The 280,807-nt window shown below is 40.7% G+C and overlaps 21 protein-coding genes, 1 long non-coding RNA gene, 2 other non-coding genes and 1 pseudogene across 67 annotated transcripts in view; 16 read left to right on the forward strand and 9 right to left on the reverse strand.

Moving 5' to 3' along the window:
• Positions 1-28,677: 28,677 nt before the first annotated feature.
• tnrc6c1 (trinucleotide repeat containing adaptor 6C1) lies at positions 28,678-77,920 on the forward strand. 8 transcript variants are annotated; one of them, XM_067570577.1, is made up of 21 exons: positions 28,678-28,778; positions 37,806-37,908; positions 40,194-40,215; positions 48,878-49,231; positions 59,430-61,952; positions 63,352-63,546; positions 64,436-64,602; positions 64,721-64,798; positions 65,418-65,636; positions 65,936-66,085; positions 66,339-66,458; positions 66,726-66,809; positions 67,031-67,262; positions 67,359-67,523; positions 67,973-68,149; positions 68,700-68,849; positions 69,295-69,405; positions 70,298-70,516; positions 71,353-71,426; positions 71,521-71,660; positions 71,764-77,920. In XM_067570577.1, exons 2-21 carry the CDS (start codon positions 37,846-37,848, stop codon positions 72,158-72,160), a joined length of 5,640 nt encoding a protein of 1,879 aa, XP_067426678.1. In that variant the 5' UTR covers positions 28,678-28,778; positions 37,806-37,845; the 3' UTR covers positions 72,161-77,920. The 8 variants fall into 8 exon arrangements, with proteins under 8 accessions (XP_067426678.1, XP_067426680.1, XP_067426679.1 ...); XM_067570579.1 differs by having other exon boundaries at positions 71,356-71,426; XM_067570578.1 differs by having other exon boundaries at positions 65,939-66,085.
• Positions 77,921-78,625: 705 nt separating this feature from the next.
• Positions 78,626-84,591, reverse strand: LOC137168111 (uncharacterized). Of its 2 annotated transcripts, none has more exons than XM_067570592.1 (4): positions 84,512-84,591; positions 81,077-81,433; positions 80,879-80,985; positions 78,626-80,159 (listed from the first exon to the last, which is right to left on the reverse strand). In XM_067570592.1, the coding sequence occupies exons 2-4, from the start codon at positions 81,420-81,422 to the stop codon at positions 79,944-79,946; spliced, it is 669 nt and encodes a 222-aa protein (XP_067426693.1). In that variant the 5' UTR covers positions 81,423-81,433; positions 84,512-84,591; the 3' UTR covers positions 78,626-79,943. The 2 variants fall into 2 exon arrangements, with proteins under 2 accessions (XP_067426693.1, XP_067426692.1); XM_067570591.1 differs by lacking the exon at positions 84,512-84,591 and adding an exon at positions 81,643-82,831.
• LOC137168108 (zona pellucida sperm-binding protein 3-like) lies at positions 83,325-85,920 on the forward strand. The gene is made up of 10 exons (XM_067570586.1): positions 83,325-83,797; positions 83,876-83,991; positions 84,063-84,166; positions 84,279-84,453; positions 84,539-84,656; positions 84,743-84,825; positions 84,908-85,077; positions 85,252-85,407; positions 85,509-85,637; positions 85,712-85,920. The coding sequence occupies exons 1-10, from the start codon at positions 83,399-83,401 to the stop codon at positions 85,900-85,902; spliced, it is 1,641 nt and encodes a 546-aa protein (XP_067426687.1). The 5' UTR covers positions 83,325-83,398; the 3' UTR covers positions 85,903-85,920.
• A 1,203-nt stretch (positions 85,921-87,123) lies between these two features.
• On the forward strand, positions 87,124-92,217 carry LOC137168109 (zona pellucida sperm-binding protein 3-like). 5 transcript variants are annotated; one of them, XM_067570587.1, is made up of 9 exons: positions 87,124-87,646; positions 87,753-87,868; positions 87,960-88,063; positions 88,139-88,316; positions 88,392-88,509; positions 88,596-88,681; positions 89,740-89,813; positions 90,475-90,605; positions 92,111-92,217. In XM_067570587.1, the coding sequence occupies exons 1-9, from the start codon at positions 87,257-87,259 to the stop codon at positions 92,132-92,134; spliced, it is 1,221 nt and encodes a 406-aa protein (XP_067426688.1). In that variant the 5' UTR covers positions 87,124-87,256; the 3' UTR covers positions 92,135-92,217. The 5 variants fall into 5 exon arrangements, 4 of the variants coding, with proteins under 4 accessions (XP_067426688.1, XP_067426689.1, XP_067426691.1 ...); XM_067570588.1 differs by having other exon boundaries at positions 90,475-90,547; XR_010924238.1 differs by having other exon boundaries at positions 87,126-87,646; positions 90,500-90,605.
• Positions 92,218-96,851: 4,634 nt separating this feature from the next.
• On the forward strand, positions 96,852-105,922 carry LOC137201008 (sterile alpha motif domain-containing protein 9-like). 2 transcript variants are annotated; one of them, XR_010932111.1, is made up of 3 exons: positions 96,852-97,082; positions 99,641-104,899; positions 105,509-105,922. XR_010932111.1 is itself a non-coding variant. In XM_067615808.1 (3 exons), the coding sequence occupies exons 2-3, from the start codon at positions 97,058-97,060 to the stop codon at positions 104,281-104,283; spliced, it is 4,668 nt and encodes a 1,555-aa protein (XP_067471909.1). In that variant the 5' UTR covers positions 96,864-96,936; positions 97,043-97,057; the 3' UTR covers positions 104,284-105,922. The 2 variants fall into 2 exon arrangements, 1 of the variants encoding a protein (XP_067471909.1); XM_067615808.1 differs by having other exon boundaries at positions 96,864-96,936; positions 97,043-97,082; positions 99,641-105,922.
• Positions 105,923-106,271: 349 nt separating this feature from the next.
• On the reverse strand, positions 106,272-113,116 carry LOC137201009 (BUB3-interacting and GLEBS motif-containing protein ZNF207-like). Of its 4 annotated transcripts, XR_010932112.1 has the most exons (13): positions 112,982-113,116; positions 112,240-112,366; positions 112,021-112,159; positions 111,747-111,929; positions 111,175-111,250; positions 111,002-111,072; positions 110,682-110,836; positions 110,376-110,468; positions 109,344-109,571; positions 108,983-109,121; positions 108,706-108,828; positions 108,302-108,382; positions 106,272-107,683 (listed from the first exon to the last, which is right to left on the reverse strand). XR_010932112.1 is itself a non-coding variant. In XM_067615810.1 (12 exons), exons 1-12 carry the CDS (start codon positions 113,020-113,022, stop codon positions 108,375-108,377), a joined length of 1,383 nt encoding a protein of 460 aa, XP_067471911.1. In that variant the 5' UTR covers positions 113,023-113,116; the 3' UTR covers positions 106,272-108,374. The 4 variants fall into 4 exon arrangements, 3 of the variants coding, with proteins under 3 accessions (XP_067471911.1, XP_067471910.1, XP_067471912.1); XM_067615810.1 differs by having other exon boundaries at positions 106,272-108,382; XM_067615809.1 differs by having other exon boundaries at positions 106,272-108,828.
• An 897-nt stretch (positions 113,117-114,013) lies between these two features.
• Positions 114,014-119,830, forward strand: c17h17orf75 (chromosome 17 C17orf75 homolog). 2 transcript variants are annotated; one of them, XM_067616130.1, is made up of 10 exons: positions 114,015-114,393; positions 114,885-114,959; positions 115,399-115,524; positions 115,810-115,938; positions 116,089-116,149; positions 116,265-116,384; positions 117,162-117,226; positions 117,355-117,494; positions 117,603-117,706; positions 118,063-119,830. In XM_067616130.1, exons 1-10 carry the CDS (start codon positions 114,251-114,253, stop codon positions 118,276-118,278), a joined length of 1,179 nt encoding a protein of 392 aa, XP_067472231.1. In that variant the 5' UTR covers positions 114,015-114,250; the 3' UTR covers positions 118,279-119,830. The 2 variants fall into 2 exon arrangements, with proteins under 2 accessions (XP_067472232.1, XP_067472231.1); XM_067616131.1 differs by lacking the exon at positions 114,885-114,959 and having other exon boundaries at positions 114,014-114,393.
• On the reverse strand, positions 119,806-122,611 carry LOC137201200 (uncharacterized). Its single transcript, XM_067616134.1, has 10 exons — positions 122,442-122,611; positions 122,264-122,341; positions 122,017-122,049; positions 121,483-121,569; positions 121,251-121,348; positions 120,846-121,081; positions 120,561-120,665; positions 120,359-120,451; positions 120,208-120,273; positions 119,806-120,057 (listed from the first exon to the last, which is right to left on the reverse strand). Exons 1-10 carry the CDS (start codon positions 122,499-122,501, stop codon positions 120,029-120,031), a joined length of 885 nt encoding a protein of 294 aa, XP_067472235.1. The 5' UTR covers positions 122,502-122,611; the 3' UTR covers positions 119,806-120,028.
• Positions 122,612-122,732: 121 nt separating this feature from the next.
• Positions 122,733-138,451, reverse strand: rhot1a (ras homolog family member T1a). 7 transcript variants are annotated; one of them, XM_067616122.1, is made up of 21 exons: positions 138,038-138,451; positions 136,032-136,090; positions 135,764-135,845; positions 135,586-135,629; positions 135,430-135,483; positions 135,218-135,270; positions 134,476-134,584; positions 133,642-133,743; positions 133,403-133,501; positions 133,076-133,184; positions 132,810-132,930; positions 132,423-132,507; positions 132,056-132,201; positions 131,769-131,869; positions 131,455-131,585; positions 130,960-131,043; positions 130,658-130,780; positions 130,311-130,513; positions 128,393-128,515; positions 124,858-125,001; positions 122,733-124,053 (listed from the first exon to the last, which is right to left on the reverse strand). In XM_067616122.1, exons 1-21 carry the CDS (start codon positions 138,072-138,074, stop codon positions 123,936-123,938), a joined length of 2,127 nt encoding a protein of 708 aa, XP_067472223.1. In that variant the 5' UTR covers positions 138,075-138,451; the 3' UTR covers positions 122,733-123,935. The 7 variants fall into 7 exon arrangements, with proteins under 7 accessions (XP_067472223.1, XP_067472224.1, XP_067472226.1 ...); XM_067616123.1 differs by lacking the exon at positions 128,393-128,515 and adding an exon at positions 127,822-127,909 and having other exon boundaries at positions 124,858-125,000; positions 138,038-138,450; XM_067616125.1 differs by lacking the exon at positions 124,858-125,001 and having other exon boundaries at positions 138,038-138,450.
• An 849-nt stretch (positions 138,452-139,300) lies between these two features.
• Positions 139,301-146,301, reverse strand: adap2 (ArfGAP with dual PH domains 2). Of its 2 annotated transcripts, XM_067616132.1 has the most exons (11): positions 145,885-146,301; positions 144,531-144,655; positions 144,297-144,388; positions 143,913-144,001; positions 143,511-143,623; positions 142,950-143,099; positions 142,765-142,848; positions 142,546-142,608; positions 142,113-142,190; positions 141,791-142,019; positions 139,301-140,511 (listed from the first exon to the last, which is right to left on the reverse strand). In XM_067616132.1, exons 1-11 carry the CDS (start codon positions 145,970-145,972, stop codon positions 140,483-140,485), a joined length of 1,140 nt encoding a protein of 379 aa, XP_067472233.1. In that variant the 5' UTR covers positions 145,973-146,301; the 3' UTR covers positions 139,301-140,482. The 2 variants fall into 2 exon arrangements, with proteins under 2 accessions (XP_067472233.1, XP_067472234.1); XM_067616133.1 differs by lacking the exon at positions 142,113-142,190.
• On the reverse strand, positions 146,001-157,781 carry atad5a (ATPase family AAA domain containing 5a). Its single transcript, XM_067616121.1, has 22 exons — positions 157,388-157,781; positions 156,573-156,636; positions 154,653-156,466; positions 154,435-154,513; positions 154,168-154,326; positions 153,525-153,669; positions 153,168-153,428; positions 152,881-153,029; positions 152,494-152,644; positions 151,969-152,289; positions 151,263-151,359; positions 151,061-151,143; positions 150,818-150,954; positions 150,549-150,714; positions 150,268-150,435; positions 149,910-150,152; positions 149,730-149,794; positions 149,358-149,547; positions 149,004-149,164; positions 147,978-148,861; positions 147,638-147,796; positions 146,001-147,364 (listed from the first exon to the last, which is right to left on the reverse strand). The coding sequence occupies exons 2-22, from the start codon at positions 156,621-156,623 to the stop codon at positions 147,286-147,288; spliced, it is 5,562 nt and encodes a 1,853-aa protein (XP_067472222.1). The 5' UTR covers positions 156,624-156,636; positions 157,388-157,781; the 3' UTR covers positions 146,001-147,285.
• A 2,149-nt stretch (positions 157,782-159,930) lies between these two features.
• On the forward strand, positions 159,931-163,249 carry LOC137168650 (GTPase IMAP family member 8-like; annotated as a pseudogene).
• A 116-nt stretch (positions 163,250-163,365) lies between these two features.
• LOC137168651 (far upstream element-binding protein 2-like) lies at positions 163,366-171,876 on the forward strand. Of its 2 annotated transcripts, XM_067571380.1 has the most exons (18): positions 163,366-163,612; positions 164,289-164,397; positions 164,479-164,538; positions 164,785-164,821; positions 164,946-164,998; positions 165,137-165,208; positions 165,300-165,357; positions 165,695-165,866; positions 166,110-166,208; positions 166,295-166,393; positions 166,504-166,606; positions 167,051-167,172; positions 167,513-167,806; positions 167,973-168,088; positions 168,266-168,354; positions 168,730-168,936; positions 169,625-169,812; positions 169,945-171,876. In XM_067571380.1, the coding sequence occupies exons 1-18, from the start codon at positions 163,484-163,486 to the stop codon at positions 169,951-169,953; spliced, it is 2,016 nt and encodes a 671-aa protein (XP_067427481.1). In that variant the 5' UTR covers positions 163,366-163,483; the 3' UTR covers positions 169,954-171,876. The 2 variants fall into 2 exon arrangements, with proteins under 2 accessions (XP_067427481.1, XP_067427482.1); XM_067571381.1 differs by lacking the exons at positions 169,625-169,812; positions 169,945-171,876 and having other exon boundaries at positions 168,652-168,865.
• Positions 171,877-173,531: 1,655 nt separating this feature from the next.
• On the reverse strand, positions 173,532-186,898 carry rfx1a (regulatory factor X, 1a (influences HLA class II expression)). 11 transcript variants are annotated; one of them, XM_067571379.1, is made up of 19 exons: positions 186,738-186,898; positions 184,678-185,058; positions 183,156-183,265; positions 182,966-183,061; positions 182,431-182,715; positions 182,114-182,211; positions 181,637-182,009; positions 180,739-180,920; positions 180,058-180,177; positions 179,669-179,802; positions 179,310-179,428; positions 178,945-179,051; positions 178,655-178,806; positions 177,734-177,831; positions 177,228-177,377; positions 176,674-176,882; positions 176,220-176,373; positions 176,037-176,082; positions 173,532-175,950 (listed from the first exon to the last, which is right to left on the reverse strand). In XM_067571379.1, exons 2-19 carry the CDS (start codon positions 185,036-185,038, stop codon positions 175,790-175,792), a joined length of 2,955 nt encoding a protein of 984 aa, XP_067427480.1. In that variant the 5' UTR covers positions 185,039-185,058; positions 186,738-186,898; the 3' UTR covers positions 173,532-175,789. The 11 variants fall into 11 exon arrangements, with proteins under 11 accessions (XP_067427480.1, XP_067427472.1, XP_067427474.1 ...); XM_067571371.1 differs by having other exon boundaries at positions 181,586-182,009; XM_067571373.1 differs by having other exon boundaries at positions 181,586-182,009; positions 182,156-182,211; positions 182,966-183,064.
• A 1,997-nt stretch (positions 186,899-188,895) lies between these two features.
• On the forward strand, positions 188,896-191,230 carry LOC137201431 (relaxin-3-like). The gene is made up of 2 exons (XM_067616489.1): positions 188,896-189,416; positions 190,101-191,230. Exons 1-2 carry the CDS (start codon positions 189,008-189,010, stop codon positions 190,388-190,390), a joined length of 699 nt encoding a protein of 232 aa, XP_067472590.1. The 5' UTR covers positions 188,896-189,007; the 3' UTR covers positions 190,391-191,230.
• Positions 191,231-191,681: 451 nt separating this feature from the next.
• Positions 191,682-199,429, forward strand: il12rb2l (interleukin 12 receptor, beta 2a, like). Its single transcript, XM_067616449.1, has 15 exons — positions 191,682-191,819; positions 192,297-192,395; positions 194,244-194,391; positions 194,509-194,657; positions 194,859-194,995; positions 195,146-195,278; positions 195,485-195,561; positions 195,675-195,909; positions 196,220-196,408; positions 196,700-196,804; positions 196,943-197,077; positions 197,336-197,500; positions 197,692-197,755; positions 197,919-198,024; positions 198,228-199,429. The coding sequence occupies exons 2-15, from the start codon at positions 192,323-192,325 to the stop codon at positions 198,621-198,623; spliced, it is 2,112 nt and encodes a 703-aa protein (XP_067472550.1). The 5' UTR covers positions 191,682-191,819; positions 192,297-192,322; the 3' UTR covers positions 198,624-199,429.
• A 715-nt stretch (positions 199,430-200,144) lies between these two features.
• Positions 200,145-218,630, forward strand: LOC137200828 (transportin-2-like). Of its 5 annotated transcripts, none has more exons than XM_067615480.1 (26): positions 200,145-200,263; positions 201,489-201,588; positions 202,135-202,210; positions 202,789-202,938; positions 203,205-203,311; positions 204,799-204,932; positions 205,396-205,477; positions 205,665-205,787; positions 206,117-206,235; positions 206,349-206,409; positions 207,171-207,342; positions 207,440-207,592; positions 208,605-208,830; positions 209,028-209,199; positions 209,635-209,721; positions 209,969-210,076; positions 210,371-210,529; positions 210,644-210,731; positions 211,172-211,270; positions 212,898-212,933; positions 213,835-213,930; positions 214,057-214,132; positions 214,351-214,450; positions 214,702-214,776; positions 215,071-215,219; positions 215,485-218,630. In XM_067615480.1, exons 2-25 carry the CDS (start codon positions 201,490-201,492, stop codon positions 215,176-215,178), a joined length of 2,706 nt encoding a protein of 901 aa, XP_067471581.1. In that variant the 5' UTR covers positions 200,145-200,263; position 201,489; the 3' UTR covers positions 215,179-215,219; positions 215,485-218,630. The 5 variants fall into 5 exon arrangements, with proteins under 5 accessions (XP_067471581.1, XP_067471584.1, XP_067471582.1 ...); XM_067615481.1 differs by having other exon boundaries at positions 200,169-200,282; XM_067615482.1 differs by lacking the exon at positions 200,145-200,263 and adding an exon at positions 200,387-200,669.
• LOC137168711 (small nucleolar RNA SNORD41) lies at positions 201,303-201,370 on the forward strand. The gene has a single exon (XR_010924328.1). It is a non-coding gene; the product is annotated as a small nucleolar RNA SNORD41 (small nucleolar RNA).
• LOC137168712 (small nucleolar RNA SNORD41) lies at positions 203,059-203,125 on the forward strand. Its single transcript, XR_010924329.1, has one exon. It is a non-coding gene; the product is annotated as a small nucleolar RNA SNORD41 (small nucleolar RNA).
• A 1,705-nt stretch (positions 218,631-220,335) lies between the features above and the next one.
• Positions 220,336-227,482, forward strand: LOC137200829 (deoxyhypusine synthase-like). Of its 2 annotated transcripts, none has more exons than XM_067615486.1 (10): positions 220,336-220,853; positions 223,606-223,802; positions 223,991-224,155; positions 224,341-224,462; positions 224,678-224,774; positions 224,981-225,067; positions 226,036-226,141; positions 226,222-226,325; positions 226,519-226,644; positions 226,874-227,482. In XM_067615486.1, exons 2-10 carry the CDS (start codon positions 223,611-223,613, stop codon positions 226,964-226,966), a joined length of 1,092 nt encoding a protein of 363 aa, XP_067471587.1. In that variant the 5' UTR covers positions 220,336-220,853; positions 223,606-223,610; the 3' UTR covers positions 226,967-227,482. The 2 variants fall into 2 exon arrangements, with proteins under 2 accessions (XP_067471587.1, XP_067471586.1); XM_067615485.1 differs by having other exon boundaries at positions 220,340-220,897.
• Positions 227,483-230,974: 3,492 nt separating this feature from the next.
• Positions 230,975-236,920, forward strand: LOC137168117 (uncharacterized). 3 transcript variants are annotated; one of them, XM_067570600.1, is made up of 6 exons: positions 230,975-231,080; positions 232,330-232,556; positions 233,152-235,188; positions 235,296-235,397; positions 235,954-236,016; positions 236,793-236,920. In XM_067570600.1, the coding sequence occupies exons 2-6, from the start codon at positions 232,337-232,339 to the stop codon at positions 236,819-236,821; spliced, it is 2,451 nt and encodes an 816-aa protein (XP_067426701.1). In that variant the 5' UTR covers positions 230,975-231,080; positions 232,330-232,336; the 3' UTR covers positions 236,822-236,920. The 3 variants fall into 3 exon arrangements, with proteins under 3 accessions (XP_067426701.1, XP_067426703.1, XP_067426702.1); XM_067570602.1 differs by lacking the exon at positions 230,975-231,080 and adding an exon at positions 232,891-232,979 and having other exon boundaries at positions 232,423-232,556; XM_067570601.1 differs by lacking the exon at positions 230,975-231,080 and adding an exon at positions 232,915-232,979 and having other exon boundaries at positions 232,468-232,556.
• Positions 236,921-241,160: 4,240 nt separating this feature from the next.
• fbxw9 (F-box and WD repeat domain containing 9) lies at positions 241,161-245,680 on the forward strand. 2 transcript variants are annotated; one of them, XM_067570284.1, is made up of 8 exons: positions 241,161-241,843; positions 241,935-242,082; positions 242,627-243,644; positions 243,832-243,980; positions 244,097-244,300; positions 244,417-244,482; positions 244,770-244,886; positions 245,294-245,680. In XM_067570284.1, the coding sequence occupies exons 1-7, from the start codon at positions 241,755-241,757 to the stop codon at positions 244,842-244,844; spliced, it is 1,749 nt and encodes a 582-aa protein (XP_067426385.1). In that variant the 5' UTR covers positions 241,161-241,754; the 3' UTR covers positions 244,845-244,886; positions 245,294-245,680. The 2 variants fall into 2 exon arrangements, with proteins under 2 accessions (XP_067426385.1, XP_067426384.1); XM_067570283.1 differs by having other exon boundaries at positions 241,162-241,843; positions 244,770-245,680.
• A 2,188-nt stretch (positions 245,681-247,868) lies between these two features.
• dhps (deoxyhypusine synthase) lies at positions 247,869-257,420 on the forward strand. The gene is made up of 10 exons (XM_067615474.1): positions 247,869-248,029; positions 249,862-250,061; positions 250,245-250,400; positions 250,525-250,646; positions 251,205-251,301; positions 251,464-251,550; positions 252,052-252,157; positions 252,249-252,352; positions 252,688-252,813; positions 253,954-257,420. The coding sequence occupies exons 2-10, from the start codon at positions 249,867-249,869 to the stop codon at positions 254,047-254,049; spliced, it is 1,089 nt and encodes a 362-aa protein (XP_067471575.1). The 5' UTR covers positions 247,869-248,029; positions 249,862-249,866; the 3' UTR covers positions 254,050-257,420.
• An 845-nt stretch (positions 257,421-258,265) lies between these two features.
• On the reverse strand, positions 258,266-266,369 carry LOC137200823 (uncharacterized). The gene is made up of 2 exons (XR_010932082.1): positions 265,198-266,369; positions 258,266-265,064 (listed from the first exon to the last, which is right to left on the reverse strand). It is a non-coding gene; the product is annotated as an uncharacterized lncRNA (long non-coding RNA).
• A 10,544-nt stretch (positions 266,370-276,913) lies between these two features.
• The window catches only part of LOC137201166 (Na(+)/H(+) exchange regulatory cofactor NHE-RF2), a 31,933-nt gene continuing 28,039 nt past the window's right edge, over positions 276,914-280,807 (reverse strand). Inside the window, exons 4-6 of the mRNA XM_067616080.1 lie at positions 279,674-279,827; positions 279,477-279,595; positions 276,914-279,374 (exon numbers count right to left, since the gene is read on the reverse strand). Coding sequence (XP_067472181.1) covers positions 279,186-279,374; positions 279,477-279,595; positions 279,674-279,827 — 462 coding nt within the window. The 3' untranslated portion in view covers positions 276,914-279,185. The remainder of the gene's footprint in view (positions 279,375-279,476; positions 279,596-279,673; positions 279,828-280,807) is intronic.

Genomic DNA, 280,807 nt, shown 5'->3' on the forward strand with positions numbered 1-280,807 from the left:
AAGATGTAGCCTCAACCGATAAGTTTAGACCCCCCACATTCTCCTACTTCTGTTCTCCCTCTATCTCCGCAGGAGCAAACAGGAGACAAGCAGCTGCATCTCTACCCTCGCTGGCCGTGGCTCGTCCCCACCCTGCACGCCACCCAGCAGTCATCCTGTTGGCAGCCACCCAGCGCTCCACCGCCTGCCTTAATGACATTTATTAATGATCTGCATTCTCTCTAGATACTAACGAAGTCAGGCAACTCAGAGAGAAAGAATCTGTTTTGGTAAACACGGTGTTTGTTTACAGGCTGTGTGTTTGTGTACGAGCATGTGTAGAGTAATGAATTAATGTTTGAATATTTCAGACTTTTATGTTCTGCAGATTGTGGTGGTGATATATCGGCTTGAATGCATGTTGAGTCTTACACACACAAGTATATCAACTTGCTGCGTGCCAGCTGTTTTGATGCTTGCGACACCTTAACATCTCTGCCACTCTGCTGGCAGATTCAAGTGTGTCAAACACCCACATGCAGTATTATTAAATAGACCATTCTACCAGGCATTATGGGATGGGCATTAACAGATATGGGCATGCTCATTGGTCAGACATGGCACATTGTGATGGATGGGACCTATCAAAGCAGAGCGAGCCCTCTGAACAGGAAGCATTTTGACAAATACTCATCCTGGTTAATGAATGCCTGCATGAATATGCATGCATGTGGTTACAGTAGTGTATCAGGGGAGTGCTTAGATGTGAATTGTCGTATTTAATGCAAAACTGTAAGCTAAGTTTTGTATGTCTCTTACACAGTGTTTGAATTGGCTTTTTTCCACCGACATTTTGAGTTGCATGCTCTCATGTAGTGCCCCCCCTGCCTCTGCATGACGTGGCCACGGTGGTAGTCGACAAACGCGTTGCATCGCACCTCATTGCCACATATTGTTAGTGAGTCTGCCCCACTCTTCTGCAGAGAGCCAATGTGTCACCAATTAGCACCTGTTTGTAAGACGAGTATAACTACTTAGCATGCATCACGTTCTTTTTCCCCTTTGATTTATTAATCAGCTAGCTTGATTGCAAAATCTGTGGAGATATTGGTGTGTGTGTGTGTGTGTGTGTGTGTGTGTGTGTGTGTGCCTTTGTGTAACTGTGTATTGTCTACCTTGCTTACTTCCCAATCTCCTGTTGTTGTTTTTTGCCCCCATTTGTCTCCTCCTTCCCCCATCTGCTGCCTCTCTTCTCCTTTGTTGGCAGACACCTCACCTTCTCCTCCTTCATCCGTCCCTTTCCTTCCTCCTTATTTCTTTCTCTCTCCGATGTCATTTTCCACCCCTGCTCTTGGCTCTGTGCCAGGCACTCAGACATGTAGGGGGGAGGGGCAGTCGACCATATGCAAATTATCCAACTTTATGCAAATCAGCCCTGCTGTTAATTAAAAGTCAGCTGCAAATTCAATTAGCCGACTGAACACAGAGGGAAGAAACGGGTTTGTTTGGATAGATGTGAATCGAGTATGAAAGAAAAAAAAAATCCCAAAACAGAGTGTGGGTGAGGATTTGAAAAACAAAGTCACAGCTGAGGGAGAGTAGATTTAAAACGGGGAAGGTGCAGAGTTCAAAGGGTGACTTTATTGTGGGAATAAACCCTTCAAGCCGCCCAAGTCATGCAAGTCACTGGTCCGCAGGAGTGTGCAGTGGCATGCTAGTTGACATACACAGGGAGGGAGAGAGAAAGATCCAGACAGAGGAAGAGAGAGGTGAGACATAGAGAGAAGAGCATCGCTGGTAGCTCCTGCCTTTGGCTAATTACTGTGAGTAATTAAACCAGTCGCAGATGTATGTCAACGATTATGGTAATGAATGCGAGTGAGCATGTGAATGTGTGTATATGCGTACAGATAACTGTGCATGCTTCTGCATATGATGTATATAATGTTTGCATGCGTGGAATCTGGGAGTAAGCTTTGTGAATTTTGGTTGGCGTTTCTTCTGCTGCCCTCCACTTGGCATTTGGTGAACATTTCCAAAGCAGGTTGTATTGTAAGTGATGGGTTTAATGCCACAGTCAACTCACTGAACTACACAGACAAGAATGAACTTCCTTGTTTTTAAACTGAAAGCTGTTGGAACATCCAGATGATGATATTAATAGCATTTACCGAAGGATAGATATGCAGTAGATGTGCACGTTTCAGGGCATCACAATGGCAACACAACTAACTGCAGGAAAACATACTTTGCAACTGGATGCCTCAGTGATCTTCAGAAGTGTAGTTGGTGTCATGGCAGAGACTCCTCAGACAGATATGTTCAGGCAGAAGAAGACAGTTCAGTTTCTAATGCTGAGATATATGGGGAGATGGTGAAGGTGGAAGGAGGGTGGGTGAGTTCTGCTCCCTGAGGGGAGTGTCATGGCACGCTGCCAAGAGCCAACCAACAGGGTTGATTAATGGGACTAGGTTTATGATGAACAGAGCAAAAGAGGGGAAAATGGATGTGAGGAGAGAAACAAGCAGAAAAATGCACGCAGTACACAAGGAAAGGAGTGAAAAATGATGGAAGAGAGACTGAAAGGGATTCAGTTGGATAGACAGGTGCAATGAAGAAATGGAGGGGAGACAGAGAATCGTGTTTGTGTTAACAGAAGAAGATAAAGTCCCTGTAGTGAAGTGGGAAACTCGGTATAGTAATTGTGCCAATGGATAGTTCCCACCCTGGCTTGTCCTCAAGATGACTTCCAATCAATATACCGCTCAAGTCCTGCTGTGTTTATTGCATTGTCTATTTTCACACTGAATCCTGTTTGGCCACACAGTTTTTTTTTACTCTATACCGGATGTTAAGTGTACTTTTTAGCCCAGGTGAAAGCTTACATGTCTGAATAAAAACAGCTTCTGAATTTTTTACAATGTTTCCACTGTTAGACTGATACTTCAGCCAAAATTTATCTTTTGTGTATTAAAAACAAACCCCCTTTAGGCATCAAAATGTGCAAAAGGTTTGTAGTTGGCATACCTAGTCAGTTTATAAACTGAGTGACTTCTGTGCATTAGATAAGAAAGGTTTCGCAATTTGGAATCATATTAGCATTGAAAGCATTAGTATTTATCTGTCAGAACAATGAAGAAACATGAGCTGATAACTAGGAGCATCTTTGTGAAAGCTTTATTATCTTGTGGTAGAAGTGATTGTTGGAAAAACGCTGGTGGTTTGGGAATTTGCAGGACTAAATGCAGCAAAGAAAAACCAGGTATGTCTTCGGTAAGCTCATCTGCGTGTTCTTGTATGTATATCATCTGCATGCAGTATGTAACACACACCAAAAGATCCAATCAGTGTGTATGTGCCTGGGGAAAATCCTAAATCTGCTCCTGTAGAAAGGACACACTTTCCAGATTGGCATTTGACTTTCCTGCTCCAGTCTCCTGACAGCCTGCAAATTCCATCAGAGATGCGGCGCATAAAGCCAGCCGGCTCTCTGGAAAAGAGGGTTTTAAAGCTAGTTTGATGTATGCAGCTGTGTGAGACAGCAGGTGAATAGTAATGGAGGTTAAAGATAGAAATGAATCAAGCTGGAGCAGAAAACGAAAATGGTTGTTGATAAATGGAGTAAGGAGAATGTGTTTTGTGTGTACATGTAGCGAAGATGGAAGCTGTTACGGGAAAAACAGGCAGAAAAGGGAGGTACAGAGCAGGTTAGGGAGGAGGGTCATGTAATAAGAAATTAATTTTCCTCATGGTTGCACATCGGTTTCGGGAGCAATACAGAGGAGGGAGGTGCACAGTAGGCGATTTGAGGGGCGATGCCATTCCTCTTGTTAGCAAATTGACCAAAATGCATCCCCCTCATTAACCTGTCATCCCCCCTCTCCATCCCCTTGTAGCAGAGAGAGTGCAGGTGCAGAAGGGTTGTCAAGTTGAATAAGTTAGTCTAGTCTGCCAGACTCATTGATCCTTTATCTGACTGAGGTTTTTGCAAGTTAGAATCTATGGCCATGGCTCTGAAATATCAGTAGCCTAACTGTGCTGAGTATTGATAAATCGATGGCGCTGTCCGTGGTGCTGAAGTATCAGACGGATTTGTAATTGCGTCTTTTTTTCTCAGTCCCACTTTTCTGTCAATTTCATCTTGGATCTATAATATTTTCTAAACTATATACTATAAATACTCAACTATGATCATTCAGTAGCATCTGTGCTGCTGAAAATACACCCCAGATCAAGCCACCTCTGTAACAAAATATTTTAGGGGAGACATGACTACAGATATAGTTTTTACTATAGATGTTTGGAGAAGATAGTGTGACCGAGAAAATTAACCTGCACTGACCTCATCGCACTCACTGCTACATTTACATAATTCGAGGTAAAGTTTATACTGTCAAAACTATGGTGTGTTTCAAAAAATAAGAATAATTAAAATGCTTAATGTCCACATCCAGTAAGAAAATAGACCTACACAAAATATGTATTTGCCTAATAGCAGTTCTATTAAATCAAAATTATAATTGCAATTATAATGTCAAGAATTAGATTAGGTCTTTATGATAATCCTGCAGTCCTAGAGTTAGGGTAACCCAAACCCTAACCCTCCATTTGGGCCATCCCCCCTGTTAAAAATTAACATATCACTATTGGAGGTGTATGTACATTATTAACTACACACACACTTACACAAATATTACACTGGTACTGCCCCTCCTCCACTCCAGTGCTGATAATTGGAAAAAAGCAGATCAGCCTGCTAAAGAAGAATGCAGGAAAAGAAAGTGTGACAGGAAGCTTGATATCAAAAGACAATTTATTTTACAGCTCCCTTAATTATATACTGATTTCCTGGAAATTTTCAGTGTAACTGTTAAATTTTAGGTTATTTTGCAAAAAATTTTGGTACAATTTGGTACAAATAAGAAGAAAATTTGAAAAAAGATGGTTTATATGTGGATTCATATGTTGTATATTATTATTAATAAAAATATTAAGTACATTTGATTCTTAACAATTCTTAAAAACATATTTTTCAGTGTTTAGTTTCATGTGTCAAACAATATATTAGCATATGAGGTTGTTTCTTAAAAATGTTATACTGACTGAGCATCTATGAACAATTTTGGTAACACTTTACTTACTTTCCTACTAATTTATAGGATTTCTTTTCAACTTCTAAAAGTAGCTTCTGTGTAAATGTTAAATGTATTTGGCAATATAGGACAAATTTGCTCATTATAGTCAAATATACTGATATCTAGTTTGACACACAAAACCGAGTATTTTCTGTCAGTTAAAGAACTGTCACTTTTTTTCTTTTTTTTTTTTTTAAATTTGTGCCAAATTGCACCACCCTTACTGTAAAAATTAACTGTTACACAGTGGCAAATTACACAGACAATTTCCAATAAATTAGTATAAAATTAGGGAAAAGTGTTGCCCAAAAAAGCTAAAAACACTGTCCAGAGTGAGTAATCAGATACAGCAGGAAACAGGAGAAGCAGAAGTAAATTTTCCACATACTAACCTCAAAACTGACAAAAACCAGGTGTTGATTGTCTGTCCATCTTTTTGTCACTCAGGTTATGGAACTGCCATCAGGCGTCTACAGTGACACAGAGGACAAACACACCACAAACAGCGCAGCACAGGTAGGGGCATGTGTGTGTGTGTGTATGTGTGTGTGTGTTTCCCCATTGGTTGTCAGTCAAAACAGCCAAGTTGACTGGCATGATAAACCTCCTGCAAATCTTCAGATACCTGCCTAATTAAACCAATCTCACACTAGGAAGTCACCTAGGGAATTAAGGGAGATATTCCTTAGCCCAAATCTTAAATTTAGCCAGTTTCACCTCCTCTGTCCTTATTATGTCAACGCCGATACTAACTGAAGTATTTATTTGGTGAATATATTTAGTATATATTTTTTGCTCCCTCCTCTCCTTCGCCTCTTTTCTCTCCTCTTTGTACGAAAGGTTCAAAATTGTGAGGGTTTAATATTGTGTGAATGCTGACCACTTATTTCTCACACACACACACACGCACATACACATATATACACACATACTCCCCCTGTGGCTTCAGCAGTCAGTCAGATATGAACCAATAAAGCTGGTCTCTGTAAGCCTGCAGTGAGAGGCAGAGGGAGAATGTGCTCTTTATTAGAGGGGAAATGTTGGCACAAAGTCCCTCTGTAAATTCACTCTACGCTGCTTCACTGATCCTACCGCCTTCACTTTGTCTCCACGGCACTTTGTTCCTGTCTCTGTCTACACTCTGATATATTCAGTATCGCTATGCCTGGTGTATGACATGGAGGGGGTTTTTTCTGTCAGTTTCCATATACAGCTGTGAGGTTTCAACAATTTCCACCCACTAACAGCAAAAGCATTTCTATGTTAGCTACAATCCTCTCTGAGAGGTGGGTGGAGAGCTTGTTATCAATCGATGACTGGCACATCAAGATATATTTAGACACTGACTGGTCTGGAGACAATAAAAGGAAAGGGACTGAGTATGCGTCCAACTCTCCGGGTGTGTCTGCATATGTGTCACAGTAAGAACTTCAATTTAAAAACAATCAGCAGTGTATTATTCCACATAATTAAAGGAATGTACCAGTGCCACCCTAGTTTCAGTTTATAATGTGAGCTGTGTCACATGTCTTCCCACGTTCTCACTCACCACTAACTATTAAGTGAAGAGCAAAATGTCAGAAATGTAAAATCTAGTGAGTTGACTGCCTAGATTCCCTAGCAGATACAGGGAAGGAGAGCATTTCAAGAAATTTCAGCTGCAAAGACAAGTGCTCATAAAGTTGTGAAGGGAATTTTTCTTGATTTTTAAGCCTGATCATATGCTACTAAAATACAACAATAAGGACATAATGTGTCAAAACATTTGATCGCTACTGAGCTTCAAGAAATGAAAGTTTTTCTCTTCTTTGAGGCCTCTTTTACCATCTAATGGGGAATAAAATATGAGCAGGAGTGAAAGAGGAGGAAGAAAATGCAGTAAGGCTCTGTATTTAAATGCGTGTCCTTGATGTGATTAAATAAAATGTTCTCTACATTATGTAAATCAACTCAGGATGTGTGTTTATCACTGATATGTGGTGATTTAGGGGTTAATGCTCCGCCAGACTTTCCAGGAATAAATCCTCTACTGACCGGTATCTGTCGCTCCTTCCCTGTGCACCCCATCAGCATGGAGCCTCAGAGATTATGCACCATGCAGATGACAAGGTCGTCCATACAAGATGACTTTAGTACTCTCTCGCCATTGCTCTCCATCATCTTTTTCGTATTTTATCTCCTCCACTGATTCTACTGTTGTGTCTATGTGATTTCTTGTTGTTTATGTGCTAGTTGCTTCTTCACAGATGTTCAAGGTGTCCCTCTCTATGAAACTACATCCTTTATTGGGCTTCATTGTCTTAGTGGCATTGCCAGAAAGTCTGTAACATTTAATGTGTGTGTGTGTGCGTGTGTGTGATGATGATGATGATGATGATAATTACTGAAGCAATGGTGGTAGCAATAACAAACCCTGTGATGTATAGTAAATTATAAACATCCTCCATGCTGTAATTTCACAGTTAATTCATATTTTTATTCAGGGTTAGGGAAATTGGCTCTCTGTTCAGTGCCATGTGAAATGTGTGTGTCTGTGTGTCTGTGTATGTGTGTGTGTGTGTGTGTGTGTGTGTGTGTGTGTGTGTGTGTGTGCAACATTGGCAGCCTATCCATTAGCCTGGTGCTAATCTATACACTGCAGAAACAAGTGGATTAGAGCCTGCCAGCCTCGGCAGCCAATAGCATTTGACGGATAGTGCCCTTCACTTAAACACACACACACACATTCACACACACACACGTAAACACACGTCTAGTTTTGGACTGTAATAATATTATAGAGTATGCCTCCACATGAAATTAGATTTGTCTAGTATGACTCGTAGCTGTGTGTTTGCATGCATGTGTGTGTGTGGGTTGTGCTTATTTAAAGTATCCATAGCAATATTAGCCCAGACTCTTATTTGTCTGTTTTTACTCTTTCTAATGTGATCAAGACATCCCCTCTCAACAGTGTCAGCTACTGAAACTCCAAATTCCTTTTCATCACTCATATCACAGCTGAAAATCACAACCTTCTTTTCCTTTTTCCCTCTTAGTAAGGCTTTTACAGTCATGCTAATGACATAAAACACAGGGAGACGGGAGGAAACACTGTCCCTGTAATCCCTGTGAAACTCCAAATGAGACTGCTTTATTAAGGAAGTATGTGGTTTTATCATTTTGACTATTTACAGCTCTCCTTCTCAGGTTCCACTCATTACAGAGGACCCCTGGAAGGTTGCATTCATAAAGTAGTATGCCTGGGTTCAAAGAGAGACAAGAGGAGGCTGCATTATGCTTTAAAGATTGTTGGAATTGATGTGGGGATACTGTGATACAAAGAATGAAAGCAAGAGGACTTCAGAGGATGGAAATCTACATCCTATTCCCTGTGGCTAAAAGCATGCTGCTTAGTTAGTTAGACTTTTTTTTTTCTGAGAACACAACACCCACATACAGTATTTTCTGCTACTCTCAATTACACTGCTGTATTGAAGAATTTTTCAGTGTTCACAGGGCATGGCAAAGGTTATAAGACAGAAATAATTCTTATGTTCATTCATTTCTGTTAAACTAGTACAAAGGAAAGCTGAATGTGTTAGTTCATTCCACTGTTGTGCATTTACTACAAATGAAACTCACAGCATGTGCAAAGTCTCCAGGAGTTGAATAGCATTGCATTCAGAAGCGATTCTGTAAAGAAACGCCAGAAGACATACAATTAAAAAGTTCCTGTGAAGTTGACGGTCTCACAGGAACAAAAAAAAAAGTTCTTATAAGAATATATAGTACCTGTGTTGTTTCATCATAGCTCTGATGTGCAGATAGCGAATAGTTTGGTATTTTCACTGCTGTGTAGTTCAGCATCTGTCCAATAGGACCACATGAAAGTAGTCAGGCTTTGAGAGCTTTGAAGGATACAAATCTCTATAAAGGCAGAGAGGCGTTTGCAGCTCACTAATGCCTTGCTATGGATTTATCCAGGATTTGGGAATCTTGTAAAGAACGAAAGAGGATTTCCTGACTGAGCTTACTAGAATCAGAACAGGGGAGAGAGAAGTTATACGTACCTGTCCTTTCTTTTCTTATCCTTTATTCACTTTTATGTTGTTCATTCTCCTCTTTTCTAGATGTCTTAGTAAAAATCACACACAAGAGCATAGACAGCAAGACATAATTGTACAGAATGCATTTGTTCTTTTGTCAGACACTTGTTGATGAATGTGAGGTGATAAATACTTGTTTTGAGTCGCATTAAGGCTGCTGAGATCATTCTACTTACTACAGTAAGTAAAATTGGAAAAGTCCTAAATATGCATGTGTGTGTGTGTTTGTACGTGTGTGTTTGTGTGTCAGGGATGGTCAGCCTGAAAGACATAATATGACTAAATGGGTGCTGGTGGTTGAACAGTGTGTCTAAGCTGTACTCTGTTGGGAGCAGACTGAAGCCTGAGGGAGATGTTTCTCCTGTTGAGCAGCTGACAAAATAGAGGCTTTCTTTTCTGTTTTAATCATCAAGGATACGCACATATTAACCCTAATACACCAAATTAATACAGTCACACAAGCACACAAGATGGAATTTAATGTAGATAGAATGTAGACCAAAGACCAAATCACAAAAAAATGGACAGCTGATTAATGAACATGAATATGGTACAGTCTTAACCTCAACAATACTGATCAATCACTGTTATCACAATGCAATCACTGTCAGCACAACCACTGGAGATTTAGTTGTAATCTCCTGGTGTTCTGTTGTTGGAAAGCCGCCATAATGCCAGCGGAGCTAATGGCAGTCTGCAGGAAAAAAGTCATGTACGTCAATATTCATAATCATCATGCATGTTCTATTTTAACATTCACAATGTTCAATTTTTTTATATTGTGCAAAGGTTTTAGTGAGCGTTTTTAAAGAGCCAAGCACAGCACACTGAAAACCTTCAGAAGATCACATGTTTAAAAGTACAAAATACAATAAATGTATTTAGTAGTTATTTTATGTTGATAATCACAGAGATCAGGTTTCCCCGGTTAAGTTGGAGAGTACCAGAAAGCTTATGCATTATTAGGAAATACTGACAAGAAAAAATGGACACAACCCTAAAACTGGTAATTAATTTACAGGCCGAGTTCCTGGTTTTGTTGAGTATTCCGCTTATTGTTGAGCTGTCAGCAGTGAGCTGGGCAGAAATTTGGGGATTTAGGAGTGTATTTTTAAGATAAAATAATGATAATAATAATTTTTTTTAAAACATTGCTCCAGCTGAGGGGTATGTATTTTTTAATCCTGCTTTATAACAAATGACTATTTTTTTCCACAAAGGTGCTGAACAAAGCAATTGTAGGACAACGATGGTAACTGCTATAGATGCAAAAGTTTTCCACAGTTTGCACTATTACATCACTTAAGCTGTTGTGTAAAATAACTTACTGTATAATAACAGCTTGATAATTAGCAAAGCATAAAATAGACTGCAGACAGTATGGAACAACACAGATGGTGTGTACTGTACACTATACAGTATATAGGGAGCATCAAATGACCTTTACCCTCTGCCTCCATTCAGACAGGGGTCAGCTTCTTGGAAAATGCCAGGGCATTAAGACAAGATGAATATTGCCTAGATGCAAACACACACACACACACACACACAATGTACATACAGACACACACCCCCTCTCACAAAGGTGTAACTCAAATTCTCCGGCTTAATTAAGAGCAGCCCACTTTGGAGCTGCCATCTCGTTTAGCTAATTAGTCATGAATATGAAATGCCAGGTTTTTAATTAGCTTGCCATTGTCAGAGAGGGAGAGAGAGAGAGAGAGAGAAATCACAGGCTAATTTTCTCCTCCCGCTTTGCCACACTTTATATTGTAGTGGCCTTGTAGGAGCGTAATTTGATTCCTTTGTAACAATCAGTAAGTTGTAGGAGAGTACACGTAAGTTCATTTCCACTCTGTTATTAAAACAGGAATGTGTATTTTAAATTAATGTTAATTTGTTAAATGACAACCTCGAAAATGTATACAGTAATTGTTGTTTGTTTAAATGTATTTTTCATACATTAAATGAAAAATATGTTGAAAACTTTGCATATTGTATGTCCACAATCAGCAGTCAACTAAGGCAGATACATGTCATATTTATTCATAGATCACTGGGCATCTTTTGAATATATTAGAAAACACTTAACAAAAAAAATAATAAGTGAGGCAACTCGGGACTATGGAGGTTAAGAATTACATAATGCTAATAACCCAATATACCAACAAAAAGGAAAATTACTACAAGCAAAGTAACTAAAACAATGGAAAATACAATATAATTCAAGTAAATGTGAGTCTAAAAATATTTTCTTTATTAATTCGTTTTTTCACCATTTGTACAACAGAAATGTATGGATATTTAAATGATAAAAAATGCATGGATGCTCATTTCTGCTGTGAGTAGTTTTGCTCTCCATCTCTTTTCTCAGTGTAAACCATAAAATTATCGAATACTTTTAAATCAGGCTCTACCAAGGTAGAGGTGTTTAGAGCAAAGGCTCAGAGAAGGTTTTGAAGGTGTATCAGACAGCGGTGGTCAGGTAGATGGGTCTGGGGTCTATTCTGCGGTTGGTAATTAGATTGATTAAGGCTGAGCTGGTGCTGCAGACACGACGACAAGCAGTGGGAAATGGAGATGGATGAGCCTGCGGGGCTGCGGCTACGAGATAGGAATGGTGAATAGAGCTCATCTCGGCTAGCCGGCTGGCTGTCTGGCTGGCTGCTGTGGAGAGAAGAATAGGCCGTTCGGCTAATCCCCCTCTCCGTCCGTCCCCTAGTCTGTGCCTGGACTCATCCGAGCACAGATTCATTCCCACTAAGATGTCACTGGACAATTCACTTGTGAGTTTGTCCTTTTTGATTGGTGGATGGACTCTTCTTTTGTGTTTGCTTTGTATTTCTGTGCTCCATCACTGTTGTGTGTGTGTGTCTCACTCTTGATTGCAGAAGCAAACTGGAGTTCAGCATCCTTACAAGCACACACACACACACATACTGCTGTGAGTGTGTGATGAGGAGATCAGGTGGGCTCAGTATGTGTCTGTCACTCCCCGTAGAGTTAATGTTTGATCAGAGAGAGAATGAGAGAAAGAGATGAAGTATAACTCACCGTGATTACTTTCTGTCTACAGGCGGAGCTGTGACCGAACCACAACTTCCTCAGTCAATATCAGGTTTCAGGGCTGCGACTTTTAGGTGTTTTCCAGACATTTCAGAGCTCACTGGGGATACTGACATCCCACACATGACATTTCACCTCAGCAAACCCAATCAAACATTTGTTACCTGTCAGACAGAGCTCCAATGAAAGTCTTAAAATAAACTGCATTGTGTTTAAAGCGGATTACATGGGAAACTATTTGGCATGCAGTCTGTGTCGTGGTACCAAACGAAATGGCAATTAACTCTATGTACCCACAGGCCTCAGTACATTAGGGGTTATACATAGAGGACTATGGCTGGACTGATTGGGGAGTAAGTGGTGCAACATACACTTGGTAAATTGCTTTTGTTGATGGAGGCAGATACAAAGGGGGGCTCATGGGCAAGTCCTCAGACCCAACAGAAAGAAGAAATTGTTCTCATTACTCTTAAATAAAATCACATTACTTAAAAGCAAAATCTAAACCTAAATCTACAGCATTTTGGGCAGTTTGAAAAAATACCATTGCTTTACCAGCTACCAGACACTGCTCACAAAATCTTTGGTGTTTCTAATTTACCAGCAAGCAGTAAGAAAATATATGCTGTATGACACAGAGATGCTACAATTAGCCAGCTATCAATCAAAAGAACTGCAATCAGCAACTATTTTGTTAAGGAATTCTGAAATTTTTCAAGCAAAAATGCCAAACAGCAAGCAGCAGCTGCTGTTGCTTTTTCTCATGTGTCTCATATGATAGTATATGAAATATCTTTGGATTTTGGACTTTTAGTCAGACAAAACAAGCAATATGAAGACATCACATTGGGCTATGGAAAACTACCATGTTTCACTATTTTTGATACATTTGTTTTACTAAACAATCAAGAAAATATTTTGCCCTAATGTGACGATACTGCATAAAGGAGTAAATATGGATGCAGAGGAGCTTTGAGGGATTTGAGATATGTAAAGGTAAGGTGAGTAGAGGTAGGAGTGAGCGGAGTGAAGTAGTGTCTTGAGTACAGATGGAGTGTTTTGCTTCTGCCTCTCTAACAGAAGAGGCGTGATATCAATCTAAATCTCTCTTAGGAACTCTTATTCAATCACCCGATGGAGAGCTGATTTAATAGCAAGACCTCAGCCTTTCATTCATCACCAGAATGAAGGGCTGTGCAGTGCTGAGAATTAACACAAGCATAGTGTGTGTGTGTGTGTGTGTGTGTGTGTGTGTGTGCATGTGTGTGTGTACTTGAAAAAGGGAATAATGTCTAAAGCGAACAATGGTGCAAATTTTCTCTGCTTCACCCTTCCTTCCCCTCTCTCTTTCATAAACACACACACACACACACACACACACACACACACACACACACACACACACACACACACACACACACACACACACACACACACTCTAACCCCTGTTGCAATGAAATTAAAATTGTAATGATTATTGATCTGTGCTTTATAAATACCCCCCTTGTTCATCATCCTTTTAACACCCTGTCTCTCTGTGTTTTTGCCATAGAATAAAAACACTCTCTAAAACTGCACATAGACAATTAGCAACATTGTGACCTACAAACTTTGCATTTAAATTTTATTTCTTTGCTAAAAAGCCACAACCAGGTTTACTCCTTAACAGTAGTGTAATCAAAACAGATGAAATATACTCTATTGCAATCTTAAAACATAGTTGGCAAAGATTTGTGTGTTGATTTTTATCTTTTCCCCAGACCAGTACCACCATGATTACAATGCTTTACTGTAGGTAATAAAGTTTAGCAATGAGCTCTGCTTGACTGGCAGACATATTGGTTATTGATCAGCGGTTGTTAAGGTTATAATGTCAGGGGTCGTGTCTGGGCTGGTCTGTCTGAAGCCTTGACCTCTGACCTCTCCAGCATCCACAAGGGAGTCTGGAACTGAGGAGGTGAAAAGTGCGTTGTATTGGCTCATGTGCACCTACTGTTTAAATTTAGTCTTGAATTAAACATGAAAGTCCAGTGGATTTTATTGTCTTCTTGAGAGTGATTGAGGTAATTATGTGTATAGATTTCCGTTTGGGCATTTGTTTTGATCCAGCAATGTCAGGTTTTCTTAAGCAGATATGTAAAGTACAGCCATTTGTGCGTCTTTTTTCTTTGACAAACACACACCTTTTTTTTTTTTTTTTTTAATCCTTACCACTGCAGGAGAGGATGTGATAAGAGAACATCAGCCTACTAGGAGATGAGGCACAAATCAGTATACTGTCAGAAACTTGCGCTCATTGTTGATTCGTGTCCCTGCAACTTAAAGGTCATGTCATCAAATAAAGCTCCCCGAAGCAGATAACAGTGAAATGAGTAAAGGCTGAGGAACAAAGAGCGAACCCGTCTCCCCTCGCCCCTCTCTTTCTTCTTCACTGTCTGCTCCACTCTTTATCTGTTAATGAAGCACAATCCTCTCAAGAGCACAAGCGCTGGGATTTGTCAAGTTATCTCAGGCTCGGTTCGTCTGCGGCTCAATACTCTGCTACTCTTTAATATTACAGCTTCTGTGTCTCAGTCTGTCTGCCCTCCTGTCTGAATTTTAAGTTACTGTAGTATTTTCCACATTCGTTCGTACGTCTTTCTCCTCCTTCTCTCGTCTTTTAGCTCTAATTCTACTGTTGGACTCTTCTTCTCATCCTACAGCCTTCTTTTTGATCACCTTCCTCTCCCTCCTTCTGTTTCTCTCCTTCCTCTTTTTGCAGTTGCTACTACTGAGGGTCAGAGTGGATGTCCAGGAGCCCACCATCAGGTCAAACATCATTCTCTGTATAGAAGCATCAGCTAGAGTTTAGCGCACAATTGTTTTCTCAGAGTGTGTTTATTGCAAAAACCTATTCCCAGAAAAACTCACTTTATAGGATTCCACATACAAATGAGGCATAATATTTGCAGATAATAGCATTAACTGCAGCCTGGGAGGTGTCTAATCACAGAAATGTGATTTTCGTGGACTGATTTCCATAAATATAATGTGCTGTGCCATTGCACCTCACACACCTCATGAATTTGATTGAAGTCGGAACAGTGTAATTTCCAGCAGATATTAAAAGATGCAAAATTGCGTAATTGTGTTGCATGTGTAACAACAGTTTTTGGCTCACGATGACAATATTACGAGCGGCACAATCCACCTCAGGTCACCCCTCACCCACTGTAATACAGTATGCTGATGATGCTACGCTAACAGCCACAATAAAAGTAATGATGATTACCGAGGCAATGGGGGTAGTAACAATAACGAACCCTGTGATGTATAGTAAATTATAAATATCCTGCGTGCTGTAATTTCATAGTTAATTCATATTTTTATTCAGGGTTAGGGAAATTGGCTCTCCGTTCAGTGCTATGTGAAATGTGTGTGTGTGTGTGTGTGTGTGTGTGTGTGACTGCAAATAAGCCCAATGTATATTCAGAATTTTTTTTTTTTTTTATCTTGCTGCATGCATGACTTCATCTGTTTATTGTGTGAACATGAATACACATGATTTATACCTGCCTCTCTCTGTCCAATATCAACATTTTATGATAGTAGAATCAAATGTGGGATATAAAATATCAGGGCCAGGAATATATTTGGGATCCAGCATCAGAAAGATGATATTCCAGATGTTGTCACTGGTATGACTCACCTGCAGGTGTCAGTGTATGTCACTGTGTGCGTGTGTTTCTGTACATGAATATGTGACAGTCTTGTGTTCCCGGAGTATAAATGCATCTGTGATTGTGCAAGTGTGCATTCATGCACAATGTGTGTGTGTGTGCGTGTGTGCATGTGCATGATAGCATATGCAGCGATACAACTTCTCTCTGGTAGGCGCCCCAGCAGCTGTCTGATCACTTATGCAGCACACTGACTGTTTTGTCATTTGAACGTTCAGAGCGTCCCGAGAGGGAAGCACACATGACAGCCACTGAGGGCTGTCCAGTTGACTGATTTGTGTTAGGACACACTATGCACACCATCACCTCACACACTGTGCTGCTGACACATGGAGAGATGTATGCGTACATGCACACACACACACACATACGCACACACATCTCGCCTGAGGGTCTGTCACAGTTCCCCAGAGAGGCTGCTGGGTTTGGTTTTATTGCCTGCATTGATCGCTGCTCGGGCCGAGTAGAGGGATCAATATGTGGATTATAGGGGGGAAGTCAACTCCTCGGTGCTGCCCCAGAAAGCTCCCCAGTTCTATGATACCTCTCACATTCAAACTCCTAATCGGCACTGTGTAAGAGTGAGAAAACAAGAGAGACACATGACAGTGCTCCAGAAGAACTGTATTTAAATGAAGATGGGCACACGAGTGTCTACTCAACCTCTTCTCTCTCTATCAGCCCCCCACCTGGATACCCCTCACTCACTGCCTTTATCTACATATCTACAGTAATTGACATTTTCCATTTGGCAGGTTCTGTATCACCTTCCTGTTATTTCTATGGCAACCAGCTGTGGGGGCCTTAGCAGAGTGATTTAGCTCCCCTTGGGCCGAGGCGTCTAGTTGGCTGCCTGCTCCTAAAAGCTGACAAGAGAGCACAGGGGATTTTCTCACTGCCCATTTAATAAGGTAAATAGTCAGACCCTCTAAAAACACCTAATTCTATTAGGCTACTAATTATGAGCTACTTGTTGGAAAATTTAACATTAGCTGGCACATGTGGTTATATCTACCTTACTGGGTTTAATGAAATCATTTCTTTTTCATTTCCTCTTCCATTTCCCCATAAGTGCTAATCCACCAAATATCTTTTACAGTAGACCATCACATGACCTGAGCAACCAATCGGTTTGCTCATATTGTGAAGATTGTTCTTGATGATTAGTCTCTTTAGTTTTCACTCAGTGTGAAGATCTGCAGAAAATGTTAGTGGATCCTCCAGGTGATAATGACTTTTTTTTTTCTCCCCTCACGCTGTTCATGGGGAAATGACACATAGCATGCCCAGACGATGAATTAAATTAATTTTACATTTTCATTCAGGCTGATATGAAAATTAATTTAGTAATAAATGATGTCTGGAGTATTTGAGTGTAGAAAGATTATGGCAGATTTTCCTTTTTTTGTGTGCATTTCGGTATCAATCTGTTTTCTCTATCCTCTCACATTTTGCTTGTTCTTCCCTCGAAATGAAGCGATACTCGTTACTGTCTCTCTCACATTGCATCTGTCTCCTCGTTCCCTCTCTTTACCTCCCTCTTTTCATCTCTCTGTCACTGTCTCCGCCTCCCTCTTTCTCCCTCTTTCCCACCTTTATTGAAAAGAGTGAAAACAGGGTGAGAGTTTAGAGGGTCTGCCCCATCAGCACCGGTTGTAGTGCTGCAATTAGGAGCTTGAGAGCTTGTCAAGGTAACAGTGGAATTAACACACACATACAAAACACACATACACACACTCAGTGCCCTCAGACTCCCAATGAAGACATCAAAGGCATTTGTATGTGAGAGAGGGGAAGACAAGATTGGAAAGGGTGAGGTCGTGGTGAGTGGATGCATTAACAGGACACTCTGGGTCCTTGAGATGGAAAAATAAGCTTTTGTAGGTTGCAGAGGGTGGAGGATAATGGAAGACTTAACAGCACTTGTTCCTTTTCTCATATATGCGAGGCTTGTCCACCTTGAATTGCCTTATTGCTGAAATGTGCTATATAAATAAACTTGCCTTGCCTTGCCTTGTCATGTTGTGGCCTTTGCGGTGTAATGGCTGCATTTGTCAGCACAGATTTCCCTTTTCTGTCATTCTCACAATAGGATACAATATACCAACCCCCCCCCCCCCCCCCCCCCCCTTCTTCTCGCTCTCTTTCTCTCTCTATTTTTTCTATGTGATGCATGGCAAAAACAAGCTGTTAAGTTGTTGGATGAGTGTAAACGTGATGTAAGGCATGTAACACGTAAAGCGCCATGACAGCTATAATTGCAAATATGGATGTGTGATTGCTGTGCATTGTAGACACAGGCTATCATCACATCGCCTGTCCAGACAGACAGATAAACAGCCCCGCCTCATCTTTCTAACTCGTCACTGCAATAAGTGCCAAAAATAAGGAAGATATTTTAACTTTTCCTTGTAACTCTCTGGTACTTTCCAGCCCTTACCTGACCCTGTCTGTCCTAAAATTTACTGAGTTTGCCTCTTGATTAAATGGCCAGTCATATGCTGTGTACTAAACAACTAGTCTGCAGAGATCCTTCTCAACCTCATTTTACCATGCTTTACTATGATATGACAAATAGCTTTACTGCTCATTTTCTCACTAAAAGTGATCTTTTGCCCTAAAACTCAAAACCCCTAATATCTTAGGAGGCATTAAGATATGTATGGCCAGTGTCCGCCGGGCTGCTGCCAGTGCAGATCTTAAAAGGTTCTTTTAATTTTGCTGATTTGGAGCATTTTGTGTTCTCCTCAATGAATCTTTAGTGGTTTCTAACAGTATCCCATCAGTGACCCAAAAGTGTTCAGCTTTTCATTCCTGCCAAACTCTGCAGCAACTGATTTCAAACTGATGAATTTCCCCCAAGGGAAATGAGCTGGCGTTGCTCCTGTAATGGTGCAAGCCAAACAGAGCTTTTTTTTTTTTTTTTTTTACCGTTTTGATAGGTAAGTAAAGAAGAAGATAGGAGAAGAGGAGAGAAAGAATGGAGAGAACATGGAGAGGGAGAGAAAAGCGGAGCGGTTGTTACACGGGGGAAATGGAAAATCCATACAGAGCCGATAAAAGAGCGAAGACTTTAACGTGCTTTATCCTCCCCTGTCTGCCTCTCAATCTCCCAACTCAACTCTCCCGCTGCTGATAATATCACGGACACAAGGACAGATTTGCTCTCAAAAAGAAATGCAGACCCCCTCCTTGTGAGCGTGCGTGGTTGTGTTTCCTTTTGTCAGTGTGTGTTTGTGTGTCGTTTCACTCCCCCCGCTGCACCACATGAGGTGGTCTCTGGGGACGATAAGTGTATTACTAGCTGTATGATTTAGCGGCCTGCTGACCAGAGTTAGAGGAATAGATATCATTAAGGCTGCACTTAACAGATGCTACTGTACACACAGTGTTGCTGCATGCCAGAACTGGTCTCTCTGTGGTCTCTCAGTGATTCCACACCAGTATTGTTTACAGATACTTCTGGGTATTATTTAGGCTATTGAGAAACCTCTTTATTCCCCTTTAATCACTCAAATTTTGATCTTCTGTTTGACAACTTCACACATTACTGTATCTACATGTTACTGAACATTACTGAAGCTATATCCCTCTTCAAGTGAGTGGACTTTTCAAACCTAAATTTCAAATATCTTATGTCAGCACAACCTTGTATATTCTTCACGCTTCAACCTTACTCGGTCCGGTTTTGACTCAGAGACGTTCCACGGCTCAGTGTTCAAACAACCTCATATTCCTGTGAATATGTGCACAAGCAGAGAAACGCCTCATTTAACAAAGGTAAAGAGCGTTGACTTGAGGCATTATTAAACACATAAAGTGATGTCAGTCTTATGTACTATATGAAAATAGTCTATATCAGCAAATCAGAACGTATTAAATCGCCAAATGTCTTATGGAGCCTCCTAATAGCATGCTGTTAATCTGTTACATCTATTGTCTTGCATCTTAACTCATTTCATTTGTAGCCTCTCTATCATGACCCTCTCCTCTCTCTATCTGCAATTGTCTCTGCCCGTCTCACTGTCTTTCTCTCTCTCTTTCTCTCTCTCTCTCTCTCTGGGGAGAGGACTGAGGGCATTACGTGCTGCTATGAATGATTCATCGCCCTCTCTGGTGTATGTGCTTGGACTAGAAAACAAGGAGGCGAAGGAGAGGGTAGGTAAGGTGGATAGTAGCAGGAAGTGGAGATGAGGTGACAGGAGGGAGAACACATAGCCGGAGGTGGGGACTTTGAAAGTGACGCACTTAGAGGAATTAGGAGATTTTGGGTGAAAAACCACACAGATGATTTTCTTTTAGCTGTTTTTTTTGTTGGAGCAACTTACCTGTGTGTGTGTACAAAAAGAAACTGTGACGATATATTATTTTATTAACATTATGTTTATCATGATTTTGCCTTAAGGACAGTTTTTACCTTAATTGACTGAAGCTTTCTGAAATGAATGTTCTCATTACTACTTAGGAGTGCATGTCCTCAGTGTGCTAATTGCCATTCATCATCCTTTTAAAATACCCTCTTATTGTCCCATTAATCTAAATACATCTCAAGCTTGTTTAGCTCTTCATCCCATCCACTTCATCCAACCTTTTATTCCATTTTAACCAGTAATGGATATAATTCTCCCAAAACACTCTTCCCATGCACTCATAACATCTCATAAATTCATAACCTCTCAAACAGAAAACACTCCACACTCGCCCAACGATGGCGAGACCCTTGAAACAACGTTATCTTTCCTTATCTAATTTCCCACGACCTGGAATAGATTATCCTCCAGATAATTAAGACCTGCTGAATAATTAAGTGGACAATAATGCTAATTCATGAATAATATATCTGTTTATGATGGCGAGGCATAGATAGTGGCTGCTGTGGCGCTGACAGGAAGATTGATGCTGTGGCCTAGATAGGATCTCTCCAGTGAGGGGATGTTGCCGACTGCCATCGCTGCCCATATTCATTAGGCCACTGTCACTGGCTTCTGTGCGTAATGACATACTTACAGTATGTATAATTTACAGGCACATCCCAAGGCAGAGGTGGCATGCATGAAGGAATGGAACAAATGTTTTTTTTGGCTTGAGGCATATGGAGTTTTAGCTTTATAATGCTACAGTATGTTCCCATCTGTTGTGACTGGTCAATTCCTCTTCATTTTATTTATATTGCATTTTTATTTTACTCCTCTCTCTCTCTCTCTCTGAAGAGTAGATGCGTGTGTGTGGTGAAGCATGAAATATGTCCAATATGTTTTCACATGTACATATGCAGGCAGTCTGCTAAAGTGTGGTCTGATATTGGTCCTGACAGCAGTAATGTAAGTGTGATGCTCTGTAATAAAAGTTTTATGTCTTATGAAGGAATGTGTGTGCGTGAGGAATCTGGATGTGGATTAACATGTGTTGCATTAGATATTTGTGCATGTGTATAAACAGTAGACTGTATGCTTTGGCTTCAAAAACAATGAAACAAATCTCCCCTTCTACCACACCCACCCACCCCCTCTCACCCCCTCCTCTTAACCCACCCCACCCTGTTTTAGTCCAGCCCAGCCCAGCACAACCCTGCGCAGCACAGCCTGTAGCACCAGTTTGATTACATTTGCGATTAGAGCTGTAGCCAAGCGATGGTGAATTATGCCTGAGCTGTTACCTTGCCGTAGCTGCTGGGGAAATGAGGCAGCGAGGCTGCATTTGCCCCACTGCTGCTGACCTTGGAGGTCACTCACAGGAAGGAGACATTCATCACTCTGACACATGGATGCTGTGGGGAGAAGAGGAGATGGTGTGTGTGTGTGTGTGTCAAACAGTAACCCTCTTACTACAGTATTATTTCACCCAACACGTCTGTTCACCCAGTAGGATTAACACCCTAGCTGTAGTTCTCAAGATATGCAGAGTACACATCACTGTTTCTCTACTGTACTGAACTGCTCAGCTTACAGATGTTTTATAATGCTGTTGTTAATTGAAATTAGTTCATGATATTATGGTTTCACATACACATGCTCACTTTTTGTTTCTGGTGAAAAGCTGATCTTCTCCTCTTGCTCTCTTTCAGCCAGGCCTCACTTCATCACTCCGTTTCTCTCCTGCTTTTTCTGCATATAATCATGAATGGCAGACAAATATCGACCGTGGCCACTGTTGGCCCAAGTGTCTATTTGCTCACAAGAAAAGACTCATTATGTTACAACAGATTGATATCTCCGCCCCCAAGGACTTTAATCTCATCTCAAATGAAAATAGAAACAATTAGAGCTGTTGGTGGAGCGACATTTTTAGCAATGTAGCACGCTTGCCATTCTCCACCCCCCCCCCCGCCTTAAACAGCAGTGACCTTGACAGGTGAGGTCAGCAATAGGATGCGCTGACTTTGAAAGATGCTTTGAAGGAAGCTTTCATAGCATATCATGCTGCCATCTCATCCTCCATCTGTCTTCTCTCTGTGGGAGAGATGTTGTGCTTCATATGTCTGTGTTTGAGCTTATCTGAGTATATTCAGGAAGATGTTGATGATAGATAGATGCAGCATACAGGCAGAAAAAAAGATCTGTGAGACAGAGAAACAGAGTTTGAAAGATTGGGGAGTGAGATAGCAAGAAAAGGCCAATTAATGTTTGCCAGAGCTTAATTGTTCAATTGAATGATTTGAATCCATAAAGGTGGTGTTTATGCATGCCATAAATCTGATTAGCGTAGCGTGCTGCTCTGCAAACACAATACAGACTGTATGAGGTGTTAATGCAAACCCACACAACTCACGTCTGATTAGCTGTGAAGCACCATCTCTTATCTCTCCTTCAATTACCGCACAATCTATAAAGTGAAGTATGATGATGTATCACTCACTAATTGTGCCGTCTTTCCTTATTTGGAACGCAAATATCAGTGACAGAAGCGTTAAAATGACAAGCATGTTGAAAGAGAGACCTTCATTCCGTCAATGGTCCAATTTGTTGTGCTAGTCTGGACGAGGTTCGATGGGAACGGTGTTTACAATCTATATGATGATCTAGGTTATATATGAAATATATTAGTGGTTCTGTGATTTTAGTGTGTGAGAAATCTTTTTCACCTTAATGTCTGTCCATCCAACATTGTGGATTATCTTAGCTTTCCATTTATTCCTCTTAACACCAAGATCATCTGTTTTCCCACCATCTTTTCTGATAAAATAACCCTTTAGATCAGCTCCCCTCGACAAAGAGTACTGTGAGAGTGAAAGTTAATAGACCCAACATCCTCCATGAGGATCTCCATGAGAACAAAATGAATGAGTTAAATCTCTTTCTTAAAAAATATGAGGGAAAGCTCATACCTATTCTAGTCAGGTGCTGGCTTGCAGGCAAACATCAAAAATATTTTTTTAATTGGACAAGCCACACATTCATAACATCAATACGTTTATTTCAACAAATGAAGATCAATGCTTTGGCAAACTGCTCTCTTGAGGTATAAAACATAGTTACGTTGATCTTCATATGATATGTTATGAGTGTAGCACTGAGACTGCACACCACAAACATCTTTGAGAAACTGGTCCCGCATCACATCAGATCAGCAATGTTTAATTTGCCTACATGCTTCAGGCAACTGTGCTGTCACCTGCTGTCTTTCTATACTTCAAACATAAGATTCAGCTTGGAGTTGTGCAGCCTCCAGTGGTTTTCAGATCACTGCTTTAAGGGTGCATCAATATAGGCAAAGAAGAGGATAAACTCTCTGTAGAAATGTTTTCTTCATCTGTAACAAACAAGGCAACTTTATATGTTTGGAACTTAAAATTATAGCTTTGCTAATGGAACATCAGTGCATATTTTTACAGTACATATGCTGGCTTTCAATTCACATTACCGTTTTATTGATATTTTCTCACTCTACATAAGCATATATTTCATACATATACGTAAAATATGCATTTTACGTATCTTATTTTTCGTTACTGCGCAAGCTTACATGTGCCTATTGAGACAGCATATGTACCCGGCTACTGTATGTCATAAGTTGCATTTCCACAGCAGGTAATACCTTTAACTGAATCAATACAAATGTCTCCCAGGGGGTCTCCCAGACCTGCCTCCTCCCCGGCATGAAATTACACTTTGATTGACCCCCTCAGCATTTCCCACAGGGACAGGTTGATATGGCAACAATCTGACCATTGAACTTTACCCTCCACCAGACAGGTCAGCCGGCCAGGGTCATGATTGAATTTCTCAGACACACATTGACTGTGCACACTGATCAATGCTGCTAACATCCACAGTGGAGACAGCAAGGTCAGATTTTCTCACCTGGATCCCAACTATTTACCGCATATTGTCTTACACACAAATACACGTTTGTCTTTCTATAGTTGTGATGCTTTGATGCTTTTGATTTTTTTTTTTTACATTACAGGTGTACAGGATTCAAATATGAGAGGTTTTATACATTCTTTGACACTCAAGTAAAAAAAAGGAAAGAGGTAAAGATGAGTAGCTGAGATGGAACGTTTCGCCAGCTGTCTAGCTCTTCTCTTCTTTCTTCTTTCTTTTTTTGTGGTAAGCCTGCCAGTCAAAAGCAACTTACAGTCTGTATCACTGATCTACATCCATATCCTACCCCACTGATATCTGCTACTTGATTCGTTTATCAGAAAAAGCTTCATTCATGTACAGGTCAATAACACACCCTGTCTTTTAGACTGAAACATCTCTTTGGCCTTCCTTTACATAAATAACATCAGGAATGTTGGAGATGTTACAGAACAGGTCATGAGAGATATTTAACCATCTTAGTATCACTTTTGTTCAAATGGAGGTGAGCAGTCTACCAATCAGTCACAACAGCGTCTGTATAAGTACATAAAATTAGGCTAGAGGGTAAGATCACTAAATAACAAATGCACTGACAGGTGTTTTTTTTTATTAAATGTTTTAAGTGCAATTTAAGTGTACTGTAACGCATCATTACATATGAACTAGCATTTCATAACCTGCCCCTGCATGTACGGTAGCTGCAAACAATGGGCTGCTTTCTCTCTCAGGTTGAATGTCCCCAGTTGACCTAAGGCTACCTGTCCAGTAGGAGGGCCAAAATATGGCACAGTGTGTCACTGAAATACAGTGAAGAAGAGGAAAGTTACCAGTGAACCATTTGTTTGTGTCCTCGTCAAATCCTGTGAATGTCTATGCCATGTCTGCAGAGGTTGCAGTCCACATCACTTTAACGACCAGGGTCAGTGGAGTTTGTGGTCAGCAACAACAACAACATACTGTACATACATTAGTATAATATATAGTACATTGAATCACACAAAAAGCATAATTCACAGACAGGAGAATAATAAGTCTCTACAGCAGCAATATTTCTTTAACTATTAGCAAAACACTCAGATCTTTTCTGAACATTCACTATAAACTAACAAGAAGCTCAGCTAAAATCCAATTTAAAAAATAGGTTTACAACATCTTTGAAGGAATCTTTAGAATATCTGGTGGGAATAACTTATTTAAAATCTAAGCTTTCATCAATTATAACTTACAGTATTGTAATATGAGTTGTGACAGCTGTTAAAGAAGGTAATGTGGTCAGAAATATCAAATACACACACACAGAGTTTTAAAAGGATTCAGGCAATAGATTATTTATATCTACCGCCATGACACACAGAAGATTCATCACCATGGCGCGTGATTAGTGTCTCCTCTCCTCTCCTCTCCTCTCCACACACTTCTCCCCTTGCACTCTATCATCTCTTGGACTGAATAATTGTGTTTTGCCACCATCCCTATAATGCATATCTCTGCAATTATCCAGATGTGGGTGACACCATAATCCATATGCCGGCGACACCAAGTACAGATGGTTCTGTAATTGCGAGCACACGGTGGTGATCGCCCTGCTTTGTAATCAGATTCATATTTTCTTTCTTGTGGGCGTTCACCATTTGATATTTCCAGATTAATTTCCCTATCAGATGCCACTGGAGTCTCATTTAGAGCGGGATTCAGTGTCAGCTAATGAGATACAGACAAGGGTATTTATACAGCCCCTGATCTGGTTCATTGAGTGGTGACATATTGGCCTGGCAGGCTCTCCGGTCGTGTTTGTTTCTCTTCAGTTTGACGGAGGAGATAAGGTTTGCACTGAGGGAATTTCTCACTCTGAAGTGACCAAAATATTGACTTGTGGAAGTGACTGGTTTCACCGCCAGTGTATTGAAAATGCATCTAAGTATGCCAGCTTGAATCTCATTTATTGTGTTACAGTTTTTGATGCATCAGTCCATGCATAAGCTCGTCCGTGGTTGAAATACAGGGCCACTAGTGTATCACTGTGTGTTCGTCACCGTCAGTGTCATCTACTACAAATATGCTGGTGTAATACAGTTTTTACAACAAGTATGCACTGGTTGACTGTTGACAGATTCATGCAAATGTGCATAAATGTCATCACTCTCCTGCTTTTCCTTCTTTTTGCTGTATGACAGTATCTGATCAGTTTGACAAAGCTTTGTGAACCCAAAAGGGCAGAAATTTGCTCTACCAAAAGCTGATCCTTCAGCAGACAGAACACCAAAATTGTAGATATTATGTTTTCATGTGTCAACAGGTACAGTACTAGTCAAAAGTATGGACACACCTTCCAATTCACTTGAATGGGAAAGTTCGTCCAAACTTTTGACTTTTGGTAATTTATGTCTGGAACCAGTTTCAGTCGATGGCCTTTTCTGTGTGATGTTTGATCTCATGTCGAGTCATGTCAGTTTTATTTGCGAAACCTAAAATCATAAATCACAAATTTGACTTAAAGGGCATCACACCACCATATCTTCTTCTTGTGTCACATGGATTCCTCCCACATGTTAGGTGAAGACACTAAATTGTGCCCTTTGATGTATTGTTGACATGTTCAAGGTGTCTGTGTGTCTGGTGGCTGGGATAACCACCAGCCAACCATGACCCTACCAGGATTAAGTGGTTTAAGAGAATAAATGGTCTGGAGGTTGTTACAGAGGCTTTCACATGCTGCCAATAAACCAGTTCATGGTGCGAACGTTTTGCATCATAAAGTGACTAAATAAATAGAAATGAAACCCAGAGGTGAAATAATTTCTCAGATTGCTCTATTACAAGTCCTGTGTTATCAGCAAAATCAACCTAATGTATCAAAAGTAAAAATGCCTGTTCTGCAGAAAAATGGCCCTGTGATTGATTTATCAAATATGACATTATTAGATTTTAGCATTTTACTGTTGTGGCTGGTCGAGATGCAGTTATCTACTTTATATACAATTAGGTGATTTAGTCCAGTGGTTCCCAACCCAACAAAGGATCAGGCCCCCCTCCAAAGAGTCCCAAGATAAATCTTGGGGGGTCGTGAGATGATTAATGGGGCATGAAAGAGGAAAAAACAAAGTTCTGCCACATACATTTGTATTCATTTGTCAGACCTTTATCAAATCTTGGCTTTTTTTTGTTGTTGTTGTGAAATAGCTCTATTGCATCATTTTACCTCTTTGTGCCTGAAACATTTATTCAAATGAAACCATCTGAGAATTTTGAAGGGGAAATGGTTCTTTAATAACTCATAGGCATTTGAATCATAACAACACTGGATTTTTGTAAGGCGTCACAAGCCAAAAAGGTTGGGAACTACTGGTTTAACGATGCATTGTATTTTATAAGCTTATTTATTTATTTAATCTTTATTTAATCAGGCAGTCTCATTTAGATTAAGATCCCTTTTCCAAGAAAGACCTGAGAACAAGAAACATTCATAAGACAAGAACACAATCAGCGGACGGAAACAACACAACTAAACAAGATATTGATAAAAACACTTACAAGAATCATAAAAAAAAATCAGATAATAAAACTAAAATCTCCAAGAGGAATGTAAGACACAAGTTTGAGGGCAGTTTGTGGTTCATTCCATTTAAAAGCTGCATAGTATCTGAAACCAGTTCTGCCAACTTTAGTGTGTACCCGAGGGATATCTAAGGTTAGATAGTTACTGGATCATGTACTGTAGTCACTAGATTTAAATAACAAAAAGCTTATCATACTTTTTAATTGTAAATATTTTATTAAATACTCTAATTGAAATGAGAGCTCAAAGAATCTTATTGTAAAATCTTAATATGCATAAAGTGATTACAGCCATCAGATAAATGTATAGATAAAAGCAAAGTAAACAGTAATAGGCCTATGTCCCTCTGAAATGCAGTGGAGTTGGTAGAATAGGTTTGATATACTCATGTAAATGTACCTCAAAATTGTACTGAAATACTTTCACTGATGAAACCGAAACCGCAGCACAGAGTTGAGCAGTAAAGCAGAAACACTGGTTTGTATTACTAGAAATTGTGCCCTCTGTTGGTGTAAAACCACAGCACGGGTCCCATGTTGCACAAACAGGACGCATTGTTGAAATGCTCCTTTATTTATCCCTACAGGTCACATGCAGTTTGTTGTCTGGTATACTTTGCTCTCTATACTTCTTCAGCTGTGAACCGTGAGGAAGTGTCTGCACGGCTGCAAGCTGGAGCGCATCAGCAGAGCAGCAGAGAGAGGGGAGAGACGGAGGGGCTGCAGTTGTCATGGCAACGCCGAGGGGGGTGGAGCGTTGGGAAGTGGGACCAGTTTGTTTTGTTATTGAAGGTCACGTGGCAAGAGGAGGCTCCTCCCGCCTCCCCCCGTTACCACCGATTCAACCGTCTCGAGCTCCTGCTCCGGTCAGTTACTACAAAATGGCTGCAGAGGCTCCGCCGCCGACGAGAACCGACTGAACGCTTCATGGTAGGATTAATTAAAGCCTTTCTTAAGGGAAGAGTTTAGCGCGACAAATTTGCTTCCTTGTCGCTTTCCACTTCATGAAACAGGCGGGATTTTGAGGTGAAATGTTGTCAGCTGGGCTGGGAATGAAAATATTTTCAGTTCAGCCCACTTTGACATCAGTGTTGTCGTCGATGCTAGTGCTCTCTATCGCAGTTGTCGGTGGCATATTGGTGCGGTTTTTTCTAGTTATTGCACGGTTTGCTGACCTTAGCACGGACACTTTGGTGTTTTCCTGATAGTGGCTTCGTGGTAACTTGGACTAATTGGCCTATCCAGCACATCGGCTGCACAGTGCAAACGATTCAAGGGCACCCCTGTGTTATTGCTTGTTGAGTTGTCGTATTCGTAGTAGCATGGCATTGGTTGAACGCTTGCAGTTGCACCAGTGTGTAGAAGAGTTGACATGGATGTTGTTGCAGCTCTTTCTCACAACATATACTCTTAACATGCATCATCTGACTGGCAGTAAATGCATTAGCAAGCTGAGTTTACCTGCTGCACTCATATCCAGTTATGATGCATCTGCTTATACGGTTGCTTTTACTGCTTAATTGATTATGAATAATTGTTGCTTATGCGTCCTTATCCATTCAGCACATAGTGAATAGCTAGTAGTTAATAACTGCTGGCCTTCACTTTGAATAAATGCTGGAAAGTGGTTACTCTTTATGCAGAAAATACACATGCTGACTTTAGAGACTTCTTGTCATTGGCTTTATAACCTTGGGATGGTTGTAGATATTGTAACCTGACTGATTTTATAAACTGTATCTGTTGGAAATCTAAGTTGTCAGTCCCTGGTTTGAGCAGCAGAGAGCTGTGTAAACATAGAGATATGATGCTTCAGTGATTGCTTCCTTCCCTTCACCATTACTGGCCGGCTCCTGCTGCAGCTTGACATCCTGCAGTGGCACATACTCTCCACGAACAAGGCAATGTGTGCAGACTGGGGATGCCTGCACCCTGATGCATGTAGAGGGCAGACTGACGTAAGCCTTGAGGCCCGCTGCTGGTTTTACTAATGTGTTAGAGTCCCTAATTTGGGTCTGGGCCTGGCAAGGGATGAAGAGATGGTGGCAGTAAAGGGAAGGGGGTGGGGGTCTTTTCTGTCCCTGCTGGGTCAGGGGCCCCAGTCAGAGCCCCAAGCCTCTGAAAGAGCCAGTGTGTATTCACCGAGAGGCGCCAAAGGGGGCTTGATAACAAAAACAGGCCACTAAATACTCTGATTACTATACGGCTTAGGTCATAGCCTCACTTTCAGTTCAAAACTCTCCATGGCTTTTTGCTAAGCACTGGACCAGAGGGCTGAGGGGCATTTTGCCAGATTGTGTCATTTGGTTTGGCGGGTTGTTTGGTGTCAGTGATCAGATGCTTAGCTGGAGTTCTCAGTGGAAATGATGATCTTGCATCCTGTGAAAAGCAGTTTATTGCTGTCAAAGAGTTTTTTTTTCTCTTGAGGTTTAACAAACGAAAAAAGCTAGCTTGCTCATTGCTAGTTCCATTCATCCTGCGTTTTTGAACATTGGAGGTAGTTGCTTTATTTTTGCACAGACTCCAACTTAAAGGTGCACCTGTCATTTTCAGTATTAAAGAGGTCATATTATGCCCCTTTTCCCAGTTTAATATTATCATGTTCATGGTGTATTTACAAACATTTGCATGTTTTTATGGTCAAAAAGCACCTAGTTACAGCTGTACGAGCCATGAGACACTCAGCCTGAAACGGGCTGTTTTGTGTCTGCTCAATTACCCTCTCTTCTGATTGGCTGACTGTTTTCTGAGTGACGCGCCCAGGTCAACCACAGGTAACAGATTGTAGCACGCAGAGAGCAGAGCAGAGAAGAGAAACTAGTGCAACAATAAATGACAGCAAAACACAGACCAATACTGGATTTTTGGGGCCGATACCGATATTGGGAAGTAAAAAAAATCCGTTATTGATATATATTGGCTGATAATCTTGTATATACAGAGTATATACAAAAACACATATTTTTTGCAATGATCCCTCAAATGTGGTTATCAAACACTTGCGACAAAGATATGTAATGGAGGCATGATATTTTACAGTTTAACAATAAACTTTATTGTATAAAATGACATCAGTGCACGGAAAACGGTTAACTTCACTGGGAATTTAATAACTATAAATAACTAGCCTATAAATAAAAAAACAACAAAAAGAACATATGTATGTATATATATTAAACTTGAATTAAGAAAAAGGATCAAATATAGATAAAATTCTGCCTATATAACTTTAAATATATAGGTATATCGGTGCATATCGGACAACATATATGCCAATACTGATATATCTGTGATAGGCTGTGGTAGTCTCTAGTAGAGACTCTCACACTGAGCTGAAACGAAACAAGTGCACATAAATTAGGTAAATAACAAATAAACATATTGTCGTTCTTTCAGGGGAGGCGGGGGGACCCATCCGTCCCTCCCAGCCAATAGTAGGGGAAACGCTGAGCGTATAGTTGTGACATCACAACCTTACGGAAGTCCAAATGGCTCATTTAAAGGCGCAGTTTCTGAATATGGGCTGTGGACTAAACGTTTTGATTCTTTCACAGTATTTTTATAGCACCTAGACCTGCTTTATAATCAAAAAAAAAAATTTAATCTACAATATGTCGCCTTTAAACAAATTCTAATTCTCCTAAATGGGGTGTCAGACTCTATGTAGGCTAGTATTTTTTTAGATACTACATTAAAGGCGCAGTTTCTGAAAATGGGCTGTGGGCTGAACGTTTTGATTCTTTCACAGTATTTTTATAGCACCTAGACCTGCTTTATAATCAAAAAAAAATTTTAAAATCTACAATATGTCGCCTTTAAACAAATTCCAATTCTCTTAAATGGGGTGTCAGACTCTATGTAGGCTAGTATTTTTTTTAGATACTACATTAAAGACTTTTCCTAATTGTTCTTTCCAGAAATAAAAATTGTGCAGCACACGATTAGTCTTAATGTAGCTCAGAGTTATGTGAGCTCTCTCTTACATACAGGCTATTACTCAGTGGCTTGTTTTCGATTTATTAAGACAAATGTGGAAATAGTGAGAGAGCTACGTGATTGGAGTTTAATAAGACATTTGTTAGTGATGTTCTTTGATCTGTTGGACCAGTAAATTGTCAGCCAGGCTCATAAAAGTGTTCCCATTACTTCTGGAGCAGACAACTGACATTGGGACTGGAGGCAGTGCTTTTGGAGTGTGTCCATACAAGTTATTTCGGGGCCTGTTCAGAGTGCCAGGAGTGCAGAATAAGTTTCTCTTTTCCTTGTCGTTACCCCCGGTCAGAAAGCATTAACATGACCACACTGAGAATAGCCTCAAGTACTTTAAAGAGTGCAATCCTCTTTGCGGAGCACAAGGACTGCTTACCCAGCAGTTTTTAAACCTTCACACAAATCGAAATGTAGTAGTAACTGCTCGCTCTCATGCATTTTTGTTATGTTTCTTTGTGATGCGTTTGAGGTTTTGCATTTGAAAACTGGCACATCAGATATTTTTCACAACAGAGAGCTCTGTTGCTTAATGTGCGATTGTGCAGAAGAGCACGGGGGGGGGGGGGGGGCTGCACATTCTGCCATAGCTGTGGCGGCTGCCTCTGAGGTTGCTAGCGAGCGTTCTCCCAAGGGCTCACCATGCTCTTGTTTGGCTTGCAGCGATGGCATTCCTGGCTCTGTGCCCAGCGACTGCCGTCTAGCACCCCTTCCCCCATCTCTCACACATGCATTCAAATCAACCCTCTCAGCCCCATCAATAGCAGCCCCCTCATCTTCATCGCTTCAATGTGGGGCAGCAAGGTATTTACATGTCCGCAGTAATACAGACGGCTGTGCCAATTCACCTTGCACACGCTGACTCTCCTTCATCTCATCATCGCCACTCGATTTTCTACCGATTTTACAGCTGCTTTTATTAGGCTGGTCTCTCCCGAGTGTGACTGTTTTTGTTTTGTTTTTGTTTTGTTTTTTTTCTTTTTGCCTTCCTTTGTCGACGCAGTGAGTGTGTGGTTTTAAGAGGGACACTGAGCTCTAATCCTGTTGTTCTGACAGGAGAGTGTAATTCCACAACAGCGCTGAGCTCATTGACCCCCGTCCTGCATATAGACACGAGCTGTGCTTCCCTGCTACAAACGGCCGCTCGTGATGTAGCTCAGCCCGATACTACGAGTACATGTCAAATCAAAACTGCATCATCGTAGCCTCCTCTGTGTGACTGAATGGTCTTTTTTGATGTCATTATTAATGTTCTAATATACATTTGATAAAAAAGGGCTTCTTGAAAAATGATCAATAATGTGTGATGAGTCTGTATCTTTAAATTGTGGTTTAATTAAAGTTCTGTTTACATTATCATGGTGGTGTCTTCAAACCCATTCACACACTGCATCCAAAGGGGGGGGCAGGAGGCACCATTACTGCATCTTCCACATCTCACTATCAGTCACCCCTCTGAGTCCCAGGGACACACATCTTTCCAAGCTTGGCAGATGTTTGGAAATGAAACGGCAGCTCTCAGTGAGAGAGGCTCCCTCTGTCTTGCTCAGGGACCAAATGTCTCTTAAATTGAAATTATTTTGACACTTTTCTCGCTACTCACTCTCCTTATCCGGGTCGAAGGCCGACAGCAGCTCACATTAACTGGAGCATCTCTCTTATCCTCTGATCCTACATGACACAAGCCCCACTGATGCCTTTGAAAGGAGCAGCACCAGCTATATTTAGCGTGGCAGCTGCCCCAGCAGGTTCCATACCCAGCCTCTTGGAGGTAAAAATAAGTGTTTATGATGTGAATTGGTCGATAGGTGTTTGGCAGCAGTAGGTTTTTGTGTCGATTCCAACAACCTAGTCTCAGGCCCACTGTCAGGACAACAGTCCAGTTATAAAGACGCACTAATTATCTTTGAGCTCCTTTGGATTGCTGCTCTTTTGACTCATCAGGCCTGGAGTGCTGCAGGATTGGTAGAGTTAAAGGCATGTGCTGAGCCAATGCCAGTGCATGAGTGAGTGATACTGACTAAAAATAATATTCTGATATGTTTAGCTAATTTGTGACTGTCCATAGCTACAGCTGGTATTTTCTGTTTTAAACAAGTTCATATGAAAAGAAATAATAAGTCAAGGAAATGAAAGCTTGACTCATGAAACTGTTAGCTTTTTAAAACCTTTTTTTTGTGTTTGGTTAGTTGTTATTTGACCCTATTTGGGTCTGTTAGCAGTGGTAGATAACTCACAAAGATTCAATTGATCTTTTTGCTGCAAAATGGGATAAAAGTGGTCAACAACAAATTCAATGTTGAACTTATCTCCAGTTGATGTTGCAGTTTGCAAAGCATCCGTTGTTCAGTATCAGTTCATTCAAATGCCAGTGGCTGACCAAAAATATGTGACACCTTTGTTGCCATCACTGATTACTACATTGTTATTTATTCCAGTTACCTATTAATTTATTTATTTAGTCCTTTTTTTCTTTATTTCACTGTGTGATTTACGTGTCACTGATCCATTAGCCGTTTGATGCAAAGAAAGACTTTCTACTAACAATTTAACATAATGCACACAGAAAGTAGAATGCGTAGGTGTTCCTCAAAGAAAAGCAACACTTGCAGTGCTCTAATGTGATCATTTCTCACTTCCTGGACTTCTGTAACATTTTTTTCCCCACGTGACGTAGGGATGTGGTTTGATAGCATTTAATCAATTCACATCCAATATCAAATCCACTTGTTGAATCAAAATTCTTTTTTCAAACCCTTATTAAATCTTTGTTAGATTCACATTTCAACATTTGCAAGTAACTAAAATAATTACAACTCAAGGATGTCTGATCACCTGTTGTTGGCAGAAACACTACAGCTCATAGTGGTAGCCTAATTAACAAACCTGTACCTACAACCTGAACATGAGATGAACAGCATAACATACGAAATGTTCATTAAATGTATCTGACACATTCAGGCAACAGCCAACTGTACTTAACCAGCTACTTACTCTAAATACCAAAAGGTCCTGATTTAGTTATAATAAATCTGCAGTGTGGAACTTTTACATATAAATGAACGTCCGTTACATCCGAGCGCTTGCCAAACGAGTTCACACTTTGCTGATTAAGCTTATCACCGCCAGATAAATCTCTCTGTATTTCACAGTATACAGAGTTTTTAATCTGGTGTCATGTTTGACATTCCTGCACCGGCCGGATGAATGCACACCAGAGACTTCTGCCAGCCGAGCCGCCTAACTTCCAGTTAGCTCTCTGCTAACTTAAATGGGGATAAAATAATTTAATCGTGCGGCTCTTCTAGACTTTCCAAATGTTATCAGACCGAATGGATCAAATTCTGAAAGTGAAACAAGTCATTTCATGGGGGTTGTGTGACGCTCGAAACAATTTATCCACCGTTTTACAGACGCAACAGTAGCGACGGAGTAGGCTACGGAGGAGCCTGTGACGTAAACACATCAACAGCGTTTTTTTGTAATTAATCTCACTGCCAGAAGGGGGAGACAAAAGTCCCCACTCCAGCTTTAAGTGAGTCAGATTATAATGTTGACATTTTAAATGATCGTCTGATCGTTTCTCTAGAGTCGCCACTCTGTGAAACTACAACACACATTCCACTCTCAGTTGTACAGTGTTGTTACAGAGTGATGTGTCTTTTCACTCATAGGCAATCTTTGGCTGAATACAGACACAAGCTGCGGAGAGCACATTAACTACTGAACGGCCAAACTTTATTTTAGTCCTTACAGAATTGACATTAATTAGCTACAGCTGATCTAATCATTTTAACTAGAAACGGTCGGCTAAAAATGAGAAGCCTGTAGCCTGTATTTCTCCCTAATGTGATGCCAGTGTTAAAGAGGATATAAAGAGCAGATAACATACTGTGGGGTCTGATCTTTGCAGTGAACAGGAGGCTTCCCTGTGGTCACCCTGTGTCACCTGTTTGCCTGCCATAAAGCAGTGGACATGGTCTCTGGTAGATGATGGCACTGTAATATGCACTGTTACAATTATAATTCTAAGCATAACATTAGAATATGTGTAAGATTGTTACTCACAGGGTCTAATAGCAATACATTATGTTGATAAGATGCACATATTTCATACCATTCATAATAGCTTCCCTCTGCCATAAAAAAACCAATAGAGAATCACTGTATCCAACTTAAAAATTGGTGGTTTGTGTTTATTATCATCATTAGGACTTTCTCAGCCAACACAGTCAGCCACTGATAGAGAAAATGCTGCATTGTTGTAAACCAGATAATATCTGGTGAGCTTTGCTTATCCTCTAATTAATTTGTGACACAATTAGAAACGGCTCCAAAGACTATATCTCACTGAATTGAGATGATCGATCATATTTAGGGGAAACCAAGTGATTTTATTAAATGCTAGCTTGGGTCTCTGCCTTCTTTCTTTCTTTCTTTGCTATTTTATTCATAAAAGGGAAGGAAATATTGTTGTCATCCTACAATACAGGGGTTAAAGTTCTCAGGCACCGTGCCTGATTTCAGGCATAAAGCAGTTTTAAATTCAATACATTGTACACATTTTCTACTGAACAACTTTTCAGGCTCACTAATCTTTTCTTGCTTTAATCCCTGTACAATATTTAAAAGAAGGGACATGAAAAACATAGATATGTAGGGTAACATAGCTAAATGTGATCTTAGTTTAATTTTCTTTTCACTGTGGTTGTTGTTTTCTTTTTATATTCACAGTTTAGGTTGACCTCATTACATTTGCTGGGGTCCAGGTCGGCATCAAGGAAAGGCATTCAGGAAAGAGAAAAATGACATAGTGTTTGTTTTTGTTGTTTTTTTTTTTCTTTGAGGATTTGGAACCATCTCTTGAACCAGTGCTCTTGTGACATGCTTGAAGCTCTCTCTCGTTTGTTTTAATTGGAAGGTCATATTTGTGCTTTAACAAATGATGCTTGTCAAAGTTCATCTTGCTTCTCGTTTTCCAGTTTCATTATTGGATATCCACAACCAAACTGATTTTAGCACAGTGCTTAAGGGCGCTGTCTGTCTCCACCTGAATGCTCACCAGGGCCTTAGGGAGCGCTTGTTGCCAGGCAATGGCACACACCGCTGTCACCTGCAGCAGCATAGGCTTGGCAGCAGAAAAGGATGACGGTTTATGTACAATTTTACATTTAAGGTTCAAGGAACTTGATTCCAGTTTATGTATTTTTTCAGGCTAGCTCCTCTTCCCACTGTCCTTAAAAACACGGCTGCTAGCTTTTATTTATTTATTTGTTTTTCTGTGTAGAGGATTAGGCTAGATATGGACTAGCTCTGAACTGGATGCACTTGCTTATGAAACAATGGGGCATTGTCGGGTGATTTTCAGTTACAGCATGTGTCTCTTGTGAACACTTTTCCTCTAATGACTGGGTACTGAAGGTGTAGGCTGTAACCATGTAGGTTTAGAGACTTTGTCAACAGATCAAAGATGTGCATAAAGTTGTCAACGACCCAGAATAGTGGCATGTATTGTTTTTCTGTGGTCTGCAAACACATTAGTTGTGTTGGGAGCTGCTGCCCTAGCTGGGTGTGAAGCCTGAAGAACGGGGGGCCTCCCCCCACTATACTAGACCTTCAAGGCCTCCCTAATGGTTTCCAGAACCAAGACCACCAAACTAAACACATGCACAGTTCAAAATATTACAGCTTGTCAAGAAATATGCTGCTTAAGAGTTAAGTGCAAAAAGTAAAATTAACCCATATCCTTCTGTCTGGTAGTTGTATTAAAAAACTACATACATGATTTTGTGTGTTGCAACAGCAGATATTGAGAACATTGATTTCACCTTAAGGTACAAGAATTGATAATGCAGCTGAATAAATGTAAAGAAATCACTGTTGTAGATGCTCACCTGTTGAAGCAGAGTTCCCTTCTGTTGGTGTTTGGTTTTAAAACCATGTCTGTCTCTCTCTCTTTTTTTATTCAAGTTGTGAGAAGAAGGAAAAAATACGAGAAGAGAACCATTTGATGGAAGATAAGAAAAAGAAAAAGCAAGAAGAGAAGAAAAAGAAAGAAGCTGCTCAGAAAAAGGTAAACTTCTTTAACACATACACACTCCTTTTTTAGCTTTAATTGCTGCTGCCTACTGTTTCATCATGACCAACATAGATAAGATACTGTAAGCCCCAGTTTAATGCTGGTTCACGCATGGCCAACGTCTCCCAGCAATAAAATGAAATGCTCCCCGAGTCAGTCAGTACTTTCACTTCCTTTTTTCTCAGCCAATCTTAGACAAGGCTGCTTTAACACCATCTGCGCTTGTCAAACTAAAATTAGATACATACAATAGCCTCACTGTAAATCACTTGTCCTGTGTTCTCTTTTGAGGAAAAATCAGCAACCAAGAGGGAGAAATTTCTATTTTATATTTTTTTGGTTTCATATGGCACCCCCTAGTTTTGGATTAATTCGACAATACCATTAGTTATCCATCTACATAGATGGAGAACTTTTTTGCATACAGCCCATCAAATCATGCATAAAGCAGTAACGTAAGCATTCGATCATAGGCAGAGCAGATGGTCACACTAAGCCTGACAGCAGCCGGCTACATAACACAAGAACAACCAACATTAGCTTTCCTGTTAAAGTCTCCTTCTTATCTAAGTTACAGACATGAAACAAAAGTCTTGACCTGTACCTTAGCTTGTTGAACAAGCCATCAAACAAACGTTCACTGGATAAAAGTACACCACTAATATCAGTTTGCATGCTAGATTACTAATTAGCTGCTCAGATGCAGCAGATTAAACAGCTGAAAATATCACTTTGGTCGGTTAAGATAACACTTCTGGTGGCCCTGCCCTGTAAGCGACCCAGACAACTGTGCTGCTGCATAATTTGTGTTTTAATTGTGATTGAGCAAATCCACTGCTCCAGTATATTGTGTGCCATTTCTGGCTTTAGTTTGGAGGTTAAAAACTTTTTACAATGTTGTGATGACCATCATCTCATTGCAAACACTAAGAAAACAGAAGAAATGATTTTTGATCAAGGACATCTGGGGGAGTATCTCCACTACTGGTCCACAATGCTTGTTTTACCCAGGTTCATTCTTACAGATACTTACATATTGACTGTAGTCTGACTTTAAATGTCCATGTGAATTCTGTATGCACTAGGATCCAACAGCAACTTTATATTTGCGCAGACTCAGGGTGTTTGGGGTTGGACAGAGGGTAATGATGTTATTTTATCATACTGTGATGATAGAGAGTATATCACATTACAGAATCTCAGTTTGGTTTGGTAACATATCTGTTAAGTTAAAATCACAAATAAACAGACAGCATTGAAAGTGATGGGGGTGAGGGAGCATCCCTCCCTCTAAATGCTCTTTAAGAAGACTATAGTTAAACATAATTTTATGTATTTTTTATGTGACAGCCTTTATGTCCAAGACAAATTTCCCTAGGGACAAATAAAGTAATCTTGATCATGAAGTTGCTGGTATGGTCCTTACTGTTCAACACTTCCCATGACTTTACGACTACAGCACAGGTTTTTTTATCGTACTGGTGCCACCAGAGCTCAGATGCCAGCTGCTGTCAATCAAACACCGACACGCCCCTCCACCCAGCTGAAACAAAAAAGACCCTTTTCCTTTGTTTTTAATAATAAAAAACTGTTAACAATACATATTAAAAACACATTGTCATTCTTTTTGACTGCAAAAATGGACGGCTAAATGTGATTTTAGTTGGACTTTAAATTTTAGGTGATACATAACCAAGTGCAGCTCTCCAAATGGCTCAGGTGTTTTTGTTGCAGTTATATCATATTGATGACATGCATATTGAGCACATACATTTTGTCAATCCGTGTTTCCACTGGAAGCATTAAAAAGAACATTATGTAGTTGTCATACTCATGTTTACCCTGTAACCCCCACCCCACCCCCCTAAAACATTGTTCTCAGTGTTACATAGTTCGTATAGTTGACCCTTCTTGTCAATAGTGGAGAAAGTATGTTTGTGTGTCTTTCTTAATCTATGAGAGGAACATTAGCGTTTCTATTTTTCTCCCTCTCCTGCTGCAAACCCCATGAACTCTTTCACCCCGTCGAGCAGTGAGAATGAACATGAACCTTTTAGCATTTCAATAGATGAACAAAACGAGCCCCTGAACATTTTGTTCCAATAGCCCTGGCTAGTTGCTCCAGCGCTGTCGTGTAGCTGGCTAGCCAGCCTCTGTGACTCGGGGTGCGTTAACGTTTAGGTCCATAATTTTCACATATAGGTGGAAAAGATGGTTGATTGCATCCTTATAAATGATTCTTTATTCTGCTGTTAATATATTTGTTCCTCTTTTTTCAGGCCACAGAACAGATAACCAAAGGTGAGTTGTGGCTACTTCTATCTTTCTTGTTTAATCAGTGTATTCTATACCACCCATATAAAACAGTACCTCTAAGTTAATTTCTTCATTGAGTATGCTGCACATGCAATAACACAAGGTTTCTCTGTGCTGGCAAAATTATACTTTGCTATGTTTATCTGCCCTGAATCTTGCTATGAGGTTGTGATATGATGTTTTCAACCACTAGGGAGACTGATTGTGTGAGTGTTTTAAATTGTGTATCCTCTTGATTAGATGGATAACTCAGTAACCCTGTGCAGGATTGCTTTTTTGCTTCTGAGTCTCAGTTTGCCTACTGCTGCGCAATTTGGATATGAAGCATTAGCTTTTATTATAGTAAAACATCTTTAACTGAAAACATTAGCAGCAGGCAGGTTGCCCAAAGTACCTGAACCAAAATAAAGGCCAGGTGCCCATACAAGACTAATAAGGAGCATGGGGATGGTGCAGCTGCTCCTCAGGCCTCCCAGAAGATTCCTCAGGCATACCTACGAGGATGTAGGTGAGGACGAATCTCAGAAGAGAGGAAAACTGAGCCAAAGAACCACAAAACAAACCTGAGAAAAAGAGGTGAATAAAGTTAACTGAAAGGTGACTCCTGTAGGGAAGAGTGCGCTTAGCTTGCAGGTTTTGAACTGCTGATCTGTGGCAGCTGCAGACCCACTCTTCACTTTGACTCCCAAAGCCAATGCTCTTAACGACCAGAAAGAGGCGGGTAGGGAGTGATGGACAGTCAGTTAGCCCAGGAGCAGATCTCCTTGTCAAGATGAGCAGGCAGATGGGAGAGGGACTTAATGTCTCGCAAGGGATAGGCAGGGCGAAATCTGATTAGAAATTCTGGTAGGCGTTGGCAGCATGGCCTTACTGTAGTTTAATGACCGCACGAGAATGGACGCCTAATTACAAGCGAGTGTCTTTGTGTTTTTGTGCCCAAAGCTGTGCTCAGACAAATGCGTGTGTCGGTTTGTTGGCTAATTCCACTTAGGTCAGTAAAAAGGAGTATGTTGACTTGTGTTCTCATCGTGTGTGTGCATAAAACTGTGAAGTCTCTCCCGTCAAGGGTCAACAGCATGACCTCCCACTCTCTCCCTGAAGGATGAATTAATGAGACTGTAATGTCATAGAGGTGCCCCCTCCTACCTCTTATTCCTGTTGTCTGAGTCACCCTCACCCTCTCACAGTTTGCTGCACTAATGAATGTGATCTGGGATAGCTTTGTTAGTATTCTCTTTGTCTCTTATCTACTTTGCTTTGTTTCACTGCATCCGCAAATTGACCTATATACTATGCTTTTCTCCCCATCATCAAACTAGGCTGTGATATGCACAATTATTTTCTTGGCTGCTGCTCATAAGAGCAATGTGCCACGGCCTCATTTTACTGTGATCTTCACCCTCTCAAATGTCACATTTTACTTTCCTGCACATTGTACACTTTTGTCTACTCCACTGTGCTCATATCCATCATGTTCATTTAAGAAATTCGTAATTTGATTATCATTTTTCTTCAAATAATCGATTGGTTTATACGTTTGAACACCTGTTAAAGGGTCTTTCCAGTATTATTGTTACCACAGATAAATTCAGTCAGAGAGGATCAGAGCAGACGGATCTCTTAAAATCTTCAGCTTATTTCAAATCAAAGCATATTTATAAATATTATTGTGATGCCAGAGATGTGAGTGTAATTTTATAGTAATGAAGACAAATGGCTCATTCACCATTAAAAAATATCATAAAAAACCAAAAAGACTAAAAATTCCGTTCTTAATCTAATGAGTGATTAATTGACTAATCAACTAAGAGAGGCAGATTGTCTGTGATATTAATGCAGGGTATATAGGGAGCTAATTAGGAGAACAAGGCTAGCGCGGAGGCTGAATAAACAGGCATCCATACACAGGAGATCTCCAGAAAGACCCCGAGCACCATAGTAACACTACACCAACTCCTGTCTGGTTCAGGCAGAAAGTCCCACCCCGGGACCAACAAGAGGAAGGAGCAGAGGGAAAAGGGAGCAGAAGAAGGTGGGCTGTAAGGAAAGAGATAGAATTAATTGTTGCGGTTACATTTGTGCAAAGTGTACGTAGAGAGCTGCTAAAACGTGTTGCCTTCGGTTGATTTGAAGGAGCTAGGAAAAGGCATGTGAGAGCAAAAGAAACAGACGGAGCCATGTGAAACTGTGAGAATGCACTCCAGTTTCCTGTTTGCCGGCACAGCTGAGGGGGCCCTTTGTAGGATATTTCTACTGGCCCACTTCTGTGACACACACACACACACACACACACTCCCTCGGCCAGTCCCCTAATGACAAGCAAACACCATCACCAAATGTACGTTGTGTGCCTGTGCAAACACACACGTATAGTTTTATTCATGTTGACCCCTCCGCTTCACTAGCCCACAGCAAGAGTGCTATAAATTTCAAATGTAGCACATTCATCTCCAAATACCATACGCATGCAAATATCTTAACATAACATGTAGCATAAATCTACTGATGCATAAATATTTTAAATTAATGCAGCTGTCATTCACTCCCTACTCAGAAATTCACTGTCCGAAGACAAGTCACTGTGCTTCATGGGAAGGCCCTTTGACGTACTTCCAGGGTCATCAGTTGAATATTTTACCACCCTTAAGTATTGTAATACTCAGTTCAGTACTGATAACTCTCCTAGGGGACACGCTGTGTGTCACCATTGTGTCACAGTCATAGGTCAACATCACAATAGAGTCATGCTTTGATGAAGTGTGTGCCAGGCAAGTTGTAACTTCGCATCCTTGAGCCGTCAGTTCCTGTGTTGCGCTCCGGACCAACCCTCATCCTCAAGGGTTAAAGGACCAATGTCTCGAGGCAGGAGGTGAAGAAAGTGCCAGACAGACGAGCGTAACAAGCGTCAGCCCCATCACAGATAACGCGTAGCACAGCGGAGGCCCGCTGCCATCAACAAGCTATGCAAGAGTTAATGTCTGTGGGTTAATGAGTTATTGTGTCTCTGTTCATGCGGCGCTTTTTTATCCCTATCAAAGATGGGGCACGACATCCATGTACATCAGGGCGCACATTTACATAGCACAATAAAAGATAACATTATTATAAAGTTGTGTCACGGCAGTAATTTCATAACAGATTAATTTGCCGTTCCACATTCGCTTAATTACAGCCAGTGCTTTGTGTTGGAGAGTCATAAATTGCAGTGTGATCAGGGGGAATTTATACCAGTGTGCCTCTTGTCATCGTCACCGCCTCTTCTTCGTGTCTTAGCCCAAGAAGCACAATTTTTATGGATGCAGCGGTGGTGTTAATTTAAAACCATGTGAAGTGGTTTTATAAGTTGTGAATTAAAGGGCGACAGGGCAAATCTGCGGTTATATTAAATATGTCTAAAAATGTATTTATGGATGGATTTCAACCCTTTAATGTCGAAAAAGCTCAAAGAGATATTGAGACATAGAATTTGCTTAGTTTGAATAAGATAAAATCTTAACCCACCATGATATCTTGTATAATAAGGCGTGTTTGACATTTCTCCCTCAGATAAAATTAAAGCCTCTTGCAGTTTCTGCATAAAGTTAATATAGATCTCAGTCATTTTTCACTGAATTGTGTTGGCCCAGCAGGTCAGGAGGACAGGACGTTCCACTCTCTTTCACACATCACTTCCTCTAAATCATAACAGACAGTGGAATCTGGTCTGCCCGCAGCTGTTGGCACAAAAGGCCAGGGACAAGGGAGTGATGAGTCCAGGGAATCTGTCTGTCTCTGTCCTCCACCTGTCTTCTGAGAGCAACAATCATTCTCTGCTCTATCAGCTGGCTTTGATGTCGACGCTGCTGCAGGTTGAGAATACTTATTGCCAAAAAAACACTTAATAAAACACAAAAGTGATAGTAGATGGTGAGAGTAACTGGTGTTGACTTACAGTATATTATACCACTCAGGTGTGTAATTATGTGGCATCATTCAGAGCTCTGGTTGCCATTTGATAAATGCTCTGACCTATATAGCCTTGTGTTTTTCACACTGTGCTGTCAGACATTAAGTGCTTTTAAATAGCATTTTTGTCTGTGTTGAATGTGATGCACCAAGGGAGGGTTTTCCCTCTTAACTACAGTGTCATATTTATTCACTTCTAATTAAGCCCTTTAATCTTCTCTCTGGTGAGGCCCGCTGCTCACATTTTAAAGCCCACAGGAGGAAAGAGATGGGGAACCCTTAAGACATGCCTCCCTTCCCTCGCTCATGATTCGTCGAGACTCGTTCTGCTGCTTCTTCTTTAGTAGACATCTGATAAGGATCTAGTAATTTTCATGTTTCCTTTTTAACTTCTGTTAGGGTGGTGCACTATGACATTTTGACAGAAACGCCAGCAATGCGATACATTTGAAATACAGTGTTCTTAGAGGTGGATACATGAAGAAGACAGGTTTTAGTTCACAGTTAACTAAATCCTCCAGGTTCCTCAACATTTTATTATTATATATTGAACTTTCTTGCGCAGGGTTTTTATAGAATTTGTGACTGCACCATTTGTTCTGTTTAAGGATTGCCATTCAAAAGTACAAAACACCATCTCTGTTGTTTGATAGAACAGCAGTGGCTAAGGCCAGCAAACATGCCTGTGAGAGTAGCGGTATGTATCCTACTGGATATTGAGCAACTGCAACCCTGATTATAGCAACAAGATGTTCTTTAGGTAGTTTGTAAAAGCTTCGTTCAGGCCATAACTTGGCCGATTAAAAGCTCAGCTATGGAAAGCTTATAATCACTCACAAACTGAACTTTTGTATGCGTATCTGTGTACGCTTCACCCAAGAGCAAGGCGACCCACTCGGATGAACGGAGAGCAGAGTCAGCATTATTAAAGTCGTAGGTAGAAGTGCACTGATTGTGATTTTGAGTGACTTGGCTGTGATCCATCTCCCAAGTTCTTTTATTTAGGTCCACATTTGAAGCTGTGCCATAATCAATACTTAAAGGGCATGCTGTTTTGCACAATATTACATTTTTTCAGCAAGAGAAGAAACATCTTGAAAATGTTGAAAGGCTTCATGAAGTTCATATAAGCAGCAAATATTGTTTAGAAAAATCACTGACTAAGCAGGGTATTCTTCTTTCATAATTGATTTTAGTTTGTCAGTCACCACTGCATATATGTGCAATGAGCAGTGTGTGATTAGATGAAATTATACTTTTATCACAGGTACTTGCATAGCCCAGTTTTCTAATGAAAGTATAAGGTTTTCCTCTGGGTCATGAGTAGTTGCTATCTGTGCACCTCTACTCATAAGACTCACACAGAAGGATCCTTTATCTTCAAGGTCATGTGGCCAGTTTTTCTACTTTCACTGAGAGACAGAGAGACTTAGAGGGAGAGCTGCTTTCCACCTTCTCCTTCTCACCTCTCTGATATCTCCCCAGACAACCCCCCCCCCCCCCTCCTCCCCTCCGCCCCCCCAAACATCTAGGTCTTAAACATTCAGGCAAGCATGCAATCATATTTTCTCTCAGAAAATTAGGACCCCTTTTTAAAGTGGAAAATGAGATGTCTTCCTCTGCGTGAAGCACACACAGCCCCAAGGCCACGGTTTGATGTGCATCTTTGATGAACTGGGAATTCTCCTGTGCACCCACACAGCTGAGGACTGTGTTTTTCGCAAATAGGCTGTCAGACAGAGTAACTCTAATCTCCTTTTATTCTGTTTCACTTTTTCTCTGCAGTGCACTGCCTTGTGAGATTTGTGCTTAATAAGTCGCACCTTGCAGAAGCCTTTACTTAGGGCTTTTGTTTGTTTGTTTTACAAATCATCAACATATTTGCATCTATGGGAATATTTTGTTTTAATGCCTCAGTCAGTTTGATGTTATTGATGTTACTGAACGTGCAGGACTCGTGTCATTCTTTCGAAAAGAAGAATCCGAAGCGGCATGGCACACTGTAGGCAAATAGTGTTCTAATTGTAAGCGGATTTAGACCCAAGCTGGTTTCCGGCAGTGAGACTCGAGCTCAAGGGGGTGGAGACTGTCTCACACACACACACACACACACGCACACACGCACACACACACACGCACACAAACACACACACACACACACCATTCTCTTCATCACTTACCCTCCCTGCTCTACCTCCTTCCCTTCCTCCTGTATGACTGCTCTCCCTTTCTCTCTCTCTCTCTCACCCGCTCCCTCCCTCCCTCTCCCTTCTTGTCTCTTCCCTCTGATTGGCCGACAGAGGAGCCAGCCAGCTTTCCCCTTCCCCCAAGCTTCCAGAAGAATCTACGTCACACATCAGAGAGTCCCAACTGTATAACGATCGCTTCCATAACTATTATCATACATTGTGGCACAACCGTCAAGTCCTCTGTTTTTAAGAGGAAATCACCTCCTAAAATCAGCGGAGAAAATTGGTCTGGAATTATTGTGTCCATCTGCCGCCCCTAATACAGTAGTAATGACAAGGGGATAATAGTAGATCACAGTGAATGAAGGAGAAAGGAAGAGGAGAGCACAGGAAGGTGGGGAGGGATGAAGCACAAGAGCAGAGAGGAAATGGAGCAGATGTAGAGAAATCTGATGAGAGGCGAGCTCCAGCTCTAGAGCTTCCCCCCCGATTCTTGAGCTGCAGGGAGAGGGAGACACGCAGACAGATACGGGTGAAACTGGATCAGACCACACAGCCCCATACAGAGGGGCTACAGTACCGGGGGCACAAATTAAATAGGAACCCCCCCCCACACACACACACACACACACGCACAAACACACATGCACATGACAGACACAGAAAAATGAGGAAGAGAAGCTGTTAGTGTGTGAACGAACATGCCTGTCTGTATTTACAAGGCTGTGTGAATGTATGTTCCACCACACCATCCTGTCGTCTCCCCTCAGTGTGGGCCTCAGCATTACATAACTCTTTGTTTTTGTGTGTGTTGGGCTGGCCGCATGTGTGCGAGTTATTCATTGCTTCACTGCACACACTCGGGATGGTAGCCAATGGCGAAGCGCTGCTCTTTATAACTCATTTAGGCCACACAAAGATTTTCTTTTTCTTTTGGTTTCTGGCTTTACAGTGATTTTTTTTCCCTTCCTTCTTCCCCTACCGTATATTTTATTACTAGCCAGAAATAAAATACCATTGGCTCAGCGCACGTTATGTTTGATCAGCTGATGCTTGGGCTTGTTCATGTTCTTGTAAAATACGTGTAGGCTTTAAACACGTTTTTTTTTTTTTTTTTTTTTGCATCCTGTTTACATTCTAGTTTACCAGCTTATTCTATTATGTAATGAAATGTACTGAGGCGATTATTCAGTGTGCTTTGTGTCCCATAATGCATCGCACCCAGCAGTGGCTCTGTGACCCCAAGCTGATTATCCTGTTTGACTTAGTGTTGACCTCTAACCTTGCACTTCTACATTCAGCTACACTATATTAGCCTACAGAGGGCTTTTCACTTCACAGCTCTTTTCTTCTTCTTCTTCTTCTTCTTCTTCTCCTTTTTGGCTCTGTTTACAAAAGAAATTAAGTGATGTTTCATGTTCATGTCGCCCAAATCTGAATGTGGAGCTTATCTTTGATGCGAGATGAGCACAGAAAATTGCACTGAATATTAGTGCCTCTCTCAAGTCTCTGCCTGGCTGAAATGTTGCAAAAAGATAAGACACAGAAACATGGGAAATAATTGGTCATAGCAAAGGTGTGTGTTTGTGTTGTGAGTAGGTATATATATATAGAGAGAGAGAGAGAGAGAGAGAGAATCACACTCTGTTGCTAAGGGTAACTAAAGCTATTGGGACAAGCCACTTGGCTTCTGCAGCGGTAGAAGCAGTTGATAACTAACAGCTTCGGTAGAGCACTGAGAGGTGATCATTTCAGGGGTCATAACCTGCCACTAACCATGAATAGCTTATGTTGATGGGACTGAACACTCTTTATAGTACTGTCCTCATGAAGACAGTAGCCCACAATAATGTAGCAGGCAGGTCTAAGTCCGTTATCTGGTACTTGACCCCCTCATCAGTTCTTATCTGTGACCAGGCACCATGGCAGTTCTTAAACTGTGAGAGTTGTGTATCTTGGCATTCCCTAAAGCCTGAGGGTTTATTACAGTACCACCCTGAGATTATTACAGTCCTCTGGCTCTCCAAAGAGCAGCCATGTGTTTAGACTGACCGCTGCCTAGAATCAAGCTTCAGGCATCCAGGAGTGACTTTGAATCTTGTGCATTTATAGACATCTCCTCATTTGCCTTTCTGAATTTAACATCATGGTTCCGATCCAAAAGTGACCGTGGCTTTGAAAAGAAGCAGCGGAGGAAATGCTCAGCCACAGCAGCTTTCCAGAAAAGAAAGCTGTACTCGTGGTTGTTTTTTTTTTGCATAGTCCAACAAACAGTTATTTTTATCAGCATATCTATATCAATGTCAATATAATGACAAATGCAATTAAACAATCATCAAAAAGTGCCATCGATTGATTTTCTAATTATCAACTAATTAGTCAATAATTGTTTTGGCACCAGTGTTCACACAACAATTCTGCTTCTGCATAATGCTCCTGCAACCCCATCATCCCTGAATTTCTGCTTCTTTTGTTACCTGTCCCCCCCCCCACCACCCTCCCCACTTCCACAGTGCCAGACTCTGCCAAACTCGACCCCGCCCCTCCTCATCCCCCCGTCAACCCCAGTGTCATCCTGTCTGTACCCCCAAGCAGTGGCAATGGCAAGCGCGCCCCCTGTGGAGGCCAGCCGCAGACAGCACAGCAGCCCCAGACCCTGCTTCAGCAGCGCTACCCACCCAGAGAGGTTCCCCCGCGCTTCCGCCAGCAGGAACACAAGCAGCTGTTGAAGCGGGGCCAGCCTCTGCCCTCTGGGACCCTGCCTCTCATCACCACGGGACGTCCTGCCACTACTGAGCCTGCAGCAGCAGTAGCCATACACTCCTCTCCCTCCTGCTCCTCTTCCTCCACAGCAAGCCTGCCTACAGGTCAGCCAAGACACTCAGATGGTGTTAAAGCAGAATGCAATTAATGTGCTTTTTGCAATGTGCTTCTTTTTTTTTTTTTACATGCAACAGTGGAGGTTGCTGTAGGAGAGTTGAAAGTTGTTGCGAATTACTTTCAATATATCCAGTATATCTATGGTCTGTCATTGGTTGAGTGGAATTCAGTAGCTTTAGTAGTCTTAGACAGCTCCAGTAGGAAAATGTCATCACACTATTTGCAAATACTTTTATAAACACATAGATTCCACAAAGGTCTGTCATATAATATTTTTGTAAACCCGATGTTGCCAATTTTCTTATCCTGACAGATCTTTGACTTAAATCAATTGTGCCCTAGAGTGGTTTTGTTTTGCATACACTGGTATTGGCATATGGCTAACATTGGTATTCTTGACAGCCAGCGGCTATGCCTACTCTTGTTTTTTTTTGTATGGCACTGTGATTGTAACAGTGTGTTGTACCTGTAGAGCAGTGCAGAGGCATCACAGGTGCTGTTGACTGTTGTTTATTTTCACTCTGCCTCTGCCTGGCTGGGAATTAGAAATGGGGCTAGAGGAATACAGGGGTAGAGGATGGAGAGTAAACACAGCTGGCTATCACAGTATGTGTCTGTGTGTTTTCCTTCCTGAGGCTTTGCGTGTCACAATAAACCAGGTTCTCATGTATTTCCAAGCGGTGAAGGTCCATTCTTCATTCATTATAATCATCTCCTCTTTGAAGATGACGATGTTGAAAATTCTTTTTAGGGCACTTGGCACTTTCCATTGTCTGGGAAGGAAAATAAATTTTACATTAAGCGTGTGTCTGAGCGTCGTCCAACTCCTCTGAGGCTGTTTGAATGCACTTCTATCTCCATGGCAATGAGATGTTTATCCCATCCTCGTCTCTTTCTCCTCCTCCTCCTCCCCTTCCTCCCTCTCATCATCATCCTCCTACTCTTCGTCGAGCTTTGCTGACCGGCCCTATTTCCTGTTTTTGGAGGAGGAGCAAAATGGAGCTAGCTAGTTGGCTATGCACCTCAGTGGGCCTGACCTGGCATAGATACAAAGACTGAGTGAGAAGGAAAGAAAGAAAGAGAGAAAGAAAGAAAGAAAAAGAAAGAAAGAAGAGAGTGAGCATGGCAGAGGTCCAGTACTGTGGGATGAAGTGACTCATGGCTTACGGTAAAAGCTGCTGCTTCTCTCCTCCCCTCTCTGGCAGGCCTGCACTGCTCTGCTTTTGCTCTCTGTGTGTCATTGAAATGACTGATTGCATTAGGACAGACAGACATGAGGACCTTCCAGACTGAAGGACAGATAGGGGTCCTGTGGAACCTGGGATGTTTTAGTATTTATCTATACAGATGCTTAAAGGCAAGTTCAAGGCAAGTTGAATGTAAGTTTCGCACGAGCATGAAACTTCACTCTACACTCAGTTGCTAGCTAAAACAAATGAAGTCTAATACAACACCCCTGCAGTGATATCGCACTTTTATAGAAGATATAACGTTCAGCTTTTGTTAAAATTGTTTTCTATTAAGTTCAACTTTGACACCTCTCCGTATATAACCATATACAATTCAACAGCAGCACAAACTACAGTCCCCAAAATAAATGATGTCTCAGTTTAAAAGCCTCACAGTTTCATTTCTGTTTTGTAGAAAATTTAGCAACGATATTTAACACACACCAAAGGTAATCCCACCCCCGTCACTCTGTCCTTACAACACCGCCTGCCCCAGCAGCAGCCTTGTCTGCTGATAGAACGATTGTCCCCCTCCCTGCTTTCATTTCTCACCGATAGCTAACAGTAGAAGCACACTAGCTGCATTCATTCCCTCCCCTTTCCCTGCTCTCTTCGTCCGCTGACTCCACCTCGCCCTCACCCCATCTCTCATCACCCGGTCACATGTTGGCTTTTTTTAAAGTGGGGTGGGGGGGGGGTGATAAACTTGGCCTCTGCGTCCACGTGTATTCATTTGCATGTATGTAAACACAAACATTCTCTTCTTCTGCAAGCTCAGCTTTACGTGCCCCTGCTCAACTTGACACACACAGTATTATTCTGCTGTAAAGACAAGCAGCAGCAACTACTGTTGTGTTTTAATGATCAAGATTCATAAGAGTGCAATGTAAATTGTTATTAAGTATATGTCATGTATTGACATAGAGTTGTTTTCTCAAATCAGATGCATCTACTGTTCGTTAACTCTGCCTTCTGTGATTTGAGTTTGACTGTTAACTAATGATAATGAGTTTGGTGATAGCACTCAAGATTTATAGCCACTTCCTTTTGCGTTTGTCTGACACACTTTACTTAAAGCCCATAAACTAATTATCAAGGTTTTATGTACCAGTAGGCATTGCACTTGCTAAGCACAATAGAGGCCAATACAATAAAAACAGAATAATGTAAATAGGCCTCATCTAGTTAAAGAACAGTGTGGCTAATGTGCTAATAGCTTTTCTAGCGGAGAACAGATAGAGTGTATGCAGGCTAGACTTGATGTGCTCTTTAAGTCTGCTGATGATGCTGTAAAAGAGCCTTGGGAATCCCCTCAAAGAGGACTGGGACATCTTGTGATGTGATTAAACATCGGCTCTCTGTTAACCACAAGTGTTCAGTGCTTGCACTTTCTTCTTTTTTTTTTTTCTATCTTGTCTCACTTGCTATGCGTCCCTGTTCCTCTCACTCTCTCTGCCATGCTCGTCCGCTCAAGCATGTGCTCACCACCTCCACTTCTGCTATACCAACATCACGGCTCACACATACCCTCACTGGCCCCAAGGCAGCCAGGATTAGCACATACTACACGTATGTGTGTCAGTCTTCCCATTATTATAACCTTCTCCCAGTGTTGCCTTTTGCTTGGCTAACAATCCATATCCCAAGGCCCTTTCATGTAGAGGAGGCGTGAGAGAGCAAGTTATTTTAAGACTGGCATGCTGGAGAAAGCCCTTGACCTGGTTTATCCTTTCATAGGGGGTGCAGAAAGAGGATATTCACAGGCAAACATGACAACCAGATGTCTTAGATGTGTGCTTTTTAAAGGACATGTTTTGTCTCTCTCTCAGTCTTTTCCTCTTTAGTTACTGTTGAGATGATAACATTGCATTATCAGCAATGCAGCTGCAAAGAAAGCACCTACAAGGAACAGAATTTCTTCAGTTCATTCCCTTTCATTAAGCCGCTATTGTTTTGGTTTTGTTTTTTTGGCTGAATACAATTCAGCCAACAAACTGTGCCACTTCAGAATATTCCCAACATAGCAGTAATAAAACGCTGCTGATTGTTTTGTGTGCTTGGCCTGCACAAACTCTCCTGGTTCTGTCTCCTGGCACTGTCTCTCATTCTGCTTGGACAGGCACACAGGAAATGCTGGCCACTGTTGCAATGCCACCCTGACCCAACCTCACTCTCATACCCTTAAATCTCTGTAACATGCACATACAACCGTATATCTAAAAACCAACAGATCTGCTGAAGTCGCTATATGACTAAAAGGTTTTCATCTTTTACCTTGTTAGAAGTGTATGTGTGTGTGTGTGTGTGTGTGTGTTTGTGTTTGTGTGTATTTAAAAATGCAAGTGGTGGTAACCTTTTTATATACCAATCGATGGCCCGCTGCAATAATACCTATCAAGGCAAATGCTGTTTTTATATAGATGTTTAATATTAGTTGATGTCGACTGTAATCATAGTTTGAATTTTCAATACTCTAATTCAGTGTTCAAGTTTAATCCTCTTCGGTAAAATAATTTTAGTTTTTCTTATACATTCATTATGCATAAACTACACTTCACTACAAACACATTTAGGTCTGTAACTCACAAATATTTTCATTATTTATTAATCTGCGGATTATTTTCTTGGTTAATTAATTGTTTTGTCAGAGTAGTGAAAAATGATATTTTCCATAGCCCAAGGTGATATATTCATATAGCTTTTTTCATCCGACCAAGAGTCCAAAATGCTACGATATTCTGTTTACTATTATATATGTCAAAGAAAGATATCAAATCAGCACATTTGATAAGCTGGAACCAGCAAATGTTTGGCAATTTTGCTTGAAAAATTACTGAAATATTAACCAGTTATCAAAATAGTTATCAATCCCTTGCTTTGTTGTGCTGGGCTTATACACAGATCTGGGGAAGCACCGGAATTAAACAAGTCACCGTACTGCAGTGGTGTCTCCCTACAATACACGGACATTCAAATGCGAAGTGTACAATTTTCTATTTTTACCTTTACTTTCTATGTAATGTTACTTTTGACAACGATGTTTACGAGTTCAGGAAGAAACTGCAGTTCTCAGCCGCTCCAATAGTAGTGGCAGACTTCAACTTTGGAAAAAACTGAATGCGAATTACACAAGCCTTTACTTCATGAAGACCACATGCTTTACATAGATTCCCTGGGCGTGCAGAGGACCATGTTCTTCCTCAGAAGTGGATTAAAAATATTAACAGAAAGGACTTTGTTCCCAATAACAACAGCACAGTAGGTTTGGGTTAACAGTAATCAATCTTTATTCATCTCATAATGACTAGCATGCAGCTGCCTAGCCTAACATGGTGAAACAAGTAATGTCCGCTAAGTTAACACTGCTTAGCTAGCTAACATAAGTGGGCTAACACACTGTCTAGGGGCTGCTAAGCACTAACAAATGATGTTCAACTAAGCAACTTTGTTACACATGACATATAAAAAGTGAAAGGTTATTCTGAGAATGCAAAAAAAGCAGTGATGCTAATGTTTCAGAAAATAGTCTAGATAACGTAGAACTAAAGTTGTCCAACCAATAAATCTGCTACATATGAATGTAAAATGATGTAATGTGTAAGTTTGACCCTCATTAAAGTCAAAAGAGAACTACTTGAGTCCATAAACTTTCATTATTTTATTTCCTTGTGCTATTCTGGTAGCTATTGCTGGTAGCAGATCCTCAAAGTAAACCTTCTTCAGGGGGAAGATTTTCTCTATTGTCCACTCTTGGTTGTATGGCACATCCATGATAATGTGTTCATTTGGGATCCATACCAGGAACTTACAATTTGTTTTGTTCGCACAATGCATCACTACTTGGACCTGGCAATAGTAGCCTAATCCTTATGCAGTTTCCCTAAGAACATATCTTCCATTTATATGTTTTACGTCATATTTGTTTGATTCAGTCTGTTTTTAGCAGACTGCCATCGTGGGCCCCAAGCGTCTTCAGTGTAGGAAACCTAATCTCAAGGATGATATCTGTGTCAGTGATTCTATCAAGGCTGGCACTGAGCCAGTTTTCTGTCTCATGCACAACGAGACCTGTAGTCACCACAGTTTGTCCTGTGGTCTCCTCAAAACACTTTCTAGCCAAAGGCTCAGATGTTTGACTGGACCTAGTGGCTGTACTTCTAACAAACTTGCAGTTCAGTTTTCTTTCCACCCACACATCCCACATTTGATATATCTTTAAAAAACTACATTGCAGAGTTTACATTTGTGTTCAGTACATTGTACATGATCTTTGGGTAGTTAGTTAAATATTTGCATTCTTCTGTGGCTGTGCAGTCAACCCATAATGTAAAATGGTTCCAGGTATCATGGCTAAGCCAACTCGGGGGATGAAAAGGCTTGAATGACATTTGCATCTGTCTCAAATGCTGTAGCTGTAACTTTCGTACTTTTCCTAGGTCCTTGGTCTGGCCCTTGAATGTTCTCTAACTGTGTCTGGCACCACATTTTTCCAGGTGGATTGGTTCCAGGCACACACTTAGTCAGTGCAGGCTGTGCCTGTGAAGCCTTGGGTCACAGCATCTTTCACCTTTTAAAGTAGTCCTGCTGTATGACTGCTGCACTTCCCTCCGTTGGCCATACAGCCAGAGTTCACACCTACAACTTTGCCCTCCTTCCTTTGCAGAGTTAATTCAACATTATGATAGTTGTTAATGGACTGTGAGTATTGGACAGGTCCTTTTTAGAATGATGTGTTCATCATCTGGTAGAGTGTGTAATATTTGGCCAACCCATCCGAAGCTCAGGTAATCTTGACCCTTTATGAGTGACCTGTAGTTGGCATTTTGTTGCTTATCACAGGCTAGGCGATTAATGAAATAATCTTGAATACCTATAAAAAAAAAAAAACATGAATTGTTTTTTTTGTTTGTTTTTTTTGTTTATTTTTACTAATGTAACTGGTCAGTAAAGATAAAATGCAACTCTAGATTGATTATGCTAGCTAGATAGTACAGTAACATAAAATTACAGTAGTAAAATTTGAATAACGTTAAGATCACCATCCATATGAGGCAACTTCATCAGTAACTGGGGGCCACTGCCTAACGTCGTCAGTCGAAGTACTCATGCCGCTGTCAATGTCAGCAGGCAGCAGCAGACACTGAGTCACTACAACTTACCACCGCAGTAATGGTGGCACCGCTAGATAGTGAAACGCACAAATCGGTCACTGCATTCGTCTATACAGTTATGTACTGTTCTCAATGCATCAAATCTAACACAACTGGGGGGGGTGTGTGTGTGTGTGTGTGTGTGTGTGTGTGTGTGTGTGTGTGTGTGTGTGTGTGTGTGTGTGTCAGAGTCAGAGAGCTCGTTCATCTGGCTGGCAGCATGCATTGTCAGCTCTGTACCATTCAGTCTCTTCTGCCCCTGAGGGACTTCATTAAGCCAGGATCAGTCCAGCTGAGGCCCACACATCCCTTGTAGATTACTTCCTACTTCCATCTCTCAACATCCATCTCCGTCCTTCATATTCTGTCATGTCTGTCTTTTGTATTTTCATTCCTATTCCACCCCACATGTCCACTTGTTTTGTAAAAAATTTTTAAAAAAAAAAACATTAGGAGGCTGAAAGAAAGCAGGAAAGGAAGGTTCGCCTGCAGGTTACAGGTCTGTGCTTTCAGGAGATAGTGTGTGTTTTTCTTCTTTCCAGTGTGTTTGCATCCACACAGTAGGTGCAGTGTCTGCACTGTGTGTATGTTAACACACAAAGGAGCGAGTGGCCATGCAGTAGCACGGGATAACCTCACCGCGTGTTAGGACCAGTGGAGAGGCACAGGGGGCTGAACCTCAGTCATAAAAGGACTCTGTTCTCTACAAAACATTGACTTATTGTGTTGTTGCGTGGGCGCTGGGATCATTTGTAAACAATACCAGCCTTGATCCAGGGAACTGCTGCCTTTTTTTTTTCTTTTGCCGAGCTCCCAGCCCCTGATATCCTCCTCCCTCCATGCCCTCTGTTAAGTCTCATGCATGTCTTCCTCTGTTGTTCAGCTTCTCAGCTTGTCTCTCTATGCAACCTCTTGCCCCCCTGTAGGTCCAGCACATTTTTGGGGGGTTCAGATCACTAATCCTTAATACAGCACTGTGACCTGATCCATATGAGCTTGCTCATCTCATGTCTTACCTTGTGCCAAGAAAGCACCCCCTTGAAAGTGGCCGTTTTCTATCCAAAGCCTGGTTCTGCTGTTTATAATCACTGCATTCCTGGTTGGTAGTCATAAAGTTAGACAAAAACAGACATTTGTCATCACGTCTGTCCTGATGATATGCCTGTTCATACATAAACACGTGCATGTGTGAGAAAATTGCCATTCCAGCACTGGAGGGGGTGCAGCAGGCTTTTGTGAGGTTTCTCTTGCTCTCTCTTGCCTGCCACTACTATTCAAGAGGCTTTCCATTGTGGGAGGCTGTGCTAATTGCAGATGGAGTGGTCTTGGCTAAATATTTAGTGACAGTTTTGAAAGGTTGAAAGATGTGAGGGTGGCGGGTGTTGGAGGGGGGTTAGAAGACTCTCCCTTTTTGTTTTGTTTTACCTCATGCCTTGTGAGTGCATAAGTCTCTAGGTTTTTTCGTTGAGCTGTTAACCAAGCCGCCCGCCACCCACCCGCCCACCAACAATACTGCTCCCCACCTCTCCGACGCTCCCATCCCCTCCCCCCAGCCAGCCTTCTTTCAGTGCATGCTTTTCCAGAGAGGGAGAATATCCTCCGTCAGGATAGGAATAGAGCATGATATAAAAAAAGGCAGAGGGAGGCAATAGATAGAAGAGGAGAGACCCAGCCAAAGCAGTGTTGGTGGGAGGGACAGAGCATGAGGGGTGAGGAAGGAAGGGAGGGGGGGTTGTCTCATGCCGCGCAAGAGCTGTGCAACTTCTTGGCAGCATTTCAGATATGAGCCTCAGAAGCTTGGCGAGCCGAGCAGACATATTGAGACAAGGATGGTCGCTGTGTCGCACAAAACCTAGCTCTTTACAGGATGGTTGGGAGGCACCTCTCCACAGGTATTTCACTATAGTGTTGCACATCTACCTTCGTTTCCTTTTCTATCTCCCTGTTTGTTCTCTCTCTCTGCCTCTTCTGCGTTGTTTTGGTGGATTGTATTTACACAGCGTGTGGATGAGCACTTTAAAACATTAAAGCTGCAGCAACAGTGCATTGCGGGCATGCAGTGTTGAGTTGTTATGCTTTGTGTTTATCATAGTGGGTGAGACATGTGTGCTATTATGCAGCTATAGAGGAGATACAGACGGTAGCTCAGAGCCTTTTTGGCTCTAGTTCAGGACTGAGAAAATGGCGGTCCTGCACTTCTCAGTAGAGGGACGCTACAGAACGACAGCGCTGTGTGTGTCAGAAACACAGTGCCCTCTTTTTCCCCCCGTGCTCTCTCAGTGCCTGCTCTCTCTCTCTCTCTCCTTTAGTTGCAAGCATTGAAGTAGGCTTGAAAACAGTGGATGGTAAAATGCTATCCCTTCTACCATGTAGCAGTGGCAGTCAGTCTTTGCATACAAACTAAGCATGCATGTAAAGGCACATGTAAACAACAGCGCCTGCAGCATGAGGCACAGCAGAAAGGGGCGATGAAGTGGCGCCAGGTTGATCAGTGCAGCAACTGTGATTTGCAACTGGGCTTATTTTGTACCAAAACAATCCATATTGCGCACTGGAACTCCAGGGAGCTCGCACGACTTACTCCACAGGGCTCTAAGACAAATAAGCCAAAGCATTACTTTGAGTTGTCAGAGCAGTTGCAGGCAGATGGAAGCTGATGTGTTGGTGAGGAGACAGACTGCCAAGGGCTAGTGCAGAGTATTCATGCCATACTTCATGTCAAGTAAGGTCATAACTGCATTGGTTAGGAGGTCAAAAGTTAAAGATGACACAACTGTCGTCCCCGGTCGTTGATCACTTCTTTCACGTTCCCAAATATGACAGGTCTTTTTAGGGGTGACCTGTTAGGAACATATACTACTTAGATATTAGGCCTTCTCTCTTCATATGTGACAAAAGCATGCATCATTTTATGATTTAGACAAGATGATTTTGCATGTGGTACAATTTTTCATTTGGTTCATTTCTAGCCCACTGTACTAAATATACCAGCAAAGTAAACTTTTATTATTATCACTGTTGTTGCATGCAACCACATGAAATCTAAAGGTTCTATTTTCATTTTTAAAATGGGTTGCTGTTTGTTATAGTATTTTCAAAAACCTAAACGGCACAAGCAGTTTGACAACAAGCGCATACTTGTTTTGAATTATATTTTCAATGATAACTATACAAGAGCTCCACAGATGTCTGAGTTGCCACTACACTGATAAATAAAATTTAAAAACAAAACATTTAAAACAGGTATTTCTTTTCAGGCTCAGCAGTAATTGGGTTTTTTTTAATTCAGATATAGAAAACAAACTTTTGAAGCCTGTCAGATAAAAAAAAAAAATCAAGCCAATCAAGCAAGTGGGACAAGTCTTTTGTTTTTGACTCTGTGACAACTTAATTTGACAGATATTTTTGTTGTGCAAATGCTTAAACAACACTATTATAATCTGTAGTAACAGAATATTTTCCTATCTTATTTTAGTTAAATCAGGGAGAGCATTGGTCCTGTCTTGATTCAAATGTATGGAGAATGTAGTATTTGAATAGATGCATAGATGTAGTATTTATTGTATAATTAAAGCTCCCTTTGCTATCAGATTATTCATTCTCCTCTGTGCTTGCATTTTCAGTGTGGGTGGTATTTATTTTCATTTACAAAGCATCTTGTGAAGTCAATTTACGTATAAGTAGACACCTCACATGTTGCCATGGTATTTCAGCCTCATTAATCATATGTGGGTGTGATGACGTACATAACTTATACCCATCTTCTCTCCTCCTCTTACTCATGCTTTCTCTTTCCTCCCATACAGAACTGCCCCCACAGAGTGGCCAGGGAGCCCAGTATGATAATCCCCTTTGGGGACACCTGCCAGCCAACAGGAGTGCCACAAGTGCTGCAACTTCCACCAATATCAGTGTCTGGGATCAACTGATCATTGACCAGAAGGACACAGAGGCTTGGCCTTCTATTACTCTTAGCCAGAGCCAGGCCCCTCCAGGAGGATGCCCTTTGGACACTGACCCGGGTCACCTGACCAGCAGCAGCAGCAGCAGCAGCAGCAGCAGCAGCAGCAGTAGTAGTTGTAGTAGTAGTAGTAGTACAGCGAGTATGGCCACAGGGGCCAATAGCCAGACAGGCCACTTTCCTGCCAACCATCTGGGAAGCAAGGTCAACAGTGGGCCCAGCCCTGCCAATCATACTGGAACCAGTATGCACTCTAGCCAGGTTGCAGTCAATCGCAGCTGGGGCTCTGGGCCTGGGCCCTCCCACTGCCCCCCTCAGTCCTCAGTGGGGAGTGAAGGGAAGAGTGACAGCCCAGTGGGAGGAGGCAGCAGAGGGTGGGGCTCTTCTTCATCATCCTCCACCACCAACTTTAACTTGAACTTGAACCCTAATGCCAACCCATCTGCCTGGCCCATGTTGGGGCATGATGGGGGTGGCACAGGGGGAGGCAGCTCAGGGGGAGCCAACACCATTTCACCTCCTCAACCTACACCCAACCTCTGTAACCCCTCTGGCCCCCCACCAGCCCAGACCAGCACCTGTACCGGAGCCAACACTAACAGCAACTCCTCGGGGATTGGCAGCGCCTGGGGTAGCATAATGGCCTCTGACACCTCAGAGCCACACCCCTCCCCGTCCACGAATGTGTCTTTCAGTTCAGAACCTCAGAACCTTAAAACTGATGGACCAAATCACACTAATAAGCAGGAACCCCCCAGCCCCATCCACAACTTGCCTGGCTGGGGTGGTGCATCTGTAGGCTTGGGCTCCATGGGCCAGCACCCACCAGGGGCCCCACAAGTCAATGGAGAAGATGGTAGCTCAGTATGGGGTAACAGTGGCGAATCAAAGGCACCTTCATCTAAGGAGGCACCTGGCTGGGACTCTGGCTGGGGCCATGGAGGAGGTGGAGCAGGAAACTCTGGAGGCTGGGGTGACAAGTCCAGTGGAGACTGGGGGAAGAAGCACACTGAAGAGGCCCAGGGAGGCTGGGATGGCCCCATCTCTCCTCCCCAGGATTCACAGGCTAGTCCTTGGGGCAGAGCAGTGAGCACAGCTGGTGCCAGTGAAGGGAGCAGTGACAGCATGGAAGGACATTCCCAGTTCAGAGACCGCTCGTCCAGAGATAATCCAGCTCCGCCTCTGCCTGCCCAGGATCTGGACCCAAGGGTGCTGTGTAACACTGGCTGGGGACAGACCCCTGTTCGCCAGCACACCTCCTGGGACATGGACGATACTAAACGCAAGAATGATGTAGGTGCTGAATCATGGGGCTCTGGCCCAACCACTCCAAGCGATGCCCAGGGGCCCACCAACACTAACATGGGCCCCTCTCAGAGGACCGATTCTGGGAGCAAAAATGATGTGCCTGCTTCTCAGGGAGCTTCACGTTGGGGAGGGAGCATAGCTGCTACCAACCAGCCCAGCTCTGGTTGGGGTGAGCCACCCAACAACATTAAGCCCCCAGGTGGCCCTGGTGGCTGGGGGAATCCACCAAAAGGAGGCCCCACCACCAGTATACCCAAGAATAGTGGTCAGTCCTGGGGAGAAGAGAAGTCAAAAGGGTGGGATGATTCTCACATCAAGGCAACATCCCAGGGTTGGGGAGAGCAACCCAAAGCATCCCACAGCTGGGGCAATAGTGGAGGGAGCAATAAAGCAGCGGACTGGGGAGAACCAGAAGAGAGCAAAAAAAGTCCTACCAACCCTGGCTGGGAGGGAGAATCGGGAGGCTGGAAGGAAAACCCACGAAGCTGGGGAATGCCTGCTTCAGGACCTGGAATATCTGGAGCTGGAGGAAATGGGGGCTGGGGAGAGCCAGTTTGCCAGCATCCCAGTGGCCCTTCCCAAAGTTGGGGGGGCAAGCCTCAGGACGGGCCCAGTGGTAGCAGTGGAGGAGGCATAGGCTCTTGGAGTGGCTCAGGCTCAGTGAAGCAGGGTGGAGGCTGGAGTGGCAGTAAGCAGGAGACCTCAGCTGAGCCTACAGGCTGGGAAGAGCCCTCCCCACCCTCAATCCGACGTAAAATGGAGATAGATGATGGGACTTCTGCTTGGGGCGACCCTGGTACCTATAGCAAGGCAGTCAACCTGTGGGACAGGAACAATCCCGGAATGTCCCAGGCTAAATCTACCACTGGAGGCAATAACCCCCCAGGCCCCAGCAATAACCATCCCCACTCTCACAATCACCCCTACCACGGGCCACCTGCACCTTTACAAAATCATACCCAAAACTCCCAAAACCCAGGCCCCACCAGTGGGCCTATGGAACCTGTTGTGCAACACCAGTCCGGGCCATCCCACAACAGGGGTCCCCTTATAGCTCAAGGTAAGACAACATAATGCTCTGATATCGCGATGTATAATTGTTCCAGACATTCCACACCTATCATGTGCCAAGTTAAAGTTACTAGCCAAGTTAGTCAGATTCATTGGCTTATAGTATTCAGGTACATTACATTGTCAACATTTAGATTGTAAAGGTGATGTAATTCAAGATAAATTATATTAATTGCATATTCTTTCCTTTTTCTATTTTTATGTTTCACTGTTAAAGTAAAGGTGTAAAACAGGAAAGCTGGTTAGGTAGTTAGCACAGTGTACTGTTAATCTCCAAGCTGTTGATCCACTTAAAAGTAAAATCTTGACCTAGTTTGCCCTCTTTGGATTTACATCTAATCAACTATCCAAATGAGTTAAGCAGTGCCAGCCCTATCTCTCCGTAAGGCTCTTCACATTTCACAACACCAGGCACATTTGTGTGTGTAACCTTAGCAACCTCACATAGGTAGCACCCAGGAAGCACAAGAATTCTGTTTACAAAGTGCCTCGTGAAAATAGCAATTCACCACAAACTGTTTGAGACTGATCGGAAGTGTGTGATTATATGGGAGCCACCATCTGTCAGTAGTTGAAGGGAGGAGGTACTAGGAGGAACTGAGTTGGGGCAGCCGCCCCCTGCCGTCCCACATTTGACCCTGCATGCTGAATCCACATTGCTTCCCAGTAAAACCTGATTGCAGCCCCTTATGCTGGCATAATGGCTGTTGATCTTGTGGTTAATAACAAAGAGCTATAACCCCTCTAATACTATTTATCACTAAAGGCAGAAAGTGGGGAGAAAATGGATAGTTTGTTTGTCTCAGTATGTCATGTTTAGATCAGTGTGGCTCTTCGGCCAGTCAAGCTAGAAGGTTGAATGTTAACTATAATTTTGGAGCAGCCTTTAGGAGTTGATCTCTCCCTGGAGAGTGAGCTAAGCTGAGCCTGGCACTGCCCCAGGCCCAGAGACAGCACTGCGTCTTTGATGCCAAGAACAACCGGACTGTGCCAAATCTTAAATGGGCATCCTCTCCCTCTGTCAACCATCCTGCTAAGCCAAGCCCAGGTTTCTGCCTCCCTACACGAATGGGGATAAATGGGGTGATGGTGTCTACCAGAGTCTGGGTTAAATTTAAGTCTGTTGATATAAACAAATAGGAAAACCAAAAAAATCACATAAAACATGAATTGGTATGTTTTTGTAGATAGATCATTGATATGCATTGCAAATTAAGCTATGCAATTGTTGAAATAAAAATGTTGAATTCTTAAATGTGGAAACAACTTGATTGTATGATTTGTATCTGAAAAAACAATATTTTAATTTGCTGTAAATATTTTTGTTTAGGAATTGGTACATATGTCAGAAGTATTTTGACAGGATGTTGTCCTTGTATGTCCTCCAGGTTGGGGAGAGCTACCTGGCTCCCACACAAAATCAGAGAGCTCATGGGGGGAGCCTGCACCCTCTGCGGTCAGCGTGGACAACGGTACGTCTGCCTGGGGAAAACCCACTGGGAGCTGTGGGGGCTGGGGAGACAGCAACCCAGACAGCTATAGTAGGGGCAACCCAACTATGCCATCTGCATCTTGCAAACCTGGTAAGTAGCTTAACCCTGTGTTATGTTGGAGTTAGTCTTTACCAAGTGTGTGTACTTTTGAGGATTATTGATACCACTTGTATGCTCTGCGGCTGAAAAAAAAGTTCTATAGTTTTCTCATGATAAGTCAAATCAAGGACATCATGGTTCAAGAGAAGCAAGAGCACCCAATATTTTACAAAAATCTGCACTGACCCCTAGTGGCCATTTAATATTTTAGAATGTTCTGATTACTTTTATGTAGTAATGTGAAACACGTTTGTTACTTTTATTTTCCTTCACCAAAGAGTTGTTTTAATCATAATATATATTTATTAAAGACCCTGCACACTCAGGTGTTCTAACTTATTCTGGCTGATTAAGCATCTGTTCAGGTTAAAGTTGGATGTCAATCCATCATAGTCTTAACACGCCCCCTTCACCATCCTCAGAAGTGGTCTAATCAGGCACCATGACTGAAAACACCTGTGTTGGTGGACTGTGGGTGTGTAGGGCCTTTAAAACCTGAAAGCTCACTATCAAGAGGACAACATGCTGATGCTTAACTTTAATTTGAATTAGGTTGATGCCATATGACAGAGGCATTGTTAAATCTCTCCAATGCAAACCTCTTTTACGGTCAAGGTTATATCGCTGTTATAAGGCTTTGATTTTTTTGTTAAAGAAAAATATATCAAACTTGTGCAAAACTTGACCAGCTGAACACATTTTAGGCTTTCATTAATATATGTGATAATTTAGATTTAATATTCTCTTTTTTTGGGAGGATAAATTAGTAACAATAACTTGTGCTCTAATAAGTCATAATGTTCCCACATAAGGCTTGTGTCAAGATAAACGTATTTGTCCTCAACACTATTTCCATCTTCTCTTGTGGTGTGTTATCCAGCCCCCAAACCTATGCAAGACGGATGGGGAGGTGGAGGTGAAGAGCTAAGCCTGTCGGGGGGACAGTGGGATGCTGAGGAGGGAGACATGTGGAACAACACTGCCTCCCAGGAGAGCAACTCCTCCTGTAACTCTTGGGGCAATGCATCCAAAAAGGGCCCACAGAAGGTGCGAAGTGTGGTTAATTACACGTCGAATGGTCCTTTGGAAACATTCTGGTCTTAAATTTTCATTGTAAAATATTGTTGAGTTAGTGTGGTAATAATTGTCTTTCATCATCCCTTAGGGGAAGGTACCTGGGAAGCAGGAAGACACCTGGATCATGAATCGTCTTATCAAACAGCTGACAGACATGGGCTTCCCTGTGAGTTTAAGTTATACTAACTGCTGCACTGCTGGTAGTCAATTCTAGGAACTAATTACCTTTGTTTGTGTTTTTGTTATTCATTAATAGATCTTACATTTTTTGGTTTATCTTTGACCAGTGATGATTGTCACAACGTACTATGAAGCATTTTTTCTACAAGAAGGGAAATTGAAACGAGCATGTAAAGCCAATATATGTAGAATTTTTCCCACAGTATAATTATCAAATAACACTCTGTGGCAGACACCAGTGGAAGCCTGTTTTTTCTCTGTATCATCTTTTTTTTAAAACCATAATACGTCCAAATAGCAGGATTAATGTTTGTTTTTTTTTATGGTTGCTTTTGTCTTTATTCATTTTGCACTTTAGTTTAGATGTAAAAATAGTCGTTTCTTTTTGTTTTTGCATGTTAAATGTATACTAAGCCGTCCACTTTGAGAATGATTGTGATTTGTCATTATACATGCAGTTTGAGCAACCTGAATCTACTTACCAGGCTAAGTGATGTTTGTATTTGTAGGATTACTTATCATTAAAAGGGAAGTTTGAAATATGTTATTCACATTTTGATATTGGTTGTTTTCTGCATTATTGTTGCTTTTTGGTTTGTTTACAGAGGGATCCAGCAGAGGAGGCTCTGAAGAGCAACAACATGAACCTGGACCAGGCCATGAGTGCCCTGCTGGAGAAGAAGACAGAGCTGGACAAGCGGGGGATGGGGATAGCTGGCCACGACTACAACAACGGGCTCATCAACAAGCCCATGAGCTGCCCACGGCCTCCGCTTCTTTCCAAAGACCCCTCAGCGGACCCCCGCTTGCCCTTCATGGATAAGGTGATCCAGTCAATGACAGATCTACATAAAAATCTAGTGAACATGAAATGATCTTGAATTTTGAATGCCAATTTTTAATAGCACCATATGTGGTGTAGTAAATATTTAACATGTGTGCTTGAATGGTCTTTCTGTGAACGTTCCAAGTTAAATGTAAGCCAGTAAGTAGACATTTGTACTACAAATCCGAGGCAAGCTGCTCTTAATTTTGATGAAAGAACCTCCTCTTTTGATGGAAGTAGTCTCTGTGTTTGAAACTGAATTGAAGAGGTCTGTCTTGACTCTCACTCTTCGTCCAGCAGATGCAGAGTGGAATGTTTGGTGGTGGTGGAACAGCACAAGCCCGGGCCATGCAGCAGCCGCAGCCGCCTCCTCAGCCGCCAGTGCCACCTCTCAGCTCCTCTCAGCCTAGTCTCCGTGCTCAAGTGCCTCAGTTTCTCTCCCCTCAGGTATACACATACACACATACAGTATGTTACTATACAAACAATTAGTTAGAAAGGCATTTTAATGTATGCTATGATAAATCTTTTATATTCAGATTACAGTCTTTTAAAAACATCTTGATAGGTTTAGGTTGCTCATTTATTATGAATCAGTTTAGATTACTTCAAGCTTTTATACATCAATAAAGATGCAGATTGTTTTTGTTTAATTTTGTTAAATTATTGTGTTTGTAATGTGTTCTTAATTGGCCCACAGGTTCAAGCACAGCTCTTACAGTTTGCAGCAAAAAATATTGGTCTGAATCCTGCACTTTTAACCTCACCAATAAACCCTCAACAAATGACCCTTCTGAATCAACTTTACCAGCTGCAACTGGTGAGTCTCATTTAGCCTTTTTCTTTCAGTTTTATTTGATAATCAGAGTTTAATTGTCTGGAGTAGAGCGTACATGGCACATATCTTTGACCCCAAACCCATGAAGAACCCTAAATGCATTAAGAGCATTTTAAACTCACTGCATGTAGAGGATACATGTAGAGCCATTTTCATTTTCATCTTTGGGTACCGAGTTATAATCGAGTATACAGACACACTTACACACTTTGACATTGAAACCATGCTTACACTGTACCTCATTCACAGGCATACCAGCGTTTACAAATTCAGCAGCAGATGTTACAGGCGCAGCGCAACGTTTCTGGCCCCATTCGACAACAAGAGCAGCAAGTAGGTTTTCCTCTTAACTCAAGTTTTCTTTTCTTCTCTACTCTCTTATTACTCACTAAAAAAAATTCAAATTTTACTAAGTTATAAATATTTTGCCTAAATAAAGCTAATTGAAGAAAAAAATGTGTAAAAACAGTCCAGGCCGATGTTGTTTCTGTTGGTAAATGTAACACCTGTACGTTATATATCCTAAATATACCTTCTCTGTGATGTCATCCCAGGTTGCACGTACAATCAATAACATGCAGCAGCAGATCCAACAGCACCAGCGTCAGCTGGCCCAGGCCCTGCTAATGAAGCAACAGCAGCCACCCCCCTCCCATTCTGGCCTGCATCCTGGCGGGGTCAAATCCACCCTGGATTCATTTCCAGGTCACCCCCAGGCTCCAGGCCTCCCTGACCTGCAGACCAAAGAGCCGCAGTCATCTAACACCTACAGCCCCTACTCTCTCTGTGAGTGCTATTGACCTTGCTCTTTGAATGGCAAATAGATAAGGCTGTGCTAATCCTCGTGGACTTGTGTAGTAATATCTCTGTCATTCTCCTCAGCTGGACTGAATCCAAACATGAATGTAAACTGCATGGATGTGGGGAGTCTGTCTATGAAGGACCCTCCCCAGCCCCAATCGCGCCTGTCGCAGTGGACGCACCCCAACTCCATCGAAAGCCTCTCTGGAACCTCCTCTCCTCTAGAACCCAACCTGAGCAAGCATGGTGAGAAGGAAGGTTAAAAGTTAATAATGAGAAGTCACCACTAGAGAAGTACGAGAGTATTTATTGTCACATCAGATGCAAAGTTTGTATTTATGATGACTGATAATTCTCTGTTTTGCTTTTCTAAATTAAACACATTAAGCCTCTTTTACACGAGGACAAAATGTTTCTGCTCACTATGCGGCAGACACTGCAATGTATAAAAAAAGAAAGATGTTTAAAAATTCTGTTCTGAACAGAATAATTTGAAAACCAGTTGATTTTCACATCAGATTTTTTGGCTGACTGAATACTTACTAATGTACATTTCAGACTTCAGACCCACTCTAATCTTACTCATATCTTGTCTTTCATTGTTTCCTTGGTTGAGAAAAAATGCAAAACTGTCCCCACGTTTCACTGATATCAACCTCTAAACAATGTTTTTTGTTTCTTCTCACTACTCTCAGGTGCCAACCTGGGCCCCCCTGGTAAGCCTCCTCAGCTGGAGGACTCTTACAGCCCCTACAACCTGATGTCCAGCTCTGAGTCTCCTACCAGCCCCCTGGTCCCCCCAGACAGCTGGGGGCAGGGAAAGAGCAGCAGTGACAAGATGGCCAATGGGACCAATATCAACTGGCCACCAGGTTAGGAACTTTCGCAGTATTCACCATTAGTGGTTTCTCAGCTTCTCAGCTGTTAACGATTTTGTGTCATCTTGTTACCCCTGTTAGCAACCACTTGGCCATTAAAATACTTCTGCTGTATCCCTCACCCTCAGTGTAGACTTTTCCACCTTGGTGAAAGACAGTATTATTGATTTACTTGGTCAGAAATAGCAAAACTGACAAAAGTTAAATGATAACTCTGTAGCAGAGCACGACAGCTGGTGCACTGATGAGTGGATAACACAATTTGGAATAGTGAATAATATTTCCATTACTGAAATATGACTGATATATAATTACACAGGACTATTATCACTCCATCTATTAAGTAGAATATGATAACTATCAGTTAACCTCAGTAAACAAAAACTGACACCTGGTTACTAGCTGGTTGGCAACTGCCTGCTAATAACATATTTTACATTATCAGTGGCTAATATTTACATTATGCTATAGTTACTCAGTTTATTCTTTGTCCCTGTGGTAAGAAAAAAAAAACATTTGCAAACTTTTTAATTTTGATTTTCAGAGTTCTGCCCTGGTGTACCATGGAAGGGCCTCCAGAATATCGACCCCGAGACTGACCCCAACGTGACCCCCGGCAGTGTCCCGAGTGGGCCCACCATCAACACCAACATCCAAGATGTCAACCGCTACCTGCTGCGAGATAGGAGTGGAGGTGAGAGCAAGGTCAAATGGGTTTAGAGCAAGAGCTACACCATTTAACGTGCAGAAAAATTCTCTGTGCTTTCTAAGTAAGATTCTCTGTTTTTCAGAGATCCATTTGCCCTTGATTTTAAAAAAGAAATTGAATAGAACAAGCTGACCCCCCAAAGCTGAGTACTGCGAGTGCGCTAAAATGTCTGACCTTATCTGCAGCAGCTGCTGCCACCAGAGAGAGCCTGCTTCTTATTGTTATTTTCTTCATTTTCCTACTTTTAACTGCCTCTGAAATCATTGTCATTTACGCAGCTTATACTCTACGTGTTATTCTCTTTTCTTCTAAATAACCTTACTATCATCATTTTTAGTGCATTTTTCCTTTATTCCATTTTCTCTCTCTGCTATTTTTTCCTTATTTGTTTGTGTCTGTCTATTTGTTTGTGTTGCTGGCATCGGCTCAGGCTCCTCTCCCACTTCATCTCAGAACGAGGCTCTGCCTCCCTCCACTGATTGGCCAGTCAGTGCCTACACTAGCTCGTTCAGTCTGTCGTCCCCGGAGACAGACGATGCAGGTACATAGTTTGTCCATAACCCTCTCCCCCAACATCGCAGTGGATGAATAACTGCAGATCAACATTATCCTTTCCCTCCTGTTACTGTAATACCCAGAGCCTCAACCATTCACTGAAGAACCGCATCTCTCCCGTCCATTCAAATCACTGCACCTGATTAAATATGACTCTCATTTGAGCTCTCTCCCAGTCAACTTTGCCTCTCATGCAGTGTATATTTCCCCTGTGGTGTTAGTGTATCCTCTTCCTCCTTGTGTGTGGCATGGGAAGTGTGAGACAGAGGAGGGTGTAGCTTGTTGTTTTCCTTGATTTATTGTGACTGTTGAATGTGGACTGAACTCTAACCCACTGATCCGTGTGAGTGGAGTAAATGTCTCTCTCACACATACCATATAAATATATATATATATGGTCATGTGGGAAGGGATTTATGCATTATGCTCCACAGACACACGTGCATTAAAGATAGCCAAGTGATGCAAAAGTGATATTATTACTATTATTTTTGTTATTAAACAACAGCAACAGAAGATAGATTTATACATAAAACATGCCATTGTGCACAGGGTGTTTGTGAAGGCATGTTTTACCGAGTTGGTATATTTCCTTATGCTGATTACTTATTATTAGCACCTGACAATACAAAACTTTTTTGGAGAGGAATAAACAAAACTTAAAAATGTTTAGTAGTGTCATAGATATGCAATTATTGTTGGAGTCTTCACATCCAGCCTTGTACTCTCCTTTGGACAAATATGAAAGAACTTTTCAGACTTTTTATCGAGGCATTTGAGCATTAATTCTGCTCTGCAGGACCCCCTCCTGTGGGGGCAGGTGTTTTTTGGCCATTTGGTTCCACAGGCCAACCTTACCCTCCCTCTCTTCCATCCAGGTAAACTGTCAGAGATGAAATCTACTTGGTCTCCAGGCCCCATTTCTCACAGCCAGGCTTCGCTGTCCCACGAGCTGTGGAAGGTCCCACAGGGCCCCCGGAGCAGCACCACGGCCCCTTCCCGCCCCCCGCCTGGCCTCACAAACACCAAGCCCTCCTCAACCTGGGGGGGCAACTCTCTGGGTCTGGCCCAAGGCTGGAGCAGCTCTTACACCACAGGTAGTAACATTGTGAACTATTTAAGGAGCTAGGCACCATGCTTCCCTCCTTAATTGCTTCCACCTGTAACAGTAACCTGCTGCAACTTTTGAGAATTATCTTTTATTTGTTTATTTATTTATTTATTTTCTACAAAAATTGGCAAATTATTAGTCCACAGGGTTACAAGGTTAATACAACAATCTATCTAAGCTCCACCATCAGTCAAAGCTATAGTTTTTTATAGTTTCTGAACTTTTTCTTATATCTTTTTGCAAACATTTTGTTTATCCCATATTATCAAAAGAAATGGCTTCAAACTCTAAAGAGAGCAGGAAAAAATGTCCTAAAATGACTGTACTGAGTGAATATATTTAACAGTCTTCTTAGAACATCTAGCAGTAAAGACAAACAGGATGCAAGCTTTTCATGTGAAAATAATGGACATAGAGGATAAATCAGATAAACTGAAATTTACTGAATAATAATTTAACCTAAATTATTATTCTTATGCTGTTGTGAAGTGTAGGTTGTCTTAAAGTCAGATTATGGAGGCATAGTGTGTTAGTGCATAAGGATATGACGTTTGCAGTATGAGCATTGTACTCGAAGAGAAAGAGACACTTTGATGTGGCACACAACCACAGGCTGGGGTACAGAGTTGGCAGAATTGACAACGCCTTAACCAAGTCTTGTGGTTGAAAAAGTGCCAACTGACACGGAGTGGTTTTTCTCTTTTCACCACCTGAAATTGACACCACCTGTTGAGTTTTAGTAACTGATTTTGGTTTTGACCTTCATGCTAACAGACCTGTGCCTTCCCTCGCTGTCTCTTTCTCTCTCTCTCTCATACTCAGCAGGTACCACATGGAGTACAGACAGCTCCACCAGGACCAGCAGTTGGCTGGTTCTGAGGAATCTTACTCCACAGGTAACAGTTTCTAATCCGCTGCTCTTTTTTAAGCCCTCACAGTTTGAACTTATGCTTTGAACTCACTCTTTCTGCTGGTTTGTTTATGTCCCAGATTGATGGTTCAACGCTGCGTACGTTGTGCATGCAGCACGGCCCCCTTATCACATTTCACCTCAACCTGACACAGGGCAACGCTGTGGTGCGCTACAGCTCCAAGGATGAAGCTGCCAAGGCTCAGAAGTCCCTGCACATGTATGTCTCTTAATGGATTGGTTCGAGATGTTTGGCTCAGTTGATTTTTGTTTATGAGATTTAATCATTAATCATCAATGTTTTTCCTTCTATCACCGCCCAGGTGCGTGCTCGGGAACACCACCATTCTGGCAGAGTTTGCCGGGGAGGAGGAAGTGAATCGCTTCTTTGCACAGGGCCAGTCACTTGGCGGAACAACCAGCTGGCAGGCCACTCCAGGCACCAATCAGACAAGGATGGGTGGGACCGGGTCTGGAGCCTCTCACCCCATTGGTCACTCACCCCACTGGAACAACAACAACGGCAGCAGCAGCAGCAGCAGTAGCGGTGGGCTGGGAGCAGGCGGAGCAAAGACAGGCGGAGAGCTCCTTTGGGGTGGTGTGCAGCAGTACTCCAGCCTGTGGGGACCCCCAAGTGGAGAGGAGGGACGTGTTATGGGGAGTCCCACCCCAATCAATACGCTGCTGCCTGGGGACCTGCTGAGTGGGGAGTCCATGTAGGACAGAAGAGCCCAGACTAAACAAATACCAACAGGAGCAAAAACCTTTTGTTGCAAATCAATGTGGAGATAATCAGTGTGGGTGTTAACGGTGAAGGGAGAGACGAGAGGAAGACGAGGCTACATCCTCGCTGCTCACCCTCGTCAACCTCCTCTACTCCTCTTTTGTTTTTAATGACATTTCAGTTGCAGTTCTTTTGTGAATCTCAGTGAGAGATTTTGGTCACAGTGTTCAGCTTTTACTTTTGGAGACACAGGAAGAAGTCTTTCATTCAGAAAAAAAAAAAGAAAGAGAAACTTTACAGAAATGAACTTTTGAGAACTCGCCGTGTGAAACATGTACTTTAGTCAAACTGACACAATGACGAGCTGCCATCTTTTAACTTGCGTAATCCCTCTCTGCCTTTTGAGGCAATCATACTGCACCTCAGAGATCCATGAAAAAAGGCATCATTCCCAAAGTAAAAACCCTTCAATCAGAGTGGTTGTAGAACTTTCAGCTGGTCCAGACTCAACATTTGTTTCTCTCAGCACTAATATTAGCCTTAACCTCTTTCCTGCCCTGCTATCCTCACTCACTCTGTACTTGGTGAAGAAGCATACGGACACTTGCACACCCTTATTTCTGAGCCAGTGAAACCTGAGTGGAGAGTACATGCTGCTGCGGCTTAACATAAGCAACCACAGCTCACAACTTCAGTGCATTTTTTGCAAGCAGATTGAGTTCCCCACACAATGCTCAAAGGGAATGATGCAACTCTGTTCGCCTCGTTCAAGCCATTTATTTTTGTAGTGTTTTTTTTTTTTTTTTTTTAAATTTTCTTCTTGAACCATTGCAAACAAAGTTAAGAAATGATATTATTCAAATGTGTCTGTCAATCTTACGTGGTGGGGTGGAGTTTGGGGTCGTCGCATGTACAGTTATAGGTGTGATGGACGACAAAATGAACCACTGCTATTACTATGGAACTGTAAAGACAAACACTTCAATGCACCTCAACTCATCTGCGGGCAAAACTCGCAGTTCGGTCTCAGTCTCGGACCTTCTCACTGATGTTGTGGAAAAACCTCAAGTCGTAAATGTTTCTCGCCGGTGTGCAGTCAATGAATCCCCCCCTTCTCCCCCCCCCCCCACTCACCCCTCGCCCCTGCCCCCACCCCTACTCGCTCCACGCGCAAAACAACATTTCAAGTGACGTGCAATATAAGCCACAGACTCTACCGTCCAAGCACCCTACCATGACCTCTCACAGAAAGAGAGGAGACTATAAGGAATGATTGAACTGCAAAAACTCTTATCTGCCCTGCACCCCCATCCTAAAACTGCCACTACTAACCTTCATCCCCCCCTTACCCCCCCCCCAAGAGTGTGTGAGCTCAGGAGAGTAGCAAGCTGGTCTTCAACCATCTTTTGTCTGAAATACAAGGACGTTCACACAAAGCACTTCTTCAGCCAGCCTACTCTCCACACTTATGCCAGTGACTAGTTTTGGGGGAGAGGGAGGGACAGGTGTGTGTCTCTGTGTATGTATGTATGTATGTGTGTATGTATGTGTGTGTGTGTGCGCGCGATTGGGGAGAAGGCATCAAACCAAAACGAGAGGAGCCTGTTTCCTTTTTTACGCAGAAGACCAGATGACCTTTTTTTCTTTTGCCCAAATTTGCGTCGGTGGAAAAGGATGAAGCAAAGGATACCGGTTTGTGAATAGGTGGTCTATCATAGCACTTAGCAAGAGCATCGCAGCTCATTATACCCTCAATGCCAACGAATAGAAGAAAGGAGAAGCAACACTGGCAAATAAAAACTGAAAAAACAAAGACAAAAAAGCAATCTGCTTAGTGGCTTCTCTATATACTTATTTTTTAACTTAACATGGATGTGAAGATTTTTTTTTTTTTATTTTTTTTTTTCAAATCCTTCTTCCCTCAAGTGGATGGGACCAGGAAGGATGTCAAACATGGTAGCAAAGTGAAGGGAAATACAAAGAAAGAACTGACTCAACTGATGATGGGTGCAGCAGGGAAAACACCCCCAAAGCACCCATCCTCACCCTCTTTATCAAAGTAAATATCACTGTTACATTGCATCATTTGAAATCTTTAGCCTTGGCGTCTGGAAAGGCTCAACGTGTTTATGTTCTACTGGGTCCAGCAGGGAGGATCGCCATCTCTATCGTCCTTTTTTTTTTTTTTTTTTGTCTTCTTTCTATCGGAGGCCCTGCCAACCTGTGTGATAGTGTGGCCACTGAGTGCCTATCTGCTGCAGAGTGCAGTGCTCTGCAGCAGCCCTCACCCCGCCCTCCCCCTCTTTCGCTCGCTCGCTGCCTCCCTGCAGATCCTTACAGACTGGCTTCCCTACTCCTCCTCCTCCTCTTCCTCCTCTTCCTCCTCCCATAGGCCTCAAGGCCAAGAGCAGCTCTTTCAGAACTGGCCCACCTGTATTAAATTTACTACTACTGCTGCGCCAGAGTCTGTCCTCAGCAACCTCCACTTCCACTCTCTCTGTCTCTCTCCTGCAAGGATCACTTTAGCCAGAGATGGAGGCGTTTAATGTGTTTTTTTTTTTGTTTGTTTGTTTTTTTTTTCTTTCTTGGGTTCACTTATGGAATTGCCAGTGTGCATTTTTTATTTTATTGTTGTCATGAAGTTTGCTGTTATTGTTGCTGTTATCATTGATGATATAGTTAATGATTGTTTTCTGATGATGAATTCATGGCTTTTTTTAATATTGGTCTTTATGCAGTGTTCAGCTTCTCTCCTGCCCCTCCCATCGCCTCCTAGGCAGAACCGGTCTGTAGTTTAGAGGTACGCCTCAGCTGCGCAATGAGGTCTGGATGAAAGGCAAGGTTGTACGAAACACTGCAGATCTCCGGTCAGACAGTAAGATTGAAGAGTCAAATCAAATCGGAAAGGTAGTAAATGGTAAATGGACTGCATTTATATAGCGCCTTTCTAGTCTTCCGACCACTCAAAGCGTTTTACAGTACATACCACGTTCACCCGTTCACACACACATTCATACACTGATGGCAGAGGCTGCCATGCAAGGTGCCTGCTCATCAGGAGGAGTATCCAATCATTCACACCCACACACCGATGGCACAGCCTTCGGGAGCAGTTCGGGGTTCAGTATCTTGCCCAAGGACACTTCGACATGCGGACTGGAGGAGCCGGGGATCGAACCGCTGATCTTTTCTGATCAGCGGGCGACCCGCTCTACCTCCTGAGCCACAGCCGTGTGTAGTAGTCAAAAGATTCTCCAGGATAGTGAGCGAGGTTCCTCTGTCCATCCTGGGGCACGCAAAACCTCCACACTCTATGTTGTCTCATAACACACACACACACACACACATCCTTTTAGTGTTGATGAGCCTCACTCACACTGGTGCTTTATGTTTAACTCTGGGAGCACTCAGTTACACTTAGAACCACCTCAACTGATAAACAGCCTTCCATTTCTATGCAAAAGACAAGGAGGTGTTCGTTCACAGCCATCTAGAAAAAAAAATCACAGCCATTCCCCACATCTGCCAATCGTCATTTACCTCTCAACCTTTACTACCAGGCAGCTTCCCTTGAAAACCTCCCACCCCCCCTTTGGAAAAAAATGAAGGGGACACTGAAAGAGTCTCTCTTCAAGGGTTTAGTCTCCCACTGTGTGGACAGAGCTACTAGATGACACTAAATGACCTGCTGGAGGCACTAGTGGTTGGCAAACATTTCTTCAGTCTTGTGCCAACTGATCTACAAATTTCTACTTCCACCTTGCCATTATCCTAATTTATCTTTAGCGTGACGAGACTTAAGTTTCTTTTGTTGCTGCAGCGGCGTACATCACAAGCTCCAGCTGTAGGAGGCTCAAGGAGTAGAAGGGCAGGACAGATGAATGGTGCTGCTGGTCTTTCACCAACAGGGGACTGGAATTTTTAAGTGGCTGCAGGAGGAGGGGAGGGGGTGGTCCCTGTATGTGTCTGTGCACTGTTTATGGGTCACATCGGGTACATCTCTTTAAAAACCAAAAACATTATCTTTTTCTTTATCATCAAGGTTTTTTCGCAAAAACTAGAAACTACAAAAAAAAAAAAAAGTCTGTTTCAGCTGTGCACTCCAAAGCTGAGATGCCTGTGTTCTGTTTTTCTGCAAGCTGCCGCCTACTCGCCCCGTCTAGGCTCGTTCTCTGGGCCACATCTGGGGAAGCTGTATCCAGGAGGCTCATTCTGGACCTCCAACCTGAGGGTTGTGCCAGCTAATATATACAACAGGTCATTTCTGCACATCTGGCTTTGGGGTCGGGGTCCAAGCAGGGACCCAACGTATCAGCAGAAACAGGGACACACCTCAAGTTCGGTACCAAGTCTTAAAATTTAGGGGATTTGCCCTCTTCCAGAGTCGCTTTTAGACTCGTGTCATTCAACAAAACAATCACTATTGCCTGTGTTGTTTGTTTGTGTGTCTGTTTGTTCCTGAAAACCTGCATTTACTCCACACTGGACTTGAATCAAGGAACTGGCGTTGAAGTGGGGAGTTGAATAGAGTGGGAGGACGGGTGACTGGGACGGAGGTCGAGTCTCAGATGTGCCCTGGATTTCTTGGCGCAGCACCAGCACTGAGAGCCCCGCCCCCCTCCCACACCCCTCACCTGCACTATTATCTACCTGTCTAGTGTTGGAAATCAGATGCTCTCCCTTTTTTTAAAGTCACACGGACTCAAAGGAAACTGGAGCACGAGCAAAATATGCTTCTCAATCATGGATCAGACAAGGGTCTGGGGCAGGGGCCCCAAAAAGAGTTGAATTAGCAAATCTCTCTTTAAAAAAAAAAAAAAAACAAAGGCCTGGGTTGAATATGCACATGCTAGTTCATATACAGTATACATCCAAGAGTACGTACGGGTGTATGTGTGTATATGGCTAGATCTCTCTGTTTTCCACTTAACCTAAGCCCTTTCCCCCTATGCCCTGGCTTCAGCCCTTACCCTGTGTATCCTCCTTCGACATTATATTTCCCAGAAGACAAGATCATAAACATATCAGAGTAATACAAAATAATGAAAACAAATACTTGAATCAAAAGAAGCGCCAATAATGTAATGTGAACACTTTTTGTAGTGGTTTTTTGTCTCATTCATACACTTCAGAGATTTTTGATAGCATCGGTTCAGAGTGAATTAAATTTGAAATACGAGTGTTGTTGAAAACAAAGATCGATTATCAAGGCAAATTTACATCTGTTGTATTTGAGTGTTTGCACAAGGCTGCTTGTACTGTATGTTGTATGATTGAATGTTTTAGTGTGTGTGTGTGTGTGTGTGTGTGTGAGGTGAAAATATGTGCGAGAGCTCGTGATTACAGCGGAGGAATTTCCGCCTTGTGTTTCTTTTCAATTCAGTATACTTTTGTTGTTGATTTGTTTGGTTTTTTTTTTTTTCTTTTTTTTTCTTTTTGCTTGTCAAAAATATATTCTGATGTTAATTGTTACTAGCCTCTAGCGTTGCACTGAGTGTCGGCCTCACCCCTCATCCAGCTAAACGAACAACATGATACAAGTACTGAGGGGAGACGGGGACAGTTCACGTGTAAATGTTTACTCAAGGACTAAAATAAGTGTGTTTTTAAAAATGTAATGTTTATCTACCTTAGTGGCTTTCATTGTGGAATAATCCAAGAAAGTATGGATCATATTTGAGTATTGCACCATTTTTCAGACTATAAACCTAAAAAAAAAAAAATTAAAAAAAAAAAGAAAACTGAAAAAAAAAAAATCACATATGTATAAAAAAAATGCAGCAAAAAAAGTATTTTGCAGACCTGTGGCCATAGATTGGGGTAGAACGACTTCTGCTCTCCCAAATCTGAGCAACAGAGAGAGTGAAGGACAAGACATCAGACTGAGCCTTGGCTTCTAGGGCTCACCTCAGAGGTGCCTACCTTTTTGGTTTGTTAGCTTTCGTTCTGTTTTCACTTATGTTCATTTCACTCATGTTGTCGTTTGTTTTCCTGCAAGGCCACTGACAGTTTACAAACACTTAGTTTATTTCTGGAGTTCAAAAAAAAAAAAAATCAGCGAAACAAAGGAATTATACCATGGGAATGTTGGAAAAAAGAAAAAAAAAAAAAGGACAAATGCTTCCATTTCTAAAAAGTGCAACGCAACACTTCACAGAATGAAGATTTATTGTGCTACTTTCAGAACTCTGGGATTGAACAGTGTTGTTTTGTTCTGTTTAACCTTCTTTGTTCTGTGTTAATGTTGATTTCATGGACTATCTGAAGCCTGTATGTTTTATGTTGATTATATATATTTTTCCTTTATAAAAAAAAAAAAAAACAAGAAAAAAGAAAAGAAAAAAAAAGACATAATTGCTCACTATCTTGCACACACACGAAAAAGTGGATCTTGTCTCAGGAAGGCCAGGGTTCCAGAGTACCAACTCCACGCCATTTTAATGTACATTTTTATGATGAGTAAAAAAAAATAAAAAAAAGAGAAAAAAAAGAAAAAAGGATGATTTAAAAGAAACAATTCTAAGCACTGAAAGTTATGGATTTCAGAAGAAGAGAAAATACCTTTTGTTTCTAAATCCGTAGCAGTTACATAATAACCAAATAATGGACTTTAAATGAAAATGGAGTGCTTTATATATAAATCTATATATTAAAATTGCTTTACATTTAAAAACAAAAATGGTCAATGATTTTGATTGTTAAAAAAAAAAAGAAAGACAGTGAATAACATGCAAAATGCTGTATGTTTGAATCTTTATTGTGTTTTCTTAATGAGGTCCCGTCCTGACTGAATCAGGAACATTGTGCATTACTCTTTCTTTCCTCTTTCTCTCTCTCTCTCTCTCTCTCTCTTTCTATCTCTCTCTCATTCTCCCACAGCGGGTATTATTAATAGATAAATCAGACTTTTGTGGAACATTTTTCACATTTGGAGGATGTTTATAAAACATGAGCTGGTTGTAAAGGATCATGAAACTATGCACAAGTGTTTGGGGGGGGGGGGGGTGGAAGATGGGGGGATTTTATGGCCGACTTCTAAGTGGCTGATCTATTGCAGGGGTTTTTGGGATCCAATGTGTTGTACTGGTTTTTTTTGTTTTGTTTTGTTTTTTTTTTAAGGGGGTGGAGAGGTTATTCATGTCAAGCCCTCCGCCTCCAGCTTCCTTCCCCTGATTCAGATTGACCTAGCGCTACATCGCCATGCTGTGTATTCCTAAAACCAATGAGCGTCTCACTCTTTAGCACTGTGGGATTCTAGCCTGTCACCCTCAAGGGTTTTTTTTTTTTTTTGTTTGTTTTGTTTCTCTCAGTTGTTATGTTGGGATATCGGAGGGTGGGATGGGGGATTTGGGATTAGGGCTGCTTTTTTTTTTGCCTTTTTTTGTTTTGTTTTTTGAAATATTAAGTAAAAATGTCTGTACTGAGATTTAATGAAAAGTCAGTGGCTTGTAATGTTTTATTTTTTTTCTCTCTGTATATCTCTTTCTCCTCATAGAATGTGATTGTTAAATGACATGCACCGAAACAAATTATTTCATGAACTATGGAGCTTCTTTCAAATATTAATAAAATAGCATTTTTTTCTTGGCTGTTAAAAATGTGCCATTTGTTTATTTGGTGTTTGTCTCTATGCGTCTTCTTCGCTCCACCAAACCGAGGTCTTTCTTCTTCCCCCCATGACATGAAGTTATTTGTAGCGCCAATATCAGATATTTTCCATTGAGCTGGTTTCATTTCCTGTGCGTTTGCTGCACCATTAGTCTGATGCCAGACGTCACATCAGGCTCTGAGGGCGAGCTGTCTGGGACACGCATAGTAGTTGTCCTCTGGTTGTCTGAAGCTGGGGTTAGCGTAGATGGGGAAGTTGACTTCCTCCAGGTGTGAGGGGGCCTCGTGGTTATTTTGGGGGATTCCGGTACTTTGCTGCTGCTTCCTGGTCATTTCCTCATAGATAGGAGCAGAAAATTGTGGTGTGTGATTATACCTCACCTTCACCTATAACACATTAAGAAACCAGTTTATATTCAGAATAGCATTTAAACACATTTTATATTAACTGTTTATATGTATCTGTTAGTTTTAACTTTTCTATTTTGTTATGGTGACTTGTAATATTAACACAACAGGTTTGTTGAGGCCTGGTCAGCAAAATAATACACAACATAGTGAGTGTACACATTTACAGGAACACTTTACAACACAGTATGCATGCACTAAAACACTGATTTGGTGAAGTTCATTATATTTGGGTTTTTTCAGGGCTGCAGTTGTTTTTGACGGACCTCGGAGGTCATTTTTGAGTCTGTAGTTTGTTCCCTTTAAGCAGATATCCTGCTGTACTAGTAATTCACTTCATATTGATTTGTAGCATTTTGTGTGACTCATGCACCGAGAATTCCAGCATTAATAATCAGGCCTCTTTGTTTAGAAGATGCCTTGAAAACTCACTTGCTAACACAAACATTTGTCAGGCCTCTATTAAAGCTGACACACTAATTGATATTCAGCTTCATATGATTCACTCATCTTTGTTATTTTATAATTTAGGCTACAGCGGATGCAATTATGTAGCCTAATGAGACAAAGAAGAAGACAGGAAAATTGTGACACAGTGTTTCTTCACTATTTAGCAAACAAATAGCCTCATAAATAACCTATCGAGTTAAATCTGCATCACTGCTTTGTAAAATATTAGTGGAAGTGTAAATACTCACACATCTCTCTATAGCCAGCCAGCTGAGCGTGAGCAGAAGAAGCACAACTACTGCAAAGATGACCAAGAGCAGAGGAGGGTAACCGGCGGAGCACTGGCATGTCCTCCCTGCACCACCGACATGCACACCAATACACATTAAAATCTGAACAGAGGTTTCAACTGCAGCAAAGTACTGTGAGGTGTTTCAATCACATACCTGATGTCCCTTGTACCAACAAGAAAACTTTGTGAGTGTAGAGGATGATCTGGTCAGAACTGTTCTCTCTGTAGCTCAGCTCCCACATGTAGAGCCCCATGTCACTGTGCTTCAAGCGGGATATGGTTACATTGACCGGCAGGGAGTCCAGTCCTCCAGAAAGCTGCAGACGCCCCTTGTGCTCCCGGTGGACCTTGAGCCCCCTGCCTTCATCCATGGACAACAGGGTCATCTGGCTCTGGGCACTGCGGTGGTACAGGTGGAGACCCGTCAGGCTGCCATGTTCCTGCTGAGGGGAGCAGGAGAGCTCCAGTGACTGATTCTCTGTCAGACTCTTAAATATCATCTCTGCATAGGCTGGAGGAGAAAAAATATCAAGTGTCAACATCATGTAAAAGTTTAACCAAAGCCACACAACTGTGGTCTGATGAATGCCTTCCAATAAATGAAGCGTGGATGTATAGTGTAAATACATTGTGCTGGAGAGAAATGGTACAAAATCAGCAAAACTGACAAAAATCAGTTTACATAGTTTTTGTAAGTTGTGAGTAAAATGTCCCTCTTACCCTCAAAGAGCTGAATAAAAAGCACAATGCGTGCCAAGCTCGTCTTCATGGCCTTTTCAGTTACAAAAGCACTGAGATTATACCAAAGCTAAGTCATAATGTACCCCTCCTATTTCCTACACACTTGTGAGACCTCTGTACAGCCTAACTGTATTTATTGTTCCTCGTCTCAAAGCAGGAAGATGACTTCAAAGCTAAAACTGCCGTTAAAATGCAGCCGTTGGTCTTGTGCACACCCGGATTGTCTGAGTTTTTAAGCACACTATCAGGATTTTAAAGACTTCAGCTGCTGTATGCAATAAGTATAAACATATAAAATCAAACTAAACTAAAAATCAAACTCTCCTCAAAGGTTTTACCTTGTTATATGTTAGTGATATCAACTGTATCAACTGTTTCAGCACCAAAATACTGAAATCTAATGTTGTCTCGAGGGCTCTGTTTCATAGTGTGGGTCACGTTATGATAGAACAAGTTATGTCTGGTGTGTACAAGTGCAGTTGAGAGACAGATCAGACACCTGATAGAAGCAGAACTGTAAGCCCTGGTTGTTGATATTCAGTGGTTTAAATAGATCCTCAGTGCCTCGCTGCCTCGCAGCCTCACAGGAAGTGGTTTAGTACCTACACTTTGAACACATATTCATTTTAGTCTAAATGCACTGACTTTCCCGTTTATTAGGTAAAGCAGTGCAGTAACTTGAGACTTGTTGATTCAACTTCATGCTCATTGTTTTGCTCACTGAAGTAATTTGCTCATTGAAGTCTGCTCTCATGTAGGGTTGGACAAAACATTAAAAACATTTCAAATAGTAGAGTCCAATATACCACCAACAACTGTGCAACAACTGTACATTATTGCAAGAATGTTGCATTAGATTGAACCTAATAAACTAGGATCTTTGTGAAGTCATTTAAAGAGTTCATGGTGCTGCAGTGTAAATCTGTGATCCAAATGTAAATAAAACGATAATTCAGAAAACAGGATTAAAACCTGCTTTCACTCTGAAACTGATTAATACCTTTTTTTATGCACAGACAAATACGAGACAACAAATACTCACAAGTTAAAGGTTTGTTTACAGGTCAGACTCAATGATTTCATATGTTATCTGTAATTCATATAATAAAAAAATACTGATCCATACTTCCACACATGCATACCAGCATATTAACAAACATTTTTAGCAGTTAAGCTGTGAGGGTTTTTTTTTTTCTCAATTTGCTAAATAAAAACACACTGTTTACTTTTGATAAACATGTCAAACTGGAATTTGTAGTGTCATTTTTTTTGGGGGGGGGGGGGGCAACACAGATAGCAGGATGAACATCTAAAGTAGATCACCAACATGCAATATTCACTGAATCCCTGCTAGCTGTGCACTGCATTTCTGTAAAGCATTCTTCTGTTTTTAACATGTTGATGAACTGTAGCTTGATTAAATTTTCACAGAAACAAGCAACGTTTATTGAAATATGCTGGCAAATGTGTGTGATTTTTTAATATAGATATCTGGTGGAAAAAAAAATCCCCTTTAACTCCAACTAATCAGACTTTTAACTGAGAGGAGGCTCAGTGGGTGTGTAATTGAAAGCTGATTCTGATTAGTAGACAATTGGATTCAGGTGCTTTTCTGCTGAGCCTGTGATTGTCTGCACTAGTTTAAAATGTTCCACTGGTTTGACAGTTTAGTTACCTTGTGGGTCAGAGAGAAGTGTTTGCATTCTGAACCAGTTTGCTGTTTTAAGAGACATTTATGGAGCCCTTGTTTTTTGAGGTTAACCTTCTTGTTGTACTCTTTTTGTCAGGAATCTGTGTCAGATCATCTTTGGCTTTTCCACCTGAACATTTCACACAGCATGCTTCATTTCAAAAACCTCAGCTTACAGGGAGCCAGAGCTCCAAACACACTGCACAGCAGCACCTGAAGGTTCTGGCAGGGGAACGAGAGAAGGTGAACACGGTCAGCGTGACCTGCCATCCGGACTTATTGGAGATTGTTATCAAAGCTGACATGTTTGAGGTTGGAGCTCCTGTTAACGGGGATGAGTTGCGCCTTGGAGTTGAATACAATGAATTCTGTAGAGCTACAGCGTCTTCAGGAGATGAATACAGAATTGTTGTTGGACTACTGGACTGTGGCACCAAACATTGGGTAACAATGAATTTATTGCAATTGAAGCATCTATTGTATACTATAAATTATAGTTCTAAATACATCTACTATCCACAGATGACTGATGACTCTCTGGTCTACACGAATCTGCTCATCTTCTCTCCTGAGATGTCTCCTGATGGGGTGATTCGAATGGATGAGGCTGTAATTCCAATTGAGTGTCATTACGAAAGGTCTGTTTAAGTGCATTTTACAAAATCTCTGGGCAACACCTGCATTTTAAAATGCTGCTCTTGTTTCTCAGGAGGTACAGTTTGTCCAGTTCTTCACTCACGCCGACCTGGATCCCCTTCATGTCTACTCAAGCTGCAGTGGAAACCTTGGAGTTTGACTTGAGAATCATGACAAGTGGGTTAAGTTGACTTCTCAAGATGTTTTTGTCTTTTGTTTTTTTGTTTTGGTTTTTTTTTTTGTCTTGTGCTTACTACATCCTGATTTTTTTTTTTTTTTTTTTGTGCAGATGACTGGCTATATGAAAGAGGCTCTAATGTGTTTTACCTCGGCGAGCCCATCGGCATCGAAGCCTCTGTCAGAATTGGACATCACATGGGGCTCCGAGTATTTATAAGCAGCTGTGTGGCTACACTCTACCCAGACATATACTCTAATCCCAGATACGACTTCATTGAAAATGGGTAAGCACTCGACACACTTTGTCAGCTGTAACTTCATGTTAAATTAAAGCACACATACAGTAGTTTTGACCTTTCCCCTCTATAGGTGCTTGGTTGACTCCCAGCTTCCAGGTTCAAAGTCCCACTTCTTACCCAGGACACAGGATGACAAGCTCCACTTGGTCATTGATGCCTTCAGGTTCCACAATGAGGACAAAGGAGAGGTGAGGTTGCACTTAAATGGCTTAAGTCATAATTGCAAAAGTATATGTACAATTTATTTTCAGAGTTGCAATTTCTGTCCTCACAGCTCTACATCACATGTCACCTGAATGCTGTACCAGTAAATGATGCAGAGGCACAAAATCAAGCATGCACTTTAGTAAATGGAAGGCAAGTGTTAACCAGTCTGAAATGTGTCACGAATTTACACTCTTACAACATGACCAAATGTGTGCTGAAAAATTGTTTTCAGATGGCGGTCAGCTGACGGTAATGACTACTTGTGTGGGTATTGTCAAGGCCAAAATGAAGTGGGCCAAACCCACAGTAAGCCCAGCAGCTCTGGCAAGTTTGCTCCTCGTGGGTTTGGGAAGTCAAATGAAGCTGAGACTTCCTGGAGGGGTGGACTGAACACCAACAAAGGTAGAGGTTCTTGAACATCCTGATGAAAATGGATACTTCTATATCAGTCATATTGTGGCTCTAGGACCAGCAAATATAATAAGCAAATCAGTACATGTGTTTCACCATTAGATGTCAGGCTTCACACATGGTTTTGAACTTGCAGTAACTATAAACATTTTGTCTTTTTGTTAGTGTGGGAGCAGGAGGCAAGAGTGGGTCCAGTGTTGGTCTTGCCAACCAAGAAAAGTGGGCCTCTACCTGTGGAGGATCTCCCTCCAGTCCTCCATAAAATCAGCAGACCTACTCTGTATGGCAGTCAGTGGAAAAGTGGTATAAGCCCCAGAACTGGTACGATTTGGACTTTTTTTTTTTTCTTCCTCCCTGAAGGATTAAAGTGCAGTAAATGGCTCAACAATAAACATCTATGCTACACTGTATTTTCATCTTAGATCTGGAGAAGGGACTGCTTCCTGGTCCGCCATCTACCTCAGACCAGGTGGAGGATTTGACTGTTGCTTCTGAGCAGAAAAAAGATGGCTCCCATGTGGATTTGGGCAAAAGCAGAACAGATCCAAAAGGTTAAGTGTGAAAAGATTTCACTTAAAACTGCACTCTAAATATGTGGCGATAACACTTGTTTCTCTAATTACAGAAGGAGACTCAGACAATACAGTCACAACTCCTGAGGTCACACTGAAATCGAAAGCAGCACTGGACACTAACACCACCGCAGCCCCCAGTGACCTCAGCCCCACTATGCAGTTTAAGGTGGATGTGACGACACTGTCAAATGCAACTGCTGCAGAATCTGACCTTTCGGATACAAATGACCCAAAGAGATAATAAACAATTAAAACTACACTTGTTTGCTTTTTGATTTGACTGCACATTGGACCTGATGAATTGCTTTTAAGGGCTGAGAGTATGTAGAGAAGTTAAGTTTATATCTATTTACACTGTTGGCACTGTATGGAGGCAGCCACTGCAGAGTTTTTGTTTTTTAAATGCAGGGTCTCAAACTGAACCACACAACTGTTTCACTGAATTAAAGTTTTGGTTTTGAGTTGATGTACTGGTAAAACCTTGACCTTTGAAAAGGACCCAAAATCCTGCCCCCTGCATCACTTGAATTCAAACACCTGAGTTAACGGTGAGTTCAAGTGATGAACAGTGTGTGGGAATCGTTAGTTTTCAGATAAGGGGTCCTACACACCTGTCACTGAGGGTTTATGGTGTGCAAGAACTCTCGAAATACCAAAAATTGAAAGCACACAAGTAACTGAAGCAATCACTACCAAGAAATATAGTTCTATTGGTTGACAAGAATATAAAGCATGTTTAGTCTAAATATTGTCTGTTCTCCCTGCTGTACACTGTAGGAAACAATGATTGCTTATAGCTGTAAATGGGGGTATGAATAACAATCTATTGGTGTATTTGTCTCATTAGAGAAAACATGTTTTTGTACTAGTCATACACTATCCTGCCTGGTACTGACAACATTGTTCTCTGTGATTTCCGATCTGGATTTGAACATTTTGGTCAGTCAAAGCTGTATGAGAGTCTGGTCAGACTACTCTGACTATTACAACAAAAACAAAACCATTATCTACAGTACAGTGACAAAGTGTCTCTTCCCAAAACTTTTTCTGCAATTCACACTGATTCACATAAATTGTAAATTCCAAAAAGTTTGATCAAAAATGATCAAACTTCATATTGAAGATGTACAATAATGTCATGCATCAACATAACTTTGTCAGCCATGATATAAAAGATGAAAAAGAAAAGAAAGAAAAATGTTGCCAATAATGAAATAAAATGGGGAAACATTTACAATGAATATCAGTTATCTATGGATTCAGTATTTATCAATTTCACTATTGATACACAAGGAAAGAGCATCAGTGCACATGTGTTCCAGTACAATGTTGAGTGTGGACCAATCATATGCAGGTAACTCAGTGTGACTGCAGCTTTTTCTAATTCTGCCACATCAGGTAATTAGTAATTGCAGCCAGCTGTCCTCTCCATGTGATTTGATTGGTCTGAACTGAGGAGTATTTAAGATACTGGGAGAGTTACCTTGAGTGTTTAAGTCTTCTGCATTTGACTTCTTAAATCACCATCACTTATCTTTGCTTTACTGTGTTTCACATTTCCAGAAATTGTCCTGTTGTTGCAAACAAAGAGGACAATGTTGATTGCGAGTCACACAGTTTCTCTGGCGCTGCTGCTGTTATCATTTGCCTTTGTTGTTGCAGATGCCATTCGATCTTTGAAAGATGGACCCATGATCGATCCTGAGGGAAGGGAATATAAATCTGCTACATTTAGAATTGACTCTGAAAACATCCGCGGACCACAACTCAATGACGGATCCACTGTCCGTGTACAATGCACAGAAGCATCAATGATCATTCTGGTAAAGGCTGACCTGTATGGAAATGGGCGTCTTGTGTCTCCGGAAGAGCTTTTTTTGGGAGAAGCGGAGCATTCAGAGAGCAGTCAGTGCCAAGCTGCCCCTGCTAGTGACACTGAATATGTCATAGAGGCTGGACTTCAAGACTGTGGGTCTAACTTAACTGTAAGTTGATCATACTGTGTCATATGCCACATTGATGGATTTATTTGTGATCTTTTAAGTAACCCTCTGTTCCTCAGTAAGTTGCTGTTTTTATATCCATGTCTAGATAACTGAGGACTCTGTGATCTACTCAAACGAGCTGATATTCTCACCAGCTTCCAGTTATCATGGCATTACAAGGATGACCCATGCTGTAGTTCCTGTTTCCTGTCACTATAAAAGGTATGTACATTTCAACCATTATCTTGTACAGAGAAGAAAGTTTTGCTCAAGGGCTGCTTCATAATGTCTGACGTGTTACTTACTGGGACAGGACACACTTTGTGAGCAGTAGCGCTCAGCAGTTGCCCCTCACGCTCTCAACTTCTGCAAAGTATTCAACAGGGAACTCTGCTTTCTCCTTAAAGCTGATGACTGGTACGTGTAGACTCCTGCATTATTTTGTTTTTCCTTAATACACGTTCATGTAATGATGTCTTTGTCTACATATAGATGACTGGACAAGAGAGATTTTCTCCAGTGTCTTTTACCTTGGAGATGTCCTGCACCTCGAAGCATCTTACACTGGTCCTGATCCAGGACCAAGACAACTCTTTGTTGACAGCTGTGTCGCCACTCTGACACCTGATGCAGCATCAGTCCCCAGATACTACTTCATCGAAAACAATGGGTAAGAGTAGCTCAGTGTACAGTGCAACACTACAAATTTTCTTTTGACTGTATTGCTGAAACTGATTTTTGTTAGGTGCCTCACTGATGCAAAAGAGGAAGGATCAAACACACTGTTCCAACCCCGAACGAGGCCCAATGCACTTCAACTGCAGCTTGATGTCTTCCTGTTTCACCAGGATCCGAGGAACTCAGTGAGCCACTTATGACCACCATAATTTAAAAATTATTGGAAATGCTCCAAGGTTGTATAATGACATTTCTATGGTCTCCTGTTTAGATATTTATCACATGCCAACTGAAGGCTTCTTCTGAAATGTGGAAGAGCAGCCCCAGCAACAAGGCCTGCAATTATGTGCATTCAAGGTGATTTTTCTTTTCCCTTTTGAGTATGGCCACCTAGGTACTGCTCCTTCCTTTACCATACAAAGTTTTGTACAGGTTTAGTAAGCCTTCGACTCCACCTGACATATAGTGGCACATTTCAATAAGATGCGTTACAAGAAATCTGTGAGAGACTCTAATGTAGCAGTAAATCTTTCAACTGCTCGGAATATCTAGTGGCTGATGTTTAATCCATCAGAATATGTTGTCACTAAAAGTCCTTCATTGTAATTGTTGAAACTTGCCGACAGCTGACTTTATTCTATGTTGCAAGAATCATAAAGAATCAGAGTCATAAAAAGCTGTAAGATCAACTTGTTAAAGGGTTCTTAAAAGAACTTTGCTGTCATGCACTGCAGCACAGTGCTGTAAAATTGTCAGGTGCAGGTACGTACAAGAGATATTCATATCTTATAAAATTTCTATCACTATAAGCTGAACATTACATAACAAAGAACTTATTCAAGTAGTTTAACTCAGGCTGAGTTTTCCAACTTTCTGTAATTTCAGGGAACAGAAGAGTACAGCTAACTTTCCTGATATGTCATGCATATGTTTATAGGCTTACTTTGGTTTACTAAAGTGAGCATCCCTGAAAACCAAATTTTATGTTTGAACAAATGGTAATCAAAATTAATGGTGTTCCTGGAGAAGTTGTGAGACGTTTTTACTTTGGATGAACATGAATTTACGCTCTGCACCTTGCTGTGTGTGCGTTCTCTAAGATAGAAATTGTAGAATAAAAGGTGTTGCAAAATTAAGATAATCTACTACTCTGCTGAGATCTGTCAATTTAAAGTGATAGAAGAGAAGAGTTCCCAAAGCAATTCTGAATAAAGTTGATATTTAGTTTAATTTAATATTTATACCAAGATTAGCTTATTTCTCTCAAAAGCTAAAACTGTAAGAGAAAACAATGACAACCAGAGAAACTATTAATTACGTTTCGTAATCAAATGTTATGACAACTCACAACTACAGAAGTCCATTAAATCAAAATACTGATAACAAAGCATACTCAAGTATTCCTTTCTCTTCAGATGGGAAAATGTGGACGGAAATGAAGACGTTTGTCAATGTTGTGACAGTACGTGTCACGGAAGTTCTCCTGAAGGTAAGTATTCTTTAGAGCTAAATAAGCATACAGACAAAATCAAAGTGTTTCATTAGTAATGTTGTATACCTTTTTTAGATTAAACAACAACCTACATGTGGACAATAAGTCAGATTCCAAAGCAATATGGATTTTACTCAGCATGTCACTGGTATCATCCTTAGCCACAGCCACACCGTAGATCTGGTGATAACATGGACTTAATGTTTATGTATCCCCCATTGTTGATGTGGCTATGTCTGATCATTTTTGTGTATTCTTTTCGGTTTTAGCCTGCACAGCAAAGAAAAATACAGAACGCCTTGTTTAAAAAATTGTGTCTTACCCCCGAGGTTGTTGCAAAATTCACGACCTGTTTAGAAAGCATATCAGCAGTTATTTTACCCTCCTCATGTGATCTTGTAAATCACCTAACTGCCAAACTTATATCTATACATACTGTTGAACCCGTCAAACAAAACAAAAAAAGCCAACCCCAAACAGAAAGTCCCCTGGAAAAATGTGAAAAATACTAAATTAAATTTCTATTGTACACACCAGGATGCTCCTGGTGTGTACAATGAGGCAATCAGAAAAGCTAGACAAGCTCATTTCTCCAAACTGAATAATCCAAATATCCTCTTCTCAACAATTGACCGTCTGATTAACCCTTTCCTCTTAGACTCTGATCTTTCCTCCACATTTAGATGTGAAGAGTTTGCAGCATACTTCAGGGATAAGATAACCACCATCAGGTCTGGTATTACACATCTAAAGAGGGATACCCCAGAATCCCATACTTCACTATGTGAGGTAACCCTAGTCTTTTGCCCTGGTTGACTCTGAAATGCTCCTGAAGGTAGCATCACAGCTTAAGCTCTCCACTTGCCCTCTCGATCCCATCCCCACCACCTTTTTTAATATAATTTTTAACTGTTTATCAGATGAGATCCTAGCTTATTAACTATTCTTTACAGACACCCACAATTAAGACTGCTATGGTGAAACCCTTCCTGAAGAAAAACCTTGACTCATCTGTCCTCTGCAATTTTAGACCTATTTCTAATGTTCTGTTTTTAGGCAAAACTTTAGAAAAATTAGTTTTTAAGCAGCAAAATAATTTTCTTATCTCATACTACATTTTTGAAAAATTTCAGTCATGTTTTCGGGCCCATCACAGCACAGAAATGTGACCTTTGTCCGTCCTTGTTCTCCTTGACCTGAGTGCAATATTTGATATAGTCGACCACAATATTCTCATAGACAGACTACATAAATGTGTGCCCCTCTCTGGCACTGTTAAGTGGTTTACATCTTACTTGCATCTCCCTTTTTTTTTTTTTTTTAAGAAATGTCATCAACTGTAGCAAACCACAAGGCTTGATCCTAGGTCCAGTCCTTTTCAGTCTTTATTTGCTGCCCCCTTGGCAGTGTCATCAGGAGACATGGCATCGATTTTCAATTATGCTGATGATACTCAACTCTATATTGCTGTGTCTCCTGATGACGAGAGCCCTAAAACCTAGGTGTCATCCTAGACTCTAATTTGACCTTCGATGCACACATCCGGAATGTGACCAAATCTGCCTTTTGTCTTAAAGAATATTGCCAGAGTGCGTCACTTTCTCTCTCTGGCCAATACTGAGAAACTAGTGCACGCTTTCATCACTAGTAGACTGGATTATTGTAATGCATTCCTTTCTGGTCTACCAAAAAAAAGCCATAGATCAACATCAGCTCATACAAAATTCAGCTGCTCATGTGCTGACCAGGACCAGAAGGAGAGCACACATTAGACCTGTTTTAAAATCACTACACTGGCTACCTGATGGTTTTAGAATTGATTTTAAGATTCTTTTATTGGTCTACAAATCACGAAATGATCTTGCTCCCAACTACTTGTGGTTGTACCCACTTGATCCCTCAGGTCCTCTGGTAGTTGTCTCTTGGTTGTTCCTAGGGTCTGGTCTAAGACCCACAGCGAGGCTGCTTTTAGTCACTATGGCCCAGCCTGTGGAACAGCCTGCTGGAGGATCTGAGGGGGGCAGAGAGTATGGATATCTTTAAAAAACTTAAAAATCTAGGCTAAAAAGGTGTGTTTTATCTAGTGCATATTTATTTTGACTTGCACTTTTACTGTTATTTCTTATGTTATTTTATTACTAGTTGTACTCTTATTCATCTAAACATTATTTAAACCCATGTTCTTTTTAACAATGTTCAGCACTCAGAGTTGCATTTGATGTATATTTTGTGGTATTTAAATAAGTTTGTTTTTATGTTCAACTAATGCTCTTGTAAAACATTGACTTTTTCAGATATTACGGTCTGTGGCACTGTGACTGTTGGCCCTTTGATGATTTTCCCAAGCAAGTAGGGAAAGAACAAATATAAGAACAATAAACGGTCAACATTTCATTGTTTATATTTCCCTTGGTGGTGACATTAAAATGATTCCTACAGGATTTACAGGACGACACTTTGGGGTTAGATACAAAGGAGGTTCTGTATGTTCTTTTAGAAAATGTTATTCCATGAGGGTTTGATGTGCAAAGACTTCAAATGGGATTGGCTCAATGTGTGAGTGGTATGACCAAAATGTTATGACTCATGGTTGTGCAATGTGTTTTGTATGCAGTGTTGCCTAGAGCAATAACAGGACAGGGTTTAAATCAGAGCAAAAGGGCTACCACAGCTCCTAATGAGTACAATTAGTGTGTACAAAATTAATACATTTCTATTTTGTTTTGTATCCTGTAAATGAGCAAAGTGAGTGGATGGTATCATTGGTTTTGTTCTCATTTTTCTAATCACCTGGCACCACCATGAGACAAGAGGTTTATGCCACCCACACATCAAACAGTATTTTGGACAAGGTTTAGTCATTACACAATGAAATGCAGTTGTGGCCCCCTCCACACTACACAAACACAAACTTTATATTAACAGATATTCAAATATTTTAAAAATTTAGAATAAAACAATAAAATGGCCAATCAGATACAACAAAGTACATAAAAGTAGCACTAAAGGAAAAGACAGATGGGGAGCACACAAGAGGGAGTGTAAGGGGTGGTGAGGCATAGATTAGATTACACAGGTGTTTCTAGGGTTTGAAAAGATAAGGGGCTAAGCCAAGATCTTCCAGGGCTTCACTTTTTTTTTGGTGGGAGGGGTGGGGTAGGGTTCAGCTGAATGAATAATGTAGGCTAATATAATTCGTTTTTGTAGATTTACATGTATTGTGAGTGCCAACAGTTAGGCTATTCATAGTCATCATATTTTGGGAAACAAGGTTTCTTATGGAGCTACAGATAGAGGCAACAAGACAGAAATCTCCAAACCTGAACAAATAAGACTGAAACTGTCTGAAGGGAAAGATACTACCATATGTAAAAGGGAAAAATTGGTGAACTGATCCTTTCAATGGACTGGTAAGAGGCCTAAGTGTATCTGAGGAGATAAGTTCACCTCTGTGACCATCAAAACATAACAATAAATCTCCCATCTTTGCCTAATAATAGGCATATCAGCCCAATCAGTCAATAATGGTACGATAAATGTTTCTTAAAGAATTTCCTTAAGCGATTAGAGAGGCAGTGTTCAGTAGGCTATATGGTAACGTTTGCATGCGTGCAGCAATGCCACTACACAAATACTGTGAGACACTGGATTTAAGCAGCAAAACTGGAAACTGTAATTATAAACTTGACAGGACAGAGGAAACTCTGCAGAGCAGACAGAGTTTGGACTTTTACCTACTTAAAATAAAAATGTTGATTCATCCTTTCATACAATACAATACAAGGCACTCAACTCACAGACAAAAAAGCCGGATGCTGAATCCTAAAAGTGATCAAATTGAAAAAAGAGGATTAGGATAGCACACCTAGTCAACTGATTTTAATTAGAATTGCCACACGCACGTTTCGGGCAAGACGCCCTTCCTCAGCATGTATGCTGGCAATCAACACAATCCATGACAGGTGGACTTAATTATAGACTTCCACAACTAACACAATAGATTCATCCCGGCGGAGGGAGCTACACATATGAGTCATCATAATAAAAAAATATTAAATTAAAAAAAACAAAACAAAAATAAAAACAACTTATGTCCAGTTCATAAGAAGACAAAAAAACAAACAGAAATCAAAACTCATTCATGTGGCACATCACAGAGAACTATATACAGATCATATGAAGAAAATATCCTGGGTCCACAAAAGGAATCTCCCATTCAGTCTATTAAGAGCGAAGGCACTCAAAGACTTTTTTCTAATCTGGCCCATCGGCAGTAATGGGCAGGACAACATCATTTGTCTGTGATTTCCAAAACCATTACAAATCACTGCAAAACGTAACTCTTTCTAATTTCTATGTAGGTGTTTTCTTTTTATATCGCCTTATGTTGCTTTTACATTTTATCTTGATGCCTTTTATGTTTTATGTAAAGCACTTTGAATTACCTTGTCGTTGAAATGTTATACAAATAAACTTGACTTGCAAATTTACCACAAATGGTAAAGCTTTGGAAAACAACTTTTGGGATCAAAGTTAAAATATTGATAAAATAAAATGGCGTAGTCAGCATAATGTTTCTGTTAGTCTTGGTATGATTTATACAATTTTTCTTTTTGGATTTTCTAAAAAAAACAAAATGTGTTTTCTTCCTCTGCTACATATTCCATCTGGGCAAGGCTGTGTTGCTCTCTTTAAGTTTCAATTTCCTGCTAAGTTTCTATTCCTACACTTTCAGTTTTTATTGGTTTCTCTTCTGCTGTTGAGAAAGAGAGAAACATATCTTGTAACTCAGCCCACGTCAAGTAGCTTTGATTTCCTGCTGACCCAAACAACATAAAATCACCTTTGGAACAAGTCCATGTCTGCTTCATAAAATAATCTCTTCATTTTGGACAATCAATCATTTAAGGACAGCACAAAGGATCCTTTGTGTTTCAGTCATAGGCTAAGCAGTAGTGACACAACAATTTTACTGTTTGAGATGTACAGTAAACAGTGATGACAGTTTCTGGTCAAAATGAGTATCTTGCTGCTGCTTGCCTCATGTATTAATCATTAGATGTTCATGAAATGAGCCTTTCTACAACACTTTTTACTGCCGTCTATAGGCATGTCATAAAAGTGACCCGGGTGCTTCTTCATGAGATCAACATGTCTTCAGATTAAGGTAAATAGGTATATATATCTGAAAGTAGTTTTACTGTCATATATTATGACAAGTATATAAAGATGGATGGTTGATCAACAAATATTGTATAGTATAGAGCTGTACAGTATAGCGTTTAATAACATAAACTACCAATCAATTTAAATTGGCAAGATCAGTTTATAGAGAGCCAAATAGCTGTTCATTGATATTCTAAGTGGAAAACTGTAAAGTGTAGGTGCTATATAAAAAATAAATCAGGGTCATTAAATATTGAACTAAAGACACACCCATGATAATAAAACAGAACAAGCTAGCACACAGTACTTGCACAACCCATGATAACATCAACTAAAGCAGGAAGTGGAGTGTTGAATACAGGTTGCCTATGAGATCAGGATACTGGTAGGTGCAATGAGTTTTATGAGCTTTGAAGATTTAAATATTTTTTAAACTGTTTTTGCAGATTTGTCTGATTTAGTCTAAATAATTTATATATATAATGTTCCAAGACACGACAATCGCAGGTTATAGTTGTAGTGAACGGATAAAAAGTCTGAAGGAGGACAGAATCACAAAGCCCAGAAATTCACAGTAAGCGTAGTTTTAATTTGATTCCTGGAGTTCAGGCACTGCTAGTCTAATATGGACACACTTTTTTCAGTTTTTTTCCAAATGACAGCCTCGTACAAATCAGATATTGTTCAAGGCAAATTAAACATTTTACATTGCTATAAATGATTTTTTTTTTTTTTTTCAACATGTGATGGTTTGGTAGAATTGATATGTTGGCTCAGTCTATTGTACCTGTGGGAATAAAGTTGCAGCTTGAATGAATAAGAAACATGCTAAGGATCTTGTTTTCTGTTATTGATGCTTTTTTTGAGTGGTGTTTTGCTTTAAGATATTGTAGTCATCTGGACTGATTAGAAGGAGGTCATTTTTGTCTGATAAGCTGCTAGAACAGCTTCAAAGACAGATCTGTAGGCCGAGTTATCCGTGAATAGGTAATTCATTGTACATTCAGTCAGCAACTCTTAAGTATTCTTTAAAATGGTTAAGACGTGTAACATTTAACTCAGCTAGTGAAAATTAAGCTAACCTTACAGAAATCCAAGACTGCTAATATTAAAATGAAACTATTCAAAATTAAATTTCATTTGCCATTTGTGTGTGCATACTGACAAAAGTACATTCAAAAATCATTTAATTTTTCATGTTTGTAAACACATCATAATTGACAAAATTAAAGGATATCACATTGGCTAAAATGCACCATATTACTAACCCAAAGACCAGTGATGCACAGGGATTCCTAGAGCTTCATTTATTTTTCAGTGACAGAAATACTGTATTTTTATATTCTATGTTTTACACATTAATATATTTGGTGCAAACAAGGCAATTTATTAAACATTCATTTGTAAGTTTTGAGTAAATTGAGAAAACACTCTGGGAAATTGTGTGCAGAACATAACATTTAAAAGGGACAAAATCAAGCATACTGGATTAATAACTTAATATGAAGGAATGTATTTGTTTGGTTGCCACAACAACCTGCAACTTAATTTCCTACTGCTACAGCAACTCCAGAGGGAATTACTAATTTGTGTGCATGAGTTAAAGAGGACAAAGTACAAACTTGCTCCTGACACTTGACATGGTCCACACATAATAACTTAATGACTAATAACTTAATGGTATAAAAGCATACCCTAGCACAAGAGCCAGTAGTATTGATCATTATTCACTGCAATAACAGATATATTTGCCAGGCAGAAAACTACAGGTTATAAAACTGACTTAGACATACAAAATAAACCAAACTGACAAAAGTTTCACTCTGACTTTGTATCCAAATAAATTTCAAACACATTAGAGTGTTAGGGGAATGTGTGCTAACACTGCTTTTCACCAACAGAGACATAGCAAGACTGATACCCGATCAACAATGATGCAGGTGTGCTGCACATAGTAAGTGTGATATTTGGTCTAATGTGCATGTCAATGATTATTTACAGTTTATTTAGTTACAATACAGTGTAACAAATATTAAATGTCAGTCTTTCACTGTCCTTAGGAACATCTATGAAAAATGGAACACAGCTCCACAGAAATGGGTGAGAATGAAATTTTGCATACTGTATTGCCACCATAGGCGCCTGAGCAGTGGAGCAAATGCATTCCCATTATTCAATTATGAGGAGCAAAGTTATGGTTTTGCGACTTCACTATTTGTCTTTTTAAAAATAAACTTATCATCACACAGTCCCCACAATCAGGATATTTTATTTTAGCAGCCTATATCAATGATCATTTTTCTATTTTCAGCAACTGACAAAAACAAGTAATAAAAAAATCAGACATTTTTGCAACCCCCTTTGAGTTGGTTCAGTCCAACCCGTCGTGACAGAGGGACAGACAGACAAAGCGGTGCTTTTCCTCACAGCGCTGAAGCATTTGAATAAACAAACAGTCAAATGTTCTGCGGTGGAAAATGACTTGTTTAGACTTCTGCAAAATACTCTGCTTTAGTTTCAGTTTTAGTCTGACTTTGGATGGAATAATTTTAAATATGATGATGCAACACTCCGTGTAATAATCTCTCATTCAGCTACTCTGCGCTGTGCTTTCATTATTATGATTATTCTCTCATTTTCTCATACAGGGTAAATAAGAGGCGCAAGTTTACTGTAAGGGGAAGTCAGGTCTACTCCTCAACTAAAATGGCCCTTTTAAGTCTTGAGGAGCAAAAATCACCTTCTAAGTTGTGCATTAAAATAGTCCTTGATTTGAGATAATGTAGGTTAAAATAATCTGCTTCCGAAGTTATGATTATTCATTCCTGTATAACATTACGACTACATCAGCTAGTGGTGCTAATAGCTACCACTAGAACCTGTGTGTGGGATTGGAGTTAGATAGTTGTTGTGAGGCCATTTCATTCATCCAAATAGTTTGTACTTTGTTGCAATTGTTAGACTTTGAAGATGCCTTGTGAGTATTGAGAATAACAACCCTCAGATTTAACATTGTTTAACCAGGTTTAATTATACAAATCATATTGTGATGTGTTGTAAGACTATTTCATTTATGTAAATCGTTTGTCCTTGTTTAACCTTGAAGATGGCCTAGTAGCCTGCAACCTACTAACAATTTAGGCTACATAATATTTTTATGAATATAAATGTGAAATATGAAATAGCCATTCTTCTAATAATCACTTCCTGTCCTGATCCACCCAATTATTTACTGTTTTTGATGCATTCCTGTTTTTTTTTTTCAATCTAACTAATCTAGACTAGTGCAGGTGGCTGTTTCTAGACTTAATCCAAGAGGTTAGGTGGTGTAGAAATGCAGGCAATGTGTTTTAAATTACATCCCCCCCAAGATTCCCCCACCAATTATGTATCTTTCCAAGTTTGCTCCCCTATTTTAATACATAACCAGGCACCTATGATTGCTAATGTGTAGTAGAAATAAGGGCATGGTATATGGTACAATTATAAATATAGTCCTTCATCCAGTTAGACTGGTGCCATTAAGTACCAGTGCTAATTCAGGGAAACAGTATTAATCCTTGTGTCCAAGAGCTGTTGATTGTTGTTTAAACAAACTTGCCACTGCTAACCAGGCACCTATGATTGCTACTGTGTAGTAGAAATAAGGGCATGGTATATGGTAAAATTATAAATATAGTCCTTCATCCAGTTAGACTGGTGCCATTAAGTACCAGTGCTAATTCAGGGAAACAGTATTAATCCTTGTGTCCAAGAGCTATTGATTGTTGTTTAAACAAACTTGCCACTGCTAATAGAGACCACTAGGAACAAGTGGAAAAATGTATCTTTTTATACAGTAATTTGGGTGAACTGACCCTTTAAACCCAGATGTACACAAAACATTTCACTTTTCAATACAAAACAACTCATACTTCAGTAAAACCTGTCTACATTATTACATTACATTACATTATTATAAGCCTTAGTTACATGCATAGTAAGTAGAAAGATCAAGGATTGATGTAGTATTCATGCCACATCAAAATATATACACACAGATAAAATCTGCCAACTGATGGCATCAATTTTCCACTGTTAATTACAGTACAAGTAAGATATGTACACTTGTATCATCATTGATCATTATATTGCTAAACTTTAACAATATAAACAGTAAACACTTCAAGGAATCCACAATGTCATGCAAATGTCACCACAGCATGAAAAATGACAAATGTCTCCTGCAGTAGTTAAAAATTATTTGTACCCTTTCAAGCTCAAGCAACAAAGCTTATTTATTTTTTCTACTGTTTCCCCTTTAAAGTAAATGAGGCAAAAGATCATTTCTGCAGGTTAAAAAAGGTCTGACAAGTAAACAAGGAAATGGCATCAATGGCAAAAATATCAAACAGAGGGACGTGTGACTGATGAAAGTACCCAACAATATGCCCTATAATGACCATTCACATGATCACACAGCTATTCAAAGACATGAAACTATACAGTGCATGGTGTTACATTGAAATGTATGTTGTGATTAACAGTTCTGCTGTTTAGTCTAATTGTAGTCAGCACTGGCTGTTTTTCTTGCTACAATAAAATGACTCTTCAGTACATGTCAAATATGCATTAAACTGCTATTTTGTGACACTTGATTTTAACATTTTGTTCAACAGGATGGCAGGAACTCCCTTATGACAGATGGACAGAATCTCATGTGAGTTCCTGGTTGAGAAGTATTGGAATAAAAGAGAACTACATAATAAAACTGGCAGAGGAGGAAGTGACAGGGCCAGTTCTCACAACTCTACAGAGGGAATTCCTCAGCACAACAATTGGAATGAAAGGTGGCCAAATCGAACACCTACTCAAGAAAAGAGATCAGCTTCTAAAGTCCGAACCAAACAAACTGAAAAAAGGAAGTGATTTAAGTGATAAAAGTAAATATGACATAAAAAAGGACTTGTTACTTACAGGACAAGAACCAAACTCCTCTTCACAAAAACCTTGTGAAAGAGCAGAAAGAGAAAATATTCCTACGGAGTGCAATGACAGCTCAACTTCTACAGGAGTAACTTCATCTTTCTGTGACTATCAGAAATTTGACCAGCGTGAACCAAGCTGCAGATATGTCAAACACGGTGTGCTTCCACCAGAGACAGGGATTGATAACATGATTGTTCCATGTCATGAATATAAGTCACTGGAGATTGCCCACAAATTAGAGTCAAAAAAGCTACAAACAAAAGTAGCAAGTGAGGTGTTAAGATTTGCATGTGCATGCATGAATATGCGAACCAATGGCACAATTCATTTTGGGATTATGGACAAATTAAGAGGCAAACACCAGCATGGTGAAATTATAGGAATACCTGTCAGGAATCAAGAAGATTTTGTGGATGCGTTAGACTACATTGAAAAATGCTTCAAAGGATCAAATCAACAGTCTGATTCCAGGAATTGCATAAGGAACCCCCGATTCATTGAGGTCTTTGACAAGGAAACTACTGAGAAAACATGGGTCATTGAATATGATGTTGTCCCAAAAGCAAGCATTGTAAAAGATAAGCTTTACTCTGTTGGTGTCCCAAAATTCTCTGAGAAGGACAACAAAGTCAAATGTGAAGAGAAAGTTCCCTATCACAGAGTGGGAGCTAACACACCCCGTATACCTGAAGATGACCTTGTTCAATTCATCCAACAACTGAGAGAGAAAGACCAACAGAGAGAGGAGGCAGAATCTTCAAGCAATCAAACAGCTGTTGACTTTAAAGAGGACCAAAAGAGGAAACTCTCCATCCTCTTAACATGTGGAAAAACACACATGGACAACTCTCTGTATTACATCATTGTGACAAACAAATTTCACCCAGAGCATCTCGACAGCATAGGCTTCTTGGTTCACATGAATCTTTTCTGTGTGTTTGATTTTGACCCTGATTCAAAGGCATCAGGTCTCTGTGGTAGATATAAGGAACAGAAGGCTGTAAACCTTCACTCTCTTGATGATTATGCAATCAATGATGGCTTGAAAACTGTTGACGTCATACATTCTTTGAAGCTTTTTGAGAGAACAAGCTGGATTTTCTGCAATGGAAGAAACAACTTCCCTGGTGGAGAACAAACCTGCGATGAAAAAACCTGGATCAAAACAAGAAAAAAGAAACTGAAAAAAGCAGTGTCGCTCATCTGCAATGATATCCTTCCAAGGCGTTCATTTGTAGTCCTCTTCCTGCTCTTGTCTGATGTTGAGCAGCCACTTGTTGAGACATTCCATGAATTCTATGCAGAGATGAATGGACATGATTTTTTGGCAGTCATATCAGAGTCAAAGGAAAACTACAAAAAGTGGTCAAATCTTGCAGAAATGTCTTGTCACATGTCTACACTTAAAGAGATCAGCATTGTTGAAATGCCACTGAGTCATGTGGATGCCACAGTTCAAAGCATTCAGCTCTCAAAGAATCAACTCACAAGGACATTACCCGTCTTAAATGGCGGACGATGCTTCTTAAAGTCAGTTGAAGAGGCCATGCTAGATTCTTTGGAAATCATCAGTGTTGACCAGTGTAATGATACAAAACTGGAGATCATGAGCGAGGATGAAATCCAACAAATTGAGAGCTACTTTTATCGAGGTGGAAAGATAGACTGGATCAACTTCTGGCTTGCTGACAAACACAAGTGTGGAGATATCATAAAGAGGGATGCATTCAAAGAAGCAAACACAATCCTGGACAACATGGTACATTGTAGTAACATCATTCGTTCAATTGAGAGTGTGAACATATACCACCAACCTGGCAGTGGTGGAAGCACAGTGGCACGACAGGTCCTCTGGAGTTGGAGGACAAAAGTACGTTGTGCAGTTGTTAAACAGTGTAAAGAAATCACAACTGTGTGTGAGCATGCAGTGAGACTGAGGGAACATGATGAGAGAGACAAAAACAACTGTCTTCCAGTACTCCTGCTGCTAGAGGACCGCAATGCAGATTACATACATGATCTCAGACGGGAGCTTGGAAATGTCACAGCAATCAAAAAAATAAGTCAGTCTGTGTTGTGCTTCATCCTGCTCATCTGCAACAGGTCAAATGACCCAGAAAGAATGTGCAGAGCATCGCCATCTCAAACAGTAGCAGTCACACATAAGCTGACAACGGCAGAGAAGCCTTTGTTCACAAAAAAGCTTGAACAACTCAAACTGCAGTTTCAACCAGATTTCATCCTCACGTTTGTGCTGATGAGTGAAGAGTTCAGTGAAAGTTACATTAAGGACTTTGTGAAAAACCTTTTAGATAACATTGATCATACATCACTTATCACTCGCCTCATCAGATTTGTGGCTCTCTTGAATTGCTATGTGGAAGATTCATACATATCTGTGTCACACTGTGAAGCATCTCTCGGCATAGCTACCCATGTGGAAGGAGCTCAGTACCATGCATTTGTGGATCATCTCAGTGATGAAGCTAGGCTTATTTTCATCCACCTTAGAGATGGTTCAACACACATCTCATCAATACGGATTATTCATCCACTAGTGGCAAAGGAAATTCTGCATCAGCTGTCTGCAAATTTGCCTCAGTGTGATATTGCCATGGATCTCATCAACGACAAGGTACTTATCAATCACAGGTTCGACAGAGATGAGTTCCTGAAGTTCATCAAAACTCTTTTCATCAGACGCAACAAAAAGAGCAGAGGGGATCCTGACGACACGGCTTTTTCACCCCTTATTGAGCATGTCAGCAAAACCAGAGGTCATGTTCAGAAAGCTGTTGATCTCATGAAAGCTGCTTACCTAGGTTTGGGAGAAGATGCATACGTGGCACAACAACTTGCCCGGCTGCTTTACACAAATTTGAGATTTGAAGAGGCCCTAGAATGGGCAGAAAAAGCAAAATCTCTTCTTCCATATGATACATTTGTCCTTGACACATTGGGACAAGTTTACAAGTGGTGGTTTTATCACTTGTATGACACTCTTGAGGAAAAAGAACCATCACCATCACCTGAAAGGGGAATTGAAATCATACGCATTGCACTCAAGGGAATTTCTGCCTTCAGGGCCTCCGAAAAAGCAAAGAAGAAAGAGACTGCCAGCTTTAACAATTCATACTACGGAGAGGTAGATGTTGGCTGCAGGCTGTTGAAATTCCTGTCAGGTGTTGATGTTTTTTCAAATGATACTGGAAAATCAGAGTTGATGCAGTACTTGTTAACAGACTACATACCAGAAGAGGTCCAAAAACCCTGGCAGATGTTTCATCAGCAGTTGAAAGGATTACAAAAGAGCTTGTATCACACACTTGAGTGCATTTCTGAAGACCTCAGCTACTTTCAAACTGATATTAGTGAGGAGGATGAAGAGCTTGATGCAAGGGATCCAGAACAAGTATACAATCCTAGAGAATGGTTGACAAGGAAGAGTGCTGTATATGCTGGCTTTTTCTGCACTACACCAGATGAGAGTGACCAAACAGCGGAAAGCGGCAGCACTGACATTGCCAGTCCAGCTGAAAAGCTTTCTCCATTCCAAAGACAGATGAAGACCTACGAGCTTGGTGGAGGAAATGTTACTTCCATCCTCTCGTTACTTTATGACAGGGTCCCACAGAGAGCTGGAAAAAAACTTGAGACAATAATCAGCATGTACCCAGAAAACCTGACATGGAATTACCTTGACCAGACAGAGCTTGCAAACTTCATCTTTTGCCAAATAGCTCTCAATTGTACTCTACCTGGGTCCTCAAAGCTCCTGTCTCTTCAAAAGCTTCAAGAACTCAGCAAGAGATTTATTACAAACGGGAGAAACATGTCATCAGCAAGTGCTCTCTTCCTTCTCTCCCTTCTGTTTTGGCCTGAGACTAGCAATGAACTCAGTTCTGCTGGTAGTCAGATCCTTTTATCAGCCATTGATGCACTTCAGAGAATCTATGAGCAAAAAATCCAACACGTGTCTCCAAGGAAAAGCAGAATTGTGACTCACTTCTTTCTGGCAAAGGCAAAAGGTCTTAACAAGATTGTCCACAGAAGTTCTATTGAAAAGCAGATTAAGGGCACTCTAAGTGAAAGAAAGCTGAAATGGCTTGGAGGGGAGGTATGGAAAACCAGGGAAGTTGTGCAGTCACTGAAACGTGTTGAAGGATGGACAGAAAACGGAAACTTATTTGTCAAAGGTAGAACCAGAGACAGCAAGATTAGGGTCTTTCCTCGATTTTCTGCCTCCCTGCCAAATGGAAATGAAAGTGTCACTTTCTACTTGGGCTTTTCCTTTGATGGAGTGGTTGCCTTTGACATCCAAGTAATGGAGTAATTTCCAATGCTCCCAAATGCACCTCTCAAGATCTGCGTAAATCAGTGCTAAACTACAATAGCCCTTAGACTTAGAGCCACAAAGACTTTTGTAGGCCTTTCCTTGTTTCTATATGACTATTTACATGTGAAATTAGTCTCTGCATTTGCATAGCAAACACAAGAATATCATTTGAATCATACCTACCATTTTGTAATATATGTCAGGGTTGAAGTAAATACATTCAGAACAATTCTGAAGAATAGACAGTCAACAAAATATTTTTTTCTGACTAGCTAAACTAAAATACGGCTAGAATCTTGCTAATGGAAATATGAAATAGCCAGAGTAAGAAATTCTGTAAACAGTTGTTGTTTTTTTTACTTTTTATATACAGTATGTACATTTGGAATTATTTTGAACATTACTATATTTTCAGTTTTATACTTGTTTGTACTTTGTTAATGATCAGAGAAGTGTAATTGAATTGTACCAGTAAAGAGAAAGTCTGCCTTGTGTTTGTGTATAATAAAAAGCTGACTTTCATGGGGTATGATTCTCAAGAAACACGAATTGTGGATATTGAGGTATCAAAAATGACCATGAATGCAAGAGACATATTCTTTTTTTAAAAAGGGTCTAGACTTAAGACTTGAGATGATCTAATGGAAATATTAAGGAGCAAGACTAATTCATTAAATCTTATTTACACAGTATGTACATTTGGAATAATTTTTAACATTACTATATTTTCAGTTTTATGCTTTTTACTTTACTTTTTACTTTTAAATGACGAAGTGTAATTGAATTGTACCAGTAAACAGAGAGTCTGCCTTGTGTTTGTGTATAATAAAAAGCAGACAATATCATGATGAGATTGCAAATATGAGATTTTTGGATAAAGGTCATTTGAGGCAATACAGTTGTCCAGAACATCTGACGAATACTACCTGTAAACTATGTTTCATACACTGAATCTCATAAGCATTTTGTGTTTTGTTGGGGTTTCTTTCTTATATGTGTGATGATAACAGCACTGCCTATAATAGTGGTCTAATGGTCTGTGCAAAATATTTCTAAACATCCATTTTGTTATAAGCACTGCTGTATACACAAAGATGTATCCAGTGATAAAGCTTTTACTGGGGTATGATTCTCAAGACACACGACTTATGGATATTAAGGTATCAAAATGATCGTGAATGCAGGTTAAACATTCTCTGTTCAAATGATTTTGAAAAAAAAGATCAAGACATAAAATGATCTAATGGAAATATTATAGACCAAGAATAAGAAGTGCTGTAACTAGTTCATGAAACCTTTTTTACACAGTATGTACATTTGGATTCAGTTAGTTATTTATCATTTTGAATCATTACTATATTTTCAGTTTTAGACTTTTTTTGTACTTTAAATGATGAAGTGTAAATTTAATGGTACCAGTAAATAGAAAGTCTGTCCTGTGTTTGTGTTTAATAAAAAGCAGACAATATCATGACAAGATTGTAAATGAGATTTTTCGATAAAGGTCATTTGAGACAATACAGTTGTGCAGAACATCTGACATATATCTTCCTGTAAACAATGTTTCATACACTGAATCTCACAAGCATTTTGTTTTTTGATTTTCTGTCTAATAAATCTGATCATCACACTCTCATCCCTCAGTTTAGTTTGTTTTTTAAAATAGCCTCATATTTCAATAACATCTAGATATTTAGGATCAGTATGAAGCTATTTAATTAAAATGGAGCCTCTTGATGTTCTCACCATTCACCAGTTTTTTGTACTTGAGGATAATTTGAGAAAACGCAGTTCTGCAAAAATGTGACAATTCAGTCTTGATATAAATTCTGCACTACTACTAAAATGATCATAGTATTTTTTTATATCATTGGCTCTATTAACAGCCTGATAACACAAAATTTTAACTATATCAAGGAGTAACTATTTGCTGTTTACAAATATGAAACAATGAAAACATGGTAGGAAAACATCACAAAGACAAATCAGAGTTTATGAACAGATTTATTCAAAGATAAAACAGTCACATTCTGACTTGGACACAGAAATTACACAAAAATCCTGTTTAGAGTTCTTTGAAAGGGACAAATCCTGAAACAAATATTAATGATAAACCTTCAGTTTTTAAACATAACTTACAGTTGAAACCAAAAGAAATATCCCTGCAACCAGAGCGTCTAAGTCGACCCAGTACCATCATATTCTCAGAAAAAGTATGATATAACTACAAAAGAAAATGCGTTACATCTTTGTATAATACTGTATTCTTTAGCAAGTAAAAGATTTATACTGTAGCTTTGTTGCGCAACATCTAAAAAGTCCAATAACCTTGGTTTGTTATTTTCTTACACGGTGGAGAAATTAAACAATGTTCCAAAATTTAACTGAATTAGCATATATTTAACATGAGATAAAGAGCCAATACTTACCACTGAAGACTCTGCCTGTATTACTCATGTAAAGCATTAAATCATTGGTTTAAATAGAGGTTATTCACACCAAAAACTATGTTGAGATGTTGATCACATTGCGTGTTACACACCAAGCTTCGAATTAATTATTAGACTTTTTGATCCAAGCTATCCTGGAGATCATAAATGAATAGTTGACTGTCATTAGTGTCAAATGCTAAAGAATTGTGGGCTGGTTTTTGTTTTGAACCTATAGGTGACAAACGATTATGATCTCATTATGTGTGCACAGAAAACAAAGGTCGACGGAAATTACAGCAGTGGTACTTACAGCTTTAACTAACCTGTTACTGGTAGGGATTCTCCTTCATGTAAGTTAAATTCAAATGATCAAGTGAGGAAAGCTGATGAAACAAACAGGATTAAGTGGTAAAACCATTTCACAAGCATTTGAAAGTCATTTGTTCATCACACACCTCCCAACACACAATTAACATATATATATGGCTGCATGTGACAGACTGCTGATGGTGTCTGTATGTGGGAATCTAACAAAATATTTGACTTTTGACCAAGCCATCAATAGCTGAGACAGTAAACTGTTGTGGACTACAGGTCTAATTAATATCCAAAGTCTCTAAAGGAATATAGTTTCATTTAATAGCTCTATTCTTTCAGTAGAGAACTATTAAATGAAAACAGAGCTTCCTGGTGCTCCGACACGTCAAAATGGAGATTCAGTGGCACATCAGAACTTAACAAGAAAGAATATAATTTACATGAGCTAGAAAATGGTGCCTAAATGCAACAACACAAACAAGGGCCTTCACCAAACTTGCTGCAAGTTTGGGGACATTGAGATCCAACAGCATGTACGCTGTGAGGGCCCCTGATAATGAATGAGAAGACAGAAAATGGTGAGACTTGCCTCAGGCTGAAACAGGGCTACACTGAGACAGGGCCTCAGCCAGTCCCCCATGGCATTGCTACAGGGAGAAGAGAAATCTGGGTTTTAGCACTACAGCCACTAACAACCCGGAAGTTATGCAGCTGTACAAAGCACTCAGTGCATCAACGGCCAGTCTGCCAGTGCCATGTACAGAGCATCAATTAAAAAAAAAAAAAAAAAATCAATATACTACTTATAGTCAAAAGAGAATATTTACCAACATTTTAATTTCAACTCAACAAAAGGTTAAAAGCACATTTCTGTTTATATTATTCATCTTTCAACACAACAAAGACACACAATCACCATGTAGTCACGTAGCTTATAACTAGAGTACAAACCTGCTGTGACGTTTCTTTTCCCACTAACGTCCCGCAAAGAAGAGTCTTAAATTTTTGCCACATTTTATTACAATACAGTTTTACAGCAATACATATACCATTTCATTTAGTAACCATGTACTTTATCTGTTTAGGTTTAGGGGAGTTTCCTCATTAAAATTAATGGAGGATTAACATAAAACAGAACAAAGGCATAAACAGTTATTTGAAGCCCTCACCAAACATAGTTGGGGACATGAAGTCCAACAGCACCTGCGTGCTGTGAAGGCCTCACTGTTTAGCATAGAACAAAAATGTATTTACATAAAACTTGCCTTGATAAAGGGTGTGTACTGCCCATGTAACTCCAGCGCCTTCACAACACTACGAACCATATCTACTACACTTCTACACACCTAAATGAAACATGAGAAGGAAAAAAAGCCACAGAACAGAGTTGGTTTGAAACAACAGTTCATAGTCTCGGTTAGGTACAGTGTGAATATTTCCCATGCGCTCTGTGTTGCTTTTATAGCTCTTTTGTTTGCTGCTTATTCAGTGTCTCTTCCTCATAGCACAGTAGTAGAATAAACGATACGTTGTGGTACTATAACACCAATACTGGTTTGTCTACTAGCAGCTGAGGACATTAGAAAAGGGTTGAGTGTCCAAACCTATAGAAGAGAGGAAGGGAGACTTCAGTAGCGGCCTCCAGGAGACATGACAGGGGGTCTCATACCTATGGGTGGCCGTGGAGGGGCTCCTTGGTACCCTGGGGGAACCACAGGAGGGGCCTGTCCGTATGGAGGCATCCCTCCTGGCATGTAGCCTGGCATCCCCTGGGGCGGACCACCATATTGGCCTGCAAGAACACATGTTTGTTGGCTTTTTAATTAAAAATCGATATCAAAAACCATACAGCTTTTCAATTATAAACATATATTCATTCAGTGTTACATAATAAGTTGCAGCACTTATGAAGAAATATTTGTGAACTTAAGGTAGATGGTATGTACCAGGTATAGGATGCCTCATGCCTGGCTGCTGAGGAGACATCATGCCACCCACAGGACCCACTGACGGGGCAGAAGCAGTGGCCTGGCCTTGGCGGGGAATACTGCACTGGTACCTGGGCAGCTGAGCCCGCAACTCTTCCTACAGGACACAGAAAGCAAATGAGAGGAAGAATAATTTGACACTGAAATTATGCAGCTCAACCAGGAGAAATAAGAAAATCAATGAATCAGTTTTACTTAAGAAAAGACATTTATGGACTTTATGATTTTCACCAAAACTTTTGCCATGACTGTTTTTTTCTCAAAATGCTACTTACTGTAAAAAACTATAAAGGGAGACAGTTCCAGCTGGACTACTTACCAGTGAGATATCCTCATCGGGGTGGATCAACTTACTGGTTGCACTAGAGGTGGTGAGGGTGGCAGGCTTACTGGTCACAGTAGAGGGAGGTTTAGAGACCGTACTGCTGCCAGCATTGGGGCTGGCCACGGCTGCGGTGGCCTGAGTGTAGGCCGGGAATGTGGGCTTTGAGGGTTCAGATGAGGTAGAGGGGGGAGGGTGAGGGGACCCTGACATTGTCTGCTGACTCTGAGAGGAGAGAGACGAAGACACATTAGAAACACTCTGCTGAAAGATCTTAAAATTTCACAAGGGGACATTTTTAGTCATACTTTGAGGTTACTCCCATCACTGACGTTAATGGATACATCCCAAGTCCATTAATTTCATCCATGATTCCCTCACTCGAGTCTATTCTTTGCCTCTCACTTCCAAGTTTATTTTCACTTTCATTTGAAACTGTGCCTGAACGCATCCTGCGTAGACACACCAACGGAGCACTAGATGCTGCTGTTACTCTGCTAAAGTGCTGCTCACACTGTGTCTCCTGTGTCTTTAAAAGGGGTCTGAGTTGATACTATTAAAATGTTAATGCACCACTGTTGCTACACACATGGGAGAGTAACCTTATAAAGTATGACTAAAGGAGAAGCTATTCAGTTAAGCCTGCAAGAAAACAAATCAAAAAGAGCATGCCGTGCTATATTGCCTTACAGCAGCTCAGAGATAAGAAGCTCACTTTACAAATCTGCATAACTCTCCATTTCTGATTTTGTTGAGGTGAGGCAACTTTTTCAGTCTTCTATAAATGCAGATTTGTAGTAAAGGAGGAAGCAAATGAAGACATGTTGCTAGAAATTAAAAAGCATTTTAAAAGTAATTTCTAAGCACCAATGGATTGGATTTCGTCATCCCTTGCTAAAACAGCTTTGGCAAATAAAACATAATTAATCTATGCAATCTGCCCAAGTACACAGCAGGCAAACACAATTGTGTGCATGCCAGTTGTAAAGCTGTATGTTGTCAGAGTGGAGCAGGCAGACAGCTGCGTACTTGTGATGTGATAGGGAACAGAGCTTTAGGGGAGGCAGACTGAGAGTCTGCACTTGACGAGCCTGCACTTGTACTTGCGACCCGACTCCCCATCTGTAGCACAGGGAGAGAGTAAAGAATAGGAACTGTGAATAAAATAATCCTTTAGTTGTAAGAGTTTCTGGCTAAAGTCGGCTTTACATCAGCCTGTGGGAGCACAGAGAGCTACACAAACATCCCTTCAGGAGGACGTTAATGTTCTGCCATGTCAGAATGTAGAGGGAGATGGAGAGTGTATTTGGGTAAATGGCGTCATGAACGTTTTACCTGTCCAGCACTGGGAAACAGAGGTTTTGTGACATCTGGCTGGGCTGAGGGGGCAGTGGCAGCAGGAACGACAGGTCTAGTCAGCACATTTGCAGCTGGAGGGACCTGAGCCATGTGTGTAATCCCGGGCCGGTGGGCCACTGGTGGAGGCATGCCTGACAACAGCAAGACAAATTCATCATATAGGCAAACATGTAAAGGCAAATAACAACAGTGCTACAACATATTGACAACCCTTTATTTTCTATAAATTCGCATGTCAAATAAATAATTCATATTAAGTGCTATCTGAGGTTGCATGCTGGCAGGGCACTGCTTACCTGGTGGCACGCCTGGCATCATAGGAGGCATCCCCGGACCAGGAGGCATCATCCTACCCATTGGTATCATCCTGAATACATGAGGAAGAATATCAATGTTTAAAATACAAGATATAGGAAAGATTGGGATTCATAAAAAGTCACAGTCTTGATTAATAAAACCAAGTATTTACCCTGGAGGCATTCCCGGCATTACGGGCGGCATTCCTGGCATCATTGGCGGCACACCTGGCATCATTGGAGGGATTCCTGAAACAAAGAGATTCACTTTTAGCATCTCAAGTGTGTGTTATATGTAGTTTTTTATATGCTTCCATCCATACATCAATATTCCTACTTTAAAACGATATAAACAACACCTGAATGTAAAAATGGTAGTCTATATAGCATATTCTTATTATTTTAGGCAAAATACAGTATGTGAACTTGGCTGCATTAATTTTGTCAGTGTTGAAGGAAATTTTAACTGACTGAGCTTTAGAAACATTTTAGGACATATGCCGCAACACATACTGTATTCAATATGCTTGACACCTTTCCTATACTGTCTGAATCTAGTCTCATGTAAACCTATTAGAAAAACACAGCGCATAGTTGAGAAAATTGGCAAGAAGGCACGGCGTAAGGGTAAAACCAAAGTAAAGCTCTGTAAGCACCCTTGGTAAACAACATGATGCTGATACAATCTTATTAGCTTAATAGTTGTTGATGTTTTTGCAGTTCAAGTAAAGTCACTGTTTCCAACCTGAGTAGCTTCCTGGCGGTATCCCAGGAGCACCAGAGCCAGGAGGCATGCCAGGCTGGGTCATAGGGGGGATGTAGCCTGCCTGGGGCTGACCTGCAGCAGGCTGCTGGAAGGAGGGACCGGGCTCGTCATCGTCATCGTACTCATCAGAGTCATCCTGGTTCTGCTTTTTCTTCTGAGTCTCTGAAAAAAGAATAAGGAGGAGTAGAATCAGTCTCTAGAATAGGCCATAACAGTGCAGTAAATTGTTATTAAAGTATTCTGGTGTCAATACCTTGGTTTTTTTGTTCAAGCACTCTTCTTCTCTCTTCCATGTCTTTCTCTGGAATACCCTCCATGCCATAAATCTCCAGTTCAATATCTGTCCTTCCAGGTATCGCATTAGGAACTCCATCAATAGTCTCTTTATGCACCTTAGATAGAAACGACAAGGTCAATCAGCTAGTTCATTAGGACTTAATGTATATAAACAAATATGTAGCTGTTTCCTCACCTGCATACAGTGGATAGCGAGCCCGGGGCCAGTGTACAGCTTTTTATGACAAATGTGGCATTTGAAATGTTTGGCTTTCTGATGCTGGATGAGAATCTTTTCATCATCAAAATCTCTGTTGCAGTACCTGAGTTAACAGTTAAGGAAACTGTTTAAGTGTCTAAAAAAATGTAATACTGTGCTGACTTATTTGTTTAAGCAAGACAAATTATTATTCTATAGCACATTTCATCCTAGAGGCAACCCAAAGAGCTTAACAGAGTACACAAAAGCACAACAAAAACAAATGATAACAACAATAAAAGCAAACAAGCAAAAGCACAAAAGCAACAAAATTATATAAATGTACAAACACCTAAACTTGACGAGATGAAAAACACAATTTGTAGAAGCAGGCCGAACAATAATAAAAAAAAAAAAAGTGCAAGTTGGTTTGTAAGCAGTTGTTCACGTATGTAAAATTATAGGTCTGACAACATAATACAGAGCATTTGTTTACTCAAAAACCACCTTGCTAAAAAAAAAACACAACATATCACAGGGTATTAAAATACTTCGCCCGTAGTTAATTTAACTTGACGACAGCTATTTGTAGCTAGCTGGCTACATATTTATTATTACTAAGCTCAGGTTAACTTGCAGTTAGCTAAGCGACGATAACACTGTTTACCACAGAAACAGACAGTAACGTTAAAAGCCAGATAACGTTACAATACTACATGTAAAATGTGGGAAAGGATACCAGCACCACGGCTTCATTTGCTTTTTCTTCTTTCTTCCCATGATTTCTGTGCTGCCAGTCCTCAACCTGCTACTAAAATAAATCCGCTAATCTAAAGATGGCGTCGGGCCTCCAGCACAGACTCACTGAGCCCCCCGGTGGTCCAAACCCAGTATTTACTTCAATAAGTAACCTTTATCTCACCATTCATATGTACTACAGTCTTTCACTATGGTTGCTTTCATGCATAGTTTTGTGTACGCATTTACATACGACTATCTTTACAAATATATTTATCAGCCAGTTGAATTATCATATATATAATTTAAATGATTGCAGGTTAAAGCACTTGAATTTAGAAGTAAATAACTAACATCACATCAACACAGTAAAAAAAAAAACAACAAATGCACATTTCAGTGATTAAACATTGTCAGATAACTTAATTTGGTTTGCAATATTGCTTATTCACTTTTTATTGTTGTTTTATTTATTTATTTATTTTTCTATTTAAATTTCTGTATTATGTATCTTTTACATTGTGCAATGTTATTTCTTCTTGTGTTTTTGTGATTCGTTTATTTTATTTAATTCCCCCCAGTACTCCCTGTACTGTGGAGGACCAGAAGTGTCAAGGAAATAGTAATAAAGCATGTCATTAATTAATAACTAATTGCACAATAAAAAAATTGATTACAAATTAATGAATTAATCCATAAATAAATAGACTAAATTACAAATTAATTCATCATTCAATATTTTAATGGGCAACAAAAAAGAGGAATTATAATGATAATTTACAGATGAAACAATAATCTATCAATAAATCGTTCAAATTAGAAAGGGATTTACAAAAAGAACATAAATCAGTCAATAAGTAAATCATTTAAAAACACATCAATAAATTCCTAAATAAATAATGGAATTTCAAACTGTTGTTTGTCTTGTAATATTAAGAAAATAAATAAATAAATAAATAAATAAATAAATAAACGTTTGTCCCAGGAACGCACATCACATATTCATATCATAGTCGGACTGTTTTTGAGGACGTACACAATTGGCGCATGCGCAAAGGCCACATAAACGAGATAGCTGTTCCACAGCTGTAACTGCTGTATGTGCGCTTCTATATCATTGCAATATCAGCCAGACATCCCAACGCCATTAATAATTAATAATACTATCTACCATAATAATTATTAGTATCTACCACAGCAGCACAGCTAAACAATAAAGATACCGCCTCGTTATCTGCTAGTTTAGCCGGCTGCTAGCAGTAGTAGCATCATGTTTACCTCCCAAACCTCGTCCTTCCAAGATTCAATCGACGTGGAGGAGAGAGATGACTTTGACAGCGAAGAAATTGCTGGATACAGCCAGAAAATTCAATTGAACTGCTACTACACCATCTACCTTTATCAAGGCACCAGGTAACGGCCAATTAATTGTCCCAGTTTCTGTTTTGCACAGCCGATGTTGCCTTAATAAATTGTTTTTCTATCCCTAAAATAAATGAAGGTCGTGTTTAGGAGTGTTTGTCCAGTGTGTCATTTTACATGTGTTGAATGTATTGGAATTATTTTATAATGTGTTTTTACTGCATTTTCTGATGAACATTTATTGTTGGATTATTTCTTATTGGTATTTTTGTTCACATAGTAGGTAAAACTTTTCTTACAGGACATCACACAATTACTGTTCTTTTTCCTGAATACGACTTGCTCCCTGGTGGGTTAAGAGTGTTTGTTTGTCTGTATCACTGTTTGAATTATTATGCAGTATGTGATTCATACCCTAAAGCACTCTTTAATTATTGTAGTCCCTTGTTCCTGAACCTGCTGACAGTGACACTCATGTAGGTAAAAACAGATTTGTACATTAAAAACTAACCAGATGATGAGTAAACTGTCAATTGTCTTAGATCTGAGGCTACTGGGGAAAATGTGGCATGGAACCAGAGAAGAGCAGACTCCACAACCAGTCAAGATGACTTTAGGTAACAAAGGAGCCATCCGCCTACCTTCTCCTTGCTTTCAGTGGTCATTTTCTCTTTGGCTTTCACTGTTGTGCATTGGTGTGTCCTCGGGCTGCTACGGGAAATCCAATCAACATGGAATCAGTGCTGTTTTCATTTGTGATTTTGTCCTGATTGTTCATTGCTGTGCTGTGCTGAGTTACATGGCCTTAAGGTCTCTCCCCAATCTGAACGGGGATCTCCACTTCCATATGTCAAGTGGAGTGAAAAAAAAGGCAAAATATGTGTTTTGTCAGTGACTGAGATGATGCAGTTACAGCTATGTGACTCAGTTGTGTGTTGTGTTGGATGTGGCTTTTGGTCATCAGCTTTCTCCATCTGCTCTCCATTGACTTGAGTGGCTTCCTCGTCGCCTTCACTGGCTGCGTGTATCCGTACTGACTCTCTGCTCTGTCCACAGCCTGACTCTGATTGACAGCAGCCTGCCATTGGAGGCGGAACCTGAGCTGCGGACCTATATTTCAAGGAGGCTGAGTAAAGGAGCCCTGCTTGGAGGCATGGGCAACATCGCCACGGTGGAACTCAGGTAATAATTTTACATATTCATTCATAACTTCACCACCATTTCTTCCCCACCAGCGGGGCACAAAGTCAAGATCTCAGGACAAAACAACCCAAAACAATGTGTGACCTCATAATTCTTGCAGCACATTCTTCATTATCATATCATATCATACCTGATATCATGGTGAATGGAGCCTGTTTTGTTTCATCACAGTAATAAAATGTAACTTCTGGAAATGAAGATTCAGAGATGGACAAAATCAGTGAGTTGGTTAACACAAATGTGTTGATTATTTACTCCTCTCAGTATCCCAGAGCAGGCAGTCGGCTGCTACTGCTGTCTCCTGGAGCAGGAAAGGTCTCCTGAACAGCCTGATGCTGACGGCAATGGATATGTCATCTGCTTTATGGGGGGCTCTGAAAAAGGACTGAACCTATATCCTTTGCTCGCAGTTTTTTGCATAGAAATGCACAATTGTATACACAGTCCTTGCTATTGCTTTCCTGCATTGTTGCATTGCTTCAGCATCATTGTAACTTTGTACAGAGAAGCAGGCAGTAGTTCATATTCCTTGACCAAATGCACATTTAGGTTAGAGCTTGATAAATACGTCCAAGGTCTACATAGCAGCCTGCAAACCCCAGAGGTATGAGAATGTAATGTCAGTGTAATTAAGCAGTTTGTTTTTTATTGTATTATTAATGCAAGATTGACATTTCCCTCTATGTCTGTGTGTGTGTGTGTGTGTGTGTGTGTGTCAGCTGCAAAATCTTGAGACAGAGGTGCGTCCCTATCTGAGCCGGTGGTACGAGGAGTCTGTGATGCACATTTATCGTGTGGTGCAGCTGGTCCAGAGCAACATCAGCTTCCTGCTGCATGCTGTGAGTCATTTTTCACCTTTTGAATATGTCCAGATTAATGCTCACTAAAAAGGCTTTTTTGAGCTGCTGGATTTAAGATACAATATATAATGATAGGAAAAGCCTCTACACACTCTGATCTATGCAGATTTATGCAATTTAATAATGCATAAATCAGTCAACGAATATGCACAGATTGGAGTGTGCGGATGTTTTTCTCATCATTTCACCTCGTGAATATACCACTATGGTCCTGACCACAAACCCCTCACTTGTAGCAGCTCATTCAGAAGCCCTGTGAAAAAAAAAGTATGTATTGTCATAGTGAAACTACCGAAATGTGTCTGTGAATTTGTTACTCGCTCTGTATAGATATATAGTCATTCTGTTGAGTTGTGTGATAGTAAAATGAAATGAAAGTAAAAAAACACTAAAACTTACTTCCAGATAGCTCCAGTTTGGCTTAAAAAAGTCTGGACTTGGACAGTGGAGCTCACTGATGTGCTAAAACCGCTAAAACAATTACATCTGATAAACTTAACACTAATGTTTCTTCTTCTAGTGTTTCTTCTTCTCATGTAAGTGCTATGTCATCAGTACAGGTTTGAGCCATACCAACAGTAAATTATACCAAAAAGTATCTGGATGCATAGATGGCACTATGTGTAAGACTGTGTTTTTGGCTGAACTGCACATTTAAACACAGTAATCGAGTTTATTGATTTTGTTAGACACAGTTGTAAGATATACGTTTTCCTCAGAACAATGCATTGCAGCCACTACAATTTCTGTACACAGGCCCTGAGTCACACACACGTGGACATCATCAATTCAGACGAAAGGACAAAGGCTGATGTGTTGAGGTGAGTTAGGTTCGAATCACTGTACCTACACGACGGCATGACCAAATCCTACAACTTAAGAGGTCTTCCTTCCTGCATTTCTTTGTAGTACAGTATGTAATAGCTGTCTATTCTGTATACTGCACCAGGTTCATTAAAGCAGCCAGTTTGCAGGGCCTGTCCCAGCAGGACACCACAACAGCGTCTCTGTGTAAGGCTATCTCAGAAGACACACACTCTGACCTGATTATAGACTGCTCCGCCAGCCCGCCCACACTCACCAACACTGGTAAGTCGTGCTCAGTGACATACTAAGTAAAGCCAGGAAAAATAATGTTTCTCTCTGCTGCAAAATGTCACAACTGAGGAGTTTAATGTAGATGTTTTCTCCCCCCAGTGAGTAATCGGTTCTGCGACGACTGGATTCAGGCTTTTTTAAACGCTGCAGAGAGGTGTAATCCCTTCTTGCTCAGACAGATTCTGGAGAACTTCAAACTTAAGGTGGGAAAACATACAGACAGACAAATTATAATATGGTTTCTCAAGCTTTTTGGGGTTCTGGACTATCGTGTTAATTTTAGAATAGCATATTTCTGTATTGTATGTAATTTTTATGTGACTATAGCTGACGACGAAATTGGTAAAAAAAAATTGGTAGAATATTGCACAACTTGTATGTTTCACATACATATTAGCCTTAAAAATATCCCACCAGCCCACAAGATTGAGAAACTCTGGATTATAGCTCTCAGTTCCTCTTAACAGACACAGTATCAACTTTTTTTTTCTGTCCTTGATTTGTTCCCTTTTTTAACTTGTTTTTTTCTCTCTTATTAATCATTTCTCCATCTCTACAGGCCATCCAGGACATGAACAGCTTGAAGCGCTTCGTGCGGCAGGCGGAGATGAGTCACTACGCTCTGTTTCGCTGCTGCCAGTTCCTGCAGGGCTGCGGAAACGGGGATGTGCTGCTGCAGAATGCCAGGGCAGAGCATAGCGACCTGCCTGAAGCCTGCAGCATCATCACTGTCCTGGAGGAGTTCCTCAGGGATCAATCCCAGGCCCAGGCCTGATTCCATTATAACACCTTAGTCCAAGTTGTGGCGCCTGGTAAGATAGTCTGCTGTACCAACCACAAAGCAGATAACCTAGTATCATTCTAAACATAGCACTACATCCTATCTTAAACATGTTTGCCAGATTAAATGTGGCAGTGGGGAAATTCTGGCAGCGGCTACGGCAGATCCAGAACTTAAATATAAGCGATAAAACATAAGTTTCCTGTACTGGCACTTCTGCTGCCTCTCAGCTAAAACAGTGGCGGTCTGATTTGGAATATGTACTGTAAAACACTGACAACTTACACTCAGCTTCTCAACAAATGTGTCTTTTTAGGTCTAATCATATTTTAATAACTTCATTATTTAAGTAACTTCACTGCATTGATCCTGACAATTAAGATTAGTTGCTGGTTGAAGATGAGATAAAAATATTTTCGTGCATCATGTGGTAGTTACCTCTATATACCCCACATCAGGTGAAGGTGAATTTTAAAAAAGTGGCACTTTCACAACCTTTTCCTTCTGCAATTTTTGTGATGCGTGAGTGTGTATAACAATAATATGAACCAAATATTATTACTAGTCTTTTGCTAACTGACAATGATCACAACAGAGTTGATCCAAACTGGTGCGAAATTATCTATTGCTTAGTTGATGTCCAAATATTCTTTACATTGTTTTGTATTTAATTTGATTGTACTGGTTTTCTTAATAGAAGATGAGAAGAGAATTGCACAAATCACTTTTATGCATAGCACGTTACATATTCTTTGCTTTTGCTCACTTTCAATCCCAGTACCTGCACTACTATATAATTATTGTCTAATGAATACTGCTACTGTATGTACATATGTCTATCAAGTGATATTAGATGTATGTGTAATCCTTCTCTGGGAATGCAGTGTTGTAGATATAGTGTAATTTTTGGATATCATGTGTACAGTAGTGCAAATTATGTTCTGTTTACAAACATTATCTTCCAAGCCTTCACCAGCTAAACAGTTCATGAGAACAAAATGGGCACTACGTGACCAGCCGCTCACGACGTTTACTAAGCATTTGTTTAGTTTAAAGCTCCCACAAAAAATGTTCTATGTATATTAATACCCACAAAAAAATGTTGTGAAGACAAGTAAGGAGTTAAAATGTAGAATAAAAGAAGATGACATATTGAACAGTAAATGTTAGCATGCCCATATTTTATTTTATTTTCATCGTGTGCCTGCAGCAAAACAGCTTGATGTAATGAACCAAGCCTCATCTGAGAAAGTGAAGGTTTTTATATTCCATAAAACCCATAAAGGGTTTTAGAACTAAGCTCATTCCCATTCAAACCAGTCCAAAGTTTGTAATATAGCAATATTAATGTTGGTGGTGTATACTTTAAAAACTGTGAACCGAGTGACGTGTAAATGAGTCATTTTGCTATCGTGAACCATAGTGCAACTGACCCACAGTATGTGTGTGTAGACATCTCTGTACAGCGTGTTGTATAGTTATAAATATCTGTGTGGTTTCTGGTCTTGTATATAGGAAGCTGAAATAAATACAACAATGAACAAGTGCCTGTTGTGGTTGTGCATGTTGTCTAGCATACAAAAGTTGAACACAAAGCTGCCAAAATTAGGCAGCAACAGTCTTCTGTACTAAGAATCTGTATCTGGTCCCAAAAGTTACATGTATGGTGAGTCAGAGGTGGCTTCTGCTGCTGCTGCTGTCCTCCAGTCCACCACTGGTTTCCTCTAACTTGACCTCATCCACTTCAGAAGGCTCCTTCCTCCGGCTGCTCCTCTGCAACCAGAAACAAACAGATGAGCTTGAGACAAATAGCTAAGATAATGTTTTCAGGCGTTACACAATTGACATGTGTGCCTTTTGTTGCATAAACCACTGTCTACATTTAGGTAGATGTATAAGTATAAGTGAGAAGACAAAAAAAACCTTCAGTGTCATCAGACATCTGTCTCAAAAGAGAGCTTGGTACGTCATAGATGCTGTCTGTGGCGTCTGAAATGGACAAAAAAAACTGTTTATTATTTTGGTATAACCACTTATTTAAAAGCTAGCCGTTGTACAAAACATGTCATCTCACCTTGATTGTCAGAAGCTCTCTTGTAAGAGAGAGGAAAGTCGTACACACCCTCGTTCGTCTCTGTTGAAGGGTCGATGTCGATGGTGCACGTCTCTGAAGACATATAACACATGATCAGGCCAGTTTGGACGTTTGACCACTATTATATGTTATGTTAAAAGAGATGTTGAGTTATTTATTTAAAATATATTTAAGATCATACTGTTTCTGAGTGGCAAAACATCATAGTCTCCTTGTTTGTCCTCCGTATCGCTCAACTCACTGGACCATAGATTCAGTTCGGATTCAGACTGATTCAGACTGTCACCTGAAATCAGAGTTTAGCACCATGTGAACTCAATTCACGACTAAATTACAGTGATTTGAAAAATGAACTTGTGTTTTGTTGTTGTTCCCTCTACATCATCACATTCACTGTTGTGAGGATGTTGGATTTATGTCTCAAATCACTGAAACTTGTAAAGGTACAAATCATTTTAAAGTTTACCATCGTGATGCTGGTAGTTACAGGCTGGCAGTGTGTTTTGGAAAGGAGCGTCCTCAGTGTCCGGCTCCTCAGTCGGGCAGATGGGGGAGGTGAGGCTGCTGTTCTCGTGGTGGATATAGCCCGGTGGAGCAGGGGCCGAGAGGGGCCGAGCAGGTGGAAACTCTGTCACACTGTCACTCTCCGAGTAGATGGGTGTGCTGCTGTTACGTCTCTCTCGCTGCTCACACACTCTGAGTCTGAGGAGCAGAGAAAGTGTGCACTCAGTGAAGGAGACCGTGCAATTAAAGAAATCAATCACCTGCAGATGCATGTCAACAGTTAAAATCTAGTTGACCATTCGTGTTTTTTTTTTTTTTTAGGTAAAATTCAGATCTGCCACAAAGGGAAAGTCCTCCTCCTACTTACTGTGTACCTCTGGAGTCTGAGACTGCAGAGGTAGAAAGATGCATTGCTTTCCATAGCTGTCCTACCCACTCCTTTCTGAGAGCATCTGTCTCTGCTGCCTACACACACACACACACACACACACAGTGGTTTGGAGGTATGGTTGACATGACTTGGTTAGAGCTGGCACATTCACAACCTGCAGACTTACCAGCTGAACTGAGAACGCAGACAAACCACAGTTGAGACTCACCAACACTTTTCTCTTCCCATTGGTCATGTTGATCTCAAACATAAAGCGCTTGCTGTCAGTTCTCTGGACCTCTCGTACTGATTGCACCTGACCCGAGAAGCGGATATAGACAGATATCTAGGTAAATACATTTTATGTGTCCTATTAGAGACAAAGCAACAGTGGTGGAGGAAGTGCTCGGATGTTTTACTGAAGTAGACATAGCAATACCATAATGTAGTTACGAGTAAAAGTAAGCAGAATAATGTGTAAGCAGTACCTTTATCAGATAGTTTAAGCAGGTAAAAGTGGAATTAATTGAACTACTTTGCTGTTTAATCTAATACATCATAATTAATTTGTTGATTATACGCTGAATCTGAAAGTAATTAATAATTAAAGCTTTAATGCAGTGGAGTAAAAAGTATAAGTGCCTCTGAAATGTTGTGGGAAGTATAAAGTAGCATGATATTAAATTATTCAAGCAGAATTACCTCAAAATTGTGCGTAAGTATCAATTTCTCATATATCAACTGTAATAAATGGAGGACTTACTGTGTAAATGTAGTAATATCCTCTCAAATGTGACTGTGAAGAGAACAATGTCAACGCAATCATTTTTAAATCAATGAAATCTTAAAAAGAACAAAAAAAACCCTTGCAAAGTCAATTTCCTCTAGCACGTTAACCATCTATATTTGATTATTTTTTTGCTTCAGAGATAATAGACCTAATAGGCGGGAAATTTTGAATGTAAAGCACTAATGTGAAACTTTAATTATCACAGTAAATATCTACTCACAGCGTTGCCGTTCTTCTTGGTATAAAAGAACAAGGTTGTGTTTTGAAGCCTGAACCAATACGTCACCCATATTATTTTCTATAGGGATAAAAAATATAGATGGACGACAACCAAATGCACTTTTTATTAGCGTATTAAGCATATGTTCAAATTAGTTTAAAGACAGCTTGCAACTTACCAGAGTATCTTTTCTTTTCTGCAAGAAACCCTCAAACAACAGCTTCTCATCTATTGACATGTTGTCCCTCAGAAGATCATTTTACACTGTGACTGCCGGTAGTGTCAAGTTAGTCTACCTGTGACTTCCTCCTCTCTTACGCTAAGAGCAGTATCGTTCACAGCCCACATCACACACTCACTTCCCTATTCTGCTTCACAGAACTCCCAGTTAGGCACAAAAATTGCAGTCGTGCGTTTTACACATCTACTTTTGAAATGCTCTTCTCAAGGATACAAGGACACAGTGACGTCAATGGGTGTAAATGTCATTTATTACAGATATTTAAAACCATTTTATTCTCTTTGTTGCTGTGAAATTAGCTGTCATCTCACCCAATAACACGCATACAGTTGTGCCAGATCATACAATTCTTTATTGTAAATGCTGGAAAAGAGAAGAATGAGAAGAAACACTTTGATAGTTTTAAGGTGGGAGAGGTGCACTGACTGGCTGTTGTTAATAGCGTAATCTCTTGCTCTATAGTGCCTCTAATATCATAAAAATATAATGAGGGACAAAGCTCTAATTGAAAACCAGAAAAAAAATTAAAATAAAAACAGAAGCAGATAGTCATACACCATGAGGATAGCTTTGATAATACTAAATACAAAAAATACATGAAAAATGCCCTCCATCTGTTTCATGCGGTGCAGCGTAAAGCACTCAAAAAAAACAGACTAGAAAACAAAGAAACAGGTTAATAAATTAACACACAAAATAAACAAGTGCATGACATCCATGACCTTTCTAGTGTTAGATGTAGCGCTGTTTGTTCCGACACCTCTTGTAGGTGTGAAGAGCTGCTCCCGGTCGATTTTTCTGAAGCTCTCCTTCTGGCTTGTGATGCTGTCTAAAGGGGTCCGATCCTAAAATTCTTGGGGAATACATACATAATATACTGCATATACACATCTATAAACAGATTTAAGTCCCTTTGTGGTGTTTCTGTATATGGCTGCCTCTCTCTCTCTCTTTCTCTCTGGTGTCCAACCATCTGACTAATAATACTGACCTGAGAGAAAACAAAAAGCGGACTGGTTTATGACCGTTGGCTGAAAACATCCAGTGACCGACCTGGACTAGCCTAGACCAACAGATCACAGAAAGTCAGCATTTTATAAATCGGCTGATAGACGAGTGATATTTCAAAAATAATCTGCCCTTTCCCCCCCTAAACTAAAACAAAAAAAAACTAAAAAATCACAAAAGAATGACTCTTCAGTTTTTAATACATATAAAATGTACTTTTTATATGCTTAATGATTTAGCTCATTTGTTTCTTGCTCTTGTTTGGAGTGAAGGGGGGACGAGGTGGAGTTGGGGGCTGAGGCAATGGGCCAGGTTGGTTGGTTGGTTGCTTGGTCAGCCAGTCTTTTGAGTCTTTCAGGTAGGATGAAAGGAGCAGAGTCAACTGAGGGACCGGGGAGGAAGTTGATGTCTCATGCTGTCTGATCACCGCTGCTTGAGAAGTGCTCTGTACATGGCGAAGCCCAGCACGGCGAACACTGTGGCACCGACGCTCGCTCTCAGCCAGAAGGTTGAGTTCTTCAGGTCCGCCTGAGCCATGTGCCTGTGAAAAAGTAGCGAGAGAAAAAAGGCAGATAGCAGGTGAGGGGTAAAAAAAAAAAAAAAAAAATGAAAGAAAAGAGGGAGCAGCATATAAAAAAAACAACAAAAAATGAGTTGTGCCATATTTTCTACATTTGTAAAACCACAGCGGGATGAGTTGCCAAATGACAAAACAAAGTCATGTGCCCTCTTCAGAGAAAACTTCCTGAATCAGGACTGTAAATGATGAATATCTGTGATACCAGCTTCAAACAGGAACATGTGCTTTCTCTTGACATTTGGTTTGGTTTTGGGAAACAGGACCAAACAACACAGCAGTTGGGTGAAAAGGAGGAGAGGTCTATAGGAAGCAGCTGCTCTAGTTTGCACTGGTAGGCACAAAACCAACTGATTATTAAAACTGGGTTATCACCTGCCCTACCAGTTGACCTGGTAAGAAAACACACACTGAGGAACTACATAGACTGCAACAAAGGCAAGCTTAAGGAAAAGGCAATGAAGGAGACAGCAAAGAAGAAAGTGTTATATGCAAATGAATTCCATCCAGCAGCACTGACGGGTTTACAGTGGAACCTACAAGACCAGTACCTGTGTACTCCGGTAGCATCAGCAGAGAAACCTGCATACAACATTATTTAGCTCCAACATCAGTCACTCGTGCTCTCTAGCAGCCTTTAACTTCCATTACGTCTCTCTACAACCTTTCAGTGTATCGTGTAATAACGTGTAATGAAGCGTCCTCGCCCGTTCGTCCTGAACAAAAATATAACATCCTTCTCCTGGTGGATGGAGTTTCTGCCTTTACCTGTCTGAGGGAATTAGCTGCTCCGCAGAGGCCTCCATAAAGATGGACCCCTCCACGTTGGAGACAGCTGAAACCCGCTGAGTCAGTCTGATATCCTCCTCCGACAGCAGGTATCCCCCCACAGCCTCCACCCAGCCCAGCAGCCTTATACACACACACACACACACAGTCACCCAGTCACACAGTGGCCCTGGGTGTGCTCACACACACAAACACACACACTTAAATACAGTAGGTAGAGCTGGGAGATGCATCAATATCATAGACGCCATTATGTGACACTAGATATTATCTGGGATTTGGATGTCATAATATCATAAGTGAGTGAGTGAGTGAGGAAATTAATACCTGTACTTACTTTTGCACTACAGTATATCTTCATTAACATTAGTAATAATGATTTACAGCATTTTTTCTTGTTTAAATGTATTTTTAGAGTACAGCCAAGCTCAAATTATCACCCCATTATGAACAGCAACATGAAAACAAATGCTAATGATTTTTGGAGGTAAATGAAATATTCTCATTGCATTAGTTTCTATTAAATGTATAGATTAAAAGCATCAATAGCTTTACCAAAAATACTGTCTGTTAATGATAGAATATTACTGTAATGTCTTATTTAATCCGTATCCTCCAGCTCTACCCAACCCCGATAGTAAGAACTGCAATCACCGACTAAAACCTCTGAAGCACAAGCTCAACCATGACTGCAACCATACCCAATCAAATATCACTATACACTTCAAACAATGAAAAGCCAGACACACACACACACACACACATACCGCAAATACAGACTGTACACACCACATGGCAGCCAGAGTGGAAACGTTGAGCCACTTCTAGAGTCTCTCTGTCGCCAGTTAATGGGAGACTCTTTGGAAATATTGTAATATCCATATTTGTCTTCATTCAGTTTGACAGTTTTTTCCTACTTTCACTGTTGATAAATGTCCTTGCATATTTTACATGCATTGTCTGGCAGCTGTTTTTTTTCGTAAGTAACAAATCAAAGTGCAAACCAATAAAAGTAACTAGGAACTCTTACGTTTCATTCCCTCTGCATCAGCTTTCACTTAAAAATTTGGTTTCTCAAGTGGCTTTACAAAAATGAAGGAAAGGAAAAGCATTTCTTGCTCATTTAAAGAGGACCTATTATGCTCATATTCAACTCTATATTTTTATTTTTGGACTCCACTAGAGTCAAAAAATCTTAAACTGGTCCTTTATGCAGCCCCTCAGTTCAGCCCCTCATTATTTGACACTTTGGCCACATTTAATATGAACATCCAACGCTGTAACATTATATATATATATATATATATGACTGAAAACAAGGAAAAGCATAAGAGGTCCCCTTTAATGTATCTGTTTGACCACTGTGGCTCTGGACACTGCCCTCCTAACTACTGCTGCTTGTTGTTCTAGGAAGTTTTTTTTCAAGGAATTAACACTATATATAAAAAAAATGTAGGCAGTGTTATCTAACCCAGTCACCCAACACACTTTTCCAAAACAACGCTTGGCATTCAATGTGGTGTGCCGGTCTCTTGTAACTGCCACAGCTAGCCTGTTAAAGTGTCATGCTATTAATAGTATCAACATCTCCCAGAGATTATAAAGGCATCAACAACACAAAGGGTTAGTGCTGAATGACACACTATGCAGCTCTGCCTGGGTCCATGAACGTCCACACGCATCATTATAAAAAAATCAGCCAAAATCAGCAAACACACAACAAACTACAGCCCAATCCAACACCATAAAAACAGCCATTCAAACCCTGCTTAGGGGTCCAGTAAAACTCTTCCATCTTATTAAGCACACCAAGCTCTCTTTACTGTAGAGATTGGACAGATGAGAAAGCTATTCCCAGCTGCCAGTAGATGGCGATATTTTGCTAAGGACCGAGGCATGCCTTTGGTTACCCAGAGAGGTAGAGAACAGGTGAGCCATGCTACAAGAAGCAGCAGGCAGATTAGCAGAGGGTGAACGCATGCAAGAGGAAGAGGCAGAGGGGCAGCCAAAAACGTTTGTGTGAACACCTACAGAGTGGAAGGAAAAACACAAAGACAGGAAGATAGGAAAAAAAAAAAAACAGGATGAAATGACAGGGTGGTTGGTACAATACAATACAATCAATTTAAACATCAAAGGAAAACATTTTGATTTGAAACATCAGTCAGTAATATTAATTTCTGAGGTCTAAATCCACAGGAGAACCAGTAAACAAAAGGGTTTTAATTGGTAGACGCAATTAATGTAAGACCTGTGCTTTTCAAAATAAAGTGTCTCCTGTGGTTATAGACTTCAGGGTTTACGGATGGAAATGACAAAGTGAGACTGAAAACATCATAGATAATCAATCAATCAAGCATTTTATGTATAATTGATGAAGGTTAGTGCCAAAAAAAAAGAAATCAAGACACAGGAAGAATTTTGAGAATTGTATGTGATTGAAAAGAAGTGACATGTCAAACATGCACACATGCAGATTTCACTGAGGTTTTCAGTTTGAATGAAGCACAAACCAAAGACAATGGTTGTGTTTCTGTCATTTTCTATGCAAATGATATGCTTAGTCAAGATTTACAGCTTGCATATCCACTGGAGGACAGGATGGCGCCAACACAAGTCAGCAAAATGATTCATTTTTACCGCATAAAACTTGTTTTGTAACTATTTTCTCAGCATCAATCAGGATTAAATGGCTGAATAACATCGTAATGGTTTATTATAGTTATTTATGCCATTATAACATTCCACAAAACAAGTTTTAAAAGCAAACTATCCAGAATACGAAAAAAAAAATCCTCCGAATGAAATTGAAATGTTTCCAGTTTCCAACTTCTTGACATGTTTGTGTTATGTATGGGGGTCAATATTGGGAATTTAGTGAGCACTGTACATGCAAATCACAATCATGCATTTTTCATGCGGGTCCCAACACACGGTTACCTCCCTGGCTAGCAGCCTGGGTGTTAACTGGCACAGCATGGTCACACTTCGCTGTGTCAGACTGTACAGTGAACGGGTGGGCTGTCTGGAGCTGAAGCAGAGACCAAGACACCGAAAATGACTGATGGGTTTTTGAGTATATGACAAAAGGAAGTGAATGAAATCTCACTTTTGATGCTTCGTGTGTTGCTTCACATGCGGGTGGGAAGCAACATGTAAAAAAGATCTACACAGACATGAGTTCTGATTTGTTTCGCTAGTCAGTTAGCTGAAACAATGACCTCTAGGACAGATGGTTGACCTTTCTGAGGTGCAGCTGAGCAAAACACTTAATCCCCACCAACATTTAATATTCCCTTTTTCCCTGCAGTGGATATGCAGTGTAAACTTGACCACTGGAGAGCACTGAAGGAAAGCAGAGGAGCGGTCACCATCACCAATATTAGAGCGCTTGGGTGAAAAAGTAGCCTCTCTGTAACCCATCCTGGAGGTCTAGCCCGAGGGTGGGAGACAGAGAGAGAGAGAGGAGGAATGAGGCTATGTTAAAAGACTAGAGCTTATTCTATGTATGAACCTGTTGAAAATGACCCTGCGGAGTTGGGCCTTAATATTGCGCAGCAGCTCCAACTTGAGGAGGTTCTGACACAGGCAATAGGTGCACCTGTTGCAGGCGCACATGCAGCGGAGACGGGCGTGGCTGCGGAAAGACACACAAAAATGCGTGTATTCACCACCATACAAAGACAACACGCACTAAATAACACACACATACATACATACCTACATAGGAGGAGGAGGCCAAAGCCAGGTAGATAAAAGCCTCAACCATGTTTAACCTCTAGGCTAGATCAAAAGGATATTCTCCAAGCTGCAATTTACCGCCACCTCCTCCACTCTATTACTTCAATCAAAGTATAGACGAGCAAATATCTATAATCAAGTCTAAAGCTATAAGGAAAATAAATACAAGGAGTTGTAAGGAGAAGGAAACTACAAAGAAAGAAGGGAACATTCACAACAACAATGGATAAATTAAAAAATGTACAAAATCTGTCTAATTTTTGGCTCTGACCGCTGAAACCTTTCTAGGACCAACAGCAACTATAATCTGCTTATCTTGTGGTAAACAAACAAAATATTTGGCTAAACTTAGATCAGCAGCTGTGATCATAAAGCATCCAAACACCACTATCAACAAAAAAAGACCAGTTTCATTCACGTTATACTTCAGCTCTGGTCTTTGAGGAATCTAACTGTATTAAAACATTGTATTTAAGAAGCACTGGGTTGACAGCTTAAGGGATTTCCACTTTTTTTTTCTTAAAACAATAGTCAGGTGCCCAAATGAACACTGAAATAGTTACATGTATTTCAAAGTTTATCTGAAGCCAATATGAAGCTTCAGCCGTTCAATGAGTCAAATCAAGTAGATATCTTTCAACATTACAGTCTATTTAATGCCAAAGTCCCTCTTTTTGTTACTATACTTCCACCAGAGCTCAACAAGGAAACACTGTCCGAGGAAACACAAAGAGGGAATTTGATGCTAAAAACACTGTAAATGTGGCAGATATCAACTTGATAAGACTAACTCAGACTGCTGAAGTCTCATATAAGATTCAGATAAACTTTTAAATGCATTTTTGTACAAAATGACTGTGTGGACACACTGTGGATTTTGGTCCCATCACTTTTAATAGCCAGTATGAACAGGAGGAAAACCTCTTTCAGTGTTCATATGGGCACCTTACTGTTTTAAGACAGACCTGAAAAATTCTAAAAAGTTATCCTTTAAATAACTTCTTCCTTTTCAATTTTGGGCCAGGATTCAACTTCAATCAGTACTCCAACTCTTTACTGAGAGGCGAGCTTCCGCCGTGACTCAACAAACAGTGCTCTTTCATTCAAAGCACCGCTACTCAAACTCCTGCCCTAGAGTGCAGTAGATCCAATGGTTTCATAATTTAGACAACGGGATTCCTGGGCAGCTAAAATGAGATTTAGTGGGCAAGCCCCACTTAGTGCTGATTAATCTACTCTGAAATCTAATCTGATGAGAGGGCTTTGAGGAGTTAAGACACTCTACAAGCTCTTTAAAGTCGAAGGATTAACATCAAAGAATTGCAAGCAGGGACACACAGAGACGCTACTTTCACAGAACAGACCTTAAGTATGCATTTCATTTGTTTTGACTGCTTGGTTACAAGGTCAGGAAACCAAAGTCCTCATTTATTGACACACCAAAATTCAAGCACTGAGCCCAGCTTCTAACTTCTCTAAACATGTTACACAACATGTAGACGTTCACTTTTTTAAAATGTCCTATGCTGTAACCTTTGAATACTAAGTGCAACATGTCACGGCCTGATACATACATCCAGGGGGAAGGTAAACATGGAAAGACACTCTGAGATGGGAAAAGTCAAGGACTCAGGACTGACAGGAGTATACAGGGTAATCTAGATGAGACCACAAAGAGGTTCAATACTCACGGATACATGGCCATGGTGGTGAGTCTAGTATAGATGTCCTTGGTGGGTGCGTTGGTTATGTTGCATGTGAACGGCTGGGGTGGGTGGAGCTTGTGTTTACGGCAGAACTCGTGCGGCGAGAGGCTGTAGTGCTGCCGTACTTCGTGCAGGTCCGACTTGGCAGCTATCACCACGCATGGCGTCTTGCTGTCGATGAAGTATTGCTGCAAAACACAACCGTTCAATGTAACCGGTTACACCGTTTACAGCGGAGCTTACAAGCCTCAGTGCGTCTCTGTAAAACTGAACAGCAGTTTCCCTTCCTGTGAAAATCAGGAGAAAGTGAGGAACATAATCAGGTTACACACCTTGTATACTTTGGCGCAGTATTCAAAAGAGCGTGGATTGTTGATGTCATACACCAGGCAGACCACGTCACAGGCCAGGTCCGCCTCTGACAGGAAGTCAAAATCTGGCATCACCTCATGGAGCTAGTAGTGCGCAGATAAAGACGGGGGACAGACAGAGAGACAGCGTGCAGATGGAGGGATTAACATTTTGCAGTGAACTAATGCTGATAAATAGTAAAGTGTAATACTCAAAATATGTAACGGTAATCCAAAGAGCAGATGATACTGTAAGAGGATTCCTCTCAGTAAATAGTCCTTACCAGCAGGTACTTCTCCTGACCATAAACATAGGTCGTGCTGATGGCATAGAGGGACTTGTGATCTTCTCTAATTCGCCTCTGTTGCTGTGGTGGAAAATAAACACGGTCAATAATAATCATGTATCAGAGTAGTTCCAACTCTGGAAGTTTACTAAATTACACACAGTCTTTAGTCAATGCAAAGGTGGATCAAGCTTACACGCTAAAAAACTTCAGTGGAGGTGTGCACTACTGCTTAAGATGTCTTTATAAACCTTAGTCTGCTGCATATCCATCAGTCTAAAGGATGCAGTCTTTGCAAGTTATTATATCTGTTTTCTAGCTAAAGTGGACCAAAGTTACTTTGTTTTGGTTTGGGAAAGTCACTTGAGATGTGATATAAATGTAAGCCTTTGCCCTATAGAAGCCATAGCCAATTAAACTGAGTGAAAAATAGGATGAAAATACCAGTTTAACAGGACCTTAAAAAGGATTGCGCCCCATTATTCCACTAACCTGCAGGTTCTTGCCCAGGAAAGTTTGGAGGAAGCCGCTCTTCCCGCTGTCCCGGGCCCCCAAGACGTTGCAGCGGAAGACGCTGCGCTGGGTCTGTTTCTTCTGCAGATCGATGCGCTTGTTACGGGTCACTGAAAGAACAGGCAAGAATATACATGAACAGTAGCAACGTGCAGTAACTTGAATATATATCTTTTGCAATAAACTTCTCAAGCGTCTATTATGTGTCTACTATTATTTACTTCTAGTTTTTGTTACAGTGCTGCTGTGAATAAAACATCAGAAGAGAGTTGAATGGAGTTACATTCTCTTACCTGTAATGGCTGCTGCTTGGGACTCCTGTTCATAGATGATAGAGTAACCCAGGTAACCTAAGTACTCCAAACTACGCTGTACATCTAGATATGTTGTTAACCTATGAAACACATAAGATAAGACACATGATAGTAATGAGTCTGACAGTATGAGAGCTTGAGATTTACATGTGTGTGTGATATGTAACATAATCTGTGTTTTACATAATGATGCAAGTCCAACTATGAATGTATGTGTGTGTGTGTGTGTGTGTGTGTGTGTATTAATAGGCATGTTCCACACTCACGTCCACTGGGAGAGGTATCCCTGGTATGTGATCCATCCCTGATCGTTAGTGCAGACCGTGTTGTTGACATCCGGACCCCACGGCATGTAGGGAAACACTTTGAACAAGTCTCTCACCTCCTCAGGCGACAGCGCACAGTCTCTGTCCTGCACGTACATCGAAACACAACTTTAACCAACTTCGGATTCTCCTTAGACATACAAAGACATGGCAGACTTGTAAAAAGCATTAACAAAAATCCTATTATCAATAAGACATCGTTATTTTTATGTAAGTTTAATCCTAGAAAAATACAAACCGTATTTATAAATAAATAAAGCATGCATGTTCAACAACAGGGGAAAAAATGAGATGTCTGACCACTCACTTTGTCATGCTTGTCAAAGACACTCTGAAGGAAGAGGTAAGCGTTGTGGTTAAGCTCTGTGGTGCAGTCTGGGGGGATCTTTATCCTGGAAGAAAGGGGACAGACAGAAACACTCATTTAACGTAAAGATCCAGAGTACAGACGGAGGATCCCTGAGTCACAAATTTACTTAAACTGGCAGCACAAGTAGAGGAAACAATGTGTCTAAATCACTTCAGGTCATATAGAGGTGCAGAACATTGTAGCAACAGAGAGGAAATTATGTCAACTGTCAACTGCAAATAGCTCATAGAAAAAGAGGAACCTGACATTTATATGACGAATAATGAATACATAAAGATATTATTGTGTATAAAACACATATATAAACACAAATGCCTCATTTACATGGGGAACAGGTATTCCTGTGTGAGTTCCAGGTCGTCGTCATAACCGAACCTCCTCAGCACGGTCCAGGTGGTCTCGTGTCGACCTCGCTGTATGAAGAGGGTGTGTAAGAACAGGAAGCCTGCAAGAAAACCGATGAGGCAGGGAAAGAGATGGGGTTAGTGGCCAGCGACTGATGGAAGAAGTGACAATGATGAAAAGAAGAGGACATGAATGTGAGTAATGAAATAATGAAGAGGAGGAGGAGGGAGGAAAGAGTGTCTGACCTTTAAGTGTGAGTCCGTTGTCCTTGACTCCATCTGTCATGTTCCTCCTGACCACGTTTTTTACATCTTCTAAAGCCTGAGGCGCCAGTGGTGTGTTGAAACACGTTCTCTACATACAAAACACACCAAGTGATACATTTAACCAAAAGCAAAAAACAAACATTTTTTTCAGGTCTGCTTCAAGTCTAAACATGCCTCCCTAAACCAGTCTTGATACCAATCAGATCCTCTGAGTTGTGCTTGTGATAAAAAGTTCCACTATCTGTAACTCTTATGTTGTTGTGAAAATTATGTCGACAGTTACACTTTTAAGTGGAGAAACATTACCTGGAAGAAGTTGAGCTCATTGTCGTTAAGGATGCCGTCATTGTCCAGGTCAGACACTTTAAAGATTCTAGTTAGAGCCTTGATGCAAGACGGCTTCAGCTGTAAGACAGAAGAAATTCATTCATTGAGGCGGTCAAATATAATCAACCATCTTCAAGTGTGACAATTATACATTTGTATAAGTAGTGCGATGTTTGGCAGTTGATGAAAACGACTTGCATCTACAGTGTAGACCTCACCTCCTTCTCCTCTGGGCAGTACAGGGGTCCCGTTGGGTGGAGAACAGCTTTCTGGGCGTAGTAGAACAGCTCAGAGATGTTCTTCAGGTTTTTGGCAGAGCACTGAGGAAACAAAGAGCATATGTGTGAATGAATGCCCTGAGCGACGGCGTGTCTGGAGCACAATTATGTATTATGATTCAGTGTGTTAATAAAGAGTCAGTGATCAAACACGGTGTTGATGAAGCAGCACAGAACAAACTATAAATGAAAGCGGGACATAAAACCACCCCAGGGGCCTGGTCGAACACTGCTGGCTCACATACGTGACTGTCCCCAAACTGTTTCCACTTGTATGTGCCTTCCCTCACGTCCTCCCCATCTCCTTCTTTTATCCTTGTAACTAATCTGGCTGAGGAGGGAATAACTCAGCCGTCTCATGCCACAGAGGGAAATTTGAATTGAACTGTAATGCAGACAGAGGCCAGCTTCCTTCATAACAACCAAGCCTCTCAACACACTCGCAGTCAGTCAGTCGGCGGGCCTTGGCCTCGGCACTCAGGGTTCAGTGATATAAATCTATTAATGACTCAGTCAGCGTGTAAGTGGAGTCAGGAGCTGGACTGCAGCCCGAGAGCAGCTGGGGGCCGATCTGTCCTGCACACAACCAGCCTCGCTCTGACAGCCGGTGAGCCTTTCACGTATCGTTTGCCACTTCATCTCTCTCCAGTGCTTCATCAAAGTTTGCTTTGACATTTAACCGGGTGGGACTTCTAAATAGCCCTGACTGAATGGATCTAAAAAGGTGTTTATATATACATGGGTGGTGTGGATGTGTTTATATTGATCTCTTACCTCTACACAAGTCTCAATATCCTGGTATTGGTTCATGATTGGCAGGATGGTCTCCATGCTGCTGTGTTCCACCAGGTCAGACTTGTTCCCCACAAGGATCAATGGTACCCTGCAGTAACGCCATTAATTACTACATTATGTTCTCATAAAATCACAAAAACAGCTTAATGAAGCACACCAAGCAAATGTATATTCAGTTTACAAAAATCCTTACTTGGCATAAAAACACACTGATGAATCATTCAGTTAACTTAACTGTTGTTCCCATCGCTCAGTGATTTCAAAACTTGCTACTGGTTTCAACAACTGGACTACTGACCCCACCAGTTTAAACAAACATATAAGACTTAATGAGAGGGCTGATCCCTTTAAATGAAAACCTAGAATGATAAACACTGACGATATCTACAGTATGAGTCTTTATATCTCACACTCCAGCTGATATTGTTTCTTTGTGGCCGAATGACAACATTGTTAGCAAAAACTTTCAGATACAAACAGTAACAAGGCGACACGTTAATGTGCTACAAATCAATCAGAATTACAATCAGAAAGCATGCTCAGTGACGATGGGACAGATCATAAAGAGCTAGTAAAAGCCAGATCTGCTCATTTTAACATAAAGGGCTTAATCAGCTTGCAGACACAGCACCAGGGAATAGACACACACACACACACACACACACACACACACACACACACACACACACACACACACACACACACACACACACACACACACCTGCTATCCTTGTCCGTTCTGTCATTTATGAGGGGAATCCAGTGGCTTGTCACCTAGGGGAGGAAAACACGACATCAAACACTGTAGCCAGGCAAACACTCATTACAAACACAAATTCATTTTCACAGATTAAATGACCAGCGTGTGCAGCGTTACTGCTTCAAATTCCAGACATACTGCAGTTGTGAGAACAGTTCTGAGTCCATGCTCACCTTTTCAATTGACTTCTTGTTGTTGACTGAGTAAACTATGCAGATAACATTTGCCTGTAAGGAGAAATAGAAATATTAGCTCTCCGTGTACATATGACATACATGGGTTACAGACATTACAAGACCGGGTGAGAGTAAAAATTAAGTCAAACCAACCTTGGATATTTCTTGATACAGCTGCTCATCTGACTGTTCTGCCTCTAAATGTGTCAAAACGGTACAATGTTTTATATGCTCTCAAATATTAGTGTCACGAAATCATTTTAATTCTATCAATACAAGGTCATTAGACATGTCCCTCCTTTAAGGGATTTGGACTTTATATAGCAAATACCTGAGTAGTCCACAATGTGTGTGGGCACCCTCTCTGGGGTGACATCAGCTGGGATGGTGATCTCCTCGGCTCGGAGAGGAACCTGAAAGACAGAAGACATAAGATCTCAACTGCTGACAACAAGCGAGCTTCGATACATATCAGACGTATATTTGTGTTTCATTCTACCTCATGATTCTGACATGTCTGAACAACAACATCTACAGCATTAATTGTCCAATCTCTTTGTATACAATCAGGATGTATAAGATGGTCTGTTGATACATACCTCATCAGGAAACTCCTCACTGACCAGAGACATGATCAGCGATGTCTTCCCCACCTTGGCTGTATGTGCACAGGAAAAACATCTTTATTACAATCTGGCATTGCGTACATCTTTTGCAGACAATATGGGCATTAACACCTCTCTACCATTTTCTTTGAGAGGTCTGGGTAATGTGTTAGGTGATAAGTGATCACAGATATGAGCAGCTGAAGAGAGTTAGTAGTTCTCAAATGAGCACAGAACGAAGCCACAATACAGGGTGAAGAAACATGATCTGCAATTAGGTCTATGATAGATAGAGTGAACAAAGAGTTGCAGTGTTATTGTGCAGTAAGTGCATTAACTCTACAATTTTCCAGGGGTTTCATTTCTTGCTCAGGAAAACGCAGAACTCCATAATAGGACAAATACATTTATTTCAGTGAATCCTCTACATTTGTTCAGTTGTAGTGATGGGCGACCACATCAAAATATACCACATAAACTACAGAAGTATTATGATTTTGCCACATTCCCTCACAAATTACAAATAAGAAGCTCCAATACTGCAAAAACAAAAGCACAAAGGGAGCATCAAAAACAACAACACCTCCATCCATCACACAACAATATTTATACACATAGATTAACAGTGAAAAGGCCAAAGTAAGATGAATGTTTTAACAGCCAGAAGGTTTTGTGGTTTGGAGGATTATAGGAAGTATTTCTTGCTCCTCAGTGTCTCAACAGGCCAGCTGAGTATCTACCTGCAACTCATTATTTTCACTATTGATTATTTTCTCAATTAATTGATTAGTTGTTTGGTCTATAAAATAGCAGAAAATAGTGAAAATTATTTATCAATGTTTTCCAAATCCGAAGATGCAACCTAAAATGTATTGTTCTGCCCCGACAAATAGTCCACAACCTACATATATTCAGTCTACTATCATAGAGGAATAAAGAAACCATAAGACATTCGCATTTAATAACCTGGAGCGGATTAAAAATTACTCAAATCATTCATCAATGATCAAAATAGTTAAGCAATTAATTTTCTGTTGATCGACTAATCGTCGCAGCTCTACGGGTAACCCCTCAGTCTGCACCTTACTGAACTTCAACAACACTGAAGTAGGCACGTAGCATTTTGGCTGCACTTCTCAGTAACAGTCAGTACCAACCTGCCTAATGTGGCCATGTAGGCCATCCTGCATAGCCACAGCTGAAATATAAATAGTACCGACAACACATGATCTTTAAAGAGAACAAACAGACCAGGTGAAACACAGTTAGGGAGGACGGGATCTGTTGCTTTTTTTCTTGGTTTAAGGGTTCTTGAAATAAACTATATACCCATTGTTCTGCATCTCTGTGCAAGTTAGAGCTGAAACCTTTAGTTGATTTATCGGTTAGTCGATCAACATGAGATCATATGCAACTATTTTGATAATCCATTAATAGCTTAAGTCATTTAGCAGTCAAAACGCCAAATATTTCCTAGTTCCAGCTTCACAGTTGCAGGGAATTGCAGCTCTTCTTCATCTTATGTCATAGTAAACTGAAAATATTTGGGTTTTGGACTGTTGGTCAGATAAAACAAGCAATTTGTAGATGTCACCTTGGGCTTGAGGGAATTATGATTGTGAGAAATTATGATTTTTATCATATATATACTCGACCTCTGATTATGTCTGGTTATGAAAAGTAGCAGGCTGAATGCATTTGAGACAACCATCATGTACCATGTGATATTAATTAGGTATCAACACCAGATAGAAGTCAAAGCAGCAGAAGATATTTATACTAATCACAGTTTTTGTTTAACTCTCAGTCACTGTGTGTGACTCTGACAGTGGAATAAACTAACCAGCCCCTCACTGCACATATAATCACACTCCTGTTATGTTGTTAGATTCAATGAGAGCATCTGCTAGCTGCAAGTTAGCCACTTAGCTCTTTCACTGGTAGCATTTTAGCTAATAAATCATTCAGCCGCCTTGAGATTAAAGACTTCAGCTACTTACGTTCCCCTACAAGTAGTATCCTCACGTCCTTCCTCATGTTTCAGCTCGCTTCCTTCTGCAGAGATGACAGTCTTTATTGTTTCATGTAGTCCTCTGGATGCCGTCCACCTCCAGCAGTTTACCTAATGTCAGGCCTGCGCAGTGAAGCGCTGCCGCTGTCAGATTCTCGCCGCCTTTGTAGGACAAAACGGACGGACAGCTTTCGGAGCCTCTTTGTGTTTTTTACGCGCTTCTTTTCAACTTGCGACTTCTCGGTTCAGCTGAAATGCAATTTAAGAAGTCCTCTGTAGCGCGTATGTCTGTAATTACATGTAATTCATACTCTTTTTGCCGCTTGCATGGCATTTCGCAGCGGATGTTTCATGAGCATGCCTGACCTCCACTTCCCCGGCAACTACAGCAAGCCGTACGGGACAAACTTCACCTTGAAATTTAAAAACGCTTTATGCTGCCCTCACCTGCCAGAATGAAGAACTGCATTTTGTCTTTGCAAGTCTGGTCCTCAGGAAAAGATCCCTAAAAACCTCCACCAGAAGACACTTCTTTCCAGAAGCTGTTGGTCTACTAAATAAATGAAACTGGACTTTACAGATCACATCCCTCATTTCATCCCTGCACATGTCACTTTCAGATGTTTCATGAAACTGGACTCAGCATTGTGCATTGCATTCAACCTCCTCTGTTACATAATTTAAGTATTTTATTTTTTGCTTTTGTCACCTTCATATATTTCATACACTTCATTTCTTTGTCCGTAGCACAGTCCATATTTCCTTTGTACAGTCAATAGCAACGGCTCTATTTCCTGAGGAGGGTGGAGTCCTTTACCATCTGTAGGAAACTCGTGCAGATGTTTTATCAGTCCGTGGGTGCCATTCTCTTCTATGCTGTGGTGTGCTAGGGAGGCAGCATTAACTAAGTTGAGGGTTGAGTACTGGGCCTGATGCTCTGCTCTTCTTCTTACTATGATAGTCACTTTAATTACTGTTATAGTCACTTTATTTACTGTCATTGCATATTCTTTTTGCACTGTGGAAACATCCACCTACTGCATAAACAATCTCCATACGTACAGGACTTTGTAGTTCAAGCCTTTAGTTTATGTATATGGTGCAGTCACCTTTTCTTATTGTACAGGCTCATTTTTATTGTGTGTATTACTAATTCTTATTCTATTTTATTGTGTGTATTTATCATATTGAGCTACTGGATGCCTAAATTTCCTATCACTATTCCATTCTGTAAATAGATTTTGAAGTTTCAATTTAATTATTATTCTTACCTTACTTTTGTTCTGTTTTTATTTTTCTATGTTGCATTTGTGGGAACAAACACCAAGATACATTATTTGTATGTTTTCATACTAATAAACAGATTCTGATTCTGATATTGGATTGAGTTTTTTGTTTGATTTTCTCTTCTCACGTTTTTTATTTGTTTTGTGAATATTTGGTGTGATGTGTTTGTTGTTCATGACAGAATCAAATTAAATCAAGTATTTAACATATTTTGTGTTTCAGTGTAAAAGGAAATAAGTGAAATAAATACAGGGAGAAATAATTTATCTTGTCCTTCTCCTCTCTCAGCTAATCTACTTTTAAAAAAATACAATTTTAGATTAAAGAGAGAAAAGAAAATACTGTGAGGTATTGAGGAAGGCTGGCAACATGTACAGTATATAACACATCTCCATCATGGTTACGCTAATGTTAAAGGAAGTATTACAGTAAGATAATAATGATTTACCATCAAATTTTCATTTGCAATAAGATCAGAAATGTTGCCGAATGGTAAAACCAGATTTTTAAAAAATTAAAAAATATTTTATAAATGGGGGGAACAATATCTGGTATTAAATAATAAAGTCGATCAATGGGTGAAGTGTTATCCAGCATGCACTTAACATGCAATCTATGAGTAAAATCACACACATTATTTATTATTTTTTTTAATTATTTATTTTTCCTGAACATAGTGTCATGAAACATGTTCACTACCGATGCAAAACTATATATTTATTCATCATTGGAAAATATAAAATATAAAAAATCCAGAAACAGTATAATAACAGCATGATGATATGCAATGATTGTAACTGTAAATTGTATCTTTTATTACAATATAACAGTGGTGATCTTTTGTGCATTTTTGGTATTTAAGAGTGGTTTTACATAATGATACCATATGTTTTAAAGTCTGAGATTGAGCAACAGACCCACTGTCAGTTGAAATGAGAGGATTGAAGTCTTTAATCCACAGTGCGCAGTCAGTGCGACGGTTTCCTACAACACAGATGATGGGAGTCCATACTGGGAGCGACATGGTGACCAGTCGGTACTGAGAGCAGGTCACTGTTCATCTGTTCTGCTGTTGTACTTCAGTCAGTTGTGTTTTCAAACGTTGTTGTCGTCTCATCGCCATCCTGTTGTCATACGTCTCAGTAGTTCATCTTTTATACCTGATGTTTGCTTCAACTGGAAATAGAAACAGAAGTATAATGTAAAAGTTGAGCATAATAACAGCATCATGTTTGTATTTGGACAGTTACACATTTTTGGTTCTTCAATTTGAAATAAAGTAATGGATCCTACATTAAAGTGCAAAGTTTCAGCTTTAAGTTGAGTAGGTTTACTTACTGTCTGGACTGTATGTGAACACAAGTCTGTGTAGCCTGGACTAACTCTGTAAAACCTGGAAATTTTTCACCTGATAACTGAGTAATTAACCACACTAGTGACATGGCTCTATTGATTGTCAGTGTCAGTTAGCCCACCGCTTTCATCCAAACGAAATATCACGACATCTACAGGATGTCTGCACAAGATTTTGCACGGACACTCGTGGCCTCTAGACGATGTATCACAATAACTTTGATGATTCTTTGGCTTTTCCTTTTGTGCCACCGTGAAATTGACATTTGGGGGCTTTTTGTGAAATAAATCAATATCTCTAAATATTGGATGGGTAGCCATTAAATGTGGTTCAGACATTTGTGTTTACCACAGGATGAACTGTAATCACTTTGGTGATCCACTGATTTTTCATCAGGTCAAAATTCTAATTTGTCCACACCTTGGTTTATAACCAAATACCTGCACAATTAGTGACATTTCCATCAGCTTCAGCTTACTTTAGTGCTAAGTAGCCAGTATTAGCCAATAGTGATACCTGCTAAACATCAGCATGTTAGCATGCTAAAATTAACTCAAAGCATTGCTGTAACTACGAAGAACCTCACAGAGCTGCCTGCATGGTTGTAGACGTTGTAGTCAAAAATATAAAACTATTATCATATGAAAGACTGTGATCACACAGGATGCACTTATCTTTTTCTGCAGACATCATTAATAACAGGAAGAGCAAGAACTAAGATGTGATTTAGAGGAACAGAATGTTTGTTAAACTAACTGAAATCAATATACAGCTCTGCTTGGCTTGAAGAAAAATTGGATTTACTGATTAATTCTAATGATAAAGACTTAACGTCACTTTCCGGGAAAAGCTTTGTGTCCCTTGAAGTTGCTGTTTAATTCTGTCATATTGTGTGATGTGGCTACAGATGAGACGTGTTCAACTTGGAATACAATGTGGAAAATAAGGAGTTTGATGTGTTGACATTTCCATCACCCTTCAGATAATAAAATCTTTTCAAAATACACTAGACAGACCCAAAAATGCATCAAGTTAAAGCTTTCACATGACAGGAATGACTCATATGTGCTTGTGTGTGCACTATTTCCCAGCCTTGCTTACTGGTATAATCCTGCGGTGCCATGGGCCTGGACAGGACCTGTCTGAGGGCGTTAAGCCACTCTTTTTGCTCCCTCTCCTGTTCGCACATGAAGACAAACTGTCGCTCAGGCGTCTCAACGGAAACACCATAATTCCACTTGTTTCCCCGAGTATGCTTTGGGACACACTCCTTCACAGAGTAACCGCTGTTCTCCGTGCCGATGAAAATGACGCCCAACTCCTCCGCATCCTGCGTTCAAAGCAACAAACATAATTCAAAACCTCCGACATCACAGCAGCACACAACATAGAGGGTTAAAACGAGAAGAGGTTTTGTTCTCACCAGCTTGCCTTTGAAGTAGAACAACTTCCTATTTTGGGAGTCCAAAATAAACCATCTCTTTTTGAATGCCTCCTTTTGCTGTTAAAACATGTTCAATGTCAACACACACACACACACACACAAAAAAAAAAAGAGTTTCAACATTTTCCACCTCAGCTCCATTCTCTCATCCTCTTTTATCATACCAATCCATTCTTACAAAACTTTTCATGTCGAGGGTGTATGTGCGTATATAAGAGGAACAGAAACACACATACACTCATGCATACAACTCAGACAAAGTACTGTCAAAAACAACTCCAGTTGTGAAGACTGCGCCTTGACCGCCCAGCTAAATGTGAATGTGAAAATAAATTATAAATAAATGTACAAATAAATCTAAAGTAGTAATACGTATCTTTGAATATTATTAACTGTTTGTTCTTTAACTTACCAATGGCCCTGTCTTTTCCATGTATCCCTCTTTGAGGTAGTTTCTTGTTATCTTTGGTATCAGCTGACGAGGAGATGTAAAGTTACACGTTAGGCTTTAAAACATTAAAAACATCTAAACTGAGATTTTAAATAATCAGAGGTAACTGAAAGGTGACTGTGACCGAGACTTTTTTTTTTAATTAGATTTTGAGCTTTGTAACATTCATTAAATGCTTACTTCTTCATCGCTTCCAGTCGGGTACGCCGTCTTCAGGTACGCGTAGCGAGCGGCACGGATGGCGTTGTACCATGTGACTATTTCCTAGAGTAGAAGAAGAAACCTAAAGCTACTGTATGACTATATCAGTACAAGACCTGCCAGTTAACTGTTATTTATACTTGTTGATGGTCAACAAGTCCCACCTCAGGACTCTCGTGATAAACATAGAGGCTCCTGGTGTGATTGTCGTCTTGGTAGGTGAGCTGCAGCCCGTGAGGATGACCAATCTTCTCTGGCTGAAAGGTGGCATTCAGGTCCTTGATAGGGATTACAGCTTTAGGGCCTTTGGACTCCTAGATCGAAAATACACAGATGTGCACATCAGTGTCAGTAGAAAGGATGCAACAGCTGGATTTAACTGAAATGTTGCTGTTTGTTTTTCTGTTTTTGATTTATAGCTGTATTTTATGCTTTTAACAAGAAACATAGATCAAATCCAGTCAATAAAAATGCTTGTAAATCACACACATAAGGAATATTAATCTCAGCTCCACATCTTGAAGCATTAAGGAATTTAAATTGTTTCAAGATCATCATTATATTTAATTTATGTGCAAATAAATGTACACAAGATTCTAGTCTGATGGGGGAAACAGTTGTTCAAGTAGAACAAAAGGTTTATCAGCATGTATGTATATCTGCCGTATATTTATACATGTATCGTACAGCGTAGTTCAGCTGTATCAGAGCTGCAGGGAACTCACATTTTCCTTGTTGTAGTAGGTCAGAGTAAATTCTCTCTCTGACAGCACAAACTTCCTCTTTAAAAACTGCGTGTTCTCTTTCCCTTTCTTCCACAGCATCCCTTCAAAGAAACCTAGAACGAACAAATACAAGAAATCTACTAAGTCACAGATGCTTCGATTCACACAGGTCTTACACAAAATGAGTATGTTTAGGTCACATGGTCAAACATGTTACAAAAAGAAACATTCTTGTCAATTTTCACTTCCTGGCTCTTTTGTTGTGCAAAGGACAGGTTTTTCTTGCATAGTTCTGTAGGCGTATGAGGAACAACATTGTTTATATCAGTTTTACTCTAACAGACTGATAGATACTATGCTCTAGAGTAGACCTGTGTATAAACAAAACTGTGAAAATATCACCTGTGGTATAAGAGAGAGGTGGATACTTGGTTTCTCCTGTGAATTCCGTCCTTTCATATTTGGCCCGAATCCACTGCTCTCTCAAAACACTGAGGTTAAAAGGTAAATGTGAAATAATTTTAGACATGCAAAACACAGTTTTACAGCAATGAGTCAACATAGAGTCAACTTATATTTGCTTTACAAGAACGTAATTCATCAACCTTTGATCTAGCAGCAGAAATTCATCCATATTTCACTTCTACAGTCAATAGTTGCACTTCTCTTTACGTGGTACTGCTGTGTCAGCAGTATGTGATTGCTCATTAATATTGGCACACTAGACCAGATGTGGTCACAAAGTCAGTTTTCTTTAGGATATCAACACCTTGGAAAAATACTTACGCACAGTCATTTTGTTGGGGCCGGTAGTAATAAGCTGGAACAGCTTTCTCGTACAGAGCTCGGGCACTGGCGTTGCCATTGGATTTCATGAACTTTCCGGGTCCCACAAAGACACACATAAAGATTAGTCATGGACGCATCTGATTCGTCCTCTCACTGGAAGATTCTGACTGACTGAGCTAATATATTATCATAGCAATAACAGAGGTTGGGACATGACAAAGCAATCCATACCTCCACCAGCTCATCTTCCCAAAAGTCCAGTTTTATGGATTTGACCCGGTTGGACAGGCTGCGATGGACGCCAGAGCAGTTCAGACACACAAACAAGCCCAGCTTGTAGGACGCCCAGTCCGGATCTGCCGTGTGAAGATGAGGAGGGATTCAAACGCAAGACTTTGTACTGACATAAATGAGGAGGTGACAGTGTGAGCCAGACAGTGGTAGGAAGTAACTACTGTAAGAAGATTTACGCAAGTAGTTTTGATTTTTGCTTTGCCTCTATCCATTTTTTGCAACTTTATATACATTTTTTGATGTCAGATTAAGATTTCAACACCTTCCAAATCTTTTTGGCTTGGGGCCCCTTACAAAAAAAGTCTAGTTGGGGGCCCTTGTCACATTTCAGATGTTGATGAGTTGTTAGCAGTTCCACCACAGAGAGATTTCCCCTCCAAACTTAACTTAAACTGTTCAAAATCCAACCAGATAAAATCATCCAGTTAATTTTTTCTTTCTTACCTAATAAATCATCTTATCTCGTGATACTTTAAAGGGTGCCCACAGGACTAAACTCAATAACTGTAGGCCTATCTAAAGTAGTTCAAACTAGCTCCACATCCATTAGCCACAACAGTAAATGATGCTGATCAAGATAAATACTGATGCTCAACATCAGCATTAGTCTGATAATGTCATACACATGGATAACATATTGATTGTATTTTTTTCTCCATAACTGCACTTGATACGTGAAGTACTGGCTTGTAATACAATAGCTACTTTTACTTGTAATTGAATATTTTTACATGGTTGTGATGGTAATTTCACTTTAGTAAGACATCTGAGTTATTTTTTCCACCAATGGAGGCTAATTAGCTTCAGATTTAAGAAAAAAAGTAACTGATAATAACAAAAACTTAAGCAGTAAGAAGAAGGTAAATCTTTAGGGTGTTGGCACTGACACCCCAGTAATCAGATAACCTTCTGGTAATGTTCTTTAAAGGTTCTCTGAAGGTTATAATTTCCCCAACCTTTTCTTTAAAGGTTATTTTAAAAAGAAACTTTACAGAGCATTTAGGGAACGTTCCCTGTGGGTTATTCTGGAGAGTTAAGACAACTTTCCAATATAACCCTCCGGTGATATTCGCTGTAGCGTCCGGCAAACGCTCCTCTACCCTTCAGGCAACGTTCACGGAACGTTTCCCGAATTGAAAATTGTTTGCTGAGACATTTGATGAAGCAGACTTTCTGATAAAATATTAAACAATGCATGTTTAAAATAAAAAATAACAGCCACGCATGTAGTTTTAGCACATGAACTTGAAGGATCAGCAGTGCATTGTTTGGCGCGGCACATTGTTCTTACCAGGCACACCGCAGTCAGCGCACACACTGTTGTCCGGCAGTTTCAGTAGTTCCAGTAAGATCTTTTTGTTTCGCTCACTGTTTGCCATTTCGGTACAAAGGCTCTCTTTTCGCTCGCTGATAAATCCCACTGTTAAAACTCAGCATGGTGATCACATAGTGTCACACGTGGAGCAACGCAACTGACAAAATGTCCATTTGAAAACTGGAACTTGACTCGGCGGGTAACTCAGGGATGTCACAACAGCATAAACTCCCTCCTCTCAATCCAGTCCTGCTGCACTGTCGCAAACAGGTTGTCCTTTTGTCAGCGGCGGTTGTCTCTTTTAACAATATAGCTCCACGCAGACTGCGCTTCTTCCAATTATAAATGCTGATGAAGCATTCACGGAGGCAAAAGGCAAATTCACCCGAAACCGGTTTACCCGCTGTGCAGGTGTAGAAGCGTTTTGAGCGCTAAGCAAACCATCACTTCATGTCCTGCCTTCCCCCACGATATCAATCACACTGTAGTTACGACAGCATAGACTATTTTACTGTAGAATAAAACATATAACTGCTGAGAACAATTTGTTTTTAGTTGTGATAAACCTTTATTTGGTCACAACAAATCCCCATTGTGAATGTGTACATATTTAAGGTTGAAAAACAACAGAAACATTAAAATCACTGCCATGAATGTGAAGGTGACTTTTAGGGCTGAAAAATACAGCAGAACTTTGTCAAAAGCTGCCTGCATTTTATGAAAATGAACGAGATCCTGAATGCATCAACAGTACTTTGTGTGGAGAATGACAATTTACACACAGCCTTTACAAATTCTATTTTACATGTCAAACTCTTACAAATCATTAGTGACACTCGGTATTCAAAAGCAATTTCTACTTGATAAAAACACTTTGCAAAATGCAAAGCAAATCGATAAATGAGGCTACAAAGTATAAAACACTACTGTACAAAAAACACACACTCCAGCACAGCTTAATATTACAAAAAAAAAAATCAGATAAGTATTAATATTTAGTGCATTCTTTGCAAGCACCAAAAGATGTGCTGATTAGACAAAAGGCCCATGTGGGATGTGAGGTTATTTAGTTGTGTGCCCTTCAGGTCAGAAGTCATTTCCATCTTGTATACATGGAAACTTCACACACACACACACACACATCTGACCATCTACTGACCAGCTAACCACCTCATCTCATGCCGAGGTCAGAGTCACAAACAGACAACAGGCAACACTGATTTATATCGTTGCCAGACTGTCTGTCCTGATGCCGCAACACATACTGTAAACGTGACTGCCTAAACTCAAGGGCCTTAAAAGTATGACCACTCAAAAGGCAATATTTGTTTAAAGCCTCTTTATGATCATGATAACACGTCTTGTCTTCTCTGCGATTTAGGGGAAGTCTTCAGCGAGGTGTTGTAGAGTGCTCTTTTCAAGACCCAGATGGTTCGCATCTAGGTAGTGCAGGAACCTGGAGGAAGAAAAAAATAACAGCTCAGAGACTTGGCAGCAATTTTTTGCATGCATGCATTTTGTTTTGCATATGTTTACAATTCAGTTTACACTTTTACACATTTACTTGCAGCCTGTCAATAGGCACAATCAAACCAATATATATCATGTCTGTTAAAGCAGGCGTTCAACCACATCCTGCCCACAATGAAAACCAAGACCTGCTGCCGCTGGCCAAATGAAAAACAATATATATACAGTATATATATATATATATAGTTTCCATGCTCACCTTCGTTTGAGCTTGCCCTGCTCCTTGAGCTGCTCTGACCTGCAGATAGTTCGCAGGGCTGGCAAGTAGTCCAGAGCAGCTGCTGATCTGTTGCCCAGAGTACCAAACACTCCTCTGAACATCAGACTCTCCATAACTTCTCTCCTCCGCTGCACCAGCCTGGAACATATCAGTAAACATTACATTTCTATGAACTGATTTAACTGGTGAAACTGGTCAGAGTTAAAAGTTCATTCTGTAACCAACAACATGCTTCCAAACTAGGTCACAGTAAAGCAAATTTATATTGTACAAAAGTTGAAAATGATGCATAATGTGAAGAAATACTAGCAGGACTCACTGTGGTTGACAGGGGCTGTCCTGAGTGAAGCTGTAACCTTCTTTATGATGCACCACAGGGAGGCTGAGTTCAGCTGCTGCCTCCTTTCCCAGCTCTCTTTCTAGTTGTTGAGCTTTGTCCCAGGCCTCCGCCACTGAAACCCGACACTTGTGGAAGCTCAGAGCCTCCACAGCAGCCTGGATGTCCAAGTTGCGCTCTCCCCTCACCCAGCTCCCTCTGTCAATATCAAACCTTGCCTCATCTGTCATCCCGTCTTTCACCACTGCAGAGACTGGTAACATTCTTCTGTGAATGTCCCCCCCTTCTGGGTGAAGCAAGGAGGCATCCATAAAGGATATGTTGTCTAAAAAGTCAGCTATTGATTCTAGACCCTGAGAAACTGGGAGACTTTTTACCCGCTCCTCAGGAGTCAGTGGCTTCCTTTTCACCTTCTCTGAAACTAAACTCTCTTTGATTTCCTCCTTTGCTTCAGGGGCACCCTGCGGCTTGTAGAGTGATTGAAAACTCTCCTCTGAGTCTGAGTCAGACTGCAGTCCATCCTGGTCAGGTAGGCGGTGCCTCTTCTTGTTCTTCCTCATTCCGTGGGACACTTTGACTGGACTGCCATCATCTGAGCATTCAGCTGACTCTGCTGTGTGCAATAACCTGGCGTGGGATGGCAGCGTGTCAGACTGCAGACTGGTGGACGGCACCTCTTTTGCATCGACAGAAGAATGGTCTTGTGATACAGAAACACATTGCTCAGGTCTGTGGGTGGAAGTAGTCATCTGTGTGAGGGGTAAAGGTAAGAGGGCTTCCATGTTTGAATAGAGCAGGTTCACTTCTCGTCGACTGCTCTCCTTCAGCATTTCCCAGCATGCTGCCTCCTCCACCAGACTCTGGCTCTGTTGATGCAACACATAACAGGTCGTTATCTTAAAGCAGGTACTCTGAATCACCAACAACTGTATGGTGACATCAATTGAGACCTCACATATGTGCTCTGACTTTTACCAGTGCATTTGGTAAATGAACAGTTTACGTTACCCTGAGCAGCTCCCAGATGTCTCTCTCAGGTTCAGTATTCAGCAGGCCCAGCATGCTCTCAGTGCAGCCAGTGTCACAGGGAGGTAGAGTGGACGGGTCAGTCACTGCACACACAGACGTGTTGCCTGCTGCCTCTCCATGAGTCTCTGGTTTTAGTTCATCTTTTAATGCAAATGAGGGGAAAATACTTATTTGTAACTGACATCTACAAAAAATGTTAAATACTGGCATCAATACATAAAATAGCAGGTAATTGTAAGGTAGTATAGTATAGTATAGTAGCAGTAGTATAAAGATTATGGATGCAATTATTAATCAACCTTTTCCATACATTTCTACAACTCATCTTCTTACCATTTTTGCCAGTGTGTGCCAATGGCCTGGTTATGTGGCGCCCCCCTGCACTGCGAGTCCAGTACTGCAGCTGCAGTAAGCTTTGCCTGATGTCACAGCCATTGAGTCTGAGCAGAGAGTTGACATCTGATACATCTGTCCTCATGTCCTCAGCCAGACACAACAGGCGCAGGTAGCTGCTCGCATTCGACTGTAGCAGGGAGAGATGGACAACTGAAACCTCTACTGAAGTCATAATGCGCATATTTCACTTTTGATAACTGATCTCTCACTTGAGTAGCATCACAAGATTAAGCCACATTAAACAAGGCATTCAGTCAGTAAATACTATCAGTGAAACTAAGGTCCAATGTTTTTAAATCCTTCACTCACCACTGAGGGCGTTTTGAAATGGATCTCTTCAAAGTTGCCATCAAACATGGTGCTGAAAGTAGGATCTGCAAAACATGCAAGATGTGATTTAAACTCAGAGACCAGACACACTGCATAAATGAATACGGTCAAAAAACGGCTAGACTGTAAGGCAGTGCATTTGACTTTTCTCCTACTGACCGCTGGTAGTGAGGATGACTGGCCTCTTGGTAGTGGTCATGAATGTCTTTATGGCAGCTAGAAACCCTGAGTCATCGTCAAAAATAACATCCACTTCTTCAAACAGGATGAGCGAGGTAGCTGTCTTCTTGCTCTGTTCTTCATTATTCTTCTCCTTAGGTGTGGCACATGCTGGTGATTTTACAGTGGCATCTTTATGCTTATTGTTACCTTCATTTGCTTTCATGACTTTGTTGGAAGCAGCTATATGAAGAGATGAGGAAAAGTGAAAATCCATTAGTTGCTGTTAAGGTCCTAATAAAAACTGCAAGGTTACATCATAATATAAATAAAACTGACAAAGTGGAAATGTATTTACCCTTTTGTTCATTCTTCTTAGTGTTTGGTGGCTCCTTGTTGGCGGGTCGGCCCATTTTGAAGAAGTTAGCTAAAGAGGTGGGAGCCAGGCCGCTTCTTTTGGCACCTCTTGGCGACTGGGGATTTTTCCTGGGAGAGGAAACCACCCTGCGAGGAGAGTTAACCTTCCCTGCAAGATATTGAGAAGAATCAGTTTCCAACATCTCAAAATCTGCATCATCAGAAAAAATTATAGCACTCATCAGAAGCAGTGCTATCAGTTTCAGACTGCTCTGTACATACTGGGAGAGGATCCGTGCCTGGCGGTGCCAGCGCTGTAGCTGTTGAAGTAGGTGGGTTTGTGGGCGTTGACCCCCTGACTGTCCACCTGGTGTGACTGAGTGGCTTCCTTCAGCTGGGACAGAATTAGACGGCCACTCCGCTGAGATGAAGCATTCACCTCAAATACCTTGGGAGACCAAAGGGAAGTTAGGAAATCCAAATTGTACACAAGTGTCACAGTAATGCAGCTCTCCATTTGACAAATGAATTGCTTTGAAAGGCTGTTGTACCTTGAAGCCAAGCTCCTGGGCACAAGCATAGACTGCAGCAGTCTTTCCTACTCCAGTGGGTCCTGTGATAAGCACTGTATTACACAACATGTCCTCTCCATCCTGAGAATCCCCTTCTTCACAGTCCCAGTCAGAGTCTGAACAAAAAGAGCCACAGTCAGAACAAATGTGCATCAACCCAACAGAAGTAGATACAATCTCGTCAAATGAAAAGAAAAGAAGACGCATTTTTTAATATCTCACCATTGCTGCCTTCCTCTTGTTTCTTATCTTTCTGCTTATTTCTCTCTTCTCGGTCTGCACGGAGTTTCCACTCCCTCAGCCAACTATACAAAAAAAGGAATACTTGAAACACTCATACGGTATATGAAATACAGTATAAACAAATACAGTGGCTACTGTTTTTAAACAGATGCAGTGAAATTAAACAGTTTTGTCTCCTCACCTGTGCAGCCTCCTTACTGAGGCGGTGTTGCCTATGATGTCACTGGGGTGCTGGGGCTGATATTTGTCCGTCCACAACAACTCCTCCTTCACTACATCTGTGGAATAAACTGCAGACTGAGTTTCAGGGGATAAAGTGATGCTTTAAATATCTAATATGTGATAAAACTCATAACAGTCGATGACATTTACAGACAGCAACTGGATGGGTATTCAGCAAACATGTAAAAAATGAGAGCACCTTGGTCTGTTTTCCTCTGATAGGTGGCTTTTGAGGTAATCATACGTTGTTGTGGCGAAGTCAACAACAGCAGCTCTATTTTTAGTACTTAACACTGAGCTCTTACCACACTGTAATAGCAGAGCCAATGCACAGTTTTTTGATAAAGACATGTTGGCGACAAAGGCAAATATTGAACGATTGGTATAAAAACATGAGTAAAAACAGTCACTGCAATCATCAGCGAGTGTAATATAAGTTGGTCCAGTAGTGTGTCTGTCTTTTCTAAGAAATTTAAATGTATTCACTAACTTAGATAATAATATATATATATATATATATATATATATATATATATATATATATATATATATATATATATATATATATATATATTGATGAGTTATGATTTGTTGAACATAGCTCAGAGTTTCCTGTTGACTTGTTATGACATTTAAGTACCTGGTCACACAATTTTTAACCTCACCTTTTATCATAGTGTCCTCTTCCAAAAGCAAGTCATCCAGCACAACTACAGAGTCGTCTTCAGACGGGTTGGGAGCAGTTTTGAGTGAGAGCTTAGTCTTCTCTTTTTCTTCCTCCTCTAGCTTGGGTCTCCTGCCTCGTCTTGTACGGCCTCCCCTTTTCGTTGGCTCTACCTCAGACATGGAGATATTCTCTTCTGAACAGTCGGCCCGCTGCTTCTTAGCCACTTTTACTGTCATTACTCCGTCATCATCCATTCTCTTCCTTTTCCCTCCTACTGGTTCAGCTGACAATGAGGTGCTTGTGACTCTGGTTGTAGCCTCTGGTTCAAGTCAGAAACATGGTGGTTGTAATTTTATGCAAAAACGTGATCTTTACTTTGGCTGCGTTCATTTAAAATAAATAAAATATGGATGTTAAATATTGTATACAATCAAAATGAAGGAAATAAGAAAGAAATTAAAGCTTTGCAATACATTTACTTTAGTTTCAGTGTATGAGTGCAATAACTGCTTGTCAGACTAACCCGAGGCTGTGCAGTGCTGCTGGTGATCAGTGCGTCTCTTCAAGAAGCGAGTCATAAACATCTGAAGAGGGAAGGGAGAGTTGGAGGTGCTGATGTCCTCCATTAAAAGCTGACGAACACTTTCAGAGATCTCAGGCCTCCAGCCAGAACCCTTCAAAAAGGAAAAATACTGTCATCAAACACTGTGTACAGTTAAACTCCACTGTAGCTCCTTAGTTAAGCAGAATTTGGATAAATATAAATAAGAACATAAGACAGGCAGCAGCTATCAACTGGACAATGCCTTCTGAAAAGTCGACCACGTCAATCAGTATTGGTCTGGGGTTGACCATGAACATTTTGGTTACAAGTGCAAAGACAATCAGATCATTAGTCATTTCAACATACCCTTTCACAAAAGGCTCTTGGGGATGGTTCCGTCTTCAAACAGAAGGAGCCACTAACAGATAGAGGTAGGTTGGACGCTTGGCTCCAAAGCTCTTTCAAATGACACAGTAATGAAGACTCAGGCCATGGTAGACTCCATAGAGGGCAATCTGTCAATGCACAACAAACACAATTTTTACTGGGCCCTTAACCCTCTAGATTAATCTGTATAATTTAAAAAAAACTATTATTTTAACCTTATCAAATGATAATGACACCAAGTCTATTTCTATGAAGGAACAGCATACCATTTGGTGATTGCCTCATGTGTATAACTGGTTGGAAGGAGGAGCAGGAGAGGGTGTATGCCTCCTTAGTGGCAGCGGTCTTGGCTATCTGCTTCCTGAAGGACTCCGGCAGGCCGCTCTTCAAGAACTCTCTGCGTGCCCTGAACTGCTCATCATCCTGGGAGTTTTCAGAGCCCTCACGGCTGCTCTCATCAAAGATAGACACCACCACTGACACCCTCCGAGCAGTCTTCTCTTGGCCAAGCGATGCCACTTTGGAGCCTGTCAGATGGAAAATATAGCAACATTGGATGAGCTTTCTAGAGATTACAACAAAATTCTGAACAGTAAATGGTGATTTAGAGTGGGAAAGACTACCTGGGGGCGCCTTGGTCTCTTTGCCAACAGGTGCAGCTTTGCCTAGCACATCATTTAGACTGCGTAAATGCTTCTGGGTTTTACCCTTTTCTGGTACCGTCTGAGGAGTTGCGGTCTGGTCCTCCTCCAGGCAGATGACAGAATCCTGACAAAACAAATCATATAATGAACTTCTTAGTTAAACTCACAAACAATAAAAAGAAAAAAATGTGTACAAAAATTAGGGTTTTGTCTTAATTTTTGTGTATGAACACTTTATTAAGCCAAGTCCAGATCCCCAATATTTATGTCCAAATTTGAGCAAATTCCCAAACAATCTCTGAACTGGTTCATTTTGTGAACATATTACTTCTGTAGGCTTTTAAAGGATGTCATAAATTTTGATCTGCACTTATTTTGTCAATTTTTTTTACTACCAATTCCAAGTGGTAACAAGTGAGTGAACATGTGTCAGGCACTCAAGGATGGACTGAGTACACTTGCTTCTCACTGGGTTTCACATCAGTTATTTTCACCAGTTAGACCAAACAATACGTAAAAAGTGTCAAACAATACATATTGCATGTTACAATATGTCCAAACCATCCCTTTGAAACTGCAAAAGAATTAGAGATTCATCTGTGTAGTTGGTTTGCAACTGTACCTCATCTTCACAGTAACTCTTCGTGATGGAAGCCTCAGTTCGTGACGAACGCCTTAAGGTGCTCTTCTGCTCAACAGCAGTTATCTTACTCTTCTGAATCGCAATGGCTTTCTCCACCAACTTCTTTGCCTGCTTCCTTTTTTTAGAGTCATTTGATGTCTGAAAAAGATTGAGTATTTCCTCATCCTCAGACCATAGTTATGAATATGTTTAATGATGATTTTTCTTTAGCAACTTGCACACTTTGTAAAAAAATCTTATACTTACTTTAGTAGCCAAAGGAGAGTTTATGCCACTTCCATTCTTGGACACTTTAACATTTTGGTGGACTCTAGTAAATTTAATCCTTATGAAAAGCAGAACATTTAATTAGAACATGAAAAAAAAACATGAAACATTAAAATGACCCTTAACACACACATACATATACATGCATTTTATAGAGTGCGTGAAAGAATTAAATCATAATTTAATGCATGTGTTACCTGATTGGACTTTCTTTTTTGTCAGGTGGGCACACCATCTCTGCTACAAAGACTCCATGTTTGGACTTGCATGTCTTTGGGGTGGACATCTTTACAGGGGTGTCCTGAGGTGAAGCAGCAGCATCCTTTAACTTGTCTTGTTTCTTGGTGTTCCTAATAGGAGTTGTTGGTGTGGCCTTAGGGGTTTGCCTGACAACAGCCTCTCTTCTAGACCTCCTCACAGCTGGGATGGAGGGAGTTGAGGTGATTGGAGGCTCCTCTCTTTTATCATCAACTTCAGAGTTGGTGGCCACCATTTCTTCTGCGGGAGGAGCAGCAGGTCCAACAGCAGGTGAGGTGGTGACTGCTTCCTTTTCTGCTTCACCCTTCTTTCCGCCTTTTCTTCCTGGTTTCTTTTTAGCTACCTTCTTTTCCTGAGGGGCAGCAGAGACTTGCTCAACAGGGGATGGAATTACAGTGTCCTCTTCGGCAACTTTTTCTGCAGCATCCACAGTCTTCTCTTCAGGTTGCCTCTGCTTAGCCTGACTCTTACCAGGCTTGGTTTTGGACCCATCCAGGCTGGGCTGTTTGAAGGCAGCCATGAACTGCTTCTTCTCTGCCTCACTGCACTTTGGTGTAGACTCACTCTCAAGCACAGCCAGCTCTAGATCTTCCTCTTGCAAAACCACATTGGATTTCCGTTTGACAGTCAAAGAGGTAGGTGGAAGTTGGTGTCCAGCCTCTGTGTGAGGGGGCGACGCTACATCTGCAGGGCTCATCGCTCCTCTTCTCCTGTTGAAGATAGAGGCTACCTTTCCCACAGGCTTGACTGCTTCCTGTTTGGGTGAGACTACATGCACTTCAGCCTGGATGGTGACGGTTCGGGGCGAGACCTGAAGAGGAGGCTCCCCAGAACCCACATTTTCTTCCGCTTTTGGGATGTCCAACTGCTCAGTGTCCATTTCCTCAGCCTCTGTTGTGATTTTACTTTCATCTCCTTTACCCTGTTCATCTTCTATGTCTTCTTGGCTCTGACTCCGCACAAACTCTTCAAAGGAGATAGTCACTGTGCTGTTGTTTAACTGAGACGCCTCATCCACATTAACCTCCATGCTAACATCACAGAAGGACTTTTCTGCCTCTTTCTCCTCTGGTTCTGAATACTTTGCCTCCTGTTGCTGACTCTTCCTAGTATTTCGTGCAGCAGTTTTGACCAATTTAGCTTTGTCATTTGAAGGTACAACTGGAGATAAGGCAATACTCTTCAGTTCTGGTTCATGTTTGCCATGGTTACCACATTTGGAACCATCATCATGATGTTCATCTTGTTCAACACAGACAGTCTTGGTTGCCTTCATCTCTGATGTTACAGCAGTGATAGAGGCCTCAGCACTAAGCTGGGCCAGCAGAGCTGCTGTATCGCTGCCAAGAATACCACAGCTGCTGGCTGGTTCTGCTGCACAGTCTCTGCTTTCATGTGATTCTTCTACAATCACACAGCTTGTCTCCTCAGCGAGGCTAAAGGTTTCAGCCTCAACAAGCTTCCTTGCAGCTTTGGTGACCTTTCTTCTCCTTTTCTGAGATGGCTGTTTCACTATGGCCTCTGGGCTGGTGTGTTTTTCTGCAGACTGGGACTTCTGACAGTTCTCTTTAGACTGTTCTGGTGAGCTGGTCTTTACTTTAGAAGACAGAGACTTTTGGCTAAAGTAGTCCCTGATGTTGTTGGAGCGAGGAGGAGAGAAAGGTTTCTCCACGGGCTTGGGCACCGGAGAGAAATAGTTTGTGATTGTCTTGACAACAGGACTGCCACCATCTTTGCGAGACTTCTTGCAAGGCTGTAAAGGGAGTGTCACAGTTAATCAAATATGAGAATGGCTAAGAATTAGAAATGTAACAGCTACTGAACACTATATATAACCCAAATCTGTGTCATTAAAATACCTGGGTGTCAAAGTCCTCAATGACAGATGCCATAGCCACAACACCAGCCATAATTTGAAGAGACCTAAAGTAAAAAAATAATAAAATAAAAAACATGGATATACACTTTGAGGTCTAAAAGAGCTGTAGGTCTCTGAAGAGAACAGCAGCTCAGGTGAAGTGTTAACTGGCTTTCCTAGTGTTTTAGTAATCTTGGTCACATGTCCTGTCAAACATGGAAATCCCTGGATCATCTCCAGTGAGGGAGCTTCATCATCTTTCTCTCTTCATCTTTCCCAGAATTATTCAGTAAAGGTGAAATTGCCATAAAAATAACATTTGGATGATGGAGAAACTAGCTGAATGACCAAGTGTTAGTTTGCAACCCAACAACCTGCAAATAATCACTTCGAGATGACTTATAGCTGATATGTAAACACATTTTGTTTTCCATAACACAGCAATATCTCTAAATGTTTATTGCACAATTCTCAAAACCCTTCAGTATTTTGCTGACACTGTTTACACTGTACACATTATACAGAGTACTGTAAAACAGCATTAATACTATGCTATACGGGAGGTTGTGTGTTCTGGTGAAGCAGAGTCAGTATTGGAAAACTGCTAATATAGAAGGCTGTATTCCATCTAGATAGTATACAGTAGAAGGCAGTATTTATAAATCATATAGAGGTAATTTTAAATTCCCATAGGGATAGCAAGTAACATGAACATTGTTATCATTCCCGACATGGCGCCCAGTAAGTTAGCACTACCAGTTTTTGTGCCAAATGACAGACAGGCAACCACAAAACAAAGGTCAGGAAAACACTCACCGATAATGCTGTAACTTCAGAGACTGTCTTCTTGGCGTTTCTTATTCACGCTCCCGTCTGTGTGAATGAACAACAGATGCAATGTTCATTGTGTGAGGAGGACAGCTGTTTGTTGCCAGCAGACATACAAAGTCCGCTGTAAAACAACAAGCTAGCAGACTTCGCTCGATGCTACTCTCAAAGTAACTCCGCTCCTCGCTGGTCCCAAAAGTGGTCGAAACATTTCCCACATGTCAGCCACGGATATATGAACGCAAAGTGAAAAACATTAAACTCGCATTTTCCGAATTGTTGCGAGTTTTAATCCAGGATACATTATTCTTGACGTGTGTTGCTCTTTCAAAAACGCGCCAGGCTGGTCGTGAATGAAGAGCGCCAAATATACGTGACCTTTTGCGTTGCAAAATTCCACCAATCACATGAAAGGATGCCATTTCGTCATCGCTTGACGTTTTCCGCCCATAACAAAGATGGCTTGTAGGGGTTCACTTATTTAACAGAGAGGAAAAAGTGACAGCTACCTCTGCTGGCTGCGCTGATTAAACATTTTTTACCCAAGTTTATTTATATTTTAAACATATAAAAACGTAAATAAATACACAGTTCTTGAAATAATTCTTAACACAACGCAGTTTTTTTTTTTTTTAAAAAGAGAAAGAAAAAATTTCATCTCTTTTTGTGTCATATGTCTAATCTTCTGGATAACATCATAGAACACTGATTTAGTTAACAAATTAATCCATTCAATGAAAGTGGGACCTTTAGGGCTTTTCCAGTGACTCAGGATAAGTCTCACTGTTGTAATTATACCCAGACTTAACACTTGAAACAGCCTTTTATTAATGCCTTTAAATTCTGTTTTATGGTTTGGGAGACATAGTTTGGGTGTCCTAGGAATAGGAAAGCCCAGTCCCTCCTCCATAGTCTTTAAGATTTCTTCCCACAGTGGATAGAAAACACTACGGTTCCATAGAGTATGTATTAGAGTCCCTTTCTTTTCATTACATTTCTAACATAAATTGTTTTCTGAAAGACCCATCCTTTTTAATGTACTATGGGTGAAATAGAATCTATGTACAAGTTTATACAATATCCTTGCACCAATTCAACATGAAATTATCACAGATTTTACCAGTGATCACAAACATCAAATACTTTGTCATTATATATTTAACTTGTGAGTTTTACAACAGAGGTATTATTTGAAGATAAATGTAAATAAATTGCAAAGAAAGCAATACATATATATTGAACTGTCCTAAGTAATATTGTTTCACATAGAATTGGCACCAATCTACACTTTCATATTAAATTCAATGAAGAGCATTTCATTGAACTGCCAGATTATTTATGATGATTCCTCCACATGCTCACCACCAATAGTAGTCAGTATCAGCAGCCACAATAATAAGCATCAAATAACCATCTCTGATGTTTACTGATGTGTGGAAATATGAAGCAACAGTTTAACCAAACCATGCACCACCAAAGCAACACATTAACCTGGCAGTGAAAGAGTCTAATAGGCCTAACTTTTTGTACTATCCAAAAGATGTCTCCATTTTTCAATGTGTGTACATCAGGAAGACCTGCAAAATTCTCAAGGACCCCACAGAACTTAGATGTCCTGTGGAGTTTGTGTTTTTTTTTTAAAATTCCTGTCAAATAAGAGATTGCAATGATTTTATAGTGCTGTATGTGTAATTCATCTTATGCATATTCATTTATTATCTCCAAGCATCACTTTAAAAACTCCAGAGTAACAAGTATGATCTCAGAGACACACACACACACCATGACTAAAGGCTGTGTTTTTTTGATTAAATTTCCCTTCAGCAATAGATATGTGGAAGTACAGTAAAAGTTGCCCTTTCTGTTCTTCAATCTAGCTCTCATTTCAGACCGAGTTCTCAAAGTACAGACTGTTCCCTTGTGTTGCTACAGATTGTTGTTGATTTGGACTGTTACGTCAGTTTCTTTCTTTTTATCAATATAGTTACCCAATGGAAACAGAAAAGTCAACAGCGTCATTGAAAACTATGCCTAATGTATGTGCTGTTTCCTGCTCTGGTAAGTGTTCTCCTTCTCCTCCGTAATACTCTACTGTATATCTATCTAAAGCTAATTGGCAGCCCACATCCCTGGTTAGGCTTTTAAATCATGCAAACAACTAAACAAATGTATGTTCACTATTTCCTTTCATCTGATCTGATTTCAAATTTACAGGATAAAATCCTCCAACAGCTGGTTTCACTGATCTTTTTCTCTCTGGTTTAACCACGTTCATATGTTGCTGTAAGTCTCAGGAGAAGATTAAGATTTGGGAGGCTTCAAATTGGCATTTAAGAGTTAATCACAGCAGCATTTGCTAACAATAGATGTCCTTCTTTGTATTATTGGATATGAAGTTGTATTGACATTATTGTTTTTATGAATATATTTGTAATTGATATGGATGATGTTGTGTGCCTATACAGGCACATGTGATTAAATTACTGGTCTATTCTTCTCATGATGATATGCAGACCAGTCAATCAGTTGATTTTATAGGAAAGACACCTTACTCATTTTATATAATGCACTACGTCTCTCTTACAGGGAAAAGTCACAACTGTCCAGAGCTGAGGATTGTGTTGATAGGTGGAAGAGAATTAGGCAAAGCCAGTGATAAGAGTGTGATTGGCAACATCATACTGGGTAAAAGAGTTTTTGAGACCAACAGAAGAACTGCTGAGAGTGTTGTGAGGCAGCAGGAGGTACATGGCAGACATGTCACTGTGGTTGATACTCCAGGCTGGTGGTGGCGCTATCCACTACAAAATACCCCAGAGCTGGATGAGAAAGAAATCGAGAACAGTGTCCATCTGTGCCCCCCAGGGCCTCATACTTTACTTCTAGTCATTCCTGTTGGTTTAGTATTTCCTTGGATCTTCAAATCATCACTAGAAGAGCACCTGCAACTTTTCCACAAAGGGGTGTTAAATCACACAAAGGGGTGTTAAATGCTGTTTAGTGTAGATGCTCCATGTACTGATAAAGGTTTAGAAGATGAAATCAGTATGTGGCCAGCACTTCAATGGATTCTTGAACAGTGTGGAAACCGAACACATGTTCTCGATATCAGTAACAGATGGAATAGTCCTCAAGTCATAGTGCTTTTCAATAAAATAGAGGCAATGGTTGCAGAAAACAGTGGTAATCGCTATTCTGTTGATAGTGCTGTTGTAGTGCACACAATTGTTCTGTTCACTAGAGGTGACTGGCTGGGAGTGAAGACTGTGGAAGAGCGTATAGAGAGTGAGGAAGGTCTGCAGTGGCTAGTGGAGAAGTGTGGGAACAGGTATTACGTCTTTGACAACATGAACCACAGTGATGAGAAGCAGGTGACTGAGCTCCTGGAGAAGATTGAAGAGATGTGGTCAGGAAACAAAGATCCTCATTATGAAGTCGGCCTGGGCCCTGCAGAACAGATGGTGGCAAGGAAAGAGGCTGGACACAAGATGGCTGAAATTATTAGGCAGACGACTCAAAGACAATCAAGAGTACTAAGAGAGTTGTTTAGAGGTAATCAAGAAATTACCATGTATAATTCCTTCAGTTATTATTATTGTTTCATGATCAAAACATGTCTCCTAAAACATTGGTTTAGTAAGAAATCTTGTATTTTTTTCCAGGAGAGATGCAGTCACTCACTGATATGAAGGTTGTATTTGTTGGCAAGAAAGAGTCAGGGAAGAGTATGGCAGGAAACAGAATCCTTTTTGAAGAGCTGTTTGACACTGCTTGGATGAAGAAGGTAACCCAATATATGGCCTAAACTGAAACAGAAAGCTGAAAATAATATGGGAACAGGGTTTCTGGGAACAAGCTTTGATTTGTTAAGTCTGCTATGATTATAAGCATGAACATAGATATAATTTTTGTTTTGCTTTGTTACCTCTGTGTAGGAATTCCAAGATCAGAGATGAAGCGCAATGTCTACAAAGCACCAACAGCGAAATCGGTGGAGTAGATATCACAGTCGTTGAGGCACCAGGCTGGTTTACCAACACGATGACACCTGACTGGCTCAGAGGTGAAGTTCTATGCAGTATCTCCATGTGTGCTCCGGGCCCTCATACATTTCTCTCGGTTATTCCCCTTACCAAGGCATTTACAGAGAAAGACCAGAAAGCAGTAGTAGATCTTTTGACGCCATTCGGTGAGAGAGTCTGGAGACACTGTATGGTGCTGTTCACTTGGGGAGACTGGCTCACAGACAGATCCATTGAGGAGCACATTGCCAGAGAAGGCAAGGCCCTCCAGTGGCTTGTGGAAAAGTGTCAGAACAGATACCATGTTCTCAACTGCAATCGTTTTGGAGATGGTTTTTTGGTCATAAAGCTGTTCCAGAAAATTATTGACATGGTAACACGAAACAAGGGCCACTACTTTACCACTGAAGACAAGTTGGGAAACAACGGATACCAGTGCTATCAAGGCAAGCAAGACAAGCTATGCTGACAGAAGAGGAGTGGAACAGGAGGGAGCAGGAGCTGATAGACCATATGCTGAAAGCTGTAGCACAAGATCCCGAGGAACCAATGCCACCACCTGTGAGGATGACGGCTAGCATTGATGAAGCTTTCATTCCAACCAGTGAGTTTGATATTATATATTATTATACTCAGATATATGCATTGCTATTATGAATTACACCATTCAACTTTTCTCTTTTTCTCAGTGAGCGGAGGTGCTCCCTCAGAGGTTGGAAGCACATTTTGGAGTCAAAAAGCACGTGCTAGGGTGTCTGAATGGCAGACTGTTAGAGTTGGGAGCTCTGAAGTTACCTTGGGGGTTGGCAGCATGAGTGCCTCAGTCAGTTATGTGGAGAGGTTGGATGTGAGCCCTCTGCCAGATGACAGTCATCAACCAATGACACAGTTCTCAGAAAAAGACAAAATCATGTTAGACATCGTTCACCATCCTAGGGTCTCCACAGACATTGTGGGAACCCAACGCAGACACTCTTGTTAAGCACAACAAATGTAGCACCAAAACAAAAAGAAACATAGTGGAACGAAAACTGACTGGTGACAGTGATGGAAATGAAACACTTGCAAAAATGCCAACAGGAAAAAGCCACTGGACTGGACTGGATGGCTCCATATCTACTGGGAGTAGTTTTTGATGGCAGATAGTTTTCTGGTGTTTTAGCAAGCATAAATATTGTTTATGGTTTCTTCTACTGTCATTATAAACTGTTATAATCTGTACATTAATAATTGACATGTTAAGGAAGAAAACAACTGAGCAGTGGTAATGACTTACATAAACACAGAGATCAACGAAGCAAACAAATGTTCAAGTTTACACTTTACAGGCTTGAAAAGCGTACTGAATACTGAAAAGGTAGTGATCATAGTCTTACAATAATGTTAACCTAACAATCATAACTGTATAGAACACATTTTAGTCATATAAAGGATATGGAAAATAATTATGGAAATGCCAACATGATTAGTTCCAGTAATGTTGTATGAGTATCACAAATTGAAATGCAGTATTGACTAATGCAATGACTAATAATAACATAACATGTTCTCTTAACTGAATACTTCATAAATATCAAGAGACTGTATTTACACTGTCTGGGGTAGTCTGTTATTTCACCAGTGATGGAGTTGTGCAGAGAGGATCTCTCATAAATATATTGGTGAGGCTCACTTATTATTAAACACGCCTCCTAGTGTCAAACTCTGCACATATTTCATTCTGCACAGTGAAGCTCAAACATTCAACTGTAAGAACAGGAAGAAAACATATTTTTGAGTGGAGGGGGACTTAAATTAATTTTCCCTATTAAAGTTAAAAATACATTGTCTGGTGTGATAAATTCAAACAGCAATAATCAAAGCAAATACTATTTGAATGTATCATGTTTCGCCAGTGGCAAGTGTTTTTGTTATTATTTCAAGGAGCTAAACTGGGACGCGAATGAACCTTCCCGGCCGCCGTCGTGTCTCCAGCGCTTTCCTTATCCTGTCAGTTTCTTGACTTTGCCCCCCTCTCTCGCGCAGCTCTTATCCCGGTTTTCTGCTCTGTGCTCGGGTCAACATGTCTGAGTACAACGCGGTACCTCCACCCGGCTCCGGGGCCCCTCTCGGCGGACAGGCAACTCTCGGGAACGGAGCAGGAGGCGTCAAGAAAGATGCATTTGCGGACGCGGTGCAGCGGGCCCGGCAGGTGAGATGTGACAGGAGCATGTCTGGAGGAAGGGCTAGCTAACTAGTTAGCTTGAGGGCTAGCATCGTTGGCACAGTCTGACACATAACACGGGGCTAAATATTTTGGATTCACCTGTTTTACCGAGTTAACGGTTTTTCAACAAATGCACAATTAAGCTAGTTACGCTGACATGTCATGTCTCTCCTTGTTGGCTAATATATACGTTACAAACCATTGACGACCGCAAAACCCACAGTGTAAACAACAATAAAACAACAAATTGGCTCTATTAATATTATTATTTAAATTCACTGGCCACCTCTAAGTTAATGAAGGAACGACATTAAATGTGTGACTATTAGCACTTGCAGAAGATGTTTAAACATATTGTTTTGGGTGATTTAAAAGTGACATGAAATACACACATGGTAGCAAAGCGCAGCCTTAAGGCCCGGAAAATAAAACATTTAAGATAAGGCACCAGTGCATCAAGGTAGTGTAGTAGCTACTGTATCCAGTCTGGCATCATGGTATCCACAGTATAATAGTGGATCTCTTGGGCCATCAAGACGGAGCTCTATTCATTGTTTAGCTTATAAATATGTTAATTTGTGCACACATTTCACTGGCAGAGTAGTATGGTCAGGGATTTTATAGTTTACTTGTCATGGTGACTTCTACTTGTGTGTTACAGATTGCAGCCAAGATCGGGGGCGATGCTGGTCCTCCCATGAACAACAACAACAACAATGCATCAGATGGCTTTCCGTTCACTCCACAGAAACGACAGCTGGAGGATGCAGGTAGAGATTACTACACTGTTTAAATGCACACTTGATTTTGGCACATGCAGTCCTCCTCACTTTCATTTGCTCACCTGACAGATGAGCCGGAGAGCAAGAAGCTGGCTGCACAGAGCGACTTGGATTCAGCCACAGCGTTGTGTGAGTTTCATCCCATTATGTTATGGTCTGTTTACTTCCTGCTGAGGGATGTTTATAACCCACAGTTGACCTTTCCAGTTGTACAGTATTCCTGTTTCAGTAGTTTGCCCTTTTACCCTTGCCTGTCCACGCTTCCTGTGCTCTGTCTGTGTCACATTCTCATCTCACAGTCCATCAGTAATCCAAATCCTCTGCCTTGCTCTGTTTTCTCACTCTCTCTTTCTTTCTGTTGCTGTCCCATCTCAGCTATTGGCGCACAGCTAGCTGCTCTTGCACATCAAAGGTGAGAGTTTTCACTTGATTGTGTGTTGTGTAGAAGTATAGGGTCTTTTGTAGCAAATACGCAATTAGAAAGTTGTGTGACATGCTGCTGCCTTTTTGTCATCCTTGCTTGCTGGTGATGCCAGGCCCGCCTCTTCCACAGAGGAGTACAGTGTTCCAGACAGCATGGTGGGACTCAGTGAGTGCAGACCAAATCTTTTTTTAGCACATATTGATGCCACAGTGATCCCTTTCTGTGATAAAAGACACACATAAATGCCACTGCTGCAAATGTGACCCACCAGCAACGCACAACTTTTTCTGTCTTTGTCTGCAGTTATTGGCCGCGGAGGTGAACAGATCAATAAGATACAACAGGAGTCAGGTTGCAAGGTGCAGATAGCTCCAGGTACTGTCTGTTATTTTTAAAATTTTAGTTCGCAATGTTATTTTCCTTTTGCTGTTGAGGTGCGTTACATATGTACTCTGTCTGTGTCCAGACAGCGGAGGCCTTCCAGATAGAAGCGTCTCTCTCACAGGTTCACCCGAGTCCATACAGTAAGTTTCAGACTTAATGCAAACAGGCTCATTGTTATTTTATGTGAAAGCATCAGAAATGGTCACCAATGATGAAGCAGGTTGAACTGTGTCAAATACCAAAACTATTAAAAAATGTTTGTTGCCTAATCAAAAAACATATAATTCACTTTGTTGGAAGCCCCATTCAATTATGCCATTTCTAGATCTGTAATGACTTATTGCTTAATTTCATAAGTACTACATGACATAATATTAGGTCAGTGTCCTTTGCCATTATATTAGCTGTGAATCCACATGTTGACATGATTTCATATAAAATGGATATTGAGTAACTGGTCAGCTCTTCCCCGACTAGGAAAGCCAAGATGCTTTTGGATGAGATAGTGTCACGAGGGAGGGGTACACCCCCATCTTCTTATCATGAGTCCACCAACGGGCAGAACGGCGCGGTTCATGAGATGATGATTCCAGCTGGCAAGGCAGGACTTGTCATTGGCAAAGGAGGAGAGACTATCAAACAGCTACAGGTATCTGTCACTTTATAAACTATAACTATCTTGACGGCTTGTTTCCAGAGATACGTGGGACAGTTTTACTGAAAAAGCACTTTGAAATGCACTAACCCTCCGATTGATTGAGCTGTTTTTACAGACTGGCAATTTTGCAATGTAGTATCTTTACTGTTTTATATGTGAAAAAGTTTCATAAAATCTTCATTTTTTTTTCTCCAGTGGTACCTAACTGTAATATTTAATTGTGTGATATTGCAGGAGCGAGCAGGGGTGAAGATGATCCTGATCCAGGATGCCTCTCAGGGACCCAACGTTGACAAGCCACTGCGTATTATCGGAGATCCATACAAAGTCCAGGTACAAAAATAAAATCAGCTCATCCAGTTAAAAAATGTGTGGTGCTGTGTTGCCATCTACTGTAATCATTGTGTCTTTCCCTTCAGAAAGCCCAGGAAATGGTGCAGGAGATTTTGAGAGAGAGAGACCATGGGGGTTATAGTGAAAGAAATGACTACGGCTCTCGCATGGGAGGAGGCATGGATGTAAGTTTGTGTTTGGGAGAAAGATTAAGAATGGGATCAGGGGACTTTGAACCAAATCCAAACACATAAAAAGTAGAGCAAACATCTGGAACCATCTTTTTTCCAATCAGATCGCGGTACCACGACACTCGGTCGGTGTGGTCATTGGGCGCAACGGAGAGATGATCAAGAAAATCCAGAATGATGCAGGAGTTCGGATACAGTTCAAACAAGGTAGAACCCTCTCATGACTTTATACTGGTTGCATTTACAGATATTTCACATGTTTTGATGCAACATCTTGCATTGCCTTTACATGCAGGTTCTCATAAGTGTCAAGACAACTTGCAAATTTGATGTTTGATGCCACTAATTGACACAGTGAACCAATTTAAAAAATAATCTTAAATAACATTGATCCTGATTGAAGACGGGGCCTCATTGTCCGTCTTTCATACCCTCAACATCTTTTGTTGTGAAGGTTGGTCAGAGCTCATAAACCAGACACCAGAGCAATGACCTTGTTATCCGTAAAAAAAAAAAAAAACAACTTGTTTGCAAGAGCTACAGAGTTGGTGTTGATTCTCAGTGGGCCCAGCACTACAAGTGAACCTTTCATTCAGTAATCAGTGTTAATATCAAAAACATTCCTTAATGCAATTTAAATCTTTCTCTCAGATGATGGGACTGGTCCAGATAAGATTGCCCACATCAGCGGACCCCCTGACCGCTGCGAACATGCAGCACAGATCATAAATGACCTGCTGCAGAGCATTAGGGTCAGGGAGGAGGGACAGGGGGTATGGATCACTCTCACACACACACACGCATGAACTGTCACACTCCGAAGCATGCTTTTAGCCACTCATAATCTAATACACACATTCCCTAAAATGTAGTAAAGTATCATCTTAATCAGTTGTGGCTGATAATAAATGTATAGCAGCAGGCTTGAGGTAGTTTATTTATTTTTTGCTTTAGAGCTGCATAATGTTTGCATCAGTGGATCTAAACTCTTAAAAAAATGCAATATCCTCCACTTAAGTCATAAAACCCTTTTTATTCAATATAAACATTTCTTTGAGACACACTTACTATATAGCAATATGCTAAGGCTCAGGCTCTCTCCATCATCCACAGGGCCCCCCAGGTCCTCCAGGAATACCTGCAGGCAACAGGGGCCGAGGTGGGGGACAAGGTGGTTGGGGGCCCCCCGGAGGGGAAATGACATTCTCTATTCCTGCCCACAAATGTGGGCTTGTGATTGGTCGGGGAGGAGAGAACGTCAAGTCCATCAACCAGCAGACAGGAGCCTTTGTGGAAATCTCACGGCAGCCACCCCCCAACGGAGACCCCAACTTCAAGCTGTTTATCATTCGTGGCTCACCGCAGCAGATTGACCACGCCAAGCAGCTGATTGAAGAGAAGATTGAGGTATTTTTGGTTTTAGTTACTGAACATGAAGGCAAACTGATAAGCAGCAGCTAGAACAAAAATGATCATATCTCAGTTGGTTTTCTTAACTTTGTTAAATTTCTTCTATGCTGAATGAGATTATTTTACAAATACCGCTAAATTTTAATTATTTTGTGTGTTCCAGGGTCCTCTGTGTCCTGTGGGCCCAGGGCCAGGTGGACCAGGTCCTGCTGGTCCAATGGGTCCCTACAACCCCAACCCATACAACCCTGGGCCACCTGGGGCCCCTGGGCCACCACAGTGAGTAGCTACAAACAGTGAGCAACTACACAGAAAGTACTGCAAGAGCTGTCTTTGTCACTTTACTTCATTTACAAACATATAAGCAGACCTGAAGAACATTTAAGATCTTATTTCTCATTATGTCAGGGTGATAATACTGAGAGGGGTTTGACACTATAACATTTTTCTCCACAGTGGTGGTCCTCCAGGTCCTCACCAGTACACTCCTCAGGGTTGGAGCAACACCTACCAGCAGTGGCAGCCGCAGGCACCCCACGATCCCAGTGAGTCACCTTTGACTTCACTGCCTCTGCTGGTTTTCAGGGGTTAATGATGTTGAATCATGTTTATTTCAGCTCATTTCAGCATGTCGGCCCTCTTTATATACACATCAATACTACTTAACTACAATCTATATGTTTTACTGTATCCCAGTCATGTCAAATGAGTGATGACATTTTTTTTTCTAAATCTGGGATGGTCATCAGGAGTTCTGGTGGAAATTTTGTGATGAGATGCACTGTCTTTACCATAAGCATCTCTGGCTAACCGTGTCTCTGTTTCCCCCCCTGGTCTCCAAGCCCGGTCTCCAGGCCAGTAGCAGGGGCTCACCCTCACCCTATGAGGACCTCACCCCCTCCACCCTGCATCTTTTCTAGGCAAGGCAGCAGCCAATGACCCCAACGCAGCGTGGGCGGCCTACTATGCTCAGTACTACCAGCAGCCGTCGGGGGCTGTGCCAGCCCAGTACCCCTCAAACCCAGGTGGAGGTGCCCAAACTGCAGGCGACCAGACCCAGCCCGCACAGACACCGGGGGGCCAGCCAGACTACACCAAGGCCTGGGAGGAGTACTACAAGAAGATGGGTGAGGCTGTCTACAGCTTTCCCGAGCACATTTTTATCTTAGTGCTGAATTGATTAGCTTTAATCAGTCGGATCAACAGAAAAATCCATGACAACTTTAATGATAGGTGGTTTGCTTTTAGTTATTCATAAAGTATAATTTATAAAGTAAAACCTAAAAACATACAACATCCTTGTAAGGATTAGCTTTTTCTCTATTTCATAGCATTGTAAATTGAATATCTTTAGACTTTTTGAGTGTTGTTGGACTAAATTAGCACTTAACCATTGTCCCTTTGGGAGCCTGTGATTTCATAGACAAAACAATTACTAAAAAATTAATTATCTCCATTAATAATGAAAATAGTTGTTAGTTAAAAGCCAAAAATCTCATAGTACTTGATGAAAGACAGAAAAAATATCAAAACCATTTTTGTAATTTCTGATGTTTTATTTAGGGAAATGATTCAGCATCCCTAGTGTCTCAATCTTTCCAGCCACAAACTGATTTGTATAATTTGCACAATGAAGGGAGGTCGATGTTTTGCACAGAAAAGAAAGAAATATCTTGTGTAAAGAAAAGAAAACTGAATAAATGACATGCAGCAACAGGTTGAGGTACAGCTTGTCAGTTTTAGTTCTGCTTCCTAAAGACATCTTTGTGGTGAGCTGGGCCATGTCTCTCTTGTCTCTCGCCCCCCCCCCCCCAGCTCAAGCAGGTGGCTCCGCTCCGGGGACAGCAGCTGCAGCTCCAGGAGCAGCAGGGGGAGCAGCACCCGCATCAGGAGGCCAGCCGGACTACAGCGCAGCCTGGGCAGAGTACTACAGACAGCAGGCTGCGTACTACGGACAGACAGGACAGGCCTCCGGTCAGCCAGCCACTCCCCAGCAAGGACAGGTTGGTATAGAAACAAAAACGGTTTCATTGTGGGCTAGAAAACACTTCCTGTTTCGTGTGCTGTAGTAAGTCCAGTTCCCTTTAGTGGTTTTCACACAAAGCCTGTGCTTTGTTTCAACATCTTTATTTCAGGCGCAATGAAAGTTCATGGCAGAAGTTCTCTGATGCCTGAGAGAGTTGGGATGATGAAGAGGACCCTGAACTTAAGGCCAGGATCTAGCCTATTAAGTTTTATTTTTTTATTTTTTATTTGTTGTGAGGGGAAGCGAAACCCTTCCTCGCCACCAAACATGACCTGGATACTTTTTAATAAAAAAAAATGTTAACTGAACAAACGTTCTAGTGCTTTGCTGCTGAGGGGAGGGAGAAGACTGATCATCTCGTCATGACAGGTGCACAATTTTTGCAAAGCTTCTCAATGCCTCTACGTAAATATGCTGTTACGAACATGGAAGCCTGCAAATGCTTACTTCATTGCGGAGGAGACTGAGTTGCCAGTACATCTATCTCGTCTGCCTTTTATTAACTTCTTAAGATTTCTAAGTCCCATTTTTTTTTTTTTTTTTTTTTTTAAAGCACTTGCCTTCATATTGCAGTGTTAAACTGAATTACGCAAAGCTGTTAGAACTATAGTCATATGTATCTGGAACAGGCAATTAATCAGAGAAATCATTTTTAAAGCTCATTTGATTTGCTCAGTCTTTTGATTTCTTTTTTTAAAATTAAAGTGTCACATTACCTCTGCTGAGGCTTGCATGGTGTTTAGCTATTTCAACATTTGGATGGTTTTTCTTTTTGTTTATTAATGCGTTCACCAGTACAGTACTTTGTATGAGTGAGCCAGTTTTATAGTGTACTAATGGAATTATATAATGTTGATTTATGCATGTGGGATAATTGTTGAAAGCTGCTAGAGGTAGATTTTTAAAACACTTACAAGTAAGGCATCTAACAAAGAGCGGGGTAGCCCTTCATCTTCAGTCGGCCTTTTACTGGAGATATGAAAGTTGTAATGATGACACGTGGCAGGGATTAAGATGCAAAGCCATGAGCTGTTTTAGGGATTCAAAAGTTTATGTTAAGATATTTCATCAGGGGAGGCCATGAAAGGTTTTACACTTCATCCTGGTGTCCTTGAAGGTTGAAGGAAAAATTATTTTCTTTGTTTATTAGCCATAGGCTCCAGGATGTATGCGCCTTATACCAGGTTAGGCATCGTTGTCTTGGCCCTGCCATAAATCCCCATGTGTGAGGATCACTACATAAAGATTGTTGAGACTGCTATCTATCTCTGTGTTCATCTCTGGGGTTGCAATGTCTACCACTTTGTTAATGTAGTACGTTTGGTTTATGCTCCCACGATTTCAGACTTTTCTCCTTCCCTCAGTTTATTTTTGCTTTTTTGCACACATCTACCAATACTCCAAGCTCTTGCCTCTTTAAATGTCCATTCTGGAGACCAGAAATGGTTTTCAAATTCGGCCGGCTTGGTGTGAACCTGCTCTTAGTTACACACATACCGCTAGTGGGCATTCACCTTAATGAGGCAACTGCATATGTAGTCTTTGTAACTGTCATGTAGGGACTTTAAGGTGGAGTCTTTTCTCATGTGGAGGTTTTGGTCATTTTGTTCCCCTGCAGCTCAGACAGGTGCAGGTTCTACCACAATGGGAACAGGCTTCCTGTCTCTGCCTGTACATGTCATGAAAGACACTACAGTTGTTCTATGTTGCAGTTGAACTATGCTGTGATTGTGTTTCATCTCAGATTTGCATGTTACTGCTTTTTACTTTTCACATCTTGGTTTACAGACGCCAACGGTCTGTCCACAGTCATTGTGTGCAAAAGAATGAAATTTAGTCTTCCAACGTGTCCCTCTTTATTATATATGTACATACATTCAGCAATATAAAGCTGTTGGTTTTGACTTACAGAGATGTATCAAGTATGATTCTTGTATTCTGAATGGCAGCTGTGAGCCTGCCTCTGGCAGCAGTGTTGATATTGTTAATAAATGACCACCAGCAGCAATACTGTGAATTAAAAAGGGGCAAGTGTCAATTACTTACAAATGTGTGTTGAATATTTTGTTGTGTTTCATATTCTTTTACAAACAGTATGAACATAAAACTAAAACAGCCTGTTGTCTCCAGACACAACAGAAGCACAGTTCAGAGAAATCACCACTAGATGTCAATAGTCTTCCACTGATTGATTGATAAATCAGACTGTGCTGCGAAGACAAGACCGGGTTATTGACGTATAAATATACAGACGAGTGATACTGAAGCTGGTCCAGGTCTGAATGCTTGACTGCTACAGTGAGGGGATCTGGTGGCTCTGTTATGCTGTGGGGGGGGCATTTTGCTGGCATAATATGGGTCCACTTGTCCCCTTAGAGGAATGGGTGACTGCAAATCAATACAAAGTTGATCTGAGTGATCACCTTTATCCTTTTTATTGAAACATGTCTCATGATGGGAATGGTTTCTTCCAGGATGACTGCAGTGGAAATTTAAGATGAATTCACAGAGAGCGAGGTGTCTTTCAGAGTTTTATTGCAATATCCAAAATACGTATTTGTAAGTCCAGATCTCCAAATTTGCTAGGCTGAAGAGATACTGAATGAAGTTCGGTGTTGGTGTTTCCATATACAACCACATGCATCACAATCATCTCATATTCATCACCCTAACAGTTATTTGTAATTAATTCACTGTGCCCTATGGATGGGGACATTGTCATCCAGGAAGAAACCACTCCCATCAGGATAGAAATGTTTCATAACAGGATAAAGATGATCACTCAGATCAACTTTGTATTGTTTTGCAGTGACCCTTCCCTCTAAAGGGACAAGGTGACCCAAACCATGCCAGCAAAATGTCCCCTACAGCATAACAGAGCCCCCAGATCCCTTCGCTGCAGGGGTCAAGCATTCAGACCTGAACCGGTTTTTCCTTTAATTTGTCACCTGTCTGTGTATATTGAAAAGAGTAACTGACATAACACTCAAAATCTCCAAACTTGTGAATCAAAAAAATCTGAGGAAGACTGTGTGAGTCCTGTTTGGTCTGGCGTGTCACAGTGTCTCAACACTTCAGACACGTGTTTTGTTTTTTTTTCCTTTCAGTTTATCAGCCATCTGTGCATGTGTGCAGTCAAGCATTTAATCCTATACCTCAGAAACCTACTGTGCCACAATATCTTTAACAAACAAGTGCACTGCACCCATGACATGTAAAGCATGGCAGTACACCATGTACACCATGGCTTTATACTTGTCAGCAAAATCTACTTTGTATTTTTCAGAACTCTTGATGGTTTTGTAGTAACTTTCATGCCACATTTTGTTTTCCAGCTTGACTGCTGAAACTGAAAAAAACACATGCGAAGTGTTAAGTCTGCACAAGCATGCAGAAGTAAGACGTCATAAAATAGATTCACGGTATTTGTGGTTTCTGTTTCAGCAACTTACTTGGTACATTGCAGCAGAAGTGGTAATAGTGTCTGTGTGAAAAGCATGACCCCGGAAGTCACACTGTTTTTCTAAACAAAAAAAACAAAAAAACAAAACACTTAAAACGTAAGATCACGGATGCATGTCAGACAGCAAACCTGTGTATTAACCGCAAAGATTATAAATACTAATGTGTGAAATGACTGTTCAACTTTTACTGAACTTTCAGGGGAAAAAAAAAAACTACAAGAGGGAAAACAAGCACATTTTTAAAAATTCTTTAATTTATATCTTTAAAATTAAAAACATCTGAATTGCATTCTACCACCTCCAAAGGCACAGTCATACTTATAGCAGACCAAATCCATAAAACACTGCCACTGAACATCTTTTTTTCTCAGTTTGTTTTGTACATAAGAAACAATGCACTATAAAAATGACTTAACATTTTTTTTTTACTGGGTAAACAATGGCCATTCTATATGCTGTAGATCATTAAAAGACTGGAGTGATATGTACTCAGCTGTGGTAGCATTAGACTCCCTAGAAAGGATAATGTGCTGGTTTGAGGCTCACAATGCCCTGTTGAAAACATTGCAGCTATTTAAAAGACATTGTATTTAGAAATCCAAAGATGACATGTTTATAACAACCAATCTTGACAAACAGTGTTTAAGAATGTGGATGTTTGAAGCAAAACAAAGCCATTGGCAGGAAGGTGGAAATGCAGTGAGATGAAAGTACATTACAGTGGAGGGAGATGAGTGTTGAGGTTGAGGACTGTGCAGATAAGAGTCATCAGATCTCACACCCAACGCTTCAAAACCGCACTGAGTGGCACGCGATGAATCTGACACCTGCAACCCACGTCAAAAACACACAAAGGACGTCTAAAGAAATGAAAAACATTTGAGAGCACTCTGTCGGAGTTTCAAAGACATTAGTCAGTATGTGCAAAGAGGCAGGGCGTTAGCCTGTTTGTGGGAGGAAAAATGTCATCAGATATGATATAGGATTGAGAGCTGAACATACAATCACAAATCAATAATGCACACAAAGGTTGTTTACAATGTGTGACAACACAGCACCATACACTGCACAAGAGGTTCACTTAGTGACAACAAAATTCAAAATAGTGGATAAATACAGTAGAATATAAGTATATCACCGTTCTTACTCAGGCACAGTCCTCCTTAAAACATAGAAAGATCATTTAAAAACAATGGGATTTGGGATCAAAGTAAACAGGTTTGGCACAGACATGGAAAAATCTATTCAAATAAGGCTGGAAAATGATATGTCAAAAGGAAAATGAGGCCACAGAGGAACTTATTAGATGGACAGGAATGAAGCACTTTGAACATAAATACATGACACAGTACAGTATCTCTCTCGTGGAACCAGATGTTCAGTATAAAGAGAGGATTTTTTTGCAGCAACTAATGAGAGCCCCTATTCCACAGCCGTAGCTTTATCTTTACAAGTGTGTGTAGCAGCTGCGACAGGCACTCCAAGAACACAAGAATGTTTTTCTTTACAGGCAAATGAACACAGGAAATCTACGCACGTCTCCCAAATTATATTTGAATGCCTTTAGAAAATATCTACAGTTGGAACAGTCAACACTTGGCATGACTCACAGTCACACAACCAGACATACACACCTGCGACACAAGTATACACAACCATTATGGAAAAGCGTGTTCAGTCGGTCTCCAGAAGTAACAGCAGAGTGTGTGACCCCGGTGCTCATACGAGCATACAGAAAACACACAACAGGGGCTATGAAACACACACACACACACACACACACACACACACACACACACACACACCTCAAAAATCCCAACCGCCTGTATTCCACAAATGTCTCTTCCGCTTTTGAATACCTTTTAGGAATTAAAAATAACTAAATTCAGCAACCATTTACTGCTGAAGGTCCACTTTGCATTCTCCTCCTGTAGAGGTTACCTTAACACACACACACACACACACACGCAAACACACATCACAGTATTTTCAAGACCACTTTGATACGGCAGTGACAGTACTAGGAGGATCTAGGGTGAGTACAAGTTTCTCAGCGAGGAGACAGCAAGGCTACAGGTTGCAATGTGATGAAAGAGAAAACAAAACACATGCCTGGCTTTAGTTCATTTTTACAGATCCATACAACTGAAGGTTAAAATGCTCTGTGTTACTCACTTTGCATTGAGAGATTCTGGTTTTTGAAGCAACATCCTATCGCAATTCCAATGATTGCGTATTGAATCAATAGCGCCAACAGGTGTTTATGCCATCCAGGCAGCAGCAGTACTGAGTGGGTGTGTGTTTCGATTGTGTGTGCATAAACATGTGGGAGAGTTACAGTATGCAGGACAGACTGCACACACATTTACAAGATCTATATACATGTGTCAAGTGTATAAATTAGTGTTCTTTGTACATCTCTATATATGTGTGTATGTGTGTGTGTGTAATCAATATAATCGACCCACGTCCAGTGGTGTTACTCTGTAGTTAGTTGTCAGTTGAGCCAGTGGTGAAAAGGACTCTCTGGTCAGTCCTGGCCAGCTTGGCAGGAGGCTCCAGAGACTCGTCTCCTAGCACCACGCCGTCTGAGGGGAGGGACAGCTCTTGACCTTCCTCATCACTCTCCTCCTCCTCTTCCTCTTCTTCTTCTGAGATAGACATCAGTTGTTACTATACAGACAAGGCTTGGAACATGAATGCTGTTAGTCTGAGTCACAGTGCAGAGTGTAATTACCTTTGTCAGGATCCAGCTGGTTTAGACCCCGGCCTAAACTGGCAAACTAATGACAAAGGGGGAATGTGTTACAGCTCTAAATATGGCTTACATAGTTTGTTTAATTTGGGCATGTATGTATGTATGTATGTATGTATATATATATATGTATATATATGTATGTATGTATGTGTGTGTGGGTACCTCTCCCATAACAGCAATGGGGGTCTCTCCTTTAGCCTGGGCTACTCTGTGCTCTATCAGGTAGTACATGTACTCATCATACAGCAGGCGGATCAGGTGAAAGGAACCAAAACTGGCTGCACTCCGCAGGGTCAGGTCCCTAATCACCATGGAACTGGAGACCAGAGAAGGTGGGAATTCAGCCATTGTGCAACATATATTTTGTAACTGTATCACTTCTTCTCTAACACCAAATAGGTCATGCCTGTGTGTGTGTGTGTTTTGCTATGGCACAATTCTGATCCTAAAAACTCAAAGAGAAATTAAAACAAAAACATGGTTAAATTGTGCTGAAAGTTGGAACATGGTTATGATCTACAACCCTCTTCATGAACTGCTTGGCAGTAACATTTCAGCCCCATTCTTCCTTGTCTTATAACCTGCTATCGTCTCTCCTATTACTGTCTTATCGCACCTGTAAAAGGACCACTTGAGCAGGAAGAGCTTGGCAGCCTTAGGGAAGGTAGGGCTTTGTTGGTAGGGCTTTAGGACCTGGGAGACCACACCATCCAGCCATGCAGCCCACTGCTCCAGGGAGTTCTGCTGCTGCAGGGTCAGCTTAAAGTCCTGCTCTAGCCGCTGGACAACACGGTCTTCACATCGGCACACCCATGAAGCCTGCTCCTGCAAACGGTTCACAGGATGAAGGTAATGAGTCAGTAAGATGCAGTCACACCTGCCATTAGTTGTTGCCAAGACACAGCATCACAACGAGGTCGAGTTTTCTGTGTTTAACCACATGCGTGAAACTCTCTGAGGGAAGGAGAAAGAGAGTGAGTTTCTGAGAAAAAGCAATAGGGCTTGGGTGTACATTTCCTGGGTAGCGAAGTTGCAGAAAAAACCCACTTACACCAGATATGCTGCATATGCACAACACTCAAACCAATAAAAGATTAAACCACAGACACCGACATTCCTGTGAATTGACATGAATGTTGCTGGTGCACAACACTCAGACACTCAACTAACCTGGACGTTAGCAAAGTCGACACGGTTGAGGTCAGAGAGCATCTGGTTGATCTGGGCTGTGTTCTGGAGGACGGCACGTGCTGCCTGGGCAAGGTGGTTCAGACTAGTGTAGCGACGCAGTGTCTGGGCAAATGCATTGGCAGACGTTACCTGCAAGGGCACAAGGAGAAAATTATGGGGTGTGAGGTAGGTTTGATATACGTACGTGCATGTAGTTGGATTTTATAAAGGCACGCATACGTACAAATATCTCTACAAATACACACAACCTAATGTAACAGTTTTTTGGACTGCTTAGGGTGAGCATCTACAGCTCTGGCCTGGGCCTTAACATGATTTATTGTTGGGTTTTTTTGCACTTTTTGGTTCAAAGTATCATACCTAATGATTTCTAAGCTTGCAAAAGTGAGCTTTTGTAATGGCTGATCCTACTGGTTTAAAAATCAGTCTGCTCTATGTCTAAGAAAACATTCCAGCAACCGCATGCTAATAAAAGGGGAGTGTACCTTGATGCGGACCATTTCTTCAGGGATGTTCATCATGGCATTAGTCAGCCAGCTCTCCAGGCTTTTGGCAAAGTTCCGGATGGCTTGAGTTAAGGCACCTGAAGGTGGAGGGAAACCACGTCACCAAATTTACAATGGGGTTTTTCCATGGATGACAATGACTCAGGATCAAAGTGTGACTAAAATTGAAATTAAAACGAAAAAAAATCAAAGAAAAGTCCAGTTAGTCAGTTTCCGCAGCAGAATAATAGGCATGTAGGAAGGAAAAAACTGTGCATGCTCTCACTACAGAGCCACTCGGTCAGTCCAAATGTTTCAACCAGGGAAAAGAATATTCTTGGATAAATATAGAATTATTTGTACATGTGAAGTGTTGGGTCGACCTCCGTACTGCTGAGTGTTCATTCCAAAAATCAGTTTCACTTGACACTGAGGTTCTTATTTTGGTATTTGTATCAGCATACACTGTAACTCTGGACAAATAATGGTGACTGTATTTATAACCGAGTAAGTTAAATGGACACATTTTAAAGCTAAAACAGTCAGATACAAAAGATATTTGCTTTTTTCTGTGTTCAATATAAAAAATATTGTTATATGATAAAATATTGCCATATGATATTTTGTTATGTGCATATTACTCTCTGCATCATATTTAATACATATTTAATACATTTTAAAGCTTTATTATCTGATGTTTTTTTATGATTCTTGTAACTGTTTTTATTCATTCCTTGTTTATTGTGTAGTTGTGTTGTTCCTGTCTGTTCTTGTCTTATGAATGTTGCTTGTTCTCAGGTCTCTGTTGGAAAAGAGATCTTAATCTCAATGAGGCTGTCTGATTGAATAAAGATTAAATAAATAAAATAAAATAATACATCAGTGTTTAAGACATTAGTGTCTGTTATTGTAGAGGCTTACTGGGGATGGGCCTGAGGACATCAGGAATGAGGATTTCCACCAGGCCCTGGTACAGGCTGTTGTCACAGTCACGGCTCCAGCGCAGCACTGGCTCATACTTGCACAGCAACACCAGGCAGGATTTAGGGAGACGCTTCTCTGACTCATCATGACTGCAAAGACACATGCAATTTTAATTGCATGCATTTTGTATAAATAGTATTGCTATTGCAATTGGAGGGTTTTCTTACCATGTTCAGGACAAAATGCAAAAATGCATTTTGAATGTTTTATAAATTTTAATCACTCACACAGCCAAGGTGGCATCTCCAGCCTGACTCTGGCTGAACCTCCAGAAGGTCTTCCACAGGGTCTCCACCAGGGTGAACTGCAGGTTGACCATCACATCCAGTATGGCCTGACAGAACACAAAGAACAGATTATCAGGGTACCTACAGGACTGACAAAAAAGTGAGTAAAACAAGGACATTAGGTATTAATGAACCTCACTTTTAATATCATCTAATTTTCAGTTAGTATTGTCATACCCTAGAGGTTATTGTTGGATTACTTTCATTCCAAGTAGTCCTCCACCGACCCACTGACAACTGGATAAAAACCTCACAATTACGGAATCGGTGCCAGCCAGCCAACCAATGTCCGTTCAGTTGGTTACCTCACAGTGTTCTCTGTACAGCAGCTGAAAGCTCTTTATGTGCTCAAGCTCAATGCCCTCTGGCAGAGATTTCCCCTGGAGGTCGATGTCTGGGAACTCTGGGAGTGCTCTGGATGCATCTGGACACAGGACACAAGATCACTGGTTACTCAGAGAGAAAGCACTTTAAAAGCAGGGAAAGATCTGTATTAGCTGTAAATAACACTGTATGTTGTAAGTAGTAGTCAGATTTTCACAATAATACCATCATCCCATTAAAAGATTTCACATCTTTGACATGACTGGCATTATAGCTCCTATGCTATATATTATGGCACTTTTTTCTTCTGTTCACTGTTGGCACTGCTACCAAAACCCACCTAGGAACTGCTGGTACTGCTGAACCTGGGTGCTGATGTCAACATGCCCTGAACCCTGCTGCTGTTGCTGCTGCTGGCCTAGTCCTGATGCTGTCCCATTGGTCATTCCCTCAACTTTATGCACAGGCTTCAACCTAACAGGAAAAGGGAGGGATAAAGTATTGACATTTCATGGCATTTATGGCAGTCCAATTGTACGGCTAGCAGGTGCCTGGAACCACGACATGATTTAAAATAACATATTTAGTGTGAGAGATAGATAGAAAACAAGAGTCAGTGACACAACTGTATAAAGGAAATAAATGTAGCTCAAAGCATTGAAAGTAGATATTTTAGAGAAATAGTTATGGTGGTGTAATGATAGACAAGAAGTGTGTGAGTGTGTGTACCTCTGTTTCTGTGAGAAGGGCTGCTGCCTCATGGCCAGATGTTGCTGGTCTTCCATCAGACGGAGAAGAGAAGAGCCTGCCTTGATCCTCAGCCCGTAGTAGTGGTATTTAGAATTACCGCTGTCAGGAAAAGGTAAAAATAGGTTTTTACATAAAATTGGATCTGTGGTGGAGAATTTATCCTCCATCTATAGAGGATAAAACACAAGGGTATGAGAGAAAAAGGTTCATATTATCTATATAAACATATGCTAACTCCCCCAAAACTACATAATGTCAAAACAGACTTATTTAAAAATATATACCTTTAATTTCATACATTTACCTTATCATTGAACTAAACACATATACCCAAGCATTACTAATAAGTCAAACTCACTTGCTCACTCTCCCCTCATTTGTCAAGCTCACTCACCCACACACATGCTGCCTGTCTTCATCTCTACCCACATTTCTTCCTACACTAAGTGAACAGATTTTCCAAGAGAATGTCTCTATTTTGCTCCTGCAGGCAACTTTGCATGCATGTGTACCACATGTATACAGAATGCATCTGTTGAGATGATACTGAAAACTCTGCAATGTCATGTGTATGAAGTGGGTTGTGTGTGTCTGCACCCCTGTGTTTGTGTATGGTCAATCATGTCTTCTGCACCTGAGGTGTTTAATGACCCATCTTACCGTGTGCCCAGGCGTCGTGTACGCAGCCCCATGAACACTGATCTAATGAGTTTCCCGAAAGAGGCAGCATTAACAGGCTCTAGTTTCTGCTCCTGGCAGTGCAGCAGATAGTGGCAGTAGAGTGTGGAACGCGGCAGACTCACTCCTTCAGCTGTCTCATAGTTGTCCAGCAACCACTGTACCTGACACGCAGGCAATGAAAACAGAAGAGGCTGGTGCAATTAGCAAAGCCAACTGATACAAACAGGAAAACACACCTAAACATAAATATGCACTGTTGACACACACAACTTAATATACAGTACATGCATGCATATTTTTCAGTTCAATAAATTATACAGACACAAACAAATCCATTCACATTTGCAGTTTGTCAATCATTCAGAAATGAAAACAAATTTGTTTGCGTGCCGTGGCATACAACTTTGGTATGCAATGAAATCAATGACCTGGAATACTGATGGGATGTCTGCCAAACATAGGCTGGTAACCATTATCATGTGGGGTTCAATAAGATGAATTTGGGATGAAAAATATAGTGTTGGGGCATTTCAGGCAAATTAAAAATGCCCCTCATCACATGCACTGTAATGATATGAAAATGATGAGGTCATGGTTTTGTTTTCTCTGAGGAGAAAATCACAGTTAAAAATACTGTCTGCTTCAACTTTGTGTATTTTATCATCCAAAGCCAACATTTTCGCATCCAGACACGAATCTCAACATTTTTAATTGTGCTTTCCACTTGACAAAACTCAACTATGACGTCATCAGTGTGCGCCACTAAAGGGTTGTGCTGATGAAAACAAAATGAGAAGAAATTCTTGCGCATGGCGCCTCTGCATACCTTCTTGTCTGCCGACGGCACGCTACTCTCCTCGCCCTCTGTAATACTCACAGTGGCTGGGGAGGCGCGGGCGGTGTGTGAGTAGTTCTGACTGTTGCCAGCTGCCCCTCCGCTGCTGCTGCCCAGCATGTAACCCCCCTGGATCACATAACTTCCTGTGGCACCACCATTGGTGCCTGCCCCATCCCCTGCCCCATTGGTGGTTACACCTGTGGACACCACTGTGGCCCCTCCCCCTGCTGCGCTGGTGGGCTGGGCCACAAACATGGACACGCCGCCTGTTGTGCCAGCAGTCACAGAGACGGTTAGAGGTGTGCCAGGGGTGGACGCCTGTGAGCCTGAGGTTGGCTGACCTTCATAATACTGGGCAGCGGTGGTCTGCGTGTACAGGGGTGTGTCAGTGTAAGGGAAGGCGCTGGAACGACTGGATGAGAGACATGGAAAGACATATTAGAAAGAGAGTAAACTGTAAAAGAAACATGTTCTGTCTGTGGATGTGGATTGTGAAAATTATAGTTTTATTCTAACATGGTGCTGGTGGTGTAGTTAGTGTCTGCTCCTTCCACATACTGCACTTGATTGGTGTACACATGTTGCACTGGCACTGGTGTGAGCTGCTGCTGGACCTAAGGAGCGAGCACACACACACATAAATACACACACAGATCCGATAAATCCTTGCCTGCCTATTCAGACCATAGCAACTGTTTCATTGCCTGAGAATCCTAAGATCTTTCATGTACAGATCTTTCCCAATTAGAACTTATGAAAAAATTCTTAGTTACACACATATTCTTTGCTCCCTTAACTCTACAGCAGCAGTCTCCCTTGTGTCCCTGACCTACTTGGAAAGACGTAGTTGTAGCAAGCAGTGGTGACTGATCGGAGCCTGAGCTGGTGACTGCGGGGTGGGCTCCTATCTCTTTCTCAGCGTGCATAGAGAGCAGGTACAATGATTGGTAATACTGAAGGAGGTCCAAGGGGAGCAAGAGAGGTTTGCTGCAGCAGTCTCCTTTGTAGTCTGCTGATGCCCAGGCCAGGCACTCTGGCTGTCCCATCTCATGATGCGGCTGCCATTCTTCTAGATTCTTATCTCTGACTAACGCTGTCACTTCAGTGCTAGGAAGGAGCTGGAAGCCAGCAGAGGCAAGTTCGACCACAGATGTGATTAGCTAACTATTACTAAACCAAAACTGAGGAAGTTATCAAGTTTTGCATGCGTCAGATGTCACACATGATTCCCCTTTTTTATGGAAGTTGTGATGATCCTGTATGTTTGTATTTCAGCAATTTTGTGTTGGTCAGTGATACTACGAGTGATTGTCAGCAGATTTGACCACCATGACCTGCAATGAGGAACCATGTGTGTCTTGAACTTACCTCAGGGCTAATATGAACAGGCTGCAGACTGGTGACACTGAGCTGGGTGCCTGGCTCAGTCTTGGCTATTTGAGAGGTGGCCTGCACCACAGACCTCTGCTGAGACAAAGATACAGACAACACAGGGGAGTTTTAGGAGTGAAGGAAAAATGTATTTCATGTTGTGTTTGTGTGTGTGTGAATAATTTACCTGCTGAGCTGTCTGTACCTGCTGAACAACCTGCGTGGGCACTCCAGTCTGCACCACAGCTGGAGGGGGACTAGAGTCTGACACACTGTCACTTGAGTGAAGGGAGCCCTCTGAAGGACAAAGAGGGAATGTAAGTACCTCCACAAGTTGATGACATTATTTCACTTCCATGAAGTTCTTGACGTGCTGCCATTTTGTGTTCGTGCCGTTCCTCTTTACTATTCATGTCTCAAACGTTTTTAGTCATTATAGCACCAGTTTCTAAACAGAAATCAAGGAATTGTGTAGTAAGGCAGCTTGTGAGCATGTAAAAATCTTAGTTCTACATAATTACAACTTTTAAAACATCTGAAGTATCTTAACTGATTGCCCTTAAAGAACATACACTGCCAGATATGGCTTTTTTTTAAACAAACATTTTTGAAAAATAATGAAACCCATTTAAAAGTTTTAAGACACAAGTCTTTAAATCCACTTTTTGGATCAGTAACCATTTAATATTGGATTGGTGGAGTGTATCAATATTTATGTGCACGTATAATTGCAAATCCATAAATGTCAACATTCTTAATTAATTCTGATTTATCATTAGGGATTCTGGACAGCTTCAAGAAGAAATCACATTATTTGTAATATGAATTGTAAATGCTCTAAAATATCACTTATGATCCAGCACAAACCAATCGTCAAATGTCAGAAGATATTGGCTGGTTGTTTGTAAGCTTGTTCATTTTCTCAGCCAGCAGGCAGCCACTGTTGAAATCTACCTATATTTGTTGTTGTTTTCAAACACTCTTTTCAGAAGATCAAAATGAATCCCAACTTTACAAACTGTTTAACATTAAAGGTTCATTACTCTTAGAACTTGTAACTTAATCAAATCACAATCATGCACGTTTAACCACTTCCATGTCTGTGCTTTATTGTTCAAATCAAACGTTTCTCTTAGCAATATACAAGCATCTATACGTTTGATGATTTTTCTCAAGTCTGCATGGCTTTCCATTGAAACACAGCAAGTGGTTGATGCAAAAAATGGTTGAGTATGTTGAGGACAGGAGTGTACTATATCGCAATGTTCATGATAATATCAGTATACTTTTTAATCTGATAAAAAAAATTAATATCATGATGATGGCAATATTCCAACTTGTTGATGTACAACAAGAAGAAGCATGGCTGAAAGTGAAAGTAACATTGCTTCCTCCTTCACGGTGGAGGAGTCAGTTCCAAAAAGGGGAACGATTTCAGTAGTGAGACAGTGGTTTGATTACAAAGGATGATGATGTTAATATGTAAGAATATGCAGGAAGACTATAACAACAAACTTCTTCCGCCACGAAGAGATCCAAAAATCCCACAAGGAATATTTTGTCATATCATTATCGCACAAATACCCTGAAATACTGCAATATTATTTTAGGGCCATATCGCCCACCCCTAGTTGAGGGAATATTTATTAGGGAATATAAAGGGCTTAAAGGGTGTGGAGCCCTGGCCTGGTCAACATTAGTGCCCTTACCTGTGACAGTAACAACGATGTACTGAGGAGTGCTTTGAGCATTTCCAGACTGTGTGGGGGAGCCCTGGATCTCTGCAGTCACATATTGTGTCTGAGCTGGCTGGGCCTGTGCTGTGGACTGGGCTTGACTACCAGCTGCAGGCTTCTGAGTGGTGATGGAAGCAGTTTGTTCAGTGGGAGTAGTTTGGACTGTGGGTGTGACAACTGTGGGGGTGGCTACAGTAGTCTGAATCTCAGCCAGAAACTGAGGGGCAGTTGCAGGGCTGGAGCTGGCGTCGGGTTGCCCAGATGTGACAGCAACACCAACCCCCTGGGGTTGGGCTGCCGGCTGGATCTCACCTACGTAGCCTGAGGTGGCCATTGCGAGAACTGGGATTCACACTAGGAAAAAGAAACAAGCGACTAGTTACACACTGGTAAATATTAGGGATGCACTGAATCAGTCAACCCAGGATTTAACCTAGATACTAAATATAGTTGTTTGTTTCCAGGTTCTATTTGGTTCCTGGTAGCTTCCTGTAAAGAAAAATGCATTAATATGTGTATCTAGTGATACAGAGTAATTCATAAGCAATAAGCTACTTGGACATGAAACAACTGATGGTTGTTGCAGCTATCTTAACATGTACTTTATGTAAACTACACTGTCCTCTCCTTTTAGAGCTTGAGATAAACATATTATGTTTGAATTGGTAGGTCAACAGTTCATATCCTGGAGGCATTAGGAGTCTTTCTACTTTCTCATTTGTTGCCCGTATGCAAATGAGGACTGTTTCTGGACACTAGTGTAGCTGACCTGTTGTTGGTGAGCTAATGTGAAGATGTGGGGGTGGAGCATTGACGGGAACAAGCATTTCGGTATCTCATTACCTGTAATGTGATCACTCAGCCTATGGTCTTTCACTTATACAGTGTTGCCTGAAGCACAAGTTGGCAAAATTACATAGCACACTGCAATACATTCATAATGACATTCTGTCATTATGATTTATGCAACACACAATTACCAGCAGAGTAAATGTACACTTTGTCCTAATTGAATATCCTACATATTAACTTATAATCTTGGTGCCTTTGACAACTGACTAAAAATAAGAAACACTGTACTGTGACAGAGATTTCTCTTCTGTATCATGACCTAACAGCTACATCTGTGTTTTCAAAACTAAATATAGGTATTTTAGTCCTTACGTTAATGGTTGATTAGAGACAAAAACACCTTCTTACAAATCTATCAAGTGGCTATCAATAAACTGGTTTATTAAAATGATTTCAGAGCTACAAAGCACCTGCAAAAACGCCCTCCTTCGCCACGCCCCTTCGATCCTAAATGTCCGCCACCTGCCCCAGCTCTCTCAACTTTCCATTTATCGATAATACTTTAGTTTCCATCGATTATTCCAGCCCTGCCTCAACATTAACGTTACACAGGCTAAGTAGGTAACGCTACACTTTTAACTCGACCATCCTAATTTGGCCTGCCTTTCGTGTAGTTAACGTTATGTATCCAGGGACGTGCTTTTGTATTGAGCCGGTGTTGTGTCAGGTTACTGGGAAAAGCAAAATGTGTTAACGCCACAGACTGCACCGTAAAATGCCTTTAAAAAGACGAGTGTCCATTACTAGCGACTCGTTCAGTCAACTGTAAGCAGCACAGCGAGCACAAGCCTGTCGTGACAGCACTGATGCTAACTATCTAGCAAGGTAACACGGGTAGCAAGCTAACTGGTCTCTACAACAACCGCCATTTTGTACCTTTTGCATTTGACATCGCCATAACAACGGTCCGCTTGAGTATGCATCTGTGGCTGCGTCGTCATGGCAGGCACAATTCAGTGTCACTCGAATGAGTAGCGGGACACAAACCACCCCATTCAAGAAACGCACTCGACTGATTATCAGTAAGACGGCTAGCTCGCAGGCTAACCTCTGCTAACAGGCAGTATGAGGAAGGCAGTTGCCTGTTATGGCTACTGAAACAACAAGGGTAAAAAGCAACAGCACAATTCAGTTGAAGCATTAATGGACGTAAAATATTTCCTTTATGTTAAGAGCTTCACCTCTGGTTCCACGTGTGTATTTTCCACCGGTAAAATATCTTCTTTTATATTTATGGCGGATTCAGTTGTTGTTGTTGTTGATTCTCGTTGCTGGGTTCTTGTCGCCAGGGCTACCGTGGCTATGGCGCTTCGTCCTCACCAGGGCAACTGTTGCTACCCACCCGCTCCCTTCCCTCCCCCTTCGGTGCTCTGATTGGCCGAGTACTGCCAAATTATCTTAAAGTCACAGGACTACCTTTTTTTTTTTTACTACAAAGCCCTCCACGCCCATTTATGGAGGATCTGTCTGTCCATCATGACATTTTCTACTAGTAACGGATGTTACGGCAGTAATAGGTTAATCTTAGCGCTTGTCAAAAATTAGCTGTTGGTGATATGATAGTGTTATAGTTGCTCTATTTAAAATCCTGGTCTACCTTAAAACAGAGTGGTTGCAATCCTACATGTACTAACCTATATGTCATTGATGATGATACATGTCTGTCTGCATTGAAGGATGCATGAAACAAATCTCATTTAGTGAATGGCCTTAGGGTCTTGCAGTTTTACTTATCTGACAAATAAACGATAATAAACAAACACACACGCAAAAAATACATGTATAGGATACACTGTAGATATATGGATATAGAGCTATATATATATATATATATATATCCTATACTCAATAATTGATATCAATCAAACTCTATAATCAATCTTAATGTTATGTTAATTTATTGTATTTCATTGACTCTTGATGTTTTGGCAATATTGTTGTTGTGACATTCATGCCAATAAAGCAAATTTGAAATTTTGATTTGATTCTAGTGAGTTTATTATTCTTCAAGGCATATTGTTTTTCACAAATATGTTAGGTAGGGTATACATCTACCTCCAGTATTGTAAAAAGCCAATTTTCTCTCATTCACGCTTGTCTGTCATCATCTCTGTGTAATATTAAACATAGTACAGCTGCATACATTATATATTTGTCTGATGGTCCTGACTTGCCAGTTGGCAGTTTACTTACACAAAATCACTTCTTATTATGCAGTCCTCATACAACAGAAGATATAGAACAACACCTGTTGTGCACTGAAACAAAAAAGCAATTTAAAATTATTTCAAGGTATACATTATGTAGGACCAAATTATATAATCTACATTACGTACTAAAATGTGTGTTGTCCGTACACCACACGTTTATAAAAAGTATGCTCCATAATTTTGATATAGCTCCTGTGACCTCCTGACACTGTATTAATGAATGTCAGGGTGAACACCCTTCTAAAATGCCATTTTGTTTGCTTGTTTTCATCACATTAATTACAAATTCATCATCCCCATTGTAATTTCCTAAATGAGCGACCTTTCACTATGGGGATACACAGATAAAATGTGCTTTATTTTTGTATGATTCATAATAAGACTTCAATGTTATCTGACTTTGAAAATGTCACTGGTCCTGTCTCAGTCCTCCCTGTTCACCTTTCGGCAAAGAGATAACAACAAGCAATTTTCAAGAGAGAGGGAAATGATACATATGCAGAAGTTGTCCGGGGTCATGTGTGGATTAAAAATGGCAAAAAAAAGAGTAAATAATTGAGATATTGGTTACAATGGCCTAACTACTGTATCCCTGTAGTAGTGTCAGTGAGTGTCAAATTTTATCAGGGGAATACATGGCAACATGCATAATTGGAGCTGAAAGGTTCATTTCATTTGTTCAGGTAATGTCAGTTCAGCACATTTTATTTTTATTTTTGAAAGAAATGACCTTTACAATGCACTTCTTCTCTGAGGAGTCAAGATGTTGCTCCATTTGTTGAGGATCCCTAAACTGTTCAGTGGTGTCAGCTGACAACCTGAACATTCATTTTATGTTCTTGTTTGTTTGACTGATATTAGCTCCTATACAATTCATGGTATGAGTAGAGGACGAGAGACCATGATAAAGTGAATCTGGCAATTTATAGTGCCATAATTTAGCAAAGAAAATTGGTATATCTGCAAATATATCACGCCCTATAAGAAATATATAGATGGAGAGTCAGTATGCTGTAGAATTGTATTATGTTACATATAGTATCATACCATTTGCCTTTGGTTGACTGTGTTATTGTCAATATGCTCCTCATATTCACACTCATGATTATGGAATGTTTTACATATTAAATACAGGTGGGATCTGACAAAGTCAAAACATAGTGGGACATTAAAGGTGACAAAAGTACTTCACATGCTGAAACACAATTAGATCATACAGGCCTCTGACATATTCGTTAATTATGCCACCTTTGGTCCGCTTTTTATTCTCCATAAAGGTCTCTGACTGTATCTCTCTTTTGAATCTGTCATTCTCTCAGAGAAGGCCTGCATGCACAACCTGCGTGTCTACCTTGCAGGGCTTCAAATCCCTTTATAAACCACGCCTGGGTCACCCAGAAAGTCATAGCTTTTGCAAACAGGGAGACAGCAAGCTGCTCAAAGCAAAAAAATCTTTCATTTTCTCTCTTGCTTTATTTCCTTGGGGTACTATGTGGAAAGCTGTGGTACTGGCCGTGTGTCTGTTGGTGGCTGGGGTTCAGCCCATGGAGGACCCATCATATGGGGTGAAGCTCTGTGGCCGTGAGTTCATCCGGGCAGTCATCTTCACTTGTGGAGGCTCACGATGGAAACGGTCGCTCAGGAGTACAGGTGAGACACAAGCTTATGATGTTACATCTTCTTAACCATCACTAACCTTGTGATGTCTCTTATCGACAAGCTTTTCTAGAGTTTCATCTGGTAAATTTGTATGTGATTTGATCTGGTGACTGAAACATATCTTTTCATTGTATGGGATCAACATTCCTCAATTTCTAATAATAGTTAGTGATTTCTCTCAGTTAATTGTACTGTAAGTCCATGATTAGGTTCCTGTTTTTAGCTTCCTCTGATCATTTGTGATTGTATGCAATTTAGAGAGGCAATGAGGAAGATGGAAATCATGTAATTTTAAGACCAGATTAACAGAAAATAATACTGATTTAATTTATTTGTTTGGTATTGTTGGCTTAGTCAGTATTTACAGTATGATCAATCAATCCTGAAATCAGCGAGCCATAATTCATATTTACAGATGAACTATGCTGATCTATGTACTTATAAAACAGCTCTGCAAGTGTTTATTTGAACATTTGACCATGAAAGAAGAAATTAATTACGTGTTATAATCCCTTAAACTTTAGACACTCGCCCCCTCAATCATGCCCCAATTAGCAATTATTTTTCTTTCCCTTTCTTTCTGATTGTAAAGCCAGGAATGAGTATCTGATACACTCAAATGTTCTTTGAAGCTCAACTTTGTATCACATGCATCATTTGCCCATTTTACTGCAGCAGATGTTTCAGAGGAGGACCCGTTCAGCTCCCATCAGGAGGAGTCCTCAGAGGGCTTGAGTCACAATTCTGTCATGGAGAGTCTCCTTAAGAGGAATAGACACCCGGAATTCTTATCGAACAACAACAAAGAGGAAGTTTTCAGCAGGATGGCCCGTTCTTTCATTACGGAGGAAATCCTGGAAGCCCTGAGGAAGGCTGATCGAAAGGGTCGAGATGTGGTGGTGGGTCTGTCCAATGCCTGCTGCAAGTGGGGCTGCAGCAAGAGCGAAATAAGCTCTCTTTGCTGAGTCGACCTTTTCCACCCGTGTGCATACATACAGTAGGCAGACATATATTGAATAATTACACAAACCTTTTTTCCACTTCTCATGAGTCTTGGATTTTATATCCAGTATCTTTCAGTTAAACCATTGTATGAGCTGTTTGAAATGTTGTTTTATTATTTTTAAACATCTATGAAATGTACAGAAAGGGCTGCCATGTGTTCAAAATGTTATGTTTTTGTCTAAAAAAATGAATTCACGGCTTTGTTATTAACAGCCTTAAGTAACGCTTTGTTAAGATCATTTGGCAACAGCTGCATTACAAGTTGCTAATGAAACACCTGTATGCCACTGTATCCTGCAATGCATTAATTTTAATTATATTCATTTCGTTTGATGAATTTACCTTTATATTTTTTTCATCCACACAACCTTTTGCAGCCACTTCTTTAAAAATAACATATTTTAGAACTGGCAAAGTGAGGTTATATGCGTATGTCTAATCTTTTTTGTAAATTATAGTTAGATTGTGGGAATTTGCTTCATTGCACACATAGCTCTAGATGTATTAAAGGTTCAGACAAACAACAAAGACACACAAAACAGTTACAGTTTTCCTTACACACATGTTGACATGTCATCTTTCCTCCATTACCAAGGCTTGAAAATAGTCTTACCTCACCTAAAATACGCTGTCCTGGAATGTTTTGCATTTGATGCATCCCCAACTTTGAGACAGTGACATTTTTGTGATGAGTTTATACACCTTAAAAAACTTCACCATGTGCAGTGAGGTGAAAGTACAGTCCATACATTCAACATAATTACTGTTTAGTTTTATCAGTAACATGGCTTTGTTCTATGACGTGGAAAAACTTTTATCATAAAAAAGTTTGCTTATGATGAAAAAGTCTCCTGTGTTGTTTATCTGTGAAAATTCCTAGTCTATTACACACACGTTTATCAACCCGCAGAAGGTTATTTGCGCGTGCGTGTGTGCTTGTATTTCTCACTTTGTGAGGACCAAATTTAGTCTGAAACCATCACGTTTAAGGTTTGGTTTTAAGGTTAGAATCAGGTTAATGAAAGAGTCAGTGTTAGGCATTTAGTTATGATGGTTAAATTAGGGGCTAGGAAATGAATGATGTTGATCACGGTTCCTCACAAGTATCGAGACTATAGAGTATGTGTGTGTGTGCGCGCGCGTTTGTGTGTGTGTGTGTGTGTGTGTGTGTGTGTGTGTGTGTGTGTGTGTGTGCGTGTGCGCGCGAGTGAATATGCGCGTTGACGTCAATGGCAATTCCAGAAATGGGCGGGGCAACCGTACCCGGTTAACTGAAAAACTGAGCGACTGATAATTACAACTTCACAATCACAACAAACTTTCTCAGTGAACCGTGTGTTGCATCGCTACAAAATGAACCAGAGGCATCTCAGTGTGTCTCACAATGAGGTAAATAATTTCTTGAAGATCGGCGGTCAATAGTTAGTTAACAGACTACTGAAGAACAAACGAGTTTGCTGTAATTTTAGTCAACTGAGACACAACCTCCGGATATACCTTTTTGACTAATATGGAGCACTATTTTCGCGTTGCCTTTATATACTAAAGTTAGTAACGTAGTTAACGCTGTACCACATTGTTTTGAGCAAATTTACATCTAACGGGAGTTAGTGTCTGGCAAATAGGCTGTCGGCATGTAAGCTGTTAATGATAAACTGAAATGTACAGCAACCTGATTTTTTTTCGACCAATGACGCCACATGTTGTTTATTATTAAGCTAGCTAATCTTAAAACATTTATTAAAAATGCCAACAGGGTGTAGGATTTGAGAAATGTGACTTTTTTCAGGTTGTAGCTTCCATGACGGCACATTCATTTGTATGGGCGTGCACATGTACTGTAAGCTACATATGTGATTTTCACAGGCACTAGAGGCCTGGGTCCAGATGTAATGGCCACACTTAGGACAAGATGGCTTCTGTCCATCTTTCTGGTCAACTTGCCAAATTGTTGTGCAGCAACAGGTAGGCTCATTCATGTGTGCAAATGTTACTGAAATACTGTACAATTCTTCTTATTCCGAGGTGCTTGTACTTTGCCTGTGCCTGTGTCCAATTTTATGCTACTTTAATACTCTTACTCCATTATTGGCCTTTTTACTTTTTACATCTATTTAACAGCTATATACTACTACTTACTTTGAGTAAGATTCTATAGTCAAACTATGTAAGATATGGTGTATTGTGAGAATAAACTACCAGATAAAGTATGTCAAATGAGCTCAATTTGAACTAGCTACAGCATTGAAATGGTGCCTACGAGATGATCCTAGACTAGGCACCCTCGGACATTCAGATGAAGGATGCTTTGTGCCAACATACAGTACCAGTCAAACGTTTCAACACATTTTCTCCTTAAAGTGTGTCCAAACTTTAGACTGCTACTGTATGCATGTCATCTGCCTATTAGTTTTCTCATCTGTATTTGTATTAACATAACTGTCAGTACCAAAGAGGAAGTGATATCAAAGAAAGGATGCAATCGTTTGGACTCAAACTGATCAAAATTCTCATTTCCTGTTTAAGAGAGACAGCGTGCTTCCCTGCAGTGTGCTGTGTACAGGCCTTGAATCGATCACTGCTAAACGTGTTAAGCTTACGAGAAATGGGTAAAGGTGGTGGGTTCCTGTGACGGTCTTATGATGAATAGAAAAAGTGGCGTGTTTGTGTGTGCGTTCGCGGGGATGGGTGGAGGCATGTATGAGTGAAAAGGGCTCTTTAAAGAATACGTTTTTCTTATATGTGTCTTTTCTTATTGTTTTCTGACTCTTTTTAAACTCTTTTCCCTCCGAAACTCACTGCTTCCCCTTTCTTTTTGTTTCTCTGCTATTACTGTTTGAAGTTACACTAATGGATTTTAATAAGAATTTACGTAATGTTTGCACTGCTAAAACGGATTAAGATTTACAACACTCACAACAGTAAACCACTACTGGACGGTTTTTTTTTAATCCATTTCCTGTTTGATATCAGTATGAAGCTTTGTTAGTCTTGGCACCACAATTGCTACACAAAGAAAATGCACCACAATATCTTTTTTGTGGTGCTGCAGCAGTTTCAATTTATGTAGAAATTGTTTGGGTTTTTTTGTTTTTTTTTTACAAAATCTTAGGATATACGTAATAGAAAGTTATTTTGGGCAACTGTCAAAGAAAAACACCTCTGTCTCTTTTTCTTACTTCATTTTTGGTCTCCATCTTTTTTTTTGTTTGTTGTTCCTTAAAATGTTTTTTGCCAATACAAGATATGCTGGTGTATTTTCCACAAAGAGATTTATAACAACAAAGCTGTGTTTATTTTGATCTCTTCAAGCCACTTACATGTGTCTTGTTTTTATTTTTGCTGTATGTACAGCACCAGTCAAATTACTCATTCAAGGGAAGTGTTTCCCAATCTTTGACTGGAACTGTCTAAGTTTGGTAAATGCTTTTGTGACTCATAACATCCTGTCAGTTTGCCTGACTTTTGACTCATGGTGTATTTGGACATTTTAGTAAGTGTCGTTACTCATAACCTCACTGCTTTTTTTTCTCTACTAAATGAGCTAATCAATCTGCATGTTTTATTTTGGACAGCAGAAGAACTCTTCATACAAAGAGGTGTTTAAAAAAAAAAACATAACCTAATGTCTTCAGATGTCATGGTCAAAATACTAGGTTGCAAGTTTATTAGGTACTCCTACCTAAAACTAATGTAGTCTAATACAACATTGTCTCCATTTATTTTTTCTTTGGTGAATGCAATGTGCTATGCTAAGTACTATGAACTGACAGTTCCCCTTGTTTTTATTCCTTAATCTCTTTGTTTCTCCAGGTCCTCCTGCTCCCCCCTCTAACCTCAAGTGCTTTATTCCATGTAATGAAAATAGCAGTGAGGAACATATCAACTGTACTTGGGATCAAACGCCGGACCCTGAGATCCCCACTACCTACAGCCTGCACTGGGTGCCAGCATCTAGCAAGTAAACATAACCAGACACTGATGAGAAAAAATATCCTCTGTTTTAGTTATCTGACAATTTGAAGTGTTGATGATAATAATCTGATAACTGGGATATTTCTCCTCTCTTTTCTTCCAGAGAGGGCAATGTGACTAATGTGAATGGGTCTGCGGTTATCGATCGTGAAAAATATTACAGCCACAGTGATCTTCGTGTTTGGGTCCAGGCTAAGAACCAGAATGGTTCTGCCAAATCTAAGGACATTACCTTCAACACAGGAAATATCTGTGAGTCAGTCCTGGACATTCTTGTTCATGAATACACACATCACTACCACCAACAACAACAATGATAATAATAATAATAATAGTTGACCTTGATACCAAAACAATTGAGCTGCTTTTAATGGAATTTATCTTCAAATTATTACTGTATGACTTTTTTTTTTTTTAATTAATTTGTTTTTGGGTATCTGTCTCTCCCTATAGATAAGCCAGCCCCTCCTAAGATCACAGAGATCTATCAGGACCAATTGGAGATTCATTGGAATGTCATCTGTTGTCAGGGGGCCTTTACGAAGTGTGATGTACGACATCGGGCTGCGGGGGACCAAGTCTGGCAGGAGGTGCTGTTGGTTTAGATTTTGTGGGCAGTGCTAGAATAAATAAATTAATGTTATGACAAAAAGATCATCTTGGAAGAAAAACTGTGTAGAGGTTAATGATTAAAGCTCCCTGAGAGCATTCTCAAGCTCCATGTTTTCCTCCCTACACAGACTACAGCCTTTCCCGGCCATACACTCGACGATGCCCAGCCCGGCATAGTCTATGAATTTCAGGTTCGCTGTGCCTGTGGCACAGGCTTGAGCAGTGACTGGTGTGCAATCCACAGAATGATCTCAGAGAAGGGTGAGTCCTTGTTTAGTGACGTGGTCTCCAAGTTTAGCAAAGAAGACTGAAAAAGGTTCACAGATGTTTCCTCTCTTGGTTTCAAGCTGGTTTTAACTGTTGAATTAAAAAGCTGAAAAAAAGTAAAGGCATGGACTGCCTGTCCACCTCAGGGTAATATTCTGTCTTCACGGCTTCTTGCTATCTCTTTTTCATCTCTTGTTCAGCCCCTGTCGGGCAGCTGGATTTATGGATGGACTGCGAGAGCTCCCCTACAAGTGTTGACTGTGCTCTGACCTGGAAGGTAGGTTAACAAATCACACACAATAATAATTCTCTGATTGGAATAATGAGCCGGAGTTTCACTTCATGCGGACTCACCCCTCGAAATCCTCTACTTCTCTTTATCCCATCCAGAAGCTTCCTTTATCGCAGGCTTGCGGTCACATTCTGAGATATGAAGTCAAACTGTTAAACAAGACTGGCGCACGGTCAGTGAATTTGTCCACAACTGAGCCAAGCGGCCAGTTGGTGTGTGATGAGATGCAGTGCTACCACAATTCCTCTCTAAAGGATGTATTGTCAGCCAGTGTATCAGCCCACAACGCTCATGGTGCCACAAGACCTTCTAATCTAACTATCCCAATACGAGGTATCAGTTGTCCTGACTGTCATAAAAATGTGGAAAGGCTATATCATGATTAGAACATGAGGCCTTGTGCTGTTATGTTTGACATGCATTTTATAAAATAATGTATAAGTTTGTTGAAAATTAAAAGTTTTAGCCAAGCTTATACTCACTGTTTGAGTTGCTGCTCTCTCTGGAAAATTATGCCTCAATAATTATATACTTATTTGTTCTAATTCTTATTCCTATATTTGTATTCCCAACTTAAAGTAAAATACTTTCCCCTTTTTCTGCTGCTCAGCAGAACTGACTATGGCATTTGTCTTTTATTAAGGTAAAGAGCCAAAGGAGAAAGTTATTGACCTCAAGATGAATAAAGAGAACCTCACTGTCTCGTGGAATCTGCCCTCTCAGCTCTCTGACAAGGAATATGTGGTGCAATACAAACAAGCAGGAAGTCCTCCAGGCCAAGGATTTGATTGGGTCAGAGTAGAGAAAGGTCATACAACTGGAATTTTTAAAGGTCTGTCTGATTTGGATATTTTTTTATAAAAATACCAGAGATGGAAATATTAGAACTATTAGAAGAGATAATTCAACACTGCCTGAGAATTTCATTTAGAGAACAGTCCGAGAAAGTATTAAAGAACATTCATTTGTAGAAACCATCAATAAATTATGCTTTCTGATTCAATCTTGAGCTTGAAACGTAAATTCTTCAAAATAACAAAGACCGTCACCGGAAATGTGTTTTATGTTGTGCTGGATGCTTTCAAAATGGCTGTTTTACTTGGGTGTGTGTCTCCACCTGCAGGTCATTTCAAAAACTACACTGCCTACCAAGTTTCACTCATCACAGTATCACACAGCGGGGAATGTCATCGCATTTCATCGGTTATTGAATATTCTGGTCAAGGAAGTAAGTTATTTTGCATTGTTTAGTCATTGTTCTTGGGTAGCCCTTTCAAGAGATTTTCTTTACTGATTGTAGCTGATTATGACCTTTCATCTCTCCCTAAATAATAATCTCCATCTCCCTCTCTCAATTATTTTTCAGCCCCCTCTGAAGTGCCTTTATTTAAAGTGGATTCCATTTCTGCCACCAGCGTGACCCTGTTTTGGAAGCATGTGCCACTGTTAAAACGGCGTGGGTTGATCCTGCACTACGAAATAGGAGGAGACAGACAAAACAGTACGTAGCAACAATATGCTGTATATAATACAGCTGACAGCTTTTTTGCAAATATTGTGTCATAGCAATGGATCAGATATATTTGTCATGAGTCATTTTTAAATGAGCTTTTATTTTAAGTAAGGTATTTAAATAAATAATTATGCATATATATACAGTGAAACAAAGAAAGAAAACAACAAATATTAGTTTGGTGTGTCTCTGTCAGCTATACTTTGATTAATTAACCTCACTCCAAACAATTTATCTCTCCCACAGAAGTGCACGAGGTGCCCGTGTCCCCACAGCATGAAAGTCAGACTTATGAGCTGCAGGATCTCACTCCAAACCAGGAGTATGAAGTGTGGATAAAGGCTGTGACTAAGGCCGGGCCTGGAGCCAATGTCACCACAAGGTTCAATACAAAGCGCGAAGAAAGTTTTGGTAATGCATCACATCTTAACCAATTTCTTGTTAAACATGACGAGTTTAGGATAAGATGTATGATAAAATGTTTCCATGAGGTGTAATTTGATATTTCGTACAACATAATAACTGGATTAACCGTATCACTCGCATTTGACACATCAATTTAATGACCTCTCTCATCCCATTTCTCTCTCTCTCTTTCTCAGCACTCATAATAATCGTGCTTATACCATGCATTCTGGCTCTAATATGCCTTCCTGTTTTTCTCAGGTGAGATAAGCATCTCAAACAAATTCTCACCAATCTTGTTGTTCTATAAATCTTGATGTGAACACTAAAGCTAAGAATATTTTAATGTACACATTATTTGAGTGGGTTTGTGTGATTGTGAAGAGTGTCTTTTTTTTTTTTTTTACTCTTATGTGTCTACCAGTGTTTGCAGAAGAGAAAGTAAAGCGTGTCCACTGATGCCTTCATGTTTCTATGAGAAAGTGCCAGATCCTCACAATAGCCGCATCTTCACACAGATGAAGCACCAGGTGAGAGACAGATAGGCTTTCTTTGTCTTCTCTGAATCTGGATCTGATCTCAAAACAGGAATTTTGATCTTGAGTAATGCTTTTATTTTCCACTGGAAACTGTTTATCTCGTTGACAGCTACACAGTCACTCATGTGGTCAAGTCCTAGTATGTTACTGTGTATTACCAAAAATGCAAAATGGTTCTGTGTGTAATCTTGTAGATGAATGACTCCTTGGCTTGGATCTGCATTTCCGTCTATGAGCCACATCCTAACATCTCTCTGGTGGAGATAGTGGAAATCGAGCACAAGGCTCTCGAGTCCTCTCTGGAGACAACCTCCCACCCTAACGGATTAAGTAGGCCATTAGTGGGAGGTGGAAGCTCACAAATTGACTGCCAAGATGATCAGAGGGAGGATGCTGTCACAGAGGAGTGTGACAGGATAGACCACAGATATGGAGGAGATCAGTACAGCAAAATGGTTGACTCTGATGAGGAGAGGGACAACGAAGAGGAGGACAGCGATGATTGTTTGAGCTCATCAGAGGAAGACAGGTTCATGGCGGGTTACGAAAAACACTTCATGCCCTCTATTCAGGAAATATTGGAAGTTTAATGATATCACCACATAGGATTGTGCACATTTATCTTAGATGTGTGTTGTACCTTTTTTAAATATGCAAAAACAAGTGTCGTTATTATAGATGATCACTGGACAGGATTCTCTAGCCTCTTTCTGAGGGATTCTGGAGAGCAGACTCAGGTTACTGTAGAGATTTGTCTGCTTAAGGTATTGGCAGTCAACCAGTCCTTCTCTCTACTCTGTCTTCCACCTTTTGCATTTGTTTGATTTGTTACATTTGGTTATTGTTTGTGTTCACTTTAGTTTTTGATGCAGACTCGAGTTGCAATATAAAGTATGCAAAATCAGGAATTATTTGTCTCTGACACTGATATCACGTGCTTATATGTATAAACATCTCAGAAAATATGACAAATATAACAAATCAGAAAATATAGAATTCTGTGTATAATATTAAAAGTAGATAATATAATATTTGGAAGGAATATCTACTTAATAGAGCATAATGAAATTTGTAGGCAATATCATCAAGTGACACTGGATTAATACCTAAATTTAATACCGGAAATTTTTATTTGAGTTATTAACTCCTGGATGAACTCTTGAATGTACATATGTGTGAATCAGAAAATGTTCCCATAACTCATACATGGGTTTAAGTATTAAAAATGATGTAAGAACTCTTTAAACCCACTGAATGTAAATTTGGACATATCAGGTGCTGCTTCATGTATTATATTCCTGCCTTGACCAATGTATCCTCATTAGAATTTTTTTTTTACATTTTACCTCTTTTTTTTCTTAGGATGTGATAAAATAAACATTTTATTACAACAGTCTGGCTGCAGAATTTCTGACTAATTCTATTCATTTCATTTTAGTGACTACACAACCAAGTGAAGTAGGCTATTGTATTGGAGCAGTACAATTCTAATACAATCATCACACAGCCAGAGTATTAGAGCACTAAACTTAAAAACAAAACACAACATATTAACTATCACCTTCAAATATCCAACAGCATGTCACATGAACAGAACAGTATCAGTCAGTGGAGTTGCACACGGAATTCTTTACCAGATAAATACTATTGAAATACATTCAAATGATAAACTCTTACAAAAGATGTACAGTACATATGGTACAATAGTAATAACATCTACATGTTTGAACTCTAACAGCTGACTACATCTAAGACATTTTCAGTCCCATCGAAAATAAAAGTAGGAATGCTTTTAATCCATTTTGGGAATATTTACATATTTGATTTGGCATTTGAAAAATAATAAAATCAAAAGAATTCAGGGTATTTATTGCAGTATTTTATTTTATTATTGTAATATTTTTTTCTCTTGCAAATCAGAATATATCATAATCAAAACCCCACCCACATTATACTGTAGACGTTTCTATTACATTTACTGTTATTTATGTGTTTGTTTGTTTCTTATTGTAGAATGTTTATTTTGTATCATATTATTAAGCACTCTCATAAAATTTAGGAAAATAGAAAAGCGGTTCCAGTAAATCTCGCGTAGTTAGCGCAATGTGTGTTGAACGGAAGCCGCCATAGGTCAATTTCAATCGGCGTGCTCATTTGAACAGGAGGAACCGCTACGAGGCACGGAGGAAGAGCGGCCCAGTACTAATAATTCAACTTTCAAGTCAATATTGTACGTACAGTATTTTAAGGTTTGTACTTTGACACAACATTTTAGATACATTAGACTGCCTCATCGGGTAAGATGTTCCGATAAAGACGAACGTCAAAGGAAGTGTCCGTTATGTAGCATTAGCTCGGCTAGTAGCATTAGCCTCGTCAGTTCAACACGGTGCTCAGGCGGCTTAGTGGCTAAAACGTGCTCATCAAGTTTGTACCGATTTATTAGCGAACAACGTCGAGTTCACCGCGAAGCTTTACAAGCACACACAGATGAAGGCTTTCCCTAAAAGGATAAGTTAGTTAAGAGCTTACTTGTGGGGAAGCTGAAGGTGGTATTGGTGTCTCTTCATGCCGGGCACATTGTGAGGACCCCGCCGACAAGGCCCGAGCAAGAAGGGCAACTTCAGTAGCAGCAGGTCAGCAGTATACAGTTATCTGAAAAAGGGTCCATTATCGATCGCCCACTTGGGTAATCCATAATGGACGTTATGAAGGGAGTGAAATAAGCATTGCAGGTTAATGTAGCTGTGGTTAACTACACGGATTGCTGAGTTGTAGCCGGACATAAGGCGGTCCTGCTACACAGCAAGCTAACTTTTATTTCCTGACAACTTTTCTCTCACTCTGACCAGCCCCAGCTGCACGCTACTCCCGCAGGTAAAATCATAAGTCTGAAACCCGCGTGCAGTAATGTTACAGAGTGGTGTTGAAATATAAAACGAGAAATATTAAGACACAAAGCATTTCCGCAATTTAGTCCGACTGGCCGGGTGGGGGTGGGGAGTTGGGGTAGGATTAACTTGGAGCGGTTAAGCCGGGTCATAGAGATTTTAGCTCGCCTAATGTCCTCGTTTTTGTGCCGCAAGCCGATTTCTAATTACAATTTTAGGTGTTTGCCGGCTGGTACTCCGAGGACAACCGCTGCTGCGCATTTATGTTGCCTATCATAGTTCTACCCCTTAGTCAACTCAAGCGGGCCTCTGTCCACATGTGCACCTTCATCTGTGAACGTGCTCTGTGCATAAACTCTGTCCTTTTGCACGTGGCCTTTGGAAATGATGCATCAAATACATCTGACTTCCAGTGATGGTGTTTGTATTCATACTGTCTGATCCAGAGACCACTTGTGTAACAATTTCTCCTTATCGATCTGTGTAAAATCAGAGTGCACTGGAGAACTCTTACTGGACTGTAACATGTAGATTAACTTGTGTGTTTATCTGTGTGTTTCTCAGGATGGAGTGGCAGCCAGATGAGCAGGGACTTCAGCAAGTCCTCCAACTGCTCAAGGACTCACAGTCGCCCAACACAGTCACGCAGAGAGCTGTCCAACAAGTATCCTACCACAGTGTAACTTGAGGGTGTTCAGAGTAAAGCTAGTCAATGTTAAATGACTTCATTGTGGGTTTATAATGAAATTTATGATTTTTACGCTAGTGCCCAAGCACAATGTGATTTAGATCCTTGTCCTGTTTAGTTATTACTACTGCCACATGTTCACATTGGAAGTTGCCAGTGGTTTTTTTTCCATGTGTTGAGAAGCGGCGGAAGTGGGCAGTTGTTCATGTGCTGGTAGCAAGCTCTGATATCAGACTTAAGTCAGCTGCAAAGCTGGAGAAAAGAGGAAAAAGCATTTTTTTTTTAAAAAAATATACAATTGCAGATAAATGAGCTTTTATTGCAGACATTTAAATCTAGTACTCATGTTTAGCTGCATTTATGCATAGAATTGTTATAAACCAAAATCAGTTCTTAATATATGTATATCTTTTCTATATGTGGGGGAAAAAAACTGGAATTCCACATAGAGGAAGATGTCATTCTGTATTTGTTGCTTAGTTTGCAAACTCAAAGTGAAATGGTCCTTAACTGCCGTGCTAGAAACTTGAACAGCTGAACCAGTTCCCTGACTTCAACAACTATCTCATCTTCGTCCTCACACGGCTCAAAACTGAAGGTGAGTAGTTAAATATGAGTGTTACTCCTCTTTCATCCATTATGACATGCAGTCATTTGATACACAATGACCAAAGTTCCTCCTAAACTCCTCAAACACTTAAAACTTAAAGCAGTCACTGAGAGATGATGCTGGTTGTGATGAAGGACCTGCTGATACAGTTCAACAGTATTGATTGAGACAAACATTTGGATGTATAACTGAGTTGATCCAAACATATTTCCATTCATCTTGATAAGATGGCCAATGTGATAAACAGTGCATTTTAGTGTGCTATTATACATGGACATAACATACACTAACATACAAACATATACATGGAAAAATCATAACTATTTATAGGGATGTACCAATCTAATACATTGTAATGTATCAGTGCAGATACAGATTTTTATTAATTGGATTGAGTATTGACCAGAAGAGACTGATCAACATTACATACTTGTTACAAAATTGTAACAGTGACACATTATAATCCTTTTAGAAAAACATGATAAATACCTTGCTTTATTTATTGATCAGCCGTTTTCTCTCCCAACTTTTTCGCACCTTTTCCTCTTTTACTTTCATCTGCTCAGATGAGCCGACTCGCTCTCTGAGTGGTCTGATACTGAAGAACAATGTCAAAGCCCACTACCAGAACTTCCCCGCAACTGTTGCTGACTTCATCAAGCAGGAATGTCTCAACAACATCGGTGACCCCTCGCCGCTCATCCGTGCCACCATCGGTGAGTTTTTTTTTTTGTGTGTGTCAGCCAGTGAGGCGAATGCTGTCCTCTGTCACCTGTGAGCTAGCTTCCACCCACACACCCAATACCCCTACTCATCCCTTGCTGTCCAACTGTTACATGGAGATGATGCATAAATACACCTGACTTCCGATGAAGGTTTTTGTATTCATACTGTCTGATCCAGAGATGAATGTAAAAGCAACTACTCGTGGTCTCATTAATTGTTATTCCCTATCTGAAGCCCTCTGTTCTCCTCTCCCCAGGCATCCTGATCACTACTATTGCCTCCAAGGGAGAGCTACAGACATGGCCGGAGCTGCTGCCCCAGCTCTGCAACTTGCTCAACTCAGAAGACTACAACACCTGCGAGGTCTGCACTTACCATGCGCTGCCCTTATTCTCTTTCTTTCTTTCTTTTCTGTGCTGTTTAAAAACGGTGGCCACAACAACCAGATCGGTATCAGTCATTGGCCTTGAAATTTCATATTGGAGGATCTCTAATAAAAAGCTGTTGATTTTCTTTTTAGACTTTTTGGGTTGCATTTTATGCCTTTTTTATGGCTTGTTGACAGTGGAGAGATGGCAGGAAATGAGGGGATAGAGAGATGGAGAATGACGTGTAGCAAAAGTCCCGGCTAGACGTGAACCAAGGCTGCTCATAGTTAGTGGCTTGGTGCCCAAACCCTCAGTTTTCTTTAAAGCTGTATGAATTCATACATGTTTTCAGTTGCTCTGGCTGGTTAGTCCTTTGCTCAGGTTGGAAGGTAGGCAGAGCTTTGTTTGGAATTAAACAAGGTCACTGGACTCCATGTGTCAACACAAATGACAAAGGTTGAATTTGTTCCATCCTTTCAGGGGCAATAAAGCTAACCGGATACTGAGGGAGATGTCAGTCGAACAGTGGATGTGTCTGAAATCACTCCATATTTACAATATAGTGCTCTATTTTCACCTTCTGCTATTTTATTTCAGTGTTAGAATTCTGAGTGGGAAATATGTGAACTATATAGTTCCCTCAAATATTCCCACAGTTGGAAAAAATAGTGTCAATGGCTTGTACTCGACTCTCTGCTCACAAACCCACAATACATACAGATACAAAAATTTGCATTGTTGCGAGTTATCAGCTGTGAGCAATGACAATTATTCAAAGTGCCCAAAATCTAAGTTAAGTGCTCACTATAGACTTAACTACTGAGTCTTTATTATTTATATAGGGAGTAGTGAGTAAACAAGATAGTGATTTTGGACACAGCCGTAGTCTGTGCACACCCGCAAAGTCCTGAGAAGAGGTGTAATCACAAAATGAGTGAAAACGTGTGTGAGTGTAACTGGCCTTTCAAACAGCAGTAGACATCCAATAATTTACACATATTTCATATTATGCATATTATGACATGTAAAAGCAGGTATTAGCGTGTTATGATTTTTGTTCATGATATATCTTTTCAAAGATTTAAGGTGACATGTTGACGTAAAACTGGGAATCAAAATATTTTTCAAGCCTCACTTAGGAGAGCAGCAGTCCTCTTGACAGGCTGATTGTTTTCATTATGGAGTCAGTGATGTGTTTTTGTTCAAAATCACAGTGCAGGTGTAACTAATAAAATAAATTATTGCTCTATTTTAGATGTGCTGGTAAGCCAGCGTACGCAATACAATATCTTGCATCTGACACACCTGAATGGAATACAACCATTTAAGTTTTATAGTCATCTGTATAGGAACCACTGGCATCTATGAAATTCTTAAACGAAGGCACTCTGGCTTAATGTTGATGCTGTCTCATTCTCTCCTCTGTGTCCCTGTATGTTTGCGTTTGATTTGACAGCCTCTCTGTGTGTGTCCGTGTCTCAGGGCTCGTTTGGAGCACTGCAGAAGATCTGCGAGGACTCATCCGAGCTGCTGGACAGCGACGCTTTGAACAGACCCCTCAACATCATGATACCTAAATTCCTTCAGTTCTTCAAGCACTGCAGCCCGAAGATCAGGTACAGGAGAGAACAAGACTCATTTGTAACTGTCTGTCATCAACATCTGGGCGTGATGTATACCAACATCTGACTGACGATGAAGGTTGTTGTATTCATACTGTCTGATCCAGATATTCTGTCACTTTACCCCTCACACTGACGTACCACTTAATTTATGACTTACATTGATTGCTAAAAGGATTCATTAAAACATTTTCTCCTCACTATTATAAAGCTCTTAATAGGGCTGTTTTCTTGGTGCCACATTCTTTCATTTTTCGGTGGACTAATTTTGAACACAGTTCATGTGTAACCTAAAACAAAAATTGCATAATTATCTTTTGAAATGTTTAAGTAAAACGTGGGATAAAACCAAATATTGCTGTTTTTAAAGGTTGTTAAATAGAGACATTCTGCTTTTAACCACTCTTTCATTGCTACCGTTGCTTTGCCTTAATCAGTCCTCTTGTTGTCCCCGCAGGTCTCATGCCATAGCCTGTGTGAACCAGTTCATCATCGGCAGAGCCCAGGCTCTAATGGACAACATCGACACCTTCATAGAGGTGAGCTTGTGTGTTTTGAATACTGAAGTAAATTGGTTGTTTTGCTGTGTTTGAACATCACCAGACTAGACAAAGCCATGTTAGTCATTCCCTCGATTTTTTTATTTGCCTTGTCAACCCACTGTCTGTTTCCTCATAATCCTCATTTTTCACCTAACTTACAGTTATTTCTCCTCTCCCCAACTAGAGCCTATTTGCACTGGCAGCAGATGAGGACTCTGAAGTCCGAAAGAATGTGTGCCGAGCCCTGGTCATGCTACTGGAGGTCCGCATCGACCGCCTCATCCCCCACATGCACAGCATCATCCAGGTAAGTGCTGGACCGAACAGCTGTGTCTCTGCTTTAAGAACACATCATTCTTGTATGTCAAAGTAATAAGATGTGTGAGAACTATCAGTCTTTCAACTCAGAATTATCAAGACTTTTAAGTCCATCTTGCATCTGGACATGATGAAAAACCCAGCTCATTGATTCACAATGATACCTAAAGTTCCTATTCTTTCTGATCCAGATTTGTCAAGACTTTGTGGTAGACTGTTGCACAATAGCGGCGTTTTTCCTCTCAGTTTCAAACCATTAGATGTTGTGTCAGCTCACACTCAGCTGTTCTCAGTCTCATACTGTATCATCTCCTGCAGTACATGCTGCAGCGGACCCAGGACCCGGATGAGAACGTGGCTCTGGAGGCCTGTGAGTTTTGGCTGACTCTAGCAGAGCAACCCATCTGCAAGGAGATGCTGTCCGGACACCTGGTGCAGTGAGTACAATGCAGTGAATACAGAATCAACTCATTGTCATCAACTACGTGACGTTATATTTGTTTACCGTTTTCACCAAGGAAGTCTTCTTCTTCCCTCCCTCTTAATATAGACTGATCCCTATCTTGGTGAATGGGATGAAGTATTCAGAGATTGACATCATACTATTGAAGGTGAGCTCTCTTTGTTCCTGTTACGTTTTTACATGTTTACTTCTATACCATCAGAGGGTATAGCCATTTGGCTGAATTTTTGAGCGTTCTTATTAGGGCTGTAGTCTGCTGGTCGACTGGTCGATTAGTTGGTCGATACGCTCTCGTCCGACTAAATTCTCATTGGACGAATAATCTCCGTGTTATTTTCATAAGGAGAAAAGTGCTACATCAACAGCTTTCCAGGAGTAATCCATTATTTCCTGCGGCGGGAGGGACAGACTAACAAATTACCTGTGAAAACAGGGGTGTATTCAAAACACCCCCGTTGTTTTCACAACTTTGAACTTGCCCAACCTGATGGAGACTGCTGGGTCTAACTGTACTCAACGTTTACTGAATCTGTGTTTCTCCATAATGAAACGAGAACCCCCGCCAGGCCAAAAAAAAATATTTTTTAATATTTGATGTCACACAGAGAAATACCGAACAGAGAAATGTGTGACTGCCGAGTTTACTGTGCACTCTGCCTTGTGCACTGTCATGTCAAAGGCTATTAGAAGGTTAAATGCAGTTATACTTGCTGCAACTGGAGGACTGTCCTTCATGCCACAGCAAGATAACACCAAAAATAAATCCTGACATAACATCAAAAACTTTAGCTGTATTACAGCTAATATTACAGAATGACAATTTAGAACTGATAGTTTTTAAAAATTGTCTAAAAAAGTGATAATGCTTCAGCTGGAGTTCAACTTGTGTGTGTGTGTGTGTGCGCGCAGGGAGATGTGGAGGAGGATGAGGCAGTTCCAGACAGCGATCAGGACATCAAGCCTCGTTTCCACAAGTCACGCACCGTCACCTTGCAGCACGAAGGAGGGGAGGGAGAGGAGGGTGAGGACATTGAAGAGGACGACGACGACGATGACGACACACTGTCTGACTGGAACCTGCGTAAGTGATGGAGAAAAGCACTTATAGAGACTCTCTCTGCAGGATGTAACCAGCAGTTTTGGGGTTTAAGAATAATTTTGTTATTTTTTTGATGTAGGAAAGTGTTCAGCCGCAGCACTGGACGTGCTGGCCAACGTGTTCCGTGACGACCTGCTGCCCCACCTCCTGCCGCTCCTGAAAGGCCTGCTCTTCCACCCTGACTGGGTCATTAAGGAGTCCGGCATCCTGGTGTTGGGGGCCATAGCTGAGGGTAAGACTTAGAGAAGTAGAGTTCTCATAGAAGCTACAGATTAGTTAGAACAGATTTAAGTGTGTTGTATCTAATCCTGTTGTTGTAAACACACACGCTATGAGATTATTGAAATACAGCGTCCTGCTCATGCGAGTTTGCTGTAATGAGTCATCTGGACTGACCACTGCATATCTCACTGACCCAGTTGAAAGCTACTATAATAGCCTAATTGAATTAAATTGAGCAAATACTGCTTTTTCTAAAGCCAGTCCACACATATGAACATGTCTATCTAATCTTCAACAACGCAAGCATACAAATAATTAGATCTGATGGAATTACAATTTAAATCTCCCAACAGTCCCAGTCGTCACTGCTTAGTTTTCCCCACTCCTTCAAGGCTGTTTCTGCATTATAGCAAACTTTCAGACAGCAAATGTGTATTTACTCAACACGTGCTTGACCTGTTTTGGACCCATTCATACAAGAGATACATGTTACCCTTTTCACTGTGAGCACAGACTTCAGTCTGCAGTGCGCTACCAAAAACTTCACAGATAAACCACAGAATTGCACTGAATAACATCAATTAATTAGCAGATAAAATTGTTCAGTTTCACAACTCTGTCCATCCATCTGCACGATCCGCCTTTATTGCCCACGTGCATCTGCTTTCTGTTTCTCACACAATTTTTTTTTTTTTCTCAAGTTGGTTCAATGACATCTAAACGTCTATCACTGAATTAATTTCCATTCATGGTAGCAACACCAGGTCAGGGTTGGAGGCCGTTGAAGGGCAAGGTGCAGGTGGTAAATGTAACAATGTCAGGTGTACAAAGTGAATTCACAAGGTGTCTGCACATATCACATTAGATGGAACAATAGGAAACTTTGGTGTCAGCATACTGAAATTGAATAAAATCACCTGTTGAAAGGAGACATCACAAAGTGCTTCATAGTAATAAAAACATGATGAAACATCGTCTTGTAATTGATCCTTTCATGATGTCACTTTCTCTCCTCGCCTCAGGCTGCATGCAGGGTATGGTGCCCTACTTGCCGGAGCTTATCCCCCACCTCATCCAGTGTCTGTGCGACAAGAAGGCCCTGGTGCGCTCCATCGCCTGCTGGACCCTTAGTCGTTATGCACATTGGGTGGTCTCCCAGCCCCCCGACTCCTACCTTAAACCCCTCATGACAGAGCTTCTGAAACGCATCCTGGACGGCAACAAGAGGGTGCAGGAGGCGGCCTGCAGGTGAGCAACTTCCCACTCCTGTCCTCCTTACGTGGATATGATGAAACACCCAGCTCATTGACTAAGGATGATACACTTTGTTCCCATATTGTTGTCTGATCCACATCCTGCATTTATCATTCCTAGACTGGTAGAGCTGAGTATATAGATTTAAATACTGATATACCTTCTTTCTTCCATATTTTGTTTTCTGTTAGTGCGTTTGCCACCCTGGAGGAGGAGGCATGTACAGAGCTGGTGCCCTACCTGAGCTTTATCTTGGACACGCTGGTCTTCGCCTTCGGGAAGTACCAGCACAAGAACCTCCTCATCCTCTATGACGCCATAGGAACTCTGGCAGACTCAGTGGGTCACCACCTGAATCAGCCTGTAAGTGCCTGTGAACTTCTCGATGCCTTTTCTCGTATGTTTTCCCTCGATATGTCACATTCTCTTCTTTAAAAAATGATTGCATTCACTGAAAACAAGCGCTAATTATCTGGATATGATGAAACACCCAGCTCATTGACAAACAATGATACATTTTGTTCCCAAGATATTTTTCTGATCCAGATATGGCAGCTTTCATCCGCTCCAAACTCAGGTCGAGTGCAGTGTTTTCATTAGTTTTCTTTTATTTGAAAGGTTGTTTTTTTTTTTTTGCCCCTAATGGAACTGTGGTGAATAAAATCTTTGCACACAATTAAGTTTAAATATGCAGGCAAAATTGACATTATTCTGTATGTAAACCTTAAATCTTAATGTCTTTGCTGAAGAGTCAAAGTAAGGCAAACTCTGAGATCCTAAATTTCTATCATTTCTCAGGAGTACATTCAGAAGTTGATGCCCCCCCTTATTGCCAAGTGGAACGAGCTGAAAGATGAAGACAAGGATCTGTTCCCGCTGCTGGAGGTGAGAAGTTCTCTATTAAAGCAATACTTGCACTACAGGAGGCTTTTATCCAATTGAGCACAAATTTCTCTTTAAGCTTAAGACCAGTCATATTTGCTGTAAAGAGTTTCTGCTAAAAAAAAAAAAAAAAAAAAAAAACAGATTAGGATTTTCAACAGCTTTCAGGTCATATATAGTGTGTGTTCACCCCAGACAACAAACATGCATGACCGCCTTTCTACAAGTCCTCATTTTGTCTTTCTTCCAGTGTCTGTCGTCAGTCGCCACTGCCCTCCAGAGCGGGTTTCTGCCTTACTGTGAGCCCGTCTATCAGCGCTGTGTCACACTAGTCCAGAAGACACTAGCTCAGGCTATGGTGAGAATACAAACATCTAACTAAAATGGAAAAAGTCTCTTTCTGTATGTCTGATTTTTCTCAACCATTCATCTGATCAACTTCACACTTGGCGGGTGTATTGCTGAGGACCCAAAGAAGCACAGTTTGGAGTGTGAAGTTGTTTGGATGAGCGGTTCTTGAGAAAGCCGAGCAGTCAGCCTGTTCCGAATAGGCGTGTTTTGAACAGGCACTGCACTAGTACAAATGAAATATGTTGTATATTAGGCGATCCTTTTGCAGAGGCACTGAAACTCGTCTGTCCTGTCTGTACAGATGTACAACCAGCATCCAGACCAGTATGAGGCTCCTGACAAGGATTTTATGATCGTGGCCCTGGATCTGCTCAGTGGCCTGGCTGAGGGTTTGGGGGGCCATGTGGAGCAGCTAGTAGCCCGCTCCAACATCATGACCCTGCTTTTCCAGTGCATGCAGGTATGCAGGAGTGTGAACCAACAAATGAACCAAACACGCCTCGAGACAGTTTCTTTTGAACCCCGACACATTTACTGTGAAAGTACAACACTAAGATGTGTGGTTGTGTTGCAGGACACTATGCCTGAAGTGAGGCAAAGCTCCTTTGCTCTGCTGGGTGATCTAACAAAGGCCTGCTTCCTCCATGTTAAGCCCTGCATTGGTGAGTGTGCTAAATAACTGTCACAGTTGGATTGAATTACTTCACTGGTCCTCTACTATCTGGCTATCAGGGAACACACAGCACTGACTCACGGTGATACCTATTGTAGCCATAGATGCTCAGATATCTTCAATGAGAGGCTGTTATAGAGCAGCTTCACACCTCTGTGGTCCTTATGTGGATATGATGAAACACCCAGCTCATTGAATAACGATGATACACTTTGTTCCCATATTGTTGTCTGATCCACATCCTGCATTTATCATTCCTAGACTGGTAGAACTGAGCATATAGATTAAATACTGATATACCATCTTTCTTTGAGACTGTTTATAGATGGGAGATTGTTTTAAAAAAAAAAAAAAAAAAGTGTGTAAGTGATTGAATGCTGCTCTGCTCTCGTATTGTAACCAGTGTGTGTTTTTATGTCCTCCCTCCAGCTGAGTTTATGCCCATCCTGGGGCTCAACCTGAACCCAGAGTTTATCTCTGTGTGCAACAACGCCACCTGGGCCATCGGAGAGATTTCCATGCAAATGGGTGAGAAAGCAGGTTTCAGCTATTGTTGATGCCTTTTCTCTTATGTTTGCCCTTGGTCTGTCTCTTTCTCTCTTTTTTTTTTTTAAATGGTTGCCTTCACTGAAAACAAGCGCTTATTATCTGGATATGATGAAACACCCAGCTCATTGACAAACAATGATACATTTTGTTCCCAAGATATTTTCTGATCCAGATACGGCAGCTTTCATTCGTTCAAAACTCAGGTTGAGTGCAGTGTTGGAAATTAACTTTTTCTTCCACCAGTCAAAGTGGCTGCTGAATTATAAATTTTTCCAGCCACCGTTTTTTTAACAGCACTTTTGTGTGTATCTACCTTTTTTGTGTAACATTTGTCTTGCTTTGAAGAAAAAAGAAAACAAAAAACACATTTCCCGTTAAAAAGTATTAATTTAATATTTATTTACTTATTGTTAACCATTTTCAATTCGCTATCTCTCTCACACACATACACACACACACACACACACACACACACACACACACACACACACACACTTATTGCAGCCATGTTCTCCGGAGCTGACTTTCCTTTTGCGATGCAGATCACCTCCTTTAGGCATTTTGAGGCTTTGTGGTGCTTGATATCCACCGGTTTTTGATTGTTGGTGCCCACAATAAAGCTGTTTTTAGAGATGCACTGATGCCTCCTGAGTCTGCAGGTCTACATGCACGCGAACCTGTGTGTGTGATTCGTTGTGCCAACAGCACTACCTTTGGCTTTGCCTTTTGTCCTTAGAAGAAAACGTTTGCCATGTGAACCACAACTGTTTACTTCTGGTAGAACCGTTGTCGACAGTTTTAGACATGTACACATCTGTTTCAGATAGTTATATGTAATTAGGACTTTTTAAAAAAAAAAAAAAAAAAAAATTTAAGTGTTTTCCCAAACCCCCTCTAAGCCAAAAAAAAAAGTTCTAATGCCAAAAATAACACCAAATATCCATTCATTGGGAAATCAATAGCATTTGGGAATATCTGTGCAGCGCTGTTCCAAAACGTGAGTCAACCTCTGTGTCGTTGCCTGGGAAACTCTTGGTAGCGCAGCTCCTTTAAGGAATAGGGCAGTGCATAATGTTGAATGAGCAGCAGAAAAGTGACGCTGGCAGTAAATGTACAGTACTGGCTACAGTGTGTCAGTTAATAAATGCCGCAGCTTCTGTAACATTTATTAATTGACACCAGTCGCTGCCATCACTGCAGCCACCCCAGAGCAGTCAACCCAGGGGAAACACTTAAAGGTTATTTTTGTTGGTATTTTTTGCCTTTATTGAATAATGTGAAGTGAAGAAGCAGACAGGAATCATGGGGAGTGATACATGGGTATGACATGCAACAAAGGTACCTGGCTGGAATCGAACCAGGGACATCGCAGTTATGTTGCATGCACAGTAACCCTACCAGAGCGCTCCGCAATTAGGACTTTGGCAGTGTGATGTTTTGCCTTTCGGCTCTCCTAACATCTCTGCCATAAAATGGCATTGCACCCAAAACCCAACCTAGTTATGCCTGCACGTTGTTTGAACATGTGTGTTGGTGCATGTATGCCAGGCAAGCCAATGTGCGTGACCCAGGCGGCCCACTGACACTCTGTGTGATATCCTTACAGGAACAGGTGTCAAGCAGCAAACAGAGGATTGTCCAGGTGAGCGTAGGGGCACCAGCAGTCATCAAGACTGCAGTGCAAGAGTGCAAAATCAAATTAGATTTTCCTTTTTTAGAAGATTTTTCTTCATATCAACCCCTCAGAATCATCCAAAGGGTTGTACAGTTCACACTCCTGCAACACTTTGCCTGTGTTAATGCCTTTACAGTTGCAGACCTTGTCACGATGATGGCAGCTGTTACAAGATTTTAATTCATCTCCAAAAACATGGAAGTGTAGGTCTCTTGAAAACCCCAGATGAACAGAATGTTCCTCATTCTGCTGTCACAAGAAACTTGCAGTGTCCAGATCACTTTGTATTGGTGGCAACATACATCCTGTATATATTTAATACATGTGGAATTCACTGTGTCCTTCACGTTTCTCTTTTAACTGAAGGTTCGCTGGTCTCATGTGGCTGTTGTAAAGAGCAAATTTCATTAGTTTTAACACATCCAGATGATTCTACAAGCTGATATTTACCTCCAGTGCAGACAGCAGCTTTATTGTCATGTAACCATGTTGCCTGTCTGGCCTTTGACCACAGCAGTCAATACACAAATTCGTCAAGTCAAATCCAACAACTGAAGGCAAAGCAAAAAACAGTCCAGCAAGTCTGGAACTGAAATCAGATTTCTGCTGGTCAACAGCATTAACACTAAAAACTGAGACATCAACCTAATGTGAAGAATTTGCCAAAATTCTGTCCGTTTTATTGCAACAAGACATATTTTTGTGTTCACAAAAGGCTGTGTGTAGTATGCCAGTAAGACATTGTTTGCCATAAGACAAAATACTGTCTTGCAGTCAAGTCTCCATAGTAACAGAGCCATGCTGCAGGTTGCTCATCTCCTCATACGGCTGATGGTGTGCTTGTTTTCTGCCATGTGTGTGTCTCTAGGTGCAGAGATGCAGCCTTATGTGGGCATGGTTTTGCCACATCTGGTGGAGATCATCAACAGACCCAACACGCCCAAGACTCTGCTGGAAAACACAGGTACACACACGGTCATATGCACACAGCATGAGTTGAAGCATCTGCTGTTCAGAATGAAAGGTGGACAATGCTGATGGTCATGAAGGGGAGTTCGGGTAAACTGATGTTTTGTCTCCCTTTGTGCAGCCATTACGATTGGCAGACTCGGTTACGTGTGTCCTCAGGAAGTGGCACCACAGCTTCAGCATTTCATTAGACCATGGTGAGTACACATTATAATCTGGATATCATGAATTACTCAGCTTATTGATCTAACATGATTTTGTTGATCTTGAAATGAGAAAAGGAAAGGAAGCAGTGGGAAAGGAATTAGTTTAAACTAATTATAAATGCAAGAGGAAATAAATCATTTCAAGACCAGTAGAGACTGAAAGAACGTATAAACACTTCCCTCTTTTGTCTCATTGTATCTCTTCTCAGGTGCACGTCATTGAGGAATATCCGAGATAATGAGGAGAAGGACTCAGCCTTCCGTGGAATATGCGTGATGATCGGCGTCAACCCAGCAGGAGTGGTGCAGGTGAGATGATATGAGGATATTTTTAAAGTTGCAAACTGTGATATTTTTTTTTTGTGCAGTGTTTTTCTACTCCAACCAACAATATGACATCTGGGTGTAGTCTGACTGCTGCAGTTCCTGAAGTTTATGCTCTTATCCTCTCTCCCTTTTGTATCCATTGTTAACATGAGATCCAAGAACAATAAGTCTTATGTGGATAGGCTCTGAAGCTGAGTGTTTGTGTGATGAAGTAACAAGTCCTTTCTTTCCAGGACTTTATTTTCTTCTGTGATGCTGTGGCCTCCTGGGTCAACCCCAAAGATGACCTGAGAGACATGTTTTATAAGGTGAGTGGCTCATTTTAACAAAAGCAGTACTATATCACTGATCTGTTGCAGCACTGGCTCCCCACACTCTGTGATGATCACTTATCAGACATTCGAAATCTGATTATATGGTGCGGATGATATTTGAGTCTGAGAAGTGTGGTAGAGCTTGCTGTTTGAGGAGGGAGAGCAGAGACATTTTTACATTTCAGTGGATGTTATTGCATTTTGTGTGTATTGAAGCGTTATCAACTACATAGCATCTTCATCCTCAAACCTACTTCCATTTTCATGAGTTTTGTTTTCTCTTCCTAGATCTTACATGGCTTCAAGGACCAGGTCGGGGAAGAGAACTGGCAGCAGTTCTCAGAGCAGTTCCCTCCTTTGTTGAAGGAGCGCCTGTCGGCGTGCTATGGCGTCTAACCCAACCTCCCCCTGGTCAACACAGGACACCGACCTGTTAGGTATGTTCAGCAAACATCCCGTCGTGACACACATACAACCCGTGCCACTCCCTTTCTGGAAATGATGACACACCCAGCTCATTGATCAACAATGATACATTTTGTTCCCAAATTAATTTTCTGATCCAGAATCTCTCGGCATCAGTCACACCACCTGCATCCTTTTTGATCGCTGAATCAATTCTCACAGCTCTACATTTTCTAATTTTTCATATGTGATTTTTAAAACTTTTCTCCATTCTTCTGTTTTTTTCTCCTCCCCTAGGTTAATGTAGGGAAGGGTTACTGGGGAACTCATTGCACTGCCCAGATCGTGGGGTGAAACAAGAGCTGGAGGGACGTGACTGGCCTTGACCCTCCACTCAGCGGATGGCCTCCTTTCCCCCCGCGCCCCTGTGTGTCTCTGTGAGGGAGGGTGGGAGGAGGGTGGTGGGTGTGGGAGGGTAAACTGGGGATATACATATACCTCTTGGATTAAACGCCTCACTAAATCCAACACACTCAAAAGTGACTTTCACCAACAGCACCGCAGGGATCCTAGTTAGGTGAGGGCAAACAGGGGCTGGCTTTGACCTCCCCCTCCTCGATTTGATTATTCTGTTAAGATAGATGACGGCTGGGAGGGGACGGGGTGGCAGATAGGTACATTTAAAAAAAGGAATTATCTGAACCAGCATAGGGTGCCACAGTCCCAAATACCACAATGCACGTAGTCAGTAGAATGACGCACATATGTAGATGTGTTTAAAACAGGCTCGTGTGACTTTAATATTACTTGTCACCTCCGGGCTTGACAGAGGCTAAACAAAAAAAAAACAAAACCATGAGACGCTTTTACTACGTAATAATGCAGGAAACGTGCACAAATCTTTTTGCACCTTTTACGGCAAAATTGCATCAACCATTTGGTGTGCATATACATGGGTCTTATTCTCTTTTCACATGTACATTAATCTGAATTTCATTTCCTTCCGTTTCCCTTGGTTGCTGAATTCCTCTTGAGTCATAGGTTTTCTTTTTTTTTTTTCCCCCCCTCATTTGAGGCCAAAAAAAAAAAAAAAAAAAAAATGCAGTAGGTCTGTTCTCTAAGGTTTTCCCACCGCAGTACCAAGTTATTGCATGGCATATGATCACCTCTTAAGTGACGCATGTTTGAGTGAATATCTGTCTTGTTGCTCCAAAGTGCAAGTTGATTTTTCTCGTCCTCGGTATGGGGAGGTTGCCATAATTTGAAGCTGTCGGGTGCTCGGTTCTTTTCTCCTCCCATACATTCATACATATTGTGTAATCAATGTCCCTATAGTTAAATGGAGGTTGCGTATGAAGACCAGCTATAGGTAGGTTAATACAGGACTCCGCTGATTGTTTGGAGAATCACTCATCGCAACGAGAGTTCAAATACTGTAGGCAAGTTGATAAAACTTTTGCTGCTGCTGCTTCTTTTTTTTTTTTTTTTTTTTTTTTTTAAAGAGTATTTACAGAATGGACTTAATGAGAGCGATAAGACATCACCAAGAATGAATTGGTTCTTACTGATATAAATGCACTTTTTCTTTTGTAAGAAATTTAGAGTTTCAAATGTAAGACATACAGTGATAAATATGATCTTGAGATATCGTTTTTTTTTTTGATAAGTGATTTTAGGACTGTCAATGGCTTGCAAAAGTAAGCATAATGATAATGTTAAGCAATGGTAAAATGACTAGGTAAGACTTGAGGCCTCTTAACATAGTTAATTTCATAATGTAGCTCCTTCTAAAGTGGGTTGAATAGGATGTAAGTGGAGGGAAACATCATAATTACAGTATTTTGGATTCATGTCGCAGTTCCACTGTTTATCCATATCTGTGTTTGAGGATGTCCCCCAGAGCTTTTTTTGTTAAATAACCGCTGTCTGAGCCATCAAGGCTTCTCCTTGTCATGAACATTGCATGCTTTTCAATGAGTGTTGCTCCTTTTCTTTAGTCATTTTAAAACAGGTTCCCTTTGGAGGGATCTACCTTATAAGAGCTTTGTCAATGGCAATGCGACTCGCTGCTGGACTAATAAGGTACTATTCCAGCTCATGATCAAACTAGTGATTTGATGTTGCCAGTTGCCATGTATTCACCCGTTGATACTGTGTAGGATATGCCTGGAAATACACTGATTCAGAGTCCTAATAGTTCTCCCCCTGACACTGGTTATTTGAGAGAGTTGTGGTCTTTATCCATCTTTATCTTTTTAGTCATTGTCCATAGTGGACATAGTGGTAATGGAAGTGTGTACGGCTGTCAGCCTGTTTTACTATAAAGGTGTGTACGTGAGTACTGCTTAGATGTAATATTTGCACCAGCCCTACCCTAAGGTTATGTTCAGGGCATAGTTTGAGCCATGCCTGAGTCCATGTGGCCACAGCGAGTATCAACATTTGCCTGCCAGTTAACAACATCAGTTTGATCGTCAGACCAAGTGTGCTCAAAACTCTTAAGATGAAGACCTTCACTAATACTCAAATCTATTCCTGCTTGATTTAAAAAAACCAAAAAAAAAAAAAAAAAAAAACCATGTTCCTTCATATATGAGCTCACTTTTATGGATTATGTATTTTATAGAATAAGCATTATTTTCTCAACCTGTGTGACATGGAGTTTTTTGTAGCACAAATGTTACCAATGCGCATGTGTGGTGTTTTTTGGATCCCTGGCATCTTTTGTAAGCCGCTACACCCCCAGAAGGGTGAATACTAATGGCATCATCTTCACGTTTAACTGGTAGGCAAGCATTGAACATTCAGTGGCCGCTCATTGATCACAGGTTGGATGGACGGGCTCAGAGCAGCAGCCGGTGAATCATTCATTAATGTTTCACAAGGATGCATCTCTTGTGCCACAGAGAATGGGTAATAATTTGAGGCTTTACCACTCCTTGCCATGTTGTGATACACTAAGCTATATACAGAAGTAAATTTAAATGCAAGTTGTCCACAAGTTTTTTATTTTTTATTTTTATGCTCGTGAAAGTTTTGTTTTTATTTATTTATTTTGTTTTTTATTTTTTGTTTTATTTTTTTTTATTATTTTTTTGTGCCCCTGTGCACAAATTGTTTTGGACTTTAAAAGTTTTTTGTTTTTCTTTTTATTCTTTTAATTTAAAGAATTTTGTTTTCGTTGTTTTATAGCGGACCATTTGATTACGTCAAATTTGATGTTGTGGATGGACTGAAGGAGAGTCGGTGCTTGGTGCATACCTTAGGGAAGAATGCAGAAAACTAATTCATAACTTTGTTTCAATCTGATATCAAGGCTGGCAATTGAACTTGATGTAGTACCTTTTTTTTGCTCAACTGTGGTGCAGGTGGGATGTTATCTGATGTATCCCTTTTTATTTAATTTTTGTGAATAGGGGAAAATAAAAGTTTTTTTCTATTAAGCTTTGAGTCTGCTGGATTTTCTTGTTTTTTGAGCGATCACTGATATATGTGGAGAGCTTGAGACTTGAAACTGAGACACATCTTCAATGTTCAAATAGCACTCACTCCTTGGTGAGCCTGGAGGGCATGTCACAGTCATTTAGCAAATGACAACATTTGAAAGCAACTCTACTCAAACCACAGACTGAAAAAGCAACAGATACTTAAACTGACTGACACCCAATGCACGCATTTGTCAGTATAAAAGTGTACTCCCCTTATTCCACATCCTGTGGAGTGAGTGAGGTATGTTAGTATTTAGCTTATATAACAAACTGTGTCTGGGACATAATATCAACACAAGTTTCTCTTTGGTGCTCAACTGTCAAATAGTTAAGTAGACTTGAACTGTGGGTTTCCTCCTGGGCCATTTTTTTGTATCTCTATTTTTGCTTTCCCCCAGCCAAAAAAATGTATTTTTTTTTTTTCTCTAACCCCCCAGTGGTTTTTAAGGACTCCACTTGTGGATCAAATGTTCCCAAATGGGGCTGCTTCTACCCTTTAAGAGCAACTAAAATAAATGGTTTTTTTGGTCTGCTACAGCATACCTGCTCTGTAAATCACTTGTCCTTTGTTCTCCTTTGAGAAAAAAAATCAGAAACCAAAAGGGAGAAATTTTTAATTTTTTGATTTCATGATGGCCACCCTAATTCTTTCATTTATTCAATGATATACTGCTAACTTATCCATCTATGTCACTGGAGACATTATTTGATACAGCAAAACGAATAAGCATAAAGCAGTAAAGTGGCATTTGTTCATATAGGCAGAGCAGATGGTCACACTGAGCCTGATTGCATCCTGCTACACAACACGACAGCCACAGACTGACCAACCCACATTAGCTTTCCCTCTAGTCTCCCTCTAAACTAATTTAGGGTCAGTATGAAAATTACTGTGGTGGGGAGGGGGCTGAATTATTCATTATTCATATTTTCTTTTGACCTTCCTTGACATTGAAAAAAATTCGAGACTCTCCCCCAAGATCTCAAATCAATGTATTTGTGACAAACATAAACTAAGGCAACATGATTCTGAGTAGCATAAGCAGACATGTCTAATATGTCTAATTTGTTAAGTTACATTTGACATCATGTGTTTGACATGTAGTAGCCTATTGTGCAAAAGTTTTAGGCACTAAAAGTAAAGTGAGAATGCTTTGAAAAATAATGCCATGAATAGTTTTTATTTGTCAGTTAACTTCATACAAAGTTCAGTAAACAGAAGAAACCTAAATAAAATCAATATTTGGTGTGGCTACACTTTGCTTTTAAAACAGCACCAATTCTCCTCAGTACACCTGCACAAAGGTTTTCAAGGTACTTGGCAGGTAGGTTTTTCCTCCATCTTGGAGAAGTTGCCACAGGTCTTCTGTGGATTTGGGTGTCTCAGTTGCCTCTGTTTCTTTATGTAATCCTAGACTTACTCCATAATGTTGAGATCATAGCTCTGTGGGGGCCTTACTATCTGTTACAGGACTCCTTGTTCTTCTTGAGGATGAAGAGAACATCCTTGGAACAGTCAGGATTTTTTCATAACTGTCTGCATATCTTATTTTTCTTTTGTGATTAAAAGAATAAAAATAAATACTATGTTCCTTTGTACCTCATTTAACATTTAAGTTTAGCTATGTTTGAGCCACCTTCATATACAGTATATATGTGACATTATTAGATTACTGTATCTGTATTAAATCAGCATTTGTAGCCTAATTTCAAAACCAGGCAGACGACAAGCTCCTATATAGAGCCTTAAGTGCAATTCATGGTACTGTTTATTGAAAATGGGACTTACATGCACTAAATATTTTAACCAGGGCATAACTGCTGATATATTGACCAAGTAAAGAGACAACACAGGTCAAATAATAAGAAAATATAACAATTTTGCCACCAAGGCTCCCATTAATCTATAAGGTAACTTTACATGTATTTATGGGCATGCAAGTTGTTTGGATTGGGACATTAATATTAACACAACTCAAACATTGCAAACAGAGCCTGAGCCTACTCTGATACTGCAGCAGTGGCTTTCTATATGCCCATACTCCACCCCCCTGCTCTAACGAAGGAATAACATTAGCAGATATGTATCTGTTAGTTATTTGGTAAAGAGTGCATAAACTGAGTAACACCCAAAGGACAGACGACCATCCTCCTGAGACTTATCAGCCAACTGGATCGGTAACGTTACAATCTACCTGCTCTACATAAATGAGACCAGAACAGTAAGTGCGCAGTGCGTTTCGAAATGTCATGTCAGCTTTTATAGGTCAATTGCAAATCTATAACTATGCCTTTTAATTGAGTTTATGATTTATATGATATTTTCATAGGGACTATGTCTTTGGTAGAAGGTAGTATATATAAAATACTAAATGCAATGCATAGACTTAATAATAATCTTTTTTTTACAAATATGTTTCTTTTGAGTGGCTCTAGCAGGATTTCAAGTAATGTATTAAAATCAATGAAGTAATGGAATTAGGGGGGGAAAATGATGTTACATTCTAAATCCTATTGGTGGAATCATCAAAAATAATCCAAAGAACAAGAGATATAACTGCACTTATATCATGATTTTGACGTTGAAAAACATTAAAACATCTGAGTGTAATGGTAAATGTTGTAGAGAGTCATCAAGTTACTCAGTAATATCCAATATACAACAATGTCTAATAAACAATACTAATACCATTCACCGAATTTACAGGTTATTGTGGTTGTTCCAGTCATTTAGAAAGTTGCATCCGGAGTGAAGACAGTGTAGATAGACAGTTGAGTGTGCCCGGGTGTGCCTTTGCCACCTAAATAATCTCAAACTGGCATACCCAGCATAATCATAAAAAAAACACAGCCAGACTGGGCTGTGCCCGCTCATTGGTGCATTTGAGCTCCTTGCCCGCTGAGTTGCTGACAGTGGGCCCACACCGACCTGACTGATGTAAATTTCTGACAGCCTGCTCAAGTGTTGTGAAGCATCACACTTAACTAGAGTTTTACTTACACTTCCAGGGTTAATTAATATGTATTTTATACAATTAGTAGAGGAATTGACACAAAATTTTTATACCCCAACTATAACTAATAACACAGAAGCTATAGAATCACCAGATTCTTTTTATATCCATGAAGTCAGTGAGGCAAAAATTGCAGAAATTATTAAGAAATTATCAGATTCTAAGGCATAAGACATGTATAATTTGGATACTTGTTTCATTAAGAAATACAGCTCTATATTAATAAGACCTGTGACTCATCTTATCAACTTATCAGTTAGGACCAGCAAATTCCCAAATAACTGGAAAAAGGCGGTCATCACACTGGTCTTCAAAGCAGGGGATCATGATCTGATATGGAACTATCGCCATATTTCTATTCTTCCTGTCCTGTCAAAGGCAAAGGAAGGTTGTGGCAACACAGCTGGCTGACCCCCTAGAGACCAATCACCTCCTTCATCCACAACAATTTGGTTTTAGACCAAAAAGTTCCACAGAAACTGCAAATTGTTATTTCATTGAAAATGTAAAGTGTTTTTTGTATGGGGGTTGTCTATATTAAATTTTTCAAAACAAGCAGTTGATTGGTTTGAGTCATATCTTCTAGAGAGCAGTGTGTGAAATTTGACCAAGAAACAACAGAATGGGTATTCCTCAAGATTCGATCCTGGGTCTCCTGCTTTTCATTCTGTTTATAAATGACCTGCCTACAAGTTGCCCAGAGGCTAGCTGCCAGCTTTATGCAGATGATGCGGTCATATATACACCAGCCAAGTCACCTAGCAAGGCAGCAGAGATCCTGAATGCATACTTAGATGATGTCCATCAATGGCTGCAACATAATCCTCTTGTCTTGAATTAAAAAAAAAAACAGTTTCTATGTGTTTCTACCTTATAAAACAGGGCTCACTTGAAAATTTTGAAATCAAGATACAGAATGAAGAAATAGAGGTCAATGATTTCAGCTTTTTAGGAATAATCTTAGATCCACAACTCAAATTTGATAAACATGTACAGAAGATTTCAAAAGTAGTAAAGACCAACCGTAATTGTTTCAAATGAATCAGGCACTACATACCAACTCAGGCAGCTCAGTTATTTATGCACGCTATGATTTTCTCTCATTTTTCATATTGTATGGCAGCATGGACTCAAGCATCACCATCCACAATCAGACACCTCAAATCCTTATACAACCAGGCACTGAAAATAAAGGACAAAAAGCTTGTCTGGTGGCATCACTGTCACATACTGAAAAAATACAATCTACTTAGTTTTGAGAGCTTTACTCATTTTTGTTTTCTTAAATTAGTTTTCAAATGCATCAACAGTTTACCCCCTGTGCAAGACAAGACAAGACAGTACCAGAGTAACTAGAAGCATGGTGTATGGCAACTGTAAAATACCATATTGTAGATCTAAATTTGGACTATCAGCCTTCTCCATAAATGGCAGTCAACTCTGGAACACATTACCAACTGAAATCAAATTAATTCCAGATATAAAATCTTTTACAACAAAAGTTAAGTGCTGGCTAAAAGCAAACCAGAGCTGTACCCATTTTTAGCTAATTCTATTGTATTGTTATTTTTTCTTTTTTCTTTCTTTCTCTTTCAAACTGTACATCACAATCAATGTATTTCAGTATGTGTATTTTATTGTACTTCCATATCTGTAGTGCACTGTGGTTTTATCATGATGAAAGCTGTGTATTTTAATTACACTGTATATGTAAAGCCCAACTAGGGAGTTGAAAATTAGCAATAGCTATAAACTCTCTGTGCAGCTCATCAGTTTCATGCTCTGTATTGGAACTATGTTAGTTTGCATCGTCCCTATCAAATTAAAAAACAAACAAACAAACATTTATGACAGTGAAGAATAGTATATTATGGAGAACAATGCAGTAACTCTTATCATGTTCCCATTTTTTTCAGACAATATGGCAAACCATATCCATCCAATAACTGGGGACCTCTACAGAGACGCTGCCCCTATACCAGATGATATGCCAAAGGTCCGGGGCTATGACTTCAATCAGGGTGTGGACCACCGAGCCCTTCTGCAGTCGTACCTCACCACAGGCTTCCAGGCCACAAATTTTGGCAAGGCTATCCAGGAGATCAACAACATGGTGAGATGGGTGGTACACAGGGTGCACTTCAACAAATGAGCACGTTCCAATTTTTAGTCTTTGCAAAAATGTATTATTACCTTTGATGCTGAAGGTGTGATAGGGTCTAAAGGCATTTACATACAAACAGCTGGATTAATGATTGTTGAGAATAAATGAATGAACATTAATGCATCCCACATCCACAGATAAAGAAGCGTCAACAACCGGTGAAGGCAGTGAATGGGATTGTTATGGAGGACCCATCAACCTGCCCCTGCCTCACGAGCTGCACCATCTTCCTCGGTTATACCTCGAACCTCATCAGCTGTGGACTCAGGGAGAGTATCCGCTACCTCGCAGAACACAGAATGGTATAACTTTATTCCAATACATTCACTGTAAAATATGGTGATAATCATATCAGTATTTAATATGATCTCTCTCTCTTGCCACTTGTGGCTGTATTGTTACACGTTAGGTGCTATCTTGTCCACAAATTAACATTACACATTACATTTGTTCAAATACAATATCCTGTATTTATTTGTCTATACAGGTGGATGTCTTGGTGACCACAGCTGGAGGTATAGAGGAGGATCTGATTAAGTGTTTGGGCCCCATTTACATCGGAGACTTTAACCTGCCTGGCAAAGATTTGTATAAAAAAGGTCTCAACAGGTTAGACAACATGTCAGAGTAGTAGAACATGCCTCAGAACTGGAAATATCCTATGTAAATTTAGAAAAGAATATTTGAAATTAGTCAACAAACATTGCCATCTGTCTTAGATGGATGCTGCTTGTGAGGCAAAAAAAAGTTAACATTAAAATTAATGTGACTCACTGCCAGCATTATTTTGAGGAGCACTCAGTTCAGTGTCACTTTGGCTGCAGGAATGGAAACACTCTGATGCCTGATGAAAACTACGCCAAATTTGATGAATGGATAATGCCAATCTTGAAGCAGATGCTGCTGGAGCAGAACACTCAGGTGTGTGGACTTAACCTTGAACACCTGTTTGTCTGTTTAAACTATTAAATCAAGTAATACCTTATTTTTATACTTATATCAAAACCCCCTTCAAATCAAATACAAAGCATATTATGAAGGTGTAATTTCAATTGTGGTTCTATTCATCGCTACAGTTGAGATGTCCTTATCGTAGTTTTATTTTTCTTCGATGCCTCTTCACTCAGGGCGTTCGCTGGACACCATCTAAAGTGATCCATCGTCTGGGCAAAGAGATCAACAACCCTGAATCTGTCTACTACTGGGCCTACAAGGTGAGTCCTGGAATGCATCACAGTAGTGTTCTAGGAACAGCTGGAAACAGTATAGCTTTTTCACAGTCCTGCCAACTGTTGACTCTCACAGAAATAAAGAGACTATTTCCTAAAGCTAGACCTAAAATTCTTTATTCTTTTTGACTGCTTATTGGCATCCTGCAGCTAATGCTAGCTCTGCCATACACTAAACTCTGTATATGAATGGCTAATCCATTCATTTGGTGCACACTTCTCTAACTTTCTTAACCTGGCAGTGAGCCGATTACAACTCAAGTGCTTTATCTAGTCCCACACAGAGTTAATGTGCAAATGTATTCTCTCTGCATCAGCCAACAAAACAATACCCCAGGAAAACAAAATTAAATTTTAATTAGGCCAGGTCCCAGACAGGTAATACTGGAAAATGATTTGTTGTTATGTGGATTAATTGGCACTAAGTCTTGCAGCTATAGTGGCCGCAGGCTACAACATATACTGAGTGCCTTGCTTGCCAACGAACAAGAGAGAATGCAGGCCTACCTGTACCCTGATGAGCTCCTCTCGTCTTCTTCTTCTGTCGCCAAACCAAGCACTGAGCTCAGTATTGGTTTCAGTTAATTTAGATTAACATATAAACTGAGACAGGAACTAAACCAAAGTGCTTCAGGTAGTATTCATTGTCCATTATGTTCTCAACAAGAGTTTGTCGCTATCAGCAGCATACCAACTTTCTTGTGTTTGTATCCTCTAGCCACTAGTGGGGATCATATTACTGTGTGCTATGGCATATAGAGTTCTCTATTTTCTTTGTCTTGCATATTTTCTACCCAGGTAGTGAGGCTTATTTGTAGGTTGGGACTGTCAATATGAGAAAGATTGAGTGTTCACAAGCCAAAACATATATGATTTGTGAACAGGCATGTGGCCCTACAAACAGACTACGTTTTATTATACGAGATCCGAATAATGGTTGGTGTCTGTTTCAGAATAACATCCCAGTGTTCAGCCCTGCCCTGACAGACGGTGCTCTGGGAGATATGTTCTACCTTTTCTCAATTGAGAATCCTGGCTTGATTTTGGACATAATTGAAGGTAAAAGAGTCTTCATTGATGCTTTCTTAATTTGTCTTGCAGTGCTGTAAGTTGGTCATGCATATTGCATTTTATTTCAGACATTTCAAAGTTGAACAACCTTGTAGTGGCTGCTAACAGCACAGGGATGATCACGCTGGGAGGAGGTGTAGCCAAACACCACATATGCAACGCCAATTCCTGGGTCAGTATTTTGCATGTTGAGTTTGAGGTGTTCAGTGTTTCCCATATTTTAGTTTATTTGGGTAGCTCAGCCAAAGAGATTTGTCCCCAGGACACAAACACACACACACACACACACACACACACAAATACTGTATCAAGCTGTTTCCTTTGCTCAGTTTGCTGTTTTGATGCACCACTTTGTCTCCTTCCAGAGAGATGGCGCTAACTATGCAGTATATGTGAACACGGCGCAGGAGTTTGATGGTTGTGACTCTGGGGCCAGACCTGATGAGGCAGTGTCCTGGGGCAAGATCACAGCAGATGCTAAACCTGTGAAGGTATATATTATGTTATATTATGTTAATAGTGGAAGCAAGACTCTATTACGTTTTATTAAAAACAAATATCACAAGCACCATTTATGTCAATTAGGTTAGGTGCACTAAACCTTGTTCATTCATGATATCTTCATCTTAATCAATAACAATCAAGCCTAATAAGAGGGATTGATATCCAACGATGTTTTGCTCTCTGATTTTTAATATACATCTTGTTCTGTCTTTCCAGGTGTTTGGAGATGCTACCATAATCTTCCCCTTATTAGTGGCAGAGACCTTTGCAGTTCATGCTAAGACGACTGCTGGCAAGAAAAAAGAATAAATAAAGGCCTCCTGAAATACCTTAACAGTCAGCATTTTTCTTGGTTATGTTTAATAACAAAAGCATAAAGAAAATCCTTTTGGTCCCTGTGACTTGATATTTTGCTGTCAATAATGCATGTTGACTGTCAAAAATTGTATACAAACTTTAAACTTGTATATATTATCAAAGCTTTTTGTTTTAATTTTACTTTTTAAAAATTGTATTTATTTAAAACAACAATAACAACAACAACAACAAACAACAAAAGGGGAACCAAAAAAGTGAGGGGGGACCTGGCTGCAGAGAAGATGGCAGATCTCAACCATGGAAGACCAGTGTCCTCCAAGGCAAATGTGGTTCTTTTTTGTGGTTTTCAAGACACATTAGTGACTCCAGCAGGTGGTGGTAATGCATCTTATGCTGGTTGCGATGAAATTCCAGATAGAAGTAGGTTTTTTGAGATCTGGTTTGATCCAGTTTATTTTGAATGTATTGTTAAAAGAGCTGAAGTCAATAAAATTTTGCCGATGACAACTGAAATGTTTCTATCATTCTTTGTGGATAAGGTTACTGACATAAGGTCTAAGATATTGCCTTCTTGTACCCCTAGGATTGACCGCCTGGTCGATGTTTCTCTTTTGAGCCAGATTAACACAATTTATTTGGAAGAAATCTCAGCCATTGTCTCCCAAAGACGTCCCTCATCTAGTCCTCTTGACATTGTTCCAACCTTTCTTTTTAAAGATGTTTTCAGCTGCTTAGGCCCAATCATACTCTCCATTGTGAGTAGCTCCCTTAGCTATGGCTGTGTACATGATTACTTTAAATATGCTGTTATGCTGTTAGCCACTCGTAAAAAAATCAAGTCTTGACCCATTACTTCCCAGTAACTATAGACCTATATCCAAACTTCCTTTCATTTCCAAAGTCTTAGAGAAAACAGTTTGTAAGCAACTCCTACATGTCTTTGACAATAATGATATCTTTGATATGTTCCAGTCTGGTTTTTGTCTGAGGCACAGTACTGAAACTGCTCTTCTCAGGGTTTCAAATGATATCCTAATGTGTGCGGATGCTGGGGAGTGTTCGGTTCTGTTGCTGCTTGACTTAAGTGCTGCCTTTGACACTGTTGACCACTCTATTCTCCTTAGTAGGCTTCAGCAATAGGTTGGTATTACTGGGACTGCCCTTGATTGGTTTTCCTCTTATTTGTCAGATAGGACTTTTTCTGTGGCTATTGATGATTGTTTCCTCAAATGCTCCATTGACTTGTGGTGTGCCCCAGGGTTCAATTTTTGGTCCTTTTCTTTTCTCCTTGTACATGCTTCCCCTTGTAGCAGTGGACCGCAGCTCTGCTCCACAGTGAACAGGTTCAGTAACGGTGGAGCTCTGGTTACACCACGATTTAACATTTCAAGACAAGATTTTTACCAGCTGATAACTGCAGGAACAGACAGCCGGAGAGTTAAAGAGCTACAGGATGAAATGTGAAGAGGATTTCTGTTGTTTTTGTGGCTGCCAGCAGTGTTTCCTCCTGTGGACAGTCACAGATGGAGAGATTTCCTCCATCAGGTCAGTGCTGCTGTAAGCTCCTGAAGCTAAAACTGTCTTCTTGTGAAATAATCCAAGTTAACCACAGACAGGTTTATTTAAAAATGCTTCCTCTCGTTATTATTATTATTATTATTATTATTATTATTATTATTATTATTATTATCATCATCATCATCATCATTTTTGTCTGGCCAGGGGATGTCACTGAGGAACTCCTGCCCTCCTGCCTCACACAGTTTATCTCAGCACAAACAGAATCAAACGATTCTTTAATGCCTGCAATCTGCCTAGTGTTTTCCTTGACTGCTTCTTTCACTTCTGCAATCACATTGGAGTTGTCACTGACCATTGTTTCCAGGGGATCCGATCTGCTGTTTATGAGCAGAGAGAGAGACGAGAACTGGGAGAGAATGGTAGTTGTCTCAATGTCTTCAACTCTTCTCTGTTTAACTGCAGGAGGCTTAGACGGTGTAATGGGAAGAAGTGGAAAATCTACTTCCATCAGCGTACCTTCACTGGGTCAGGATCTGAGCAGAGATAGTCATGCTAGCTAGCTACTTCCTTACTGTTTATTGGCATCAACCAAAAATAGCCAGGTAGAATTACTGTCAGGTTAGGATAGTTATTTTGTTCACACTGTATATTAACACCCATTATATATTAACACCCATTCTGCATGTGCTGCTTGTCTAGGGCCGTGCTAGCATCCCCAGCTACCTGTGAGCATTGTGCAAGTCCCCCCTTCAAATCTCACTGACACAGGCTAGCACACCAAGCCTGTTGGCGGATCCTATGATGGGGATGGCCAACCCCCCGCCACAGGAGTTAGCAGAGAGTCCACAGGAGCAAGCTGGAGTGAACAGCTCAATGCCGTCGCCCTGCTTACCAACCCTGATGAGCTTGAGGCCAGTCTGATGGCATGCTGATGTCGCACGTTGATGTGGCAGTGGACGACTCAGGGGACGAGTCCATTAGCCTTGTCTCTGAAGAAGATGAAGAGGATGGTGATGAACCCTTTCTCCTCCCACCAGTTGCAAAGCCAATGGCTGTGGGTGGTGTGTTTAGGGGATCTCTGGTAGGTCTGGTATGGACCTGCATGATGGCCACAAGAGAGCGGCTGCAAATCTTGGCATTGCTCGGCCAGAAGTCCTCACTGAGATCACCACATATCGCTACCATGGATGTATAAAGAGTCGGTTCTGGACTGTGGGACAAGGTACACGTGGTGACAGACCTCTGTCTGTGCCTTCACAAGTGTGCTGTCCAGGCCTCCGGAAGAGCCATGGCCCTAATGGTTGCTCAGTAGAGAGCTAGAGGGCTAAACCTATCCAGTCTTTCTCAGAATGAGAAGACTCAACTCCTTGACGTCCCTGTGGACCTTGGCAGACGTTTGCCCAAGCAATGCCTCAACAAGGTTACCGCATCCGCAAATGTCAGCCCCAGTGCCAGGCAGGCTCCTGGGATCAGAAACCCTTTGCTGCCAGTGTGACGCAAGGAGACCAAGCCACCGCTCCTGTCACTCTGGGGGCTGGGAAGAAGAGACGCGCTACCTAGTGTGCTGTTACCAGAGGGGGATGGCAGGCTCAGCCAGACACCTGCCCCCCCCTGTTCCTGAGCAAGTTAGAGAGGGCATGTTCCAGGCCCTACAAAAGCTGTGCAGAGGCCATGTCGGCACTCACAGTTCATGATCATGCAAAGATGAAGGTCAGACTTGCAGAAAGGTCTGTGGAGCCCCAGATGAGTCATACAAGCACTCACCAGTGCCCAACACAGTAGTGTCCCTCCCCCTGGTAAAATCATGTATAAAAATATTTTCTGGCGTGCATCCAGACCCAAATGTGAGGGCGCAACCACATTTATTGTGAAAATAAGAGAGGAACGCAACAGGGTTGTGCAGCATCAAATAACACCACAAGGGGGAGCAATAATCAAACTTGTGGTGCAGCGGCCAGCCTGTCTGCTGTAGTAGGCAAATGAGTGGTGCAGCTGCGCAACCCACTATGCCTGACCAGCCCAGCACTGCGACAAGACCAACCCTAGGTCCGCTGGCGGACCGAGCTAAACAGTGGCGTACCTGTGTGGCGTCAGATTGGGTAATTGAGGCTGTAACCAGGGGTCCATGGCCGATATAAGATCTGCGTGCTCTTATTAGTCGAATTTTCTTCTCTCAGTTTGTCCCCTCAACCAAGTTTGCTATCTGATTGCATGGTAAAATAGAAAGAGTAGAGTTTTGACAACATGTGAAGTTACTGAATAGAGCTACACAACTGTGACAGTGAAAGAGCTTGCAGCTACAATCCAGACAGATTTCTGACTGAGATTAAAATCTAAAGTAGTTTTCTGAACAGCCAGTAAAGACTAATTTTGTTTGATTGGAGTCTGGCTCCATCTAGTGTTCTGATGGCATACTGACATTCAGTCCAGCAGGACCTCAGTGTTCACTTCTGATTGGCTTCAACCCAAATCAGCTGATGGTGCACAGACTTGTCTGATCAGCAGCTACTTAAACTCAGGTGTGTCTGCTGCACACTTTTAATCACTTGTGTTCTGTGTTTTTCATCTCCAAGTTCTTAACAAGGTAAAGTGACTGTACTTTTTTTGATCATGAAAGACAAAATGAAAAAAGCATCTTAAGGCTTTAGAAGCTTGATCTTTGGGTGGTGGCAGCTAGTGAAGGGGAAATGAAGTTCCCTGAAGCACAGAATCAATATGAAACAACTGCATTGAAAATGGTTCACTGTTTCGAAGCATTTGATACAGTCAACATCTGCCTGGCAAGTATTGATATTACACTTGTATAGCTGAATTAAATCTGAGCCTGAGATGTCAAATTGTAAGTGCTCTTATTGCTTTGATTATTGTTATTTTGTTCAATACAGTCTATTATAAACATGAATCACCTTTAAACAGTCTACAGCTGTTTTTAGATACCATGGCAGATTGATAAGCACATCCTGTATCTTTTTTTCATCACTTAAAACATGTGACGATTAAGCACTTTGGCATCATAATGAAATAAAGATAACATAATGACTTTACTTTCAATTGGTTGTAGTAGATAGATTGCACTGATTCTAACTAGTATTGTGTGTATATCCAAAACCTGATATCTGTGCCATAAAGCTCCATTGCTTTCCAAAACGCATCAATGACCCACATCGTTGCACTGTGACATGTTCCTTCATTACCATAAACGCAGTGCTGTAGTTTCTTTTGAGCCAATCCCATGAACACCATCCTGCTGTTGCAAATGCTCACTAGAGCACCAAATGTGGATCAAATCGCTGTTAAAAAATAGTCCCCAATAAATGCACAATTTGCTCCTGGTCGAGTAACATTTGCTAAAAACTACAGTGGCCAGCTGTTCTTGCTGAACCTTTTTTGAAAATAAATAAATAAAACTATATATTTGTGCTTTTCTTTTATGCCATCAGTAGGAACCACTGAGTGCCACAGATATAGTCTTTGGTTGTGGGCTTGTCAAAAATATCTTGGGTGGGTAGGGTCCTGCTGGGTGACTTTAGACTCAGTATTTCTAAAATCCTAGCTGTCGACCTGATTTCTTTATTTCTAGCACTATTGATAATCTGAATACGTAAAACTGACATGTGTCCTTGGATGAAACAATGTATTACAGTAATTAATTTGCCACAGTATTACTTTGCACATGAATGGCCTGTGGGACCAGTGGAAGATGCCTTTAACCCTTCAAATAACACATACTGCAGTCAAAATGTGTGTTACAAAATATTTGGTACACTGAAGTTAAGATTTACACTGCTCCTATCACTGCAGTATGTCTAACAGTCCCTCCTTCACCTCTGTAGGTTGAATATGGCAGCAACAGCAGCTGTTGGCAGACCTCCACCAGTTCATCCAGGACCGGATGGAGGGAATGGCACCAACCAGAACCCAGGACCATCATCCCATCCTCAGCACCACGTATCTGCCCAGCCTGTCTTCTACGTCCATGCTCCACATCCACCCCCTTTCCTTCACTACCAGTGGCCCATGCCCTTCTCCTATAACCCCTTTGCTGGCTTCCCAGGCATGGGTGAGTCTTGTTAGTTTTTTTCCATTTTAAATGTTGGCACAATAACATGAACACCTGTGCAACATAATCATCCAATACAATAGCCCTGACATATGTTACTTGTGAAATTTTTTCGTGAAGGTTTTCAAAACTGTTATCAACTTTTAAAGGTGCATAACCACAATTTAGGTCTCATTCAGCCATTCCTTTCAGTAATAATGTCATGACTTACTGGACTTACTGTAGTTTTCCTCTATGAGAGATTAGCAACATGTCAGCTTACCTTACCTTTTTTGCCAGCCAATGAAAAGAGTAATATAATTTGTCTGATTGCTTGTGTCTCTTGACCTGTCAGACTTTACGATTGTCGTTTTCCCAGACCTCAGCAATTTCCCAAGGTCAGATGAATCCCCATGCTCAAAACTTGAACACAGCTTCACAAAGGTTCAAGCTTTAATTTATTCATCTGTACATATATAAAACATACATATACAGCAGATATTGTAAGGTAATACTTATGGTCTTCATTATCCCTGTTTGTTCTCATTGAGAATTATGAAACTGGAACCATCATCTCAGTTCATTTGACCAGTATTTTTTTTTTCCTACCTCTCAGGCTATGGTATGGTCATGCCCCCATTCCCTCCTCCCCCCTACATGGAGGCTCCAGCCTACATCCTGCCCCACCCTCACATCCCACCAGTCGACTACAGACTCTTGCTCCACCCCCAGGTCCACGCTTCCAACGCACCCTACCAGAACCCAAACCAGACCCGCAGAATTCGCCAGCCTCATTCTTTCCCTGTTAGAGAAACTGTGAATTCTGAGGTCCAAACAGAACCCCCACAGAGAGGTGGAGATGGTTATGGTGGAGGAAGCCCACTCATCAGCTCAGATTCTGGACATGGAGCTGCCTCAAGCTCTTTATCCTCCTCGCGCTCCAGCTTACAAAAACAAGGATCTCCCTCAAGCTCTCCATCTTCCTCACACTCCTGCTTACAAAAACAAGGATCTCCTGAGGTTAAGAATTATAGCTTACCCAGCAGACAAAAGAAGAAAGATTTCCAGGTTGACAGGACATGCACAAGTAGCTCAGTTAAACATTGCTTCAACATCCTACATCCTACAGGAATGAAGACTGTCCAACCTTGTATCAGAGCAACTGTAGAAACACAGAATAGGTGTAAAGACAGTGTAGGTCAGGAGAATTTAGTCTCTTACAGAAATGCTCACTGCAATATGTGGTCAGTGAGTTCTACAGGCAGTATGACTCCTGTGTGTAACTCTTCTCAACGAGAGGAAGAAGTTGTCAAAGAGAGACGTGTCTCTGTTCCTGACATTCTGATGAGTTGGGGAGGTGGCACACCACAAGCGGCCATACTGAAAATGGCAGACAAGGTGCTGTCTCAGAATGAAGACCAGCTGCTGTCTTCTGAAGTAGAGCATGAAAAGTGTGTTTACCAGAGTCCGACTGAGACAAATAATGGTCCATTGGTGGCTGATGCTGACGGGATCTTAAGTTCTACGGACAGTGAACTTGTTTTCAAGATCCTCAAATTGCCTTTTGCTCTAGATGAGCTCCTCTCAGAGTCCAAAATAGAAAATGATCCAGTGGGATTGGTTGGTTCTGTACAGCATAGCTTACCCTACAATGATGAACTGCTGCATTCACTAAACAAATCCCAGAAGCTCCCTGACTGTGAGCTAGAAAATAACAGTGAGACAAATCCACATGAAGACACCACAGAGATCATTCCTTATCAAATGTCTTTAAGTAGTGGTCAGATGAAGAGAAACATGAATGAGTCTGTGTGGTCTGTGGAGTCTCTAGCCCCCTTTGTCCCCACTAAGGATTGGCTGACGCAAAATGGCATGTTTGAGTCTGAAGCAATTGTTGAGATGACAGAGGAAGCTAAAAATGGCCAACTGTCACCTCAAAATGACAACCTAATTATCAAAGCTAGTACAGAAAGGAGGCGCAGTCGGAGGTTTTCTTCTATATTTAGTACCCCAGCTGAGAAGCTAAGCCTACCAAAGATGCCAGAAATGGAGAGTGAAATTGATGACTCTGATGACCTCATGAGAGGACTGTCAAAGCAAGGCCAGAGTGTTGCTCCTTCTGAAAAGGACCCCTTGGCTTTCTCAACTTGCCTGAGTAAAAACCACTTATCTACCCCAACTGAAGAGGATGTTGGTGAAAATAGGTCTTCTGAACCTGAGGCTAATCAAAGCCCAAACCAGGAATCTTATATTGTAACTGAGCAGCAAGTGAAAAGCCCCTATAAAAGCCCAAACCAGGAATCTCATATTGTAACTGAGCAGCAGGTGAAAAGCCCCTGCTCTCCTGAGCAAGAAGAAACTCTTGTCTCAAACTCTGCAGCAGGGAGGAAAATCCTGTCTACATGCCACTCTGATAACACAGTGGACATGAGGGTGGAGGATGGAGTATATGGGAATGAAGAAGATGGTCAGGTGAGAAACGAGCAACTATGCATCCCTGTGGCTCATCAGAAAATAGTCGAAGTGTCTCCATCCAAGGGACATTTGGTGGACTGTGGCATCCAATGTTCTGAATTACAGGAGCTGAAATGCTCATGTGAGGAGTTGAAAACCAACATGGGACCAAATGGAAAACACCTTTTTAAATATTCAGGTTATCTGCAGCTTAATTCAACAATATTAAAAATTTAGCTGTGCCCTTTTTCCTCTTAGGAAAAGCTTTGTAAATGTGTAGTGCCTTAACCGTTACTTGTCTCATAGATATGAAGAAAGACAGCAATGGCAAGGCTGAGGGATTCTTCATAAATGGACACATGCAGAAAAACCACAGGAGGCATGGTCAGTGGAGGAACAAACGTCAAGGTAATATATGTGGTTTAGAATCAGAGTGCCAAATGTGTGCAAGTTGTCAAAACAAAGTGTACATGTTGTCATTTTCCAGTACAAATGTCAGTGTGCTGTCCTATGAGATGTTCACGTTAATGATCAGTCTTAAACACCTGAAAACTTGGCATCAAATGTTAAATGTGTCTCTACAACATTAAATCCAGTATTCATGACTAAATAAGCGACAAAACAAAAGTTTAATAATATAAAAAAATCATCTTCTTTGGGAATGTGTGACTGTGGTTTGATCTGGTATAACTGACTGTGAGTAAACATAAGATTTTGATTCAAGTGTTGCTAAATTCTGATTAGTGGACAGAAGTATGTGATATCACCTTTTTTCCAGCGGAAAACCCCTGACCTCAAACCAGATAGAGCATAGACAAAAAACATACAGAAATCTCTAATCGGGAAATAACCAAAATAGTTCTGACTCTGGCTAAAAATGGTGTGATCATGTAAGGTCCCATGACCTTCAGAATCTGATTAAGAAAACAGTTTTTAACAGCATAATTTCTTTCTTGGTCAACAGAAAAGCACGGCAGTCAGCAGGAGGCCTACAACGGATACTGTGGCAAGCCTGGAAAATCAAAGGGTGAGATTCTCAACTTCATCCTCTTGCTCCATTATTGCTGATGGTGATAATGTGGTGCAGATTGCTGAGAAAATGAAGGCAGTCATTCCAAAGACTACAGTAAAATCAGTGTAGTCTTGTTTGTGTAAGCATGTGAGAAGAGTCTTCAATCTCTGGTTCAGACCAAACATCCGTGCAGATAAAATTATCATCTGCAATTGGCCAAATATTGATATTTCTGTCTATAATGACAAAAACTAATGCTCTTATCCCAATAAAACCTCAAAGAGCAATCTAGTGCAACTTGACTTTGTGTCATGTGATTTTTAAGGATTGGATCAAAGTTTTTCAGGTGCTGTAAAACAGTCAGGTGTCCATGTGAACACTGAAAGGTTTTCCTCGCTGTAATTACTCCCTCTGTTCATACTGGTCTAATGTTGAAAGATATCGACTTGACTCATTTGGAGCATGTGAAGCTTCATATTAGCTTCAGATAACCTTTTAAATACATTTGTGCACAGGAGGACTGTGGATTTAGTCCCCTATCACTAACATTGTAAGTGCATTACGAAGGGATCTTCCAATGGTCCTGTAATGTAACTGCATGTATGTGTGACGCCATCTGCTACCACTGGATGGTGTCATACACATTCAGATCCTGCCATAATGGTTTTTAGGGAACTGATATCATTGTACAAAGGTTCCTACTGTACTCACTCATTTTATACTTGCCGAGTGTGCAACACCAACAGATGGAAGCAGGTTTTCTTAGCCTTAATGCAGTTTGTTTCTTCTAGGTGGAAATGGAAGAAACCCACAGTACTGAGCCCTGACCACACTCAACAAGACACTTGGTTTTAAAGAAAGAATTTAATATTAAAATGAAATTAAAATGTGTTTTCAATAAATGTTTTGTATATGTCAATATTTTTCTCATGTTTTATTTCTTAACATGGTTTAAGATATCTTAACCACAAACTGCTGTTTAGTTTTTCCTTTAACTTAATGCACAGCTTGTAGGTTTACTTTGTGACTGTTTTTGTTTTTTCCTGAGAAACCTGCTAATTAGAATTCCTGCTTATACCCAAAGGGCAGTATTTCGAAAGAGTTCAGTATGCAAAAGAAGACAGACAAAAAGCAGGAACCTTTTCCAAGAAAAAGTTTGAACCCATCAAATCTGCAGCTGGTGTTGACCGAAGGCATCGCACATGCTGCTTGGAACAATCCTCCGATTTTAGTTATGGAATATTTTGTTGCCAGAAGAAAGTACTTGTCACTGGGAATGTGATAAATCTTCATTTTGTAATGAAGTTTGCGTTTGCATCAGATGAAGTCATCTCCAGAGTCTTTGAAGTCAGACTTTTATTTGGAACTTAGGAACTATTTAGAACTATTTCATTTGTTAATGAGTCAGTCTGCTAATAATTATTTTTGCTGGGATTATTTTGAGATGCAGTTTTGTCAGTTTAATTGTTAATCTGTAAGTGAGCTTCTTATTTTTTTAATCTTTTTACAAAATACTTATGTGATTCCTGATAACCTTTTTCTGACTCTTTGACTGGAGTCATTCCATAGTAGCAACAGCTGGGACCACCTCCTCATGATTTATGATAGCATGCTAGTATGATTAATAGCCCTCAATGGATAGCCTCCAAAGGTAGTCATCTCTTTAGTATTGTACATTTGAATTGAAGAGATGAGGATAACAGCTTACTCTGTTCTTGACCAGTAGGGGAGAACGGGGTAACATGAGCCACTTTTTACATTTGATGTTTTTACTGCAAAAAAGTGTATTTGTTTCAAATAAGTTACTATATATACCTCAGGTTGTTGTGTACCCATGGAAATTAAAATAAGTTATCTAATTATTATGGTTTTAGAATAATGAGACATCAAAAAAAGTTAGTTCTATGGCACAATTTGCCCAAAGGTAAAGGTAAAATTGAGCGCTCTATGGGTAAATAGTGCTACCATTAAATACTGATATAAAAATTACACAATCAAACAAATTATAAAATTAAAAATAATTTTGAACTTTATTAATGCCATCAATTTAACAAAAGCAAAAACGTGTACTTTTAAGTAAAACCATATGTTTGTGTCTTGTTGTTCAACATTTTCAGTAAAGATTAAACTGTGATCTTTGTGTGTTAGCTACAGAAAGAATGTGTGTGTAAATGTGCTTTTGTGTATACAGATGAGTGACAAATTAAAGGAAAAACTGGTCCAGGTCTGAATGCTTGACCCTTACAGTGAGGGGATCTGGGGGCTCTGTTATGCTGTGGGGGGCATTTTGCTGGCATGGTTTGGGTCCGCTTGTCTCCTTAGAGGGAAGGGTCACTGCAAATCAATACAAAGATGTTCTGACTGATCAACTTTATCCTATGATGAAACATTTCTATCCTGATGGGAGTGGTCTCTTCTGGGATGACAATGTCCCCATCCAAAGGGCACGAGGGGTCACTGAATGGTTTGATGAGTATGAAAATGATGTGCATCATATGGTATGACCTTTGCAGTCACCAGATCTCAACCCAGTTGAACTCCTATGGGAGATTTTGGACTGTCATGTTAGACAGCGCTCTTCACCACCATCATCACAACACCACATGAGGGAATATCTTTTTGAGGAACAGTGTTCATCCCTCCAGAAGAGTTCCAGAGACCTTAAAATCAATGCCAAGGTGTATTGAAGCTGTTCTGGGAGCACATGGTGGCCCAACACCTTACTGAGACACTTTATGTTGGCTTTTCCTTTAATTTGTCACCTGTCTATATGTGCAGCATGTTTGTGTGTGGCTTAAACTTAACATTAGTCAACAATTAGGTATTTATTCATCAACACTGTAGCACTTGTAACAGGGTTCAAACATGAACAGGGTCTCTAGAATATCAGAAAATAATTTTGGGGGGTAAATTGAGCCATTGACTCAACTTGCCCCAACATCACTGGCTCGTTTTACCCCACAACCTCCATTTCGACAAAACTGTTTCATACAGTGGCTCAGATCCAGTCATGCTTAGTTTATGACCTTATTTTGTAGTTTACACTTACTTAAATTAACATGTAATAATGTCTAAAACTTATCTTTTCTAATTAAGATACAGGACTGATAACTTTAGTAACATGATGAATTCACTTAGCATGACAAAAGTCTTTTTTTTTGCTCTGTTTTGCTGACCACTCTCTCCATGTGCTCAAGTCCAAGATGGATTGAGTAAAGTCTATACTTTCTTAATTTGTGGTCACATGATTACTTTTGTTTATGGTTACCTTGATAAAGGGGGTGGCTCATTTTACCCACTGGCTCTATTTACCCCGTTCTCCCTTATAGCAGAGCTCTGCAGAGGGATGCTCATCGTCTTGTGAGGGTTCCATGTTACAGACCAAGCTCTGGAAAACAAATCAACAATTCATGGATTGAACAATTCCAGGCCCTGCGAAAGATGACACACCACAACCATCCAGATGAAGCCTTTGCACGAGACAAATAAAATACATAGTAGCATGCAAACAAGTATAATTTGTGATGAGCTGCAACAAGCCTGGTGTTGTGGGAAATAACCAGGCAAGGATTTACAGAAAGGAAATCAGGTCAGGTGGTTGGCATGTTACTTATCAGAATCTCACTGACTCAGTGTTTAAGTGTCAGTTGGTGACATACTTGGCTTTGAAGGCTCACAGAGTCTTGATGGTGACTGTTTGTGTGTTGATGCAGTTACCGTTAAGTGCTCTGTAGTTTCATCCTGTGTCTGTCTGACATCAGCATTCCTCCACCCTAAGCTGCCCGGAGAGGTTCAAAAACACCCAGTATTCACAAAACATACGGATTCAGGTAAGTCTTATACACTCTGGCTGTACCAGAGTTGTGTGTTTGGGTATGATTTACATAACTTTCAGGGACACATACCAAAAGCCATGTCCCCAAATGGTAAAATGCTGATTTTTTGGTCAGTGGTTGTGGTTAGGGTAAGTCTCTAAGAAATCAATATAAGTCTATGTAAATACCCCAAAAGTGACACAAGTGTGTATGTGTATGGCAGTGGTTATATGATCTCATCATGTACATTAACTACAGGTATATGCTGTATGTCTACATAATACAACAAATATTCATTGTGACTCAGTATTTGTGTGTGTGACTGTGTAATTATCTGTCCTTCTAAATTGTATCTGATTGTTGCCAACAAAAGCTTTTGAAGTTTTGTTTAAAACATCAGCATGAATCTTAAGATCTTGAGAAAAAATTGAATTTATTCACCTAAATTTATTCACCTAAATCCCCTAAACTACTGAGAATGCTTTATGGCCAATCTGGTTTAATGTTTGCAACCCCAGACAGAAGAAATGGACCTCACAGAACAAACTTGGCATGAATAAATGCATGAAAATGATGATTTGCAGTGACTTTGTATTTGAAGAGGATCTTGTGGTATTTAAGGCTAGCCTAAACAAAACGTCTGGATAAGTTTTAGACTTAAAGAAAATATTTAAATTGAGCAAACTAATAACCTCAATTCTTCAGCTTGTCTAGTCCACAAATTAACCTACAACTATTATTATGATTAATAATAGTATTAGTCATAGCAGCATGTTGTTCAGACAATACAGTAACCTACTGTAAGTAACTTGGTAATAGCACTCAGCGGATCAGAGAGGGCTGTAAATTTTCGTTGTGGCCAATGAAAGCATTGTAAAACTTATGAGTAAAAGTCTTTCTTGTGGCTGTAAAATGTGAGATATGATAACGCAGTCAAAACATTAGTCAGGCCAAGAGTGTTTTCTTTGCAGCACAGTGGTAAAGAGACATTTGCTAAAAGTTCTTCTGTCTGTCTGGGAACAGTTTGTCCAAATACGTCTTGATGAGACGAATAATTGAGTTTTTGGTTCAGTCTCTCTACGACATTCCTACGGGCCCTAGGGGGTCAAATTAAGGGTTGAAGTGGCGTAATAATAAAGAAAGAAGAAGAAGAAAGAAACAAACACACGAAATACAATAGGGTCTTCGCCCCTTTGGAGCTCAGGCCCTGACAATAGGGTCCTCGCCTCGACTACTGTTTTACAGTAGTCCTCTGCCTTTTGGGCTCGGTCCCTAATAACAAGAATTTAAGAACTATGTAATTCAACAGTTGGTGGCGATAGTGGTTCGAATGTTGGCAATTCGTCATTAAACCGGAAGTAGAAGAAGAAGAAGCTGATTTGAATTTGTAGTTCGCCTTGATAACAGCTGACAAATGACAGTTGATAATCCTTCATTACATGGGATTTCAGTGTTAATTTGGGAACCAGCAACATGTTTATATCGTAACAGTGGTCACCAGCTGACTCGGGCGACGACTTTCGACCAACGACAGGCGTTGTCAAAGAGAGGCAGGGCTTGTTATTAGTAACATTTAGCAGTAGCTTCTTGAAGCTAACGGTAACTTGCTGTGTTACAGCTTTAGTTCGTCGTTTTTGCTTTAACGTGAGGTTCCTTATATGAAGTTGAGAGACATATATTGCCGGTAGCTAGTCAATGAAACCGAAAAGAAAAGGACTGTGGATTGTGTTTATGGCAAGTCGCTTTGTTCATGCACCATTTGTAATGTTACTAATGTAGCTTACGTTATAAACCTATAACAGCTAGCATTTTGTCAGTTTTCACTCTCAAAAATAGTTGAGGTTTTATGTATGAAATTACATGAAACCAGCAATAGAGAATAGAGGTAAAGTAATGTTGCTTTAAAGTGCATAAGTTAGTGTACTGAGAGGAGAAAAGATGATGTCTGAGGCAGGGACAGATGGTGAACAGGGCGGACCCCCTGTGAAAACCCAGATAAGTGAAGCTTCCAGGCCTGACCTGCATGGGTGAGGCTTTCTTTTATCCTATATTAACGTGCTGTTCATATGACAAAATGACATGAGATTATTAAATAAATCTTCTTCATATTCCTTTCAGTCTTCTGCCAGGTGGCCATGCATCCTCAGCAGATGTTAGCCCCTCTCCTGCTGCAGAGACCAGTGGCTTGTTGTCATTACCATGGGAGATGGTGACCCACATTGCCTCTCACCTTCCTGCTGAGTGTGTCATCACAGTGCTGCCAAAGGTTCACTTTAAAGATTTTTTGACCCATAACTTCCAGAAAAATCTTTTGGAGTCAAAGTTTCTTGCTTATTTGTGTTGTCTCAATGACTAGATTATACATTCACTTATTCATCCTTAAGTTTGTTGTTTTAGAGTTTACTGTTTGTTTTCCTTGACAGTTTTTAATCTATTTGATCTAGTTTTTAATCTAGTTTTATTTCACTTTATATTATTATTATTATTATAGCTTCTGAATCTACTTTATTTTATTACATGTCCGTCATTATTTCTTGTGTGCATTAGTCTCATTGTTTTTACTGTTTATTGTCTACACTTGTTCTGTCTTATTATTGGCCTGTCAGTCATCTGTCTTTGAATTGCACTAACCTGTATGAAGTGTTATACAAATATAAGTTTGATCGATTGATTAAAACACAGGAAAGCAGGTATAAGTTTCCAGAATCAAACTGGCTTAGACTTTCATAATGATAAGTTAATATAATCAATTAAGCCATATCTTGATGATGAAGGAAACTCTCTTGAATCCCCCCTCCTCATTTTTTCAGGTCTGTCATGCACTTAGCAACGTGGGCAAAGACAGCACTGCTTGGCAGCTCCGGGCACGCAGACTAATAGGATCCCAAGCTGGCTTTCCGGTGGGGCCAAGGGAGGAGTTTGACTGGCCCACTGCTTGTCTGGAGATGGAGCAGCTGATCACCTGCTGGATGGGTCAAGCACACCTTGTGGCCAGACAGACCCAAGAGGATGAGGAGGAACAGGAAAGAGTGAGGCAGCAGCAAAGAGCAGGGCAGGATGGAGAACCAGTAGCAGAGGCACAGGAAGCTGGGAGAGAGGGTGTTGTAGAGGGAGTCGCAGTGCAGGAGGTTGCATATGGTGTTGATGAAGGAATGGAGGTGGCATTGGAAGGTCAGGATGGTGAATTGCAGCCCGCTGCAGGTGAGGACCAACTGGCAAGACTGAGGGAGGAGTTGGAAGAGAGACTAGAGGATGATGCAGGGGCACTAATGGAAGGAGAAAGGGACCACAGGGTGGTGTTGGTTGATGATGAGCAGCAAGATGGTGCTCTTAATCACCAAGAGGACATGGAAGACCCCAGGTATCTGGGTAATGAAAGACATGTAGAGATGGAGCAACGTCAACCCCCCAGAAGTCCTAGCCCACCCCCAGCACTAGAGTGTATCACCCTACCTTCAGGTCACATTGCCCAGGTCAACTCAGTCCTCCTTGTGGGGGGTGAGGGGGCAGTTTGTGCCACAGGGTCCAGAGACTGGAATGTTAAACTGTGGGATCTGCAGGCAGACTCTAGTAGCATGCTGCTACACACGTTGGGTGGGCAGGGCCACTTCAGCACCCATCTGGGCTGGGTCTGGTGTCTGGCATCTCAGGGACCTCTGCTTGCATCAGGGGGCTTCGACAGCACAGTGAGGCTGTGGGACCTACAGGCAGGTGGGGCAGAGAGGGGCCTGATCAGGGCTGGGGCTGCTGTCCTCTGCTTGTCCTGTCAGACGGATGTGTTGCTGGCTGGTACATTTGACAAGAAGGTCAGCATGTATGACACCAGAGGTGAGTGAGTTTAACATAAATTGCATTTCAATTTAGTGCATGTAAAATGTGTGTGCATAAAGTGCCAATAAAAATAATTCCTCAGGCAATATTCTTACAAATTTATGTTATGTTTTTTTGTCTTAGCAGTCAGCTAGCATAGTTCACTTAGTTTCTGTGATTGATTATGTCATAATTTTGTCTACAGCTGCTGAACCACTGGTGAAAAGCATCCGTCTCCATGGCAATGCTGTAATGTGCCTGGCTGCAGATGACAAGTACATCATCTCTGGGAGTAAAGACTGCACTGTGGCTGTCTATGACCGCAGGGCGGACAAAGGCTTGAACAAAGTTCGGGTAGATGGAAGCACACAGACACATTTTTTGTTTCTGAAGAAGTTTGTGTGCAGATATGCTCAGATACACTCTTATACCTGCAGTAGACTAACTCCAACCAACCCCTCCATTTCCAGCTGGGCTCTTACTTGCTGTCCATGAGCCACAGTGACAAAGAGGTGTGGGCTGGAGACAACAGGGGCATGCTCCACTCCTTTTCCATGCAGGCGGGGGTCTTAAAACCTCTGTCCCAGTTTGATGTGGGACACACAGCCTTGGTCACTGGCATCCACAGGACCCCTGGAAGCCTCTACACCTGTTCATCTGATCGTACTGTCAAGGTAGGATGAGGCAAATGCTTTGTTGCTTTGTTTCTTTAGTGAACTCCACCACTGAACATTCTTAAGTTGTAGTTTCTCTCACAGCCTTTGGTGTTTTTTTCTTGTCTGTGTTGCAGGTACACATCCCCTGTGCACCTCCGAGGACGTTATGCACTCTGCGTCACCAAGCTGGAGTCAATGGGGTTAGTACTTAATACCACATCTCATGGACATTCAAAATATCAATTGTTAATTAAATTATATAAAGATGAGTTTATATTTAACAACATACGTAACTTGAGAGCAAATTAACAATTTGTACAATGAACAGAAAGTTAAGAAGTATCAGGTGTCTGTGAGGATGTAGTTTGTGGTTTTTCTATGTCTTTTAAATATATTTGTAGTTGATTCATTCAGGTTCATCCTCATTTCTGAAATGTCTTTCTCCCTGTGTCTTCTCAACCATACCCCTCCTGTCTTCAATTACCAGCTGAGTGTGGAGGCTGGAATCCTGGCTGTAGCCTCAGGGGACATGTGTGTGGAAATCTGGAGGCCCAGAAAATGAAAGAACAAGACCAGCACACTTTATGTCAAGACTTGAAAGCAGGTGGTGACAAAGCCTGATGCCATTCAACACTGTATTGGTCCTTCAGAATTTGGAAAACCTGGAGTGTAAGATGTTGAAAAAGGAAAAAAAACAAAAGAAATGTCTCTCTTGCCTTGCTGGCTGGCTGGCTATATCAAGAGAGATGTAAGTAGTAACTTAACAAATGAACACTAGGAGGTAGGACTGGAAATGAAGAGAATCGAGCCCCTTGTTGCACACGTGGGCAAATTAATTTATTTTGCTGCACTGCCAAACACAGATGTTAAAAAGTGTCAGTTGTGCTTAAAGTCTCCAGAGTTTTTAGAAATATTTGCTGCAGTTGTTTAATGGTAATTCATTTTTCAATGCATTTTTAATTTCTTGTTTGGCATTTTTTAAAAGATCCTTTGTTCACCTTTATTTGACAGTTGAAAGTGTATCTCCGAGGCTTTGATCTAACCACGGCGGATATGTGGTATGAGTCTTAATCAGTAGGCCACCAAGGTGCCCCTTGTCTGACATTCTTCTGCAAACAAAAACGTGTGTGTGAACACTGGCATCGTGTTTATCGCTGATGTTTGTCCCGTGCACTCATTTGCCATTTTGTGCCAGTACTCGAAGCTCTCATAGACACTGTTTGAAGAAGTGTCTGTCTAGCACATTCAAAAGGTGTGGAAACTACAGACATTTAAAGGCTTCACAGTACTTGCATGCTCTCAAACTGACTGAATCCATTACAGTTACTGACATTTTATCAAAAGCATTACAGTTACTTGTCATGTATAGTGAAATAAAGCCCTCTGTGACACACACGATTGTATTTGTAAAGCTATTTATTGGAACACAATCAGCAGTGCTAATGAATATTATTTTACTTGTAAGTGTGTCTGGTCCTGCATTGTTCCACTGCCTCAACAAAGCAGCAGTGTGTATGTATGTGTGTGTATTCTAGTTTTAACAATTATTTAACCGCTTGGGTAAATCTAACTATAAGTAATTTACATAATACTTGACAAATGTAAACAATAAACGACATTAAACAACTATTTCCACAAATGATGTAATTAAATGGCTCAAAGTCTTTGTTCACTGCCCTGTGATGAGTTACGGTGGAGCATAAAGATTGTTTGGATTGGACAAAACAGTTGTTAAAATGTCATATTGTCTACTTCATCTATGCAGCTTTTGTATGTTGAAGTCTTTCCCCTCTCAGTCAGCTATAATCTGCTCCTCACCTATGCTTAGTGCTGACTTTAATTGACGTTTAAAGGGCAATGTAAGAAGTATGAGCTGCACTCTGTGAAGATGTTAAAAGCACCAGCCCAGTGATTCATGTTCACTGCTGGCAGATGAATTTCTTTGCTAAAAGGTTTATCTTGTAGTCCTTTGACAGTAGAAAATCATTGATTTCACTCATACAGAACCTGTCCATGTGGCTGTCAGTTATGTGTTAGTCACCAGTAGCACTAGTCTGTACTGAAGACTGTTGAGCAGCACACAGGTGTTCTTAACTTTGAATGGGTTGGATGAGGCAGCAGTCCTGACAGTCAGAGATCTTTTGGGACAAAGGCAGACAGGATGACATTTTACAGGATATAAGACAATGTAATAATCAAGAAAACAAGTTAAAATACTCAGTTGACATCCTGTGTTGAATAACAGACCTGGAGCATGCCAGTAGACACTGTATATTCTGAATCATGTGAATCTTCAAGCATCTTAAGTAGGGCAGTTCAGATACATGGTGATGTGTAGCTAGAATGCATGTAGTTGTTCAGATTATTATATACCTTAATTCTCTCCATGCTTGCCTCCACCTGAAGTTGGTCCAGCAGTTTTTGTGCCTGAACAACACTGTTACTGCTGCACATCTTTCCAGACATTGGCTGTAGTATAAGACTCCTATTACCATATGTTGATTCAATATCCCCCAAAAGGAGTGACAAGAAAAGCATTTAGAGCAATAGTTTGCTTGATCCAGAGAGTCGGCTCAGGTTGTTCAAGAGAGCATAGTCAGAGAGGCTCCTGACTCTCCTTTTTGACCCGTTCCCCCTTTTTATTCACTGTTGGGGCCACTTCAAAGGCCCTGTGATATTGAAGGTCATATAACACAGTTCTGGAAATGTCACAAACATCACAGCCAACACTCATGAAAATATTACTGGTAAAGGCATTATGTTATGCTTCAGATATGCTGTCCTTTAAGCTACAATTATAAATAAGTTAAAAAAAAAAGGTATATGATTTGTCGATTTCTGCAGTAATAGCAAGGTGGGACATTTGAGGTCTTAATCTATTAATTTGGTTTAATGTGTTCTTAGTGGGCAGAAGTACAGGGTGTAAAAAAAAATAGGCAAGCATACACTTTTTATTAGATGACTCCAGACAAGGAACTGTAAATGGGTGTGTGACACAGTAAGTATGCAAGAATGTGTTAATTATAGGAAAACAGTTTGAGCACTTCAGCAAGACTGGTATTAACTTAGAAGGACAGAGAATGATGCTCTAGATAAGTATGTTTACTAAAGTTTAGTTGTAAAGTAGAGATTGCACCTTTTTTTATACATCGTTAGTTTGTTGAGTGGGGGGTTATTTGCAGAGTAAACAATGAACTTATGGATATTCAACACTTTTTAAGTATAAACAAGCCAGCCAGAATAACATCTACACCACACTGAGGTGTAGGTGCAGGTGAAAGTAGTCCTGCCTAAATAAAAGGCTCAGGTATATTTTATATAAAAATCAATGACATTGTTAGTGAGTATAATGATAAAATAATGTCGCCCTGTGTCAGTAGGGTTTTAGGTATTCTGTGCTCCTCCTTTACATAGACTATACGTGGGATAGGACAAAACATTAGCAGCAACACCTTTTTGACATGGTGTTGATAAAAACTCAGCATTATGAGCTCCACGTCTAGACAAGACTTTATGGAGACAACAGTACTGATTAATGAAATAATACTTCAATGGGACTTGCGCAGAATGCAGTTTGGTCAAGTTTGTTCCTTCGCGGTTTCCGTAGTGTGAGTTTCTATGCGGCGTCCCATGCGTTTGTTTACAGGAATGCAAACAACCAGTAATTGTCTTTCTTCTGTCTGCTGACAGCTGCTTAGTACCCAACCACCTTCTTCACTTCATCACCCATCGCCTCTTCAAGAATAGGTACGTTTTCATCTCTGTCTGTGTTATTTAACCAGGATCAAAGTCGGGACGTAACCAGCTCACAGTTAGCTTGTCTCAGCTAACTTACAGACCACGTGGGTTAAGTGTTTTATATTATTTTTTGTCCAGTCAAACACTATACATATTTTTATGCAGGTAATCCTCTGTGCAATGAATTATTGATGTGAGGAAACGAAGCTTCTTGAAGCGTTAAATCAATATGGGGCCGCTGTGATGAAAATGACTCTATTATTAAAAGGGCGAAACCTGCTGGTCAACTCTTGATACTGCATTTGTATTTGTAAATCGATTGGACATGATTTTAGGGTGTCTGCAGGTCTTGAGAAGTCTTAAAAACATTCGATCAAGTTTCCTCTAAAAATCCCAATTAAGATAACAAAGTGTTTATAGAGTCTGTACTAAAACACTTAAATATTGTCACCATTAACAGCTGTAAGCTCGTCTCTAATAATAACAGGTTAAAGTTGGTTTTAGTAAGAGATGAATGTCTAGCATTTTGAAATGCATTTTGAAATCCAATTTATGCGGTTTCTCTGGGTCCATGTCGCACTAATTTAATTGTGTCATTAGAAATTGTTGTTATATACTGCAGGGAAGTACTGAAAATGTGAAATAATAATAATAATAATAATAATAACTAATTCGAGACCATAAACCTACTGGTTTTCCATCATGCTTTAACTTTTTTTTGGCCAGTATGATTGTGAAACAAGTATAAAAATGCATTCTGTGTGGTATCAAAATATGAAAGGTTTAAAATGCCCACATAAAAAAATCAAGCAATGGAATAAAGTGAAATCCAATGCACATTGTTATTTGTATTTCCTGTTATGTATGCGTTTACTGTGCCATAATTAAATGAAATAACATATTTTCCACCAAAAAAGCCAAACATTTCCAAGTTCCAGCTTCTAAATTGTGAGCATTTGCTGCTTTTCTGTCTTATGTGATAATAAATAGAATTTTTAGATTGTTGGTTGGACAAAACCAGCAGTTTGAAGACGTCACCTTGGGCTTTAGGAAGGGGGTATTTTTCTACAGTGGCCAAGAGAGCTTAATGCACTGCAACCCAAGAAAACCACCTGCATGTCTGTTTGCTTGTCTTTTCTTAATGTGCAGTGTGTTGAGCTCTCTCAGCTGCTGTACTGGATTAATTTAGAAAACAATCTTTGTTGCAGTCCTGCTCAGAAGCACTCTGTCAGTCCTCAAGAAGTTGTAATTGACCTTCTTCAAAGTATTGAAAACGTACATAAATGAGATTTCAGCGTTTGATCAGTTTGCACAAAAAAATTGTGTGTAGATTGATTTACCGGATTAAATTGAACTTGTTTTAAATTAAACAACACAACACAAAGACCACAAAAACAAAGGGGTCTGACTAGTTTTTCCATTTTTTTGCTCAGACCGGTAAAACTGGTTATCCATCAGTGTATTACAGCTGTGTCACATTACATAATCATTAAATATGCTAAGAAAACTACTTACTGGCTCCCTGCTTTCTGCCTCAGAATCTTCTCTATTGCAACAAGCACATCACAAAATGTGCAGTGATGTAAAGTTCAATGTCAGGCTGTTATATAATATTATTGGATCATATAATTTCTTTTCAACTGCTCATTTATCAGATACGTTTTGCTCAACAACTGGGAAGCTCTTGGCTAAATTTTCAGTATATGTCAATCAGAGATCACATTAGATCCATCCACCAGACATGTGACAGTGACAGTGTCCTGCTATTTTTACTTGATCAGGGCTCTACTGGGCATCTCTTTGATGATGACCATCCTCCTAACACAGTTTTGTTTCTGCAGAAGAGATGGCAGACCATGCCCCCTCTGTTGCAATGGAGGCTGTCCTTAAGCCCAGCTGCAGCCTGCCAGAGGACATGCCGAAGATCAAAGGCTACGACTTTAACCAAGGGGTTGATCACCAGGCGGTGCTCAAGTCCTACCTTACCACGGGTTTCCAGGCCAGCAGTTTCGGCTTGGCCGTCCAGGAGATCAACACCATGGTGAGAGGACTGGGTGTGTGGTTTCTTATAAAAAGCTCTAGTAGCCATACAGATAGTTTTGGTTTTATTGGTGCAGTTTTTAAGATGTTTTTTTAATGAATGGGAACCAAAGCTTTAAATGATAGTCTGTCAGTGTAGATTTGCAATGTTGACCATTGTTGTCTAATAACTGCACACCCACAGATAGAGAAGCGTCTCGAGCCAGTGGAGGTAGATGAAGGAAATGAGGCCAGTGAATCCTCCCACGGCTCGGGCTGCACCATCTTCCTGGGGTACACCTCCAACCTCATCAGTTCTGGAGTCAGGGAGAGCATCCGCTACCTGGCAGAGCACAAAATGGTACAAACTTATACACTATCATAATTATCCAAGTCTGCTCACAGTTAAATGTCCCTGTTGTTTCACATCTAAAACAATTTGACAGGAGAAATGCATTAGTTTCTGTTTTGTTACGCTGTGTTAGGTGGATGTGATTGTAACTACAGCTGGAGGCGTAGAGGAGGATTTGATCAAGTGTCTGGCTCACACATACTTGGGAGACTTCTCCTTGCCTGGCAAGGAGCTCCGCCAGAGGGGCATCAACAGGTTGGCTGCTATTGATTCAGTACACCTCTCACATTGACATCCTCAGAAGGATGATGATCAGGGTTCCAGCTATAAACGTGATACCACTCTCATGTCTACATGCTAAATATGAAACTTTAGTCGTCCAGTAATCGCAGGGTTAGTGGTTTGATCCCCAGCTCCTTTTGTTCACATGTTGGAAGTGTCCTTGGGAAAGCCATTCAAAGACGACCATTTATGCTAAGCTAGGCTAACTAGCTGCTGGCTGTAGCTTCGTATTTGGTGCACAGACTTGAGAGTGATATCAATCTTCTCATTGAGCTCTTGGCAAGAAAGCAAAAATATTTCTTTAAACATGGAAATGTCAGTGGCAATACCATAAACACAAGTGTACTTGTTTACTTATTCTCCATTATACTGTATGTCAACATAACATCATCAATAGCAGATGTGCTACGTGCTCAAAATGACAAACACATGATGCAGGAGTATCATAAGATACCCATCTTAGAAGTCCCTGTTCAACCTTTTCTCCTTCATCTCTCCCACTTCTACCTCCTCTGGCCTCGCTGCATGCAGGATAGGGAACCTGTTAGTGCCCAATGATAACTACTGTAAGTTTGAAGACTGGCTGATGCCCATCCTGGACCAGATGTTGTTGGAGCAGAACACAGAGGTGGGATATTGTTTGTCTATTGCGCCCAAAAACAGTGGAAAGTTTCAGTAGCTGTTAGTCCAATGTCCTTACTGACACACAGCTGTGCAGTTAGGATGTTCCAGACTTTTATCTTATTGTTTGTATCATATGACATGTGATTTGTGACCTCTCTTGTTTCAGGGCACACGCTGGACTCCTTCCAAAATGATCCATCGGCTTGGCAAGGAGATCAATAATACTGACTCTGTCTATTACTGGGCGTATAAGGTTAGTTCATACTGGTAATGTATTGTATTATAAGTGAACAGGAGATAGAATAATAACTATGTATTTACAATTTTACAAAGTGATGTACCAAGAAGACAAGAAAAACAAAGGAAGGATTCGAAAAATTACTTAAAATTCAGAAAATAAAGACGAGTTGCAGCAAAAATGGTCTTGATTTTTTAAAAGATTGTCTGAAAGTGGTGTTAAACTGAGTTTGTGACAAGTCTGAAGTTAATTAAAATGAGTCGCAAGTCAAGTCTAGAGTTGATTTTGTTTTTTAAATCCTGGATACAAGTCAACATTTCTAAAATTCTGTCCACGTTGCAGTATATGGATTATGATTTAAAAGTGCGTCCTGTGCCAGTGAAATCAGCGGACTAGTATGAGTTGATTGAATTTACTAATTCTGTTACGTCTGTATGTACGGTGTATTTTTGTCTACGGTGCCTTTTTGTCTGATCAAATCAGTAAATCAGTAAATGTCCTGTTCTTCCCTTTCAGAATGACATTCCAGTGTTTAGTCCCGCGCTGACAGACGGCTCTTTGGGTGACATGATATACTTTCACTCTTATAAGAACCCCGGCCTGATATTGGACATAGTGGAAGGTAGAAGCAACATTAGTGGTCCAGATCACGATCACCAAAGCTGCCTCAGTGTTATCAGTCGGTCATGTCATTGATGTGTACTTTCTGTCAGATATTCGCAGGTTGAACAGCAAGGCGGTGTTTGCCAAAAGAACAGGAATGATCATCTTGGGAGGAGGGCTGGTCAAACATCATATAGCCAATGCTAATCTTATGGTAACCAACTTCTTGTGATCTTTGTTGCTTTGTTGGCTGTACATCAGATTTTGTATACAATTCTGGAAAGTTAAGAAAACTCTTAGTTTTAAACTTAGAGTTTTAGTTAAAAACCCATGATCATTTTCCATGTTGCAATATTTGTCATTGAGAACAATCCTTTTGACTATATATGGACATTATGTAGTTGACTGTTATGGAACCACCGTCAAAACACTTGAGGCAGAACAACAGTCGTGGCCAGCAAAGCAAACCAACTACAACATGCAAAATCCTCTGTCTCCTGGGCTCAGTTTTCTCTCTGGACACACTGTCTCTCCTTTGTCTGTCTCCAGAGGAATGGAGCCGATTACGCAGTGTTTGTGAACACGGGTCAGGAGTTTGACGGCTCAGACTCTGGGGCCAGACCTGATGAGGCCGTGTCCTGGGGCAAGATCAGAACAGATGCCAAACCCGTCAAGGTACCGACATTTATCCGGGCCATATTTGCCATGACCAGACCAAGACTAATGTCAACATTATGTTTCATTTATTACAGATATATCTGCAGATACTCTTGTTTAATAGAAGTTATTTTCAGACGTCTTCTGCTTCACTTTCAAATATTTCTCAGCCCTTACATAATGCACCTGAACTGTTTCAGATGTGGATTTTTTCCTGCATGACTATTGAACATTAGTGCAGACGCAAACAGAATCAGCTGACAAACAGACAGTTGATCTTTAACGGTTAACACACACTGCTGATGTGTAGGTGGTAGGTGAAAAGTTTTCTACACCTACATCATGTGACCGATTTGAACTCCGCTGAGCAACAAATGTTGTCCGGAACCACACTTAAATGTCAGAAGCTGGTGATTTAACACACTTTATCATCTATACTCTTGACCTAGCATCTCATTGGGTGTTGTGGCCATTAAAATTCAATTTTATTTATTTATATAGCACAAAATCAACATAAAATAAAAAGAGACAATGCAAACAATCCTGACTTATTTATAGATGACTAATCTATCAATTGTGGTCACATTTTTATATCACATCTGATTCAGGCATTGGCAAGGTGATGATCAGACAGGCTTGATGCATACAGTGTATTGAATGGCATTGACTGTCTCTTAGATATAACATACTGCTGAGAAACATTAATAAAACTTCTGCTATTATTTTTTATTATTTATGCCGTAAGTATCCACAGTTAGGATTGTTTGAAAACAAAAGCAGTGCCTTAATTAGAAGTAACTGTGTTTCATTGAAATAAATTTCATGGGGATAAATGTGTTTGGACATAGTTTGATGGCGCATCAGAAAGGCAGCCAAATGACGAGCCTGAGTATTAGTTTGGGCCCCTGAAGCTGGAAAGAAAGGCTGTTTCTAACTTCCTAACAAAAGGTTTGAGTGGTAATCAGGAACTGTAGTCCACGCTTGGGCCTCAAGATGGCGATATCTGCTCAACGTTAGATCCAAGGGTGCAGCTGGGGCCAGGACTTCTGGCATCAGAGCACCAAAAAATGAAAATGAAAACCAGGGACCGCACTCATTTAAGTGTTGTTAGTGTGCAACATTACAGAAATATAACAACGTTGCATTCTTTGTTCCCAGCTGTACGCAGATGCCTCTTTAGTCTTCCCTCTGATAGTGGCCGAGACCTTCGCTCTCCATGCTGACAAGATGACTGCGAGCAAGAAAAAAGATTAAACGGTTGCCTCCTTTAATGCTCTGTTAGAAACACCAACCAGCTTTGATCCTCTGATTCTTCCCCTGTTTGTCTAATTGAAAATAAGAGTTTTAGCTTCTGAACCTTTCTGGAAAAAAACCCCCACATGTTTAAGGTCAGGCAACTAAGGTAACATCACAATGTTCTCATACATACAACGCTGCAATCGAATAACTCACTGAATGGGAGTCAGTGGGAGGGTTTCCTGTCTTAATGCTTTCCATACCAATATTTACTTGTTAAAACAAGTACTGTTTTTTTCTCTCTTATTCAGATAGCTGAAATAACATGGTTGCATGCTATAGCACGTACCAAAGAGACGGTGTAGAACGCGTCAGATTTTAGCATGTGTGTGAGAGAGAGAGAGAAAGAGAAAGGATAAATACACACTCAGGCAGTTTTATTTAAAAAGAAAGTTTGAATTTATTTCAGTTTAGTTGTGGCATGATACAGTCACTTTAATGTTATTTATGTGAAGAATCCTTTTTATATTATTAAACTTACTGTCGGGGGGGAAGATGTCTTTGTTTAGTTTAATAAATCATAAACTGATCATTTTTCCTTTTATTCAGTGAGCGTTTAGTGGACAATTGGTGTTTGTGCAGTACGTCTATGTCAGAAGTCCACAGGGGGGTCCTGAATGTGATCTTTTTGTCTGAAGTGATGAAAAATAATATTTAGAATATTAAATACAATTTGAAAAACCTCAGTTGCATCTGAAATATATCTAGAAACAAAAAAGTGGACTACACGTGACCACAGAAAGTGTCTTGCTATTGAAGGCATAACCAATTTTCCTAATAGACCACTGAGAGATACATTTATCTATAAACGTATATTTTTTTTTGGGTTGTAAAAAAAAACCTCAGATGTCTTTCTGTAAACTCGGATTCAGCTTCCATCCTCTTGAAATGTCTGTTTTTAATAAACAAAAAGACAAAACGTGCTACGCACAGTGCGGTGTGATTCTGCGGCCAGAGTTTGTCATTGAAACGTTTTATGAGTCTGTCTGAGATTGTCTGGAGAGCACCTCCAGTCACCTTCATGCCGTTTGTGAGATCCTCCCTTCAAAGCATGTACTCCAGCTTCTCGTAAGAGCAACTCTCAACTGATGCATGTGTGTATTGTTACTGCTTGCTCATACACAGACAAGCAGTTATAGGTGGGACTCTCAGCTCCTTCCCCTTCTGTTGTCAGCAGAATCAACCACATAATCTCGTAACAATGATAAAGACATTTCCCATCACAATGCATCAGTCTGCTGTTGTGGGAAAGGATATTTCCTGTGGTTAATCTCTGTTCCCATATCCTTAAGCTTTAGCCAGTGTTATATTCACAACCTGGTTATATTTGCAGCTTTTAGAATGGAAATCTGTGTGTTTAGTAAATTAACTGAACCCTTTGTGGGTTGAGTTGTTTAAAGTTTCTTTTGTAGTGGGAATATTGACCTTTTCATTTTTGGAAACAGAGATGGAGAAGTGGAATTGGAACTGGGATAAGGTCAACTTTCCCTAAACCTCAGCCCTGTGTGTCTCACACACACACACACACACACACACACACACACTCACACTCACGAGTTGGGCGTTCCTGTCTTGGTACAAACTGCTTTTCCATTCAGTCCTTCTATCATTTCCTATTGGCGGTGGCACAGTGTGTGTTTACCCAGGGCTTGACAATTAAATTTTTTTTTTTTTTTTTCAAAGGCAGCGGTGTATGAATTTTCAGCCTATAGAAACTCATGTTTGTTCTGTGCTTAATAGAAAGATTACAGGGAGACGGAGAGGGCTGAAAAGAGTGAGATAGAGACTCTGTGCATGTGTGTGTGGATGAGCTGTAGTCACGCTATGATAATATTGTGTGGCGTCTGCACAGAGCAGACAGTGTTTGCCCCCTCCTTCTCTGCGGAACAATCAGTACACTGTGTGATGTGCAGGGCCACAGCAGTAATAATGGCAATTATGTCTTCTCCAGGGGCAGATTGGCAGCTTTTTTATGGTGAGAAGCAAAGAGCCAGACACGAAGGGAGAAAGAAGGAAAACACAGGAGGGAGAAGGGGGGGGGGGGGGCTGACCTGCTGCACAGCTGCAGGGTGGGGCGAATCTGTGAGAAGTGGGGGGAGAGAGAGAGAGAGGGAAAAGAAAGGAAATACACCGAGGATAGATTTGTGCACATTTGCATATTTATATCACTTTCTGATTAGGTTTGTGTATGACTGTGAGATTGGGTGAGTGCTCCGTCCGGTTGCATTGGCCCAGCTCCTTATCTCCACCTCTGTTTACCTGTTATGTTGCCATAGGAACACCCATCCTGGGAAGCCTATTGGCCAACCCGAAGAGGTTGAGGCAGGTGAGGGAGTGCAGGTGCGTGGGAGGAAGGAAGAAAGAAATTTTTTAGAGTGAGGGACGAGACAGACAGATAAACATTCAGATACAGAAGGAAAACAATAAAGTAATAAATGTATGAAAGGCGGATGAAGATGATTGGAAGCAGGACAAGCTGAGTAAGACGGTGTTAGAGAGACCTCATGCTGCTTTCTCAGAAACAGGAAGTTGTCAGTTGAACCGCTGTCTCCTCTCCTGACGCAGCTGATGACGACCATGTGTCACTGTTGCTATAGTAACCACGTAGCAAGGACAAACATCCGGATGACAGCTTACTGTTGTGACACCATTTAAAAAAACAAAAAAACCTAATTTGTTATAAAAATAATAGTGAGAGGATGTGGTGACAAGTTCCCCTTTTGCCTTTCGGAAGTCCAGGTACCGATGCATAAGAAATGTATCTCTTGTGACTTGTCTCTAAAGGAAATGCATTCGGATGTCACTGATCTAAGATTATTCAGTACTGTAAGAGTAACTTTACCATTATGTCTTCACATTTCCTCCATATTTCAAGGAATGAAAAAAGCACGGCTAAGAAAGAGAATTGAAAGCCGCATGATCACTACTATGATGTAATCCAACTTCAAGTCACTGTGAGATATAAATTTACAATATCAAAAATTACGCAGAAGTGAAAAAATAGAAAAACTTGGTTTCGCTTTCCTCATTTGACCTTTTAATATGTAATTGAAGCATCACTTGTGTAAATGTGAATTTATATTTTGCGAGTTCTTTTGTCTTATTTGAATCTAAGATGTTTTCTGTTTTGACTTTTCTCCTGTTTCTGGTCTGCGCTTCTTTTCTTGATAATGTGAACATGTGATAGGCCTTCCACTGTCCTCTAGTTGATTACCTTGATTTGTAACACATCTTCTTGTTAGTATAAATGCCGGTCAAGTGACTGTTGTTCCTATCCTGATGAAGGTTTGCTGATCTTTATAAGTGGAAAAATAAATGCATCTGAATTATGTGTGTGTGGCTTTCAGTTCTCTCTTTCTTGATGCCTGCCTGCTAGTCAGCATCTCACAATGATAGCTGTGTTTTTTATTGACAGTAACATGGTGTCATGAAACTTTAGCCTCTTTGTTTTCTTGATATTTTTTTTCTCTCGCTCAATGTCTCATGAAGACTTTCAGATATGCATACGTGTGGGAAAAGTGTCAGAGTGTGCAGCGCTCACAAGAGACAAAGGGTTAATGTTGCAGAACTGCACAGCAAGCTCTTTGTGAAGTGACAACTTTTGATCAATCTGATTTTTAATGTGAAACAACAATGGAAACATGCTGTGAAAACCTTTTACCATCAGAATTTAAGGTCAGTAACAGGCAACCAAATGCAAACTTTCATTTCAGGCAAAAGACAAAAAACAGCTTTATTTACTGATAAACACAAGCGAGGAGAGGAACTACTGTTATTCAGTGAAATGTCCTGGTGATCTGTGTTTGGACTGGAAACCAGGAGATTTCCTGTTCTTGACCTCAACAAAGAGAAGTAGACAAACAAGGTGATGAAGAGAAAGTTAAGATATGACCCACAATGCACGTATGCATTCACATACACACACGAAGGATATACTCACTCTCTCTCTCTCTCTATATATATACATACACATAGAAACATGGATATGCTATATATAATTAAGTCTTAATATTATGTTAGTGATTTTGTTTCATTGACTCTTGATGCTTCGGCAATATTGTGACATTCATGCCATTAAAGCAAATTTGAATTTGATAAAAACTTAATATTTTAATATTGCATTTGTGATGTAAGATTTATTGAAGATATGATTGACAAAACAAGACACAAGTACTGCTTTTGAAAAGAATTTCATTTTATTGTAATGTTCATGAAACCACATTTGTTTAATTTGTACATTTTGTTGAAATACAAGTGAAGAAACTGCAACACAGACCTTCTTTCAACAAAAAAATAAATCATAAATATACAAAAAAAACACAAGACACAAGGTTGGTTTGGCTTTAAATGAACAAAAAACAAAAACAAAACATGAACAAACACTGAAAACAACGACAGAAGTACTTCGGAATCTATAAATATATTTTTTAAACTTTTACACTGATTTTTCATTAAAAGGAGCTGATATGGTTTCATGCATGAATGTAGATTTTTATGGTCTGTAAATGCTATAAGCAGGCATGAATCCAATTGAAGTGTTTCATTACAAAATATGAATGTTCACATCTGTTGTGGAAAAAAATGCAGCTGCGGATTGAGCGAGACAAATCTTTAATAAACATTTACATACTCTTCAACACAAACATAGACTTAAGTTTCATAACTGTAAGTCATTTCAATGCAGGTTTCTTTAAGTCATTTTAATACAGGTATTATAATGATATTATAATGATAAAGAAGTCAGCTGTGTGTGTGTGTGCGTGTGTGTGTGTATGTGTGTGTGGAAATGAGACCAGTCCCCTGTTCCTGCTGAACTGAGCCAGCCGACGTCACACACTGATTATCAGCACAGCAGGCACAGGAGACCGACCCAGCAGGGGGTGAGGGCAGGGAGGGGGGGGGGCAGACAGAGGTGATCTTACACACACACACACACATAAATTAGACCAACCCGTACACAAGACAGACAAATACACACTGATGCTCATGCAGAAATCAACAGGTGGAAGCATAAACAAAACATGAATGCACGCGTAAAGTTACACAAATCTACACACACACACTGCCCCCGAGAGATCCTGGCAGCCGCTGATACAAATGACGACATAAGATAGCATATTGCTTGCCCAACAGGAACAGGAGCAGTCTTCGACACTAATGAGACAGCTGACATTTAGCAGACACTGACACACTGAAGCCGCACAATTTCAACTAATTCAACAGATTACCAGTCATTACAAGAAGCTCACAGACAGTGATACCTACTTCCATAAACCCCTCCTTTACCACAGTGCATCACCCTGACAGTCTCGCACCATGGTAGTGAGTCACCCATGAGCCACACACTCACTTGGCCACGCATGCTGTCGAACTTCAACACATACTGTCACAGCACAGGCCTGTAAAAAGAGTCTAAGAACAGTTTCAAAAGGCAAATTAAGTCATCAGCTCTGTGCCTTTGTTTACACACCTACACAATATCTACAGAGGTATAAATTTAGGCCTTTGCTCATCTGGTGTCGATGTGAAGGGCGGTGGTTTGATGCAGCACAGCCCCTCCCTGACCTTTACTCTCCCTGCTGCAGGCTGTGGCCCTGTGGCGGCAGAACTTAACCACTGTGAACATGGCAGACACTCACTGTTCACATGTGGGTTAAGTCCTGCTGCCGCACAGCCAGGCTGTGAGCATCTGTTCATGACACAGAGCGAGATGGGCGTGTGTGTGTGTTGTGTGCGAGTATGCAAATTAGAAACATGGGTGAGACTGTGCGCGAGTTAGCGAATTAGTGTGTGAACGAGAAAGAGTCGCTCTTATTCGTGTCAGCCATTGGAAATCCCTGGCAATGTGATTCAGTCCTGTAGTCTCAAAAATCACTCTGCCAGGAATTCCCCTGGCCAACAGAGACCACTAGACAGTTTGTGGTGAGAAGATGTCAAAGCATGCAAGAATACTAATAAATAAATTGACCTCCGGCATCATTGTTACCTGTAATAGTTAACGTTGCTGCCTAATTAGCTGTATTGCGCATCTAAAGTGGTCTGATTCGCTACATCTTTGTCATCCACAGGTCATAGCCGCTGCGCGCTCTCTCTCTCAGTCCTGGGTGTACTGTATGTGCATGTTCCTCGTCAACTCCCAGACTTCCCGTGGCCTCTTATAAAAATAGCTTTTCAATGACAGAATGGAGAATTAGGCTAGAAGGAAGTGGCCAGTCAAGTGGCACTCCCTTTAAAAGACGTTTGCTCCGCTCTATTCTGCTTCTGCCCCTTTATCTGTGCCCCTTGTGTGAGGGAAAAAGGCTGGAGATCACTGGGCCGTGTTTCCTCTGCCGCTAAGCTACTGCTAAATGTCTCAAGAAATGATCAGGAATTTTCATGTTTTGTAAAGGAACTGATACTATGTTTTTTTTAGGTTATTGTCTAATTACTGTCTGTCAAATGATACCTGATAACATCCTTCACTAGCAAAAAAACAAGGACAAGCACATACACTCATCACGCCTGGAGCAGAACATATTATTGTGAATTCCTTTTTGTTGAATTTTACATGTCTGGACAGGACATATTTAAATAATTGAATGTCATTCCGAGCTCCAGATCCACACTGAATGCTGTTTTGCCATCCCCTTATTTTCAGCAGCATGAATATTCCACCAGGCACAAGGTATGAGTCAGTGGGACGCTTTTGGGGAACTCCAGACTCTAAATAAGTTTGAGCCGTCTGTTGTCGCTGTGTGCCTGCTGCAGAGCTTTGCCAGGATCACAGTGAGCTTGGGCACCGTCACTAATGCTGTATCATTGTTGTCACAAATCTGCTGCAGCCAGGTCTGAATGTTTGGAAAGAGCTTCCCAAAATAGTAAAAAAAGACCTACTTCTCATTTGATACCGTGTCTTTAACAGAATTCAGTTTTTTTTTTTAATACCACTCAACTAAGCAACTTGCGCTAAGCAGCAAACATAAAACTCAGCAGACCGTTTTCTAATTTCCTCCAGGCCAATGTTCTTTCTCTCAGTCTGTGGTCCAATCAGCCAATAACACTAATTTAGAAATCGCTCAGAACACACAAATTTTGGTGCCACTGAGAAGAAATTAAAAAAAAAAAAAAAAAAAAAAAGTTGCTCCTTTCTCTGTGTGCTCTCTCTTTATATAAAATGTCTCTCTTTTACTCTCTCTCACAGATTACAGTACAAGAAGCATTTTTGAGGCCCAGGCTGGATCGGCATAATTTTAGGGCCAGGTTATCTGAGATATTATTATCACATTGTGGCGCAGCTCAGTCTTACAAAGCACTCCACTGTTTAGTCACCCAGTTCATGGAAAACTAAAATATGCACATGAAAGTGTCTGTTTCCACATGGTCACAATCAGAGGTGCCGTCTTAAGAAAGAAGGTCGTTTAAGGTCCCAGCACCCATCAAAGACAGCACGCTAACTCCTCTTTAACTCCTCTCCATCGACCTAAAACCCTCTATCCCGCCATCCTTTCATCTGGCAGTGGCTCATCTCGTGTGTTATTTTCTCTGCCTTTTCATCTTTTCCATCGGTTTCTCTCTTCCCCCTTGCGTTCCCCCGGTCGAACCCGCAGCCGTTAATGTCTATGAGCTCATTCCTTCCCTTCCCCTGTAATGACGGCATTCTGGTTGACGCATGCTGTCCAACACCTCACCTCAAACACTCGCTGTGAGGATCTCAACATGTCTCACTTTTGCGTTTGGCCTGTCTTGTTTTTTGGAGTCCTACATTGGAGCCAAGCAATGCTGTTGTTACACTTTTCTCAAATTGGATGTTTATTATGGTTAGAAATAATCATAAGGTTCTGCAATGTGGGCTGCAACTCATTGGCAGCTCATAATTGTGCCAACGTGTTGCATCCTGACGGAGGCGTGGAATAGGAAAATTAGTATCACTGAGTGACGATCGCCAGCAGATGTACCCTAGTAAAGTACATGGCTTTCGGCCTTGTGTGTGGGTGTTTTAGACCAGCGTGTGTGTGTGTGTGTGCTTAGCTCCTTTTAGGGTGTACAGATTTTAGGGTGTACATTGTACGCTATGTGTGTGTTCTGCTATGTTGATATTCGTGCACACGACGTACGGAGGTCCAAGTGTAGACGTGGCCACTGGCTGTTTTCACAGACCGTCTCTCCTCTTCAGCGTGAGTTCAGAATTGACATTGCCGTTTACACAAGGGCAAACAGTTAAGTGGAAGAGCCTCTGTTGAGACAGCTGGATCTCAACCCCTTGTTGTTTCAACACATATCTTCTCTCTCCCTATGCCCTTGTATGCACGCACACACATGCACACACATGCACAGGCCAGACACAATCTGGCTCTTTGCACACAATATGCTCACTATCAATAAACAAACACAGTTATGTCAGTGGACTGCCGGGCAAACACGGCATGTGCGTTAGCTGGGTTCTCACTCTCTCACTCTGTCTCATAAACCAGGAATAGTACAAATACATACCAATCTGACATCATTCGCACCTCCAGGCTGCGAACTGCTTCACAGAGCAAACAGTGAGCAGGGTAACCCCACAGGCTGGCTGTCCGCTGCTATTGTGCACTTTATTAGTAATTACTTATCAAACTGAAACATATGTCATTTTTATATCTTTCCATTGCATCAGAGAATTTCACAGAGGGCAGCTTGTTTCCAACCACAGCTTCATGTGAAATCAATATGTCTAAGTCTAATGGTTCAAGACATTATGTCAACATTGCACAAGGGTTACAATAACGTCTGAATTCCCTCCTTTAAGTGTAAATATGCCACGTTTGCTTTTCATAATTGCCGTCGTATCTATTACGCCTCCTAAAAACACTTGCCCTGATAAGTGCAGAATACGTCTCGCAGAGGAACAAAAAAGTAACTGTGACTACCTCACCTGAGCCTTTTGCTAAGACCAAAAAGGTGAAGACCTGAGCGAGCGTGAGGAGGAAGGGTGCCTGACGCAGCAGAAACTGTGGTTGCATTTTCACTGCAACTTTTTTGCTTTACTTACATTTTCAAGACAATGTTTTTGAGTCTTCAGTCTGACCAATAACAGTATGAACTCAGAAGTGGAAGAGCAGACATCTTGACTTGGCCTTCTAAAATCTTTTGGATGGATGCTAATTCAACCATCTTAGTTTCTTTACCCCAAATACGGCAAAACAGTTGAAAAATATGTGAAAATGTGTGAAAATGCAGTACGCATCCCACCCACTAAAACCTAGATCTTTGAACCCACACACCTTTCACAGCACCACACCCTATAGCTCCCTGGCTTCCAGACAGAGTGTGTGTCTGGGTATGTGTGTGCATGTGAGTAAGATTGTATTTGTTTCATATTGCGTGTGAGGGTGTAATTATTGCTGGGGCTGTGACATTCAATGACATTCAAACAAGGACTCGTGATCTACTATGGTCTATGGGCCTTCTCTGTCCTTCCCTGCACTTTTCCTGAATCAAAGAGGAACGTTCATTGGCTGACCTGGAATCAGTGGAACGCGCCACATGTGGGACATTAGTCTGAGAATAAAAAAAAGTTTTTCCAGCTCCAGATTAAAAAAAAAAAAAAAAAAAAAAAAAAAGAGAAAAGCTCTAAGTCTCTTCAGGCTGTAAAGCTAGCCTCAGCAGTGAAGAGCCCAGCCCAAGCTCGTGGTCTGCTCCCTGTAGCCCAATGCGTGTAACCCTATCCTCTGCCTGATTCGTTGCCAAACACCCTTACCACCACCAGCCCTGTACTTAGTCCACAGCCGCACTGCTGCCACTGAACCACACATGTACAAATGGATGCAGAAACTGTGCACACACACACACACACATACACACACACCCACTTTTATTCCACTACGCCACGGTTTCCTGAGCCTGGGCCCATTCCTACGGATTGCTGCCGGGCATAAGCCGCCCCACCAAAGCCAAGGCTTGAGCCCTGGATTCCAACCTTCTCTCATCCTTCTGCTCCCTCTATTCCACCTTTCCTACATCCATCCATTCATCCACCCTTTTGGCCTTCCCTGGCAGGATTTACAACGTCATGATACCTCAATGTTAAAGGCAGAATAACAATATCTCCCACCTCTCTTGCCTCTCTCCCATGTCCTTTGCCTCAGAGGTTATCTAATGCCACAGTCAGTCGCATAGAGAGCAAAGCAGAACATCCCCTTTCGTTGGCCCAAATTAACTCTATCATGTCTCTCTTCTTTGCTTCACCCTCATGTTAACCTCATTCAGCTCCATTTTTGCCTTCTGCTGCCCAATTTGGCCAACACCAACACTCCCAGAGGGGAATCAGACAGCAGGACAGCGGACAGGAAGACGGAGACGGCCGGACCTGAACTGTAGCTGAAACTGGGTTACAGCTACAGTAGCTGCTGGATTCCCTTCCTTTCATGGAGGTTTGGGAGCTCACAGACTTACAGGGCCTCTGAACAATGAGAGGAATGTTTGAGCGACTCCGGCCTCGTTTCACTACTACCATTACGTATCTCGGCTGCTTTTCTAGAACTTTTTATGACCTCTATTCCCGCATTGTGCTGCCAGCGACACCCCACGAAGAAGCACACAGAATGATGGACATGTAGACAGATAGACCACACACGCACGGGTAAACGGATGACAGACGTACACGGCAGCGTACGCAGACAGTTGCATAGGAAGAAAGACAAACAGGTAGAGGCAATTATGCAGTAAATCATTCAGACGGGTGGAGATATAATCCCCAAATCAAACAGACAGACAGACAGACACGCAGACAGGCAGACAGAAATTAAGCCATCCCATTCAAAGAAACTATTTACATCTGACCTTTGTAATGGAGCCGGTCCACAGTGGCAGACCGCAGACTCAGATCGGGGCAATATTCCAGTACCAATATTACAGTACATTTGAATAGCAGGCACATATTGCTGTCACTCCATGTGGACGTCTGTCCTGATCAACAGGTTGCAAGATTTGCTGTGAAGTGAGTGTGAAGTGCCTCTCTGTGGAAGACCAGTGGTTCGAGACAACAAAAAAAAAAGAAAGTCAAAGAAAAGTGTACAGATTTGCCGGGTAATAAAGTCATAAAACAGTAAAAAGGCAACAATCAACTTCTGAGAAGAAAGCTACACCTACCTGAGAGAAAACATTTTTTTTTTACTCCTTTCCTCCCGTCTCATTTTCACTCTCCTCATGCTCTCCAGTGTCACAAAGTTGAACTTCACAGTTGCCGGCCCCTCTCTCACCCTCTCTCTCTCTCTCTCTCTTGCTGTTCTTCTGTGTCTCTTGCTCTTTGTCTTTCTTGTCAGTCTCTCTCCTTCGGCTGTGCAGACAGGAGTGTGTGTGAACGGCGAGTGTGTCTGGGAGCCAGACAGGGTGAGAGTAAGCGAGTGGGCGGACCCTGCCCAGTGCAGGGGATTCCTTTATGACGATGTCAGAGGAGAGGGGCCCTCCCCTTCCTTGTCTCCCCTTTGCCTCCCCTCTCTTCCCCCTCTTCCCTTGTGCATGGCCGAGGTTGCTGCTGCTAGAACACAGGAAAGGGGGCAGGGAGATAATTGGCCACACAGCTGCTAATAAACGAGCAGAGGCTGTTTGAGTCAATAGCAGGCAGGAAGAGCTAAATGTGCAGTGTTTCAATGGACAAACATACTGAGGTGGTTTTGTTACAATGCTTTGTATGTTGAAGATGTTCTGTACAGAGGTGAGAATAGCAAGAAGTTACATGTTTTAAGTCAGATAGTCATCATATCTCTCTATGTCTGACAATGATCAGAGTGAACACATTTATCCTGCTGAGACACTGTTTATAAAAACTATAATAGCTGTTTCTTAGATGTCAGAACGTGCTTTTAATATCATTTTGTAAAAAAAAATTGGAGACGTTTGTTACCTTTTTTCAAAAATCTAGGAATTCACAGTTGTGTGCATACATACGGATAAGTGTATTCATAATTTAATGATTTTTAATTGAAAAACTTTTAAAAACAGACAGAAAGAAGGGTAAAAACTATAAAAGCAAAGAGAAATATTGACAAGGTTAGAGCCAATAATTAACAGTTGTTGCATTTTATGGTGCAGCGACAAAAAAAACTTATTTAACTTTACATACATATACATCCATAGCGTTGGTCAAAGTCTTAATCTGATCAGTTCAGTTGTGGTAAACAATGCAGCATTAAGTGGTCTTGTCTCCTGTTCTTCAAGCTTTTTTTTACACGGAAAGAGTAACTTTCAACTTGGGAAGGAGTTACAGTAATCTAAGCAAAAAAAAGACAAAAACATGGCTGACTTTTTTTCAAATTGCTTAAAACTAGACAGTGATTCAATCTGGAAAACATTTTCAGCCAAAAGTTAAGAAAGAGTGGGAGTGAGAGCTAGTGGAATGAGTCAACAGGTGTGCATAAAAGTTTAAATTTAGCAACTCTGTGTGATCAGGGCATCACATCTTAGTCACTGTAGTGACACTGATGTCTGTATTTTACCCATATAAAGAACAATAATAAATTCTCAATAACAGTGATTCAAATCAACTGACAGCAATGGTGGTTTCACTACTCAAAATGAGAAAACAGCTGAAATGTCACAGTATTTATATCACAGTCTTTACAACTTCAGATATGGATAAGGCTGGCACCAGTTTGGGATCTTTTCTGGACTCATATCACACTGATTGATAAGCCTGTAGTATAAAAGTTGTCTCCTGATAGTAATTAATATCATAATCTCTTGCATGGATATTCTTCCTAGTCATGTTATTATTTTTATGTCCCTTATACTACTGATTTTATTTCTATTGTGTTTTTTGTTTTTATTTTTTATGCCACTGTTGTTACATGTGTTGGGTTGTTAGGAATGTCTCACAATGTGAAACACTGTACCAAAGATAAAAGCAATAAGAATTTGAATTACAAAAAAAAAAAAGGTATGGTATAAGGCTATTGTATTTGTGTGTGTTTGTGAGGTGTTCATATCCAAGCTTGGTTTGATCTGCAATCTGCACCTGTCAAACATAGGACTCCCCCCCCCCCAACACACACACACACACACACACACACACACACACAGAGAGGGACAGTAACACGAGCTTCTGAGAGGTGCTATTAGAGGCTTTACGACTTCCCCTTCTTCCCCCGAAGCCTTTGGGTGTGTGTGTGTGAGCGACGAAGTCCTGCACAGACAACCACGCCCCTGTGAGAGCGGACGTCACACATTCCACACAAGCACACACACACATACACACTTACACGTATCTTAGCAACACATGCATTCAAGCTTAGTGAAATGACTATGCCAGTAAGACACATGACTACGATACAAGGTTTATCTTCAGATGGGATAATGTTTTGTTTATGGACCTCAGTTTCTATGTTGTCTTCATAAGGGATTAACAACTTTGCATAACAGCCGAAGTTGATGAAGTGTGACGAATGACTTAAACTTTTTGATTGCTGGTTAACAAAGATTAATTGTGTATGAGAGAGAGAAATGTTTCATTGAATTTCTCCTTTTCCCCACTCTCTCTGTCTCTCTCTTTCTTGCATATCTGTACTACTGCATGAACTCTGATCATCTCTACATACCATGTACAAGGTCAATGTGAGACTCAATTGTCAGATGAGCTGATAGAGAGAGAGCTAAATGGGTCGTCCATGTCATAAACTCATCACTGGTAAAAAAAAAAAAAATTCCATCTCCATTCTGTGGTCAAAACCCTGGTGCATGGTATGTACACTCCTCTCTTATTTTGCCTCACAGAGATGACAATTAGCATAGCCGCATGCAACACCAGTACTGTAATGACTGAGATGATGCAGATCGCAAAGAAAGATGCTCTCAAAAGCTTTTCATTACAAGGGGATTTAAGACAACTCTCAGTTCAGGGTTGGTTCTTTCAGTCTGGGTGAAAAATGATGCAAATAAGCCTGGTATGAAACTGTAAAAGGGAGACCATATCGTGCAACTCTCCCACCAACGCCAGTTTATTGAGAGCAAACTTTGGTGCGGAATGTTCTGCAATCATTCCTGCTGGCAGTGAGGGTAGTGGTATTTGGAAAACGGTGCTGAAAGAGAGCTCTGTGCTTCTTCTTCACCTACGGCCTCTGTTCTTTATGGTTCTGTGAAATATTATCAGCTCTTTGTAAAGACAGGTGATATGTAAGCACTGTTGTAAATGTTCCCACTGTGTGTCTGTCTGCACGTCTGTGTCTCAACTGATGAGTCCATTCTCAAAAGATAACAGTGACAGGTGTAGCTGTACCAGACAGTGGTGGAAGTACTCAGATCCTTTACTTAAGTATTAAGTATTTAAAATATTATAAGATTGAAATATTGACCTGATGTCAGTGGTGGAAGAAATACTCAGATCATTTACTTAAGTAAAAGTACCATTACAGCAATGCAAAAGTACTCCATTACAAGTAAAAGTCCTGCATGAAAAATCCTACTTAAGTAAAAGTACATAAGTATTAGCAACAAATGTAGTTAAAGTATTGCAGTAAAAGTAGTGGTTTGGTCCCTCTGACTGATATATTATTATATATGACACCATTAGATTATTAATACTGAAACATCAGTGTTAGAGCAGCATGTTACTGTTGTAGCTGCTGGAGGTGGAGCTAGTTTGAACTACTTTATATACAGTTAGCTAGTTTAGTCCAGTAGGTCCCAACCTAGGGGTTGGCCCCCTCCAAAGGGTCACCAGATAAATCTGAGGGTCGTGAGATGATTAATAAGAGAGGAAAGAAGAAGAAACAAAGTTCTGATACACAAATCTGTTTTCAGTTTTTGGACTTTTTCTCTAATCTTTGATTTTTGGTGAAATATTGGATCATTCGAACATTTATTGAAATGAAACCATGCAAGAAGTCTAGAGGGAAAAATCATTGTTTGGTGGAGCTGTTAACAACTCACAGACATCTGTAATGTGACCCCGACTACATTCTGCTTTTTGTAAGATGTCACAAGCCAAAAAGGTTGGAAACCACTGGATTCATCTTTAACAATGTGTTGTATTTTAAAAGCTTGTTATATTATCCATTGTGTCAAATCTTCATCTGAAAAGTAACTACAGCTGGCAAATAAATGTAGTGGAGTAGAAAGTTCAATATTTCCCTCTGAAATGTAGTGGACTGGAGTTATAAAGTGGCATCAAATGGAAATACTCAAGTAAAGTACAAGTACCTAAAATTGTACTTAAGTACAGTACTTGAGTAAATGTACTTAGTTTCTTTCCACCACTGTGTAGTGGGTTAGGTTAGGTAGGGTTAGGGTTAGATAGGGTATTTGCATTTGTGTGAATTAATATGTATCCATTGTGCACATGTGAAATAAAGAAGTCATACATTGCAGCACTGACCTCAGAGGCTGCTCATGAGCTCCAGTGAGACTTGTGGGTAAATTTGTGGTGTCATAGTGGAGTTGGGTCATCTTTACTTAATAGTTCATTGAGAAATGTACTCCATAGTATGTTCTGTCCTGATCTCTTACCACAGAGGTCAGAGTACAGACTTATATATATATATATATATATATATATATGTGCAGGTGTTCTTATGTACATGAGAATATTTCAAAAGGTGTTATTCTGTGTATGGTCATACACTTTACATGCTTATACGTGCATGTATTTCAGTGCATATATATCAGTAAAAATGTGTCTTTAAGTTGCAGTGTGTACTATGCATGCATATATGTATGTGTGTGCGTCAACTGGTCACACGGGACATTCGGCTGAGTGACCATCTTAGACAGTGAGTCAGACAACAGTAAGTGACTCTAATCTGGGCCACAGGGTCTGGGAAAAAAAAAATCAACTTCCATTTGGTTGTCATGGTGAGTCAGATCGAATTATGCAACAAGCAGTGGAAAATGGTTTTGGAACGAGAAAGAAATGCAGGAGAAGGAGAGAAAGAGCTAGTGCCAGCTGATCCGTGAGGTATCAGCTTTACCCAGCTTTAACAGACACGTTGGCGAAGAACAAATTTTCATTAACGGCAACAGTTACTGCAAACTCGTTCACACATAAAGGTTTGACAGTTTGACAGTCCTCTGCTCCTGGTCAATGAGATGCTCTGCCAATGCCTTGCCCAAGGGTATTTAGATAAGTTCTTACGGGCAAGGAAAGTGTTCACTTTCTCTGCCCATAAATTTTGTCATTTTGAGTGAAATGTCTCAATGACTATTGGATGGATTTCCATAAAATCTGGTACACACATTCATGTCCATCTCAGGATGAATAGTAATAACTTTGGTGAGCCTCTTACTTTTCATCCAGTATCATTATCAAAATTTTAATTATTTATGACCAAATACCTGCAAAAATAATGACATTCCCATCAACCTCAGCTACTTTGTGTTCAGTGCTAATTCTAGCATGCGAATACACTAAACTAAGATGGCAACCACGGTAAACTAATACCTACTGAACATCAGCATGATTGTCAATGTGAGTGGTAGCATTTTCATTGACGTACAGCCTCACAGAGCTGCTAGCTTGGCTGTAAAATCTTGAGTATTGATTCCCTCAATGAGTCCTCCTCTAGTCAGAAATATATTTCGCTTCTTGTTCCTTCACTGTGATGTTTCAGCTTCACTGTGCAGAATGATGTATGGGCAGAGTTTGTCACTCGAAGGCTGTTTTCACATTTGTCTGCTGAAAGTGGAAAGTTTCTCTGTGCTTAAGGGATGAGTGGGTTTAAGGGATTGGCCTACTGCCATGATTTGTGACGTCATAACTAGTTTGGAGTCAGTCGTGGTCCAGTATGCAACTTATAAAAGTGTGATGTGGAAACTTGAAGCCTGCACTGCACATAGACTGAGAATGGACTTTTCAGTGAAGTAAGAGACATATTTTGTCCAGAAATTAAACTTCTGAATTGAACAATATTATTGCATATTCATAGATTCTGATTGTTTCAATGAGGGAGAAAGAGGAGATTTTAAGGATTTTTTGAAGGAATTTTAACAGTTAATGGTAATTTTTATTGTGGAAAAACCATATCAGACACAATTTACTACACCAAGCAGAGGGTTTTTTTTATGTCTTAGAACATGACTGGAGGGATATTTAATGTTTCATGCAACTCAGTGGAGCAGAATGGTAGGTAATGTATATAAATAGATATCTTGCTTGGGGGATCTCCAGCAGTATTGGGTAGCATTGCTAAAGAAGACTGAAGCAGCAAACTTCCAGCTAGAAGGTGGCCTCCCTAATCAACCTGTCAACCCTTCACCCTCTCCTCATCCTCAGTTCCACCCTGAATTAACAGCTTCCAGCACTCTCCCCCCATTCCCAGCCTCTTCTTACCCTATCCACCCCCTGATCCAGTCCTGGGACATTTGAGGTCATAACTTTTCTACACCTCACGCACGCTGGACCACTAGAAACCAGTCCAGAACTCAGTCATAAAGTCCACAAAAAGATCTGCACGTCCTAACTCAAACCAGCCTGCTAGGAGGCTCCGAAAGGATCCACTTGACTTTGACTGTTCTGTCCTTATTTTCTCCTTCCTGTGCTCTCTCTCTCTCTCTCTCTCTCTCTCTCTCTTTCTCTGGTATTTATGTGTTGGCAGTTACCGTGGAGACAAGACACACAAACACTGTGGCGGTAGACAGGAAGTGCTGTGGAACCACAATGGCGTCACTGCGGCTCTGCACACCGCTCTCCTCTCTCTCTTTCTCTGAGTCTACCCCAGCCAGCATGCATGCTATTATCCTTAGCAAGCTATATGGAGACCACACCACTCTCTCTTTCTCTCTGTGTTCTCTCTCATTTCTCTCATTATTATTAGCATTGCTTTTTCAGCTGTGTCTTCCTCTCTCTTTCTCTCTCTCCCTTCAACTTTATACCACATTAGCTGCTTTAGTATTTGGAAAATCGCTGTCTGATTTGCGGTGTCTGGAATGCCTGGTGTTAGCTGATGTGCTGAAAAGCTGTTGAGCATCGACCCTTTCAATGTTCGACCTGTCCACAGGGCGTTCACTGTCGAAAAGCTACTCCCCTGTTTCAAAACTGGGTCAAGAATGTGTGTGTGTGTTGTATGTTTTGGAGTGTGCTTGTTTGTGAGTGGTTTGTGAGTTTGAGTTGAAGGGGGAGCAGGAAAACATCAGTGTGTGTGTGTGTTTTTGATCTGTAGTTGTGCATAAAACTATACATATATAATGTATGCGGTTGTGGCTTTACATATCCTGTACGTGTTCCTCTTATATGATCAAGTGAGTCAACAGGTGAATGAGTAAGAGGGCAGTGCCACAGAGAGAATAAAGGAATGTGTGTGGTCCTATTGCAGACTCTTACATCAGACTGGCAATAGTGTACAGTGCACATCCCTCCTGTTCTCCCTCTGTCTTTTTTACACATCCCAACTCTAAATATACTCCTCTGGAAAAACCCCTTAAGAAGATACCGCCCTCTCCCACTGCACATGCTAAAAATACCCAGGCAAGACCACCTTTACAACCCCACCTCCTTGCTCGCTTTTCTTTCTGTCTGCATTCCCCTCATTCGCTTGCCTGCTGCCCCTCTCACTTGCTCTTGCACTGAACGCCAGTTCATGATCCTACACAATCCCAGCTCTCTAACTCATCATTGTGTAATGTGACTCCTTTCTTTTGTTTTTTTCCCTACTCATTTAATGGCCTTTTCTGCTCCAATGTACCTCCTCCTTCTATCTCTCCCCTTTGTGATAGCGGCGCCTCCTTCCAATTCCCCGAGGCTGCTTACTGTTTTTGCTGACACAGACAGCCAGTCATCCATCCATCCATCCATCCATCCATCCATCCAGGCAGCCAAACAGTCTGTTGACTAACCAGCTGACCACCCGGCCGGCCGGCCGGCCAGCTGGCCAGATGAAGAGCGCTGCAGCTATCGGGGTCTGGCTGCTGGTGAAACACGGTGAACAGATGAGTTCTCAGGACACACAAACACAGAAGAAGCAGAGATGGATTTTCTTGCAGTGAGCTCATAGCATGGGAGCAAATCACGGAGAGAGAAGGGAATATTAAAAACAGATATGCTGAAGTTCACAGTGTCATCTATCTGTCACCCCTCTTTGTCAGTTGGAGGATAGAGGTTGAAACATCAACACAAGTTTTTGATGGCAGTAACATTGACCTTGATTACTATATTAATAATTGATTGTGCAGACAGTGCTGGTAGCATGTCTATGTGTGACTGAAAAAGAGGAAGAAGAAACAGAAGTGAACCATCAGGAATAATTATTGAGAATGAGATAATGGTGCAACTGGCCTATGGACACATTTTTCTTTTTTCATTTAGGGAACTGTTAAAAAAACTAGTGTACTGTACATGGAAGTGGAGTCATTTTCTGTTTTTGTTTGTGGTGGTCAACGAGAGAGGAAGCCTATCTGTGGCCACATGGTGTTTCTGTTCCTCTCCTCAACCGCTGACATCATCTGGAGTGACACACAGCCGGGTGACTTCCTACATCCCATTAATCACTTGCGTGTTAACAGGCGCACACACTCGCCCCAATTCCTGTACCCCTTTACAGCTCTACACCACAGTCCGCCCTGCCTCGTTAGCTTCCCGGCTCCAGCATTGGCCTCTAACGCTCTTTCCCATCTGCCTGCCCACTTAGTGCTGACCTTTGACCTTCCTCATTCTCCCTCATAAAACCTCCAACCACCATGCCGTGCTTTCTCCACCTGCTGCTCACCTGCCGTAGGGGGGGAGGCTAGATGGAAGGATTAAACCAGATGGGAGATGATGTGGCTAAAAACATGCTTGTAGAAAAAATTTTATCAAGAAAGGCATCTTGTTTTTAACTGAACCCTCATTTAAAGTCAGAGTGTGTACTTTGGCTTTCCTGCTCTTAAGTTGTGAACCCCCACAAAATATGCGAAACAATCCACAGCCGTTGGAGGGCAGGTGATATATCTATTGTGTTATCTCTACTGCGATAAACCTGACATGAAGGATCATCAAGTGGGCTGTGATTGGCTGTTTTGCACTGAACTTCAGCCATTGGAGATGTAAAGCAAGAGAGTCAAAGTAGGGGAAAGTTGCACTGAAAGAAAGTAAGAAAGGAAAGAGACATTTATATGATTTGTTCTAAATTATGGCAGTGATTTTATTTAATTAATAATTAAGATACTATTGATTATTTCTGTGTATTACATTTTGAATTTGAATTGTAAATATATACAATATATAAATAGTAACTAAGCTGATCATTATTTACTGTATTAGTACCAAGGCTTTGGCAGTGTATCATGCCATTAAAGCTGAATTTAACTGAATGGAAATGGCAGGAAAAAGATAGAGAGAGAAAAAGAGAAAGGGAGTCATAAAGCCACTGGGTGGAAGTGAGTAGTCAGCTTTGTGAAGTGGAGCAGTGAGAACTTGCAGTATATCAACTTTTATGATACTGTAAAAACACATATTCTTTGCAGTGAGAATAAATGGTCTGCTTAGTGGTCTGTTTTCTGCTGTTATATTACATAAGATAGCTCTCTCTCTCACACACAAACACACACACAAAGAGCCACTCAGTCAGGATCAACAGTGGCCAAAACACACATTTGGTGTGGGATAAGCAGTGGTCAGTAACTGTATGTAAATCATAGTGTACACACACATAAACCTGCCGCCTCATCAGCGTAGTACTCAACAAGTCATGGGAAAAGAAACCCACCAGTCAGAGGGGACGGAGATGACGAACATAAGGATAATCTTGCTTCTTATTTTCACAATGCAACAACATGAGCTCTGTAGTCAGATAACTCTAAAAGACATACACATCCCAGCTCAACTTTGTTAAACTGGTTAATTTTTTTCCAGTTTGTCACCCAAAAAAGTTTGCAAAATCAGATAAATGCATTCGTTTTTTGGTGCAAAACCAGGTGGCCTTACTATATGTGTAGGCGTCAGACAATAAATGGGTGGTTTAGCAAGTTAAGCCAAGGTGTGCACAAACTGGGTGTGTCTGTGTGTGCGTTTCCGCTAGCCCCACCCATGCAAAGGGTGCTCTTGGGAGAGGGTATGTGCCCGTACTCGTGCCCTCTGGCTCTTCGGCTTCCCTCCATTTTGTGGCTTGCACTCTTCTGTCCCAGCTCTTTGCTATTTTCATCTTTCTAACTTTCAACTTTTCCTTTGCTTTTGTTTCTTTCTTGCTTTTTTTTTTTTTTTTCAAATCATCCAACTCGTTCCCCTCTCTTTTCTTTTTTCTGCCCTCTCTCGCTCTCCCTCTCTGTGCATGTTGGTGTAGCTGTCCTTATTTGGCTTCCCTTTGAGTGAGTGGGAGTGTGAGTATGAATGTGACTGTGTGTGTGTGTGTTTCCTCCTGACTGTGAGTCATTGCTTGTCTGACTCACGAGCGCTAACAAAAACACACAGTTGCCATGGGGACGCTCTTATTCCCCCCACCTCCCTCATCTCTCTCTCTCTCTCTCTCTCTCTCTCTCTCTCTCCCCCTCCCTGTCAGTCTCTGGTTTCTCTCTCCTTGCGGGCACCGCTGCATCCTAGGCAGCCCTGGCACTGGTAAATGGGTGCCACTATTAACTTGGGTGGGATGATGGTGGCTGGGGTGGGGATGTGGGTATGGATACTGACAAAGATCGAAAGGATCCAGAGACACAAAAACAGAATAAAAGTGAGACTGCAAAACCACAGGCGAAAATTGTTCATACAGAAAACTTAAATGAAAGTCCAGGAAGCTGGAGGAAAACAGAAACCTAGGGTGCGAGACAAGCAATCATCTATCATCAATAGTAAGTAGAAATGCCTGCAGTGGCTGAGACAGGCTAAACAGAAAGTGCCCACCTGTGGCTCTATTCTCTGCTTCTGTTCTTTTGCTTTTACTGCTCTGAAATTGCAGACTGCTTTGAACTGGGCCTGTCCTTTGATGTGCTGGCGTCACTAGTCGGCCTTGCCATAACCTCCAGGGAGCCTGATAATGTGCCCACGTGTGGCATTACGTTTCGACAAAGATCAGGTAGGGCACTGGATGTACCCACAGGCTCACGCTACCATGGTTTGGCCTACTTCCTGGATGCTGAATGCTGAAGGTGCGCCACCTAGTGGACTGACAGCACTTTGTTTTTCTTTTGGAGAGATTACCTCTCTAAACACACAGATTTAAACAACTATTTGAGCTCCAGTTATGTTAAATGATCCAATATTTCATAAATTTGTGTAAAAAAATGAGTTTTTCTTGTTCCAACACATTATGCATCACTATTAACAATCTTATAATGTCATATAGAATACTATATGTCAGCCATTTTTCTATAAAATTAATACTTTCAATTTTTTAAACACATTTTTCTGATCATACTTCTGTACTTTTACTTAAGTTGACTTGAAATGCAGGACGTATTTGTAAAGGAGTATTTTTACATCGTTGTATTAGTTACTTTTACTTAAAGAATCTGAGTATTACTTTCACCACTGGATGAAAATGTGCAAACGTAGAAAAAAAGTCACATACTGTGTACCTCAAGGCAGACCATGGAGATACACATAAAAGCACACATACACACAAACACACATGCACGTTTGACCTCTGTTTAACCTCTGTGTGGCCTGAAAGCTCACAGCAGCTGGCTGGTGGAGAATTCTGAGAACAGGCTGAAACTGAAACTGTATGCCAGCATAATCCTCGGCTGGAGAGAAAAAGAGACGCGGGTTGAGGAGGGAAGAGGGAAAGAGGAAACTGCAGCAAATGAGAGATACTGTAGAAACAGCAAGTCCCAATAAAAAAAGGAGGAATGTGGGAGAGAGAGAGACAGCGAGTTTCAATCCCGCAAAGAAATTCAACACAAAGTGCTGCAATCCCACACAGAGATATGAGAGCGATGGAAAACAAAATGATGAGACGAGACACAAAATAAATAAAAGATGAGATGACAACAATTTAATATATTCAAAAAACGCCATTGTCACACTTTATTGAAAATGCAACCTGCCATATATACTGTTAGCTTTTACTGTATATACATCAGCCATGATAAAAGAGAGTTTTTGTTGTGGGTGTCAGAACATATAACGCGAGCCCTACTGCACACGCATGGATGCTAGACCACAAACTGATGTTCAAAGATGAATCAACACACTCCTGCCAGAGTGTTTGCGCTGTGGAGCAAGTGTAAGAGTGTGAATGAATCCAAAAAAAAAAAAAAAAAAAAAAAGAGACAAGTTGTCCACATAGATGACATTACTCCAACCTGCAGTCCCACTTGTTCTACATTCTCTACACACACACATTGTGCTCTAAATGTGTGTGTGAGCATGTGTGTGACAGCTGTCCCAGTGTGTGTAATAATCCTCAGTAAGCTCCATGGCTCCCACAGTCTCTTTCGCTAGATCCTCCGGAGCATCTCTGACCTCACTGTGTGCACTTCTCCTTCTCTCCCTCCACCACAAGCTGCAACCAGCTCGCACTCCGCTCATATTATTGCTGGTCAGATCCTGAGACTTGAGCCTTAACCTCGTTTTCTTTCCTGGCTCTCAAAAGCTCCGTTTTGTTCTGTTGTGACAGATTCATTTCATCATTGGGAATTAATAAGTTATTGGATTTAAGTGAACTCAATTGATCTTTTTGCTTGATTTTCCACTAACTTTTCCATTGAAACCACTGATAAAGCAAGATGATACTTGACCTTAATATATTCTTATCCATTTATTTTTTTAGAGATATTCACTGATGAAGAGTTCGCTGTAGTTGGCACTTAATGTTATTAGCTCCTCCATAAACTTCATAGTCAGGATGATAATTAATTCTGACTTATTACAGCCAGTACATTTTCCTTCCATTAAATCATAAAATACTTTCTACCTTCCTATTTATCAACCTTCTTTCAAATCTCAGTCATACATGTAAGTACTGTATAACATCACATTACGTCTGAATGATTACCTGTTTTTCTTGCCTTCAGAGCCAGCTCACACGACTGAGAATAAATCTTCTTGGGTTTCTTTCCTCTGCCTTACCTGAATTTATTCTTGTTTCAGGGACATTGTGAATTGACACCTGGATAAACATCTACTCTGTTTTTTATGTGATACCATAGGTGAGGTTTAAATGCTAAAAGTGGCCTCTATTTGTGGTGTAAGTTTGCCCTCTGCTGTACACATCAAGTCAAAAATAAAAAAAATACACCTTACACTGTTTGCCCTGAAAAACTTAGATCTTCCTATCCTCTAGGCTCCAGTTTCCATTATTTGTTTGTAATATATTTAATGTTAGTGGTGCTTCCCTTTGCATTGGAGCACTTCGGTGAAAATAAGTTAGTATGGATACATGTGTTATGACAGAATGCTAAGTGACAAGTCATCTGGTTTGTGACGTGGTCTGAAGATGGTCAGTTGATGAGCTCATGTACATGCAGGATACATTATACACAACCAGGCATTAACATGATAATTAACCAGCAGGTAAAGATTTGAAATTTCTTTTCTTTGTCAGTGGTTCCTATCAAACATCTGTGTGGACTGGAGGCGGACGGTTTCAACTCTTTCACAGTGATCTTCTGCCAACTTTGAGCTTCCTCTGACTGATGGGCCAAAACTCCCAAAATGTCCACAATCATTAATGTCAAAGTGTCCATAAAACTCCTTTAAAATGCAGTCCATGTTGATGTGATACTGTTTTTTTATATAGTTGTTTATACATTTTAAATAAAAAAATAACTCTCCCCCATGTGTTTGAAACAGTTTTGAAAGAAGTCTCTAGGAGTAGGGAGAATGGGATAACTAAAGTAGCGTAAAAGTGACGAGGATCTAGGCAAATAAGTGAAAAACATTTTTGCAATACTCCCATCTTACACAAGCACATGTATGTAAAGCTTTTAAAGCTCTTCCTTCTTCTCTCCTAGTGCGATTTTAGCAAAGTAAACACTTCTTTTTGCTGTCAGTCAGTTGTATTGATGAGGAAATGAGAAAATAAGCTGTTAAATAGTCTTTGAAGTGGCTTAAAAAGTAAAATCCACAATTTTATCCTTTTGTCACATTAAATTCCAGGAACAAATGGTCATCTTGGTTCTTTCTGTAAGAAAACACCTGTTCTGTGTAGTAAGAAGGACATTCTCCCACAGCACAACCTCATCCATGCGAGAGCTCTTATCTATGTGCTTTGGTGTTTGAAGTGTCATTAGAGGGGGATGTCTCAGAAATTGCTGAAGAGCTCGTATTTCTTCATCCAGTCCATCTGCGGTGCTTTCTTCTTTTCTTTGGCATGGACCTTTATCTTTTCTTCTGCTGCCGTAGCGCTCAGAGTCAGGCCCGTCTCAGCAAATGGGTTCAGGCCCGTCTCAGCAAATGGGTCCAACAGCCGGCCGGCGTCATCGTCTGCCAGCTAGACAGGAGATATGAAAGACAAAGATGGATTGAGGGTACTGACTTTCATGTGAAGGACCAAAGACCAAGCACAGTAGCATACATCAATGTCCACACCCACCTGTGTGCTGTTGCCCTGGCTGCTGAGGTCAGAGTGCGTGGACCTGATGGACTGTGTGGTGGAGCTGCCGTTGATGTGAGGGCTCGGAGACCCGTTGGATATGGACGGACCGTCATAGTCTAAGAAAACAAACAATCAGTCAATGTAGTGGTGCATCCTGAAAGTTTCACACTGTCTTTCAGGTAGAGCAGTCCTACCTTTGACATGGCTGACTGAGGGGACAACGCCCTTCCTCTTAAAGTGTTCGTCTGTTTCAGGGTCCACCACCAGCAGCCAAGTCTCATCTCCACCTTTCTTTATGAAGGCCACCACCTCCGCGTGCCGCATGCCCTCGATATTCACACCATTTACCTGAAGTAGACAGAGACAAAGAAAAAGGTTTTTGGTAGGAAGGGAAGAGGCTCTTTTTGACGGCTTTGAAAACTTTTGCTGCTCCATCATATCTTCCAAATACAGAGAAAGAAACGAAACAGCAATACTACAGTGCAGTATCCTTGACATTTAACGTCCTACTTTTACTGGTACCAGTTCATTTGCATTTCTGCTTAGGAATGATAAAAAGTCAGTTTTTCTAGGTTATTGAATCGTTGAGTTATATTCACTTGTATTTTGAATATAGCACCTGAATGAACCTTCTTCCCCATCACTCTTTTTTTTTTTCTTCAAATTTGACATACTGAACATGATGCTAAAAGCCTGTACTATCTCATTCACCCAGCAGGTGGAGCCGTGCAACAACATACTGATTTTTTACACGTTCCACATTTCTATCAGAGGCCTGCAACACTCACATACAAAGTTGCTCAAACGCTTGTTATGACTTATGAATCTTTTCAACAGTGATGCAGGAAAGCACGCAGCATTGAATGAAGACTTTTAAGTATTTTCTGAAGAGGATCTGCAACAATCAGACATCATTTATAGGACCAGAAACAGCAAAACAGAGGGCCAGAATGATAACGTGTGTGTATGTGACTGACATCTATGTGACAATATTGTCCCTGACTTCCACACCTAGCTGATGAAACACAATAGCTTGTTACTGCTTGCTCTTATCTAGATGCTGTGTGCATTTGGAGGCCTCTGTTTTGTCTAGACCTGGGCTTCTCTGAGGCAGGTAGCTTCGCACCACGCCAAGTTAGTGTTGGAACACAATCAATTATTGATGGCTCTCCTGGGCTCCGGCTATAGTGCGGGTTTCAGGTGTCAGTGTCCTGAGGGGGAATTTGTTTGAAATTCACTGCTCATGACAAGAGGGATAAGAAGATGGGGAGAGACAAATGTAGAAAATAAGAAATATGTGCATTGAGACAGACTTTATGGGTCTTTCA

Source organism: Thunnus thynnus, chromosome 17 (genome assembly GCF_963924715.1).
Source record: "Thunnus thynnus chromosome 17, fThuThy2.1, whole genome shotgun sequence".
NCBI lineage: Eukaryota > Metazoa > Chordata > Actinopteri > Scombriformes > Scombridae > Thunnus > Thunnus thynnus.

Excerpts from the sequence above, each read along its gene's own strand:
- LOC137168108 (XM_067570586.1), top strand. The coding sequence starts at position 83,399 with ATGGAGCCCTTGTTTTTTGAGGTTAACCTTCTTGTTGTACTCTTTTTG. Across the intron at positions 84,454-84,538 it reads TACGACTTCATTGAAAATGG|GTGCTTGGTTGACTCCCAGC; the intron begins GTAAGCACTCGA and ends TCCCCTCTATAG. Across the intron at positions 84,826-84,907 it reads TGCACTTTAGTAAATGGAAG|ATGGCGGTCAGCTGACGGTA; the intron begins GCAAGTGTTAAC and ends AATTGTTTTCAG.
- fbxw9 (XM_067570284.1), top strand. The coding sequence starts at position 241,755 with ATGATGTCTGAGGCAGGGACAGATGGTGAACAGGGCGGACCCCCTGTG. Across the intron at positions 242,083-242,626 it reads TCATCACAGTGCTGCCAAAG|GTCTGTCATGCACTTAGCAA; the intron begins GTTCACTTTAAA and ends TCATTTTTTCAG. Across the intron at positions 243,981-244,096 it reads AAGGCTTGAACAAAGTTCGG|CTGGGCTCTTACTTGCTGTC; the intron begins GTAGATGGAAGC and ends CTCCATTTCCAG.
- LOC137201008 (XM_067615808.1), top strand. The coding sequence starts at position 97,058 with ATGGAACACAGCTCCACAGAAATGG. Across the intron at positions 97,083-99,640 it reads ACACAGCTCCACAGAAATGG|GATGGCAGGAACTCCCTTAT; the intron begins GTGAGAATGAAA and ends TTTGTTCAACAG.
- LOC137200829 (XM_067615486.1), top strand. The coding sequence starts at position 223,611 with ATGGCAAACCATATCCATCCAATAACTGGGGACCTCTACAGAGACGCT. Across the intron at positions 223,803-223,990 it reads TCCAGGAGATCAACAACATG|ATAAAGAAGCGTCAACAACC; the intron begins GTGAGATGGGTG and ends CCACATCCACAG. Across the intron at positions 226,142-226,221 it reads GATTTTGGACATAATTGAAG|ACATTTCAAAGTTGAACAAC; the intron begins GTAAAAGAGTCT and ends ATTTTATTTCAG.
- LOC137201431 (XM_067616489.1), top strand. The coding sequence starts at position 189,008 with ATGCCACCTTTGGTCCGCTTTTTATTCTCCATAAAGGTCTCTGACTGT. Across the intron at positions 189,417-190,100 it reads ACGGTCGCTCAGGAGTACAG|CAGATGTTTCAGAGGAGGAC; the intron begins GTGAGACACAAG and ends ATTTTACTGCAG.
- LOC137200828 (XM_067615480.1), top strand. The coding sequence starts at position 201,490 with ATGGAGTGGCAGCCAGATGAGCAGGGACTTCAGCAAGTCCTCCAACTG. Across the intron at positions 203,312-204,798 it reads AAGACTACAACACCTGCGAG|GGCTCGTTTGGAGCACTGCA; the intron begins GTCTGCACTTAC and ends TCCGTGTCTCAG. Across the intron at positions 205,788-206,116 it reads ACATGCACAGCATCATCCAG|TACATGCTGCAGCGGACCCA; the intron begins GTAAGTGCTGGA and ends CATCTCCTGCAG.
- LOC137201200 (XM_067616134.1), bottom strand. The coding sequence starts at position 122,501 with ATGTCAATAGATGAGAAGCTGTTGTTTGAGGGTTTCTTGCAGAAAAGA. Across the intron at positions 121,082-121,250 it reads TCAGACTCCAGAGGTACACA|ACTCAGAGTGTGTGAGCAGC; the intron begins GTAAGTAGGAGG and ends TCTGCTCCTCAG. Across the intron at positions 120,452-120,560 it reads TGTTTTGCCACTCAGAAACA|AGACGTGCACCATCGACATC; the intron begins GTATGATCTTAA and ends ATATGTCTTCAG.
- LOC137168109 (XM_067570587.1), top strand. The coding sequence starts at position 87,257 with ATGTTGATTGCGAGTCACACAGTTTCTCTGGCGCTGCTGCTGTTATCA. Across the intron at positions 87,647-87,752 it reads ACTGTGGGTCTAACTTAACT|ATAACTGAGGACTCTGTGAT; the intron begins GTAAGTTGATCA and ends ATCCATGTCTAG. Across the intron at positions 89,814-90,474 it reads TCACGGAAGTTCTCCTGAAG|ACTCTGATCTTTCCTCCACA; the intron begins GTAAGTATTCTT and ends CTTTCCTCTTAG.
- adap2 (XM_067616132.1), bottom strand. The coding sequence starts at position 145,972 with ATGGCAAACAGTGAGCGAAACAAAAAGATCTTACTGGAACTACTGAAA. Across the intron at positions 142,191-142,545 it reads TGGAAAAGACAGGGCCATTG|CAAAAGGAGGCATTCAAAAA; the intron begins GTAAGTTAAAGA and ends ATGTTTTAACAG. Across the intron at positions 140,512-141,790 it reads GGCACCGCAGGATTATACCA|TTGAAGCAAACATCAGGTAT; the intron begins GTAAGCAAGGCT and ends TTCTATTTCCAG.
- LOC137201009 (XM_067615809.1), bottom strand. The coding sequence starts at position 113,022 with ATGGGAAGAAAGAAGAAAAAGCAAATGAAGCCGTGGTGCTG. Across the intron at positions 111,930-112,020 it reads GCTTGAACAAAAAAACCAAG|AGACTCAGAAGAAAAAGCAG; the intron begins GTATTGACACCA and ends TTCTTTTTTCAG. Across the intron at positions 110,469-110,681 it reads TGTTTCCCAGTGCTGGACAG|ATGGGGAGTCGGGTCGCAAG; the intron begins GTAAAACGTTCA and ends CCTGTGCTACAG.
- rfx1a (XM_067571368.1), bottom strand. The coding sequence starts at position 185,038 with ATGGCCACCTCAGGCTACGTAGGTGAGATCCAGCCGGCAGCCCAACCC. Across the intron at positions 183,266-184,677 it reads CATCGTTGTTACTGTCACAG|AGGGCTCCCTTCACTCAAGT; the intron begins GTAAGGGCACTA and ends TTTGTCCTTCAG. Across the intron at positions 175,951-176,036 it reads CCAGCTGGATCCTGACAAAG|AAGAAGAAGAGGAAGAGGAG; the intron begins GTAATTACACTC and ends TGTCTATCTCAG.
- c17h17orf75 (XM_067616130.1), top strand. The coding sequence starts at position 114,251 with ATGTTTACCTCCCAAACCTCGTCCTTCCAAGATTCAATCGACGTGGAG. Across the intron at positions 114,394-114,884 it reads TACCTTTATCAAGGCACCAG|ATCTGAGGCTACTGGGGAAA; the intron begins GTAACGGCCAAT and ends CAATTGTCTTAG. Across the intron at positions 117,707-118,062 it reads TGGAGAACTTCAAACTTAAG|GCCATCCAGGACATGAACAG; the intron begins GTGGGAAAACAT and ends CCATCTCTACAG.
- tnrc6c1 (XM_067570577.1), top strand. The coding sequence starts at position 37,846 with ATGGAAGATAAGAAAAAGAAAAAGCAAGAAGAGAAGAAAAAGAAAGAA. Across the intron at positions 68,850-69,294 it reads GCTGCGAGATAGGAGTGGAG|GCTCCTCTCCCACTTCATCT; the intron begins GTGAGAGCAAGG and ends GCATCGGCTCAG. Across the intron at positions 69,406-70,297 it reads CCCGGAGACAGACGATGCAG|GTAAACTGTCAGAGATGAAA; the intron begins GTACATAGTTTG and ends TCTTCCATCCAG.
- dhps (XM_067615474.1), top strand. The coding sequence starts at position 249,867 with ATGGCAGACCATGCCCCCTCTGTTGCAATGGAGGCTGTCCTTAAGCCC. Across the intron at positions 250,401-250,524 it reads ACCTGGCAGAGCACAAAATG|GTGGATGTGATTGTAACTAC; the intron begins GTACAAACTTAT and ends ACGCTGTGTTAG. Across the intron at positions 252,814-253,953 it reads CAGATGCCAAACCCGTCAAG|CTGTACGCAGATGCCTCTTT; the intron begins GTACCGACATTT and ends CTTTGTTCCCAG.
- atad5a (XM_067616121.1), bottom strand. The coding sequence starts at position 156,623 with ATGGCTGGTGTTGTGGCTATGGCATCTGTCATTGAGGACTTTGACACC. Across the intron at positions 153,030-153,167 it reads CATGAGGCAATCACCAAATG|ATTGCCCTCTATGGAGTCTA; the intron begins GTATGCTGTTCC and ends GTGCATTGACAG. Across the intron at positions 151,360-151,968 it reads AGAGGACACTATGATAAAAG|ATGTAGTGAAGGAGGAGTTG; the intron begins GTGAGGTTAAAA and ends TTTATTCCACAG.
- rhot1a (XM_067616122.1), bottom strand. The coding sequence starts at position 138,074 with ATGAGGAAGGACGTGAGGATACTACTTGTAGGGGAAC. Across the intron at positions 136,091-138,037 it reads GATACTACTTGTAGGGGAAC|CCAAGGTGGGGAAGACATCG; the intron begins GTAAGTAGCTGA and ends GTGCACATACAG. Across the intron at positions 131,044-131,454 it reads TCCTGGGCAAGAACCTGCAG|CAACAGAGGCGAATTAGAGA; the intron begins GTTAGTGGAATA and ends TTTCCACCACAG.
- LOC137168117 (XM_067570600.1), top strand. The coding sequence starts at position 232,337 with ATGGCAGCAACAGCAGCTGTTGGCAGACCTCCACCAGTTCATCCAGGA. Across the intron at positions 235,189-235,295 it reads ACACCTTTTTAAATATTCAG|ATATGAAGAAAGACAGCAAT; the intron begins GTTATCTGCAGC and ends CTTGTCTCATAG. Across the intron at positions 235,398-235,953 it reads GTGGAGGAACAAACGTCAAG|AAAAGCACGGCAGTCAGCAG; the intron begins GTAATATATGTG and ends CTTGGTCAACAG.
- il12rb2l (XM_067616449.1), top strand. The coding sequence starts at position 192,323 with ATGGCCACACTTAGGACAAGATGGCTTCTGTCCATCTTTCTGGTCAAC. Across the intron at positions 194,658-194,858 it reads CTTCAACACAGGAAATATCT|ATAAGCCAGCCCCTCCTAAG; the intron begins GTGAGTCAGTCC and ends CTCTCCCTATAG. Across the intron at positions 194,996-195,145 it reads GGGACCAAGTCTGGCAGGAG|ACTACAGCCTTTCCCGGCCA; the intron begins GTGCTGTTGGTT and ends CTCCCTACACAG.
- LOC137168111 (XM_067570591.1), bottom strand. The coding sequence starts at position 81,691 with ATGAAGACGAGCTTGGCACGCATTGTGCTTTTTATTCAGCTCTTTGAG. Across the intron at positions 81,434-81,642 it reads TTTTATTCAGCTCTTTGAGG|CCTATGCAGAGATGATATTT; the intron begins GTAAGAGGGACA and ends TTTCTCCTCCAG. Across the intron at positions 80,160-80,878 it reads GGCTGGCTATAGAGAGATGT|GTGAAGGTGAGGTATAATCA; the intron begins GTGAGTATTTAC and ends AATGTGTTATAG.
- LOC137168651 (XM_067571380.1), top strand. The coding sequence starts at position 163,484 with ATGTCTGAGTACAACGCGGTACCTCCACCCGGCTCCGGGGCCCCTCTC. Across the intron at positions 165,358-165,694 it reads GGTTCACCCGAGTCCATACA|GAAAGCCAAGATGCTTTTGG; the intron begins GTAAGTTTCAGA and ends TTCCCCGACTAG. Across the intron at positions 168,355-168,729 it reads GCAGGCACCCCACGATCCCA|GCAAGGCAGCAGCCAATGAC; the intron begins GTGAGTCACCTT and ends CATCTTTTCTAG.